The sequence below is a fragment of the Sturnus vulgaris genome, chromosome Z, assembly GCF_052056855.1.
Source record: "Sturnus vulgaris isolate bStuVul1 chromosome Z, bStuVul1.hap1, whole genome shotgun sequence".
Lineage (NCBI taxonomy): Eukaryota > Metazoa > Chordata > Aves > Passeriformes > Sturnidae > Sturnus > Sturnus vulgaris.
This window is the reverse complement of record NC_142283.1, coordinates 5,938,546-6,168,482: the sequence shown is the minus strand read 5'-3', so window position 1 is coordinate 6,168,482 and position 229,937 is coordinate 5,938,546. Positions and strand designations below refer to the sequence as shown.

General features: G+C 41.6%; 3 protein-coding genes across 4 annotated transcripts; all 3 read left to right on the top strand.

The window, feature by feature from the left end:
• Positions 1 to 29,025: 29,025 nt before the first annotated feature.
• Positions 29,026 to 111,638, top strand: MEGF10 (multiple EGF like domains 10). Its single transcript, XM_088155891.1, has 25 exons — positions 29,026 to 29,091; positions 47,691 to 47,822; positions 50,476 to 50,577; positions 51,252 to 51,352; positions 55,653 to 55,745; positions 67,360 to 67,606; positions 68,133 to 68,253; positions 70,094 to 70,230; positions 72,422 to 72,634; positions 77,866 to 78,040; positions 78,850 to 78,970; positions 81,497 to 81,660; positions 84,500 to 84,602; positions 93,750 to 93,896; positions 95,947 to 96,081; positions 96,423 to 96,551; positions 99,077 to 99,205; positions 100,312 to 100,440; positions 102,264 to 102,392; positions 102,904 to 103,140; positions 104,090 to 104,217; positions 104,385 to 104,508; positions 106,373 to 106,417; positions 108,362 to 108,568; positions 109,438 to 111,638. The coding sequence occupies exons 2-25, from the start codon at positions 47,707 to 47,709 to the stop codon at positions 109,599 to 109,601; spliced, it is 3,396 nt and encodes a 1,131-aa protein (XP_088012017.1). The 5' UTR covers positions 29,026 to 29,091; positions 47,691 to 47,706; the 3' UTR covers positions 109,602 to 111,638.
• A 27,163-nt stretch (positions 111,639 to 138,801) lies between these two features.
• Positions 138,802 to 166,952, top strand: LOC106857638 (uncharacterized). 2 transcript variants are annotated; one of them, XM_088155892.1, is made up of 18 exons: positions 138,802 to 138,956; positions 141,597 to 141,694; positions 142,369 to 142,469; positions 150,509 to 150,588; positions 153,321 to 153,459; positions 154,634 to 154,808; positions 156,506 to 156,670; positions 156,809 to 156,871; positions 157,630 to 157,704; positions 159,502 to 159,570; positions 160,162 to 160,224; positions 160,750 to 160,800; positions 164,012 to 164,122; positions 164,240 to 164,302; positions 164,849 to 164,944; positions 165,484 to 165,612; positions 165,749 to 165,811; positions 166,346 to 166,952. In XM_088155892.1, the coding sequence occupies exons 3-18, from the start codon at positions 142,395 to 142,397 to the stop codon at positions 166,840 to 166,842; spliced, it is 1,914 nt and encodes a 637-aa protein (XP_088012018.1). In that variant the 5' UTR covers positions 138,802 to 138,956; positions 141,597 to 141,694; positions 142,369 to 142,394; the 3' UTR covers positions 166,843 to 166,952. The 2 variants fall into 2 exon arrangements, with proteins under 2 accessions (XP_088012018.1, XP_088012019.1); XM_088155893.1 differs by lacking the exon at positions 150,509 to 150,588.
• A 13,289-nt stretch (positions 166,953 to 180,241) lies between these two features.
• LOC148219631 (inositol 1,4,5-trisphosphate receptor-interacting protein-like 1) lies at positions 180,242 to 182,713 on the top strand. Its single transcript, XM_088156438.1, has 4 exons — positions 180,242 to 180,566; positions 180,843 to 180,880; positions 181,148 to 181,181; positions 181,572 to 182,713. Exons 1-4 carry the CDS (start codon positions 180,242 to 180,244, stop codon positions 182,711 to 182,713), a joined length of 1,539 nt encoding a protein of 512 aa, XP_088012564.1.
• The last annotated feature ends 47,224 nt before the right edge of the window (positions 182,714 to 229,937 follow it).

Genomic DNA, 229,937 nt, shown 5'->3' with positions numbered 1-229,937 from the left:
CATTGTAATCCATAATTTTTGGTTTTTTGTTGTCATAAGCAGTGGTGGTTGAATAAACATCTTACACAAATTCACAAAGCCTTCGGGTGATAATCAGTCACAGATAGCCATCTGGTCCTTGTAGATAACCACCAGAGAAGTTCTGGAAGTCTGGTCCTTGAGATAAGCAGTATTGATCAGACAAAGGCAGGAAGGGCTATTGGGAAATCTGATTTTGCAAGCTGGTAGCCGATACAACTTATTTGGGAAACAGAACATAATATAACATAATATAATGTAACATAATACTACATAATATAACATAACAAGGTGATTTTAAGCAATGATTTTATCATATAATTTCCTTTATCTAGTGTCCATGCTTCACTTCAGAGGTTAGTATTCTGGTTTATACAAACCCCAATGCTTTTGTGATTAACACGAATCTTTTATCAATTATCACAGTAATAATAGTAATAGCAACAATCGTAATGTAATAGTAGTAATAGCGATAGTAATTATAATATCATAAGGTTTTGTTTGTGAGTTGCAGGCTCGCCATGGAAATGCAGTGTGTTAGTCTCTGAGCTATTGGTAGCAGTGCATGGAGGTGGGGTTTGGATTAAAGGGGTAGGGGTGAAAATGAAGGGGAATTAAAGACAAGAAAAAGTGGGGTGGAGAGGGAAAGAATGGAAAGGAAAAGGGAAAGAAGGGAAAGGGGGAGTCAGTCCACATGATGAGATGCCCAGGGTCCTGGGGGCTTCAAGGGTCATCCATGGTCTCAACCCCTCTACAAACCAACTTTTAGCCATCACTTCATACCCACTCCTGTGCTGATGCTGCCTTTTATTTGTTGTGTCCTAGAGCAAGGATGTTTGTCCCAGAAAGCCCCTTTTCCAGCCACATCTTGCTTTTCCTCAGTGTGTTGGCAGCAACAACCCTTGGGTTGGCTCCACAGCCATCAGGTTCCCCATGGCCAGCACCAGCACTGCTCCAGTTCTGCCACCCGAGCACAATCCTGGCTGGCAGCTCCTCCACTTCCCACACTCCATGCCCTCTGTTATCTACCAGACAGTGGGCAGCAGCCTCAAAATCTTCTTCTCCATCCTCCTGCAACATGGATTTTGGGCATTCACTCAGGTGGGTATACTATATAATGGAAAAAATCCACATTATTGGAGAGTGTCATTAGAGCACAAATGGTTACAACAACGAAAGCACACAGGGAAAGAGCTGGGCCTGTCTGGAAGTGACTGAGATGGGATGTCATTAGTGCATATAAATATTCTCCAAGGCAGGTACTAAGAGGATGCTCTTGATGCTCCCTTTGATTACTCTGAGGTGTTTCAGTTGTCAAGTGTGTTCATTTTCCTTTCTCCAGAAAAGTTTTAAGTAAAAAATAGCAAGTATTCACTGGCTGGGCAACTAAAACTGCAGGCTCATGTTTACATACAGCGGCTATATTTCTGTCAGGATTTTGGTTTTCCCATAGTAGCTGCCCTAGGCTGAGAGTGGAGACAAATCTTTTGGGTAGAGGCTCAAGTCAGCTTCCTCTCTTCATCTATGCTTTGGGAAGCACAACAGCACATGGGGGAAAGGCTCTCCAGGGGTGTAATCCTACCCTGCTGATGTGACACGTGTAATTAAGCAGCATTTAAATTAACATTAGGGGGAGTCAGCTCAGGATCCTGGTGACTGGTTTTCGGCCACTGTCTTAATCCCTGCTGTTGAAAAGAGATGTAATGCTGGCAGCTGACGCTGGCTGTTCTTTTTTTTTTTTTTTTTTTTTTTTTTTTTTTTTTTTTTTTTTCCCAGCGTAAGAAAATCCAGTGTCAGGCTTAGGTGTTTGGTGGTGGTACAGGAGAGACCTGAAAGCCTCATACAAGGGAATTTCTGAGCTGGCTCTCGCCTGGCTTTTACCTTCTCAGAAAAGGTGGAAGGACATTCAGAGAGAGGGCAGAGACAGGTTTAAATAAAGAGATCGGCATGCTCTTCACATGTCAGGTCTCGGATTAATTTTATCCCTCTCGCTCCCAAAGCAAGTCCAGCCTTCTCTGGGACATGTCTCAAGAATTCCCAGAGGAACGTGGAGGAGAGAGCTCCCAAAACTGGTCCGTTTATTTAAACAAAATTGCTGCTGAAGGCCAGAAGTGATCTGGCTGTGTTCCTTTCCTGGTTTCAGTAGGATTGTCACGTTGCCTAACACAGTTCAATTAACCAAAACCACTGACTGGTCCTGCCAAGTCAGAATTTTCTTGCACTGCCAGATGTGTTTATTATTGTGCACCCAGGTGTGGACTGGTTTCACCCTCACATCAGGTTGTTTATAATACGGTGTAAGTACGTTTAAAAAAAAAGAGTTGAAAATAGATGGAAAAAAGAGAAAAAAGAAAAAAAAATGTTTTCTTATGCTACAAACATCTGCTTTGAAATTAACCAGTTTTGTTTTTGCAGATTTTTGATACTCCACTGTAGCTACCTCAGCACAAAATTAGCTTTGGTTTTAATCCAGTATTTATGAGATGAATCTTCTTAATGTTCATAGTGACAGATGCGGAAAGAATTACTACTTAGAGCATGTCTCACTATCACTGTGCTTACGAATGAGATGGATTGCTGAAAAGTTTGATATTTAAAAATGTGTTCTGAGATCTGAAAGAAGTGCAACTCCATGCTATTTTTCATTATGGAACACGGGACGTCTTTAAATTTCAAGGGCAGGTATGACTCAATGATTAAATTTGCTGCATAGGTACCACGCTATGATGCACAAGTCTTCCTTTTTTTTTTTTTTTTTTTCTCTATAAATATATCTCTTAAATAAAGAGTTGACATAGTTTCACAATCCAAACTAAAAAGAACTCATGCTCTGATGGATTACATTCAACTTGGTTCTCCTCCAGATTTCTGTTTTATTTCTCTTACGTTATTTTGACTTAGAATCACAGAATCACAGACTGGTTTGGGTTTGGAGGGACCCCAAAGCCCATCCAGTGCCACCCCTGCCATGGCAGGGACTCCTTGCACTGTCTCAGGCTGCTCCCAGCCCCAATGTCCAACCTGGCCTTGGACACTGCCAGGGATCCAGGGGCAGCCACACCTGCTCTGGGCACCCTGTGGCTGCCCTGCCCAGCCTCACAGGGGAAGATTTGCTCCTAATAACTGGGTTAAATCCACCCTTTTTCAGCTTAAAGCCATTCCACGCCTCAAATCATGGGGTCATTTTGAGCACCTCACTCCAAGAAGGACATTGAGGGCCTGGAGCGTGTCCAGAGAAGGGAACGGAGCTGGGGAAGGGTCTGGAGCCCCAGGAGGGGCTGAGGGAGCTGGAAAGGGGCTCAGCCTGGAGAAAAGGAGGCTCAGGGGGGCCCTTGGGGCTCTGCACAACTCCCTGACAGGAGGGGACAGCCAGGGGGGATTTGGGATCTGCTCCAGGGAACAGGGATGGGAGGAGAGGGAATGGATTCAGGGGAAACTTTAGGATATTTGGTTTAAAAAACTCTTCACTGAAAGGATTATCAAGCATTGGAACAGGCTGCCTGGGGGAAGGAATCATTTTGTACTGGTGAAAAGTGAAATTCTTAACACTCAAAGTAACTTGAGTACAGAAAAGGTGAAAAATCGAAAAAATAATCACAGCATCACATATTCAGCAGCTTCAATAAGGAGTGGAGGCACACCAGAAAAATGTATTAGAGAATTTGATTCTAATATGAGAGAGCCTGTCTCCTGAAGAGAACTTTTCCAAAGCATGGGAATTGATTCCTTGTGGATTTACTGTTCTTTTCTTAAACAAGAACCTAAAGTTGTTAAAAAACATCTTCATTTGCTGCTAGGCCTTTACCTGGGTTGTTTTTCTGGCCAGAATGGTATCTAGCACAAGGTGATGTTACTATGATTTTTTTTCCACAGATGAGGACTCTGACTTTCTATGTAAAACCTTGCGTTACCAAAAACACAAGCCAGAAATTGCGGTATAAATTGTCCTCACTTAAACATCTCAAGAACTCGGTTTGACAGCAGTAAAAATCGATTTGGTGTGTTGTGTGGATCACTGAATGGGGCCAATCTCAAACCCTATTCACAGCTAAGCTTCTAATAATTAATGTTTTTTTTTCTCAGCCTGCACAGAGACACATGATGGGCTAAAACTCCTGCCTAGGCTGTTGCTGTAATTATGATCCCACAGCAGAAAAGTTGTATGGGGACAATGATACAACTGCTCTGAGATCTCCATAAAATAAACAGGCAAAAAGAATGGCAACTTTATTGCAGCAGCATTTCCAATTAAAGCAATCCTGTTGTAACTTGTGCATAGGTGCTATAAAATATGAACTCTTCATTTTATCCCTAATCAATGCAGCTGTATCATCCCACTCACGCCCTCTGCTCTTTCAGTTTGATTTAATTTCAGAGTATTTAATTCAGTACTTCCCTGGAGATTCAACACTTTCCTGGGGAGATTACACTGGAGTTCCCACCATTTGAAAAAACAGCATGCAGCCATTTTGTTCATTCTACCCAAAAGTCAATTTTTAATCCAGAAGTAACATTTAACAAGACTGTGCAGCTTTCAGTAGGCATAAAGGAGAAAGAATTTATTGTTTTTGAATGACTACTTTATCTCCTGATCAGCCCTCTGTGCAGGTGTGTGGCTTACTGGGTTGAAAATAGCAAAGGAAGGAGGATTCCTTAATATTCACCTTTTTCTCAGCGCTTTCTCTGTCAGTGAATGAACCCTCAAAGACAGGTTTTAAGGTAAAAATTCTTTATTCTAGACATCTCTACAGTTCAATTGAAAATGTAGCTAGTTAAGCACCTTTTTTTTCTTCTTCTAGTTTCCTTTTTTCCTCCTGTTTGTTTAGTTTTCAGTTCTGCAGAACTAAGACATCATTTACCTCCCTCTGGGTTCTCCCTTGCCATCTTTTTTATTCTGTCACTGTGGAAAATCACCACAGTGTGTCTTGTCAGGCTGATAACTAGGCAAACTATTAAACTCATCTCTCACTGGTTTCTTCTCTGGTCTACTTAGATCCAGTCATACAGCATCTCTAAAACATTTTTTTATGTTACTTACTATTTATAAATTAATTTGTTTATTGACTATTTACTTATACATTTAAGATTATTATCTTCAATGCTTCAGCTCATTAGAAATACTTTCTGCTGCTTTCTATTTGTGTTGGAGACAGCTATTTTCAGTATTTCAGAAACTAATAGGACATGAAACAGGTAGTCAGTATTGTTTACTCTATATATTAATCTGATTTTCTGTGGTTTTCTTCTAGTTCCACTGTAGTTTCCTATTCAAGAAAAGAAAAAGGACCCTGCTGTCTGGCAGCCTGTAGCTTCAAGAAAAGTTCTTGTTCATGAAGCATATCTGGAACGTGACTTCATGCTGCCCAGGCATCTAAATACTACAGTAGATATTCAACAAAACTGATTTTTGAGAACACCTGCAGAGGCTTTTTTTGCAGTTACATTTCAACGTTTTGTGTCAGTATTGTGATTCATTTACCTTTTTGTTGCTGTTGTTTTTGGTTTTTTGGTGAAAGACATTGAGACACTTGTTCGGAACAAGGTTAAAAGATAGTTAACTTGGCAAGAATAATTAGTGAACTCTGAGTTAGTAATACCATGCAAAGGATGAGCTAACTTTTATTGGAGCAGTATAAGTAGGAAGTTTTAGAAAAAAATTCAGAACTCATATTTGGCTTCAGTGCGGCTGTGTAGACAGGAATTTGGTGAGTCAGCCTATGTGGAAAAGGAGCTCCATTACGGCTTCCTTTAAAGCAATTATTTTCTTTCCCTGATTTATGTGATTTATTAGTATCGCAGACATGCTGCAAAACTTATTCCTTAGGGTGTAATCTTGGGCAAAAGGTGAACAACTACAGTCCTACTTTTAACAGTCATCCTGTTAACTAATAGAAAACTACTATTTCGAGAAAACTGTTAAGAGTTCATGCTGCTTTACAGATTTTTAATTCAGAGTTGGGTGCTAAGAGAAGTGCATAAGCACTTGGTCAATACAATATTACTGACCAAATCAATGAAATAAATGAGGTAACAAATCTGGATTGATGTTGATGATGATGAAGTGCAGTGTTAGTAATTTTGTTGTAGTAATTTGTTTCTTTTAACTGAAGAACAAAATTAAATTGACATGTCTGAGAAACAGTATTTGGGGTCTCTTTTTAAAAAAATTGTGTGTAATTATCTGTTCAAGGACTTCCAACTTGTCAGAACAGAACAATAACCACAATTAAAAGTTTATATACAGTACGGTCTAATTCTTTTAAAATGTGCCTAGGATTCTTCAGCCAGACAGTATAAATCCATCAAGGAATCACGTTTGCAAGTGTAATGTGCAATTTTAATTAGCAGATCTTCAGTCTAATGAGCTGCCAAATATTCCTTGCATTTGAGTTTTCATATAACCATGTAAAGTTTTAAGTACCTTTAAGCTTACATTTAATCATAACCATGGTGTGCTAGCATGGGTACAGAATCACTTCAGGCTTGCAGACATTTTCTTCAGTCGCAAATTAATATTGTCTGAAAAATTCGTCAATTAAATAATTTAACATGTTTGTCACTGTCTTTGCATCTCTGATTACTTTCAGTGGCTGAAATGATGTGCCCATAGCATCTATACTGGGCTGTTATTGCTACATTCATTATTTTTAGTAGTATGGCTCTAACATTTGCCTAATAGTTTTGGAGGGGTGGGGAATTTTGTAGAGTTTTATGGATTTATCGAAACACTAGAAACACTGTATGTTACTGAACACAAATAAATAAAATATGTCTTAAAGATATTTATGTTTAATTGTGCAGACAGGTGAGACGTTTATAAAGAAGATATTTATATATTTAAAGAAGAATAAGTGCAAAATTAAAATAATTTTATCTGTTTATGCTTCAATTCTTATTCTAGTGTTTGCCACCCCGTAAGTTCTAAATCCCAGATACCACACAGGTGGTTCTGGTATATTTTAGCCGAGCTAATCCCACTCCCTTGTACTCCATGACTTCTTCCTAGCAGCTGTTTTGGAGGTAAATATGGCAGTGTTCGACCCATAATAAAGTTGCTTGAAACGTAATTTTTTTTTAGCCTAATTGCAATGAGGGAGGTGCTGAGGCCTGGTCTCCATTCCTATTTTAGAACCCCAGAAAAAGGTATGGGAGGGAGTTCTCTTAGGCGACAACTAAGATGAGAAGTGTAAACAACAGAAAATAAATCCAAAAATTTTAGGTACTGCAGTGAGCTGAGGCAGCACCATCTTCTATTTGTTATGTTTTTTACAGCAGGTTATGGAAAAGTAATTACATTCTCCTCAGCAAGGTAGCTATTAAAAATCAGGAGAATCTGCTATTCTTGAAAATTATCACTGCAAGGTTTCACAAAATCAGTATAAAGATGAGGAAGCACTTCATGACTTCAGGGTTACTACCAGAAGCAATACTACAATTTCCCTAAAAAGGTACTTGCAGCTTTGGTCATAAAGCAACTGAATAAATAATTTATATTGACCAAGGAAAGCTAATCTCTGCCAAGGCCATTCCAATACAGATTTACTAATTCAATACAAATGTACTCATTCAATCCAGACCAGCTTTTCTTGAAGCAATGCTGCAAAGAGCCATTTACTACTTAACCTCATCTTCGTCCCACGTACAGGAGGACAAAGCTGCCAGAAGGTGTGGAGACCTTAAAAGGCACCCCCAATTAGAGAAATAGGAGAAGCTTCTCAGCAGTTATCTCCTTTTGATAACAAATCCTGTTCTACCAGGTCAAGACACGCCCTGTTCTGTTCCTTGGGAGAGCCCCCTGCCCTCTCTCTGTCTCTCAGCCTTTTGGTCACTCCCAGCCCGGTTCCCTGTTGGTCTCTACACTCTAATCCTACCCTTGTAAAACCCCCGTGCGCTTTACCCAAAGCCCCGGACCACTGCCCTTGCCTTTGTCTCTGAACGCTGGACTGTGCTCTCGCTGAAATAAACATCTCTGTGAAACCCTGGCAAAGGCCATTCCTGTTTCTTCACCTGTTTGACCCTACACCAAGAACCCCGACCGCAACAAAAACGTGTTTGCAGCTCAGGAATGAGGCAGATTTTAAATTAAGAACTCTGTGCATAACACCAGAACAGGTGGAGCATCAAGATCTTGGGGGAATCAACTTCAAAATGTTAGGAGCCTGTCTAAATACAGCACACATTAATTAAACCGCAGACTAAAGCATCTGATCAGAATTTTGTGCGGTGGTAAGAATGGGAAAGGAAGAGTTTGTTCGGAGCTTGTCTGGCTCTGCCTCTGCGTTTTGCTCCCTTCTGTCGTTCTGTTCATGCTGAATTTCGCTCCTCATTTTAATCATTTCACTGATTGCAGAGAAGCAGCCGTACTGCAATTCCTCAAGTGGAGTCATCGGGATGTGAAACCATTCCTCAGCTCTTCCAAGGTGCCACCGCAACTTCTCCTCTTGTCCCAAATTGGTCGGGCAAGCAAAATGCAGGAAATGTTCGTTTTTTGGCAGAATAGCGGCACCCTGTGGCTCGTGATTGACTTTGCTTTGAAATATTTAAAACCCGACTGCCTCTGGCACATGCTGGTTATTATTATGACACGAGTTAGAAGTTATTTTAGTCCATGAAAGATACCAGATTTCTTTTGAGAGACCTTGATGCTCTGATTGTGAGGTAAGAGTTGGGGCAAAAATATGACTCCATCTTCAAAATGCTATTAAAAACGAGATTTTGTGTGTACTTATTTTCATTATTCACAGAATGCCACAAAGCCACCCCTGAGGTATTTACAGGCAATTACATGTCCAACAGTATGGAATAAAATTAGACAAACTGACATGGACCTCAAGTAGTGCCTTGGGTAAGGCTTTGTGAACCCGATCCCCTGATGTTTAGAAACCTAACATGTATTATTTGACACCTGTCAGAAAAAGTGAGGCAGTGACACAAAATAAGCCACTGTTTGCACTCTTATTCCTCTGTTGTTTAATTTATTCTTTGTTAGCCAACCCTAATATCATAACCCTTTGTTCCACAGCCTATGTGATGACATTTCTTTATTAATAAATCTCTGCAGAGGTTAGTGCTCTACTTGGAAAGAAGTGAAAATGTTGATGTGTTTCTCGTGTTTGCTGGCCATTAAATTTTCAGCACTCAGCAGGGCTCAGCAGAAGTCCCAGGTGATGGGTTTTGTTCCAGCAGCACAGATGTGTGCCTTGGCCATGCAATAAAAGCAACAATCAGCATTTCTAGAAGAGTAAATTATAACTAAAACACACAGAGAAGTATAAAGGATTACTACTGCGTTTTGGGTGGAATTTGGATTGTGTAGGTCAAAACAGGGATTTAGGAAGGTCATTCTGCCCAGAATCTCTTCTATATGCAAGTTGTTAAATTTATATTAAGCTTATATATGTTTATTTCATATGCCCCATCGCGATTTTGCACCCGTCTTTCAGGGTTTTGTCTCAGACACTGAAGCAGCAGCTGAACAGCCTCTGCTAGCTGACATTTTTTCCCAGATATGTTTGAAATGAGAATCACAGTTCCAGAGCAGCAATTGCCCCTCCAGTTGGGGCTGGGGTAGAGGCAACACTACTAAGGCAAGAAATCCCAAAGCAACCTGACAACAAATAAAAGAAAACAAGAAGGAAGAGAGCAGAGAGAGTGATTGGTGGGTGTACAATTGCCTGAGTGAGAAGAAGAAGACCCTTTTATTTTGTTCTTCTTTTTTGACAGGTACCCATCAGATAATCCCCTCTATGCAGAAAAATGACAGCAAAACGGTAGAGATACCTGACTTGCTTTAAAATGACTGCACTGGATTTGCAGCAGGCAAGATACAACATTGCAGAGCTCAGTGAGTAATGTGCCCTAATGACAAGTCAATTGGCATATTTAAATACTCACAGCTGCTAAGTTGTTACCAGTATTTACCCACAGGTTTGTATTTTCAATAATCAATGATGCCAATGACGCCTTTCAGGTTTGAGCCTGTTGGATATTCTATCAGAGGCTTAGGAAGCAGCTCCATGGCAGGAAATTTACTGAAGAGATCCTGAAAAATAAATCTTTCTCCTGAATTTTCAAGAGGGGTTGTAAAAGAAAGACATGATTTTTAAATTAACATCAGGCCCCATAAGTTCATTTGCAACCATTTATCCACTTAGATTTTAATGCAGAACAGAAATAATGATTTTGACACATTAGAAGAAAGCATAACTGAAATCTGCTAGTATGACATTTCAGTAACTGTGCTCCATCCTGTCTGTAGATAGTGTTGGATGGATCATTAGCAGTTCAAAACTCTCTATATTTAGGTCCTCTGAACATACAACAAAAGTCTGAAAAGGGTGTAGAAGATTTTTAGGTCAAATCTGCTAGCATTTTATGTAAAAAGTATACAAAGGTGATAATGAAATAACAAAAAATACCCAAATATTCAAAATACATTACATAATATATATGTTTTCTGGCCTTTTTCAAAATTAAAAGTTGTATTTCGTGCTAAAAGGTATTTTACCATTATCAAGCATGTAGTTTCCTGTGTTGTGCAACATATCAGGGGTAACTGGCAGACAGGCTGGCTAGGTTATTGCAAGAATTGCTGGAAACTTAAATGAAGATTCTTACACTGCCTAATATATACAGCTTTTTTCTCAGAAAAAGCAATAATGATAAACTGATTTATATATGTATAGATATATGATAGACATATATTTATATATATATATGTATAGATGTATGTATGTATTGATATTTATATTAATCTCATAGACCTAACAGCTGCTTTGTAACCATCAGATATTTAATGACAAGAAAACCCAATTTTAAATTTACTCTGATTTATATGTTCTCTCTGAAAATTTCCTCATCAGTAAGACTGAAGAAGTGTTGCTTTTTCTTCCTTCAATCTTTTTTCTTTTTTTTTTTTTTTAAACATGTTACTCCATGGAAAAATACTGAGCTATGTAAAGTGCCACAACTTCACCAATTTGGTTGTAAAAATATATACTGCTGTTAGGGGTTATAAGCATTATAATTGGATATTACTAATTGCAATCTGTGGAGACTAGCTCACACTCAAGCCTGGACATTCAGTTTTAGGAAGAAGAAAATAATGAATGGAATAAAAAACATGAATATTTCATCAGCAGCTCAGCTCAGGTAAAGCACAGAAACTTTTTAAGCAAAAGCACTTTTTCGTTTTAGACACTAAAAAACCCACTTTTTTCATCTCCTTTTCTGAAGGAGAATAAAACTCCTTAAACTTTAGTAGCTTGGAAAATTCTTGTCCTAATTTGAAAAATGACTCCACAAGAATTTTACTCAGTAGAAGACTACACTTCAGATATCTCTGCTTCACTGTAACTGTGGTTATTAATATCTGATCATATATAATTAATTTATTAAAAAGCAGTAATATTCTGTTCATAAGCTTTTCCAGAGAACAAAGACTAAAGCTGTAAAATAATCCTTTTGCTGTAAATGTAAAAACACTAAGAAATGTCTTTAAAAATAACTTTTCTTCTTAAATATATTTTTTTAATCGCCTAGACTTCTCCATGAGACAGGAATGTCTGCTTTAGAGTGTATTTTGGAAGCCATACTCCTGCTTCCATCCAGAGCCCTCTGAACTGTGCACCACAAACACAGAGGAGAGCAGTTCCAGCCCAAAATCTGGCTGCTAGTGCAGCACCTGGAGATAAAAATCAACACAGAGGTGTTCACACTGACATTATTTCCTCTGTTAGATTTGTTCATTGCAGCGCTGGGGATAAAGTGGCATTTTCTACATAACAGCCTTGACTCCTTTTACCTGGAGAAACTACCCAAAGAGTCTCCCTTGCCTCTAAATGGTTTCTGTGAATTTTGGCTGTTGTGTGTACTTTAATGCATTATAGCACCTGGAGTGGCTGCAGTCATTCCTGAGACAGCATGGTAAATACACAAGAAAGTACTGTGGAAGTGTTTCCCATTCTGTTTAATTTTATCTTTTCTGGTTGTGGATCTGTAAGGCACATCAGCTTCTGCATCTTTCAGATGCTGAAATGTAAAAATAATTAGTCATTCTGCTTTATTATGTGGGAGGAAGCAAAGGTGATAGTAGCTTCCAGAATGATGTGAGCACAGTACATAATTTAAAAAAAATATATAGGATGAAACAAACAAGCAAACACCTATGGGTAATAAATGAACTTACATATTAACATTGACCTGTTGAGTCCAGACACACACTGGAGTCTCTGTACCTGATCTACTGGCCCCAAGAACACACTGATTTTGTTACCAAGAACACAGAGCTGTAAATATAATTGCCTTACTGATTTCTCTCCCCTTAGGTACCAACGTGAGCAGGAGCAGAGGAGAGCTGTGCTAAGCACAGGCACATCTGGCAATGCCTCAGCCTCAGAGTTCCAGGCAGCATCTCCACATTTTGTTTGCAATCCTATTTCCATGAGCTTCGAAGCTCTGAGATAAAGCAAAGCAATGACAGCCAATAACCAGGGGCACCTAATTGAACTTCAGGCTGCTGAATTACGTTGGAAGGAACGTGGCAGTACTTCCTACATTTGCTTTTCTAGCCTGGCAGGCATTTCTAGTTTTTCAGACTTCCAGCTTTGCCAGAAAATGTAGGTGCTAATACACACCAGTTGTATTACCCTGGAAGAACATCCCCTAAAGTGTTTAAGCTGGATTCGAAATGCAGAAGAAATAATCCCAAACCACAATTATCTTTTGAAAAAATAAATAAGAAAGCACTAAATCCTTGAGGAGGGTTGATTAAATCCTCCACCCTTCTAAACACTAAAGGATGTTATATTTAAACACATGAGGGATCTCTGATGATTCCCAACACAGCTGGCAGGGCAGCATTTGGTGCCACGTAGCTCATGGTGCTCTGGAGTCTGTGATTCAATCGAGTGATGCTCTTCCTCTTGTGCTTGCTTCACACAAGAGGTGTGGGATGGATTTACACTGCAGTTAAGTTTTACGAGGCTCTCAGTATGTTCATTTTTCTGCTTTGAGGATGAATTCGCCTAAGAGGGTATTATTAATTGTTTTGCTTTTAGTTTTCTGTAAAACAGATTGGATTTGAAAAAACAACCCCTTAATCTGAAGAAATTCTTAACTGCCAATTTATGCATCCATTTGCCTCATTTTTTTCTTGTCTAAGTTCCCTTTAATCTTAAATTATTCAACACACCAACCTAAGAGAGTTTGTAACAGTTGTACCTTGGGCTTTTTGCATGAATGCCACTAAATCCGTTTCCTTTGCTTCCATTCGAAAATGTAATCACAATCAAGAGGCTACAATGAACTGCAAAATTTAACTTTATATTCTCATAAGGTACTAAAACCTGCAAAATAAGCCCTGCATCTTCTCGTGAGTCCAAGAAAACCCTTTGTCTTGGACATATTGCACCGTGTCTAAATGTTACTTGGGCAAATCTGATCTAACTTAAAATAAGGTTCCTAATTTGTGTGAATGGGGTTTTTTACTTATTATGGGATCTAAATACAACTTTGGCAACACTACCTTAATATTCTTACTGAAAACTTCATTAGATTAGGCAATTTTTTGAAAGTTATGGAGGTTATTTCTGCCACCTCAAACAAATACACTAACATATACCATTCACACACACAAGGTCTGGTATCTGAACAGGAGAAATTAGTTTTACACAATTGTATGTAATGATTGTTCTGGCTTTAAGCACTTCTCCAGAGTATGTGAGCAAGTACTCAAGGGGTGTTTCTGCAGTGTAGAGGTTATCACATCTGCCTCTCATGCAAACATTCTCTGGTAGGTAATGGAGCAGAAAATAACTCAAGTTACTTCCAAATTTATCAAGCTGGACTCAATGATTTTAAGGGTCTTTTCCAACTTGAATGGTTCTAAGTAGAGAAAGCTGAGGTTCACCCATTACCACCACACAAGTGAAAATTACCCTGTTGGATCTGAGTTTTGCCTTGGTATGGCTGACGTTTAAATATTCTTTCTCCTTTTTGTGTAATGTATCAGCCTGAAAACCCAGAACTATTGCTGCAGAACAGGAAACATTTTCCCAGAAATAAAACTTTATTAGCAAGCTTCAAGAATTTGAAGGTGGCAGGTTGTCAGAACTTAGTGCAATCAGATATTTTGGGCTATGTTTTCCAAAGCACTAGAAGTTCACTTGGAATGACAAATTATTTTTAAGAGGTCATATTGCAAAATGGTCAAAGGTAAAAAAAGGATTTCTTATTCTCTGCAATGGTGCTAATTTGTTCTGTTTATTTCTACACCAGTCTGTTAACTTACATTACACAATCTTAAAAATAAAAGGAAGTATTTTAACTAAGAAGTACCCTTAGAGCATACTTTCAACTGAGATGCAAATAAAAAGATTATAAAAAAAACCAAAAACAAAACCACAAAACAAAAAAACCAAAACCAAACCAAACAAACAAAAAAAACCCAAAACAAAACAAAAACAAAATTAAAATGTTGTGTTTGTGTCAGTTTTTCCCCTGCATGTCAGAGTAGCTATTTCATTGAGAGTGCTACTGATTTGTTTTCCTTATTTGAATTCAGAAACGTATTTCAAATCCATGGGTGCTGCATTGATGGGGGGGGCAAATTCTTTGCAGCAATATTGTGCATGTAGTAATGCATAATACAAGAAATAATGCTGACATATAATAATATATAATATAATCGTATTTATACTCATATATATGTTTAATATTATATATAAAATCTAGGGTTATTATGACTTAAAACCAATAAAAGTTTGGACCTTATAGGCAGTGGTTCCTGCTACTGCGAGCCTAATACCAGCTATTAAATAAAGGCCTTATGATAGCTTGATACTCAACAGTACAAACAAACATGTGGTAAAGCACATCTGATTGATTATGTCAGTGATTGTGTGCTATTCACGGCCCAATGGCTCCAAGGCACACAGCTGGTTGCATAACCTAGAAATGGTTTATGCCCTCCCTGGGAATTATGATTACTGAACACTGGAATGTTACAGACAAAACATGGTGTTGGAGAAGAGTCATCAGGGTGCTGTAGTGGTTTTTCCAATAAAGTGTGTGTCTGTTGGTAAGACTGAAGATGCTGAATATTTAAGTAGCTGTCCCAAGGCCCCAGCAAGTGTTTTTTTCCACCTGAGAGTTCCCGAACACTACTGTAAAGTGAAGATAGATTGTTTCCACATAGAAGTATTTTAACTCGTACACAGCCGAAAAACTTAGTAATTCCAATATTGAATGTCCTTCTTTTTTTACCTATGTTTTCAAATCATAGATAATTCCATTTTATATTTAAAGTTTCATCGTTTTTTAAACTTAAGTATTTGAAAGCCTGTTTTGTACCCAAAGCCACATTACAAAAAATTCTGTTGGCACTTTTCAAATTGTCCTGTTTCTCTCTCATGTCACATAGTTATTACATATCATACCAAGACTGCCACCAGGCATCGTGCCTAGAATTAGGCCCACAGTGCTTTTGCACTAGAATACTAAGAAATGGTTAAAAAATACTGTCTGTCTTGAAATGCGGGATGGATGTGTTTAAAAAACTTCACAATTCAAATGCTATACTTGTATCATCTGTTTCATATGGTTTTCCTTAATCCTTTCTCAGTCTGCTTTTTGTTTATTATTTTTGCTTTTATTCCCTATTATATTTACATTTATTTGGGACCTCACTTCCTCTTCCTTTTTTGCACTTTTGTTCTGCAACCTGATGTCTCCAGTCCCCACAACCTTTATCTTTAAAGCCCAGGGCCAGGCTGTAATCACCTTTTCATTTCAACTAAGCCTTCTAAAGATCATTCTGGTTCCAGTGATCCCCCCTTTTTCCCCTCTTTTCCCCGCAACTGCAGTTTGAAAGCAAACAGCAATCCACTCACCACTGAAAAACACTGCAAAGAAATTATAACTACATGAGGAAAGAAATACCACAAGAACTAGCTTGCTTGTCACAATAAACGTCTCGGTACCTTCACTGACCTGAGTCCATGAAATCACAATTGTCACAAGTGGTGCCTGAACAGGGACCTAAAAAGGCAACTACAGTGGTTGCACCGGTGGCAAAGCTCAACTGAGCTTTATGGGGCCTGAAATGAAGCCTGTGGCACACCAATCAACCTTTGCACAGGATGGAAGGTAAGCTGCCAAGAATGATGGGAGATAATATATCCCAGGAACAAAAGGACATTGCAGAGATGTTGAAAATGATTTTGGAAAAGCTCAACAGGAAAACTGAATCTGCAGCTTGAAAAGACTTGTTATGGGTTGAAGACTGTGATTCGACTTTCACTAATACCAATGACCCTCAGACACAGGATGCTTTAGGGGTTGCTTTGTGGGACTAAGCTATGAGGGGCGACAGAGTGCTGGCAGACCTTCTGTGTCTGTGGCAAACAGTATCTGAGATGCTCAAGGCACACACGACATCCAGAGACCTGAAAAATAACGCTTGTGTGACCTTGACTACCCTCCTGTGCCCCCACTGAGCAAACACAAGGATCTAATCTTAAGGCTGTAAGCTTGGCGAGTCTGTGTGAGAAGAACCAGAGGACGGCCCCTGGTCCCCTGATCCATGTGATCCTGAAGGGGAGCATGATCTTCCCCTCCACCCCATCTGCATGATCAATGGGCAGTGCTAAGAAAACAAGCTGCCACAGAGGGGGATGCCCATTTGTTGCAAGCTTTTCTGGTCATTTACCAGCCCAATCAACTACCTACATAGGATACCTTATGGTATCATGAAAGAGCTGTGTTGCTCTGCCTTAGACAATGGCATTAGTGCCCCTTCTACTATTAACCTTTTGGAAACCATGGTGAACTCGTATGGTCTGGCACCTCAAGAATTAATTTGCATGACGTATGCTGACGGGTCTACAATTCACTGTCTGGACGTCAGAATGGAGCCAGCTTTGCACTATTCAATCAACAGTCAACTTACAGCAATCCCAAGGACATGTCTTGCAACTGACTGGTGTTGAAACATGGGAGAGGGAAAATACGCACCTACTGCCAGACAGGTTTGGCAGTCAAAGAAGCTCGCTCTGTGGGCTTTTTGTAAAGTGACAGATATTTGTCTCACTACAACCTCATTTTTTAATGTAAGACAGGGAGCTGATGAACCTTTTATCAAGTTTCTAGACAAGCTAAAAGCCGCCCCACATAAGCACACAGACCATGTCACTGCACGAGAAATATTACTGAAGCAGTGTCACCGTGAAACCTTACATACTCTCACTCCACGCTTTGCAGGGAGGGACAAGACTGCCTTAGCCAATAGGGTCTTATGTTGGGAATGAATTTATCATAGGGGCCACTGTCAAAAAGCATGTCCCAATCCTCACCTGGACGAGAGATTGTCCTGTGTGGGTGGACCAAGATGTGGTGCTGAGGGAGATCATGGCAGCTACACCACAGAGATGTGGGGACACCAAGTGGCCAGAGGGACTGCATGGGTTTGGGATGGCTGTGGGGTGTTGGCACTGAAGTCCTGCGTTTGAGGGGATTGCAGGGACACAGAGATGTTAAGGAAGATTAAAAGCAGATTGGGAGTTCCCTTGTGGGTTAGAATGGCTGGGGTCACCCAAGATTTCTTGCAGGTTTGAGAAGCTTTTCTCAGGACAGGTGTCACTGGGGACTGTGGGTCCCAGTGCAGCCATGGTGAGCCCAATGGCCCTGAGGTGGAGATCTGGCCACACAAGCCCTTGTTTGGAGATAAAGTGCCAACTGCTGCATCCCCAGGAAGTGGCACCAGCACTTGCCAGAGACTAAAGGGAGCCAAAGGTTTGGTGCAACCATTGTGTGAATGCAGGTCTAAAAAGGAATGGCGTGCTTTTATTGTGAAAAGCTGGAACACCTTTGTATCTTTTGTTGATGTGCCCCCCACTCGTCTTAGGGATCCTCCCTCTGCTTTGAGGTCCTCCACTTCCATTTGCTGTGTCCATAGCTGGATTGTAACTTCTTGCAACTTGTAAGTTGGATAACTGTTCATGAATGGTTAAAAAAATTAATATTTTAGTAGGCTGACAAATAAAGTAAAGCATGTCTCTGCTAAAGGCCTTAATGGTTTTATGATATAGAAGAGACCAATCTTGGAAGCTCATCCAGTAAAAGTATACATGGTTAACTATGTTCTTAATTAACCCTGGTTTATAGACTTAGAAAACAGCATTTTGGCCACCAGGAGTTTGCACTCTTCAGACAACCTCTCTTCCAGGGAAGCTAATTAGTGAGGTCCAGTTCTGGATTTTTAAGTCTAGCACAGTTTAATTCCTGCTTTTGTGGCTTATTAATTTTCTAGATAACTGAAATGATGCAATTCAGTCTGAGGAAAATCCAGATTATGGTGTGATACATGCCAGCTGTCATAGAGTCATCAGGAGGTAGAGAGAGTTTCTTCCAGCACCTAGGAATACTGCCCAGGAGGCACAGAGGGGTTTTCCACATTAATTGAGGTGGAAGAGGTTGGCTTTCAGTCTTACCATGACCCTTGTGTTTTATACCTTGATAAGAGTTTGACCTTTGGCACAAACTACTTGTCTGTCTTTAGTCTGTACAAAACTGCCAGTTACATAGGAACAGCAAAACTCCTCAAATACGGACTTTGGTTAGAAAATCAGAATGCAGTCTGCTCCTTCAGCTGCAGAAGTTTAGCAAAATTACACCACTAGTTAGTAACTGAAAGAACATTTCTCACTGATACAAAATTACTCTGCATTTTCTGCCAGCTGTGGAGTTGAAGCTAGTGAAAAGCCAGTTTTCTGCAAGGATCCATGTTTGTTGTAACCAGAGGACTTGTGAACATTGAGAGCTTAGGTTTTGAACTACGAAATACCTTCTACAATACATAAATCAAGACCTATTTCACCTGCTTGTACGCTTTCTTGAAGATTCTTAAAGTTGATGTCTTAGATAAAAGCTGTAGTTAGGAAAAACTATTTCAGCTCAAAACCAAGGGTTGATGAACTAGTTATATACGAAAATGGAAGTAGAAAACAATCTCTGAATGTTTTCTGTGCATGTCTTGAAACCTTCCAGGGGCGTTGTGTGGTTTTGTCTTTGACTGAATCTTCTGAGAGCTTTCTGGTTGTAGCACTTCTAGTTGTTACATGAAGATGAAAGGAAGAATCTCCTCCAAGTGGTAGCAGGAAGCTTTCATAAAGTACTACATTTGTTGACCATGCTGCGACAATTAAAGAAAGAAATAAAATCTCAGAAACAAAAATTCTTAAGGCTAGTTTTTATTTTATTTTAAAATGTTTAAGTAGACAACCAGAATGAAGTGGTTAACATAATAATAGTTCAGCAGTTGTCACTGGTTGGCTGGGGAATTTGTTTGTTTTTGTTGGTTTGGGGTTTTTTGGCTCTACACAAAGAGAAAAATTAGGGCTTTCTGCTATATATTTTCAAGTTTCCATGAATTGCATTGTGAGTTCAGAAGCTGTGCATAAAATGCTATTTCAGAAAGTTGTCTAATGCTTTATTTGCCAGTACTTAATATTATGTTCTCGGTTTTACTGCTCTAATACACATTTTTCATTTCCATAGCATCCTTAATTTGCTTTTGGTGTCACATTATTTGCGTATGGTATGGTTTAGGTTTTGGTTTGTTTTTCTTTTTTATCCCACCTCCCCTCCAACACATGGGTTAAGAATAGTTAATTGCATACTTAGTTTCTCCTCTGAGTAAGTTTTAATGTGTAGGTGTTTTCATTATGATTTTTTGTTAGTGGATATTTAATAGGAGAGCTGAAAGAAACGTATTTCTTTAATTCTGACTGCTATACAAACCAGTGTAATTTAACTAAAGCCTTAAAAGCCAATGCAGCGACAGGGGCAGTCAGCCACATTCCCAGCACTGTTCTTTTGCTTTGTGGACTTTTTATTAATTCTCAATATAACTTTTATAACTCATTCTTGCTTGGGGTCTGAGTCATTTATAACAGTTATGATAAACAAGAGTAAAAATCCATCAGAAATGGACACTTGAAGATTTGAGAAGGAAATTCCGTAAGCTTGAGAAAAAAAAATTAAAATTAACCAATCAACGCAATTGAGATGGAAGGACTTAGTTTCCTTTATTTTACTTAATTTATTTAAAATAATCCTCTCATCTGGTGATTCAAAATCACAGACAATAGTTGGAAAATGAATGAAGAAGTAGCACAGTACAGACCACTCATGCCTGTCCATAGGAACTGATACCACTTTTAGTGTCATTGCTAATACCTGATGTTGGAGTCTGTAAATCAAGGGTCTCTGAATTCTTCAGAGAGAAATCAGAGTGCAGGGATTGAATTAAAACCTTTGCATAGACTGAAGTATATTAAGCCACATAAAATAGAGGTGTAAGTTTAGGTTTTAGAATAGGCAAGCAAGTAAAAGTAAGTAAGTAAGAATAATTTTAAGTGCTTTAGAAAGTAAAGGTCTTAGATACCACCATTGTAGAAGAGTGAGTTCTAGTGAACGTTGAAAAACATAGTCCTACATACTAGTGTTGAAAATAAATTTCTGTAGAGGCTCCAGGAACATAGTTTTAGACATAATAAAACTATAGTAAGAATATTGCTTACATTTTTCAGATAGAACAAGATAAACCATATCTGTAGTTTATATGTAACCTGGCATGCTAAGAAACTGTAATTCTAACAGGTTAAGAAAAAATGGTTCAAGCCCATGTTTTCAGCTTGTTGGATAATTTGTATATAAGAATCTATGCATTGGAGAGAGATTTGCTTTTGCTTCCGTTCCTGCTCTCTTGCTTTTCTTCTCTCTTCACCACCATCTTCACTGCCCAAAAAAGAGAGGAGCTGCCGCAGCAACATCGGCGCTCCCAGGACCTCGACAGGAGCAGCTTCTACTTCTGATTGGGACTCTACTTCTATTTAGGACTCTATACCAAAAACTTTTAGCATGGACTTTAATGCTTGTGACACTGTGACTTCCGAGACTGATACCCTTTGCAATAAACAACTTTATAGCAACTAATAGCTACTCAGCTCTTTAAAGAGCAACAACCAGACGATTTAAAGGTGCATGTAAGAAAATAATATTTCGCTCCCTTTTAAACCTACCATCACACTATGATTGCACCAAATCTTTGGCTCTCTTGAGTCTCTGTTAGGTACATCCAGTCTCCAACTCCAGCTGCATTTCCATTTCTGCTACGTTTTCATCTAACTATGACTCTGCCCATCCAGGGCCTCAGCAAGGACACATCACCTTCCAGCTGCATGGGACAGATGAGCTCTGGCACCAGTTGGTGTCACTTCCTAGGGATGCAGCAGTTGGCATTTGATCTCCAAATGAGGGCTCTGTGGCTATCCCAGGCCCATTGGGCTCACCAGGAGGCACTGTGTCACACAGTCCCCAGTGACCATCTGTTCTGACAAGAGTTCCCCAGGCCTAAGAAATCTTAGGAACCCACAGCCATTTCACCCCAGCAAGGAACCCACAGCCTACCCCTACAGGATGGCTGGAAGCTGCTGCCCCACCGGCTCATCCTGCAGGCCATGGCAGCTCCCACCTTGCAGCAAACGAAGCAGCACTAGACAGGCCATGGCAGCCCCTCAGTACCACGGGAGCGGCTGCGTGGCCACCCCACGGCTCCAGACCGGGGCACGGATCTGGCACTGCCACAGCACAGCCCCAAACCCTCCTGGTGCCCCAAGGCTTGCCTGTGTCACAGCCTCTGGGCACAATAGCCCCTGGCAGCTGCCCTTTGGCTCACAGGGCTGCCCTTTCTCTCCTGGGATCCAGGAGCACCTCCCAACAGCCTCTCTTACAGTAAAGCTCCCACTCTTGCTGTGTCCAGCCTACCCTTCCTGGCTGCATTCAGCATGGTGTGCTTGCTAGTTCACATCTAAAAGCTGCTCAAGCTCTCCCCCACCACAATCATACTGGACTACAACTACAGAAAAGGCCTGCATCTCCTCAGGTCAATGACCAATGGCTTAGTCTTGGCACAAAGCTGCAGGGAGCACCAGAAGAACTCAGCAGGCAGGAGGTGTGGACACAGAGCTCCTTCCTCATGGCACTGCACACACAAATATCCAGATCCACCTCCTCCCTGACAACACAGCACACGCACTGGGGACACAGAGAGTGTAACAGAGCCAAGTGCCACAGGCATGAACCCCTCTGCAGGGCTGGGCAAGTCTCCATGCAGGATCATCACAGGCCCTGCTCCATCCCTGCTGCGTTTGCTCAAGGGCACAGAGCAACGCAGCCACAGATGCCCCAACAGGTGCCCATAGCCCAATCTAGCCCCAGACAGGAAATACACGGATCCCCCTTGAGGCACATCACAGGTGACACACACAGGAACACCCACAAACCCCAACATCTTCCCCGAACATAGGAGGACCCACAATTTGTCAGCCACCTTGTCTTGGGGTGACTGTATAATGCCAGTATCCCCAAATCGTTTGTTCAGTGGGTGTTGAATATTAAATTCTGCAGCTTTAAGAGTGGTTCCAGGAATGAAGGGGGTTGAAGAAGTGCAGAATTGGTTATCAGAGACTGCCCTGGCTCCCCTGCATTGCTGCTCACAGACTTTGTTGTCTGCAGTGCACAGCGGCAGACAGCTCTCTTTTGCTTTTTCGTTAGTTTTTCTAACCAGTTGAGGCAATGAAGTTTCCTGGACTGTGTTTTTCCTCCTTTTTCTTGGAATTGTTCAAACCTCCTCTGGACTGAAAACTCAGGGGAGCATGGGAGCCCATACCTGTGGCACACTGAGCCTCGCCTGGGCCACAGCATTTTGCAGTGATGGAGGGACTGAGAACAGCCTGAGTGAGCTGGGCTGCAACGCACGGAAGGGACTCTTCTCAAATCTGTCATCTCTTCAGAGCGGCAAGAGGTTTTGCTGTTTAGTATTGATCATTTTTGTGCTGGGAAGTGTCTTGCCTATTAAATAAACAGCCTTTTTCCCCCCCCCACTTCTCTCCTAGGAAGTATTTTTCCCCAAACAAAGTGGGGAAGGGACTGCTTGAATCTGTTTCCTAGAGGGACCTCATTCAGAGGTTTCCTCCCAAATTTGCCCTAAACTATGACACACCTCTAAACTCATCTTTGATATCCAACAGCACCCCACTTCCTGAAAGAACCCCCACGTAGATCCCCAAAACAGAAACAACCCAAAGGCCAGATGCAAACCAACAAAAAGCTGGTCAGAGCTTTGCTCCAAGCTGCTCTCTTGCTGAACCCAAGACAGGCCTGGGGAGCACAAAGTGAAAGGGTCATTCAAATATGGAAGAGCTTCCAGTTACAATCTGGCCATAGACACAGCAAATGGAGGTGGACCTCAAAGCAGACAGAAGACCCCTACAATGAGGGTGAGGCAAGCTAACAACAGATGCAAAGGTGTTCCAGCCTTCCACAATAAATGCACTCCATTCACTTTTAGACCTACATTCACACTACGGTGGTACCAAATCTTTCACTCCCTTCAATCTCTCTTATGTACATTGAGCTGCATTTCCATTTCTGCTATGTCTGCATCTCAACTATGATTCTGCCCATCCAGGGCCTCAGCAAGGATACATTGCCTTCCAGCTCCATGATGAGCTCTGGCACCAGCTGGTGCCACTTCCTGGGGATGCAGCAGTTGGCATTTGATCTAGAAACAGGGGCTTCTGTGGCCAGGTCTCCACCTCAGGGCCATTGGGCTCACCATGGCTGCACTGGGACCCACAGTCCCCAGTGACACCTGTCCTGAGAACAGCTCCCCAGCCCTGCAAGAAATCTTGGGTGACCCCAGCCATTCTAACCCACAAGGGAACTCCCAACCTGCTTTTAATCTTCCTTAACATCTCCGTGTCCCTGTAATCCCCTCAAACACAGGACTTTAGTGCCAACACCCCACAGCCATCCCACACCCATGCAGTCTGTCTGGCCACTTGGTGTCCCCACATCTCTGTGGTGTAGCTGCCATGATCTCCCTCAGCACCACATCAGCTTACTCTGCCTGGGACAAGTTCCTGAGAACTGCTGCAGGCTCAGCTCACTGATGCACCAGGAAGGAGCAGCACCCAGCACCTCACCCCCCACACCAGCTATGGATGGCCCGAGCTCCCCTCAGGAAGCCCCGCACCCTGTGAGCTCCGGCCATGGGCACTGAGCTCCCACTGCCGGGGTTCCCTTTGTGCAGGCCCGCCTGGAGCTCTTGGGCCATCTCCGATTCCCGCCCGCGCCTCCTCAGGCGGCAGCGCCGCTGCTTCTCCTCCTTCCCCCGTGCCGCTCCGGACAGCGCCCACCCACACACCGGAGTTGGGGATAATTAATTAATTAATCAATATTATTACTGTTGATCAGTTGTGTTTGGATTGTGTGTTAGTTGTTGAAGTTATAAATTGTTAATTAGGTGTTATGAATAATTAAAGGTTGTGATTGACAAGATGGGTGATGTAATCTAAAAACGTGGAACCTTCCAGAATACTATGTCATGAGGTGAGGTGAACGACTTGAGCTCGGATTGGACTACGTGTCGACCAGTGGAAGTAGCAAATTTGGAAATGACTGGTCCAGGCTGCACCTCTGAAAGAACCAGTTGGCAACTGAGAAGAGGACCAATGAGAGAAAGAATCAAGAAACGCACCAGCCTGGGAAGACTAACGGATATAAAGACTCCCGGCTGCTCAGCCTCGTGGTCTTTCTGAAGAACTCAGAGTCTGAGGAAACAACCTGTGCACTGGGCACAGTTGTTGATGTAGCTTGTTGTTTTTACTATCTGTCTTACCAAGCGTGGCCTAAGCTTACCTTGGGCTCCTTCCTCCGGTGCTTTTTAAATAAAACCAAGCTGACTTTCTTAGAAAGTCTGAGCTTCGTTTATTTCAATTTTGGAGGGCTCCTCCAGGATAAACCACATCCTGAGGCGATCTTGAGATAGGACGAGATCAGGAAGAAGATGCATCTGGCCGATTTTTCTGGCCCCTGGACTTGGACTACTTCAGGACCACGAGGGGTTGCTGTATCACCCCGAGACCGTTGGAGGCACGGTAACCCAGACAGCGAGGAGCAGGGCTCGTGCTGCACAGGTAGGCGGTATGAGTGGGGCTGGGTACAAGGGGGTGCAAGGACTTCTAGGGACTTTTGTGAGCGGGAGACGAGGAGTACTCCCCTTTTCACCACCCTCACCTGCTTAGGCCACCGTACTCAAAAGAGTGAGGGCGAAGGCTATCTCCACAGGCTGGGCACCTTTTTCTCGAGGAGAGGTCCCTGGGGTAGGGACGCTGGTACCTCATAGCCTGGTGGCCCTGGTAGGAAAGCCACTGGCTGTGAGAGTGTCCTTCCAATTGGCAGGATCAGAAGGAAGGCATTAGGCTGGTGTCACAGATCCTGGGCTGGGCACCTTCATCTCGAGAGAAGGTCCACGGGGTGGTGAGGCTGGTACTTCATGGTCTGGTGACCCTGGCAGGAAGGCCGCCAGATGTGAGAGGGCCTTTTTGATCGACTGGATCAAAAGGGAGGATTTGATTTTGTTGTGAAGTATTTGAGGGTTGACGGCTTGTCATAAAGTGCTGAAGTTTCTGTTTGATGCTTGGTTTATTTTGGGATTGGCTATTTTGGTGACTGTGGTGCTCAGTTTGAAAAACACCATTTTTATTTTGTTTTCTGCTTGAGTTTGTTCATTTATACCTCCGCCATTTTATTTTACTCCTGACAATTTGAGCGGTACCTCCTCCATTTTGTGTTACCTCTACCATTTTGTTTTGATTAGGGCTGCATCGATGAGAATATGGGAAAGGGAAAACCGGACTGGTCCCAGGGGAGAAGAAAAATTACCTGAACACCCACCAGACTGGGATCCTAATGAAGAGAAAGGGAGAAGGGAAAGGAGGGATTATAGGACTCTAATCTCAAGAGGGATATGAGAGGCAGTTCCAAGAGCTAGCAATGCTAAACTAGCATTTGATAACCAGCAGGAGAAAGATGAATCACCCAGTGCATGGCTTGAGAGATTGAAAAGGAATTTTCAATTGTAGTCCAGTGTGAACCCGGAAAGTCTGGAAAGTCAAGTTTCAATAAAAATTAAATTTGTAACAAAAGCCTGGGGGGACATTAGAAGGAAGTTAGAAAAACTGGACGATTGGCAAGAAAAGAGTTTGAATGAGTTATTAAGAGAAGCACATGAACTGTAAAATGTTATGTTTTTAACCTCTGGTATTTCTTATTGCAGATCCAAAAGTCCGAAAAATAGAACATGCTCCCATACCTCTAGCAATTAGACCCTAAAAGACAGAAGAAAAAGGTTGATACAGAAGGGGAGTAAGCTCCTGTAATAGTGGATGGTAAGACTCTTGCAGTGGGGGGCAAGACTTGATCAAGGTACACCTTTTTCCACAGAGAGTCATGGATCCTCTAAAAGAGGAGGGGAGACATGGGTGGGAAGGTGCCCTGTACTGGATCTCTGCTTATACTGGCCCTCCTATTGATGAGCACTCAAAAAGGAGGAGCTGCATCTTGTGATGTGTTACTCTCCCTTGTATGCAGGAGATTCCTGGATAGCTGTCCTCAGAACTCACACCAATCCAAGTCCCAACTGTGTCAACTATTTGCAATTAACAACTTGTATAGAGGATGGCAAAACCTATGGGCTATTTGAAAATATAGGGAATTTTAAACAAAAATTAATGGGGGAATGTCCTATGAAACAAAAATTGATCTGTTTTGAAAAGAAACCTAGAAAACAAGGAGTTAATGGAGAGAACTACGAGCCTGATTTAATTTGGGAAAAAGAAGTAAAGGAGATCATCAAAAAGGAACCTGAAATTCACAGAATTGGGGGGAAAATCTATTTTTGGACCTGTCGGAAAAGATCAGCCATGAGTTTAACGTCACTAACTGTTAGGTACGTGGTGATACCCGAATGGTGGAAATCTGGCCATGGGAAGGGATCCCTTTAATCCCACAGGACATATTGAAATTATTAGAGAAATGAAAACCTGGACCAGATGAATGATCAGAAGAGGAAACCTGCAGCCTGAAGTCCAAAGTAATTGGTAAAAAATGTATCTGGAGAAAAGGCTCAAAACATCATCTATGTAGGTGAGGTACATTGCAAAAGATATTATGTATATGATGATACCCATCAGTGGCGGCTTCCAAAACAATCAAATTTATACTGGTCAAGGAAGCAAAAACATGGCTGTTCATATTTGAGAGGGAAAAAGTATACAAATGTATCACCAGAGAACCCAATCCCTTTTTAGATGATCCCCAGATATCAGAATTTTGGAATGGAAAAAGTGCTAGTAAGGAAAAACAACGACAATTCTGGAGAGCTCCAAAGGGACTCTTTCGGCTTTGTGGAAAGATGGCTTATGTAAATCTCCCAAAGATTGGTCAGGTAGCTGCACCCTCAGCATTATAAAACCATCCTTTTTCATGCTCCCCCAAGTCGAAGGGCAACATCTGGGACTACCCCTACATGATGAGTTAGCCAGAAAGAAGTACAAATAGGAGGATCTCAAAAGTGGGGGGATGAAGAGTGGCCACCAGAAAGAATTATAGCAACCTATGGCCCTGCCACCTGGGCCCAAGATGGGATGGGGATGTGGGGTATAGAACCCCAATATATATGTTCAATAGGATAATCTGGCTACAGGCATTGTTAGATATGGTCTCAAATGAATCCACTTTTGTTGTGGATTTACTTTTGGCTCAAGCCTGCCAAATGAGAACTATAATCTATCAAAACAGATTGGCACTAGATTATTTATTAGCCAAAGAAGGAGGGGTGTGTGGGATATTCAATTCATCTGAATGTTCTGTGGCAATAGACGACCATAGTGACATTATCAAAAATATAACGTCTAATATCAGAAAATTAACCCACGTTCCTATTCAGAGATGGACCCCATTATTAAAAACGAATTGGTGGGATAATCTTTTTAAAGGGGAGCGGTGGAGAAAAGCTTTCATAACTGCCGGTGGTGCACTAATTAGTGTTGTTCTTCTTCCTTGTATAATACCCTGCTTGATCCGAGTAATCACGAGGACCATATTGCGCTCCCTCGAATTGAGCTTTAAAAATTGACTGACTAATAATGAAGTTGGACAGGTAAGACCTATACAAATAGATCAACGACAAGAAAACCCAAACTGAGAAACTGCAAAACACGTTTGTAAGACACGGACCCTGCGGTAGCACCCACAGACCCCGCGGTAGCACCCACAGACCCTGCGGGCCCTCGGCACCCCCACAGCCCGGGCTGGGGCACGCCCGGCACACAGCGAGCCCACAGGGCCTGCCGGGCACAGCAGCCTCCGCACCCCCACAGCTCATGGGCATGGGGGAAAAGCTGTATGGGGTGCCATGGCCGGGCTTTAGTAGCACGGGGGGCTACAGATCTGGCTCCTCTCAGAAGGTGCTGGAACGTTCCTCCCCGTCCCGGCCCGAAGACGGGCCCGCCGCTGGCAAAGACCCAGCCAAGCAGCGACCGTATGAACAGCGACAGCATGTTGGAATGGGGAAAAAATAAACCAAAAAAAGAAGCAACACTTCTTGTGCAATGAGGATCTTAAATACACTAGAACATATTTAAGTGCAGAAGTCGCTGTGATCTTCCTTTCCGTAGCAGTTCTGTAGAGGAGCACATGACGTTTGTTTCTCTTTAAATGTGCTCCTGACGGGGCTGAGGATCAGCCCCTCATGGCCGGATCTAAGCATTTAGTCGTTTGAAAAGACGATTTCACTCCTCGACCACCTGCTGGGTAGGTCCCTATCTTTCACTAGGCTGAATAAAAAAAAATGACCTCTGAGGTCCCTGTGTAGCTCGCACTTCGCCTGCAAGTAGTGGACGGCCGCGATTTCGGGAACTGAGTGAAGGACTGAGGGAAGACACCGTCCACCCGGTACTGGTGCCCCGAGCGAGACTGACGCTGGCAGAGCGGTAAGTGGTTAAAATGTCCGTGGGTCTGGCCGGGGGCGGTCCGGGGCAGGCGGAGGAGGGGCTGATCCCCGCCGGCCCCGCCGCTCACACCGCCCCTCGCTCGAGTGCCGGCGGCGGCGGCTCCCGGCGGCGGCTCCCGGCGGTCGGTCGGACGGGGAGGGTGCCCGAGGGACAGGTAGGCACTGAGCGGTCCCATCCCGTCCCATCCCGTCCCATCCCGTCCCATCCCATCCCATCCCGCAGGTGCCGGGCGCGGCAGCCTCGGGGAAGAAGCGGGGGCGAGACGGCATCGCTCCCGCAGCGGGGCTTGCCCTGGGCAGAAGCATCCTCCGGGGAGCGGATGGGATGCGGGGCTGCCCGCGGTGCCTCCGCCTTTGCAGAGCATTCAGGCGTGTTTGTCCCCGCGTTTGTGTGGGGTGACCGGGATGGTGGGGCGGGATGCGGGAGCGCTCCTGCGGTCCCGAGCTCGGACGAGTCGGTTCAGGTTCTCCTCGGAGCACTTTTTAAATTTTTTTTTTTTCTCTGCTAAGTGTCTGTTTCTAAAGTTTACCCTTCGTTTTCATGGAAGGCTTTTGGTAGTCCTGAGCAGCAACTGGAGCGAGTATATGCACTGGAATAGAGGAATACTTGTGTATAGGTGTAAATTAACATGACCTGCACATGAAAACGCACATCTGTTTAATACCTTGATTTCCTTCCAGCATGTGTCCTTCAGCAGAAGCTGACTAGGGAAATGCTCAGTTGTGTGGTATTCTGCACAGATTTTCTTTTGGCGACAGTAAGAGTAGCGTAAACATTTCCTATTTTGTCTTTCAGCCAAGGAGTAGGTTCAATCTGGAAATGTAGGCACAAATCAATTAGGAAAAATGCGCAGCTGCTTTTCCTCGAATGAGCTGGGAATGGAGAGCTTTTGGTAATCTTATTAATACTTAAATGTTGCTGCCAGTCATGAGAAGTAAAATGTCGTTAAAGCGAACACGAACAGGCATTTCCTAGAATCACATACAGCTCTGAAGTTCTTCCTAAGTACCAACTTCTTACTATAGAGTGAGCTTAAAACCTCACTTCGAACGTGTCATTGGTATAGAAGATGCTTCATAGCTTATTTTATCAAGTTGGTAACTGAGTTTTGGCAGCTTTGTATTAGAAAGTTGATTAACATAATGATCTATATTGGAAAAATACTTTCATCCAGCATCTTGAAGAACAAAGAATAAAAAGGTCAAAATGACAACCCTGGAGAGTAGCATTTGTTTCCCAGCAGATAAGCTGCAGACTTTTGCTGAAACATCTTAGATTCTTTGATTGAGCAGCATGTCTGATGTGAGACTGAAACTGAAAGCTGGCTTCAGTTGCTGTGTCAACATCCCTTAATGGTTTTTGTGCCCAGTAGCACAGTACTTGGAGGAAAGCATATGTAATTAGATGTGTGTGTTCTTCTAGAAGTGGAGGCTGTGGGAGGTGCAGCTATCTGAGCTGAAGACAGAATTTAGGAAAACACCAGGTTGGGTGGCCAAATAACTCTATCGCTTGCTACTTAGTGACCCTGCAAATGAAATAGTATTAGCATGTCTAGTTTGATTTGCCATCTCAAAAATCTAAAAGACCAGCTGAGCAGGTGTGCTCCTGCCTTTTTAATGAACTGGATAAACTGTAATTTAAGGACCAAGTTGCTGCTTGCTTACCTGTGTAACTCATGCACCTGCACAGCATCAGTATATGGAACCTTATGTAATAAATTTTATTTAATTTTTCTTGTGCAGCCAATCATGTGGCCTTGTCATACAGTCAGATGTGTGGTGCTCCCATAGGGGGTGAATCAGTGGCATCATATTAGTATTGACTGCTAATATGCTATGGAGGTGCCATGGCTTTGTCTAGGCTCCTTAGTGTGGGATTTTAAGTCTGGAGTGTTACAAGTCTCTGATAGAAAAGAGCAGCTCGCAGGACTGGCTGTGAAATTTGTGCTCTTGCTCACTGATTATAGTCCGTATCTGGCAAAAAAAGATTTCGAAACTGCAGGCAGCTCAGTGACTTGTGTGAAGTCGGCTGTGTCCACTTAATTTCCCTGGAAATAGGTTTCCCCTTTTTTGGTGTATCAGGTGGTAAAACAGTCCAGAGGTGACACAGTTCTCCAGGGGCAGGGCTGTGCATGCCAGGTTTGAGTCCCCACAGACAGAAACTACTGCCCTTGCATTGGTGGGGGGGAAGGCCTTAGCTCTTTATATATAAATTTCACTATTTAGGTGTTTCTCTAAAACTCGGATAGCTAATGCCATAATTTTAAGTGCGGCTGATGGGGTTGGAGTGGGCACCTGTAGGACCTGTCCAGGGGTTGCAGTGTTACGTGGGCTGTTTTAAGGTGAGCAGAAGGGTATAAACAAGTGAACAATCCTTTGGTGACTTGCATAACCATGTTTTCCACAATCAGCTGTTCGGCTCTATGGGTACACACACCCCTAAGGAAGCAAGTGCAGTTAACAAAAGCAATTAACTCATGTATGCAAAGAACACAGGAACTGTGCATTAACATACTTAAGTTTGATTAACATCTAGCAGAGTTTGGAGTGGGCTTTTGACTGCAGCTGGTAAGGATCCCTTGAATTTACATTCAGATTACTTGGCAGGAGTTTTGCATGGTTTCTCTACATTGCTTTTTCTTGTCTAGGCATTTTCACTTATTACGGGAAGCAAGTGGCTTTTGAGGAAGATAAAAGCCAGATTCTTTGTGTATGCGCCAGAGTTTTAGTCTAAAGACATGTTGGTTTATAAACCCCAAAGTTATGTAGATAGAATGATAAGATGGATGTGATCCCTTTTTTAAAAATTTATTTTAATGGAACACAGTGTAGGGGAATAGTGTTTCTTTAGGTATGGACAGGAATGGTGTGGTGAAATGACAATGAAAATTCTTACATCCTTACTCGTGTTAAGTGGTGTCTTCCTTGATGAATGATGCCAGTGGAATCAGATTTCAGTTTGTAGTTACATTACAGACTCAATGCCAGGAAGTTCATCTTGATTTTTGATATTAACAGATTAGTTTGTCAGTAATTAGTACTGACTTCATATGTTCTAGTCAGCTTAGCATAAACGTAGATATAACTGCAGTATTTTTTCATATGTGAGAAGAATCTGTCTTGATATTCCAATTCTTTTTTTTTACTTATAAAAAGAGTATGTATTATCTAAAGCCATCTGTCAGAAGACTAGGAGTAACATTCTGGGGCGGGATTTGATTTACTAGAATATCTTTATTGATTGTGTCAGCATTCATGCTAATTAACCCATTCAAACTGTCTGGTCTTTAATTGATGTTTTGCCTGTGTAAGGATTTGTGGTTCATGCCTTTGGATGTACACATTAGGTTTATATTAAAATGTGGACAGCCATCTCTTCCAGTTTTATCAGTGTCTGTCTGTCAGAGAAATTAGCCCATAGTCAGCAGTGAGATACTACTTCTGAGCTCTTTTGATGTGAAAGACAATGTAAAGATACAGCAGAAAACATAATTTTAACTTTGATACTCACTTGCTGTGTGACCTCAGGAAAGAAATTTAATCGTTTTTCTGTTGCTGTAAAAGAACACCCTTCTCACCCTACCATATCACTTTTGTTGAACACTCAGAGGTGCAAGTGTGTGCAGAATTATTTTCTCAAAGAAATGTAAAGGCTTCGTATCAGTGTGTCATTTTAGAATTAGGATCACTGGCACAAAGAGCTGCAGCTTGTATGGCTCCAGTGTCCAGCACTGCAGCCACAGGAGATGTGCAACAGCACAAGAACAATAGCAAAAAATGATCTTGCCTTTTATAATCTAAACCCCAAGACAAAAGGCAAGAGGAAATAAGGAGATACAATGAAATAATGAAGACAGCTGTCAAGCTAAAGTCATGCTATTTTTCATCAAAAGTCAATGGAAATTCATACATTTAAAGGGACTAATAATAGCTCGTTTTTAGATGAGAGTTTTCAAATAGGAGGCAGTGAAGAAGTATTTCTTTGTAATATCAATATATTGCCAATGATGGCTGGAACCAAGGCCTTGCCGAACAAAGGGCCAACATCTTGTAAAGTACTGGAAGTGCTGGGCGTGGGAAGAGACCAGGAAAGGCAAGGGGCATTCAGAGAAGTCATGAGCTTAGGGTGATGCAGAAGGTGAATTTGTCAGGCTGTTCAGGAGGAGACCAGCAGGGGTTTGTGGTCTGGGTAGAATTGTCCAGGCAAGAGTCAGGGTGGTCCTGACCCATCGTGGTGGTGTTTCTCTGGGGAAGTGCTCAGCTGGAAGGGTCTGCTCAAAGCAGCACTGGAGGTTGTAGAGAGGGAGGAAGGCTGGCTCAGACTCCTTAATAAAGAAATATTATCCAGAGGAGGGTAATGTGTGTTTAAGGTACGTGGCACATGTATGGGCAGTAGCAGGGTGGAACACCAGATCAGGGCTCAGAAGAAGTTACATTACTTTGATGGACTGCAAAGGAAAGGAAAATGCACCTGACAGAAGATGGTACACGAGCTGGTAGCTTGTTGTTCCATGCACAACCCCATTTCTTTCAGAAGAAGCCACTGCTTCCCAAAGTTTTCTGCACATCACAGGAATTATGTCATGAATGCTTCCCACACAGTGCCTGTTTCCTTCAGGGGTAGGTCCTGTAAGTCCTCTTCAGAGTGAATAGTGTTGTATTTCAAGGGTAGCTGTACAAGAAAAACATTTCCAGTGCAAAATTATTCAAGAGACAGTATGGGCAGGAGGATGTTGTTCTTAACATGGTTTGGTCTCAGCCCTGTCACAATACTTTCCATTAATGAAAACAGAGACATCTGTACAGGGTTTCAATGAGTTCAGCTTGTTCAAAGCAAATTTTGAAGTTTCTCCTATATGGAAGTCTTGTATATATCTATTTCTTAAGAGGGTTTTTTTTGGCAGGGGAAGAGTTGGGTGTTCTTGGCGAATTTAAAGGATTTCCAGAGCAAGTAGTAAAATAACTTTGTCACCTGGCAAGTTACTTGTCTTGCCTTGTTGCAATGTTTTGATTTTATCTCGCAGACATTTTTCTGAAGTACAGGAGAAAAATAATAAAGGTGGAGATAACTTTGACTTGAGATTTTCTTTTTCCCTATCCCTCACTGCTATTTGGAGCACAATTCTCTGTTGTCATAGGGCTTAGGAAAAATGATTTAAAGTGATTTAAATAAATGATGGCTATGTTACATTACTTGTCTCGCTCTTCATGTGGCCCATAGAGAAGCTTCATAATTGGTTGATTTGGATGAGAGCTTTTGAATCCTGATTTTTAAAGTTTCAGCGTTGCTGGGCTGATTAACTAAAGAGCAGCAAAAGAGTTTCGATCGCCAGGCTCTGCCAAAAGGAGCCCCCAAAGTGAGTGTTTTGTGTGAAAGCATGCCTTGCAGTTTGAGCCCAGAGTGACAATGATTGTAACACAATGCTGCTCATGTGACAGTGAGACAAAGAGGCCATTATGCACGGCTGGCTGGCATCAGATCCTCCAAAAGCCAATAGTCAGACCAAGCTTGATCACCCTGAGAAATGTGAACACACTGGAAGCACTTGCATGTTAAAAAAAGAGAAAAAGACATGTGTGTTTGTGTGTGTGTGCATGCCAAGGTCTGGTTAAGTTTTAAGTACAAAATGACATAATTGATTTGTTTATGTTTTTTTGGAAGCTGCTGTCAGGAATCAGCAAATAACATCTAACATAGCGTTGAGAGCAGACATAATGGGAATAAGATGGAGTATGCCAACAGGCCAAGTGCATCTTCCACTTCCTTTGCTTCTTTGCTCCACTGCTTCCTCCTGTGTGCTTTTGAGCATGTGTGGCTGAGTTTTAGTTTCCTCTAAAGTGTTTACAAAATTTTGGACCACGTTGCTCTGCCAATACACACATCTCATGATCACTGGAACCTAAGCACAAATAATGGCAATATGTGTTTGTAGGAAGCATCTGTTTGGTGATTTATAAACCCTCTTCAGAGGGTTCAAGAGCACTTGATACACCAAGAAATGTCCCTGACAGGTTGTAAAGCTGTGGCAGTCTTGGTCCCAATGGCAGCAGGGCTGGAAATCTACTGAGTAAGTAGGATACAGCAGCAGGAGTGGAGAACTCTTCAATTAGAAAGGTATTTGTTTAAAAACAACTGGTTTGCCTTTGCAGCCTTGAGCACATGGGAGGTGGCACCTGATGATGGCCAGAGTCACTGGTGATCACACTCTGCCAAGAGGTTTGGCCTACTCCCTAACTAGTTCTGTATGTCACTTCTCCTTTTTACTGTTTTCCTATAATAAGAACTTCACAATCTGCCCAGCTGCCTGAATCCCTCACTCTGTCACCACCGAAAATCAGAGGCTGCCTCTTTCATATTCTCTTTTTGCTATGAAAACCCCACTTAACTCTCTGGACTCCTTCCCTCCCAACTTCCTCCTGCTAGACAGTGAAAGCACGAAAGCCAAATGATGATTTGGGCCCCTTTTTCCGGAGCTGTGTGTGGGCTCCTCAGGATCTGGGGGAGCTCCCTCGGGATGGAGCACTGGACAGGATATTTACCAGCAGCACCACTGGCTCCCCCGTTCAGCTCGTGCCTCTGCTCGCTCCGTAATGGAGCTTTCCTGCCTCTTTAATCCACGCCACTTGTGGGTGACCTGAGCAAACCCTGTGGGAAGACAGAAGGCCTGTTGTGTGTTTGTAGAGCAGTTGCTCGGAAGCTGATGTACAGCTGTGGCTGGGCTTGTTTGGAAGTGAAGAGTAACTTGATATTTTAATTTTTTTTTTCTCCGTCTTCTTTTTTTTTTCCCCCCTCCCCAGACTGATATTGCAGATAACAACTGTTTATGAAGAGTACCTGCCAGTGAGATTGAAATGTGTATTTTAAATTGAGAGGCAGAGTTCATGAAGATTTTATTAGTCTGTAAAGAATGTAATTTCTGGTTTTGTTTTGTTTTTTTTAATAGATTAATTTTAGCTGGTTTCATTTCTTTTAAAATAAAAGGCATAAATGTACGCCTTTTATTTTAAAAGAGGCTGAGGGTCCAGTTTTCTTACTTGCATTGAGTAAACCAGGAGTGACTCAAGTGAGATCACTGAACTTCCAGAGTAACTGAGGTGAAGTTCATGATGCCAGACCCATTGCTCGTGCATTTTAGGATCTAAGAAGACACACACATCTATGCCATCCAAATATATGCAAGCTGCCTCCATCAAAGCCAGAACAACTGACCTCTTTTAATAGATAATTAAATTTTCTTTTAGACAAAAATTTTCTTCTAGGTGAAAGTGGAATTGCCATGCGATTGATGGACTCTGCTGAGCGTGCATATGGTGCTCTTTGTGCTTTAGGGTTGGTTTGGATTAAAGGCACTACCCATTGCAGATTCTGCAGGTATGCCACTGGCCTCCATCACTTTAAAAGAGAGGATGGTGCTGAACAAAAAAAAATCACTACTTCTAGGGAACTTGTTTAAACTCTGAACCCACAAAAGACTGCATTTTTAATTATTGAATGAGAAGATTGAGTGAGTAGCTGTTGAAAGCATAAAACAAAAACACAGCAAGAGGGAAGTTGCCTTGTTTTAAATATCCCCACTGCTTGTCAGTAGATTTTTCCATCTCCATAACCCATTTCAGAGAGCTGTGAGACGTAATCTCTTCTCTGGAACAATATTGTTCCTCTGCAACTTTAATGCACTTTTTAGATATGCTCCATTCTTTCTTGCTGAACAGTAGTTCATGCCAATTTGCATTATGTATGAATAATGACAGCCAGGATATGCATTCATGGTAAGTGAACCTCAAAGGATGCTGCAGTAGTTTGGGGTTCTGGTCTGCACCACCAATATGTAGGAGAAGATTTTTTTTGTGTGCTTTTGCAGATTGCCGACCTTCCTGTGCATATTTTGACTATGGATCAATTTCAGAAAAGAGATTTTTGTTTGGCTTGCTGACTGAAGTAATGAGATGCAGGGAGGAAATGCCTTTTCTCATCTAGCAATGAGACAAGTTGTGAAGAAAGTTTGAGGTTGTTGCTGCTGCCTCTTGTTCTGCACAAGGGAGTTTTTTGGAATTAAGTAGAAATCCATTGCATCCACTCCAAAAATGTCTAGTGCCACTGAGTAACGTTTGTGTAGCCTGCCTTCTAGATACACACTTTAAACTTTATCTTCTTCTCTTGTGGGAGTCTCTCAATAGACTTTTGAAAATTACCCTGCTTTCTGTTACATGACCCATCTCCAGAGAAATAGCAAAGCTTTAGTACACTGAGGTTTTCTCTTAGGCATATATGTGTGTTTTTCTTCATTGCTGTTTCCAACAAGAACACCCGTGGGAAACATGAGCAAAAAAGCAGACTACAAGAGGGCATTATTGATATCTTCAGAGGTGACCCAAATCTGTAAAAAAAAATTCTCTCAGTCATGACATTGGGTGTGGTGGTTCTCTTGTAAGTGTTCAGGAACCAGAAGTCTGTATTTCATTATTTGCTACACCCAGTTAGTACCATAAGCACAATGCTCATGTCATTGCCATCGTGGCAGAATATAAAACTGGAGGCATGGGTCCTGAGAGTGGGTTGCAAATGGAAATTAACAGACCTAAATTCTGTTCTCAGCTCTCCTGTTGACCTGTTTAGTGAAACAAGATGAAACACTTAAACTGGAGCCGAATGCTTTTGATGTACAGAGTGGTTATTAAGAGTAGCCTCAAGAACAAAAGGCCTTGCAGTGTTAGAAGAAGTGTTGTAGATCTTGTAGGGAGTTATGCCAATTAAAATACTGTATGTGAAATTATTACATAATGTGTATCTAAAATAAATGTGCTTAAATGACTGCTGTCTTTTTCTGTACTCACTAGGTTGAGAGAAAACAGATATTTGCAAAAGAAAAGAGATCTCAAATTAGAGAGCCATGTGGAAACTTCTTGTACCCCCTTGTAGTGTGGAGCAGCCTTGAACTCCTGAGAGCACAACAAAAACCTTCCAAAAGTGACAAAGAGCATCTGCCCTGGCTTGTCTCACCCATTGGGGCAGACTCCTTCCAAAAAACAGTCACTTGCTCTCCTGGAGGGGGAGACTTAGAGTGTCCCAGTCTGCCCTCCAGAGAGAAGCAAGATTTATACATGGATTAGTTCAGTGGACAGCTGACAGGTTGGTCAGGCTTGCCCAGCCTATGGTGGACAGTTTTGCTTCAGCTTCCAGCACAGAAGTATCCTTCTGCCTTTCAGGAGAGGATGCAATTGGTGTTGGTGCAGTTTTTGTTGCTCTTCCACACATACGTTTAGCTTTCTTTGCATTCTCTGGAGCAGCAGAGAGAATTGGTAAGGAAGGTCAAATAATCCCTTGCTCCTTACTGGGTGAAGTGGATGTAACGTAGTTTTCAGCAATACTGCAGCTGGCCTGTCTGTCTTCATGCTTACAATAGCAACATACATTTCTGCGCTCCTGGTAGAAAGCCTGTGTGAAATTGGAAAAAAGAAGTTAGTTGAGGGACAAAGTGTCATTTTGCCATGTCAGGACAGTAGATGCTAAGAGTTTGGGTTCTAGAGCCAAAAGAAAATCAGCTGGGCGTAAAACCAGTTATTGGCCAGCTCAAGATAGCTCAGGCTTTCATCAAGTGTCATGATCCGTGGATTTCAGAGAAAGGCAGTTCCTAAGTTCAGGTTTCATGACAAGTTTCCAAGCAGATCAGAGTGCCCAATCCATTTTTGGTCTTCCTAGGAGCTCCCTCACTGTGATTGTCCAGTCCCTCTGCAAATGCTGTGCTGTTTGTCACTGACCCTCCAGGCAAAATAAGGCAGCAAATGCACCACAGAATATGCTATTTCATGTGGTGCAATTTCCAAATTCTGGATGGCTTACATCTGTCATCTCTTAATGAGAGATGACACATTTACACATTCAGATAACCACTGCCCTTCCTTCTGAAAATAAGGACTGCTTTTAATTTAAGAAAGGAACAAAAAAATAAAATAAAAGAGGCACAATTTGCAATACTTACTTAAATTTTTGATGAATGACCGAATCAAGGGCAACTTTCCTGTAGTTATAACTGAGAGGCAGCAGAAGCTGTAACAGAGATGCTGCTAGTGCCAGTTGGGCTATAAGTCTACTTTACAAAGTTTGCCTGTTTTCTGGCACAGTCTCTGACACATACACTCCAGTCAATCAAAGTAAAGTGCCTAATAACAGATGTGGCAATTAAGCTGAAGAATTCTGTCTCTCTCGTTTAATTCTTATTACAGAGAATAACAGAGTACCTCATTAAACCCACCATCATAGAGATTTTTTTTTTAATTTGGCATACAAATGTCAGCAAAAATTAGATCTCTGAATAGAGTGCCTTGTTACTAAAGGTGCTTTGTCAGACAATAATATGAACAGACCATTTTTGTGTGACAAATATGTGCTTGTGCTACTGCTATCCTTTTGCATACTGCAAAGAGGTACAGGCTTAAAGAAGTCAACATGTGCCGTGAAGGATATTTCGTTGGATTTAGGGCTTTGTGTTCAAGTTGACAAAAACATGGTCTCGATTCTTCTGGGTTCAAATTAGACTGCCCTCAACTGAAATCAGCAGCAGGCATTAGAAAAGGTTTCAGATAATCTGTAACCCAGGTAAATTAGCACATTAAAGTAAGAGAAATTTTCTTGAAAAACACTATTAATTGCAACCTAAAAATGTTGTCCTCTGATTGTTGGAGCTTCTAAGGCATTTGGCATCATTAGTTTCTTCTACTGATGTATTGGGCACTCGTTCTAAAAAGCCCCCTGATTCATCATTAGACAAAATTAATTTAATAGCTTGATGATTTGAGGTGCCCTAAAATTTATGATAAGAGAAAATTGATACTGATATAAATCAGAACAGAAAGTTTTGCTATGAAATTACTCTGTTAATATAAAAGGCAAAAAATACAAAGTTGTTTACTTGGTCATTCTTAGAAAGAATCTTCTTTTTTACTGCCTGCCACAAGTGTTGGTAGCAATTTTATTTCTTGGAGGTTTTATTTATTCACTAAAGCACAGCATCTTGTCCTACAGTTTCAGCTGATACTCTAGGAGTGTATGGAACTAGTTTGTGCCTGTGTACATTCACCTGCATGTTTAAATATCCTCATTTGCAGAAAACTTGCAGATATCCCTGGCCCCTGGCAAAGTTTAATTTCTCTCCAGGAATTTTTATTTTTTCTTTGCTAGCATATAGGGATACTAAATACTAGAATTCCACAACTGCAAACATGGTTTTAAATTTGTATTAATGTTTATGGAGAATGTAGTGTGTTTAAGCCAGTTACTGTGAAAACATTATTTGCATGTTGCTCACTCTATAGACCTCTTGAAATTGTGTTGTTATCTCTGTGAAAGTTCTTCAAGGCAGAAGTTCTTCAACACTTAAATAAAGATAGGATTTATCATTTGTCCCTTTAATTGTGGGTTTGTTAAAAAAAAAAAAAGGAATTAACCAGCCACTTTGAGTTTTGAATTACGTTCTTCCGTTTTCCCCTTTGAGTGCAGTAATACTACATCCATTCCAACCTCTGCAAATAAGCAAAATCAAAGATAGACGTGAGTGAACGAACTGCCAAAGGAAACACTTTTACGTTCCCCATTCTTCTGCTAAAATGTTTTGAATTTTCTTTGTAGGGTGGTGATAGTGTGTGATGCTTTGTGCAGTGAATCACAGATGCTTTGATTGCTGGAGGTGGAAAAACTGATCTGTAATGCATTGAAATGTTTCAGAAGATGTTAAGGGGAAATGGCATCAGAATTAATTAATTTTGGTTTTTAAAGCAGATCATTTGGAAAGTGAAATTTGTAAACTGTGATAAATATTGGTGTAAATCATGAACTCAGGAGCTAGCTGGAAAGACTACTTTATTTTCTACTGGGTGTTACATGCTAAATGGCATTTCACTAGATGATTTACAAGGACAAAAGTCCTGAAGCAGAGTTGCCAGCAAATTTTTTCACGAGTTATAGCATCTTGTTAGCAGCTAGAAGTTACAAACAAATGCAGGAGTTCATGTCTGATTTTCATAATGAAAGGGTCCAGTGAAAGGCTATGACAAGTGCAGGGATCTGCAGACTGAAGAATTTTACTACTGATAACAGAGGCTGTGTCTAGGAAAGGGAAGAATCTAATGTATGGTGAAAAGTTATGTGGAAAAAAACCCCATGCATTTGATAGGGGAGGGACAGAAACAGAGGCTGTCTTTGAGGAGGGCTGAAAAGCAGAAGACTTTTAAAGGAAGGTGGGCACATTTGGAATTGATCCTAAATTGCATAGGAAGCTGAAGTAATTACCTGAGTCTTTTGATTATACTCTTTTATATCCTGGCAATAAACTGAAAGTGACAGAGTGTCTGGAAGGCTGGTAATAGGAAAAGAAGGGGTCACAGAAACTTGGTTCAAAAGAGGGTAAAACCATGAATGATAATTTCCATAGCTGTGGAACCAGGTCATTGATGTATTTAGGCAACCACAGGATTGTCCCAGGGAACTTGTCAGCAACCACAAAGTTTTCACAGTAACATCCGCAAGTCCAGTGTCCTTTTTTTATGATTCCCATTAGGAAAAAAAAAAGTGTCATAAATCTATATGGTATATGGCTGGGGGACTACAATAAAAGTTAGGTACTTTTGGTATCTTTGTAATGTAACTCTATAATAAAGCTTTCATGCATGTTAGTAAGACCTAATTTCAGAAATAATTCTCCTTAAACACATGCATTCAGCCATTTTTACTTAATCTTGGAGTCATCACCTGTACTCTTACAATAGACAGAGGGTTAATAAATAATAAAATAAATAAATAATAGGGTTAATGTGAAGAAATGTTTCAGTAAGGAACACATTATTTGAAATAATAGTTTTAAATATATTAATTAAGAAAAAAGAAAGGGGGAAGAGGGGAAAAAAAGCAGAGGGGGATATTAATCTTGTCTCAAGCCTGTATTGTATAGACTATATTAAATTAAATGTTATTTGCCTTTTCTGCTGAGAACTAATGGTTATCTCCCAACATCCACCTTGGGAAAGATGCCTGGGGCTGAGAGGTGCCATCTGTGTATGGGTCTGACATAGTTTTTTATGTTTCACCTGAAATCTCCTGTGTAAAAGAAATATATCAGGATTTATATTCAAGGTGCTATTTCATCTTCTCAAAGTGAACTTTTCAGAAACTTCAGTTTGGATTCTGCACTGGTTTGGATTCTGCAGTTATAGCTGTCTTTATTTGGTAATTTTTCATCCGAGTGGAAAAAAAATGGGGGCAGCATATTTAACCAAAGGGTTTTTGTTAACAGCTCAACCTGCTAGCTCCCCATGGAAATAATGTTTAAACATACAATACCATGGGCTATAGGTAACCTTAATGGTTCAGCACCTATACTTGCTATCTACCTGAAAAAACCCAAGATACTTGCAAGTGAAAGGGCCTAATTTAGCAGACAATGAGAGCTACAGTGAAGTGACCCCATGTTTATGATGTTTGGCAGCCTTCCTCTGAGGAATAATAAAGGAATAATAATAAATCTCCAAAGTATCTGGCATGCTGGTATTTGTCTTTACCATGCCTCCTTGCCTTGTGCAGACTGTCTTTTCGTGCCCTTTCCATGCTAATTTAAGGGAGGACTGGTAAGTGGATATATGGTCCCTGCCAGCTTCCCAGCTTCAGAAACTCTCACTCAATGGCAGTAAGTGAAGTCAGCAGGCCAAAGAGAATCTTGCTTTTCAAGAGGACAGTTCCTGGAGGAAACTCTCATGTGATCTTTTGCAGTAAGAGCAGGTCTTGTAAAAGATACTGCAGAGTCCTTGAGGACTTTGTTGCAATATTCCTGTGCTTTTGGGTCTTTGCTGCAGCATGATCCATGCTATCCAGCCACCCATTCCATCTGAAACTGTGTGGCATTAGTGGTGCAAATCCACATATTTGCTGGGTGGTAAAGTTCTGTGTTTCCTCCCATGTTTGCAATTACCTTATTTCACTCCATGCTTATAATTACAATCCAAGAGGTTGTTTGATGTTTAGAAAACAATGTGCTGTGTGACAGCTCCCAACCTCTCCAGGTTTCCACCAGAAAATGTTTAAGTGGAAAAAAAATACAAAAATACAATTTAACTCCAAAATTTACTCCAGTTTATAGTTTTAATATATTTTCAAGGGTGCTCTCTGTTATTTAAGGTCAGGTCATGTATTATTTCATTTATATTTAGTAGGAATGATAGAGAGATGCATTCTGTGAAATTCCAGTATTAATTAAAGGACTGTGATGCTATAGCTTTCAAAACTGGTAATTCCATCACTCAGGGGAAAATAAAGCCTGGTCTCCTCCAGACTTGTGCATTACCACTGGATTCTCTGGAACTCCACAATTCAAGACTTCTTCCTCTCTCTTGATTCCAGTTTAAGTGACTAATAAAGTAACAAGTTATTAGGCATGAATCCAGAACACACAGACAAACACTGTGATTACATATACCCAGTTCTCTTAGGAGCCTCTAATTAAAGTGAGACTGGAAAATAAAAATGATCTAATCTAATAACTAAAGAAAAATGGTAATTGATTACTGATTTCTTTTTCTTAGCAACGCAACTTGAAAAAAGTAGCAACATATCTGTCTCCATCCATCTGTTCCAGCACACTCAGCCTCTGATTTGGTCATTCTTCAGACACAGTCTAAATAAGTTGTTTTTCCCCACATCACAAGCTTAGCCCATCTTCAACACCTTTAGACTCTCCAGATGTGTTTCTGTTTCACAGTGAGGTTTGAAAGCAAAGCAGCACAAGTGAGGAGAGTCAGATCTGGTTAAGCTGCATCAAGAAGGGCTCTCATAATCTCTGATCATGGAGGGTGTGAAAGTTTAGGGCACTTCGGTTTAGGGCACTACTGGGTTATCGTTTAGCAAACTCTCATGCTGGCCGTGCAGATCTCACACATTTTCTGTCAGGCAGAGTCTCAGCCCTGCCAGCTTGGTCTGTCCTGAACTGCCCATGACAGTGACAGTCAGTGCTGCCTTTGGAGTGACGTGTTTTGAGGATTTGGGAAAAGATCAGTCGGGGTCCATTTGCTGTGGCTGTGCATCTTCAGCCAGCCTAGGGTCTGTGTGATAATGCTCCTAATACAGGTTGTTTTCTATTTGCTTTATAAGTGAGATTTCATGTGACAGACTAATTTACTGATTTCCAAAGGGAAAATGCCTTCTGCTCTACATCCATTAATTCTCTAATGTAATCAATAAAAGCAATCAGTTGTGGGTTTTGTGTTGTTTTTTTGTTTTGGTTTTTTTTTTTTCCATGAGACATAACACAGGATTAATCATCATTGACAAGATTAGGTCAGATTCAAATTTTGCTCTGCCTGACATCAGTCATGAGAGATGTTTTTATAAGCAAATTGTGTCCCTAGTAGAGGAGGTGAGCCTCAGGAGTGACAAGTGTTATAGAAAAGACTCTGTAGTCTTTTCTATACCAAGCAAACAATTCTTCACTGAAAAATGTTTAGAAAAAGTCTTATCTCACGTGGAGCTGTAATTTCCAGTTGCAGTCACCAAGTCTGTGTGGGGTGCTCTGGAGAGAGTGGAGGCAAGGACACCTGCAAGGTGCTCTGCACAGATGAATGGCTTTGTGGTTTACAGTTCAGTCTGAAATGTCAAGAAAACTGTGATGGACAGATAGAAGATGTTTTTTGAAGTAGCACTTGCTGTACATGCAGGTTGATACCGTGTCAGTGCAATTAAGAATAGCCCATGGGTTTGCAGCTCAGAAAACGTTTTGAGGTCCCTGTGCCCTGTCACTGCAGAAAGGCAGGAATGAATGCTGTAAAACCTTGGAGATGCCAAGGACAGAGTAGGAAAGGTTCTCACTACTCTGGAGTTTGTCTTCTCACTAAATGGTGTGTTCCTGCTGCTTTTTTCCTGTTTCAATGGTAAAAATGCTTTTGCACCAGTGATGGAAAGCTGCATCAGCATTTCCCTTGGTCTTGGGTCCATTATGTCATGTTAGCAACTGTGTTGTACTATTCTCTGTTGCTCAGGCAGTTCTAATCCTGGTTCATTCTCTGGCAGCATTTGATTTTGCTGACCAAAAAATATTTGTTTGCAGCCTTGAGCAACCTTCGCTTGTTTTATGGTGTCCATCATACCTTCCCCTGCTCCCCTAGTTCCACCTGTATTTATTTACCTTTTATTACAACAAATCTGAGGGAGATGTGTGCCCTCAGTTTTGCCTGTGGCTCTGCTCTGGGTGGGTGGAGAGATTAATTTTTTTGTATGTTGCATGTCTTAATTTTCACCTCATAAAGAAGAAGAATTCTTTTGCCTTTTTTCTAGGTATCTGCTCTTTCTCTGGTTTTGATCCTGAACTCTACAGGGGAAAAAAAACCCCTAAACTAAATAAAAACTGTCAACACAGTTGGTAGTGGCAAAGAAAGTGCCTAAAAATCTTAGATATTGGGTGTTAATGGTTAACTATCTGTATTTCTATAGTTCACCTTCAGGATTTTTCATCAGCTTACTAGTGAGAGAAATGAAATTCATGTAGTTTTTCAATTTAAATGTGTATTAGGGGAGTGCCTGTAATTTATGGGAGCCTATTTTGTACACCTGTTACACCATTTTAAAATGAGCTTGTTAGTAATTATAATAAACCTTGGGGTGATCAGGTTTATTTTTTAATATGACTGTTATTGATTGTCTGATTTTTATATAATAGATATATAACGAGATAAATTTCCTTAATTAGTTTCTAGAGATTTAGGGAAGTACTCTACAGTTGTTTCGTGCAGCTACACTGCTTTCCTGTTAAACTTTTTAAATCATAGTCCTGGATTAAAGCTGAGAGAAGCAGAGAAGTCTGACCTGAACAGACACTGGACCTGCCTTAAAGTTCCTACCTGAAAATAGGAATAAAGATACAGCTTTTTCAACAAGAGATTTTGCCTCAAATGCTGTAGAAGAAGCCAACAGGCAATAAGATTTTATTGTTGTGTTGTGGAAGGAAGTCCTGGTGATGAAACACCAAGGATTAGCTTAAATTTGTTGGTTTTTTTTCTGTCTCATGTATATACTCATTTGCACAGGGAAGGCATTCCTCAAAATGAACATTTTTAGTACTTAAACTACAGGTTCTGTGTACATGTAGGTAATGAAAATACCCTTGTGTTATTGGGTGAGATAATTTGAGTAATATATGAAAAGTGACTCTCTGAACAGTTTTTCTTGGTGCAAACCATAGGCAGCTAGAATTAAATGAGTCATCTACATCTTTTATTGCTAATATCAACACTTCAGCAATGCTAATCAGCTGTACTGATTTTCTGTTTTGATTTTCCTCAATAATTAAGCAAAAGATCTGGAATGCAATCAAGTTTTACTCTAGGGGGGTTCATGCAAATTTTTTCTTACTTTATTTTAAATTTTGTTAAATGTATCCTGCAAAAGGAAAGTTGCTGAACCTGAGAATAAAAGGAAAAAAAAATAGGAAATACCATTTACGGTCTGCTTAATCAGAGTGAGTATTTTCAATGAAATCACCACTTCACTGCAGTTATTAGCTGAAAATACAGCTGCTCTTTAAATAACTGCACATTGACTACTTTGCTGCATGCAGAGAAATAGTTATAGACCATGAAATATCTTTCAGCAGCCTGACTTTCCAAGAACAATTGAGCAAAATGAGATCATCACTATATCCTCAAATTCCTTAAATATAATAGTTTCTTCTTGTGAGCATTTTTATGTTGACTTCTGAAGTAATGGTTAAGTAAGACTATTTTGTCTCTTTTTTTCCATGGCCCTGCAATATTTTTTTTCTCATAAAGTGATGATGTAATTAGCTTTATTCTGTTCCATAATATTTAAATTAGGAAATTTCTAATTCTGGGTTAATTTACTTCGTTTAAAATATTTGTATTAAATCAAACATATTTATTAGAAATTATTTTCTCATTATACTACAGATCAGACTCAAGGATCTAATTTTTTTTATCTCTGTAGCCACATATTGTCAGAATTGGTGTGTAAGTGAGGAAATAAGGTCAAATGTTCACTGAAACAGAAATGTAGCCTAAGTCATTACAATTAAATTACATGTTAATAGCATTCATTCCAGCATTTGTGGATTAATGACCAGTTGGATTAAGAGTGTTTTAGCATGCAAATTAAAATAATTTGCTTAGTCAAAGTTAGGATAATCTTCTTAGACTTTCATGTTACTACAACAGCTTTTTTTAATGAACGTTTATTCTGTTTGGACACTCTACAGCCAGCTGAGGAGGGGGAATTAAATGTTGGGGATTCAGGTTTAAAGAGCAGTGACAGTGCAGGGTGACATGTGAGGCTGTGTTGGCCATGGGGAGCATGGGGAGGCACAAACCCTTCCTGAAAATGAGGGACGTGCAGGGCTCCTGGTGCTGTGTCACAGCTGAGCCACTCTGCTCTTGAGGCCTTGAGCAAGTGCCAGCCTTTATTCCAAACCTCAGCTCTGGCTCTCAGAGTGGGCAGAGGCTGGCTGAGCACACCCAGCCTGGGTGGCTGCAGCTGGAGGGGACAGCAGGACCCCTGAGGTGCAGTTTGTCCAGCAGCTGACCTCATGTGAAACTGCTCCATTTGGGTTCTTCTTCCAAAATGGGCAGGGTGTTGCTGCTGCTGGGCAAGCAGTGTGTGTTCCCTGAAGTGCCTCTTTCTTTAGGCTGACTCCAGATGGGTCAACATTATTAGCTACTTTATATTCTGTATGGTATTATTAAAGTATTAATTTTCTTTTTCTCACAGTCATCTCTTTGGAAAGATGATTCTTCATTTCAACTCCGTTTTTGGTTTCCCTGTCATACTCCTGTACCACTGGATGGGTTCAACTGTGTCCTTGAATCTGGAAGATCCCAATGTGTGTAGCCACTGGGAAAGGTAATACTTTCCTTTTGGAAAAACAAGTGACATAAATTCCAGTGTAATAATTTTGCTTTGCTTTATTTGGCACACTTTGGAGCCTTTTAGCTGTGTTTAAAAAGGAGGTAAAGAATTCACTTTACTGCATGGGCAGGTGAGTTAATGGATAAGTAAAGAGATCATTTAACAGTGGGCTGAAATGCATCTTTGCATTGGGGGTTGGATGCAAAAAACCGCTGCAGTGGTACTAGCAATCATACACAACCACCTGGTTACAAGAGGTGAGTAAAAATAGCTCTTTCCAATTTAGGTGAAAAGAAGTTTTACATATGCAAAATATAATTAACCATATTGGAATTTGGCCAAATTTGATTATGCTGATTCTCTCCTATTCAGCACTCACAGGATCTGAATTAAGATTTGTTGTTTAATTATTTTGATGAGGTTCAAAAATTTATAACATGCAAAATGAAATTCGTCATCAATGTAGTCGATCTGTTTGTTCATCCAATTTCATGGGAATTGCAGAATGCCACAATGGGCTGGAGAGGTTGAGCCTCAAACATCTGCTGAACTTCTTTACTTGTGTAAAGGTTATGGTTGTGGAAACAAAACTTCTAGTCTCATTATAACTGTTATGCCTGCAATTCATCAGCTGGTCTGTGAGAAAATCTTAATTTTCACTGTTCACTTGAGGACATCAGGATTTCCTGCGCTTAATGTAAAAGTGTGTTTTATGCTGAATCATGGGGAGTGCTGCTGAGCCACTGTACATTTATTTGTGATTGTTAAGGCTGAACCTTTACAAAGAAAATGGAAACTTGTATTTACTTTTTTATAAAGTCTCTCTATTAACAAAAAACCAAATACAACACTTAAGGACTTTGCTTGGGAATTTGCCTGAGCTTCATGTGAAGCATTTAGCACCTCTGCCTCAGCTGCTGTATACAGTTTATACAACAATGTGTATATGAAGTAGTCACCATATTAAATACCTGTTCATAGTAGTCAGGCATTTATCTACAATATTACTGGATACTGTCCAATATTGTGTGTGCTTTGTTCACAGTTTTTGTAGATACAATTGTTTTGTGGGGAAGCAACAACATAGTGAAAGCAAAATGGGAAAGAAACCTCAAATATAGCTATTGACACTGCATAATATAACTTAAAACAAGCTAATCAAAGTCTGCAGGAGGAAAAATATACCGAAAAATGCATCTAGCAAGCATGCCCACTTTGTTGCTTTTTTCCTTCTTGTCCTGTGTCTCAGGAAAGGGGCAGAGCTCCAAATAAACTTAGTGAAACATTTGTGCTGCTGCCCAAAGCAGGTGATGAAGGGACAGAAGTATGAAAGGGCAAAGCCCCAGACAAAAGCTCTTGTCTGCCACTATCAGTATTGTATGTTTTAAAGGAAAAATAAGCCTCAGTCAGTACTAAAATGATCTTTACAAATGAACTGCAAGAAGGGGTAGAGCGTGCCCTGCCTCAGAGTAAGAGCACAGAGCTTCAGGCAAGCGCCAGCATCCCACTGATATTTTGTTGGGCTGGGACAGCTGGGTGGATTAGGGCTGCTTGCCTTCATGCAGGAAAACAGGGAGTAGGGTGTGTGCATTTAGGGGTGAGTGGCTCTGGATGTGCTTCCCCTGGTAGATGGTGACAGCAGGATGAGGCCACTGTGGCTGTCACCCAGCAGTAGGGGCTCAGGGGTCAGAGGGTGTGAGTGGAAGTGAGGGGGAGCTGGGCAGTCCTGGGAATCAGTCCTGCAGCAGGAGCTTGCCACGCATTCCTCTATTTTCAAGCTCCCTTGTGCAATCCATGGCTGGCTGCCAGCACAAGCAGCCTCTCAAAGAGTTTTCTAGGATGATTCAATATTTTCCCCTTTTGCGACAGGGCTCTGCTCCTCTTGCCCTGCTGGTAGCTTTGGAGGCTCTCAGTGTGGATTTGTTTCTAGGACACTGTACAATTGTGTAATTTGGCAAAAAATAATGGTAGGATTTAGTATAGTATTTCTGGGGATGTGGTGTGGGTGGTTCTCAGTTAAAAATTATCCAGTAAGCAAAAGAAGGTATGTTTTTCAGTATTCGTTACTTTCTGATTGCTGAATGGATTGTTTGGTGGTATGTCTGTAATACAATTTTTCTGTAATTACTTCTCAGGTGTATTTCTGTGTTAACACTCACTTAGTCTAAATGCACTGGATGTCTTGCTATAGGCCCAGATACAGTTTTTACAAGAAATTTCTCAGAAAGTTCTATTTTCCTATTTTGAGTGGTAGCAGAAGAAACCTCATTTTCTGGCTCCTTAACTAGTTGTCCAGTTACCCAGTTGCATTAATAAACGTTTCCACAGGAGAACACATACACGTTACTTCCATTTGCTGCCTATTTGAGATACAGGTGTTCTGGTTTTTAAAAATTTAGACTAACATTTCTTATCTTTAATGTTGAGTCGTGAAATGTCATCAAATATGTTACACAGTAAAAACATGATGAGTCCCTGCATGCTTCTTTTTATTTGCAAGTTTTCTGTCTCACTTTTTTAGACATGAGTATTTTGATATATATTTATTCCATTCTGTAACAGGACTCTATAAAAGACGTAATTAAATGAGACTGTACTAAAAGGACTTGCCTGATGATCTCCCTTTTTTTTCTCTCTCTCTCCCCAGTTACTCAGTCACAGTGCAAGAGTCATATCCACATCCTTTTGATCAGATCTACTACACCAGTTGTACTGACATCCTGAACTGGTTCAAGTGCACACGACACAGGTGATGCATAAATCCTAATATTGTCAATTTGCTGATATTGTTAAGATTCTTGATTCACAATCAAGCATGATATGTAGGATTTTTTAGCTGTAGTCCAGCTTATCTAACTTTGATCAACTGGAAGATGCCTGTCTAAACACTGTCACATACATTTTATTAGCAGGTTGGGGTGAACCATCCCACGGAGTGCTAACAGAAAACAAACATGGGGAAAACTAAATTCTCCAGACCTTAGAAGGTGTGTTTGTTCAGAGATATTCACAGGGACCCCTTGCTGCTTGCAGTGTTGTGTTCTGAGGCAAGTAAGTGTATGCTTGTGGAAAGAAAAGTAAAAAGATTTGTTAAAGAAACTTCCTGTGCAAGCAGAAAGCAAGCAAGAGTTGAATGATTAAAAACTGGTGACATCTGTAAAGAGCATTTTCCTCAGAGGAATATGCCCATAAGTATGAACCATCACAAGTGAAAAAGTCCCCATTCTTTTCCCGCTTTCTGATCACCCATGAACCTAAGGCATGCCAGGAATCCCCTTGGACTCTTGAATTTGGCAGCAGATAAATCAAGACCACTTGAAGCATTTTTTCCTTGTTTCTATGACACCTGAATGGTTTTTAAAATTTATATCCTCTCTTGTGTGTGAACCAAGGTATGTGACAAACACTCCTTCCTCTCTTTAGGATCAGTTACCGTACTGCCTACAGACATGGTGAGAAAACGATGTACAGGCGCAAATCGCAGTGCTGCCCTGGATTCTATGAGAGCAGGGAAATGTGTGTCCGTAAGTTCAGCTTTTCTTTTCTTTCTTGGCTTGGAAATTCCATGCAGCCATCACTGTGCTGGTGTGACTCCCCTCAGATGGTGACTGGTGGAGGCTGAGCTGCAGGAACTCAAGTTACTCATCAGTGATGCATGTGCAGCTCTCACTGAAGCCAGTTGGAGTTCTGTAGATGCAGATGACAGGATCATGGAATTTCAGATGTCTAAATGGCCAGCCTTAATGTGGGTCTGACTAAGGATCACGTGGAAAATGTACAGTGCAAGCATCAGTGCGTTTTCCTACACACTAAATAAACACAAGGTTTAAAACCCTGAGGGAAGTGGAAGACTTTGCTGCTTGGGACAGACCCCAGCAGATCCTCATGCTGAACCTCTCTTGGAGATACAGAGCTCTGTAACAGCTGTTTGGAGGTCTCAGCACCTTCTTTGGACGGCACCCATTTCTGTCTCCTCATCTAACCCAAAATTGGGGAAATTTGTATCTGGGTTGTCTGGCAGCAACCTTGGCTCAGTTCTTTCTCTTGTGTGGCCTTGTACAGGCCTAGGAAGGCCTTAAAATGGCATTTGTTAAGAACGTTTGTTCTTAAGAACATTTGAGAATGTTAAGAATGTTTACGTCCTGGAATCTGAAAAAAAGGCTTTTATTCAAAATATTTTCTGCACGTGCAAAAGCAAGGACAAAGTATTTTTTAAAAAAATTATTTATCTGATATCAGATTGGCAATTATTTTAGCCTTTTTGTTTGTAATATGTGTATATTAGACTTACAAGAACCATTTCCTGACTACATTTGGTTATTATACAGCATGTATGAATAATGACATTTAATTTTTTTATTTGGTAGCATACTTCTTAAGGTGTGTTACAGTTTGACCCATCATGCGATGACAAGTGTGATGGTGACTCTCTTACATGACTACAGCTTTAGACAGCAATAGCATATGTTGTAAATTTACTGTGTTAACACAATGATATTGAGAACCTGAAAAATTCCATTGTCCAAATACCATTGGACATACTACTTTTTCCTGTTACTACGTAAAAATATGCCTGATAATGATACTCAGGACATACCTGTTCTGACTTCTGAAATGATTGTGGAATGCCTCAGACTTTAAATTATGTGAAAATAAAGATCCTTCATTATAGCTGAGTTTGCATTTATTTGACCTTGGAGGAAAGAAAGACCTTCAGTTTCCATGATCTTCAGCTGGAACATTTCAATTACTGCAGTTTTATTTTCCATGCAGTGTGGACTGTTTTGTTTATGTAGTGGAAGGATGTAAGATGCCTCTACAAGGCTAAAATCTTTGTGGTGCTGTTGATATTTTGTTGTTTGTTTGTTCCTTTATTTGACTTCTCAGTTTAGAAAGGTAAATTAGAAAAGTCTGCTGCTAGATGATTTTGGTATGACTCGACACTGCATGAATTGAAATTTCATTGTTTCGTCTCAAAAATAATAGGAGTGTGTATTTTATTAGTTGTACCATTTCATTTTGTCTTCAGGTGGGTTGACAAGAGATTGTATTTTAATTTTAAATCCAACTTATATGGAGTCAGTACTTGGACAGTTTTATAGGAGTGCAGATATCTTGATAATAAGTACTAATTAACTTCCGCTAAAAAAGACTGCTTTGTGCTGTCCTCATGAAACTTCTGTTTATAGAGGATATAAATAATATATCAGTTTCTCACCTCTGTCTTTATTATTGCCAGTACCTCTGTAGAACAGTAGGTCAAGTGGACCTCACATTGTTATTTTTACTCTTAAACATTTTGGTGCATGTAGCAATGTTTAGACCTGATGCACTTTCTGAGACTATCTGAATGCAGTTTATATGCAGATACAAAGGCAGAACAATAATTCTGTGAAGTTCTGTAAAGGAGCTTACTCCTGGCCTTAGCAACTCTACCCCAGGCTGAGTGATTGCCTAAATTTCTTATTTATTCCAAAGAATTTCCTGCCACTTGCCTGCTACTATCTGTGGCAAGCCCTAGGAGATTTGGCATATGGATGCTAGGCTTAGCTACAGACTAGAAACTTTTTCAAAATGTGCCTTTTTGTTTTTTTAAGCATGTTTCTGGAAAGAAAGATTTCAAAAGTTTTAATACATTTTCTAGTGGCTTTCTTGTAGATGGACACACAAGCAAAGGTTGATTGTTCCTGGCAGCTTGAACATTAACCTCACTTAGTTTTTAACATTGCAGTACATTTCTTAAGAACTTTAGTGGAGAGCTATGCCAGTTGAATTTCCTCAAAACATGGAATAGAAAACGAACCATCTATCTTAAAGTATAACTGGATATCACTCACTTTACTATCAATATTGTTTTTTAAAATGTGCTGTCCCTTCCAGATGTAGGATTCAGTTGCCAAGAGTCAATTAGCCCAGAAGGCACCTGGAGAATAATTTCTCCTGGTTAGAGAATAGATTTTTATGTATATCCAGAATGAGGATCCGTGTGCTCAGCGTGGCATGAGGGACAGTGCAAGGAGATAGGTCTGGTTTTTTGCAACTTCTTTATTTTTCTGTTCTGTCCCAGCTGTCTCACAGAGGAGGTGGTGGAGCGTTGCCTTATTGTATTTAAGGCTCAGTGCTCAGAAATTTGGGCTGAGCGTGTTTGCATTGCCTGGGTTATTCATACAAGTGCTCACACTGCATGTTTACAGTAACTTCCTGTTGCCTCACGGTTTGCTGGCAAGGTTTTTCACACATTTGGTTTGTGGAGAGCCTCAGTGCCCAAGGCAGCACTAACTAGGAAAGAATCCTTAAAGATGCAAGTGATTCACGTCAAGTTATAAGACTAATGGAAAATTGTGATGTATTATTTAAACTCAGTCTTTCCATAATACATAAATAGGCAGCAACGCTTTGTGTTAATGCCTTGCTTCATCAAACCCTTAAAAATTTTTATTGTCCCTGTTGATTTTTAATGAAGATCATTTTAATGCATGTCTGAAAATTAGCTTGTTAGAAATAATGGAGAATAAAAACTAAGGACTGTAAAAATAAGCAGTTAATGGCTGGGATCCTGTATAATCAAAATTTTTCTATTTTATATATGATTAATCTTCGTGTGGTTTTCCTTTTTCTTGGATACAGTAAATGTAAAGATGACCAATGTGCTTCATAAATTAGAGGAAAAACCCAGAACATTTGCAAGTATTTTGCCTAATTACTTTAGAACATTATCAATCCATTCAGAACCACAGTGATTCACATGTATCCCCATTAAATTTCGTTTTTACATCCACTTGGTCTTTTTCTCCTTGAAAACTTTGTACTCATTGGTATAGCAATCAGATTTCTGCTTTAATTTCTCTGGAAATGTTGGTACAAAAAAAATCTCATCCTGTGCACATTTTCTAAGTTTTACTGTTGTTCAGAGTAGAAGGAAAATTATTACACTGTATGTATTTTGGAAAGCTAGGGGTATTTTGTGATTAATGTGATGCCAGCAAATTGTTGCTGGTCAGAGGTTCTTCCTCTTGCTTGTATTATATTCTGTCATTGATAATGCTGGTTATCAAAGCCATTTCAGTCTTTTCTTAGATGTTTCAAACAAAAGGTCTGTTTCAAAGTAAGACTTAACTTAGAAATGTGCTTGCAGATCATAAAAAAAAGAAAAAATAATAAATTTCAGGCAGCCTTGTTTAGCACTTAGAATACAGGTTGCAGTGATTCATAACGTTTTATATTATGCTTTACTTTAATCACTGTCACTGTTTGTTTATCCTTCAACTGAACTGTGCAATCATTTGGAAAAGTTGATATTAAAACACTGGTGTGTTGCGAATCATATTTTATCCATGCCGTTGCAAGGGAGCATTTCTCTGGATGCTTGCTGAAGTTCTCCTCTTTTTCTTGGCATGAGGGTTTGCTTCAGAGAGTCACAGAGTGGTTGAGGTTGGAAGGGATCAATGGAACTCATCCCATCCAAGTTTCAGGCAGGGCCAAACAGAGCCTCTTGCCTAGGACCATGGTCAGACAGGTTTCCGACCTGGATCATACTTTGACTCTTTTTTCATTAAATTTGGACGATTTCCTCTGAAGAATATGAGTAATACTGACAACATTCTTAGCTGGAGTCTTCAAACTTAGCAGAAATATAAGAGACTGAAGTGAAATATATTTTTAAGAGATACCACCAAGCATTAATATACTGGTATTTATTTTGCTTTTGGGAGGTGCTTGAGACACAAAAGAGCTGGGTTAGGACTATTGTAAATATTTTAAAGAATATTTTTCCCAGTGGTAGGAGTTCTCTAATTGTTTGTTTTTAATTCCTTTCTCTGACAGCTCACTGTGCTGATAAGTGTGTCCATGGCCGTTGTATTGCTCCCAACACCTGTCAGTGTGAGCCTGGCTGGGGAGGACCCAACTGCTCCAGTGGTGAGTTTTCACCTGCTTCTGCCTGTCTTGTACTGTTTCCACGGTGTTTTTCTCTCTTTTGGACAGATAATCATCAGTTCTGTGCTTGTGCTTCTGCTCTCTGATCAGGGCTTTTTTTCTGAGTTATCAGGTTACTCGGTGTAACCTGATTTTTCTTCATTTACTTGCAAACAGTGTTCCCGTGTAGCAGCACTAATGAGCTTTTTTTTTTGTGCTCAGAAACATTCAGATAGCACAGTATCTGGAGCAAAGACACAAATTTATTTTACATGTAAGAAAATACCACAGTTTTTATTTTACTTGTGTGCAAGTCTGATGGTGCCAGGTCACATTTAAAAGCTATGGGGAAAGCTCTCCTAGCAACTCTGTCCTCCTTTTTCACTGTGCCATTGACTCAACTGTTTTTCCCTTCACTCTTCACTCCCTGAACTCTCAATGTCTTTCCATTGTACTCTGCTCAAATGTATCCCACTTTCTTCTCCTTTCCCTTTGCCGTAAGAGCATGTGCAGGAGATGAGGGGAGCAGAATTGTGCAGAGCACAAATCACTATCTTCCGTTTGGATGAAATGCAGTTTCTCAAAGTAATTTTTCAATTCATTGTAATTCTTTATTTATTCCAGCCTTGTGGCCCCCTTTTTAAGGTCTTTAAAAATGTATTTTTGAGGCTAACATAAAACCACATATTTTGTCACAATCAAGTTCAAGGTGGGTCTCTGCTAATGACTGTACAGTTGAAAAGAATGTATTTTAGCCAACAATAGAAACAACTGTATGTACAAGTTAAATTCCATGGGCCTTATAAATTTCTAACAAATTGCAAAGATAATGCACTGCTACTTTAATTAGTACATTATTCCTATAAAATTAGCAACTCTCATTTATTTTTCTTCAAAAAAAGGGAAATGTTCTTTTCTTGCATTTTCAAACATGTTGCTATCATAACTCAGTTCATCTGGAACTGATCTGTTGTTCCAGCAGCATATTTGTTGGCATGAGGAAGAATTTAACCGTTTTAAAATTAATTACTACATTTGTTGTGTAGTTTTCATGTAGTTTACATGGGATTCATATCCCACCTCCAAAGAAACACCCAAGTTTTGCATAAGGCATAAAACTGAAAGAGCCATTGTTCTTTCACAGCAGTGTTGCTGTAAGACTGGTCTTAATCTAATGTACTGAATTGTCAAAATAAATTGTCAAAACATGCTATCTTTCTTTCTGAAAACCTTATGTATTGAGCTCTTCTGTAACTAATCAAACATGCAGAAGAATTGTGAATCATTACACAGCACAGATTGCAAAAATACTGTTATTTATTGAGATTTTCGAGTCTGAAAGTGTGCTTTAGATGAGACAGGAACTTCTAAATCTGCCTTTGGAAATAACCCTTCCTCTCACGGGGTTTCTGGTGTCCATTTCTCTTACCTGTCTGGTATAATTCACTCTGGGTGTATGTGCATCTTTTCCTGTGCTTCTTCCTCAGCTGGCTGCCTTTTGTGTACCTTTGAACAGTGATCTCTGGAGAGACTGGTGATCCTCTAAAGGCTCCTGTGTGATGTTAGGGCTACCTGGAACTGCCACAATTCCTTTGGGATCACTGGTGTTGCCATAGGAGAAGGGGCTAAGCTGAGGAAGGGGATATTTCTGCATGTGCTACAGGAACATTTGTTCTGGGATTTGTCTTCTTCTATGTAGACAAACCTAAGAAAATTGTTGATTTCACTCAATTATCCTTCTGAGCTTGAGAGTTTGCTGCTATCTGTCCATGATTTCCTGATTTGAAAAGCTACAGGACAGGTCAAATTGAATTAAGAATAGTGGATAGTGTAGGAAATACAGTAAGTGAGAGGGTTTTGGCTTTCTGAGCTTTCTTGTTGCTTGCCCTATGTAAAAGATTTTGATACTCTGCCTTTAGTTGTCTTTTCGCATGATCCCAGTAACAGAAAGGTATAGAGATACAAAATAAAGATCTGTGCTTTTAATTTTTTTTTAATATAGCAAGTTATTAATTCAGTAGGAATATACGCATATTACCCTACTGTAATAACGTCCGTCAAATAAACATTTTCATTACTTAACTGAATGGTGGAACCATATTTGAAAGACAGACCAGTGTTTTTGTAAGGCAAAGGTTCAGGGTTTTTATGGCTGCTGATGACCAGATAAAATGCCCTGACTGAAAAGGAGATATTATTCTCAAAGGGTGTTAGCCAACTTCCAGATGTAGTCATCTGTTCATTTTCATGGACCCACACATATTGGAAGGAGCTGTTCTATCTAGGGACAAAACATTTTGTAAAACTGCAGAACTAACCACTTTCTTCCAAATTGCTGTCTTATCTCTATTGGAATTGTTTATTCTCCTTACAAAGGAATTTTATCTGGAAGTATCTGAGAACAGATTTAGTCCTGTTGCAGCATCTGTCCATCTGCCAACCCCCCAGACTGATTTTTATCTGTTGTTTCTCAGGAGGGAATAAATTTTTTGGGTGACTCCCATTTCCTTTTGCAGCAAATATTACCTCCTTATTGCCATGACTCTTTGCCAGTTCCTGAATTGTTTAGGTCGATGGCTTCTCTCAGTTTAGGGAGAAGAGGCCTAAGGTTTGATCAGAGTGCTGAGCCTGTCTTTTTCAAGTGCTCAGTTCTAACCCAGACCATAACTCTGCTGCCCACCACATTCTCTGCCTTTCTCAAAAAATTACATCCCAACTGAGCAGAAAACAGGATTGTATCTCTTCTTCAGCAAGGAAAACCTGAGTTGTGGCTTAGGAGTTTCGTTAATTAAATAATGTTTCCTTAGGGAGGACTTCCTGCACAAGGTGTAATTTTTCTTCATGTATTTTATCTTCATTTAAAGGAAGTAGAGTGTATTAGGCAATGTTTGCTTGCAGTGAAAGTCAGTGTGAGGTGGATGAAGAAGATGATGATAATGTAGATATATCTGAGAGGAAACTTGGATCAAGAGATCACTCCTTTGCAGAACACTTGCATTCTAGCAGGAGAGATGACAGTCATGCAAAACAATTTATTCTAATAAAGATTTATTGACTGAACACAATACTCAGGACAAGGTAGTGGACAGATGTGTTGAGTGAGTGAAGCAAGTGAATCAGTGCAATCCATAAGCTGTAAGCTCCCCTTTGAAGAAATACTTGTGAATTCCAGGAATATAAGTGGACAGTTCTGGGCTGGGGACAAGTGCAATATTAACAAAAGTGGAGAGTGCTAAATATAGGTTAAACAAATAGATTTTATTGAAGAGCAAACAAACTGACAACTTTTCCCTCGCAAACTAAATTATTGTTTTATCAAATTTTTAACTGGCATGTGTCGGGTTGTTTTTAAGAGTGCTTTTGACTACAGGTTGAGAATAGAATGGTATTCTGTAGGAGTTGCTATATGTACTAATAATTGTCTGCGTAGATGTGGAGATTATCAAACCGTGTTGTACATTTGTAACTTAGGTTTTCTGCCCATTTTCTGGTCACACTCCTGCAACACTACTTTATATTTATTTATAAACTTTATTTATTTGTATTATTTATATTATATTACATGTATGTGCGTATATATACAATCATATTTATATTTATAATAGATAATATATGAACCTGATTGTCAGTTTTGAGTGGGTGTGCAGTTCAGATCCACAGCCAGGACATCCACTTTGTTTTTTTCTCATGCCTAGCAGTCCGCAGATAATTCCTTCAAAATCAATAGGACACTTTCTGGATAAGCTGGAGCAGAGTCAAAAATCAATATTACACTGACTCGTCTGAAATGGTTATAACCTTGTGATCCCTCCCATCTGGCATGGGTGGTAAAGCAAAAAAGGGAATGACATGTCTTTGGCTTATGACTGAAGCATGATTAGGATCGTTTGTGAAAATGGGAGTAGGATTCTTCCATTTTCATTGTGCTGAGGTAATCTTGAGATTTGTTTGAATCACTGGGTTTTAATTTGTAATTTGATTCTGCTGGTGATTAGTCGAGCTTTATTGGAACTATAGTCTTAAATCATGGGAGTAGAAAAAGTGGCGTGAAGACATAATTTGTCTCCAAGGTTTTGTAAAGCATGAGAAGAAGATTGGATTTTTCCTTAATACATTAAGCTGCAGGTTTAAGGCTGGCACCTCAGAGAAACCTTTACCTTTAAACAGACTTATTAAAGTAACTTTTAAACTACAGTAGCTCTGCTACTATCAGATTTCCTTCGCAGCTGTGGGTGTTCTGTAAAGTTCGCAAATTCCGTGAAAATCTTGCTGTTTTCTTCATGGGACTTGGCAGATGCAGACCATGGCAGAGGCTGGATCCCTTGGCATGGTTGTGTGTGAGACACTCACGTGAGCCACAGGCAGTGCCAGTTTCCCAGAGCAGCCTTGATTTCCTTTAACCCTGCAGAGGTGGATGTGCGATTTTTCCACTGCACCCCAAGTGAGGCAGCCCCAGAGGTACCTGCCTGGGACCACTTTGCATATTTTGATGGCACACAGTCCTAAATTGAGCTTTTTTGGGCCAGGGCATTGCTTTCCTTTTTTTCTTTGTCGAGAGCATTTTTGACTAATGCAGCTTGCAAAATACATTTAGGGAGTTAGCTCATCCCTGAGTTTTCCAGGCCATCCAGCAGGCTGCAGAAATAAGTTCTGGTTTTAACCACATCCTTGCATTAGGAAGGCTTGGTTCCCAGAACGGGGGAGCTGGTAAACACACAGGCAAAACTGCAGAGTATCCTGGCAGAGAGCTATTTACTTGTATGGAAAACGTAGAGAAATTGCTTATTCATGATGTGCCCCCAGCCCAGCTCCCGAACAAAAGTGCCAGCAGGTCATCAACAATCTTAAATTTAACCTGTTTGTATTTAATGTGTCTTCCCTGTGTTCACTACCCATAATTCTTCTGTAATTATTACTGCTGTAACTTCCCTGACTTCTCAGTTTTTCCAGCTGAACACTTCATTTTCCCCTTTAACGAGGCTGAATATCTTTGAGTTGAGAAACTAACCCACCAGCAAGTCAGATGAGGTGCAAATAGGAAAAACAGATATTAATGGAAGTTGCCATCACCTTCATTTTTAACAGTCACTACAGTGTCACTGTGGTAGGTGGCATGAAAATTTCCGGGGCTACATATCACCTCTGTTTGTCTAGGGGTTCAGTACATCTATGCATTTGAAATAATAATATTCTTACGTTTAGTATATTTTTGGTGCTATGAGCCATTTTTGGTTTGGAAGTCCTAGGGAAAATAGCAGATTTTGTGGCCATGCTTCAGAATTTTGCTTAATTGCAGAATCAATCTTTAAGCAAAAAGAAACAAAAAGATTGCTTTTTACAAAACAGAGTTATTAAGTGTACTTATGTTGAGATTTACTTAAAGGAAGGCATTCTAATAAATGGTGATGGTTTCATTGCTTTGTGAATGTTTTCTGGACCAGAGAAACTTTTCGTTTCTGCTTTTTACCATTTTGGAAACCCAGTAATTTGTATTGTTTGCTTAAGCTGATTTTTTGACTAAGATCTGTAGGTTTGGGGTTTTTTTCTAGTAACAGTGCGTAACTATTTTTAATGCTGATTTCATTTCAATCTGCCTTATATATTGGTGGGCTGATATATTTTCAGTGGCTCACTTAGTAGATTTTTAAGGATGTGAAGGATACCATTTGTGGCTAATTAAAAAAAAAGTCATTGCAAAGGAGAAAAAAAGAAAGCTAACTTACAGTTCTACAAGGACATCTGTGCAAAATCAGGGTCACACACAGGATGTAGTACAAACAGGTTCTTAAAATTTTTCCTATAATAATAATTATTTTTAACAGGTTTTATCTCAGTAACATGATAAAATGAACACCAACAACCATCTGTGTGTGTTTTCTTTATCAATTATCCATCCTTGTGTTCTGCTGTCCAAAGCACTTTAAAGAGTCTTGGAAATTTGTGACATGTGAAAGGCATGTAGTTCCAGTCTTTCATAAGATCTGAAAAACACATTTTCATTGTTCTTCCACTTCACGGCTCAAAAGGCTTTTATAAAGTAAACAAGAAAAACCCCTGAATTAAGTTTAAGCTTAGCATTTTGAATAAAAATCCTTTCTTATACACAAAACAAAAAGTAACCATGAAAAATACGCCACAGGGTAAAAGGCCTACAGTATAACAAATGCAATCAGATAGAAACAAAAGACTGAAAGAAAATTCCAGATCCAGTAGAAATGGCATTCTGAAAAAAAAATTCCATGCATTTTTGTGTCTGGGATGTAGGTAAAGTAGGTCATTTACTAGAAGACATTGGTATTTTGTAATTATTATGAGTGATTCTGTGCAGGATTTTTTTTTATGTGCATGTGCCATTTTCATGGCATTTTAAGATGACTGGAACAGAGCAAAATAAGAAAAAAAATACATGAAGAATAATCCATGGTTTTATGGAATAATGCTTTGAAGGTTTTCTACAGGATGTTTTTATTCTAGTGTTCAGAGTAGCTGGCTTTGTTTCCTGGCTTTTTTGACTCATCGCTGAAGTTTCTGTTTGCCATGTTCCACATTTACTGTCCAGGCCGATAGACAGCCTGTTGTCACGTTGGGCTTAATGCATCTTGTCCATTTTAAAATACACTTTTGAGTATTTATAGCTTTCAAAATCAGCAGGAATTTACTTTTACATGGCTTAAATTCCAGTTGGAAGAATTATTTTCTGTTTCTATCCTGCAAGAATATCCTAAGGGAAAAAAATGCAATCAGTTTAAATCTGCGGATGTAAATAGCAAGAACACTCTCTAAACTTTCCGGTAGGGGTGATGTGTAGATTACTAATAACATCCATATTTTTATCTTTTTTTTTTTGCTTGGAAAATCAATGGATTTCCCTTAGTTTGACTCTTGGAAGTCACTTGAGGCATGTCCAGGGTTTAGTAATCTTGTTTGTAGAAACAAGACTGTCAGTGGAGTAGTGCTTTGAATAAATCAAAGTTTTCTCAATATTGTCCTTTTTTTACTCACACGGCCTATGGTTGGCTATTGGGAAGGGGAAGGGAAGATGAAGCTATGGGCAGCTTCAGTTTGTTTTACATGCTGAAGCAAGGGAAATCACCTTTCACTTACTAAAGGGTGTAGTTGCTTGAAACTTTCTGAAGAAACTATGTTGGGAGTTTTGAGGGCAGAGAGATAGGAATATGCGTATTTGCCAGTGTTAGGTTATTTTAAATTTATACTTCACAATAGTGCTTTCCAAAGGAGGGAGTATTCACTCCCTGCTGTCTGTGATAGGGAATTTTGTTTGCAGTTTTTCTAAAAGAACATAAAAATACATAAGCCTAATGAAGTGATAAGAATCTCCTCTGTTTTCAGACAGTGGTATGTATTTCCAGGAACACACTGCAGTGTGTCTTGCAGGAAGATGGGTAAGATAGACTAAAATCTCATTTAGTTGTCTTGGTGCTACATATGAGACACCTGCAAGAAACTGACAGCAAGGACTGTAAATCTTAGTTTTGCTGTAGTTCTTCTCCCTCCCCAATGGCACAAAAAGAAGTGATCTTTAAAAATAGCATTGCAATAAACATTGTCTGGCTTGAGTATGAAGTTAAAAAGGAAATTGTGGCATAGTTAAAAAATAGAGTTAGAGTTTCTAAGGAGGTTTCTCTTCTGAACTGTTCTTTGGTTTGATCTGATAGACTTATTTGTTTATTATTACAGATCAACCTTTAGAGAAATGTAGAATTTTAGGTGATCAAGGTGGCTTTATCAGGAATAAACTGGGACTTGTTTGCACTTTTTTCTGTTGCCCTTTAATGAAATAAACCTTTTAAAAAAGTGGGAAAAGCTTTCCAAGCGTATGACCATATTTAGTTAAAAGTGGGTTTTTTTTATAAAGAGCAGTAAAGTAGTTGCCAAATTATACACATGTTCTAGATTGTTAGGAAAAAATAATTTAAAAAAATTAAAATATCAGGGCTCCTGCTACCCCAGTTTGTAAATCACAAAACCATTTGCATAAAACCACATTTAGCCCAACACAATAGCAATGTTCATTGCAGTTATTTTACAAGGAAATTGTATGCTATATAGGAGAACTTTACATCTTCAAAGATGCTACAAAAGGCCTCAAATTGGTAGCAGTTTCCATCGCAGGTTTCAGTTTCTTATCAAAGATGGTTGTTTTTTTTTTTTTTTAACACTGAATCCTTAAGCTTCTCCTTGTTTCTCGAATCACTTGGCCCTCAGTGTCAGTAAGAATTTTTATCATGGTAGACCTGCATAGCCGTAGAGAGTCTTACCATAGTGCTCATGTTAAACAGAATTTATGCAATGCAGTGCTCTTATTCCAAAGGAGAATTCCTAATTTTGTTCAATAAAGCAAAGGAGAGAGCAAAGTTCTCCTTCCTGTGTCTGTGGCATTGTGTTATGTGCACACTGCATACTGTGGTGACAAAAAAAGATATTCCTAGATGAATAATAAAAGGAAAGGATTATAGGAAGATGTGACATTAATACTACAGTGTTAAAAGTGGTGTTTATGTGTACTTTTTTCCCTCTACAGCATAAGGTGAAGGCAGAAAGGACCTTGTGAATTTGACATAAAAGCTACAGGGAGACTAATTCTTCTGTTCCAAACATAAAAAACCTGAGGGTGAATATAACGTGTGAAAAGCAAAGAGGGCTTTGATAAAGAGGCTGTTCAGTGTAAGATAGAAAAACAACAGGCTAGTTCTGTAAGATGAGCACAGAAAATTAATGCTGGTTTACTGGCTGGGTTTTGCACCTCTGAGTTGCTCAGGCTTTGGAGGAGTGATTGGGGCTGAGGTTTGTGCTGAAACGATTCTGAACATTCTCTTGTCTCTGTGTGTTGCTCCCCTTTCGCCTTGTGCTCAGAGGAATGGTATCACAGCTCTGGATCTGTTCAGAAACTTGGTGTATGAGGATTTTGCAGGTGCCTGCTTTTGGTGTGTCCCCTGTGGATGTGTGCCTGTGACCTGGGTGCAGCCAGCACAGCTCTTCTCATTAAACTCCAGCTGACACTGTAACCTGGCATTAGTCATTAACTCCAGGGCTATCCCATTCCACTAAATTAGCAGATGTGTGTGACTTCCAGCCCAGCTTTCTCAGTGTTTGAATCCTAGAAGTAGTCTGATGCAATAACTGGTTAATTTAAGCTCCAAACTCACCACAAGAAACATTTCTACTTTTGCCTTCTTTTCTAGTAGTAACCTGAGCATCAGTTTCTGACAAATCAGTGAATTTTCTACAGAGAATATTACTGATAATCAGTCAGGGGACCTAGAGGTAGAATATGTGATTTATCCATGTTATTCTGTATTATTATTTATTCACCTTAATCCTGCACATTTCTCCGCAGTTCTGCCCGCAACTCACAGGTGAATGGAAGGCTGGTGACAGACCTTGTGTGAAGGGTTTGGCAAAACTGCACTGTGCTGGGGCTACCACAGGAATATAATGAAAGAGTGCAAAGTCAATATTTGTTATTCGCCTGGTCATTGCCAGGAGAATGGTCCTGAGGCTGGGAATCCTATTGCCAGCCATTGGATGTGGCTTTATTTCAATGATTTCTTGCAAACATAATGAGAAGGTCATGCCAGGAAACTAATTAATGGTTATGCACTGGGCAGTGCATCCTTCCCAAGTGAGGCTGGGTGCTGGATACAGTGGCAGATGCTTGGTAGGAGAAGTTTTTGGTCACTGTGGCTCTCTGACTTGTTGCACTGGGTCTTCAGGAAGCTGCAGGAATGATCCTGGCTGCAGCTGGTAAAAGAACACCTCTTACTTACCAGCCAAGAATAAATCTTCTCTTGCCAGTCCCATCTTTGTAGCAAGGGCAGGTTCAGGCTGGCTGCCTCCATCTTTGCCTGAGCTTTGCACTGGAACAGTTGTGGTGTGGCAGTAAGTCTGAATTCTCCTGTTTATCAGACATATCTGGATAGGGCTTTTTGGGTTTGGGGGCTTTTTAAAAATTATTATTATTAATTGTTTGATTTATTAATTAATATTTCCATGAGGAATGTAATCAGTTGAAATTTTGTCTGAAAGGAAGAAGACTTTCATCTGAATGCAGACTAATGTGTTAATTAAAAAGAAAATTTTAAAAAATTAGGGGTTTCTGCTCTATCATGACAGAACACATGACTGTCTCAGGCATCTTGAAAGCCATACATGTATGTTTTATATCCCAAAATAGCTAGTTTCCTGACAGTTTGAACAGGAGGTTTATACATTCTACTCTGTACAGACGTGTTGAATATGTTGAAAGTTATCATGGCAAAAGACAATTTGAAAGATGCAGTGTGCTGTAGGCAGCCTTGCATTACAAAACTGTTGTAGACCCATTTGTCCACAAAAAAACCCAGACATCTTTAAGAGACAGGCCAATAATAAGATGGGCAGTTTTTCTTACAGCCCAGCAGCATTGCTGGGTGTTTATGATACATAACACTACTTTCTCTTGCTCTTCATTTTATTGTGTGTAAGTGCTCATAATATCTCCATTCATGGATGCATGTTCTAGTGACCTATCCTGGAAAAAAATACAAAACAACCTTAAAGGAGTAGATTTTTGAAAAGACCCTAATTCCTTTTTATTTGTGTAGCCTGGGTGAACAGCTCTTACAGCTGAATAATTCCTACCCTGAGGAGCATTCTTGAATTACTTTGCATTAGGCTAGGAAAGTGTGCCTGTTCTCTGCCTGGCTTTTTTGCCCCAGGAGAAGACTGGGAGAACAATGGTTGTCAGTCCAAGTGGAGAGCCTGGGCTTACAGTTGCTGCAATTGAGGCTTGCCCATTGTGCTGCTGTTGTCAACAGAACATGAAAATGAAATCAGATCATTTGACCATATGATTAACACATTCCTGTTGAACTCCAGGTGACCCTGATCTTCTGGCTCTTTACAGAACTCCTGTTTTTCTTAGGATAAAATTTCTTCCGTAACATTTAGTTCTTCTTTTGATGCTGAAATACCCTCTGAATGGTTTGCTTATAGGGCTGTAATGGGATGCATTGGGGCAGAGAAGAAAAGATGGATTTGAATGATTGCAAAGACACATTGGATAAACAAATTTGTAACATCCTGATGAAGTTTAGCCATGTAGTTGTTAATTTCCTATTGCTTGGTGAAGTGCTTCTTGTGTTTTCTTTTGTCCCATCAGTATATTGTAAGATTGCAAAGGAAGTATTTGCAATTATGTGAACAATAATACTTTGATTTGTCCAAGATCATAAGTCTACACTAAGCCAGCTTTGCAACTTCCTTGTGTGATTCAGAGTTGTTGGTGGTTTTTTAAGTTATCAAGACTTCCCTCTGTAAAGGGAAGCTCATGGTTTGATGGTGGAGAGTCATAATGAAGAGTTTTGAGAATTAAGAGATTCAAATTTGCATTTAGTTCTCCGCCTCATGTTTTATAATGTTAGCTTTTCTCCAGAAGAATCAACTGGATGAATCGCATCAGTCTGATCTGCCACGATCCCTAAGGACCAAGGAGGAATAACCATTCCCATTTCGTAACTTTTCTTGTCATTGAACAGCTGACTCGCAGCACCTCCAGTGCTGTAACCATAAAAATTGCTCTAAAAATCACCACACTCTTCTCCTTCTGCCCGTCCAGCGTGCGACAGCGACCACTGGGGACCGCACTGCAGCAGCCGCTGCCAGTGCAAGAACGGGGCCCTGTGCAACCCCATCACCGGGGCCTGCCACTGCTCCGCGGGCTTCAAGGGCTGGCGCTGCGAGGAGCGCTGCGACCCTGGCTCCTACGGCAACGACTGCCACCAGAAGTGCCAGTGCCAGAACAGAGCCACCTGCGACCACGTCACCGGCGAGTGCAGGTGTCCCCCCGGATACACCGGCGCCTTGTAAGCAGCGGCTCTGTCATTTTTCAGGGTGGCGGGAGGGATGCGAGTTTTGGAGATTTAGATGAACTTCCATTCTGAGCAAGCAGGTTTGGGCAAACCTGTGTTGCAGGATGCATTCAGACGTGCGGCCAAGAGGAAAAAATGCCTTGACCCAGATGGGTAGAAATGCACAAAAAAGAGCAGCAGAGGGTTCTTCGTGGCCGTCACAGTCTGGCCACAGGTTTGGGAAATGGCATTGAAACATGGAGTTGTTTGGCCTTGGTCATTCCAGAACTGTGCCAGCAGCTGTAAATGAATGCCAAACTGTGTATAAAGAGGTGTCTTGGGAAGGAGTAATTCCTAGAATGCCAGGTCTATTTCCTTAGATCTGCTGTGTGGATGCAGCACAGCACGCAGTGCACATCTCTCTGTGTCACGCTGCTCTGTGCTCCATGCTTGTGGTTGGAAGAGCTGCTGATGATAGCACTGAAAACAAAGCTGGGGCCTGTGGTAACGGGTGTCTGTGCTGTCCCCACCCTGTGCACAGCTGTGAGGACCTGTGTCCCCCCGGGAAGCACGGCCCACAGTGCGAGGAGAGGTGCCCCTGCCAGAACGGAGGCGTCTGTCACCACATCACCGGGGAGTGCTCCTGCCCGCCGGGATGGATGGTAAAAAACACGCTCTGAACCCCCCCCAAACTTCCATATTTGTACATCTCAACAGGGAAAAAAAAAGGAGTAGCAAATGAGGATAGCAAATGCGGTCTGCTTGTAGCCAGGAGTAATGAGAAACATATTTTAGCATAAGGGACTGAAATAAAATGCTTGCGAAACCATCTGTTACTGAAAATGCTCCAGTTCTACACTGCCTTTTTAACTGTATCAGATTCTGGGAAGCAAAAGACATGAGTTGTGCTCTGACAAGGTAGTATTCTTTAGATCTTGCCTGACTGTCATTGGTTTCTCCGTGTAGGTTGATGTTACAGGGAGATGACACCATTGTGTTTATTAGTCGTTGGGTTTGTGCTCATTTTTGTGTGTCCAGTATGCATGGAAAAAACCCCAAACCTTTGGAAATCTCCTCCCTTACAGTTGGGGAGGAGATGGGATGTCAGATCTTTGACATTATCTTTAGGCTTCCTGCCCTTTTATCAGAGGGTAGGGAAGGAAGACCTGACCTTGGAGCTGCAAATTGCCTTCCCTTGCTCTCAGGCTGCCTGCTCTGAGTTGGCAAAAAGTGCAGTTGGAAGGTGATCAAGGACCAAATAAAAATTCTTTAAATGCATTTGCTGATAATATTCATCATGAGCATTTGATAATACATTTGATAATATTTTCCATTTAAATGTTTATTTTGTGTGAAAATTCACATTTACTGATTGTTTAATTACCTTGTGCTTATCTTACACTGAGAATAATCTGTGGCAGAGGCCAATTTTTCACCAACTAGAGGGTATGCTACAAAATACAATCTCTCGCTGTGAGTTTGACTAGCACACCTGACTACCTGGCCTGAAATATGGCCATTTTTACTTTTTAATGCATTTCGTGCTAGAAGAGTAAAATTATTGGTCATGGAATACAAAGGCTTGAAAAAATTCTTGACTCCCTTTATCTGCCTAAACACAATGATAAAAATGAGATATAGTGCATGAAGCAGTGAGGAAAATTGTATACTAATATTGTGTTCACTAATAAATGACTGTTTAGACCTTTGACTAATTTTCCATTACAAGTAATTATTTAAGTTTTAATTTTAGAACTTTTCTAGAATTTTCAGTTCCATGAAACACTATTTTGTCAGTGTAACCATTTTTTTTGCTTTTCCTGTAAGGGAGGTTTAAGGTAGCCAGGTGCAAATTCTGCAGTGTCTTATATTAGATTAAATACCTGGATGTCTTTTGTCTCATGAAATGCATGTAAATACCTTTTACTTGAAATGGCTTCTTAAAAGTCTTAGGTTCTGATGTTTCCCTCACCACCCAGGTGTGATTAATTCCAAGGATGTAAAAGGCAGTGCAGAAATTCAAAACCCATTGAAAGGAGCAATCATGCTATTTAAGCTTTCAGGATATGCTGCTTTAAGTGAAATTGCAAAGAACTTTTTCATTCATCAGAAAAAAACCCCAACTTACCATAAAGTAGAATAATTGGGGAATTAGAGCAGCTGCTGATTCTTACACCTCTATTCACTGAAGCACTGGGCATTCTAGAATATATTGATATATAGTACTCCTGGTAAATAAATTGTGAAGAGCTTGACATCAGTTAGTCTTATATTGTTTTCACAGATGCTTAGAGAGGGTGTTTTTCATTAGCTTTTACTTCCAACATAGAAATCCTAGAAGATTATTCCTCTAGTGCCCTATGTTTAAAGCTGGAGAAGGGTCTGACATTTCCAAGATCAGCACTGGGAGACTAATACTGGATCTCCTTGATCTTCCCTCGTTTCTTCCTTGTCCATTCAAGCTGCAGTCCCAACTCTAAGATTTCTCTTCTGTACTCACAGGGCATGGTCTGTGGTCAGCCTTGTCCTGAGGGTCGTTATGGGAAGAACTGCACCCAGGAGTGCCAGTGCCACAATGGAGGCACCTGCGACTCGGCGACGGGTCACTGCCACTGCAGCCCGGGCTACACGGGGGAACGGTAAGGGAAAGCCATTGCTGCCAGGCTGCTGAGCCTGGAGGGCTCTGCTGCAGCAGGGCAACTTCAGAAGCTGTGTTTGCTCTGTCACTCAGCTCGATGCCGCATTGCAAGTGGAAGGGCCGTGTCAAAGAACACTTCCTGTGAAGGAACTGCTGGGCTTCACGGTTTTCTGCTGTGTTCTGGCACTTCTTGGAGTGTCTTGCAGAATGGTGCAGCTTGGGCTGTGGTGGAGGGGTGAGAAGGGAGGCTCATGGGTTTGTGCAGATGTCTGGCACTCACAGCAGCAAGGGAGGCTTGTTCAATCCCTCTTCAAAGGCTGCAGGCTGGAGAGTTGTCTCCTAAAAATGCTCCTCTCAAATGAAATGAAACATTTCATTTTCTGATGGCTATAAGTCAGCTTTGGGAGATTGGAAAGATAGTAGAGTGAGACATCACTTTTGAAGGCAGTGGAAAGCAATGAAAGAACATTTCCCTGCATGTATTTTAAGCAGCACGCAACTGATTTGCAGGAGTCAGCAGCAGGCTGATCACTGGGGTCAGTCCAGGGAATCTCTGCCAGCAGCTGTGGATATTGTAACCATATGCACTCCCCACACCAATGTGTACACAGAACATGGGAAGTGCTCTGCCAGACATAATGTGGAAAAAGACCTCAAAAAGAAGAGAAATTATTAGTCCAAAGACATTTGCATGCCAAAGTTATATTTGTGTCTGTGAAGAAAGAGTGCAGAAGGTGGTGTATGCATTTAGACAGACATAGACGAGGGCTCCAGGGAAAATTAGAGGAGTAACCACACACTACACACTGTGTACAGACACTGCTCTGCGCTGGTGTTTCTAAAAGTAATTAAATTCTTCGTATTTAAATCTGACTTTCATCTGAAATGCCTTACAGTTTGTGGCATTTTAATCACTTTTGCAAATCTGAGCCTCCCTCTTTTCCTGCGAAAGAGGCTGTATTTTCAATTCTTTCATTATTAGAGATGGTTCCAAGGGCAGGAAGGAGTCTGTGGCAAGGTTGTAGATCTGGTTATTATTTCATGTCAGAGACCTGTGTAGGCACTGTCTGAGGTAACCCATACACAACTCCTCCAAAGAGACGGTTTTTGCAAGTTAAATTAAAAAAAATTTAAAAAAAAAGTTCAAGGTTAAATTTTGCCTAGTTTGGCTGGGAATCCTGGTTGCCATTTGAAGAAAATTCAGTTTTACTTGTATAACTTCATCAGGAAACATTGATACAGGGTAATTAGCTCTACTGTTACACTATTAGCTCTATTATTATGCTACACCTCAGGAGAAAAGAAGATGTTATTGGTGACTTCAATTAGGACAGAGGTAAAAATACCTTGCAACTTCTGGATATCAGCAACAGATTGAGAAAAATTTTGCAGAAGCATGAAATGAACATTTCTACCCATTTTACTTCAGTCAGAGAGCTCTGCTAATTTTTGTTACATTTTGCAATGCCTTACCAAAACAAAAAAGCCAGATTTGTAGGAAAAACAGAAAAAGAAAAAAAAGGCAATTAAATGAAATAAAACCATTAATATGTGTTATATTATCAAGTAGTATTTTTTTACAATCTGTAATTTGACTGACATTCAGAATTTAACAGAACACAGGAAAGACAAAACTGAAAGCATCAAACTTATAAGACATAGCTAAATGAAATTGCTATCTAGAAAATCATCAGTTAATGAGTAGAAAATTGAGAAGCACTCTACTGAAATTTTATTTTCTAGTAGTCAGGGTGGATATACAGACTGATGTTTAGGTTAAACAGTGTGTTCTATAAAAAATTAAGGAAATTTGTTGGCGGAAGTGTCTGTCTTCTCAAAACTCTGTGAATGAGAGAGGAGGAGTTTGGTGAAGAAGTCTATTTCTTAAGATGTATTTTCCTTCAGCAGCAACAAAATCATCACTTCCCCATGTGGGCTAAACTCAGATTTTTACTGCTTTTCATTTTCATCTGTCAGAAAAATCAGACGAAAAGAAGGGCTTTGATCTCCTGAAGGTTTTTCCAAGTTACAAAGATTTTTGCTCTTTTTTTATTTAAGTGGTATTTTTGATGAGTAGAAGACATTCCTCATAAACCACATTTTCTTGAAACCCCCAGAAGCTGTCATTTATGGGAAATATAACAATTTTGTGTTTGCTTATTGGTTTGTTTTTTTTGTTTTTGACCTCACAGGTGCCAGGATGAGTGCCCGGTGGGGAGCTACGGGCTGCATTGTGCGGAGACCTGCCAGTGTGTGAACGGTGGGAAGTGCTACCACATCAGTGGTGCCTGCCTCTGTGAGCCAGGCTACACCGGCCAGCACTGCGAAACCAGGCTCTGCCCCGAGGGAATTTATGGCCTCAAGTGTGATAAAAAGTGTCCCTGCCACATGCCAAACACCTGGAGGTAGGCTTTGTACCCTCTAAGCTGCTTTGTTTTTCTTAAACAGAACATAGGAATCCAAACATAAACTGAAAAGGTTCAGGTATTTCCTGATTGTTCTAATACTTTCGTGCAAACTGAAGCACCTGAAGACTTGTAAGTATTTGGTATTCCCAGACCACAATGAGAAAGAAAACACCAACCCAAAAGACGCTTTAAATTTTTACTTGCAAGCATATTTCATCATAATATTCAATGCTGTTTAGTCTCTGACCCATGAAATAAATACTAAGACAAAGCATGACCTTATCTATGTTTGCCACCTGAATAAATCATATTGTTCATTGCATAAAGTCAGTGCACGTGGGCTGTCTCTCACAACACTCTGGTTTTACTGTGGGTGAAAAATAACTGAATTGAAATCAATGGATGTGTAAAGTCTTCTGAGTTGGCTTGAGAAGCTTGGATTTTCTCTCCTTCAGTCTATATCTGTTTTTAAGAATTGCTGTGGGCGATTATTTAATACAAAATTTTAAAATCCCTACCTATTGTAAATCTGGATTTTAAAAGTACATTTTTTGTAATTTAAGTGCTTCTTCGAGTGAGCGGTTAAAATCCAGTCCCTGGAAATCAAATGAAAATAGTTTTCCCATTAGCTTAGCTTTTACAAATCTCTCCTTATTCGGGAAGTGATGAGCCCTGTTTTTTTGAGTTTTTCTGGATTTTCGCAGCGTTTGAGCATATCATTATGAAAATATAAACATTAGTTATTTGGAGACAGAGTTTCAGCTGTGAGGGGGGGATGTCAGATGTCAGTTGAGGCAAGCCAGCATATTTATAGAACAATTGTGGACATCTTTCTCTTGTTACAAAACAGTCTGATTAGATACTGTGGTCATTGTGCATTCACTTACACTTAATTGCATTACTGATAACAGTACCTTGTAGAAGGTTTGTGAGCACAATCTATATTTTTGCTGTTGAAAGTAGCTGTGAGGGGAATTTACAGGAACTACTGAGTGTCACATAAAATGCTGCTGTAGATTAATATAAGATGCACTTTTTCTCAAAGACAGAACAAAAACCTTTAGTCAGAATTCAGCAGTGATATTAAATCCATGCATGGAAATAGCTACTCTGTTAATTCTCTGTGAAAAATTATTTTGTGGTTTGTCACAGTTGTCCAACACACCTTTCGGTGACAGTGTGACAACAAACTGAATCATTTTCCCCTTCCAGTCATATACTTTTACAGTTTTGCACTTGTGCTTCTGCTCATCCCATTTTCCTGAAATACCTTGAACAAAATAGAGTTGTTTTGATGTAAAATCAAGCAATTTATTATTTGGGCAGTGTGTTCAGGAATAAATGGCACTATAATGCAGGGTCTTCCAGCTCTCAAATTAGAGTAGCACACCAGATACTATTGTGTTATGAATTATAGTTAGCTACTTCCCTGAAAATCTGTCTGCAGACTGTCGCAGCAGCCTAGTTTGACAGGAATGCATTGCACTGTATACCATTCCTAATATTACAGGGATTACTTCTGATTCATGTTCCACACAGCTGTTCCTTCACTTATACCACTGGAAGAGACAGCTCGTGGTCAAATCAGATCACAAATGTTCATAAGTAAACAACAGCATTTGGCTGGCCTTTTTTTTTATGACATTTACCCCCTGACAAATCCAAAGGCATTTAACAACGCTGAAGGTGCTGGAGCACATTTGCCAGAGCATCATGATGCGAGAAAAACAGGTATTTTCATTGCTTCATGAGTGTATTTTGCATATAAGTTCCTTCCCCTTTGATCAGGACGTGACCAACACCATAAATAGCCGGAATCAGGGTAATGATGTAGAAGACAAAACTCCTGTGGGCACTTGAGGCTTTTGGAGGACCTTTTTAGAAGCCACTTGTGTCTTGTTGTCAGCCTCTTGATGTCAGTGAGCCATGAGGCAACTCTTTAATCATGTCAGGGAATACCCTCAACCCTCTCTTGCCTGCCACAAGCACTGCTTGGCCTGGCTGTAGCCTGAGGATCTTCCTAGCACTCATCCATTTAGAAGCAAAGTAATCCCAGGGCACAAAAAAAGGGGTGGAATTCCTTCTGCAAATAAATTTTGTGTGTCTGTAGGTCTGAGGTTCTGTTTTGGGGGCCCTTGATACCATAAAAGCTTTTTTCATCTGGGTGTGGTCACTGGTTTAGGTATCCTCAAAGAGGACCTGGCTTAGTGCTCTAGGTTATTGGTATTAATCAATACAGAAATGAACTAAAGGTTAATCTAAAAACAATTGCTTAGCTCTGAAAAAAACTGCTCTAAAAAAAGTGTACCTAAGTTCTAGAACACAGCTATATTTTTAGTCATTTTCTTCACATAATTCTCCACATACACATTTGAAAACTACACATTCTTTGTTTTTTGTTACTGTTTTATGATTGACAAAAATGGCATCAAAACGGCTCTGACAATAATTCATTATTTGCATTTTGGGTAGGCTAAGCTGTAGGGATTTTGCTGCTGGTTGATGCCAGCTCCTGGAGATGAAAGGCAAACCCTTCCTTGCTCTTGGTTGTACCAGCAGCCTTTATTAAATGCTTTGTGTCACATAGAAATAGCTATATTGAGAGATTTTAATCTGTTTGAGTGGCCCGGAGGACAGCAACAGGTTGAAAACCTTCTTGTACTAACACCCTTGGTGCAGTTCAGCCTGCAATTAAGATTTATCCATGACATGAGCGCTAGTGTTTGGTTTTTTTTTTCCTTGTCTCATGCCCTTTCTGAGATGCCTGTGTAGGATTGATTGAGGTTTTATTGGTGGAATTCATGTTGTCATGTAATTTAGCTCTGTTTTTAAAGTAAAGATGAGGCCTTTTAATTTTCCATTTTTCTAATGGGTCTGTATGTACAGGTGCAAGAGCTTTTCATGGAAATTTTGTATTTATTCATACTTATGTTTATATTTATTTTTAGAGTGCTACACAATTTGGTTGAATATTTTAAAAGCAAAACACCTAAATTAAGCATGTAAAAATCATTCTTTTAATCTTAAGTCCTTTAAATATATAATATGAACTACCCACAAGTAATTTTTTTTGTCTCTGCACAGAGTAGGGTTGCATTTCCAGTACGTGTGAACAGACAACCAGGAATAAAAGAGGCTATACTGCCAGTATATCTCAGCATCTCTTTATTTTCCTATCTTAATATTTAAACATTATTGCCAATTAAGATAACTACGTGAGAACCCATCAAAAACCTCCAGAAGTGCTTTGGCTTCCTACATCTAATTACAAATCACGGAATACTAATTTCAGCGCCAATCAATATGTGGGCAAGGACGCCTCAGTGACACTCACTGGGGGGCACAGAATATCAATGCCTCTGCCTCATATCCAGTGCTTCCTCATGCGTGTGGGCTCCTCCTCTCCTGGAAGGGGAAAAAAAAAACTAAACCAAAAACCCAACAACAAACCACACTTCCAATCAGGAATTTATAGGATTCCGTGATTTACATCTTAAAGTGCAAGTGCTACTGAATTTATATTATGAATATATTCTGATTCTTACCCAAATGACAATCTGGTTGTGGACTGAAGATTTTTTATTTGTTTTATTTTCTCTGCTCTGTATGCTTCCACTGATAAGAGCTTGGGGTCCTACAGAAATTTAGCACAGGGGACAAACCTGATTATCTTGCTGCATCATGTGTCTTCATAATTTTGCTGTGTTTTATATGAGAATAGTTCAATTTCATCTTGTTTCATGGCAGGTATGCACATAAGTAACAAATAACCAGGGCTGTTGAGTACGAACACCATGAGTTTTGAACCATTTGTGCATGAGAAAGCCTTTCCTCTCACTTTATGTCAACACTGTCAAAGGTATTTTAATATCCTGAAGACCCACGAGTTTTTATGGTGCCATAGCATGTGCATTAAATATGCAGAAGGCAGAATACGTAGTGATGTTCCAACTTTCACAATGCATGCCTTCCCTGATTAGCAGTGGTTGTTTTCAGCAATTTTAAACCCTTATTTGGACAATAGCAGCCCTCAAGACCAAGTGCAGTTGCAACTAATGTTGTGTTCCCATGTAACACTGCAGCTCTTTCGGAGATTGCTGTTGTAATATTACAGCACCTAGAAGTGCAGCCAGGTATTTTTTCAGACTTTCAAATGGGCATAAGAATGCTCAGTTTCCAATACACCCCCCCACACAAAATCAGCAAGGCTTGCAAAACCAGGCTCTTGTCATGGGTCATTTAATTTGTCTGGAGGAAGGATTTTTTTTTTTTTCTCCTTCCATCATTCTTAAAGGAGCTTCACTTCAATCAGTGGGAGGCAAGTATCTCCAAACAGTCTTCCCATTGTAAATATGTTGGATTTGGATACTAAAGCTTTCCTTTGGTGAGAATTAAGCAAATGCTTTGTCTGCCAGAGTGCTACAGAGCACCCCATTGTGTCCCTTCTCCCAGCCTATATGTCTTTGCACAGCTGATGATGTCCATTTGTTACAAGGCAGCAGCTGCCTGCATAGCCCTTCAATGAAACTGCTGTTCCAGGTATAGAGGCAGCTGCTCTGCCACCAGGTATGGCCAGCATAGAGGGGAGATATTCCCCAAAAGGTCACTGCTCTCATCCTATAGCTGGATTCTGCCTCGGGCTGATGATTTTTTACCATTCCCTGAAAGATTCCTGTTGTCCTCCTTCAAGCTAATTCAATGAAAGGAATGTTCTTGCTTTGCTGGTGGGATGGTGTGTTGTTATTTTATGTTGGATGCCATGCTATTTTTCTTGATTGTGTTTCTCAGACAGTACGCTGCTGAGCTTCTGTGGGGTTACAAAAATGATGCTGTTGGAGTGAGAATGTAAAAAACTGTTGGGGGTTTTAATGGTTTCATCCTCTTAATATTTGTGTCTGTGGATATCTGTCTTATGGTAAAAACTGTGTTTCAGCAAGGTTGCTGTTCAAATGGAGACAGAAAAGTGATACCTCTTAACTTCTTTCCAAAATGTCTGTATGTTGTATAATGTTACATTCCCTATCTTAATTGGCTTGTATTTTTATATAAAATACACCAAATTGTGTTCCGGGGAAGTAAAATCATCTCATGCAAGGCCCTTCGTGCAACCCCTCTGCAACAGCTTTTTTTTTTTTTTTTTTTTTTCCTCCTGTGTAAAGAAAATAATATTTATGCCATGTTTAGTCCTGAATTACTGAGTTAACCTTTCATCCCCCCACCCATGGCAGCTGTCACCCCATGTCTGGGGAATGCTCCTGCAAGCCAGGCTGGTCTGGGCTGTACTGCAACGAGACGTGTTCCCCTGGCTTCTACGGGGAGTCGTGTCAGCAGATCTGCAGCTGCCAGAACGGAGCTGACTGTGACAGCGTCACTGGGAAGTGCACCTGTGCCCCTGGATTTAAGGTAAAAGAGGTCTCACTTTCACAGTTTTCAGCCCCAGTTGTGCAGCAAATCCTTCAGGGTGCCACCTCGCCTTTTCTCCACCACATTAAAAGAGAATTGGGGGTGTTTGCGTGGCACTGCTTGTGCTGTAGGACCCTGAAAACTCAACACTTCTGATGGGTTCTCAGTGCTGAAATTTTTAGACGGAGAAGTTATTTGCTTTATAAGATGTTGGTAAGAATGAGAGCGTGCTGTTGAGGTGTAAGTAAAGGGAGGAATGATGGGTTTCAGTCATCAGCTCCTCACACTCCATCCACAGAAACTCCAGCCAAAAGCACTTCTTTTTATACTTCAGGACAGATTATTCTGCAACTTTTACACACATTTGCTGTTACATGTGCTTTGGATGCTAATCTAACATTTTACAGAACGAGTGTTCTTGTAAAAGTAATAACTGAAAACGTCAGCCAAATTAGCACTTAAAAATATTTTACATACCCACATGATTTACCATTAAATTGCTTTCTTACTGTGTTTTGGTTTCATAAAACGCTCTTCATTACTGTCCATGGATCTAACCAGGTGCTAGATGATCTGAGCTCTCACAGCAAATCATAGAAATTAATACCTACTTTAAAAATACTTCAAAAGCATGAAGTGCTTTTGCTCTCCCTTAAATTAATTTAGTGACAGCCTAGGACATGTATGGGCTGTTTTTTTTCTGGCTTTGACAATACAAAAAGGTGTATTGTCAATACAACTGAGTCAGTTGTATTGTCTGAGCCTCCTCAGATGGTTTTTAGACTCTATTATTTTTTTTTATAATTTAGGGTGCATCTTGTGGTACCCCTTGTCTCCCTGGAACATATGGAGTGAACTGCTCCTCCATGTGCAGCTGCAAGAACAGGGCCACTTGTTCACCTGTGGATGGCTCTTGTGCCTGCAAAGCAGGTAAGTGTCTCCTCAGATGAATTTTATTTGTCTGTAACTGTAAAAATGAAATTGGGTATTTGAAGTCGAGAAGAGGAAACTTAATGAGAAGCAGACACTTGACGCTTCTGCTGCTCTGGGAGATAAAAACAAGGAAAACATGTTCTCAGGGAAGAAAACGTTCTCTGCTCTGTCGGGAGGTCCGTGGGGTGTACCCGTTCTCTGATGTCAGCATTCCTAATCAAAATCATACAGAATCCCAGAACGATTTTGTTGGAAGTTACATAACTTTTCTTCTGTTCTTTTAAATTAATAATTTTCATTAACTTTTAATAATTTGTTTTTAATTAATCATAACCAGTATGTTGACTATAAGCAATATGATAGTTTTGAATCACTTCTAGCCACAATTTAGCAAAGTTTATATGAGAATATATTTTTGAAAAGTTTATTATGACAGTAAGCAGCTATTGTGGGAATACAGCTTAGGAAAAGTTATTGAAACTTCAAGTTTTTGTTAACTAACTTTGATATGCTTCAATGAATAAAGCCTGGGAGAGTGAGAGAAAGAGGGAGAGACGCCTTTTTCAAAATTAATACTAGAAGTGCAGAATTTATGGGCTACAAAGACATTTTGCAGAAATCAGAAAATGAGGAAGACAGCAAGATAACGAATACTCCGTATATGTGCGTTGGACACTCCCTATGTGGAGAAAAGATAATAAAAAGAGTAAAAAATACAGACTAATTAGCCTGAGAAGTGAGGAACCAATTACCAATAGAGGATAGAATGCTATGCAATGAAAGAGATTTACGTAATTTAGAACCAATTAATAATAATTTCCATGTTTGTTAAAAATGTGTAAATAGCTGAAGAAGTTTGGTGTCTGCATCTCTGTGGAGGCCAGAATTTTGTCAGCCATGCACACAGACCCTGACCGGGAATAAACTAATGCCTGACTTGCTGACACAGAGAAAATAGTGTTAGAAAGGGTTTATTTATACCAAGGATTTTGGAGGATTTGGTAACTGTTTGGGTTGGAAGAGACCTTAAAGATCATTTTATCCCACCCCCTGCCATGTCAGGGACACCTTCCACCATCCCAGGTACTCCAAGGATCCCTGGCCTTGGGCACTGCCAGAGATCCAGGGGCAGCCACAGCTGCTCTGGGCACCCTGTGCCAGGGCCTGCCCAGCCTCACAGGGAACAATTCCTTCCCCAAATCCCATCTAAATAGAGTTTGCTAGACGAATAGCGGCTACATTTTTCAAGGACTGACACTGTTAAATGAGTTGTGCAGCAAATGTGGAACTTTTACTTTTTCCAGAGACAGTGGGGCTAATTTAACCCTGCTCAGGTAGATATTGCAAAGCAGCTAGGTTGTGAGGAGAAAAATACTCCTTGGGCAATGCAGAATCCCCTCTTCCTGTACCCCATGCAGTTTTAATTGTACTACAGTGGAAAAGGACAACAAAAAGTAAAATTAAACTGAACCTAGGTACTTGTAAACAAAGGAAGATTATAAATCCTGAGAAGACAGTTGAAGGAAAGTGTCTCAATTTCCTAGCCAAATTACTAAAAGTACACTTTTTCCTGAAATGACCCCTAAATTTGAAGTTATCAATGAAGCACGAGGCAGCCTGATTTTTGTGCGTGTGTTTTTTGCATAGCCCATTGATCAGTCTCAGTGCAGAATTATTTTTCCCTCCACTTACTGTAAACAAGGTACAAAATTAGAAACTTGGCCTGTGTCACTGGTGGTGGTAATATGTGACTGACTGCCTCACATTGTTCCTCTTTGGATCCAATGGATGATCACGTTTTAAAAAATCTATTCACATCACAGTCTATCCAGTCTGCAAACCATTGTTATCAGGCATGATCAGTGGTGAATGCTGCATTTTAGAGCTGTTTTCCATGTTTTCCATTACATTTCGTTTTGTATTTGAAGAGAAGTACAGAAATCATCTAAAAGATCTGTGTTTCCTTGGAGAATCCAATTTATGTAATACTTTTATGTTTTCTCTCTTTCTGATGTTTTGTTTTGTTGGTTTTTTTTTAATTCAGGTACCTGTTAAAACCATATTACAGGACTATCTGAGTTGAATGCTGGTGGAACATTATGAAAGCAGCAGCTTGAGCTAGGGAAAATATTCCTAATTATTTTTAGGCTACACCTTAACAATCTCAGTGTAGTTTAGAGCTTCTCAGTAAAATGTCAAGGTGTCCCTGTTTCCATTTCAGATCTTCCATCAGTCTCTTCTGCTTGTTGGCACCCATCTGCAGATGTGTGCTGTGCACAGATGTTACAAGGTGCCCTTGAACACCTTTGTTCCAACCTGGACAAGCCCTCAGCTGAAGCTGTTGATAAATCCTGCAGTCAGTGTTACCCCAGTATTGCTCATGTCAGAGACATACCCCATGGCAGGCAGAGGCAAGAATCATGTGACAGTAATGGTGGAAAAACCTGATTAATTTCTGACTTTCATCCCCCACCCTTTTTTTTTTTTTTCCCCTTTTTTCTCTTTTCTTTTTTTTTCTGGCAGGTTGGCATGGTGTGGATTGCTCCATAAATTGCCCCAGTGGCACGTGGGGACTGGGCTGTAACCTGACCTGCCAATGTCTTAATGGAGGGGCTTGTAATGCTCTGGATGGAACCTGTACCTGTGCCCCGGGATGGAGGGGAGAGAAATGTGAACTCCCTTGCCAGGTAGTTTAATAATCCCACTGAATTTTGAGTTTTTATAGGAGAATATTGGGCAGGGAGGGGCATCTGTCATTCTTTGTCTGCATGGGGATGAGTCTCTGTGGAGCACAGAGGATGGGGGTGCAGGGTCAGGGACAGGCACTAACATTTCATCTAACATTTCTTCATCAAATGCTATCAAACTGCTTCTATTCAGCTACTTTTAAGTAAAAATAATGAGAGAAAAATACCAAAATACACCCCAAATCAAATAATGTCATTGTAATTATGTCTTCTCTTACGTCTGTGTTACAGTATGAATAAGGAATTTTCATTCCTTCTCAGTCAAAAGTGAGAAGCTACTCTTACCATCCAGTTCCATGACAGGTCTTTGCTTTTCCACTGGGGCTTTGACTTCTACTCTCTCCCAGACTTTGGAAAATTGGAAATCATTGTGAGGACAATGGCATGCTCCTTAACAGTTCTGTTCCGCCTTGTAATCTGCAGCTTTGGAGAAATAAAATATGTAAATTCAAATACATAATTTCAGAAGTTTTTAAACTGTAAAATTCCAGGTGGATTTGGAATTTATTGTGTAACTGTTTGGATTCAGTTCTATTTCATACACTAAGAAAAAAGAGAAATATTTTATTAAAAATGTTTTTTCCAGGTTTTCACTGTTTTCAGTGATGGACTTCAATCTTCCGGGAAATTTTTAACAAAACTAAATATTAAAATGAACTGCACTCTGCTCTTCTTTTCCCTTCCCCTGTCAATCGCTAACTTTTGCAGTATATCTGTAGAGCAGGTTGTTGGTTTGATATTATAACTGCAAAGGAATCACTTGAAGTGAACATAGACCCTGTAAATTCCCCTCCCATATCACATTTAAGCTTCTTTCAGTTTGGACAAGCTCTACTGAGCAATGACATGAACTGGAAATCACCTCGTTTTCAAGGAAAATTTGTTCTCCTAAACTGCACCAGGAACAATCAGCAGTGATTTTTGGGCCTTAGCTTTTGGTTTTGAGTTGAAGCACTCCTGTAAAGTGGCAAAGAAAATTGAATATATTCTGGAAAGCTGATGGCAGTACCACCTGTCCAGTGTTGCCAGCAATGCAACTCCATCAGAAGACTGATTTCCCTGTTTCCTCAAGCAGCTTTATCACTTAGTTCCTGATTCTGAAGGGTGATGAGACCTCCCAAGCTGCATTAGTTCTTCCATTAGAAAAAGACATGCATTGTTTCAGAGAAGTGGCATCACTACTCCAAACTCATTAAAATAAAGCTTAAAAGCATTCAGCATCCCAAGCTCATTGTCTTCCTCTCACTCTCTCCATCTGCATCAAACAATTTCCATAAGCATTTACCTATTTCAAATGCAAGTTCTCCTTCAAAATTCCAGAGCAGGGGAATAAACAGAAATTGTTTATTCAAATAATAATAAATATAATAATAATAATAATAAAAAAATCAAATACTTCCAGTTATCTGAAATGTTTTTCATGTCTGAGCAGAGACTTTTTTAAATCAATGTATTTCAATTTGTTTCAGTAACTTCAAAACCTTATTATCACTGCTCAGATTGTTGTTCAAGATTTGAACTACGGTTTGGACTTCAGTCCAAGTACATATCAGGCTAAAAATACTGCTTTTCAACAGCATATTTGAGAATTTCCTTTTATTCCAAGTCTGATTATATGCAAAGGAAATGCTTAATCTTTTCTGTATATAACAATGTATTGTTGAGATGAGCAAAAGCCTCCTTACACTGAAGTAATTTAAGATTTTGTTCTACTTTAGACTTGAAAGACTGGCAGTTGAATAGCTAAATCCTGTGGCACTTGGTTGGAATGTATGTGTGAACATCAAAGAACAGCAGATTAATTTTCATATAGGTTTCAATTCGATTTTTAAGACGACTGACAGCAATTTTTAGCCTTGAATGCAAATGACTGGGGCTTAAACCTGACATGTTTTTTTTTCCTTTTTTGCCTTTGGTGTGGGTAACCCTGAAGTATTACTATAAATTATACTGGCCTTTTTCCATGCTTGGTTTTTTTTTTGAAATTTGGTTCTGACAATTTTATTCAAGATCAATTGACTGTTATATTTTGTCTTGTTGGGAGATTTTTAAGAATGTGCTTTTCTCAATGTCTTTGGTTGATTTTGTGTGAAATTATCCACAAATCTGTGTGCCAGCTTCTATGGAATAAGAAAAGGAAAAGCAAATTCAAATGTTTAGATGTTTTCCATGAAAAAATAAATACTCCAATGTGAAAATTCAACTTGTAACTTTAATTTCTTGTTGGTTCAAAAAATGTTTCATTGGTAAAAATAATAGTTTTGTTTTGTGCACTGTCCCATAGCCAAAGATTATCACTTTTTGATGGAGTATATGTTTTAGTGCAGAGAGAAATGTTTTTAATCAAAAGAGAAGTGTTTCTAATCAAAAGAAAGTGATGGTTTGCATTATTTATGCAGTGAACCTCCCACTGAAGGTATCTTGTAATTTAATGGTTTTCACTAATTTTCTTAAAAATTATGCCTCTGTGTGGTACCCATTTTGACCCATAAGCAGAGATCTCAGGGTTTGATGCAGAAAGGAGAGTTAATTGCTTTAGTCTGTGATTTTTCAAGAGACCATAATTCATTCTTTATCTTCCCCTCTTAAATGAAAGAACGAAAGTGTAGGATGCGATGCTGACATGTTCCAAACGCCACAAGTATTTCACATTGACATCAACCTAGAGATTTGGGAGAGATCTGTGGCTGCTTTTTGGGGCTGGGCTGACCGTGACTTGTCTCTCCTCTGACTCCCAGCTGCCATCATCTCTGGGTTGTTCTGCTTTCTGTTGCCACAGGACGGTACCTACGGCCTGGACTGCGCTGAGCGCTGTGACTGCAGCCACGCGGATGGGTGCCACCCCACCACGGGCTACTGCCGCTGCCTCCCGGGATGGTCAGGTACAGGAGACACCCTTGGCAAGCACAGCCAGAGTTTCCCCACCGGTGGGACTTGGTCTAGTGGGAAAAGGAAGAGTTGGTGAGGTTGGAAGGGGAAAGGCTCCCGTTCTGTAGCTGCTGTGTCCCTCCTGTGACTCACGGTTAGGGAAGCTTTTGTGCAATGTGGGATCTGCAGAAAACTGGGAATGGAAAGGGAAACTTTAAAGCTTGGCCACCTCCACTGCACAATTGTTTACAGAAGTGATGATCAACTGTAAATATTCGAGGTTGTTCTGGCAGCTTTGGGATAAAGCATCATGATGGTCCAGGAACTTGGGAAGCTTCGTTCAGGCAGCCAATTGTCCTAACCTGTCAACCTCCTAACTTATCTCAAACCAAGACAACCATACAGAAACTGTGCTGCCATTTCAATGTCTCAACCCTTTTTAAGTTTCTCTGCATGCGTTTTGTCCTGTATGAAAATTTCTCACAATTTTTTTTTCTTTTTACATCGTGATTTTAAGATCTATCTTAGTCAAATCATTCACTAAAATTTGTGTTTGGCACTGTTGTTGCACCCTGTTGCTGGTGGAGAGCAAGATTTTTTGAAAACATGGTGGAACCCTGTAGAAAGGCAGCTATCATGAAATGTTCCCTTTATCTCTAGGAGGGAGTTTTAGGTCTCACAAGGATTTCTAAGCTTTAAATTTGGAAGCACTCTTTGATCTTCAATAGGATTAATTAACACTGTAAGTTTGCCTCTCTGAGAGTATTCCTGACTTGCTGCTTCACTGTGATACTGCAATGTTGCAAGGGTCAGGTGTCACATCACCTGTTTGTGTGGGCTCCTTCCATTTAATGATGAGGAGTCAGCATGATAAGCAAACCTTAAGTGAGCAAAGTAGGTTTGTCCTCTAAAAATCAGTGATTTGTGTTTTATTTGTGATTTCAGACATACTCCTCTCCTCTGTGAATTAATGTTTAGCCTAACTGACTTGTAGGTTCATGATAGAATTGTTTTCTTTTCTCTATGATGCTTTTAGACAAAGTAGGTGGAAGTGGGCTTATAATTTCCTCAGACAGATAGTCTTACTATTGTTTTCTTCCCAAACCTTTATTTTTGTATGCTCTTTCTTCCTAGCTCTGTGGATGGATTGCCAGCATCTTGTTTGAAGTACATAATACTCAGTGTCTACAATTCAGGTTGATTAACTGTAGCTGATTACAGCCTACCTGCTGTTTTTTCTACTTTCTGTTCAGATGAACATGACTTTTATGATTACTGGGGGTAGGAAGTGGGAATCTCTAGGGGATACAGATACAGAGGCAGGAAGAGCTACTGCTTTGCTCTAGGAGACCAAACCTATCTATTATTTACTCTTCTTTTTTTTCTGTGTATTAGCTCTTTGAGAAGGCCTGTCTCAACAGTGTAAGTGAGAGGAGCTTCAAGAGCCAGCACTTACCTAACTGAGTCAGGACTTTCTTGGTTCAATTCTCTTCCCACAAGCCATAGTGTGACTTAATATTAGCCACTCAGATGCCTCAGGAGTGCAAAAATAGTAGAAGCTACCTGAGAGAAATACGAAAAAATACTATTAGCCTTATGCCAGCCATTGCTATTTTTCCTGACACTACTTGGTATTTATTTTGTTATGATGTTAATGTCTTTAACTTTCATGTAGTTTTCAGGTAATTGTATGTGTGTTTTGGATACATTTCCACAAACTTGCATTTGAATCTGCTCAAAAGGTGATCTCATAAATTACTAAAATATATTAATCAAAGAACACCCACCATGAAAACGTGAACAGTTGCTCATCTTAATGGTGCAGGTGGGTAGAGCTGTTCACAAGTCCTAAAGGCACAACTTGAAGTGTATCCTGTGAGTCTTCTAAAATTGAAACAGACAATCAGAGTCAGAAGATGTGCTAATGAATGGATTCAGGTTAAAACAGGCAGTTTTGAAAGGCCAGATTAAAAATTAAGCAGCATTTTTTATAGCAGGTTATAAAAGTTACCTGGTCAGTGTGATATAACTAACCCAAGGTGTGACAGGCTTCATCACAGCACAAACTTTGACTGTGTTTGGATTCAGGTGTGGGAAAGGATAATACATCAATAATATACATTATATAATACATAATAGGATAAAGACATAGTAATTTTGTGTAGTGAAAGCTTACTTTGCCTTCTTTCTTTGAAAGGAAATAGACTTCCCAAGAAAGAGACTTCAGGCCTAATTATTGATAAAATGGAGCCCCCCCCATCCTGAATGATGTCATCAGAATAGCATGTGTGTGACAGACTAGTTTTGACATGTTGGTGATGTCTAGACACACTTTACAACATCCACTGCATAGCTTGCAGTGTCTGGAAAAATCCTCCTCCCACACTTTGCATGTCAGAGCAATACCCAGCAAGGAATCCAGGCTTTGTGCAGATGCTTATATTTGGAATGATTAAAAAAAAAAAGAGGGAATACTTCAGGGAAGGGCTCTCAAATAGCTGTGCTGTAACAGTGCATTGCAGGAATAGCAGAAGATTGTAGGCTTAAGGAGGGAGGTTGTGCATAGAGCCATGTGGAGGAGCAGGTGGAGGATGTGTAGAAAATACAGGAGCTTCTAAAATGAAAGGAATTATGCTAGAGTGAATTCGTTTTGTGTTTTTTTTTGGGGGGGTTGGGTTTGTGAAGGTAACCATCAGTTTTGTGTGGGTAATGTTACCTGCCTGGTTGAAAAATAAAGAGAGGGAAAAACAGATTTCGGATCAGTTTAATGCTTACCTAACCCAAATTGATTTAGTTGTTTAAAACGATTGGGAAGCTAGTGTTAAAAATAAATACATTTTGAGCAAGCTTAAAAATGTGAACTTGTGAGTATTCTTTGATTTTAAGCATAAATAAATCCATGACGCTAAGGTGAACTTCCCAAAATATTTTGATGCCGTCGAAATAACACAGACTTTCCAAGAAGGTACTTTAAACACAGCATTTTCCTCAGCCCTATGAACAGAACAGCTATCTGCACTTCCCCCGGGGAATTTCATCAGAGGGAATAGTTTATGTAACTTTTCAGAGGCAAATGAAGGAGTGACACAGTTGTCCCGCAAGGCTGGGGAGCAGGAAACGCTGCAAGGGGAGTGCGGGTCAGTGACCTCGGGGTGTGAGAGAGCTCTGAGCTGCTGACATGGGCACAGGGGCTTGTCCTCAGCCTCCAGGCACAGCTGCAGCTTCCCACTGGTTCAACAATAAGCTATAGGGTTTAGTTTTTTTAAGTTTGTTTTTGAATATTTCCAGGATGTTCTCTTTTGCTTCTTGGGTTTTGCTTAGGAGTAAAAATTTAGTTTTTGACTGTTGTGTTAAAAGACTCAAGAAATTGTTAAAATTTGCTTTCATTCGAGCTCTGTTTTTATTTGGAGTTGCTGGTTTTCATTTGGGTTCTGTTTCATCCTAAACAAAAGAGACTTAGGTTTACAGGAGCCCTGTTAGAAATCCTGTGCTCTTTTGTAGTTTGATCTTGTTTTCCTTCTGCAGCACCTTAGTTCTGTTTAGGAAAGGAAGAGTTAAGGGTGATGTTTTTTTCCTGCCAGTCTGACCATTCCATCGAGATCCAGGAGCCACATGACAGGATGGCACAAATGAGAAACATCCGCCCACACAGAGGATGATGTCTGCCTCAAACTCTCTCATCCCTTGACATTTTCACTGTGTCTTATAAATAACTTCTTTTTCATTTGGAGGGAAAATTCTTTTTCATTTCTCAGTAGCCAGAAGTGAAGAGTGAAAAGTATTAAATCAGAAAACAGAAGAAACACACAGAAATTACACTCTCCTCATAGGTAATGATAATTCTCCTATTAAATTATACCAAAACCTAAATGAATTATCTTCCATTAAAAAGGTACATCTAACACTTCTCTGAACAAGCAAACCAGCAAGCACCATGATAGTTTCATCCTTTAATCTTATCTGTTCTACAAGCAGCTGTCAAAATAAATTTCTCCCCAATTTCCTGAAAGATTAGGAAACTCATATTCTTGTAAACCGAGGTTTCGTATTAAAGAATTAATCAATTAAATTAATTAAAGGAATATGATTCATTAATTAAAATGGAAAAAGTTTTTTCTCCCCTCCAGACAGTTTATGAGTAGTTGCAGTGATGTGGGTGTTCTGATCACACATCACTGCTCTGCCTCCACTGGTGCAGCTCCGCTGTACACGGCATTTGCGGGGAGATGTCACGTCAGGGTGGCGCGACATTTGTTATTCTCAAAATCGATTTAAAGGCTATGTGATGCCAGGGGTTATGAAATACCACTAGTCTGCTATCTGTACCAAAACAATGGCAGTGGTTTGTGGAAAAGACAGATGCAGTAATACCAGCCCACATTTCACCAGCAGGCATAGCATTCACCCATAGGCTGCAGCAAGATGAGTGTCGGTGACTTTTTCTGTGCTGGACACCTGCTGGCATTACTCAGCTCACCCATCACCAGATGTGTTGTTTCTGTGTCCTTCCATGTGCCTCTGACAGTATTTCTGAGAGGCACATTTGTTGCTGGAGTATAAAGTGGAGGTCTGCCATCTGACACCCACCCTGCTGGTAGAAACACCCACGTCTGTTGGGAAGCTGCAGCTCTGCCTTGACCTCAGCTTTCTACGAGTGTGCATTTTTCCTCCTCCTACAAAGCAAAAAAAAACAGGTTTGAAAGAGTTCTGTTGTGAGTCTTGCTCACCTTTGGAGCAAAGATGAGCTGCTGCTGTAGCACCAGTGCACCCAAGCCAAGATTCTCTTGTAAAAACATGGTTTTCCCTCCAATTCCACCTGTTCCCCCTGGCCTCCTGAGGGACAAGGCACCCTTTAGAGGAATACTCAGCTGGAAAATGAAGTTATATCTTAGCATTCTGTCATGATAAATGACAAATTTCCTTTTCGGACTTGGGTAGAGGAATTCTCCAATAATACATTTACCTCTACCCTACATCTGGATTTCTCTACGTCTGTTCTCTGTGCGCTGTGGTGGATCTTTTTGTGGAAGAAATACCACCCTTTGAAAAAAAAAGTTTTAAATCAGTGATTAAGTGTATCTGTTTTCTGCCTATGAAGAAGTTAAAAAAGGAGAAGTTTCATTTCCTGGTAGCTTCCTAGAGATTCCTATTCCTAGATAGATGAAAAAAGAGCACCTCTGGAGTGGATAGTATGTAGTGAGAGTATGGCTTTCAGAAGGATACTAGAAATACCTCAAAAGGGATTCTGCCACTAAAATTTGCAGATAAGGATGTTTGCCTTCAAACTCAGGTGTCCTTGTTGACAGTCTTTTCTAGCTAACTCCTACCAAAACCTGCAGCCACAGACTCTCTTGCTGCTGCAATGAAGCAGCTGAAATGTGAACTTTAAAGAAAAACTGTGATCCTCTCATTAGGTCCTCAGTTTGGGACAAATTTTAATTAATTCCTCTGACTACCTTCAGCAGTGGAGCAAGGTTCCTCCCTACCTCAAAGACAGTGAGGGTACTTACAGATAGTACCTGTAACATTTTCCACCTCCCTTTCCTTAGGCTCCCCATCCATTTGACAGAGAAACCAGGAAGGTAATTCTCACCATCAGAAGTTGCAGCTGCCTTGAATAGAAATATTTGTTTTTCTCAAATGTGAAGGGTGAGCTCTTGGACCATCATGGGAAAACATCATTAGCTTTAATGGCACTAAGGTTTTTCCAGCCTTTGAAGGTCTTGTTCCTTCTTTAGTTTGGGCTGCTACATATCCAATTTTGCACTGACATGTGGGAAGTACACCAGTATAGAAATAGGTCTTAATGCTGAGGGGCTATACTGGAAAGTTCCATGTGTGTTAACATAAATTGCACAGCAAATACCTGTTCTTTAGGAAGGAAAAACAATTCTTGTTAAAGTGTGGATAACCTTTTATCAGACTAATGGAAACACAATAAGCTGGAAAACAGCACTTACTCCAATAGTAAATTTGCCTGGGAAGATAGTAAGAAATAATTGGTTATTTCCCCCCACCCCCCCTTCAAGTGCTAAAACAAATTAACTTTGTTGATCTGACTTGGGTGGATCACTGCATCTCAGCTTAAAAATACGGCATAGGGAGTGTGCAAATACTCTGCTAGCATGGGCAGAAGGAGTGGTATCCCTAAAGAATTCTTCATTCATGCAATTACGAATGCTGGGGGAATGCTGATTTGGATGTGAGGCCCCCAGTATAAAGCACTGGGCATTAAATGCATGAGCATTTTTTCAGATCAGCTTAGCTGAAGTTTATCATGACCATTCAGCTATTGCCTAGCAACTTGTGAAGGCCATCAAAGAGCTCTTTGTCCACAGCTCTGGCAAAAACATTTTCTCGCAGATATCCTTATCAGTATCAGAACCAACACGAAAACTTAATAAAAACAATTTTATTGTGTAAGGGGTTAATACTTGCACAAAACTGTGGCAATCATCAACCAGTTGGTAACACTGTTGTAAAAGCTAAGCTGAGTGTAATCTTGCTTTGCAAGTTCTCGTGCTTGCTAAAAAGTGTTTCTTTTTCCTGAATAATTTCTGGCTTTTCTATCAAAGTGTAGCTTTCTTTACTGAAATTTCATTAAAAGTGCCACTCTAGAAGTTAATTTTTAAAATACTTTTATGTCCCTTTAATATTTCTAGCCTGTTCTTTCTAAAAAATACACATTTGGTTTTTATAAATGTAAGATATGAAACTCGTTATTTTTAAGTGCCTTGTGAACTTGCCAAAATAAATAAATAGTGAGTGAGACTGAAAACTGCTTTAATAAGTAGAAATGCAGTAAATAACAAATGATTTTTGCCTTGCTACGCTCAGAGGAGTGAAATTGATTTTCCTAGTGATCAGGAGTGAATATAATAAAATTACAGTGAAACAGAATCATGTTCAGCAGTCTTGCAGTGTGTTATGCTGTCATCACTGTTACTCAGTGACATTCAGTACACACAGTTTATGTGCTAGGTAAAGCGATGATATTCTTCACCTCCATGAAAGTGAGAGAAAAGGCACGTTTTTTCAGTTTCCTTAAGGGATTACTTTCCCTGATGTGTACTGAAGGAGCCTTTTTTCCCCCTTTTTTAATTTTTAGAGGTAGTTGCTGGCTGTTTTAAGCCCCGTGGCTCTGTGCAGCATGGGACCCATTGTCTTCCCCATCCCAGCGTGCCCGCATCACCCTCGGACACTGCTGTCATAAAGCATCCTCTGTGCACAGATCAAGGCAGTATAATTGAGCCTGGTGTTATTGTATGTCACTGGTCTACATAATCTCAGATAATGCACTTTGGTAGCTCTTGGCAACCACTGGCTTGTTAATAGTGACCATTATACACTGGGCACCGCTGACACCCATTGAGGCTGTGAAAAATGTCTTTTTTGCAGCAGGGTGCACCGAGTGCAGCTATGTGTGATATGGCAGATAACCCTCACAGGGACACAGGACTCAGCCCTGAGATGCTTTGCCTGTGTTTTCACAGACTTAGAGACCCAAATTCTCAAGTTTGGGAACACCAGACAAAGCAGCAGCTGGAAGAAGTGGTCTTGTTTCTTGTTTAATTCATAAAAATGAATTAAGTGCAGTGATGTCATACTACTCTTACGCACCAACATCTCTCAAAATCAGACCTCTCTCTTTAATTTGCTTATCTATAACTAAGTTAATGAAAATGTTGAACTAGACTGCTGAGAAACAAGTCAGCACTGCCTCTCAAATGTAGATGGAGACAGGAGAATGATATTGTCTAGGCAGGCAGAAAGTGAAAAGGGAGTGATGTAAGCAGCCTTTTATTTTCTGACAATAGGTTTGTTTTAGTTCAGTACTAATGATCATTGTGCAGTCAGGGTTTTGAGGTGGCCCGTGTACTGTCTGTCAGTATCTGGATTTTTAAAGTCAAGTGTTCTTCTATCCTGCTAGCACAGATTGGTGCAATCTGTTGAAACACATATTTGATTCTTCAGTCTTTTGATTGCCCTGCAGAGAAAAACAGTTCGAGTCTAAAGTTCCACCTTTCCTCTAATTAGAGAGTTGATCTTTTGATATGGGCAGCTTTGCAAGGCACATGCTGGGGGTTTGAGGAATCACCTCTTAGTCTGATCTATCGGCAAACCATGTAATTATTTTTCAGGATTTTTGTAAGCAGCAGGTCTTGGTGTTAAAAGATTTTTTTTTTTTCCCTTGTCACATGTAAAACTGTTTTGCTTTCTTTAGGACTCTGGCAACCATTGAACCTGTTGCATATTTTTCTGGAAATACTTACAAAGCAAGACATGGTTGTGGTTGGATCCAGTCCACTTTTCCCGTAGTGGAGGGTTCATTCAGTAGAGGCATTACAATAAAACTTGATTGTTAATGCATAGTGCTGCAGACACAATACGGTCTGAGTTCCACAGTGGTGCCTGCTGGCATTTAACATGCACAGTGCTTCTTAAAAAGCAGGAAAATTACATTTAATGTTGCTGCATTGTGAAGAAAATGACAAGCAAACAAACAAAAGAACCTAGCAAACAAACTGTGATTGGATGATTGTTATGGGTGGTTTCTGTTATGATCTATGTGTAGAGATTCAGGTTGTGGTCATTTTACTATCAATTTTATACCAAAGCAGGTCAAACAAAGCACTGACTGACCAGCATCCTTAACACTGTGGCAGCTAAGCATTTTGGAATGCTCACACGGTGTGTTTGGAAACCCTTTGTGTGCACTGCATTTTTTCTTTGGGTACGAGGCTGAGCAGTAATCAGCTCACCACTAATTAGAAATCATTCCGTGTCCTGCACCCCATTATTATACACAAATTATGTCAGACACAAAGAATTCTCAGAAGGAAAAGATCCTGCAATACCTTCAGTCATGCATTTCCCAAATGTATAATCTGAAATCAGAAGTTTTCTGCCGTTTTGAAACAGCCATTATGGAGGAAGCAAAAGCCATTTATGTACCTCTCATCAAAACTGGAATATGGGGGAAATTCACTGTTCTGGAGAAGGCAGGAACAGAGATGCAAGTTTATCTTGTTGAACTTTCCTGATGTTAGTGATGTTTTTATAAATAGGTTGTGAGAGCTGTATTTTAAAGTTCAGCCCTCTGAGAAGCAAAGCTGTGCACAAGAGATCTTCACAGATGTTTTGTTTGTTTGTGGTTGCAGGTATTCACTGTGACAGTGTGTGTGCTGAGGGACAGTGGGGTCCAAATTGCTCCTTGCCTTGTTACTGCAAAAATGGAGCATCCTGCTCTCCAGATGATGGGATCTGTGAGTGTGCACCAGGATACAGAGGCACCACTTGCCAGAGAAGTAAGGACAACAAAAATGCTTGAAAAAATCTCTGTTTCTCCCTCAGTTGCTTGGAAAACATATCATACAACATCATAATGCTTAGCTAATTACAGCGTGAAAGACTAGGAAACACTCCTTGATTGGACATTTTGTCAAAATACATGAATATTCAGAAAAAAAAGGGTTACCTAAATGAACAAATGTTTCCATCTAGTAGTGCTCTTTTTGTTATGGTACAGCTTTCCTTTTATTCACTGTCCATCCTGTGGCACTGTTATGAACATGACTTTACAAGAAATTTCGTAGGGGATTCCATTCTAAAGCATTTCCAAATGTAATTGATGAGTGTTAAGTTTGTAATACAGATAAATAAAACATGCTTGAGTTACAGAAATGAAAAGCCTTCCCATTGAGTCTGCTAGAGACCATTAGCTTAGTTAATATTTGGGGTTTTTTGTTTTGTAAGAATAGTTAGTGGGATCAGACCCCACAGTAAGCAGAGGATGTGGAATGTACCCATGGTTCCTTTTGAAAACTTGTCATGGAAAATACAACTTGCACGAAGAGAGATACAGATGAACTAATGAAAATCATGCCAGAATCAGGGAGGTAAATAATAAGTCTGCCCTCCCAAGATTTGTCACAGTTTGTCAGCAGTCCAGCTGTCTTCAGTTTGAATCACTGAAGCTGTGGGGGAAAGGTGTTGAGGGAAGAGAAATGTGAGTTGTCTGGAACTGGAGGGAAGCCCAGTTGACAGAGTAGGTCTCCCAGAAACAGGATCCAGGAGCAGGTGGGTTAAGGACAAGCAAAGATGTGTCTGGCCCTTCCAAAAGAGACTTAAAAGGTCGGAGATGACCTGAAATGGTTTCTGTCAGGGAGAAGGGGAACCAGAGGAAGGTGAAGTTCTATCAAGTCCAGGAATGGCAAAATTTCAAGCTGAAGGCTGTGACATGGCACTGCTAAACCCCACGTCAGTGTGGCATTAGTATTCCTTGAGCATTTCTGACTGTGAGCAGTAATTATTCTCACTATCTAATCTCCAAAGGGCCCTGCAGTCAATCAGTGCATCCAAAGTAACACTGCCATGTAAAAATGTTCCCTTGTGTTTGGGAACTGTGCCTGTAACCTGGGCAAGAGGCTCCCAGTCCTGTGCCCCTCTGAGGCACTGTCTGCAGGCTGGGAAGACAAAGGTCATATGAATAGTTTGGATCCTGGTCAGAAACTGCCTTTTCAGTAAACAGGAAGACCTTTTGGCACTGTTTCACTTGGAGAAGTTAATCTCTGGAGAGATCCTGGCCATAAAATTTATAACAAGTGTGTCATTAAAAGACTAAATCTTGAATGAAATTGAAATATTGAAAAGTTTTCAAGGTAGTTTTGTCAGTGCTAATTGCAGCGATTTAGGTATTCCTCTTGATCTGTTACCTAATATTCTAGTTTATCAGGAAGTAAATGCCAAAAGGGATTAGATGAACAAAGAAGGAGAAGCAGCCTTTCTTTCCTCCCCTTTTTTTCTTTTTGAGAAACTTGTGCTTTTAGCATCACAATTAACTGGATAACTCTGTATTTCTGGTCTCAGGTTCTCTGAAAGTTAGAGTGACTCTGTACCATGTAAAAGAAAGGTTGATTGGAAAACATCTGTTCTTTTTATCCAGTGAAGTTATGGCTATTTGAATTCCAAGTTAGGAAACACACCAGGAATCAAAGTCTAAGATGACCTTATTCATCTAGAGATAAAATAATTCTCTCTGTTACTTTAGATGTTCTTCAAAAGTTGTCCTTGTTCAGCCAAATAAAGTATGTATGCATTCCAAATATTATCCAAGTTCAGGGTGGCTTGACATGTAATGGAATGTCAACAAAGTCGTGATGAGCCAGAACGCACCAAATCCTTGAGGAGAGGGAGCAGATCTTGTTTTGGGAGTGTAAATCAGTGAGCTGCACAAATAACAACAACAGCCACCACTGGGGCTGGAAAGCAGAGCCAGTCCCAAGCCAGGAGCAGGTGCCCAGCAGGGTGGCTGATGGTAGGACAGCAGCAGTGACAGTTTGTCCTCTCTGGTTCCAGTCTGCTCGCCAGGGTTCTACGGACACCGCTGCAGCCAGACCTGCCCCCAGTGTGTGCACAGCAGTGGCCCCTGCCACCACATCACTGGCCTGTGTGACTGCCTGCCTGGATTCACTGGAGCCCTCTGCAATGAAGGTACATTGGCCAGAAAGACTCCATGGGGTGCATGATTTCCGTTCCATCACTTGGGAGCTGTGAAACCAAAGATAGTTACTGTTGTGGAATGTTCAGTTTATAACTGAAATCGGAAACATTAGGCCCTTTCATCCTTCAGTATGAAACTCTCTGTAATGTCATTTGCATTATTTGTGCAGTGAATATGAATTGTGCTCACCATAACTTAAAATACCTCACTTTACCCTTATACTAAGCAATACCTCTCTCGATCCAAATACTGGTTGTGTTCTCCTGAAATGAAGAAAATGAAATCTTGTTCTGATCACTAAGGAATTCTAATTCTGACAATGCCTTTTCAGTATGTCCCAGTGGCAGATTTGGGAAGAACTGTGCTGGAATATGCACCTGCACCAATAATGGGACTTGTAATCCTATTGATAGATCCTGTCAGTGCTACCCTGGATGGATTGGTAGTGACTGCTCTCAGCGTAAGTACCAGGGGGGTTTTTCCCTTTAATTTTAGAAGAGATTATTAGGGTCTAGCTATTAAAAAAACCTTGTTGTTGTTGTTGTTGTTGTTGTTGTTGATGATGATGTTGTTTTTTAGAGAAACACTGTCTTAAGTCAGAAATTAGGGCTTTATGTAAATGATGGAGAGATCCTAAACTTCTCTGGCCAGGCCAAAAACATAGCTGAAATTTTCTCAGACGCAGGTTAGTGCTCTGGCTGCACAACCATCCTTGTTCTCACTAAGCATTTGAACATTTTGTTAAGAAATTTTTCACTATGCCTTTTTTTAAAGAGCTTGTAACTCTGTGATGGATTTTCTTCTTTCTTCCTTTTATAAGTATTTTCACAGATAGACATTTTTAGTGTCATTCTGCATCACTCTATGAGTATTGTCTTGGTGTGCTGAACTCATTGGACTCTTCGTCACTGACTTAAAAAGAAGGGGAGGTCCTAATTTTGCTACTTTTTGTAACGTTACTTTATTAAATAGTCACTCCCCATATGCCTAGATGGGTCTATGCAGTTTACTAATTAGAGGAAAGAATTTTTTTAAGGAAAACTCTCACAAGAAGCATATCCAATCCCATAAGGTGCTAAAATCCACACATACACGTGCCAAAATTTTAATCAACCCACTTGTGTGAATTAAAGAAGCTGCACCATACCCTGAAACATCAGACATAGTGCTGGGGTTTCTAGGGAAGTGCATTTTTTAATAACATGGCTCATTGGTTTATATAATTTACAGTTTGACTAGCCCAGGTTAACAGCTCTGCACAAGTGCAGGGTAACATCTGGTCAGTTTGGGAAAAGAACCCAAAAAACAACTTTCCTGGCTAAATTCTGTGAAGTGATTAGCATGCACAGCCCAGTATGATACCAAAATAAATCTTGGGCCCATTCCTGTGGAAGCCAGTGGCTACAAAGGTCCCTATTTTTATGGTAAAATAAGTAGGTAGTTGGGAGAGTAGCAGAATAGGGGTATTTAGGAGGAGGAGGGACTTACTTGCTGAATCAATATCAAGAAAATGGTGCCAGCAATATGAATGGAAGTGTTTATTGAGGCTGTGCTCACGGACCATAACAGAGGAAGTTTATTTGCTTTGTATAAAGGGCTTTCGTTCACATGGAAAATAATGATTCCATTAATTTCTTTCAGAACCAGCGACCTTTTTTAAACTTCTAACCTTTTGCCTGTATGTGATTTACATTCCTTCTTAGCTGACCACTAATTTCAAACACAAAACAATAATAAAAAATAATTACAAGGCACAACTGAAGTGAAAGTAACAAAAAACCAAACTTAGTGCTTTTTTCAATTCATCGTAATATAATTTTTGATGAACTGAAATTTGGGAAAAAAGGTGATACTTTGGAAAAGTACAGCCCACTTATACATGAGTCATTATGCAAATGTTTAAGGATTCAAGAGTTTTATTGGTCTCAGGCAACTAGATCAGTACAAAACAAAAGGGAGTTACTACCCTTTTAAATTTACACAGGAATAAAACCAAGGCTTCAGTGTCGGACCTGTTTATTCTCTCCTGTGAAATGCTGACACTGTACTTCCATAAAATTATTTTTAAAGTACTAAAGAATTATTTATTTTACTATTTATTTTTAAAATACCAAATACTACTTAAAGTACTGCTTTCTTTACTAAAGGGGGAAAAAAAAATCCCCTCAAGATGAGAATCCTACTCAACAGACAGGGTCTGTTATTATAGTACCCTCTTCACTTAGTGATATTCTACCATGAAGAAAATTATTTTTTGCTGTCTCTGAATAGTAATTAGTATTTTGGAACCACTTCACAATTCTAGTGGAATCACATAGCATCAGATTCTTCCATCATGACATTTCCGAAGCAGCCAGTAAATTCTGTCTCATAATGAGTCGACATGATTGTGAGCAAAATAATCTCCATTCTGAGGATAATGGATAATTACTTGGTATTTAGAAATATTGTATTGATGATTGGACCCATGGAAGCATCTGAGTTAACCAGACTAAGGCACAGACTTGATTATCTTCACCACATTTAGATAAATACATGAAATTCAACAATGGAAGCACAAGAAGCAGATTCGCTATTGGATCTAAAGCTCTAGGCTATATAGGCGTTTCAGCCTTCTTGTTTTCCTTCATTTTTTTAGATTTAAAAGCTGTTTGCAGAGTAAAAAATAAGTGAAGAAAGGAAATCTAATGGCTTTCTCTGTGAGAAATTTGTAATGTCGTATTTACTGAGTATCAAGTATGCATTTTTTACGCATTTAATATTTTTCAGCACTTTTTACCTGGAGTAAAATGATGCCTTATCTGAAATTAATAAATAAATTTGTGGCTGTTAGCTCAGAACAGAGCAGCCTAAAACATGAACTTGGGAGAAAAACAGCGAACACTGAACAAAGCAGTGCTCATGTGTGAATGGAAGCAGCTCTATTCATGTGCATCAAGGAACCTTTGTCATTTGAGGTTAATTAATTGCTCTGGGTTGTTGCAGCTTGCCCACCTTCCCACTGGGGACCAAACTGCATCCACACATGCAACTGCCACAATGGAGCTTTCTGCAGTGCCTATGATGGGGAGTGCAAGTGCACCCCGGGCTGGACTGGCCTTTACTGCACACAGAGTAAGTGAATTTTGTCTTCGTTCTTAGTCTGAACATTAGTGACAGAATTATCCTCCAAAACAGCTTGAACCTGGAATTCAAGTACTGATATAGAAGCTGTTTTTATATAGAACCTTGAAAGATGATTTCACTAGACTGTAACATCATAATTTCTTTTGGAGTTTTCTTCATTTAATAATACATTTATACTGATTTTTTTTCCCCAAGAGCTTTTTGTTAAAGTAAAATAGTTGTACAGTGACAGGGTGTAGGTATGTGGCATTCATCACATGCTGACTAAAAGTTAATATGAAGTTTGAGAAATAAACATTTGTTAGAAATAAATATGGGTAAAGTTGACTTCTTATCTTTTTCGTATTACACTTCCAGTTTGGTTTACCATCAGTTGAAGTTGCCTCATTGACTGTGATCCTGGCCACAACTCCTGTGTTTGACCTCAAGAAAAATAGCACTGCTGACTGTGCTTTGTATTCAGTGTTCAAATGTACATGTTTTTCATGAAATCAGAATTTTGCTGTTTCAAATGAGTAATGTCATAGTGGCAAGAAATAACAGATACATTACAGGACCATATGGATGCAGTTCTGGGAGACATTCACTATGCTGGTTCAGCTGTCAGCTATCAGGGGTTTTTTTTGCTTCCTGCTGGTGAATAATGATCTCTTTACAGTGGTGTGTCTTCTTCATACTGAAATGGTTTCTTTGTGAGTAGCTCAGGTACAATGTGTTGTTGTTTTGGCTTTTTTAATGCTTCAGTATAAACTATGAAGGAAACACATCCAGAGGTTCACTGACTGACGGGCAGACTCCCAAAGTGCTTTCATCCTCCTCCTGCAAATCTCTTTCGGAGACCATTTCTTCAAGGAGCTGTCCCTGCTGTTTTCAGAACCTCTGCTGCCAGCACCATTTCCCAGCCTCATTTTTGCCTGATGTGTGTTTTAAACCACTCCAGACAAGGCAGGTCCTGATCCCTTGTGCTGACAGAACTCTCCATTTCTGGAGCTGCAGGAGCGAGCCCTCAGTAACACACTGAACCAGAGTGTTTGTCTTCCATTCCCAGAGCAGCTGTTTCATCCCTCTCCCCCCTCCCTCTTCTTGTGTTGCAGGGTGTCCTCTGGGGTATTTTGGGAAGGACTGTGCCTCAATCTGCCAGTGTCAGAACGGAGCCGACTGCGACCACATCAGCGGGCAGTGCACATGCCGGACGGGCTTCATGGGGCGGCACTGCGAGCACAGTGAGCACACCCCTCTCCCTGGCTTGGGACACAGCCAGTGTCCTCCCCGGGCGGTTCTGATGGGCACAGAGGTGGCCACAGGCTTCCCCAAACAGTTTAAAACCCAACAGGATTAACTTGTTACAATCATGGTGTCTGTTTCTTTGCACTGAGTCACTTTGGGCATAACGCTAAGGGAGCACCCAATTACTCTGTCATGTAAAAGCAACAGAATGAATCCAAGGAATTGTCATTACCATTCTCTGAAAGCAACAAAGTGTATCCATTAGTATAAACCACAGTGACAGCTAATAGTTGAAAAACTGGAGATAAGAACTAACGCATCAGTGCTGGTGGATGAAATTAATCTTGGCAGTGTGGTTTTACAGCGCAGCTGGTTTGTAAAAGCATCGTAGGTGGTGTTTTGTTTTCTCATGTGTGTGGTTCTCAGGAAGATCAGGGATAACACTACTGACATCACTGAGCATAATGTTGTACAACAATAAAAGAATAACCAGGCTCCTGAGCAGAGGACTGTTTGTCCAACCTTTGCTGACTTTAAGGAGCTGCGCTCCCGAATTTGTGCATTCTGATGACATCTGTGTTTCTCCTCAAAATATCACTAATGTTCAGGAAAATATAACCTTTTAAGATAGTCTCTTGATGTCAAAACATCACCTCGAATAATTTGGGAGATCTAACTCTGTTATGGATTTTGTATCTTGTCCTACAAGTTGATAATAATGATCTAGCAACGTTCAGCGAAATGTTTTGGCATTCATTCAAATTCAGATCTTGAAATGCCAAAATATATTACGACATGATGAGTTTTGCCCACCCATTTACCTCAGTACTTATAATCTTGTTTTACTGAGTGTAATCAAGAGAAGGAGGAGGTAACATAAACATGAAGCTTTTCTCTTGAGTTGAGTTTTGTCAAGACTGCAAGACCATTCTCCGGCACCTATTGTGTTACTTTATTTTTTAAATTATTCCAAATTAGGAATGCATGAAAGATGAGTTCGATTCTTTTGAAAAAAACAGAAAGTAAATATAGTTGTAGAACTCTTGAGAAATTTCAGAAAAAGGGAAGAAATATTACACTTGCCAATACTGTCAGAACTACTATAATGTGACAAGCCACACAGTACCAAGAGGTGGCAGTATAAAATAATTTTTATCAGTGTAGGGTAATTTTCTACCAAGATGCTTACATGAGGTAGGAGACAGTTTGATCAGTAATTAAGTATTGTATTCAAGTAATTCAAATTATTAAGTACAATTTTCCCAGTTACCTTATTCTCCTTAATTTAGAATTTTTCTCCTGTCAGTAGTTTCTCAGTGTATACATTACAGTATCAGAGACTCTATGGGCAGCAGTTTTATTTCTCTGTAAATGTCTGGTGCATTTTAGACTTACTGTTAGGGCTCTTTCCTTCTGCTGTTTTACATCAGCACATCTGTCACACTACAGGACACCATCCGGGTGTCAGGCTCCACTTGTATGATAACAGGATTTTTCAGGCACTGGGATCTTAATCTTCTATGTCTTTATTCACACCTCAGCCATTTCTTCACTGCTTTCTTTTTTACCTTTTTTTCCCCCTCGATTCCTCGCTGAGCTGCCTTAGTGGTATTGCAGGTGAAGGATGAATACGTACCTAAACACAATTTCTCTGTCTCCCTCACACTCCTCTTAGGAGCATTTCCCGGGGAGATCTGGTGCTTATGACACATTGCCACCTGCTGCCCACAGATAGGAACGTGCGGGGTTGGACTCTGGTGCTGCAGATCTCTAACTCCAAAGCCTTTAATGAGTTTCTGCTTGGTTTTATTCTCTGCAGAGTGTCCCCAGGGCACATATGGGTATGGATGCCGCCAGATCTGTGACTGCCTGAACAACTCCACCTGTGACCACATTACGGGGACCTGCTACTGCAGCCCAGGCTGGAAAGGGGCCAGGTGTGATCAAGGTAAAGCCCAAAGATTTAATGATTTCTTTTTAAAATATTTTTAAAAAGATTTAATGTCATCTTTTCACACAGAAACTGGATTCATCTATTAAACACCATCTCTGTGTCATTCACTAAATAAATCTGATAGGTGTATTTAGGTAGCCCATTCTGTTAATTCCTGTAAGTTTTGGAGGCTTTAAATTAGATGCCTCAGTGATAATTAACTGGAGCAAAGTAGCTGGAGTGAAGATTTGAATGAAATTACAGGGCTGTGCTGCTCAAAGGTGCTGATGGAGCATGGGCTTTACCTGTCCTGTACTCCTGCCCAAAGAATGTTCTAACTTTTCAATATTTCTTTCCTGTGAAGATGCTAAGTGTTTTCCCTTAAATTTAGGATTGGTTTCTGGCAGAGTTCTATTCTGGCAATATTAAATACATTTAGATTTAGAAGTGAAATTTTGTTTCCTGCTCCTGACATATTACCCCTCTAGGTTTATGCCACTGATATTCCTTTTTTCTTCTATTCCAGCTGGTGTAATTATAGTGGGAAACCTGAACAGCCTGAGCCGTACCAGCACTGCCCTCCCTGCTGACTCCTACCAGATAGGAGCCATAGCTGGCATCATTATTCTTGTCCTGGTTGTGCTTTTCCTGCTGGTGCTGTTCATCATTTACAGGCAGAAGCAGAAAGGGAAGGAGACACACATGCCCACCGTGACCTACACCCCTGCTATGAGGGTCATCAATGCAGATTACACCATTTCAGGTTTGTGATGTTCAGAACACTTTTTTTTTTTCTCCATCTCTTGGCTTTGTGCTCAGATCTGCCCCTAACAGGGCTTGAATTCACATATTTCTGCTTTTGAATATCGTTAAGGTGGCCCACCCTGGTAAAATGTGTTAATTATAAAGAAAAGTACCACGTATCTCGCTTTCCTGTGCAACATTTTACACCCTCAAGCTTTTATTCTGCCTTAAACATGGACATTTCTATCCTCTGTGCCTGCTTTTGTATATAGTTGGAATGTGGCAAAATCTGGTATCTATGAGGGACTTTAAATTCAATGCCAACAGCCTGAATGGAGAAAGAGTGTAGAAAATCAGGATTTTGTGCTATCAGTTGCAAGATTCTGCAGAGAAACAGACAGCAGAAGGTTTGAAACTAATTAAGAGAAGGAGCAATGGAACTAATAGGAGTTTCTGACCTATTAAACTGCCTGTGAGTAGGGATTCAGTGGGTGAATCTTTAGGCAATTTTGCCTTCTGAATACCACTGTTAAGGAAAGCAGCAGCTGAAGAAGGAGGCAGGAGGATTTGTCAGAGGTAAGAAAAAGTAAATCAGCAAAAAGGTCTTGGTGTTTATGAAGCACCAGAAAATGTTGGTGCAAACTTGATGGTAAAAGTGATTGTAATGATGACTAGAAAGGAAAAACAGAGCAAGGCACCAGAGCAGAGAGAGGAGTTAAGTTAGCAGTTACACTTGAGATTGCTCCTTGCTAAAAGTGAGGACATGGACTTGTAACTTCCTGCCCTATATCTCTAATTCCTTGGAATGAATAAAAGATACTTGGTTTTGTGTTTGTTGGGTTTTTTTTTCTTTTTTGAGAAACTCTCGGTCAGATTCGGAAATCAGTGCAACACTCTCAAAAACATACCCTAAGAAGGAAATTCCGTGTTATTTTCCGTGGTGCATTTTCCTTTCTTTTTCTTTACAGAAACCATCCCTCACACCAACAGTGGAAATGTCAACAGCCACTATTTTTCCAACCCCAGTTACCATACTCTGACTCAGTGCTCCAGCCCACCTCATGTCACCAACATGGAGAGACTGACCTTGGCAAAGGTAAAGCAGAAAAATATGGAAACTTCTTTGACAAGCTTTAGTTTATTTTACATTGTTCCCTGATCTCTCCTCCTATTTGGCTTATTTTTGCTCTTCCTGATTATCACTTGGAAATTCAGCATCTTTGTTTCAATTTCAGTTTTATTACCTCTCTTTCTTTGAAATAGGCAAAAACCAGCCAGCTGTTTGTGAACCTGAAGAATGTGGAGCCTGGAAAACGAAGTGGTGTCATGGACTACACAGGAACACTGCCAGCAGACTGGAAACATGGTGGCTACCTCAATGAGCTTGGTAAAAAAAAAAAAAGAAAAGAAAAGGGAAAAAAATAAAGGAGGAGAATGGAATGTTATTCATTGTATGTGGGTTGCATCCCTTAAAACAGAAAGAAATAAAAAAGTGACCCCTTGTGGGGAATGGTGGAACAGTTTTTGATGCCCAGTGCAGACATGATGTGTAAAATATCTCATTTTTATTGAAAGATTTGCATATTGATTGATTTCATAAAATAATGGGTTTTTTTACAGTGTCTGTTTGGACAAAATTATAAATTCTTATTAAATAAATGAAAGGTTGCATATATTATTTTTCTTTTTTAAATCACTACAAAATCCAATCAGTATTTTAAAAAGTATTTTTTCATTACCTGAGCCACTTCAGGTATAAATAACAGATCTTCCCAGATAAGCCTTTTGTTTGCTAAAAGACAAGAGCATTGTCTTTAAGAAGGGAAATTCCCAAGAAATGGTGAGAGTTGCTGTATCCTGCTTTATGCTGACTTTTCATCCTTTTCCACTCTCGTGCATTCCAAAAAGGTTGGATTGCACTGACCAGTGAAAGCCTTTAAAAGGACTTCCAGTGGCAGTATAATTCAGAAAATTTAATTACCTTCATTTCTGGTACTTACATATATCAGACTCTGAGATTTAGAACAACAGTATGCAGCACTGGGGTTTTTTTTTCCTCCTGCTCTTCCCCAAACTTGGTCAAACCACAATTCAGGCTTAGATCTGTTGTGTTTGGTTTGCATTTTGTTTGGGTTGTTTTTGTTTTTTTCTCAGGAAAGGATTTCATTCATCATGCTCAATATTCAGCTTTACATTTTCTTAGAGCATTTGAACTCACACTAAATGCTCCTCTGAGACACTTGCTGTGGTTACCCAAGGCAGGAAATCTTGCAACAGGGAGGGTGCAGAGGACTGGATGAATGCTGATATTGTGTCTGTTTCTTAGAAAATCAGATAGGATTACTTGGGTGACTCGAGGCTAGAGACCTGAGCATCAAACTTGTGAAAACAACAGGACAGGTGACATGAGATCTAATAAATAAAGATGGGGTAGGAATAAAATTAATTCTGTTTAGACCTCCTTAAATAATAACACTTCTCTCTTGAAAACTATTAAAATGGTTTAGATAGTGCATAGATAAAATCATTTTAGGCTTTTATAATGCTTCTAGCATTGTACCACAATACAGCCTAATTAAAAAATTAGCTCTCCACAATATCAATCAAAGCTATTTGAATAGCTCAGTAACCAGGAAAGTGCCAGGTCTCTGAGGACAGCTGTCATCCACTGCTGTTTACATTTATTGAGAGAAATCTGTGTAACAGGTGATTGCAGAGTTGTAGATTCACGTGCAAGGTGTTCAGGCCACTGGGGCTGGAACAGGCTGACCCTGATTCAGGAGGGATTAAATTTGGAAGCAGAACATTGGGAATTGGAGTGAACTCTGCACACCTTGAGATTTTCAGGTCAAAGTGGGATGCCATTCTGGTAGGTAGGGTTTATCCAGACAAAAAACAAAACAAAACAAACAAACAAACAAACAAACAAACAAAAAGAAAACAAAACAAAACAAAACAAAAAAAAATTATTCAAGGGTGAGTGACTGACATTATGTGAGGTCAAACTTGACCATTTAATGGTCCCTTATGACTCACCTTCCCTGTTCCTGTTGGAAAACGTACAAGCCAAGAGTGCAAGTGCTTCTGTACCCACATCCTGGGCAGGTCCACAGTCCTTATGAGAGAATTATTCAGCTAGGGCAGAAATGAGTCCCAAGGCAATTTTTAAACATTTAGAAGCTGATGTCTAATCACTTTTGTTTTCTTTGATTTTAAATCTACTCCATTTATTTGTATCATTTTCTCCTCAGGTGCTTTTGGACTTGATAGGGGATATGTGGGGAAGTCCCTGAAAGGTAAGGTTTTTTTCTGATATATTTAGATGAAACTACGTAGACATGCCTTTTACTTTTCCAAATTACCCGTGGTTTCTAGGTGAAGAGAATATAAAAATAATTCTGGACTAAATTTTTTCATAGATACTAAATCAACGCATGATTGGTTTGTTTGCTGGTGTGGGTTTTTTATCTTTTTTGAAGGGAGATTGTTGGATTTTACTTCTCTTTTTTAACTGAAAAACAAAACCACAAACAAGCCATTTTAAGTGCCCTGTTTGTCACAGAGATCAGATGTTTTCTGTCATGCTTGAGTCACAGCACAGCTCAGTTATAGACTTCAGAACACATGCTGCCTCTGCTGAAAGGCTTTAAAAGAGAAACAATTCCACTGCAGTTGGCATGGTCTGCATGACCACAAACCTTCACCACATCCACTGCAGGCCCTTGGAAAAGATATCAAAATACAGAGACACAGACAGGAATGAAAACCTTAAAAAATTCAGGGTAGTGGTCAGATACTTTGATCTTCTGAATTATGCAGTTTTCTCACAAGACTTTACATTGTACCATCCTGAAGTGTGTCACTGTTTGTGGTATGCCAAAAATGCCTGGATAGCCAAACAATGGAAAAGGTGCTGCAAAGTCCATATGAATGGTGAGTTAAACACACAGACAGAAGGCAGCTGGTTTGTCCCTTTGTGTATAATAGGGTACAATTAAACTGACAGAGTGGTTTCTTACAAGGTCACAGCAACCTCCTGCAGCTACAGGCTGGGGGAAAAGTGGCTGGAAAGCTGGGACAGGCCCTGGGGGTGCTGTGACAGCAGCTGGACACGAGCCCAGGGGTGCCCAGGTGGCCAAGAAGGCCGATGGCCCTGGGCTGTCCCAGCAGGAGCAGGGCAGGGACCGTCCCTGTGCTGGCCCTGCTGAGGCCAGACCTCGAATCCTGGAGGCAGCTCTGGGCCCCTCAGAACAAGACAGACATTGAGATGGTGTATATCAGGAAGAATTCCTTCCTGAAAGGGTTGTCAGGCATTGGCCCAGGCTGCCCAGGGAAGTGGTGGAGTCACCATCCCCAAGGGGATTTAAAAGATGTGAAGATTTGGCACTTAGGAACATGGTTAAGTGATATATTTGGCAGTGTTACATAAATAGTTGGACTCCATGATCTGAAAGGTCTTTTATAACCCAAACCATTCTACAATTCTATGAGTACAGAAAGCCCAGTTCAAATGAGTCACAAAATCATGAGCACCCATCCACTGACAAGATCCCCAGGTCAGTCTCATGTTGGATATGGAGTCAGGCATGAGCTTACGAAGTCTCATGTCAAAGAACACAATATATCACAAAGCAACACAGAGAACAAAGTAACACAAACACCACAAAATCACTTCCCCACATGAGCAAATACATGTCTGAATCCAGTTACTCATCCTTCAGTTAAATCCTAACATCACAAGTCACCTGATGTTTCCTTTCCAGTTCTCCTGCATGTGCCTTACAGAAACTTAGAAGAAGCTGGTTATGCTTTTAGTGTTCGCAAATACTCAAACTTTGCACCACCCCTAGAAATCATGCTGCCATTTGCCCACATGTTGCTCTTGGAACACAAGTGTCCTGAGTTCAGCACCTGAAGGGGCAGAAAGTGTTCTGAAGTGCTTGTTAAAAGTGATTCTACAACTTATCTCTATATATGCCAGGAACTATTTTAACCAGAATTGAAGATGCTTGGATTTTGCAACACTAATTTGCTTCTGGCAAGATCAAGCCCATTAAGGAGCACAGGAGTTGAGATGCTTTCATTGATTGCTGTAAATAATTTTGAAGTGTTACGACTGGTTTCCATTTAAATATTCACTTCTTAGAACTCATCATGAAAGAAAACCTTTTTTTTTTTTTGGTAGCAGTGCCCATAGCACGCGGCATGCTCAAGACAGTAACATGTTTTTCTTTTTGTAGACCTGGTGAAGAACTCGGAATACAATTTAAGTAGTTGCTCACTGAGCAGCTCTGAGAACCCCTATGCTACTATCAAAGACCCACCAGCTCTGGTGCCAAAGAGTTCAGAATGTGGCTACGTGGAAATGAAATCCCCAGCACGTCGCGACTCCCCCTACGCCGAGATCGCCGGCTCTGCCACAGCCAGCAAGAACGTGTATGAAGTTGGTAGGTACAAAATCTACCTCTGGATGCTGAGGGTTAGGAACTAAGAGCACAGGGATTTTTATTCTTTGATTCAGCTTCACCAAATACGTGAAAATCACTGGAAAAACAAAATTACATGTGTCTGTGCTCTGCTGAAAAGCTGTAAGAACAGCATTATTTACTCTTCTGCTGTAATTCACACAAACAGCCCTGTTCAGGTACTTCTGAATTCCCCTGGTGTGAAAGCCTCCCTTTGAACAACAGCATAAGATAAGCTTGGCATTTGATTGCAATGGAGTTCAGCTCTAGGTGAGGCTGAATGTAGCTGGAGTGATGTATGGCAGGGTTGAAGTTCTGTTTCTTTCTCTTGATCAGAAAAAAATGGCATCTTCACTGACAGACATAGTACTCCACTAATACGGGCCCTACCTAGTTACCATATTTCTGTAGTTACAGAAAACTTAGGGGTTCTGTGGACTGGCAGCTACGCTGATCATCTCTGGGCTGTAATAAATTGTGTCCACTGGCACATGATATATTTTCCTTTCCTGCATGCAAGAAGAGATCACTGAAATCCATCAACATACCTGTTCTGGTTTTAAGGACTGTTACCAAGTCTTGATTAAAACCCTCAAATTCAAATTGTTGGGGTTTTTTTCATTAATTTGCTGAAATTAAAGACACAGAAAGAAGAGATGCTGTCTCGTCTCTGTCAGTAAAGACACTCATGGCAGGGCCCTGCTGCAAGTGCAAAGCAAAAGCACCAACCTGTGTTTCTACACCTACATTTGAGGACTCAGCATGATGAGGAATCTTCCTAGGGCAGCAGAAACTGAAATGAAGTGTCAGTGTTTTCCCTGAAGTTGAGTGTATGCTCTCTCTCCTCACAGAGCCCACGGTGAGCATTGTCCAGGGCGCGTTGGGCAGCGGCGGCGGGCGCTTCGGCCAGGACCCCTACGACCTCCCAAAAAACAGCCACATTCCGTGCCACTACGACCTGCTTCCTGTCCGAGGGAGCCCCACACCCTCCACAAAGGGGGTCAGCAGCAAATAACCCCGCCAGAAGCTGATGCCTACAGCCCTGGGACTCTCAAGGGTCAGAGTGGCACGGTCGTGCTCCTTCCTCTCTAGTTTACCATCTCTCTTGGCTCCTCATCTGCCAGGCAGATAATTGCTGTACCTTAAGCAGAATCTCAGCACGAGGTCTGTATTGCGTCTACAAGTGACAGATGGACAAATGCCACTCTTTGGGGATCCTGATTCTTCTTTTTTTTTTTATTCCACGGCAGTACATTTTCTAGAAAAAAGTATGCAACACATTTAGACTGTAATATACTGGCTTATAAAACAGTAGTTTGCAGATTAGTTTTGATAACCTCACATTTTAGCGACTTCAAGTATAGGCTTCATGTCTGTCATGTTCCAGAGTAGTAATACTCCCAGGACTGTGCAATTTACCAAATACCACTTTGTACAGGTGATCTGATTCACCAGGTACTCACTAGTACAAGGAAAACTGCCTTGCCAAATTCTGCCTTCCATTCTTATCTTTAGTCAAGACATATTCTAAGAAACAAGATGTGATGGGGATAAGGAAGCACAATGTGGCAGCTGTTTGGGAAATCCATCATCAGGTATTGCCATCCATTGCAGGTGGTGCACGTACTTGGCTTGAATAGTTCTGGAGATAAAATAATTGCATACATCAATATTTACATGATGCTTCAAGGTCTCTCAATACCACAGACCCAGCACCAGTCTTCAGCAAGTATTTTGCTACAGTTCAGCTTCATGTGTTGCAGTTCTGACCACTGTTTCTGCCACACACAAACTAATGATCCACAACATATCAGTTATACTTCAAACACTATGTCAATTGAATCAGTTTATTTTTGTCACCATGGACTGATTATGTAAGGAGTGGACAAAGGTGATGACTTCTGTAAATCTTAACTGCAAGGAAGGGTTTACATTTTATAAGAAGGTAGTAATAATGACTGTAATATAGGATAAAGATAGTAAGTGTTCTGACTTTTGTTTTCTTTAAAAAAACTAAGCAAAATCTGTGCATACCTGCTAAAAAGGCACCTTTTCTTTTTTATAGTTGATGTAGGGAAACACATGCTTAAGCTGGTCTTTTGCATTGCTAATAATATGACACATGTACCCCCCACCTTCATGAACTTCTGTCTCCATTTTTACGCTGTGTGTCTGTGTTTTTAGTGAACTAGCTTGGAACTGCAAAAATATTTGTGTGTGTGTGTGTCCATTTCCTTTGCATTTGTGCCAACTGGCCTTTATTTTGTCTGGTTCAAGGGACGTCTGGGCAGAGCAAGAGGATCAAAGTAAGAATTCATAGTGATGTTTATCAGAGGTGATTACACAATACCTAACAGTTCAGATTCATTCATTCATTCAGGGGAAGAAAATCAAGGTGTTTTTTGTTGAGAATGATAACAAGAACACAGAAGAAAAGTAAAAGACAGTTCCTCCTTAAAGTTTAGCTTATTCTGTTGACCATGTGGGTGGAGACCATCTTCCCAAAACAGCCCCTTTTTCCCGAAAGAGGCTTTCAGTCCTTCCAAAAGGTCTGTTATGAACTGCGCCATTTGGTGGAAATTAAATTCACCAGTGTGTCCATCCCGGACTGAATTTTCCCCAAACACATCCCAAACCTAAAAATAACCTGGTTGTTATAGACTAGGCATCCTCTTCCAGTGAAAAGCTCCTTTTAGGAACCTAATAGTGAGTTGCCAGCATTTAACATGACCTGGCAGTGCCTCTGTAGCACCTTGTCCCGAGGGTTGGTGTGTGGCTGATGGATGGGGAAAAGGACACTGGCTGTTTTGCAGTTCCCTGGGCATTTCTGTTATATCCTTGGAATGAAGAATTCCATTATCTGTGGATTTGGAAAATACAGATATTAGCTAGAAGATTTCTGAGGCTGGTTGCCATTTAATCCCTGTCTAAGGTGAAGTACTGATTGGGTTTGTATGCATCTAGATAAAATGTAGAGCTACTTGTATATACTGTTTTGGTTTTTTTGTATTGTGTGAAACAGACTTTAAAATAAAACCTTTCATTCTCTAAAGCCATGCATAGAAAATGCTGCATTTAACAATAGGGAGCTCATATAAACTTCTTGCTTTTTTTGAAGACCACTAGATAAATTATCTTCACCATATAAACAATACTTTTAACATGGCAAAAAGAGCTGAATAAATATTGGGAGGTTTTTAAAATTTCCATATGGATATGTCACATAACCTCGAGTGATATATTCAGTCAAATATTTATGAAAATAGATGAGTTTACTGTAATTTTGCGTGTTCTAAAGATGCACATGACTGAGGTCTGCCTTCCTGCACGGGGGTAAAACTCCTGCTGTGTGCACAGCAGCAACAATGCTGAGCTGGAGCTGCAGTACATGCAGGGCAAGCAAATGGCTTGTGAATTGACTTCAGAGAATGATTCCTGCTGAGGTGCTCAGAACATTGATTTCCTGGAGTGCCCTCTGCTCTCAGCTTCAGAGATGCCCCAGCTCAAGCCTCGTGGCTGCCAGCAGCTCTTCTTGTAGAGCCCACTGTGGTCCTCACACCATTTCAATACTTCTGAAGGTGCATTCTGGAGGAGGCTGAATGGCTCCACTGATGGAACAATTTTAGCAAGCACTCTGAGAGTTGGCTTCACCACAGCCAGGAATGGAAAGGAATGCCTTGCCTCTGTATATTCATTTTACAGTAGTGACAAATTACAGCATTGAAAGTGGAGGTAGCTCACCCCTAGCAAAGTGTCACCATCTTAATAAAAGCCTGCACCGAATTAATAGCTGACTTTGAAGTAGCCAGTATAAACTTTAGGCTTGAAATACTGTAGCCATTTTTAATTTAGGCCACTTAGAAGCATAACAAACCTCATGGCTTTCTACTGTATCCAAGATTTTAATCACAACACGCTTTTATAGGTTAAATCTGTCCTTATCTGATCTACTCAGAGAACTTCCATTAACTGTAATTGGTGATGTACATGCAGGTTCCAGGAAGGAAGATTTCATTGCACTCACACTTTCTGCTGAGACAATCTGCAAGGTCTTATTGAAGTGAAGTTAGGATAAAATCAGAAGGGAGGCATGTGTTACTCTAAATACATTGGATTTTCAAGTACACTAACAACATTTTTTTATCCAGTCTGTGTCCAAATATTAATTCTTACACTGAAGCTCTAAAGTCCAGACTGAAGGACACAGAGCTAGTTTCGACAAAAAATGCTTTATATTAAAGATGGTATATACAGTATCTGAAATTACTGAAAACAAATTAGTGTGTGTTTATCAATTACTGTAGAGAAAACCTTGTCATTTGATACACTCATACTAGTGCTAGAGCACTGAACGTAACTTTTCAGTTTTTTAGCCCACAATACTTCACTTTGATATGATTGAACTGTATTATATTTTTCAAGAAAACCTATCAAGTGTGCCTGGCTTTTTTTTTTCTTAGTTGTAACAAAAAAAGTGTTTTGTTGTGAGAACATATATATATTTTCCAAAGATGACTGATGTTCATCATTCTCACTACCATATATTTCACTTCACCTGCCCGTAGGTTAATACAATAAAGTTTCTAATGAAACATAGGAAGTGTTTTGATTTTTTTTACTTTTTCATTTGCCTATGGGGAATCTGGAAACAGCATGGGAAATGTACAAAATGTCATTTTTGCTCTCATGGTTTAACCCCAGCTGGCAACTGAGTACCATGCAGGTAGTTACTCACTCCTCCAGGGAGAAGAGGAAAGGAAACTCCATGGGCTGAAATAAGAACAGTTAAATAATTGGAAAAAAAGAAATTAATTACTACTAGTAGTTACTACTGTTATGGAATTGGTCTGGTCAACACTTAGGGCCCTCTATTCCCCTCAGAAGGCATTCAGCAACTACCACTACCCTTCTTTTCTCTGTAATGCTACAGCTGGTGATGCCTCAGACAAACAAAGTGTTAACTGGGAAACTCTCCTGGCAGATTATTTCCTTTGGTGTCATCTGCCTGATGCCCTGGATCCAGGGCTTCCTCCCTATACTGAAGTGACCCCTGGGAAGGTGATGGGGCTCGGGGGGGAATTCTGTATTCTATTGTTTATATTTACACCATCCCCTTTTGAATAGGTCTTCTTGTGCATGATGAGAACAGGCATGGGGCTCCTCTGACTCTGCTGGACTTCTCTCACGGATGAAAGGGTGGAACACCACCAGTCTCTTTTCCCTTCACTTTCCCTAATACTCCTTTGTCTTTTCACATCTTCCTTAAGCTGTGCTTACCAGACAGAGCACATTGTTCACCGGCTCGCACTGTTCTCTGGTACTTCACCCAGGCTCAGACATTCCCTGCAGTGAGTTGGTTGGATAACCCTGCCCTTCATGGGTGCTTCTGTTTGCAAAAATAAAAAAAAGCGAATGAAAAGAAAGGAGAGAGGAAAGGAGAGAGTAAAGGAGAATGGCAATGAGAAAGGCATAGCAAAGCAAGGCAGACACCTCCCACCACCAGGAGAGTGGCTGCACCCCTGCGTGCCTGCCCTGCCTGTGCGAAAGGCACACAGCACAGCTCCCAGGGCTGAGGCTCTCAGAGTGGCAGGTGCCCTAAGAGGCTCTGGGGGACATTCCAGCTGTCCCCAGCCCCCTTTTCTTTCCCAGACAGACCCAGACATGTTGAGCCCCCTTTCTCCCACCAGGCCATGTCTCCAACACTGGCCTCATTCCTGGCCCTGTTAGCCACCCACACTAGGCTGAAGGTGAATCTAAATGTTGAGAAGGATGAAGTGCAGTGGATGCAGGAGCACGAGGAATATCTGCATCAGGAGATGACTCGGCTCCTGAAGGAGATGGAGGGGGAACAGTATCACCATGGAAGCACTACTCTCATCAGCACTTTGGGCCAGTGCAGCAGCTCTGCTTCTGGGTCTGCTTGTTATGGGCTCTTGCCTGGTCAGGAGAAGGACGCGTGGCTCTGCCAGCTGCAGGGAGCAGGAGGGGGCCAAGAGAAGGAAGGCTGTCAGCTGCAAGAAGGTGAGCAGTGAGAAATTTGGCTATAAGAAAGTCAACAGCAAGGAGAAGGGGAAGGTTAGTAGCTGGGTGAAGTTTGGCAGCAAGCAGAAGCGTGGCAGCAGTGAGAAAACTGGCAGTGAGGAGAAGGTCGGTGAGCTCAAGGAGGAGCTCAAGGATGCGGACAGGGGTGGCAGCACTTAGGCTGTCCCCATCCCATCACCAATGGGCACATCTAGGATAAGGCTGGAGTGGGCTGTCAGCAACCTGATCTAGTTGAGAATGTCCCTGCTCATCGCTGTGGGCTCACACTGGATGGCCTTTCAAGGTCACTGCCAAGCCCAACTGCTCTGTGATTCTACAGCAGGGCCTGCCCCACGCAAAGGTGCTGAAGGAGTTGGTGGATGTGCTCCTCAGTGTCTGCCGAGTGCTTTCCCATAGGAACTTCATGCCAGAGTTGCACCCAGCCCCTGGGTGCTGCTGTGACACCAGCTCTGAATGCTGCAGCATCCAGGAGAACAGCAGTGCCTACCACCCTCGGGTCATCCTGCGGCCACCCCCTGGCTACTCCTTCCACCTGGACAGCACAGAGCGGCCGCCAGGCAGGCGCATCCGTGTGGCACTGGAGTGCCTGTGCTCCAGGGAGCAGCTGCTGGGGCAGACGTGCTTCCTCCACACCTCTGATGGCCAACTGCCCCAGGATCAGAACTGGTACCTGCTGGACACCCTCTGCACAGGCTCCTGCTTGGATCCAAAGGAAGTCACCCAGTGGGTCCAGATGTTGGTGGCATTGGCTTGGCAGCTTCTGCCGCAGTCGCGGCACTTCCAGCTGACAGCGCTGCCCTCCGGCAAGTCCTGCAGCTGAGCGGCACCTCTGGGCTGCACTGCAGCATTGAGCTGGCTTTGGCCGTGCAGCAGGGCAGCTCAGGTGCCTACACGAGCCTTGAGTAGGCAGCAGCCAGCTCTGCTTGCAGCACTGTGTGGGCCAGTGAGCTGCCACCTCTCAAACTCAGGGCCATGATTCCACTGCTGCTGAGCAAATTGGCATATTTGTGTCTTTATAGATAGGTCTGTTGTGTGTATTTTTTATGTATGTCTTGCTTTATGTCATATGAGGAAGATCTTATTTTGAATTTGGTTTTTCCACCCCTTTTCTTGGTGTTGTTAATAAAAGTTTTTCTTTCATGCCCTTTTAAGTTTTAGGCCTGCCTTGCGCTTTCACTCCTAATTCTATCTCACAACAGAAAATTAGTATATTGAAATTAGCAAATCTAAACTGTACCATTTATTGGTGTGGTGGTTGGGAATGTCCCATGGATGTGGCCTTCCCAGGGTTGGGAGGTTCCACAGCTAGGATGCTTTGTGTACGGGAAGATGGGTGTTCTCTGCCTCTGACCAGAGGTTACATCCGAAACCTCCTTCCCCTTTCATTTCAGGGGGAGGAAATCTGGCTTCTCTGGGCTGTGGTCCTCCCTGCCCCAAACTTAGCCAGGGAAGAATCTCTGCTGCTCTGTTTGGCTCTCTTGTGGAATGCATTCCTCTCCTTCAGCCTTATTTTTTTTCTCCCTAGACCTGAGATGAATTAACAATAGTGTGCTCTTTATCCTTCCTAGATGGCTTAACTTGAACTCCAAAGTTCTTCAAGGAGGCTTCTATGGTTGTAGCTTCTTATGCAGTTTTTTGCTATAATGGGCAAAACTTCGTAACAATGTTTAAGGCATGAACCATTTCAGTCCTTAACAACCTTCCAACCAAGGTATCTGCTCCCTAACCAAGTATTACTATCAATAGTATCTACATATCCATTCATTGGTGAAACATGCCATAACCTTTGGTCTTTAAGAAACTGGACAAGGCCACACTTCGCCTTGGCTTCTCCTTAAGCCCTGGCCAGCCACAGGGAAAAAACCAAGAGAATGAAATCAGATGTCCCACACCAGAAGTTCTGCCACATTGCTCATTCAGCCCTATCAAAGCCGGGCTACTCTCACAGCACAATTAGAAGCCCCGTGGCCAGCAAAGGTGGAGGCACTGCAGAATTTCCCAGTGCCTGGCCGTGGCTCTTCAGAGATTGGCTGGGACAGCTTCCCCCAGCTGATGTGTGGATATGGATGAAGGGCAAAGAATTGGGGTATCAGGTGATGTCTCTTTCTTAATCTCCAGAGGCAAGCTTTCTTGTATCAATGTATTCAAAGTATTCAAGCATCAATGATACGGTGCATTGCTTAGCTTATTTTTTTCTGACTTTTTTTGCACTTTTGCATGGGAGTAAATTACACTATTCCTTCAGCTGCTGTCTGTGTCTGTGTCTGTGACCTTCTCCCCCACCAAAACAAACACACAGCCAGTTTAGCACAAGACTGAAGGGTCTGTCCGTCTTATTTTGAAAGAGGAGAAGTTTGCTGGTCTGCACAAAAAGAAACAACCCTTCTCATACCTCTTCCACTCTGGGGTTCCCTGGAATGTGACCCAGGCAGGGACTGCTGCTCCTGCCTGAAACGTCACCTTCTTCATCTCTGCCAGCCCATCTCTTGAAAAACACTCCTGATCACTACCTCCTGAAACAAAATTACCACGATCCACCTTCCTTTGCTGCAGGCAAGTGAGAACACTATCCACTCCTAGCTCCAGCTCCCTCTGGAAACCAACTGCTTTCAGCAGCCACAACCCTGAAATATCAATCTCCTTCCTCCACCTGCCCAGTGGCAGCTCACACCAAGAGGCCTTTGGTCCAAGGATACCCACAGAGGAGCTTGAGGAGGGAGCAGTTCGAAACACAACTCCTGCAGAGTTTAAACCTCCCTTTATCAAATGAGCACACACCAACCTGTCCCAAAGGGAAAGCCAGCAGGACAGAGAAGCTCCCCTCCCACAGAAGCAAGCTCCGTGCTTCCTTCTGTTCTGTTCTGGACAGCAGAGGCCATGGGCTACTCCTCAGTTTGGGAAGGAACCCTGGGAATTGGCCTGATTTGGGAGCCCAGCAGAAGGAAGTTCCCCAAAAAGAAGGAAAAGATTCTATGGGATCAAAAGATTATGGCAATTGTTAGGCAGAGAAAAAACAAAACAAAACAAAACAAAACAAAACAAAACAAACAAAAAAACCCCCAAAAACACCCAACCCCCCCAAAAAAAACCAAAAACCAAAACACAGAAACAAAAACAGAACAAAACAAAACAAAACAAAAAAAACCAAAACCAAAACCAAACAAAAAAAAAAAAAAGAGACATTTTGAAGCATTTGAAGAGTTCCCAGATGGTAATGCCTCCCCTCTCCCCCAACACAATAACCCTTAAGTCTCCTTGGTGTGTCAGGAAGCTCAGGAAGGAACCTGCAAGGCTTGGATACACATCATTGGTGTCCATCTCCAGAGCACAAGCAGCTTCCCTACAGGATTTCTAGTGACCAAAAGAAAAACCTTCCTCCTCCCACCTCCTGCTACCAACTCTAAGGAGTCTCTTTCCATTGCAAAATCTACTCTGGGAGTCTACACTGACAAGAGTTGGCTGCAGGAGGGGTTTGCCTTGTGAACTGAAAGGAGCAAGATAAATGTGTTATTACAAACAGACCATGTGAATCTGCTTGTAGATAGGGCCAGGAACTTAGAGATAAGGAAGTAACAGAAGAAACTCCTAGTTCTAGAAAATAATACTAACACAGACTGCTGCTCAGCCAAGGCCATGTTAAATTCCTGAACCTAGAGAAAAAGAACAAAGACTGAACAGAATTATGAATAGGCTTTACTTTCTTTTAAAGTACAGTATGGAAATGCATATTAGAGGGGTGTGGTGGTTTGTAAAGGTTTTTTGGAATCTGTATTTGCTGAGACTTGGGTAGCTTTTTTTGTATTTTATAAGGATTAATTAGTACTGGATTTTTAAGATTAATGTATTGTTATATGCACAAGAAAGTTTATGTGTTTTTGTGAAATATACATATAAAGACAAAAAGCTTGGCAAAGGTTGCTTTTTGGCTTCTTAGAAGGCAATTAGTTTGGCTGGGGCTGAGCCTGGCATGGCCTGCAGGCCTGGTTGGGCTTGGGGCTGGGACCGGGCTGGGGAGGGGAGGCTTTTGGGCTGTTAATTTTTTTTTACGTTTTTACAAAAAACAAACCAAACAAACAAACAACCACCCCCCCCCCCAAAAAAAAAAAAAAACAAAAAAAAAAACACCACCAAAAACCTTTGTATTGTAAAATAACTTTTAGCTATGTCTTGGAAGATTTTACACACCTATTTGTTGTTTAGACAAAATATTAATTTTTTTACTACTTAAAATAGGACTTACAAACACTTTACTTTTTTTGATTGAAAAAAAATTAAGATAATAATACGTACAAAAACAACATGAAAATATTGAGGCTAAACAAAAGGAAAAGGTAGGTTTTAGTTGAGGTAAAGAGAAAAATCATGGATTAAATTTATTTTTTATATTATGGAAAAGTATTTTTGTTTTCTTATAACATATAAAAATATTATGAAGTAAATATGACTGTTTTAACTGTAAATATAAGCAAAGGCATAGGGGTTAAATAAATGTTGAAATTACTGTAAATTCTTAAGTTTGAATAGTATTGTATTTTAGACAAGAAAAACTTTTGTTTTTAAAGATGAAGTAAACTTTTGTTTAAACTGTTATAGAGTATATAGTCAGGTCCAAATGAAAGAAGAACTGCTTGTGCTCAGTGATGACAACAGCCAGAGGCAGGAAGGGAGGATGGCACAGCATGGCCCACGTTGTTGTGGCTGCTGGGCTCGCTCGACTTGTCCCAGGGCTCCTCTTGCCCACGTACCCCACTCTGCTGGGACAGCGACTCCAGCTCCTTCCTGAGGCTGTGGGGAGGAGCACAAAGGCACTGCCTTCCAGAAACAAGGGACTTGGGAAATGGAGAGAGACTGTGGGCAAGCCCCAGTGGGAGTGGGTGGGGCTGGAGCAAAACATTCCTTTCAGCTTCTCCTTGAAGTGCGGACACAACCCCACAGGGATGGGAGGGACTCTCACCCAGGGCTGGCCACCAGCACTTAGGTTCTCCAAATCCCAGCACTGCCCAGGAAAAGGCAGTGACAGGAGGAGGCATTAGTATTTACGTTTCTGTATTAGATGATACCAATTTAGTGCTTAATTTAATCATATTTATCAGTGTATTTCACGTTTATTGCCCATGAACTCTTGCACTTTTGTGTTACTATACAAATGGCAGACTTTGGGATGTCTGGGACACATAAGGAAAATGTCTGAGTATGTATTTAACTGATGCAACACCAGGGGTATAAAAGGCAGAGCCGCCGTTTTGTCATGTGCCACTGACTGCGGCTGAGCACCCAGCACTGTCCCTTTTTCCTTAGTCAGTCCCTTTGTTGTGTTGCTGTGGTTTATTAAACCTTTAAAATTTTAAAGTGAGCAGTCGTTTCTCACAAAAGGAATACTCATGTTTTTTCAAACATTTTTCAGCTCAGATAATGATATGCAAAAGCCACAGTTACCTCAGGATAGAAATCCTTGAGAAATGGACACTATTGAAGAGTTGAGAAGGAAACTCCAAAAGCTTGAGAAAAAAAAATTTGGAATTAACCAATCAGCGCAGCTGAGATATAAGGACATTTTCGTGTGTTTCCATGCTTTCTTTTACCCTTGGAATAAATATAATTTGTTTCCTTAAATACAATTTGTTTGCTTGAAATAATCCTCTCATCAGATCAATCAAAATCACAGACACTAGCTGGAAAATAACAAAGAAGTAGCCCTGTACACACCTCTCATGCCTCTCCATAGGAACTGGTATCACTTTTGGTGTCATTGTTAGTACTTGAAGGTGCATGTAAGAAAATGATATTCCATTCCCTTTTAGACCTACATTCACACCATGGTTGCAACAAATCTTTGGCTCTCTTGAGTCTCTGTTAGGTGCATCCAGTCTCCATCTCCAGCTGCATTTCCATTTCTGCTACGTCTGCATCTCAACTATGACTCTGCCCATCCAGGGCCTCAGCAAGGACACATCGCCTTCCAGCTGGAGGTGACAGACAAGCTCTGGCACCAGCTCGTGCCACTTCTTGGGGATGCAGCATTTGGCATTTGATCTTCAAATGGGGGCTCTGTGGCCAGGTCTCCACCTCAGGGCCATTGGGCTCACCATGGCTGCACTGGGACCCACAGTCCCCAGTGACACCTGTCCTGAGAACAGCTCCCCAGCCCTGCAAAAAATCTTGGGTGACCCCAGCCATTCTAACCCACAAGGGAGCCCACAACCTGCTTTTAAACATCCCTGTGTCCCTGCAATCCCCTCAAACGCAGGACTTTAGTGCCAACACCCCACAGCCATCCCACACCCATGCAGTCTGTCTGGCCACTTGGTGTCCCCACATCTCTGTGGTGTAGCTGCCATGATCTCCCTCAGCACCACATCAGCTTACTCTGCCTGGGACAAGTTCCTGAGAACTGCTGCAGGCTCAGCTCACTGATGCATCAGGAAGGAGCAGCACCCAGCACCTCACCCCCCACACCAGCTATGGATGGCCCGAGCTTCCCTCAGGAAGCCCCGCACCCTGTGAGCTCCGGCCATGGGCACTGAGCTCCCACTGCCGGGGTTCCCTTTGTGCAGGCCCGCCTGGAGCTCTTGGGCCATCTCCGATTCCCGCCCGCGCCTCCTCAGGCGGCAGCGCCGCTGCTTCTCCTCCTTCCCCCGTGCCGCTCCGGACAGCGCCCACCCACACACTGGAGACCCACGGACCCCGCGGTAGCACCCACAGACCCTGCGGGCCCTCGGCACCCCCACAGCCCGGGCTGGGGCACGCCCGGCACACAGCGAGCCCACAGGGCCTGCCGGGCACAGCAGCCTCCGCACCCCCACAGCTCATGGGCATGGGGGAAAAGCTCTATGGGGTGCCATGGCCGGGCTTTAGTAGCACGGGGGGCTACAGATCTGGCTCCTCTGAGAAGGTGCTGGAACGTTCCTCCCCGTCCCGGCCCGAAGACGGGCCCGCCGCTGGCAAAGACCCAGCCAAGCAGCGACCGTATGAACAGCGACAGCATGTTGGAATAGGGAAAAAAATAAACCAAAAAAAGAAGCAACACTTCTTGCGGAGTAAGTATCTTAAATACCCTAGAATATATTTAAGTGCAGAAGTCGCTGTGATCTTCCTTTCCGTAGCAGTTCTGTAGAGGAGCACATGACTTTTTTTCTCTTTAAATGTGCTCCTGACGGGGCTGAGGATCAGCCCCTCATGGCGGCACCTAAGCATTTAGTCGTTTGAAAAGACGATTTCACTCCTCGACCACCTGCTGGGTAGGTCCCTATCTTTCACTAGGCTGAATTAAAAAAAAAAGACCTCTGAGGTCCCTGTGTAGCTCGCACTTCGCCTGCAAGTAGTGGACGGCGGCGATTCCGGGACTGAGGGAAGAACTGACAGCAAACATCACACACTCGGTACCGCGCCCCGAACAAAACTGGATCGAGGAGAGTGGTAAGTGGTTAAAATGTCCGTGGGTCTGGCCGGGGGCGGTCCGGGGCAGGCGGAGGAGGGGCTGATCCCCGCCGGCCCCGCCGCTCACACCGCCCCTCGCTCGAGTGCCGGCGGCGGCGGCTCCCGGCGGCGGCTCCCGGCGGCGGCTCCCGGCGGCGGCTCCCGGCGGCGGCTCCCGGCGGCGGCTCCCGGCGGCGGCTCCCGGCGGCGGCTCCCGGCGACCGGCCGGCCGGGGAGGCTGCCCGAGGGACAGTCCGACCGGGTGCCCGAGGGACAGGTAGGCACTGACCGGTCCCGTCCCGTCCGGTCCCGCAGGTGCCGGGCGCGGCAGCCTCGGGGAAGAAGCGGGGGCGAGACGGCATCGCTCCCGCAGCGGGGTTTGCCCTGGGCAGAAGCATCCTCCGGGGAGCGGATGGGATGCGGGGCTGCCCGCGGTGCCTCCGCCTTTGCAGAGCATTCAGGCGTGTTTGTCCCCGCGTTTGTGTGGGGTGACCGGGATGGTGGGGCGGGATGCGGGAGCGCTCCTGCGGTCCCGAGCTCGGACGAGTCGGTTCAGGTTCTATTCGGAGCGCTTGTCTATTTTTAAAGGTTAAACCTTTATTTTCACGGAAGGCTTTTGCCATATTCTCACGGAAGTCGTGAGCAGAAACTGGAGCGAGTGTACACCCTGGAATAGAGAGATGCTTGTGTATAGATGTAAATTAACGTGACCTGCACATGAAAATGTAAATCTGTTTAATACCTTGATTTTATTCCAGCATATGTCCCTCAGCAGAAGCTGACTAGAGAAATTCTCAGTTGTATGGTATCCTGTACAGATTTTCTTTTGGCAACAGTAATAGTAGCATAAACATTTGCTATTTTGTCTTTCAGCCAAGGAGTAGGTTCAGTCTGGAAATGTAGAATCAATTAGGATAAATATGCAGCCGCTTTTCCTCAAATGAGCTGGGAAGGGGGAGTTTTTGGTAATCTTATTAATACATAAATGTTGCTTCCAGTCATTGAGTACTGAAATGCGGTCAAAGTGAACATGCATTTCCTAGAATCACATAAGCTCTGAAGTTTTTCCAAAGTACCAGCTTCTCACTGTAGAGTGAGTTTAAAACGTCACTTGGAACATGTCATCAGTAGAGAAGATGCTTCATAGCTTATTTTATCAAGTTGGTAACTCAGCTTTGGCAGCAGTGTTTTAGAAAGCTGAATAATATCATTATATAGGAAAAAATTGTTTTTATGCAGCATCTTGGAAGAACAAAGAAAAAAACCTCAGAGAAGACAAGTCTAGAGATAGCATTTGTTTCCCAGCAGATAAGCTGCAGACCTTTGCTGAAACATCTTAGATTCTTTGATTGAGCAGCATGTCTGAAACTGAAAGCTGACTTCAGTTGCTGTGTCAACATCCCTTAATGGTTTTTGTGCCCAATAGCACAATATTTGAAGGAAAGCATATGTAATTAGGTATGTGTGTTCTTGAAGTGGACGGAGTGCGTGTGCAGCTGTCTGAGCTGGAGATAAAATTTAGGAAAACACCAGGTTGGGTGGCCAAATAACTGTATTGCTTGCTACTTTGCAGTAGCAGGTGGCCCTGAAAATGAAATAGTATTAGCATGTCTAGTTTGATTTCCTGTCTCAAATCAGAAGGACCAGCTGAGCAGGTGTGCTCCTGCCTTTTTAATAAGCTGGACAAATTGTTATTTAAGGACCAAGTCTCTGCGTGTTTACCAGTGTAACTCATGCACCTGCATAGCATCAATGTATGGCATCTTATGTAATAGAGTTTATTTAATTTTTCTTACACATCCAATCATGTGGCCTTGTCATACAGTCAGATGTGTGGTGCTCCCATAGGGGGTGAATCAGTGGCATCATATTAGTATTGACTGCTGATATGCTATGGAGGTGCCATGGCTTTGTCTAGGTTCCTTAGTGTGGGATTTTAAGTCTGGAGTGTTACAAGTCTTTGACTGAAAAGAGCAGTTCGCAGGACTGGCTGTGAAATTTGTGCTCTTGCTCAATGATCACAGTCCATATCTGGCAAAAATAATTCGAAACTGGGCAGCTCAGTGACCCGTGTCAAGTCAGCTGGCTGTGTCCACTTAATTTCCCTGGAAATAGGGTTCCCCTTTTTTGGTGTATCAGGTGGTAAAACAGTCCAGAGGTGACACAGTTCTCCAGGGGCAGGGCTGTGCACGCCAGGTTTGAGTCCCCACAGACAGAAACTACTGCCCTTGCATTGAGGGGTGGGGGGACGCTTTGCTTGATGGCAGTACACATTTCACAGTTGTAGATAATTTGAGGAATACTGTTCATGGTTAGATCTACTCCTCAGTTTTGTGTCTACTTATAGGTGGCATTTCTGTCGTGATGACCTGAGGCATCATGGGCCCATCGTGCTAGGAACAACTTTTTTTTGTGTTGCTAATTTAAGTTTATTTTTGACACTTTTATTTGTGTAGCTTGATTTACTTCCTTGTTGTTTTGGTGGTTTTTGTTAGTTTTAGTTTTAGGGACATGGGCATTTACATGACAGACTTTTACAGGTAGCTTTTTTACTGAAGTGTTAATGTTTTTTCACTTATTAGCAATTTAGATTGGTTTTCTTTTATGTTGTCAGCTAGGTTTTTGGGTTTTTTTACTTTTCCAGCCAACCCCACAGAGCATTGACTACTATTTATGAATTGGTGTAGAGGTAGAGCTTTGGCCACTTTTTTTTTTTAGCAATGTCTAGGGCCAGCTGAATGGCTTTGAGTTCAGCAAGTTGACTTGATTAATTTTCTTCTTCGGTAGTTTGTGCAACCTGTTGTGTGGGTTTTTATGCAGCTGTTTGTTACTTTTGGTTTATTTCTTGATGCAACAGGAATTGTGAGTGAAAAGAGCATAGTGTGTTCTATTTGTTGGTAGTTGGTTGTATGGTGGGGCTTTTTTAGCACGTGTTACTTGTTTTCGGGTCTTTTTTTTGTTAGTGAGATTAAAGTTTTTCCTTTTGGGCTAATTTGTAATTATTTTTAAAATCCCAGGGCGATTTAATTTTTTAATACAGGCATGCTGTGTGATGAGGACAATTTACTTGTTTTATGTAACATCGGTGGCATGGTGGGTAGAGGGAACTTTTGCTTTAAATATTTACTCTAGGACTGGTAGTTGGGGTGCTAAGAGGAGTTGTGTTTTTGTGCTAATTACTTTTGAGGCAGCTTGAACTTTTTTATAGATGGCTAAGTTTTTTGGGGTTTTTTTGTGGGAGTGAGTTGGCTTTGGACTTTCTGTAACTGACTTTAAAATTTTAGTGGTCAGCCTTGAGTCTCACTATGTACTTTTTGCCAAAGGCTCCAGGACAGACCATGGCTCCTGGAGGTAGAGTACATTTTTTACTTTTGGTGTTGTCTTGACTGGGCCAAGGGCTACCGCATGAGTGATTTCTTGCTTGATTTGGGTGAATCTTGCTTGATTTGTTGATGTTCAGGGCCCCAGTGGAAATTTGTTTTGTTTTTTTTTATGGGTGACCAAGTAAAGAGGGCTTACAGTTTGGCAGTACTCAGTAATGTGTATTCTTCAAAAACTTATGGCACTTAAGAAAGGTTGTGTTTCCTTCTTGCTGGTCGGTGGAGCCATTGTGGTTATCTTGTTGATGACTTCAGTGGGAATTTGATGCCGTCTGTTTTGCTACTTTACTCTTAGGAACTGGATCTCTTGGGCAGGTTTTTTGACTTTGCTTTTCTTGATGGTAAAACCAGCTTTCAGGAGAATCTGGATTTTTTTTTCTTTTTGAAATACTTTTATTGTTGTGTTTTTCTATACAATGATATTATTGTATCTGTAAATGTTCTGGGGTTTTACTTGATTCCAGTGCAGCCTGGATCAGTCCATGACAGATGGTGGGGCTGTGTTTCCACCCCTGGGGCAGTCGGTTCCATGTGTACTGCCTGCCCCTCCAGGTGAAAGCAAACTGAGGCCTGCACTCTGCTGCCAGAGGAATGGAGAAGAATGCATTGGCGATGTCAGTGGTGGTGTACCACTTTGCTGCCTTGGACTCCAGCTCGTACTGCAGTTCCAGCATGTCTGGCACAGTGGTGGAGTCACCTCATTCAATGCACGATAGTCCACAGTCAATCTCTATTCTCCTTCCGATTTACGCACAGGCCAGATGGGGCTGTTGAAGGGTGAGTGGGTTTTGCTGACCACCCCTTGGCTCTCCAGCTCACAGATCATCTTGTGGATGGGGGTCACGGCATCTCGATTCGTCCGGTACTGCCGGCGGTGCACTGTTGAGGTAGCAATTGGTACCTGTTGTTTTATTACTTTTAGTAGTCTTACTACTGGGTTCTTCGACAGTCCAGGTAAGGTGTTTAATCACTTAATGCTTTCTTCCTCTAGAGCAGCTACTTCAAAAGCCCACCTGAGTACTTTGGGATCTCTGAAATACTTATTTCAGAGGAAGTCTGTGCTTAAAATGCATGGGACTTCTGGGCCAGTTATAATAGGGTGTTTCTTTTACTTATTTTCAGTTAGGCTCACTTTAGCTTTTACTAAAATAAAATCCTATGATTCTCCTGTCAGGCCAGCAATAGAAACAGATTTTGTTCTTACATGTCTTGATGGGATTAGTGTGCACTGAGAACTTATGTTGACCAAGGCCTCATATTCTTGTGGTTCAGATGTGCCAGGCCAGTGAATTTACAGAGTTTAAAAAACATGGTTTTCCCCAACCTCTACCTGGCTAGAGGCAGGGTCCCTTTTTCTTTCCCTGGGCATATGTCTTGGAGGTTCTTTCAATGGGATTGGATATTTTATTATCATCATACTTGGCAGTCTGGCTACGGGCTACTGGAGTTGTTTCCTTTTTGGTGGAACTTCTTTGCATCTTGCTGTTCTGTAATTCAAGCACTCGTTTTGCCAGAGTAACAGTAGATTTTTTTGTTTTACTTGTTCATGTTTTTTTCAGAATTATGCAGGAAAGACCACAGTTCAGCTCATGAGAAGGGTCTTTTCTCCCTGTCTGGGGAATGTTTATGTTTGGGGCCAGAACTTTTGATCTGTATAGTGGAGATTTGGATAAGGTCTTTTTTAATTTTCTCCTTTAGTTTCTTGTGGTTCTCCTCTATCTTATTTTTTAATTTTTGTAGACCTCTTTCCACAGCTGCGATTCTGGCATGTGTTGGGCCATGCATGGTATCTGCGTATGCTCGGAGCTTATTTGCTAAATCAAGCATGGTTTTTTACTTGTCATCCCATTTCATTATTGCTAAAGCAGAAGCGTATTCTTGTGGCCCAAGTCGTACAAGTTTTCGCCACATCACGGATGTACATGGTATTAAGTCTGGATTTTCAGTTGTTAGGCCATTTGAAAAAACAATTTTGCCGCTCTCATTTTTTTTCAAGCATTGAATCCCTTGTTCCATGGTCTTTTATTTGGGTTTGCTGCATATAGAGGTCGTCTGCACACAGGTATCTTTGTGCTGCACTTCCCAGGACCCGTGTCCAGAGACTCTGAGGATTAGCCCCCCTCATCATTCCTTGGTCAATAACGGGATCATGTGACACAGATCCCAAATGCCTGGATTCAGTGCCGTCCAGAATTGTAGCCTCGCCTGCAGTATTGTAAAGATGGACTAGCCAACTAATTATAGATTCATCAGGTCATTGGGTGTAATCTTTTCTTAGGCCACAAGGGTCTTTTAGGGATAAGGACTCAATATTGGCCTTTGATCTTGTGTCAGTTGCTCTCACTTCTGACTTTGTATCAGAAGCTTGCCTTGAGGATTTTTTTCCCTGGATCATCATCATCCACTGGCTGATTAGTTTTACTAGTGTGCTTCCTTCCTGCAGCAATTGCCAGTGGCTTAGGTTTATTGTCTGGTTTAGCTGCTGGCTTAGGTTTATCATTTGGTTTTGCTACAACCTCAGTAACTGGGATGTTGGCTGATTTATCTCCCTGCCCCTTGACCTCTATCTGCTGCCCTACAGTACCTAGCAGTGTGCAATAAGCGTATACTAGAGCCCAGCATATTGCAATGAGCATTTTTTCATTAGAATTATCATGGCACTTTTTTTCCAGATATTTCCCCACCTCGTCTGGGTTCTGAATTTGTTCATGTGAGAATTCCCAGGCTGGGGGATCAGAAAATTTCTTCAGGGTTCAGCCCATTCTTTCTTATTCCTCACACTATTCAGAATTTTCCATGCCTGAGTCTACTCCTGGATGAGGGGTCTCATTAGCTCTTCTGGATACCTCAGCTCTCATTCTAGGGAGGCTGCAGACTGTATAGGGGAAGCTTACCAGATGAAATACTAGGAAGGTGGTGTTTTTAACTTTCAGGGGAAACTGAGCATTCTTTAACAGATGACTTAACAGATTCAAAGGAGAAGAAGGAAAGGAAAGGCTGAAAAGCCTCATCTCCTGCTTTTCTAACAAACTGGATGTAATTACTAATGAACCCCCAAAACGTGCTATTGGAACTGGGATGCAGGGTAGGACAAAGAAACCATAAACCATAAGTACTTGGAACAAACTTTAGTAGCTTTATAAACTTTCCATAAATCATTATCACCAAGCCCAGTACAATAGCTATTCTAATTCGTGCTCCTCTAGTGTAAAAACTTCATCTAAGGGACACTACTGGAGCTGTCTCCAGATAAGAAAATAAGCTTAGGGACTAGAAAGGTATTAAAACTTAAAAAAAGCCTAGGGACCAGAGAAACATAAAGGCCTCCACCTCAAGAGACATTATGAATTCAAGCAATATGGTTACTGAATGCTTTACCCTAATACAGAGTAAGTAAAACTAAAAATGTAATCAGAACAGGGGTTTTTTTCCCACTTTCTTGCCACACGTTGGGTGCCAATAAATATTTGGCCTGGTTTAGGGCAAATTTGGGAGGAAACTTCTGAATGGGGTCCTTTTGGGAAACAGATTTAAACAGTTCCTTTCTCAATTGGTTTGGAGAAAAATATTTCCTTGAAAAGAAGTGGGGAAAAAATCTGTTTGTTTAGCAGGCAAAACATTTCTCAGCACAAAAATGAACAATACTAAACAGCAAAAGCTCTCACTGCTCCAAAGAGGTGACAGATTCAGAGAAGTTCTTTCAGTGAGTTGCAGCCCAGCTCACTCAGGCTGTTCTCAGTCCCTCCATCCCTGGGAAATGCCACGGCCCAGGCCAGGCCTGGTGGGCCACAGGTGTGGGCTCCTGGTGCTCTTCTGGGTTTTCATTCTAGAGAAGGTTCGAACAATTTCAAGAAAAAGGAGGAAAAACACAGTCCAGGGAACTTCTTTGTTTTAATTAGTTAGAAAAAAAATTAACTAAAAAGCAAAAGAGAGGTCCCTCCCGCTGTCCACTGCAGACAACAAAGTCTGTGAGCAGCAATGCAGGGGAGCCAGTGCAGTCTCTGGTAACCCATTCTGCACTTCTCCTCCCCCCTTCACTCTTGGAACCGGTCTTAAAGCTGCAGAATTCAATATTCAACACCAACCAAACAGACAATTTAAAAATACAGGCATCATATAGTTACCCCAAGACAAAAGTGTAGGGGAATAGTGTTTCTTTAGGTATGGTGTAGTGAAATGACAGTCAAAGTTCTAACATCCTTATTCCTGTTAAGTGGTGTCTTCCTTGATGAATGATGCCAGTGGAATCAGATTTCAGTATGTAGTTACATTACAGACTCACTGCCAGGAAGTTGATCTTGATTTTTGATATTAACAGATTAGTTTGTCAGTAATTAGTACTGACTTCTTATGCTCCAGTCAGCTTAGCATAAACGTAGATATAACTGCAGTATTTCTTCATCTGTGAGAAGAATCTGTGTCTTGATATTTCAAATGATGGCTTGTTTTTGTTTTTTTTTAACATATGAAAAGAGCATGTATCATCTAAAGCCATCTGTCAGAAGACTAGGAGTAACATTCTGGGGAAGGATTTGGTTTACTGGAATATCTTTATTGAGTGGGTCATCATTCATGCTAATTAACCCATTCAAGCTGTCTGGTCTTTAATTGATATTTTGCCTGTGTAAGGATTTGTGGTTCATGCCTTTGGATGCAAACATTAGGTTTATATTAAAATGTGGACAGCCATCTCTTCCAGTTTTATCAGTGTTTTGTATCTGATTGTCAGAGAAATTAGTCCATAGTCAACAGTGAGATTCTAATTCTGACCTCTTTTTATATGCAAGACAATGAAAAGATATAGCAGAAAACATAATTTTGACTTTGACATTGACTTGCTGTGTGACCTCAGGAAAGAAATGAAATAATTTTTCTGTTGCTGTAAAAGAACACCTTTCTCAGCCCATCGGATCATTTTTGTTAAACACACAGAGGTGCAAGTGTGTGCAAAATTATTTTCTCAAAGAAATGTAAAGGCTTCGTATCAGTGTGTCATTTTAGAATTAGGATCACTGGCACAAAGAGCTGCAGTTTGTATGGCTCCAGTGTCCAGCACTGCAGCCACAGGAGATGTGCAACAGCACAAGAACAATAGCAAAAAATGATCTTGCCTTTTATAATCTAAACCCCAAGACAAAAGGCAAGAGGAAATAAGGAGAGACAATGCAGTAATGAAGACAGATGTCAAGCTAAAGTCATGCTATTTTTCATCAAAAGTCAATGAAAATTCATACATTTAAAGGGACTAATAATAGCTCTTTTTAGATGAGAGTTTTCAAATAGGAGGCAGTGAAGAAGTATTTCTTTGTAATATCAATATATTGCCAATGATGGCTGGAACCAAGGCCTTGCCGAACAAAGGGCCAACATCTTGTAAAGTACTGGAAGTGCTGGGCGTGGGAAGAGACCATGAAAGGCAAGGGGCATTCAGAGAAGTCATGAGCTTAGGGTGATGCAGAAGGTGAATTTGTCAGGCTGTTCAGGAGGAGACCAGCAGGGGTTTGTGGTCTGGGTAGAATTGTCCAGGCAAGAGTCAGGGTGGTCCTGACCCATCGTGGTGGTGTTTCTCTGGGGAAGTGCTCAGCTGGAAGGGTCTGCTCAAAGCAGCACTGGAGGTTGTAGAGAGGAAGGCTGGCTCAGACTCCTTAATAAAGAAATATTATCCAGAGGAGGGTAATGTGTTTTGTCCTGGTTTAGGACAAATTTGGGAGGAAACGTCTGAATTAGGTCCCTGCAGGGAAAAAAAAAGAAAAAAAGATTCCAAGCAGTCCCTTCCCCAGTCGGCTCGGGGGGAAAAAGAGAACGAAAAAAATTGGAGAGAAGTGGAAAAAAAAAAAGAAAACTGTTTATTCAACAAGCAACACACCTCCCAGCACAAAATGAACAGTATCAAACAGCAAAACCCCTCGCCGTTCCCAAGAGATGGCAGATTTAGAAGAGTTATTTCTGTGGCTGCCCGGCTCACTCAGTCTGTTCTCAGTCCCTCCGGTGCTGGGGAATGCCGTGGCCCAGGCCAGGCCCGGTGGGCCACAGGTGTGAGCTCCCGGTGCTATTCAGGGTTTTCAGTCCAGAGCAGGTTCAAACAGTTCCAGGAAAACAGAAAAAGGAAAAAAAAAACAATCCAGGGGGCTTCTCTGCCTCAGCTAGCCAAAGAACTAACTAAGAGCAAAGGAGAGCTCTCTCTCACTGTCCACCACAGACAACAAAGTCCGAGTGCAGGAATGTGGGGGAGCCAGTGCAGTCTCTGATAACAAACTCTGCACTTCTTCTTCCCCCCCTTCACTCCTGGAACCAGTCTTAAAGTTGCAGAATTTAATATTCGACACCAACAGAACAGACGATTTGGGGATATAGGCATCATACAGTCACCCCAAGACATGTGTTTAAGGTACGTGGCACATGTATGGGCAGTAGCAGGGTGGAACACCAGATCAGGGCTCAGAAGAAGTTACATTACTTTGATGGACTGCAAAGGAAAGGAAAATGCACCTGACAGAAGATGGTACACGAGCTGGTAGCTTGTTGTTCCATGCACAACCCCATTTCTTTCAGAAGAAGCCACTGCTTCCCAAAGTTTTCTGCACATCACAGGAATTATGTCATGAATGCTTCCCACACAGTGCCTGTTTCCTTCAGGGGTAGGTCCTGTAAGTCCTCTTCAGAGTGAATAGTGCTGTATTTCAAGGGTAGCTGTACAAGAAAAACATTTCCAGTGCAAAATTATTCAAGAGACAGTATGGGCAGGAGGATGTTGTTCTTAACATGGTTTGGTCTCAGCCCTGTCACAATACTTTCCATTAATGAAAACAGAGACATCTGTACAGAGTTTAAATGAGTTCAGCATGTTTAAAGCAACTTTTGAAGTTCCTCCTATATGTAAGTTTTGTCTATCTGTTTTTCAGAATTTTTTTTGGCAGGGGAAGGGTTGGATGTTCTTGGTGAATTTAAAGGATTTCCAGAGCAAGTAGAAAAATAACATTGTCACCTGGCAAGTTACTTGTGTTTGTCCGGTGTAGATGTTTTGATTTTATCTTGCAGACGTTTTTCTAAAGTACAGGAGAAAAATAGTAAAGGTGGAGATAACTTTGACTTGAGATTTTTTTTTCCCTATCCCCCACTGCTATTTGGAGCACAATTCTCTTTTGTCATAGGGCTTAGGAAAAGTGATTTAAAGTGATTTAAATAAATGATGGCTATGTTACATTACTTGTCCCGCTCTTCATGTGGCCCATAGAGAAGCTTCATAATTGGTTGATTTGGATGAGAGCTGAACTAAAGAGCAGCAAAAGATTTCAATCACAGGGCTCTGCCAAAAGGAGCCCCCAAAGTGAGTGTTTTGTGTGAAATCATGCCTTGCAGTTTGAGCCCAGAGTGACAATGATTGTAACACAATGCTGCTGCTCTGAGACAAAGAGGCCATGTTTTTTTGGAAGCTGCTGTCAGGAATCAGCAAATAACATCTAACATAGCGTTGAGAGCAGACATAATGGGAATAAGATGGAGTATGCCAACAGGCCAAGTGCATCTTCCACTTCCTTTGCTTCTTTGCTCCACTGCTTCCTCCTGTGTGCTTTTGAGCATGTGTGGCTGAGTTTTAGTTTCCTCTAAAGTGTTTACAAAATTTTGGACCACGTTGCTCTGCCAATACACACATCTCATGATCACTGGAACCTAAGCACAAATAATGGCTATATGTGTTTATGGGAAGCATCTCTTTGGCGATATATAAACCCTCTTCAAAGGGTTCAAGAGCACTTGATACACCAAGAAATGTCCCTGACAGGTTGTGAGCTGTGGCTTTTTGTCCCAAAAGCAGCAGGGCTGAAATTACGTACTGGTAATACCTAATTTCAGAAATAATTCTCCTTAAACGCATGCATTCAGCCATTTTTACTTAATCTTAAAGTCTTCACCTGTACTATTAAAATAGACCTGGGATTAATACAAAGAGATGTTTCAGTAAGGAATACATTATTTTTATGATTTTAAATATATTAATTAATATATTAAATATATTAATTTTAAAAAAGAAAGAGAGGAGGGTGGAAAAAAGTGGAGAGGGATATGATTTTTGTCTCAAGCTTATACTGTATGGACTCTATTTAATTATATGTTATTTGCCTTTTCTGCTGAGAACTAACTGTTAACTCCCAACATCCACCCTGGGAAAGATGCCTAGGGCTGAGAGGTGCCATCTGTGTATGGGCCTGACATAGTTTTTTATGTTTCACCTGAAATCTCTTGTGTAAACGAAGCATATCAGGATTTATATTCAAGGTGCTATTTCATCTTCTCAAAGTGAGCTTTTCAGAAACTTTAGTTTGGATTCTGCCCAGCTTTAACTGCTTTTATTTGGCAAATTTTCGTCTGGTTGGGGGGAAAACAAAGGTAGCATATTTAGCCAAAAGATTTTTGTCGACAGTTCATGCTGCTAGCTCCCTGTGGAAATAATCTCTAAGCATACAGTACCTACCTATTCAGCACCTATACTTGCTATCTACCTGAAAAAACCCAAGATACTTGCAAGTGAAAGGGCCTAATTTAGCAGACAATGAGAGCTACAGTTTGGCAGCCTTCCTCTGAGGAATAATAAAGGAATAATAATAAATCTCCAAAGTATCTGGCATGCTGGCATTTGTCTTTACCATGCCTCCTTGCCTTGTGCAGACTGTCTTTTCGTGCCCTTTCCATGCTAATTTAAGGGAGGACTGGTAAGTGGATATATGGTCCCTGCCAGCTTCCCAGCTTCAGAAACTCTCACTCAATGGCAGTAAGTGAAGTCAGCAGGCCAAAGAGAATCTTGCTTTTCAAGAGGACAGTTCCTGGAGGAAACTCTCATGTGATCTTTTGCAGTAAGAGCAGGTCTTGTAAAAGATACTGCAGAGTCCTTGAGGACTTTGTTGCAATATTCCTGTGCTTTTGGGTCTTCGCTGCAGCATGATCCATGCTATCCAGCCACCCATTCCATCTGAAACTGTGTGGCATTAGTGGTGCAAATCCACATATTTGCTGGGTGGTAAAGTTCTGTGTTTCCTCCCATGTTTGCAATTACCTTATTTCACTCCATGCTTGTAATTACAATCCAAGAGGTTGTTTGATGCTTAGAAAACAATGTGCTGTGTGACAGCTCCCAACCTCTCCAGGTTTCCACCAGAAAATGTTTAAGTGGAAAAAAAAAATCAAAAAATACAATTTAACTCCAAAATTTACTCCAGTTTATAGTTTTAATATAGTTTGAAGGGTGCTCTCTGTTATTTAAGATCAGATCATGCATTATTGCATTTATGTTTAGTAGGAATGATAAAGAGTTGCATTCTGTGAAATTATAGCAGTACTTAAAAGGACTGTGATGCTGTAGCTTTCAAAACTGGTAATTCCATCATTTAGGGGAAAATAAAGCCTGGTCTCCTCCAGACTTGTACATTATCACTTGATTCCCTGGAATTCCACATTTCAAGACTTCTTCCTCTCTCTTAAGTGACCAATAAATTTACATATTATTGGGCATGAGTCCAGAACACACAGACAAACACTGTGATTACATATACCCAGTTTTCTTAGGAGCCTCTAATTAAAGTGAGACTGGAAAATAAAAATGATCTAATCTAATAACTAAAGAAAAATGGTAATTGATTACTGATTTCTTTTTCTTAGCAACGCAACTTGAAAAAAGTAGCAACATATCTGTCTCCATCCATCTGTTCCAGCACACTCAGCCTCTGATTTGGTCATTCTTCAGACACAGTCTAAACAAGTTGTTTTTCCCCACATCACAAGCTTAGCCCATCTTCAACACGTTTAGACTCTCCAGATGTGTTTCTGTTTCACAGTGAGGTTTGAAAGCAAAGCAGCACAAGTGAGGAGAGTCAGATCTGGTTAAGCTGCATCAAGAAGGGCTCTCATAATCTCTGTGATCATGGAGGCTGTGAAAGTTTAGGGCACTTCGGTTTAGGGCGCTACTGGGTTATCGTTTAGCAAACTCTCATGCTGGCCGTGCAGATCTCACACATTTTCTGTCAGCCAGAGTCTCAGCCCTGCCAGCTTGGTCTGTCCTGAACTGCCCATGACAGTGACAGTCAGTGCTGCCTTTGGAGTGACGTGTTTTGAGGATTTGGGAAAAGATCAGTCGGGGTCCATTTGCTGTGGCTGTGCATCTTCAGCCAGCCTAGGGTCTGTGTGATAATGCTCCTAATACAGGTTGTTTTCTATTTGCTTTATAAGTGAGATTTCATGTGACAGACTAATTTACTGATTTCCAAAGGGAAAATGCCTTCTGCTCTACATCCATTAATTCTCTAATGTAATCAATAAAAGCAATCAGTTGTGGGTTTTGTGTTGTTTTTTTGTTTTGGTTTTTTTTTTTTCCATGAGACATAACACAGGATTAATCATCATTGACAAGATTAGGTCAGATTCAAATTTTGCTCTGCCTGACATCAGTCATGAGAGATGTTTTTATAAGCAAATTGTGTCCCTAGTAGAGGAGGTGAGCCTCAGGAGTGAAAAGTGTTATAGAAAAGACTCTGTAGGAAGTGAAAAACCAAACAATTCTTCACTGAAAAATGTTTAGAAAAAGTCTTATCTCACGTGGAGCTGTAATTTCCAGTTGCAGTCACCAAGTCTGTGTGGGGTGTTCTGGAGAGAGTGAAGGCAAGGACACCTGCAAGGTGTATTTGATTTTGCTGACCAAAAAATATTTGTTTGCAGCCTTGAGCAACCTTCGCTTGTTTTATGGTGTCCATCAAACCTTCCCCTGCTCCCCTAATTCCACCTGTACTTATTTACCTTTTATTACAACAAATCTGAGGGAGATGTGTGCCCTCAGTTTTGCGTGTGGCTCTGGTCTGGGTGGGTGGAGAGATTAATTTTTATGCATGTTGCATGTCTTAATTTTCACCTCATAAAGAAGAAGAATTTTTTTTCCATTTTTTAGTTATCTGCTCTTTTTCTGATTGTGATCCTGAGCCCTACATTAAAAAAACAAAACAACAACAAAAAAACCCAACAAACCAAATAAAAACTGTCAATACAGTTGGTGATGGCAGGAAAGTGCCTAAAACTCTCAAATATTGGGTATTAATTGCTAACTGCCTGTGTTTGTATAGTTCACATACAGGATTTTTCATCAGTTTACTGGTGAGACAAATGAAATTCCTGTAGTTGCTGAAGTTTAAATGTATTTTAGGGGAGTAATTAGGCCTGTAATTTATGGGAGCCTATTTTGTACAGCTGTTACAACATTTTAAAATGAGCCTGTTAGTAATTATAATAACCCTTGGGGTGATCAGGTTTATTTTTTAATATGACTGTTACTGATTATCTAATTTTTATATAATAAATATATAACAAGTTAAATTTCCTTAATTAGTTTCTAGAGATTTAGGGAAGTACTCTACAGTTGTTTCGTGCAGCTGCACTGCTTTCCTGTTAAACTTTTTAAATCATAGTCCTGGATTAAAGCTGAGAGAAGCAGAGAAGTCTGACCTGAACAGACACTGGACCTGCCTTAAAGTTCCTGCCTGAAAATAGGAATAAAGATACAGCTTTTTCAACAAGAGATTTTGCCTCAAATGCTGTAGAAGAAGCCAACAGGCAATAAGATTTTATTGTTGTGTTGTGGAAGGAAGTCCTGGTGATGAAACACCAAGGATTAGCTTAAATTTGTTGGGTTTTTTTCTGTCTCATGTATATACTCATTTGCACAGGGAAGGCATTCCTCAAAATGTGTGATTTCAATACTTGAACTACACGTTCCATGTAGGTGTAGATAATGAAAATACCCTTGTGTTATTGGGTGAGATAATTTGAGTAATATATGATATGAAAAGTGACTCTGAACAGTTTTTCTTGGTGCACACCATAGGCAGCTAGAATTAAATGAGTCATCTACATCTTTTATTGCTAATATCAACACTTCAGCAATGCTAATCATCTGTATTAATTTTCTGTTTTTATTTTCCTAATAATTAAGTAAAAGATCTGGAATGCAACCAAGTTTTACTCTAGGGGGGTTCATACAAATTTATTTTTTTGATTGTAAATTTTGGTAAATATATACTGCAAAAGGAAAGTTGCTGAAGTTCGGAATAAAAGAAAAAAAAGGAAATACCATTTACAGTCAGCTTAATCAGAGTGAGTATTTTCAATGAAATCACCACTTCACTGCAGTTATTAGCTGAAAATACAGCTGCTCTTTGAATAGTTGCACGTTGACTATTTGCTGCATGCAGAGAAATAGCTATAGACCATGAAATATCTTTCAGCAGCCTGATTTTTCAAGAATAATTTAGCAAAATGGGATCATCTCTGTATCCTCAGATACCTTAAATATAATAGTTTCTTGTTGTGAGATTTTTTATGTTGATTTCTGTAGTAAGGGTGAAGTAAGACTACTTCATCTCTTTTTCTTCCATGGCCCTGTGATGTTTTTACTCATAAAATAAAGTGATTGATGTCATTTGTTTTATTCTCTTCCATAATATTTAAAGTATGATATTGCTATTTCTAGACTAACTTACTTTGTTAAAAATGTTTGTATTAAATCAAACATATTTATTAGAAATTATTTTCTCATTCTGGTACAGATCAGATTCAAGGATCTCATTTTTTTGTTATCTCTGCAGCCATATAATGTTAGAATTGGTGTTTAAGTGAGGAAATAAGGTCAAATGTTCACTGAAATAGAAATATAGCTTAAGTCATTACAAATAGATTACATGTTATTACCATTCATTCAGGCATTTGTGGATTAATGGTCAATTGGATTAGGAGTGTTTCAGCATGAAAATTAAAATAATTTGCTTAGTCAAAGTTAGGATAATCTTCTTAGACTTTCATGTTACTACAACAGCTTTTTTTAATGAACGTTTATTCTGTTTGGACACTCTACAGCCAGCTGAGGAGGGGGAATTAAATGTTGGGGATTCAGGTTTAAAGAGCAGTGACAGTGCAGGGTGACATGTGAGGCTGTGTTGGCCATGGGGAGCATGGGGAGGCACAAACCCTTCCTGAAAATGAGGGACGTGCAGGGCTCCTGGTGCTGTGTCACAGCTGAGCCTCTCCACTCTTGAGGCCTTGAGCAAGTGCCAGCCTTTATTCCAAACCTCAGCTCTGGCTCTCAGAGTGGGCAGAGGCTGGCTGAGCACACCCAGCCTGGGTGGCTGCAGCTGGAGGGGACAGCAGGACCCCTGAGGTGCAGTTTGTCCACCAGCTGACCTCATGTGAAACTGCTCCATTTGGGTTCTTCTTCCAAAATGGGCAGGGTGTTGCTGCTGCTGGGCAAGCAGTGTGTGTTCCCTGAAGTGCCTCTTTCTTTAGGCTGACTCCAGATGGGTCAACATTATTAGCTACTTTATATTCTGTATGGTATTATTAAAGTATTAATTTTCTTCTTCTCACAGTCATCTCTTTGGAAAGATGATTCTTCATTTCAACTCCTTTTCTGGCTTCCCTGTCATACTCCTGTACCACTGGATGGGTTCAACTCTGTCTTTGAATCTGGAAGATCCCAATGTGTGTAGCCACTGGGAAAGGTAATACTTTCCTTTTGGAAAAACAAGTGACATAAATTCCAATGTAATAGTTTTGCTTTGCTTTACTTGGCGTACTTCAAACTATTGAAGGCTTTTAGCTGAGTTTAAAAACAAGGGAAAAAAATCACTTTACTGCATGGGCAGGTGAGTTAATGGATAAGTAAAGAGATCATTTAACAGTGGGCTGAAATGCATCTTTGCATTGGGGGTTGGATGCAAAAAACCGCTGCAGTGCTACTAGCAATCATACACAACCACCTGGTTACAAGAGGTGAGTAAAAATAGCTCTCTCCAATTTAGGTGAAAAGAAGTTTTACATATGCAAAATATAATTAACCATATTGGAATTTGGTCAGATTTGATTCTCTCCTATTCAGCACTCACAGGATCTGAATTAATATTTTCTGCTATATTATTTTGATGAGGTTCAAATATTTGTAACATGCAAAATGAAATTCGTCATCAATGTAGTCGATCTGTTTGTTCATCCAATTTCATGGGAATTGCAGAATGCCACAATGGGCTGGAGAGGTTGAGCCTCAAACATCTGCTGAACTTCTTTACTTGTGTAAAGGTTATGGTTGTGGAAACAAAACTTCTAGTCTCATTATAACTGTTATGCCTGCAATTCATCAGCTGGTCTGTGAGAAAATCTTAATTTTCATTGTTCACTTGAGGACATCAGGATTTCCTGCGTTTAATGTAAAAGTGTATTTTATGCTGAATCATGGGGAGTGCTGCTGAGCCACTGTACATTTATTTGTGATTGTTAAGGCTGAACCTTTACAAAGAAAATGGAAACTTGTATTTACTTTTTTATAAAGTCTCTCTATTAACAAAAAACCAAATACAACACTTAAGGACTTTGCTTGGGAATTTGCCTGAGTTTCATGTGAAGCATTTAGCACCTCTGCCTCAGCTGCTGTATACAGTTTATACAACAATGTGTATATGAAGTAGTCACCATATTAAATACCTGTTCATAGTAGTCAGGCATTTATCTACAATATTACTGGATACTGTCCAATATTGTGTGTGCTTTGTTTTTTGTAGGTAAAAGTGCTTTGGAGGGAAGCTACAACCTTCCAAGAAAGGAAAATGGGAAAGAAACCCCAAATACAATTATTTACACTGCATAATATAACTTAAAACAGCTAATCAAAATCTGCAGGAGGAAAAATATACCGAAAAATGCATCTAGCAAGCATGCCCACTTTGTTGCTTTTTTCCTTCTTGTCCTGTGTCTCAGGAACGGGGCAGAGCTCCAAATAAACTTAGTGAAACATTTGTGCTGCTGCCCAAAGCAGGTGATGAAGGGACAGAAGTATGAAAGGGCAAAGCCCCAGACAAAAGCTCTTGTCTGCCACTATCAGTGTTGTATGCTTTAAAGGAAAAATAAGTTTCAATCAGTACTAAAATGATCTTTACAAATGAACTGCAAGAAGGGGTAGAGCGTGCCCTGCCTCAGAGTAAGAGCACAGAGCTTCAGGCAAGCGCCAGCATCCCACTGATATTTTGTTGGGCTGGGACAGCTGGGTGGATTAGGGCTGCTTGCCTTCATGCAGGAAAACAGGGAGTAGGGTGTGTGCATTTAGGGGTGAGTGGCTCTGGATGTGCTTCCCCTGGTAGATGGTGACAGCAGGATGAGGCCACTGTGGCTGTCACCCAGCAGTGGGGGCTCAGGGGTCAGAGGGTGTGAGTGGAAGTGAGGGGGAGCTGGGCAGTCCTGGGAATCAGTCCTGCAGCAGGAGCTTGCCACGCATTCCTCTACTTTCAAGCTCCCTTGTGCAATCCATGGCTGGCTGCCAGCACAAGCAGCCTCTCAAAGAGTTTTCTAGGATGATTCAATATTTTCCCCTTGTGCGACAGGGCTCTGCTCCTCTTGCCCTACTGACAGCTTTGGAAGCTCTCAGTGTGGATTTGTTTCTAGGACACTGTACAATTGTGTAATTTGGCAAAAAATAATGGTAGGATTTAGTATAGTATTTCTGGGGATGTGGTGTGGGTGGTTCTCAGTTAAAAATTATCCAGTAAGCAAAAGAAAGTATGTTCTTCAGTATTCGTTACTTTCTGATTGCTGAATGGATTGTTTGGTGGTATGTCTGTAATACAATTTTTCTGTAATTACTACTCAGGTGTATTTCTGTGTTAACACTCACTTAGTCTAAATGCACTGGATGTCTTGCTATAGGCCCAGATACAGTTTTTACAAGAAATTTCTCAGAAAGTTCTATTTTCCTATTTTGAGTGGTAGCAGAAGAAACCTCATTTTCTGGATCCTTAACTAGTTGTCCAGTTACCCAGTTGCATTAATAAAAGTTTCCACAGGAGAACACATACACGTTTTGCTGCCTATTTGAGATACAGGTGTTCTGGTTTTTAAAAATTTAGACTAACATTTCTTATCTTTAAATGTTGAGTAGTGAAATGTCATCAAATATGTTACACAGTAAAAACATGATGAGTCTCTGCATGCTTCTTTTTATTTGCAAGTTTTCTGTCTCACTTTTTTAGACATGAGTATTTTGATATATATTTATTCCATTCTGTAACAGGACTCTATAAAAGACGTAATTAAATGAGACTGTACTAAAAGGACTTGCCTGATGATCTCCCTTTTTTCTCTCTCTCTCTCCCCAGTTAGTCATAGTGCAAGAGTCATATCCACATCCTTTTGATCAGATCTACTACACCAGTTGTACTGACATCCTGAACTGGTTCAAGTGCACACGACACAGGTGATGCATAAATCCTAATATTGTCAATTTGCTGATATTGTTAAGATTCTTGATTCACAATCAAGCATGATATGTAGGATTTTTTAGGTGTAATCCAGCTTATCTAACTTTGATCAACTGGAAGATGCCTGTCTAAACACTGTCACGTACATTTTATTAGCAGGTTGGGGTGAACCATCCCACGGAGTGCTAACAGAAAACAAACATGGGGAAAACTAAATTCTCCAGACCTTAGAAGGTGTGTTTGTTCAGAGATATCACAGGGACCCCTTGCTGCTTGCAATGTTGTGTTCTGAGGCAAGTAAGTGTGTGCTTGTGGAAAGAAAAGTAAAAAGATTTGTTAAAGAAACTTCCTGTGCAAGCAGAAAGCAAGCAAGAGTTGAATGATTAAAAACTGGTGACATCTGTAAAGAGCATTTTCCTCAGAGGAATATGCCCATAAGTATGAACCATCACAAGTGAAAAAGTCCCCATTCTTTTCCCGCTTTCTGATCACCCATGAACCTAAGGCATGCCAGGAATCCCCTTGGACTCTTGAATTTGGCAGCAGATAAATCAAGACCACTTGAAGCATTTTTTCCTTGTTTCTATGACACCTGAATGGTTTTTAAAAATTTATGTCCTCTCTTGTGTGTGAACCAAGGTATGTGACAAACACTCCTTCCTCTCTTTAGGATCAGTTACCGTACTGCCTACAGACATGGTGAGAAAACGATGTACAGGCGCAAATCGCAGTGCTGCCCTGGATTCTATGAGAGCAGGGAAATGTGTGTCCGTAAGTTCAGCTTTTCTTTTCTTTCTTGGCTTGGAAATTCCATGCAGCCATCACTGTGCTGGTGTGACTCCCCTCTGATGGTGACTGGTGGAGGCTGAGCTGCAGGAACTCAAGTTACTCATCAGTGATGCATGTGCAGCTCTCACTGAAGCCAGTTGGAGTTCTGTAGATGCAGATGACAGGATCATGGAATTTCAGATGTCTAAATGGCCAGCCTTAATGTGGGTCTGACTAAGGATCACGTGGAAAATGTACAGTGCAAGCATCAGTGCGTTTTCCTACACACTAAATAAACACAAGGTTTAAAACCCTGAGGGAAGTGGAAGACTTTGCTGCTTGGGACAGACCCCAGCAGATCCTCATGCTGAACCTCTCTTGGAGATACAGAGCTCTGTAACAGCTGTTTGGAGGTCTCAGCACCTTCTTTGGATGGCACACAACCCTGTCTCCTCATTTAACCCAAAATTGGGGAAATTTGTGTCTGGGGAGTCTGGCAGCAACCTTGGCTCAGTTCTTTCTCTTGTGTGGCCTTGTACAGACCTAGGAAGTTCTTAAAATGGTATTTGTTAAGAACTTGTTTTACATCCTGGAATTTGAAAAATAGGCTTTGTTTCAAAACATTTTCTGAATGTGCAAAAGCAAGGTCAAAATATTTTTAAAAGAATTTGTACATCTGATATCAGACTGGCAATGATATTAGCCTTTTTGTTTGTAATATGTGTATATTAGACTTACAAGAACCAATTTCTGACTATATTTGGTTATTATACAGCATGTATGAATAACGATATTTAATATTTTTATCAGGTAGAATGCTTTTTGAAGTGTGTTATAGTTGGACTCATCATGTGATGACAAGTGTGATGGTGATTCTCTTAGGTGTCTACAGCTTTTACATAGCTATAGCATATGTAGTAAATTCATTGTGTTAACACAATATTCAGAGCCTGAAAAATTCAAATACAATTGGACATACTACTTTTTCCTGTTATAAAATATGCCTGCCTGATAGTGATACTCAGGACATATCGTTCTGACTTCTGAAGTGATTGTGAATGCCTCAGTCTTTAAGTGAAAAATACAGGTACTTGGAATACCTTGGAAGAAAGAGAGAGACCTACAGCCTTCATGATCTCCAGCTGGAGCATTTCAATCACTGCAGTTTTATTTTCCGTGCATTGTGAATTGTTTTATTTACCTAGTGGAAGGATGTAAGATGCCTAAAATCTTTGTGGTGCTGTTGATATTTTGTTGTTTGTTTGTTCCTTTATTTGACTTCTCAGTTTAGAAAGGTAAATTAGAAAAGTCTGCTGCTAGATGATTTTGGTATGACTCGACACTGCATGAATTGAAATTTCATTGTTTCGTCTCAAAAATAATAGGAGTGTGTATTTTATTAGTTGTACCATTTCATTTTGTCTTCAGGTGGGTTGACAAGAAATTGTATTTTAATTTTAAATCCAACTTATATGGAGTCAGTACTTGGATTGTTTTAAAAGAGTGTAGGTATCTTGTTAGTAAGTACTAATTAACTTTCACTAAAAAAGACTGCTTTGTGCCGTCCTCATGGAACTCCTCTTTACAAAGGATATAAATAATATACAAATTTCTCATCTCTATCTTCACTATTGCCTGAACCCCTGTAGAACAGTAGGTTATCTGGACCTCAGGTTGTTATTTTGGTGCATGTAGCAGTGTTTAGACCTGATGCACTTTCTGAGACTATCTGAATGCAGTTTATATGCAGATACAAAGGCAGAACAATAATTCTGTGAAGTTCTGTAAAGGAGCTTACTCCTGGCCTTAGCAACTCTACCCCAGGCTGAGTGATTGACTAAATTTCTTATTTATTCCAAAGAATTTCCTGCCACTTGCTTGCTACTATCTGTGGCAAGCCCTAGGAAATTTGGCATATGGATGCTAGGCTTAGCTACAGACTAGAAACTTTTTCAAAATGTGCCTTTTTTTTTTTTTTTTAGCGTGTTTCTGGAAAGAAAGATTTCAAAGGTTTTAATACATTTTCTAGTGGCTTTCTTGTAGATGCACACACAAGCAAAGGTTGATTGTTCCTGGCAGCTTGAACATTAACCTCACTTAGTTTTTAACATTGCAGTACATTTCTAAGAACCTTAATGGAGAGCTATGCCTGCTGAATTTCCTCAAAACATGGAATAGAAAATGAACCATCTATCTTGTATAACTGGATATCACTCACTTTACTAGCAAATAGCCATCAAACACAGGAAAAAAGGATCAAACAAGGGGTATGTTCTAGCATACAGTATAGAAGTGAAGGATTTTCTTGAAAAAACAATTTTGTGATGTAGTTTAATAGAAATTGATTTTTTTTCCCATGACAGATGTTTGTTTCAATTAATTTGGAGGAAGTTGGAGTTAAATCTTGCAGTCATTTACTTTATGTGCATAATTACAGCCAAGATGACAAACGTTTTCCCGTTCATGACAGAGCAGGAGGAGCTCACAAACAGCCCTGCCAGATGTGCAGGTTTGTCCATCAGTGACTCTAGCTTGGACATTTAAGGAAGATCCAATGGCACCCATGCTGCATTACTCAGTGTTACAAAGCAATAGTGAAAAGGCCACCAGAAAGCATGTCCATGGAGTTGTTTGTGCAGTATATTTAGAGTATATTTAGAGGCCTGGAGACCAAGTGAGTCATCAGAATGATTTTTACCCATGTTTGCAAGGGATCATTTGTTCAGGAAAGTTTTTTCATTATTTTTCTGCTCAGGTAGAGGGCAGCAGTGCTGATGTCACGCCAATGTCAGCTGAGGAGAGGCAGAAGTTGTCCTCTTGCTGCAGAAGAAGATTGCAGCTGCAGTGTTTCCCTGGGCTCTACTCCAGGTGATCTCAGTCCCTGTGTCACCTGCAAGGCTCAGTCCTGGCAGCTGCAGGCAGATTTGCTCTGAGGGAACTCTGTGGTGGTCCCAGGTCTTGCAGGTGGACTTTGAGCACCCATCCCAGCCCTTTGGAATCAGTAGAGCTGGTCCTTAGGGACCTGATTCAGGCATTGCTAGAGACTGGCTTTTGGTGCACTGAGCTCCTGATGGACATGGATGGAGTTCAGATATCACCCCCAGGCAGGCTCACCCGCAGATGTGCAGGACCAGGTGGAATATTTTGGAGAGCAAAGTGGAGCCTCTTATTCCCCAGAGATGCTCAGAGCATAACTACAAGAGTAAGGAAAGGGATGAAAGCGCATCTGGTTAAACACAAAATAAAATCAGCTGCGTGGGACCCTAGCAAGGAAGGCAAGAAAACAGAAGACTGTACACTAGAAACACTCATGTTTCTTAGAGCTATACTTTTATCCTACAGGATATACAAGTCAGAGAGAGATTTATTGTTTTCTAACAAAACACTTATACGATTTGCTTACATCTTTAAAAGAAATTGCATCTTGAATTTCAGCAGTGGTCCGTTATGTTTAAGATGCCTTTTTGCAGCTGAAAATCTGGCTGATGAGATCAAACCCAAAGGCATCTTCTCCCATACCAGCACCTGTGACAGTGATGACAGTAGGCCAGCAGGTAGGGCATGTTTTTTAGCAAAGAAAATAGCTCTTTTCCCCTCATGCACCAGGGAGATTGAAGTCAGGGTTAAATGTCTCTAAAATCCTCGGCTGCAACACAGGTTTAATCCCCAAAAGCAGCAGAGAATAATGGGGTTATTAAGGAAGCAGCTTAGCTCTCAGCAGCAAGGTTTAAGGCTAAAACCTCTCCATGACTTTCTACGTGGTGTAACAACCCCAAAATCTCCAGCCTCTCTCCCAGTTTTCCTCCTGTCTCTAATTTTGCACTGCCCATGCCTCAGGTGCTGATGAATGGAGAGTAAACTGCTGAATGCTTCAAAACTCAGCTTCCTAGGATCAGTCCTAATTTGTCCAATTTATAACTACCACTTTTCATGAGGATTTCTCTTCCCACCAGCTAACTGGCTCAGAACAAAACAAATAATTTTTATTCCGCAGAATCAGAGTGGCCTGTGGAAGAAGATGATTTTTTTCTGGCATATTTTCTTTCTGAAGGATGTACTCAGTGTGATGGGGCATGTGATTACTGGGCTCTAGAGTAATGGTGAGCTACCACAAACAGATCTGCTGACTTCCAAATCCTCAGTAGCTGGGTCATGTTGTGGAAACAAAATCTCACCTATTTTGTATGCAACAGTGGCTGTGCAGTTGCTCTTTATTTTATTCTTCCTTATTTGCACCTGTGCTTAATAGTGGCATTCCTCACTTCTCTCCGTGCAGAAAACTTCCATAAGCTTCTAGTTCTTCTTACTTATGAATTTGGGCAATCTCCAGAACATTAGCAGGCAATTTAATAAAAAAGGTGTAGAGAACGCAATGAATAGGAGAAGGCAAAAAGGAACTTGATATAGCTGTGTCCTCTCTACTGCCAGCTGTGTGCTTTTGTCTTCCCAAAGAGACTCTCTCCAGGACCAGGTCAACATCCACAAATCCCTGAAACAGAAAATCAGGAGCCTAAATAATGCTCTCCCTGCTGACAAGGAAAACAATCAAGATGAAGCAAGGCTGAGGAAAAGAAGAACCAAAGCCTGGTTTATGTGTTCTGAGGAGCTGTGATTGCAATTTTGGCAGTTAAAAGGCTTAAAGCTTTAGCCCAGTCTTCTTGTTCCTTTTTGGCCTGGACAAGGGGCTTAAAAGGAGATGCTGGATTTTGACTGTGTGTAGGAGAATCCCAACGCAGGCATAAGTTGCCAGTTTGTGAAGAGGAAGAAATTGATTGCTTTGAAGCACTCAGCTGGTTTCCTAGTTAATATTTCCATGCTGCAATAACCAGTTCCATGACTGAACTGCAGAATGTTTTTAACAAACCAAAGTCCTGGCTTTGTGAACACTTTCAAGTAGGTGCAGCCAGAAACTTCTTTTCAGGAATTATGGACAAGCTGAATGTAATAATGGAGACAGTTCCACTGGCCCACAGCACGTGCACCACTGATCTAGAGAAAGACTCCTCCTCTGGAGCATGGATTGCCTGACAGACTGTGCAGTATGAAAAACAAAACATCCTTGCAGAAGCCAATATTTGAATTTACAGGGAGGCTTCATGCTGCACAGATGGAACACCACTCACTGCACCTACAACTTGCAGAATTCAAATGGAATTTCAGTAAGGTGAAAAAAAGAAACTGACAAAGCCCAGAGCCTGTGAGAGCAATTAAACATGGTTCAGCAAAAATTCATCACCCATGAGAGGTTTGACAGTGTAGGAGGATTAAATAATGCATACATTGGAAGCATCAGGCACAATCACTTTTGAATAAACAGGAGCAACAGCTACAGGAGTCAAAACAAAAATCTAGAATTGCACCCCAGTGAAGAAGCAGTTCAAAGCCAAGTCTTATATGAAACTCTAAAAGAAGCCACATAGAGAACATCTGGCCATGGACTAGACCTGACAACTGCTCCTCACAGAAGGAAAAAGAAGACAACAGTGAGAAAGTCTGCATTTTATAACTCAATCTTTATTTCAGATATCCAAACATAAACCTCACTTTTCTGTGATTTGTCCATGGAGTCAGTTGTTGTCTTACTCTCTACTTTATTATTTGTTTTAAAATCACAGCTTTATGCATTAAAATCTCTTGGAAATAATAATGAAAAAATAAAACAACGCACAACATACCCTCCATCCCCCCTTATTTCGTTTGGCATGATATATTTTAAATAACTACATGACACAGAATTAGCAAAACCACGGCTGAAAGCCATTTCCAGAGATAAGTCACAAATGAGAAATGAAATTTTGAGACTTATCCCAGATAGTGTGAAATGTTATGGAGTTTTTATCTCTTGCAATTAAAACCTTCAGTCTTAAGGATATATCCCAAGTACCCTGATGGATGTGTGCTGTAAGACAAAACCTGAAAGCAGCTCAGGGTATCGCGGCGGGTGTCAACAAAGAGTTAAATCATCTGCACGCTAAGTGTGCAGACAGAGAGGATTTAACAGGAACTTTAAAAACAGAGCTACAGAAAGTACAGCGGTGTTCAGAGAAGAAGAAAGTGCTTTTCCAGGGTACTGTAGGGTGGGGTTTTATTCAGTTGTTTTTTGACATAGACGCTCACACACCGGGGGCTCGAAATATCTCGGTTCAAGAGGTTTCACGAGAGCCTTTCCCTAACCCTGACTCCCTCCTCCTCGAGGGAAATGCGCTCCTTTGTTCCAGAGAGCGCCCTGCTGTGAATTCTGTGCACAGACATTCACAACTTTGGAGCTATTTGTTCCTCTCTCCGGCCGAAGTGTGCGCTGCCCTGAGGACTCGAGCATCTCAGTCTGTTCGTGTCAGTCGGTCCTTTCAATGTCCTGCAATTTTATTTTCCCGTCGGGAGCCCTGAAGCCCTAGAACATGTCCGGGAGGCCGGAGAGAGCAGCGGCAGCCCCGGCAGAGCCCCGCGCTGCGTTCGGAGCATTGTGGCATCACCTTGCGCGTCCGTGGCAACCGTGGAGTTCTCGGCTCTAGCTGGGTGTCAGTCCCAGCTGGTCCGAGCACTTTTGTTCCTGCCGTGCCGGGAGCCGCTGCCCTCCGAGCATCCCAGCACGTCATGCTGGAGGAGGAGCAGCATCCCAACAGCTCCAGGCACCGGCGGCAGGCTGTACGGTGAGTGCTGCAGTTTCACTGCGCATTTGGTACTTGCTCCGGGCTTTGCCTGCTTTAAGTTAGCGCGGTTAGATTTGTTGGGATCACGGTTAGATTTACTCTTGAGTGCTCCCCATCACCTTCAAATGTCGTGTGACTTTCAAATGTCTTGTTCCAGCCCCTGCCGTGGGCAGGAGCACGTTCCGCTATGCCAGGTTGCTGCTCCAAGCCCTGTCCAGCCTGATCTTGGACACTTCCAGGGATGAGACAGCCACAGCTGCTCTGGACAACCTGTGCCAGGGTCCACCGCTCTCAATGAGGAGAATTTCTTCCTCATATCTATTCTAAATCACTGGCCTGTTCTGAAGTATTCAGCATATATTCAGAAGTTTGTAAGAAGAAACTGACAGAAGTTTTTAATGACACATCAAACGTAATTCCCCAAGCAAAGGCTTCCTCTGCTGTTTCATTTAATTATGGAACTCCCACAAGCTGCTCCATGGCACTGGATTTTTTTTTCTAAGTGAATTAGCATGCTTTTTGAATTTCTCCCTTTGTGTGCTAGTAAGCTATTGATACCTAATTTAACAGAGGAATATTGCATATTCAAAATCTTTAGCATTCCCAGGTGACACTATTTAGATTCAGTTTTTACTTTTCCTCTCTGTGACTTCAGAGTAATTTAAAGAAGTTTTCAAACTTCAGAATGATGTGGATGTGACAGAAAAACATTTTGATTCTGTTATGAAACTACAATTTTGTTGGTTTTGGTTTTGTTTTTTTCTGTTCATTATGAGACTTTGGTGTAAGTTGCAATAATAAAAAGACTAGTGTTAGAAAAAAACTAATTTCTTACTTCTCAGGGCTACACCTTAATGCAAAAATTCTGTGCAATTTGTGAAAGACTTAGCAGCCTTTAACATAGCAAGTGTTCTATTAGACAGGCAACCTTGTCTATTTGATCTACTTTAAAAATCATAGTACTATCATTTCTCTCCCTTAGAATTGTTTTGAAGAGAAGCAGAGTTTGCAATCTGTTTAGGAGAATGTAGCTCAATGTACACAAATGTAACATTTTTTTATTGGTGTTCTGAAAATTCTGACAGTGGATATTCTGCTATATATGTATTTATTTATCTATAATATTCAGGCTTGGAGGACTAGCTGTACAATTCTGTTTTCTAAAGCTGACATCAAATTGCAGTTGTGGTAATTACTCAAATGACATGGTACTAACACTGTGTAACTGTTCATCAGTGGTTAAAAAAATTAATATTTTAGTGGGTTGACAAATAAAATAAAGCACATCTCTGCTAGAGGCCTTAATGGCCTTTTACGATATAGAACAGATTAATCTTTGATGCTCATCAACTAAAAGTATAGATGGTTAACTATGTTTTTAATTCCCCACAGTTTATAAACTTAAAAACCTGCATTTTGACAATCATGAATTCACCCTCTGCAGCCAATATTTCTTCTGGAGAAGCTAATCGGTGAGGTCCAGTTTTTTAAGTCTAGTAGTTTATTTCCTGCTTTTGTGGCTTATTAATTTTGTAGATAACTGAAATGATGCAATTCAGGCTGAGGAAGAGCCCAGATATGGTGTGATACATGCCAGCTGTCAGAGTCATCAGGAGGCAGAGAGAGTTTCTTCCAGCACCTAGGAATACTGCCCAGGAGGCACAGGGGGGTTTTCCACATTAATTGAGGTGGTAGAGGTTGGCTTTCAGTCTTACCATGACCCCTGTGTTTTATACCTTGATAAGAGTTCGACCTTTGGCACAAACTACTTGTCTGTCTTTACTCTGTATAAAACTGCCAGTTACATAGGAACAGCAAAACTCCTCAAATACGGACTTTGGTTAGAAAATCAGAATGCAGTCTGCTCCTTCAGCTGCAGAGGTTTAGCAAAATTACACCTCTGGGTAGTAAGTGGAAGAACATTTCTCTCTGTTGCAAAATGACTCTGTATTTTCTGCCAGCTGTGGAATTGAAGCTAGTGAAAAGCCAGTTTTCTGCAATGGTCAGTGTTGACTGTAACCATAGGACTTGTGAACACTGGGAATTTAGGTTTTGAACTACAAAATACCTTCTGCAGTGTAGAACTCAAGAGCTATTTCACCTGCTCATGTGCTTTATTCAAGATTCTTAAAGTCCTGCTAAAAATGGTGTCTTAGATAAAAACTGTAGTTGGTAAAAAACATGTTTTAGTTCAAAACCAAGAGTTGATGAACTAGTAATATATGAAAATGGAAGTAGAAAACATTCTCTGAAGTTTGTGAGACTTTAAATTGTGCATGCTTTGAAACTTTCCACACTTTTGTATGGATTTTTCTTTGAATCTTTTGAGAGCTTTCTGGTTGTAGCACTTCTAGTTGTTACATGAAGATAAAAGCAAAAATCTCCAAGTGGTAGTAGGAAGCTTTCATAAAGTACTGCATGTGTTTGCCATGCTGTGATAATTAAAGAAAGTATCACAGAAACAAAAATTCTTAAGGCTAGTTTCTACTTTATTTGAAAATGTTAAAGTAGACAACCAGAATGAAGTGGTTAACATTATAATAGTTCAGGAGTTCTGTCACTGGTTGGATGGGTTGGGGTTTTTTTGTTTGTTTGTTTTTGTTGGCTTGGGTTCTATACTAAGAAAAAAAAATAGGGTTTTCTGATATATATTTTTAAGTTTCCACCAATTGCATTGTGAGTTCAGAAGCTGTTCGTAAAATGCTATTTCAAAAAGGTGTCTGATGCTTTTTTTTTCCAGTACATAGTATAATGTTCTCTGTTTTAATGCTCTAATACACATTTTTCATTTCCATAGCATCCGTAATTCTTGTGGTGTCATATAATTTTAATATTTAAATATTTATAGTCTACAGCTCAAAACCTGAAATTTTATCCATTAATAGTAGTAATGTCTTTAAAGGCAAGATTTCATCTAAGTTACCAATCCCCTCCTTGATGGCATTTGTGTCTTTTTTGCCAGTCAAAAAAAAAAAGTGAGAAAACATATGTCATTAGGTAAATTTTTGGTCATGAAAAATGTTTATTGTGCCTATACACAAATGTAGAAAGATTTATTAATTAAATGTCAGTACAATGTCATTTCTGTAAAAAATACGTAATGTAGACAAAGGTAGGATACCTTAGTATATACATTTCTGTATTATATGATACCAATTTACTGCTTAATTTAATCATATTTCTCTTATCGGTGTATTTCACATTTATTGCCCATAAACTCTTGCAGTTTTGTGTGGAGAAAATAGTCTTTGCAGTCTTTTTTACATGCTTAAAATAATCTGAAAACCAGCATATATCAAATAATGTGAACACTGATTTTCAAGTACTGAAATAACTTAAAGTTGTCCATTTTAAAATTATAATAATTTCACTTAAAGTTATTTAACTAGTTAATAAATATATTTTTAATATACATACTTGTGTGTGTGTGTGTATATATCTGTATGTGTACATATTTATATGTGTGTGTATATATAAATTTGTATATTCTATGCTTAAATTTTTCACTTCATATACAGAATCTTGGTTTTGACTCTTTTATTACTGCTTGGGGTACTTGAGGGCTGATTCTGCAAATTTCCAATTAGATTTTGATATAGCTGAAGTAGTAGTGGAAATTAAGATAAAGCAGGGTAGTTTGGAGGACTAAACCTTTAATTTGTGTTGTGTTTGTGATCAGTTGCATGTCTGTAGTTTGAATGTGTGTATCTCTGAAGACAAAGTAAAAGAGAGATTTTTTTTCCATATCTGTGCCTTTGTTTCGTGACAGAGATGGTTTTGAGATAGTAACTCATGTTCAAAAATGAGACTTACTGTAGAGACAAAAAGCTTGCCAGTTATTTTAACTTACATGATTGGAATGATGTTGTTAAGCCTCCTGGAAGTTAATTGTCAAAAATTATGGAAATTCATTATCAAAAATAAAGACACTGAAAAATAATAATGAACATGTTATGCTTAAATCAACTTTGTTAATCCAAAGTGGATGTCTCTTTTAAGTTCCTGCTGCCATATGTCTCATTTTGTACAAAATAAGCAATTCTATATAATCCTTTCTTCAAAGAGCAGTAGTAGATGAAAACTGCACAAAGTAATTTTACTTATGTGAATGTTTAAAACTCTGGGCCCATGCTTGGGTAATTGAAGTAAAGAAGCATTGAAACTTTAAGGGAATACTCATGTGTTTTGAAAACACACTTTTCAGCTCAGGCAGTGATATACAAGGACCACTGTTACCTCAGGACAGAAATCCATCAGAAATGGACACCATTGAAGATTTGAGAAAGAAACTACAGAAGCTTGAGGAAAAAAACTTGGAATTAACCACTCAACATAATCATGATGTAAGGAGTTTGTTTGTTTGCTTTCTTGCTTGCTTGCTATATTTTACCCTTGAAAGAAATGTAATTTGTTTCCTTAAATGCAGTTTGTTTCCTTGAAATAATCCTCTCATCAAGTGAATCAAAATCACAGTCACTAGTTGGAAAATACGAAGAAGTAGCCCTGTACAGACCTCTCATGCCTGTCCATAGGAACTGATATCACTTTCAGTGTCATTGCTAATAGTTGAAAGTGTGTGTAAGAAACCTGAGCACTACACAACAGGAGTCATGCAGAAGAGTATTTTGCACCCCCAGCTTTGGAATTCTCAATGTAAGGCACGGTTTGTTTGTTTGAATGTTTTAATCCTGGTAATTCCAGGGATCCATTTCAGAGAATCACCCCACCATTGATGGAGCAATGGGAGCACAACAAGAGCAAATCACTGTGTAGGAAGCAGGACTCTCTAAAAAAATGGATATGGAACAACAGGCTTGGTTTATTGGCTGTATTTAATCTAAAACAGAATTGTTACTTACAGCAATAATAATTCAAACTAAAGAAAATTTTAATTAAATACTCTCTCACTGGTATTTCATTTAGATACCAGTTTGCCACAAGAGCATCAGGGAAAACGTTTTAAATGGAGTTAAATTATTTCCCATGAATGGAGCTCCTGTTAATAAGGATGTGGTTGCTTTGTAGATATTCTGAAGAAATTCATGTTTTACCTTCCACCTTCTTGCATTCAAATGGCTTGAATGTGGTAATTTCTGGCAGCAGTGACTAGAATATCTTTCTTATACTAGATAAGAACCTTTTTTGAAGTATTTTCTTTGTTTTGTTTGTTGTGTTTAATAGTATTCTGCTGGACATCATTGGACTGAAGTTTGTGTTTACATGAGTTACTAGGTGTCTGATAATCTAGTATCCCAACATGACTGTTGTTCTACTTGTTAAATACAGTTATCAGAAAATTGCCTGTGGAATATAATTATGACTTTTATTGTCTTCAGGCAGAAGTACCTTTGGAAAAACAGAGGGGTGTGTTTAAGTTACATGAAAGTGATATAAGAACAGGATCAGTTTGCATTTTAAAAAAAGTATCTAAAATGTGAAGTTTCAAGACTGTACTTCAAATTCAGATGTGATAAGATGGCAGCTGTGAGTGCAATTTCTGAAATACTTATTTTCTAGATGTCTCGCTATGAAAAAGAAATAATGAAATTAAGGTTGGAACTCCAGAGAGGAGAGGCACTTCTTCGAGTTCTGGAGAGTGAAATGTCCTTTGCCAGAAAAGATGCTCATGTGCAGATGTATTCTGCCGAGGACGAGCTATGTGATGCAAAAGCCAAGCTGATGGAACTGCAAGGTAAGTTTAAAAAAAAAAAATTATGGACCAGAGGCTACATCAGTCCCAAGTCATTAAAACAAGCAGAGATTGCAAAAGGTTTTATGGCTACTGCATTTTTTTGAACCCTCTTATTTTCCCATGTCATCTGCTTTTGTAAGCTCAAATTAGTTTACAAAACCCTTGCTGTCTCATATGAATTAAATGTAACCTACTAAAGCTATAAATTCCTCTTGTTTCTCTCGCTCCTTATCTTCTGTTACTCCTTCCTTCATTGTGTACAGAATTATAATTAAAGTGACCCTCTCTACATCCTGCTTGTCACTATGTCCAGCACTGCTTCTTCCTTTTTCATTTCAGGGGGGAAGACAAAATCTGGTCCTGCTTATTTGTTTACACTCTTTCCAGAAACTTCTTTTCCCCCCAGAAGTTCTCATCATACTGCTTTTTTCTTTTCTCTTTTCATGTATTTCTAGCTTTTCATTGTTCTTATCTGGCTTCTTCATGTCTTCTTTGGTTTTCTTTTTATACAAACAATGTGTGTTATGACAGTAGTATTTGGAAAGGGACATTTTTTTCCCCTACTAGTTCTGCATTCATAAACTCAAATTTTCTTAATCCTTCTCAAACAGAGAGAGATTTCTCATACTTAAAAGCTGGGGAGATGCATTTTTTATTACCTATATTAGTATCATACTCTTTAAATCTAGTACAGGAGATGTTTTTGTGAACCTTTGATGTTCACTGAAAAGACTGGAGCACTCCTGGAGTTTGTAACCTTACAAGGATGGAAGGAGACTCTGAAACTTGCAAGTGCACTTATACTGCCAGATTTTTTTTAAAGATAATAAGAAATCGGCACTTTCACTCGTTTGGAGAACACACAAGTTATAAAAATCTTACCTGGTTTTAATCAACTGAGTGTCACTTGCCAACATTACTGCATAGCCAAGGAATGCAGCTATCCTGGTGCTAATGCTCTCCTTATCACGTGGCTTTACTTACACAAGTAGTACTGGTAACCAAATAGTCTAAATCACACAGTTTAAAATAATAACAGTATGAAACTTATAAATCACATTATGTAACTTAGGACAAGTGTTCAGAAACACAGTAGTTCAACCTCACACTTGCTATTTGGTAAAGAATGTGCCTTTTCTATGCAACAATTGTTTGGTACTCAGCATGCTAGATATGTGAACTTTGGACTTGTCAGACTATTGTAACATATTTGAATATTACAGAAATTTAATTTAAATGTTGCCTATAACAACATGCCTGACTAATATTTGAAGAGTATGAAGTGTTGATTTCAATTGATGCTGAAATATTTCCAAATGTAAAGGACTCCCTTCTGTGGCTAACAGGGCATGTGTTCCCTAATATCAGTGAAAGGGAGACTATAGAATAAATTTGTTTACTTGATTTAAAAACACAGCCTTGAAATTATGATGAGGGTTAAAAGATGTCAATAAGTATTTGTAGCACTTCAAATAAAATGCTGTTGTTTTCCACCATTTCCGAGGGTAGGATACTTGTTGTAATGTCCTCTGCCTATTAAAGAAGAATATCTGTAATCAGGTGCCCTGTGTTTCAAACAAGCACTTCAGACAAGAGTCATACAGTCATAAGTATTTCACATACATACCTTTGTGAGAGGTATTTAACAGGAGATGTAGATTCTCTCTTGATTAGTTTTTTTATTCTTTTTATTCCAGCACGAGGGAGAGGACCTAGACATCAACGTTTTAGATACGCGTCAGAAAGTCAGCTTGACCAGAGTCAAAGCCAAGATTTCCGGCAAGCGCTACCTGAAAGTGACCTCAGCATCGAGGCAATGTGCAACAGAACCAACTCAGCGTCTGGAGCCGACTTACCCTCTGGTGTGCCACCCTAAAGAACCTCTGTTGGTGTCTGGAGCCAACACAGCCTTCCCTTCCTACCATAACTATTTCAGTTCTGTGCAATTTCATAGTTTTAAACATTTACTTCCTCTGAAGCTTATTTACTTTCTCTGACAGAATCCTTTTGGCTTTCATTTGTACCCGAAGTAACCACGTCACCTCGTGGTCCTGCTCCTGATGGTATGGGTTCCTAGCCAGCATACCACAGAATCACAGGGTTGGAAGAGACCTTCAAGATCATCAAGTCCAACCCATGCCCTAACACCTCAACTAAACCATGTCACAGAGTGCCACACGCAGTCTTTTTTGAAACACATCCATAAAAAACCTTTTCCTAATATCCATTCTATATTTCCCTTGGTGCAACTTAAGACTGTGTCCTCTGGTTCTGTCAGTTGCTGCCTGGAGAAAGAGACCAACCCCACCTGACTGCAGCCACCTTTCAGGGAGCTGTAGACAGTGATGAGGTCACCCCTGAGTCTCCTTTTCTAGAGGCTGAACAACCCCAGCTCCCTCAGCCGTTCCTCACAGGGTTTGTGAGCCAAGCCCCTCCCCAGCCTCGTTGTCTCCTCTGGATGTGCTCAAGTGTCTCAATGTCCTTCCTGAACTGAGGGGACAGAACTGGACACAGCACTCGAGGTGTGGCCTCACCAGTGCCCAGTCCAGGGGAAGAGTGACCTCCCTGCTCCTGCTGGCCACGCTATTCCTGTTACAGGCCAGGATGCCATTAGCCTTCGTGGCCACCAGGCTGGCTCATGTTCAGTCGCCTATCAACCAGTACCCCAATTTCTTTTTTTTTTTCTTTTTTTTTGATGAAGTCTTTTACCTTTCTTTCTGTCATAAATCATTAACATTTTTGTAATAGCCTTTCATTGCAATCATAGCCACTTCAGTTCTGTGGATTTCTTTGCTTTCTGAAATTTACTTTCTCTGAACAGAATCTTTGTGTGTTCACTTCGAACCTGAAGCAGCTGTTTCAGCTCCTCTACCTGCTCCTGCTTCTCCACGTGATGGTAAGTTTTCAAGCAATTCTAGTCACTTGGATGTGGCTTCAGAGCCAGCATCTCCCTTCATGCTGCACAGCTTCTCTAGGCAAATACAACACTACTTAATTAATTTCCTTTTTTTTTCTTTAATTTACTTTCTCCAAAGTAAATTTACTTTCTCTGAACAGAATGTTTTTCGCATCCCTTTGAACCCCAGCCGGTCGGTACCATGTACTAGTTTGAAAACCAACCAGTAGGAGTTTCCAAGGCAGTTATAGTTTAGTGGGAAAATTAGAATAAAGGCAGAAAACACTGGCTTAAACAGACAGAGTCAGGATACTACTTGACACCCTGTTGGTCAGGGTGGTGGCAGCAGTCCAGTTAAATGGTGGCTGCAGTCCTGCTGAAGTGATAGCTGTGGTTCTGTTCAAGAACCAATCCCATAGAAGGGTCTGGTCTTCCTCTGAAGTTCCAGTGGTGGTTATGCAGCTCTTGTCCTCTAAAATTCCAGTTAGTAAAGCTACTCTGGTGCTCCAAAACCTCAGACTGTATCCAAGTAGGAATTCTTGATTCTCCCCCTTGGGCAGAGCATCTCACAACAGGATGATGTAATTTTGTGAGTGATGCAGTGAAGCCATGATGGCCCATAGATAGCCCCCTGGAGGGAGTTATCAGGGATGAGTCCTGGAGAGAATAAAGAACACTGCCCCATTTGTCTTAACAGCTGACACAGATTGTAATAGAATACATACTGTTTGGTTATATTTGACATTATAACCTAAGACAATGAAGTAAATTTACTTTCTCTGAACAGACTCCTTTTGGGGTCACATTAAGCCCCAAGCAGCTGGTACACATCCTGCTTCTGTTCCTCCTGATGTCTGATAAGCCTGCTTTTCAAGGAATTATAGTCACTTGAATGTGGGTTTCTTGTCAACAAATCCCTTCATGCTGGACATATTCTGTATGCAAACACAACAATACATAATTACCAACATTATGAAGCAGTAAAGGTGGTGCATTTGAGACTTTTGGAAGAGAAAGAGCATGGTGAAAGCTAACACAGGGCTTAAAATTACTACTGTAATTTTTTTTTCTATTGATCCTTAATTGCTTGGATATTTTAGGTTGGTTGAGGGGGGTGGTGGTGGGTCGGTGTATGTTTGCTTCCTGGGTTTTTTGCTTGTTTCTCTCTACTATTTAAATGTCTTCCTTCCTTCCTTCCTTCCTTCCTTCCTTCCTTCCTTCCTTCCTTCCTTCCTTCCTTCCTTCCTTCCTTCCTTCCTTCCTTCCTTCCTTCCTTCCTTCCTTCCTTCCTTCCTTCCTTCCTTCCTTCCTTCCTTCCTTCCTTCCTTCCTTCCTTCCTTTCTTTCTTTCTTTCTTTCTTTCTTTCTTTCTTTCTTTCTTTCTTTCTTTCTTTCTTTCTTTCTTTCTTTCTTTCTTTCTTTCTTTCTTTCTTTCTTTCTTTCTTTCTTTCTTTCTTTCTTTCTTTCTTTCTTTCTTTCTTTCTTTCTTTCTTTCTTTCTTTCTTTCTTTCTTTCTTTCTTTCTTTCTTTCTTTCTTTCTTTCTTTCTTTCTTTCTTTCTTTCTTTCTTTCTTTCTTTCTTTCTTTCTTTCTTTCTTTCTTTCTTTCTTTCTTTCTTTCTTTCTTTCTTTCTTTCTTTCTTTCTTTCTTTCCTTTCTTTTTTCTCCAAAGACTTTTTCATTCCTTTCTGTTATAAATCAATAGTATTTTTGTAATGGTCTTTCCTTGCAAACACAGCCATTTCAGTGCTGCACATTTCCTTGTTTTTTTTTTTAATTTAAATTATTTTCTCTACATAGAATCTTTTTGGGGTCGCGTTGGTTACCAACTAGCCAGAACACCACCTGCTCATGCTCGTTTCAGTGATGGTAAGTCCACTCTTCAAGGAATCTTAGTCAATGAGTTGTGGGTTCAGAGCCAGCATCTCCCTTTATGCTGCACAGCTTCTGTAGGCAAATACAACAGTGTTTAATTGTAAGCAATAAACTACTGCCAACAAAAACATTCTGACACTTTTTTCAAAAGAGAAAGGAGATGGTGAATGCTAACACAGGGATTCAAATTACTACTGGATTGTTTTTTCTTGCTATTGATCCAAATTTGGTTGCATATTTTAGGTTTTAATTTGGGTTTGGTTGCTTGGTAGGTTGTATGTTTTTGGTTTTGGACAGTTTTGGTGGGTCAGTGGGTGGATGGCCGTTTGATTTTTGATATTTTTATTACCATTTTTAATTTCCTCCCTCCCTCCTTCCCTCTCTCCCTTCCTCCCTTCCTCTCTTCCTCCTTCCCTCCCTCGCTTTTTTCTTTTCTTTCTTTTGTAAATCATTAAGATTCTTGTAATAGCCTATCAGTGCAAACACAACCCTTTCAGTCCTGTGCAAATATTTGGTTTTTAAAATTTACTTTCTCGGAATTTTACTCTGAATTTTCTCTGAAGTAATTTTACTTTCACTGAATAGAATATTTTCAGCCTCAGTTTGGGCTCAGAGGAGCTGCTGCACCTCATCCTCCTGAAACTGATGGTAAGTCTGCTTTTCAAGCAATTTTAAATCACTTGAATGTAGGTTCTCAGACACCATCTCCATTCATACTGCACAGGTTCTGTAGGCAAAAGCAACATTACGTAATTGTAAATGTGATGTAGCATTAAAAGTAGTGCTAACAGAAATGTTCTGACCCTTTTTTCAGAAGGGGTTGGTGAAAAATAACACAGGGATTTAAATTACTACTGTAATGGGTTTTTTTTACTGGTCCCATTTCCTTGGCTTTTTTGTTTGTTTGTTTTGTTTTAGTTTTGAGTTTGAATGCTTGATTTCTTGTATGTTTTTGGTTTGGGGGAATGGTTGTGGTTGGTGGGTGGATGTTTGAGTTTTGGGGTTTTTTTGTTTTATTACTTCTTTTAATTTCTTTTTTTTTCCTTAACCCAGGGCTTTTTCCTTCCTTTCTGTTATAAACCATTAACATTTTGTAGTAGCCTTTCTTTGCAACCATAACCACTTATGTTCTGTGCATTTCCCTGCTTTTTAAAACTTTCTTTTACTGAACAGATATTTTTCAGCCTCCTGTTTCACCAGCAGCTGCTGCACCTGCTCCTGATGGTAAGTCTGATTTCAAGCAAATATGGTCATTTGGACGTGGATTCAGAAGCAGCATCTCCCTTCATACTGCACAGCTTCTGTAGGCAAATACAACAATACTTAAATGTTAACCTAATGGACTAATAGAACTAATGGTAACAGAAATGCTTTGAGACATTTCTCAGAAGAGAAAGGGGTGGTGAAAGCTAACACAGGGATTAAAATTTTTGTAATTTTTTGTAATTAAGTTTTTGTAGTTTCGTTGTTTCTAGTGGTCCCCATTTGTTTGGATATTTTTATTTTTGGTTGTGTTTGGTTACTAGGTTGGTTGGATTTTTTTGGTTTTGGGGAGTGTTGGTGGCGGGTGGGTGGATGTTTGGATTTGGATTTTTTTCTTTTATTACTGTTTTTAAATTCTTTCTTTTTTGGTTTGTTTTTTCTTTTTTTGTTTGTTTGTTTGTTTTGTTTGTTCTAAAGGCTTTTTCCTTTCTTTTGGTTTTAAGCCATTAGCAATTTTGTAATAGCCATTCCTTGCAACCATAACTATGTCAGTCCATTGGATTTCCTTGCTTTTTGAACTTTATTTTCTCTGGTGTTGTAGAAATTTGTCAGACTAGCTTTTTTTCTTGTTACCCTCTGTCTTGCTTTTTTTCCATGGGAATGGTGTGGGACAGAATTAAGTAACTGTGGACTTCAAATAATTGTAACTTTTCTTAGTAATGTTAGTACTGGATGATTTATTTGCTTTGAAACATGTGAATGTTCTTTCAGTGACAATAAGTCAAGTAAAATATGATATAGTGTAGATTTGACATTGGCTAAATGCCAGTGCACCCATGAAAAAATAATTTACTACTTCTCCTCTGCCATAGTTGAGCAGAAGAGGGGGAAGGAACAATTTAAAAACCAATGAGGTAAGATAAGGATTAGGAGAAAAATATGTCAGGGGCAAAACAGGATCAAAATTGAAAAATTTATAAAATGTATAAAGAAAAATCTATTAACAGAATTTTTAAAGGATAACGAGGACTGAAAACACTTCTCCCCTCCCCCAGCCCTTCTTTCCTTCCTACTGACAACTCAGGGAGACAGAAACAATGAGGTTTTTAGTCAGTTTGTCACTTCTAAAAATCTTTTTTCAGTTCGCTTAGGGAGAGCAGTCTTCGTCTGCGCCATGGGCTCTTTCCCATGAGAGACAGCTCTATGAACTTTTTCAACGTGGTTTTAATTTTTAGGCGTGGCAGTCCCACCCAAATCTGCTGCAATGTGAGCCCCTCACACAGGCAAAGCAGTCTTCCCTCAGCTGCTATTTTATTTTGTGAGCCCTTTAGTTCATGGGGTTTTACTTTAAGCAAGAATCTTTTCCTTCTATTTCTGGAAGCAAGGTTTCTCAGTTCAAGTTTTTCACCAGATCACAGCTTCTCAGCATCCACGCATTCTAGCGTGAGCACCTTTTTCTCACAGGCTGTGGGTGAATTCTGCATTCCCCCATGCACTTCATGAATTAAAGGGAAATAGATTGTTGTATTGTAGTCCTCACCATGGCTTGCAGGAGAATTTCAGCCCCAAGGCCCAGAGCACCTCTTCCTCTCCCTCCCTCTTTTCTACTGACCTTAGTGTCACCATGTTGTTCTCCTCATGGGTCTTCACCTTTTTCTTTTCTCTGACTTGGGAGAGGACTGGTGTCCATAGGTTCTCTTGTTCTCAAGTTCTATCAGTTGAAAAGTTTTTAAAGGGTTCTGCAGCATTAAAAGGTTGATCCCATGTGGGCTCCACACTGGGGAATTGCTCACCATGCCTCACGTGGTTCCCGCCAGCACCATGCTGGCCGCGCCGGCTGCCGGCTCCACTCAGCACCTTTCTTCAAGCTGAATGCAGGAAAGGAAAAACAAAGCAGCTGCCACCACTGTGCCCTTCTGTCTGGCTAAACAAATGAAGTCGCCTGCAAGCCATTCCCAAGATGGCCGCAGCCACATGTGCCAATCTTGGCCTCACAGTCCTGGCCACATGGCCCACCCCGGACTGGGAGGGTTCTGCTGCCTGCCAACCCCTCCAAGGAAGAAAAAGAGACTTCCCAAGGTTTTGTCTTTTGTAAATAATTTATCATAGAAGCATTACCCACTTTTGTAATTGGCTTAGCAGTGTGCCTGTTTCTCAAAGGCAGACAGTGATTGGTTTTGCCAGGCACAAAGGAAGCTTTTAGCTCCTCACAGAAATACCACTTCCATGGCTGGCTTCGTCCCTCCTTACCAAAATTAACCCATGTAAAACCAACACAGATAGGCCACAAAAGAGAATTTTCCTATTGAGATGATCATAGACATGAAAAAATGTACCAGTATTTGCCTGTATCAGTACAGGCAAAACCAGAAAAGCCTATTAACAATGTTTACAAAGATGGAAGTGTCGTTAATGCTGAATACACAAGCTGTGATGTCTCCCAAAAACTACTTTTTGCAATTTTTACCTGATTTTAATCGACTGAGTGTCACTTGCCAACATGACTGCATAGCCAAGGAATGCAGCTATCCTGGTATAAATGCTCTCCTTATCACATGGCTTTGCTACACAAGTAGTGCTGGTAACCAAATAGTATAAATCACACAGTTTAAAATAATAACAATATGAAATTTATAAATCACATTATGTAACTTAGGACAAGGTGTTTAGAAACACAGTAGTTCAACCCCATAGTTTCTATTTGGTATTTTTCTATGCAAAACTGTTTGGTACTCAGTAGTCTAGGTATGTGAACTTTTAAGTTGTCACACTATTGTAAGATACTTGAATATTACAGTAATTTAATTTAAATGTTGCCTGTAACAATATGCCTGACTAATATTTGAAGAGTATGAAGTGTTGATTTCAATTGATGCTGAAATACTTCCAAATGTAAAGGACTCCCTTCTGTGGCTAACAGGACATATGTTCCGTAAAAACAGTGAAAGGGACACTATAGAATACATTTGTTTACTTGATTTAAAAACCCACTGTAGCAATTATAATGATGAGAGGCAAAAGATGTAAGTATTTGTAGCACTCCAAAAAAAGTGCTCTTGTTTTCCAACACTTCCTCAGGAAGGATATTTTTACTATTGTCTTTTTTCAATTGTGTGTGTGTGTCCTTTGTCTGTGTGTTTCAAATAAGCACTTAAGACAAGAAGCAAACACTTTTAAGTACTTTAAATGTAGATTGTCTCTTGATTTGTTTTTTATTTTGTTTTTATTCCAGTACGCTGGGGCGAGCCTAGACAGAGAACCTACACTTTTTCAGCATCTGAGTTACCCTCTGCTGGGACATTGTACATAACGTGCCCTTTGTCTGGAAGCGCCATAAACTCTGGTGTGTCACCCTACAGACCCATACTGTGTCTGGAACCAGCACAGCCTTTCCTTCCAACCATAATAATATCAATTCTGTGCATTTCCTTGCTTTTTAAAGTTTACTTTCTCTGAACAGGACCCTCTCGGCTTTCATTTGTACCCCATGGAGTCAGTACACCACATGGTCCTGCTCCTGATGGTGAGTTTTCTTTTCAAGCAGTTAGAGTCACTTGGATATGGGTTCCTAGGCAGCATCTCCCTTCATGCTGCAAAGCTTCTGTAGGCAAATAACAACAGTAGTTAAGTGCAAAGATAATGGACCAGTAAAGTAAGTACTGTCAGAAATTTCTGAGACTTGTTTCAGAGGAGAAAGGGGGTGGTGAAAGCTAACACAGGGATGAAAATTTTTGTCAGGGCAACTATAAAATTAGCTTGTTTACTGGATTAAAAAACACACCCTAGGAATTAGAATGATGAGGAATAAAAGATGTGTGTACATATTTGTAGCACTCCAAATAAAGTGCTGTTGTTTTCCAACACTTCCTAGGGCAAAATACCTGTGCTAATGTCCTTTGTCCAATAAAGATTAATATCTATAATCAGGTGCTGAGTGTTTCAAATAAGCACTTAAGACAAGCAGCAAACAGTTATCAGTACTTTACATATGTGCCTTTGTGAGAGGTATTTAATAGCAAGTGTAGATTCTGTCTTCATTTGGTTTGTTTTTTTGGTTGTTTAATTCCAGCACACTGGGGAGAGCCTAGATACAGATCCTACATTTTGTCAGGAAGTGACATACCCTCTGGTGAGACATTCTACACAACTTGCAGTTCTCCTGATCGTAAGTTTCCTTTTCAAGCAGTTAGAGTCACTTGGATATGGGTTCCTAGGCAGCATCTCCCTTCATGCTGCAAAGCTTCTGTAGGCAAATAACAACAGTAGTTAAGTGCAAAGATAATGGACCAGTAAAATAAGTACTATCAGAAACGTTCTGAGACTTGTTTCAGAGGAGAAAGGGGGTGGTGAAAGCTAACATACGGATGAAAATTTTTGTCAGGGCGACTATAAAATTAGTTTGTTTACTGGATTAAAAAACACACCCTAGGAATTACAAGGATGAGGAGTAAAAGATGTGTGTAGATATTTGTAGCACTTCAAACAAAGTGCTATTGTTTTCCAACACTTCCTAGGGCAAGATACTTGTTCTAATGTCCTTTGTCCAAGAAACATTAATATCTGTAATCAGGTGCTGAGTGTTTCAAATAAGCACTTAAGCAGCAAATACTTAGAAGTACTTTACATATGTGCCTTTGTGAGAGGTATTTAACAGCAAGTGTAGATTCTGTCTTGATTTGGTTTTTATTCTTTTTTTTATTCCAGCACGCTGGCAGCCTAGATACAGATCCTACACTGTGTCAGGAAGTGACATACCCTCTGGTGGTATGACCCCTCCCTCTGGTGGGTCACTCCAGGGAACCTACTCCATGTATGGAAGCGACGTAACCTCTGGTGTGTCACCCTACAGAACCTATACTGTGTCTGGAACCAACATAGCCTTCCCTACCAACCATAATTATTTCAGTTCTGTGTATTTCCTGGGTTTTCATATTTACATTCTCTGAAGTTAATTTACTTTCTCTGGCAGATTCTCTTCCGAGTTTCTTTGTACCCCGAGGAGTCAGTACTCCTTTTGGTCCTGGTCCTGATGGTAAGTTTGCTTTTCAAGCAGTTTCAGTCACTTAGATGTGGGTTCAGAGCCAGCATCTCCCTTCATGCTGCACAGCTTCTCTAGGCAAATAACAATAATTATTTATAAAGATAATGGAGTAATAAAATTTGTGCTAATAGAAATGTTCTGAGACATTTTTCAGAAAAGAAAGGGAGTGGTGAAAGCTAACACAGGGATGAAAATTTTTGTCAAGGAGACTGCAGAATAAGTTTGTTTTCTTGATTAAAAAAACCTGCCCTTGCAATTATAATGATGAGGATTAAAAGATGTCAGTACGTATTTGTAGCAGTTCAAATAAAGTGTTGTTGTTTTCCAACACTTCCTAGAGCAGGATACTTGTGCTATTGTCCTTTGTCAAATAAAGATTCATATCTATAATCAGGTGCTCTGTGTTTCAAATAAGCACCTAGGACAAGAAGCAAACACTTAGAAGTACTTCACACATGTACCTCTGTGAGAGGTATTTAACAGCAAATGTAGAACTCTCTTAATTAGTTTGTTTTTTAATTCCAGCAAGTGGGAGAGATCAACATTTTAGCTACGGGTCAGATAGTCAGTTTGACCAGAGTTACAGCCGGCATTTCGGGCCACTGCGACCTCCAACTCTCGAGCCCACCGATCTGATGCACTACAGGAGCGACTCTGAGTTATACTCTTTTTGGATACCCTTCAAATTTAGTCTGACTTCAATCCCCCTCCCCAGTGGCAAGAGTGGCAAGACTTACAATTTGCTCCGACCAACAAACACATATGTCAACGTTATGCCAAGTGTAATCCATACTTTGTCAGATCTGGATTTTTCCTCCCGCATTCGGCCATTAAGTACTTTTTCCATGTCCGTTCCGTCCAGTCCCTCCATGTCCGTTCCCAGGAGAGAGACTGGAGCTGTTCCTGGGTCTTCAGTCAACCCGTCCTTCCGTTTCAGACCACGCAGAGCCAGTTCTTGGCCTCCAGTCAGAACTGTCAACCGGGGCATCTCATCCAACATCAGAAGACATCAGGAAATTTAATTATTGGTGTCTTGGCTGTGAAAGTTTTCTTAAGGAATATCCTAGCTTTTCTTCAGAAAAAAAAAGCTCTAGAAATATAAAATGAGCTAATTAAAGTACAGCTTTACCTACCTTTGTGTTGTAGTTCAGTGTATCTTTGTAATTTCATATTTTTATGAAAATGTGCATTCATATCTTCACGTTTCTTTGTTTCTAATTATTCATACACCACAACACTTTTTAAACTCTTATTTATTTATTGTTAATTTTTACGTAATTTATTTTAAAATGCTATGAAACAACATCTTTTAGGTAGTTTTCCTCATTCTTAAAAAACTAATCCACAAGCCATTTTAGTCTCTGTCTCTCAAAGTTGTTTCATGCCTGTGTATTTTAAACCAGGACTAACATGCTTTAATAGGGGTCCATAAAATATACACCAGTGATTCCTCTTGTGGAATGTCACTGCCTTGCCATGAGTCTTTTTTTTTCCCCTCTCATCAGCTCAGCTGCAGACACATTTAAGACAAATGATCAAAATAAAAATGATGTGATGGGCCATTGGGAGCAGCCTTGCTGATCTTTCTGCTTTTTCAGTTGAGCAAGACTCTCATCCAGGCAAACAGATTGCACTTAGTAATAAGTAATCATTTGGCAGGAACTCTGTTGATTTCTAGTAACAGCTGGAGGCCTTCATCACCACAGGATGTTTTGGCTTTCCCATACTTTATTGGATTTTGGCAGCAAATACCATTGCCCTTGCCATCTTATCTAGAAGTACCATGGCTGGGCAAAAACTGTCTAGTGGCCCATATTCCAAAGGCAATTTGGACTGGAGTTTGTGAATGAAGGAGACCCTTATCCAATTCCAAACCACATTAAAAAATCATGAAAGAGAACTTCTCATATTTAACAAACAACTGACAATATGGAAGTGAATGTAGAGCTTATTCACACAGTGAAAAGGAAGGGAATCTTCCAATGGGGTTGTGGTTAATAGAGTTTTTATTCTGGCTCCCACTCATAGCTGGCACTGGAGAAAGCCATGTCCTGGTAGTGTCAGTATCTTCTGTCTGCCATAAATTATTTTGCTGCAACAATCAGAGGCATCAGGCTAGGTAAGAGGCTCAACTGATGCTAGGAACAGGAGCTGCTCCAAGGAGAAAAGAAGAAATGCACTTTTACTTCCCAAACCCATCTCCCCACAGACTCAAGCAGGATTCCTCTGAAATATGCAGAAATAGGGCTGAGAAGACCATCTGAACCTATGTGTTCATGGCCAGGACCATGCTGATGCCATTTAGGTTTTTCTTTTTTTTCTTTTATATGCCCTCTGTATTCTTCACACATGTATTTGTAGCTCTGGGGCCTATTGTATTAGTGACTAGTTTTCCCAGTACTTTCCCAAGGCATTTCCCTAAGCAGAAAGACAAAAAATTACAGAGCTCCAAACCCCAGGGGGTACAAGGCCCCAGTGCTATCTTGGTTCTTCCTGGGGATGAAGGTTGAGAAAAATTCTTTGAGGAACTCTTTCCTGGACAAAGCCAGTGCTGAAAGGGGGGACTCCAGAGAAGGAACTTGACCTGGGGGGGAATTGCATAACCACTTGTCCTCCTAACAGGTGCTTTTTATCAATTATGCTAATTTCCTATAACCTATAATATGTACTCATCCCTGGAGGGAGTGGGCTTTAGTGGACATCTTTACATAACTGCTCATGAAAACTTTCAAATAAAAATCCACTTTCATATTACCTCCTTACTAATAGTATCTCAACTTTGGTTTTCACATTGGGAAAAAGTAAACAGCCATCACAGGTGTGATAGGTTGACTTGGGAAGAAGAAACTCTGAGAGAGGTTTTTTCTAAGAGAATTTCCTTTGTGGGGGTTGGGACACCTGCAACAGCCAATGAGAGAAAGTTCTCTCCGTGCACACACATTTTGAAGGAGGTAATCCAGAACTGAGTCTCTTTGTCTTTCCTGTAGCTGAGCAGGTGACACCAACCCGAGCTTCCCCCTCCCCCATGCGGGGGGGAGGCTCTGGAGGCCACTTGGGCCTCGTTTGCCAATGAGGGGGACCCGATGGCCAGGAGGAGAAAAAGTTGTGTGATGAGACTTTCACAGCTTCCTCCTCCACGGGCCTGTGGCTCTGGCATGGGGGGGAGGCGACTCTTGCTGCTGCCGGCCGGGCCGGGCCTGCCCGGGTGGCCATGGGCAGGGTGGGGCTGCAGCCCAGCCCCAGAAAGGCTGAGTGACACCTCAGCCACCCTCACCCAGCACGGCCTGGGCCTGGCCCAACTCTTGGAGTTGTGTTAAACTTTAACTCTTTACTGCTCAGATAAGATTTGAGAAACCTCTGGCCTTCCTTTGAATATGAAAGGGAATAAGAAGATTTCTGAAGTCAGTGACATAAAAACTAAGTTTTTTAAGATGGAAAGAGAATAAGAATGTGATAAATGTGATTCGTGCTAATTAAATTGTAACTATATTAACAAAATTGTATTTAGATCAATAAAAGACTATTGTTACCGAGTGACAAGGGGGGAGATGGGTGAGACAGGATAAAAGACATCTCCCAGATGTTGGGAGTCGAAGAAGGACGTTAGAAGAAAATCAGATAAGAAGAGTCGAAGGACGAAGGTCTGATAAGCGGCATCTAGAAATACAGCTTCAGCCTTGAAGCTGTCAAAAATGGAATGATCACAAGCATGGGACTTAATTAAAATCATGTTATGGAAAACATCTGCTCAAGTCACACAGGGCGCCTGCGCTACCTGCAGGTCACACCTCGGTCACTGAAGGTGATGATGGGCCTTCATCGGAAATAAGACCCTCAAAAGGATAAGAGACCCCCAACCCATTAGTAGAGCATGCGCCGTGCAGTATAGTTACGTAGATCTTAGGAATAGAAACTAGGAGGAGCTTTCTAGAAACTTCTGTAGCCTACAGTATATAAGTGGGATTGTTAGCCCGAATGCTTTGGTACGAGAGGAAGGGCAGGCCCCTCCCCGTACCCCCGGTCGGTTTTGCTTATGCTTTATACGAACCTCGATTATACTAAAACACTTACTCTCAAATTTTATCCATTCCAAATTATACAATTGTAATACTTTACTTGGATGGTATTTAGTTTCAATAATTTTTGTAATCACCTTTAATACTTCTGATTGTATTCATTTATAATTGTTACTATTAAAAAATTTGTTGTTACTTTTAATAATTGTTGTTTGTTTAATTGGAAAAAGAAAAGAAAACCATTCATAACAAGAAGATGCTGAAATGGTTGAAAATCTTTTTGTAAAATTGTAGGGATGAACTGATGTACTGAATATTCCTATAAACCATGGAAAGAGACATGGGGGGATGGAAATGTTCCATTTAATAAATAATTTGACCAAAGAGCACCTGTGTTGAAAAATTCTGCCCTGAGAAAAGAAGGGGATTTCAGTTTTCTGAAAATGAAGCCTGAGCAGAGAGAAAGGAGACAGAGAGAATCTTTGCTGTCGAACATTTCATTCTTAAAAGTAATACCCCATGAGACAGACATGGCCCACATCTACAGCTTTGGGAAGGCTGTGGATTTGGGAGGAGTGTCACGGTTGCAGGTTCCCGGGCGGATGCAAATCGTGAAAGATAAAACCAGAAGAGAACTGTCTTTTTCCTTCTTGTGGGAAAAATCCCTACAACTTCAACAAGAAGAGGCTTCTCTCTCCAGAAGTGAACTCCAGAAGAGAAAAACTAAATCAGGGACTGACCGAAGTATTTGTTATATATGTTTTATATATGTTTTGTTGTTATGAAAATTGGGAGAGGGAGGGAAGGAGTGATCTGAAAAAATCTTATTCTGATTTTTTTTTTCCTTTCCCTTTGTTTGTGTAGGTAATAAATTTTCTTTTATACTCTCTCAAGTTTTAGGCCTACCTTGCTCTTTTCCTCCTGGTTCTGTCTCACAACAGAAAAAATAAGTTTATTTAAATTGGCAACTCAAAACGAAGACATTAATTGGCTAGGAAATCAAAATTAAACCAAGACAACAGGCAAATGTGGCCCATAATGCCACTAACCCATTTGTCAAGGTGTCTTCAGTTTGCTGGGACTTCCACTCTGCTAGTTTTGTGGGAATGCTGCTGGCTGTCCAAGAGCTTTGTTCTTTTCAGGAAACTCTAGATACTTGCTTAGGTTCCTCTTTCCTGCAGACACAGCCTATTGTAGCTGTGTGAAAAAGATGAGGGGCACAAACCATTCCTCAGGAAACGCCAACAAGTCTAAGAAATGCTGATTCCAGTAGGGCTTTGGCCCTTGTTCTGCCAATTGACAGGGGCATTTTAAAGGACACAGACACCAATGGAAAGAAAGCTTGTATTTTACTAGGAATATTAAGGCAACCAAAAAGTCAAATGATATTACATGCTTGGCTTGACCAACAAGCAAAAACAAGCAAGGTCATCTCATTACTATACGAGAGACAGGATAGTGATTGAGAAAGATCCATCACCAATGGCCTAAACCCTTCACCATCATCCAGAGCCCATCCAGAGCTGCTGTGGAGCCCCATTTTGGAGAGACAAGCTGGAGAATTCTTCCCAGCAACTGGGAAAATCCCACATGGTGCATCCACCTGTAGCTGAGGTCTCCAAATTCACCCTGAAAGTGGGTCCGGCTTTTATGGTTCAAATCATCAAGTCAAAGTGACTCGATCACATTTTTAGCACAGAAACACCTAGCTCTGAGGGCACACTTCCAGACCAGCAGTATAATTTTAGATGCCCAAGAGTAAATTTCATGGTCACATAAGCTATTCAGAGTAATGTGACACAGACGATTCTGTAAAGTTTCTACCATTTCTGCCAGTGTTTATCTCCAAACGGACTACATGCCTGTTAGAAATGCCACCATCAGTAGATTCCCTTCAGAAAGATGCTGAAAAGTATGAAAAAGTAAACAAGATAAGGGAGTTTCTTCTTTCTTCTCTCATGTTTCACTTCCTTAGTTATTATTTTTACTTGAGCTTGAGTTAATCTCAACAAAAATCCACTCTAATCCTCAAATGTATTTTCTCTCTCTATTGGAGAACTTTATGTATTATCAGATGATTCTCTGCAATAAAACCAGATTTTTTTCTGACTCTTTGTTCCCTCAGTTTCATCCTCATTGTCTCTCAAACCCTTCCTTTGTCTTTGCTCTATCTGGTTCTTCTCAAGTGGGAATCGGAGCAGTGATTTTTCTTGCCAAGTTATTGGTGTTGAATGGATAGTGTGTAAATCCTGTGAGGAGCTCAGTAAAAGTTAAAGTCTTTAAAGTTTTGTAAAACTCAAAGTTTTGTAAAACTCATTGTAAGCTGGGTTATGCTTCTTATGAGTCTTTGCTAATCGTTTGGGTATTTAACAATAGCAAGGACTGCTCTATGGCAAAACCTCATCTAAACCAGGTGCATTAAACCCAGTAATTTAAGCAGAAGAAAATGAAAAAAAAATCACCCACAGTAGGCTCACGTGCTGTTTTTTGATTGTACCATTGTCTTTTTATTAATTCATTTCTTCTGGTGCTGCAAAGTGAGGTAATGCTGACCTGAGGTTGGTGTAAAAAGAAGTATTTTTCTGAATTCTTAAAGAGAACATTTTCTGGATTATAAATAGCACAAACCCTACTTCTCAAGTAGGGGAATAGTGATGAATAATACTGTTTACCAGTTCTTGGATGGAGTTAGCTTTACCTGAGATTTCACAATGAAGAGAAAAGCATCTTCAGCCAAATAATAAAGAGACCATCTATATAAGGGGTACAAGAACATAGTTTCATTGTGCTCTGGATAAATGTCACCTTTTTTATTGCAGAGCTAAGTTAAGAATGTTAACTAAGTCTAAAGATGTAATTTTATTTTTAGTCTATTTGATTTTCTGAATTACTTTTCTGAGTCATGTATGCTTACATTTTTCCCTCTTATCAGTAATGACAATTCAATATCCAGTTCATGATTATAGTGCAGTTTTGAACCACACAGTAGACAAACACAGTAATTTTTCTTTTGGAATGTGTATGATAATTTCGAGGTGAGACATCTACATAATGCATTGGACACATATATCTGTATATTTGTGGTTAAAGTAATATGCTTTAAATTTGTGTGCATATAGATAAAGTACACATACTTAATAAAGAGATGATAAAGAGATAATGTAGCTCTCAATAAATTTGAATGGTAGGTGGGGTAGTTTTTGTTTCTTCTTGTAGCTGTTTAGTTTTAAACCTTTTAAAGCAATATGTTTGTCTGACAGGCCACTCATGCTATTTTGTTGATGTCTGGAAGGGACATCTTTTGCTCTCTTCTGACTCCATAGACCAAAACAAAATAAAACCCCAAGATCCCAAACAAGGATAGAGGAGGAGAAGAAAGAAAAACTCTCACATCAGTGATAGAAAATTACATATTGAAGCCACAAGGCCTAGGCAACTTACTCATAAGGTTTATCATGAATTTTTAAGCTTACAGTGACTAGGTTGTTCTAGATTTTCAGTTGTCACAATTTGCAGCATTGGTATTAGATTCACCAAAACTGACCATAACTCTTTATCCGAATATAAAATTCTGAATTTTAAAATGACCTTGGAAAACTAGTGCTGGAAACAGGTTTTAAATTATCCTCCAATTCCATAAAGGCTTTTTTAACCAAATTAACTGAGAGTTTAATGAACACAGTTTTAGAAGCGTGTGTTTGCAGATGGGTCGCAGTCATTTCAGCTCTGGGCTTGGCGACGCCAGGAGAAGTCAGAAACTGCACAGTATTTGTGAATGCAAGATTTTTCATTTAGATAGGTTTGAGCTGAACTATCTGAAAAAGCTCCCATAAGCACAGAGCTCCTTCCTGTCTCTGTGTTTGAGAAGGCTGAAGAGCTCCGTATATTGCCACAAAGGGCCTGGAATAAATTATGTTTTGTAAATTGGCTCCAGGCTTTCTTGTTTCAGACAGTAGCTTCGGAGCAATGTGCTTTATAGGCTCCACTAAATGTGACCAATTGCCAGGAGGTGACACCTCATTTCAGGGACGTGACACCACACATGGGCCAGTCACAACCAACCCCTCTCCATCAGCATGGCAGGGCACCAGCAGTTCAGCTTTCTGTCTTTTGGCAGGTCATCCTGCAGCCCCTTTCAAATTTATGGGCCCTGCTGGGAGGTCCTAGTAGGATGGAGCCAGGCTGCTCAGCCCCTCCTCAGCCTTGTGCCTCCCACCTCTACATGGGGCAAAGCAAAGCTCCTTTATTCCACTGGAAATGCCCCTGTTTCAGCCAGGGTATACATGGCTTTCTTCCCTGGTCGGTCTTGCTGGTGATAATTTTAACACAGTGCAGTGCTATTTCCTAGCTGAAGCCAAGGTGGGAAAGCAGCTTTAGCTTCAGCATTTTTCTTTTCAGACTCTTTTTCCTCATTTATTTTGGATCTGCTCATGGTGAAGAAGTTTTCAAACGTGTTGGTTCTTAGCTGAACTATCAAAGAACTAAACAGACCAGTAATTTTTCCTTCTCTGACCAAATTCTTCTTACTTTTGAGGGGAAGAAAGAATGGGGGAGTCAAGTTTGCTTTTAGGCTTTGTTTTATTTCTGCTCATGGGACTGTTTGCTTCTGATCAGTGGATCTTTCAGCACAGGACACTGATTGACACTGCATTTGTTACAGAAAGATATTTCCTGAAGATTAATGGCAAGTTAGTTGGCCTGAAGTTCATTAACCTGAGCTAGACTGTCGGAAGGGCTCTGTGTGGAAGCTGGAATTGTATTAGAGGATCATCATAAACTCAAAATATATGTGACAGTCTGGCCAGATTGCAATGAATCTAAAGACAGGACAGGGTTGGTGCGAGCTCACGGAGCAGCTGCCTCTAGTGTAAACTAACCACGTTGTGAAAGCAAATGTTTTCTTCACAGACATTATTCAAATAAAAGGGATAAGGGAACAAAAACCCAACTAAAAAAAAAAAGGAAGGTTCCCATTAGCTAAAAAAGCCTAAATGAAAAAAGTGAGGTTGTGAGCTATGGCCAAAGGCCCGACTTTGGTGCTGATTCTCAATCAGTTCAGCAAATGACAGTGCACTGACACAACTGTTTTTTTAGTAAAATTTAGTCTTGATTCTTCACAGTAATTTGCCTCAAGAAAATGAGCCTCAAATCCTTTGGTGAATTCCCTTTTGGCTGAGGCCTAGATCTTCAGGCCATGATTTCCCAACATACTTGCAGTGAGACTGGCTCCCTCTTAACTGCTTCTTTTTGAAGTATGGTTTGTCACTATCATTCTGCTGAAGATGAACAATGCTGGTGTCTCATCTTCATATATTCTCTCTCCTCCCCTCCCCTTCTTTTCCTCTTCTTCTCCCAAAATAAATTTTGTAAAGGCAGTTTAACCCTGGCATAGTCTAATCCACATCAGTCCTTCGTGGTCCACTCTCAAATGGATGTGTTGGCCAAGAAGAATTAAGGGTCTTCTCTTAGCATCTCATACTGTAAGAAAAGGAAGGAAAAGAGGAAATAGGCATTTAATGTTTGTTGTTTCTCCTCATGTCATCTCATGAACATGTACTCACACTTGGCCAAGAATAGTGCACTGAATGTGAGTGTTGAAGAGGGGACTGAGAAGAAAGAAGCTCAGTGTTCTGCAATAGGAGCTACGCTTTGGGCATTGTACAAATTATTTCCCTTCTTCTCTTTCACCATCATGCCTTTCTTGCAAACTTCCTTGTCTTTTACTATTGACAGGAGGTCTGGAGGCTCAGAAAGCCCAAGTTTCACCTGAGATTTCCTCTGTCAGAGAGAACTGTTTCCATCCTTTCAGCCAGGAGGGATGAACTGCCTGCATCAGGAGGTGCTGAATTGGATCTGGGTGCTGCTGAAGCTCACAGAGTTGCCCGACCCAGTGCTGCAGGAGCTCCAGTGCCAGACCCGGGGCCACAAGCTGCTCTGCATCTCATGGGCTTGTAAGGAAGCTCTCCTTTGATGTCTGTGCTGATGTGGGCACGAGGATTGCTCTTTTAATCAGGTAATTTCACTACCTTTCAGAAAAGAATTTTCATGGCAAGTCATGGGCCATTGATCTCTCAACTAACCATAACATTTCCATACTCCTTGGTTTTATAGCATTACTCAAAACTGATATTTGTCATTTCACCAGCCATCTCCCTTTACCTCTAGCATCATGCACTTGCAGGAGGAAGGATCTGATCTTACAAATATTTTCATACTCTGACCTCTGTGATTTATTAACCATCAAGTTTTGCCTTCAGATGTCAAGATGCCATTTCAAATATTTCTACATGCAAAAGTGGAGTTGTTGGGCAAAAGGGATCCTTGATAGCTGGCTACAAAGGACATAGGGTTGCTGTTGCTATTTTCTTTTCAACTACTGTGCTAGCTGAGTGACCTTGAGGAAATAGGTTCACTGCAGCTTTCTGGTTCTGTTTTTGCACAGGGAAAATAAGGACAGTGATAATTGTTTTAATTTGTAAAACACTTCAAGATTTATGGAATATGAATGACACTTACTAAGGAAAAGTGCTGCAAAGCTGGCTTAGTTGCACACTGTGCTAACAAAATCTCTATAGACCCCAGCCTGAAACACTCATTAAAGTTTATAGGACATTTTGGTGAATGAGTTGAGGCAGTTATTCTGTTGGAAATAACATACTTAAATCCATCATCAGCATTGGCCTTTTTTTTCTATTAAAACTAAACACAACTGCTTGTTCTATCAAATATTCTTAGTTTATTTATGACAGTTTGGATGGCTATGTACTCATTGTTAACTCCGCTTGTACCCCCATTGCATTTGAGACATTACAGTTCATTCTAGTCATAGCATAAACATACAATAGCTGTTGTACTGAGATAAAAAGAGTTATAAAACATTAAGATATCCAGTGGACTGATATGAACTAACAAGTTGCATGGTCACTTTTGAATGGCAAATGTTCTTTTTGTGGATACTGCATTAATTTAATTTATGCTTGAACTTGAGTGATGCTAGATACATGTTTGAAAAGTTAATGTGCTTTTCCAGTGTCAAAATGTGTAAATTCAGTATTAAAGAAACAAAACATTTTTACCTGTACTAGAGGAAAAAAATATTTCTGTAGCAAAAAATTTAAATGAGTTGCTCTTTAAAGATAGGTCTGGCTTGCTTATAGAATTATTATTTGTGCTGTAATGCAGGTTTACAGATGCCTTCCTTCCAGATAAAACTTGGCTTGTTTGAAAAGTGGGGAGATACTTCACCATAGTGCAAAAGAAGATACAGAAGAAAAATAAGAGAGCAGAATGAGAACTTTGCAAGTGCCACATGCCTGTAGCCTGCAGTCTTTAGTGACACTGTTCCTTCCAGTCACTGGAACCTCAAAACAAAATATCCCAAGACTGAAACTTTCCTATAAAGGTGAACTTTTCAGTATTTTTTCTGATTCTGCCACTTTTGATGTGATGTTGCCAGCAGTTCATTTGTATTACCTACCAGGAAAGCAAAACACTGTCCCAGAAATACATAATAGAAGCCTTAAGGTTGGATGAATTCTGCCTAGGGATGGTATTAAATTCTGGGATGTTTTTGTCGTGTAGGAGCACAGGTTTCTGAAATATAACTGTCTTTTTAAACTATTATTTCTGTTTGGTCCAAGAGGATGTTAATAGACCATTGTTACGAATGATCTATTTTTCCAATTTATCAAGTAACAAGATTAAATTTAATAGTAAGTTTTTAATAGTAACAAAATGAATACAATCAAAGTATTGGAGATGACAATTAAAGTATTGGAGATTAATACAATCAAAGTGCATATATTTAAGAATATACAAAATTTGGCAGTAAGTAATTTAGTATATTTGAGGTTTGTATAAAGCATAAGCAAAACCGACCGGGGAGGGGCCCCCTCTGACCGGGGGTACGGGGAGTGGCTCCCATTCCTCACGTACCAAAGCATCCAGGCTAACAATCCCACTTATATACTGTAGGCTACAGAAGTTTCTAGAAAGCTCCTCCAGTTTCTATTCCTAAAATCTAGGTCACTATGTTGTACGACGCATGCTCTACTAATGGCTTAGGGGTCTCTCATCCTTTTGAGGGTCTTATTTCCGATGAAGGCCCATCATCATCATCAGTGACCGAGGTGCGACCCGCAGGTAGCGCAGGTGCACTGTGTGACTGAGCAGATGTTTTCCATTACAAGACTTTAATTGAGTCCCATGCTTGGAATTATCCCATTTTGGTCCATTTCAAGGTCAAAACTTTCTATTTCTAGATGCTGCTTGTCAGACCTACGTCCTTCTACTATTCTTGTTTGACTTTCTTCCAACCTCCTTCTTCGACTCCCAACATCTGGAAGATGTCCTTTGCCCCGTCACACCCATCTCCCCCCTCACTCTCTAACAATTGTCTTCTAAATACAATTTTGTTAATATAGTTACAATTTAATTAGCAGGAATCACATTTATCACATCATGAATTATAGGGCAGTGGTATTTGAAACACTCTGAGGTGTATTGGAGACATTTCCATGTGGCTGGTGGGGATTACATGAGACATGGAGGACGTGCACCCCTTCCTAGAGCATCAGAGAAAGTCGAGAGCACCGCCTCAAGCATTCAATTGGACTGGCATTTATTTTTGTAATTTTTTCTGTCACTAGGTTGGTATGTTAAGCTCTTCATGTGTGGTCTTCTATGACAGCATAGAGCTGGACTCTGTTGCATTTTCTGCAATGCAATATGTTGCATTTTCTATCATGTAATCATCATATATCTAATGTCCTAGAGAGCCTCCAGTCACTGACATCAACAGTTTACATAGCAGTTGAATTAAGAATAACCTTGGAGAACTGACCCATATCAACCTCTTCACAGTGTAAACTGTAGCTCACTTTTTTTTTTTCCAAGGTCACAGAAGGAGCTCAATTGGATAAAAGAAGAATTGGGTTCAAAAAATACAAAACTATTCAGCTAAATGTTCACTTTATTTAATCTTGGAAGAGAAGAGGAAACAAAACTGAAAGAATGATACTTGGCAAAGAATTTTTGCTCCCCTGTAAAAAGAAGGATGGGACAAGATCAAAAACAGCTAGAAGAATGTGAGGAAGATGCATGGTAAGTGGCATCAGTTCGGGAAAGGAGTACTTTTACTGATGGTATCTGTTAAGCAAATCCAATTCAGAGCAGTTTCAGAAATGCCAACATTGTCCTCTTTTTGTGCACTAATGGGAGGGCATGACCCACCTGACATCACTGTCTGTCTAGCACTGGACATCTGTGGCCACTATGCAGCTACTCGAGTCACATCCTGTTTCCCTTTCCTCCCTCTCCATTCCTGCAGTTCCATTTCTAGATGAGTTCCCCAAAGAAGGGCTGAGTAGAATCTCTCCTGTATTCACAGTCCTTTGGAGATAAATACACAAAGAGATTGCAGAAAGAGACAGAAGTTCTTTTATCAGAGAGATTGGCTAACTCTGTTGAAAGGAGACAATTTTGAAGATGGTGGCAGTGACAGAGCTACATCATTGCACAAATTTGAAAAAAACAGGCATTCTACTTTCTGAACAAAATCCTGGCTGTACCAGAATTTTGCACAGTGTTGAACCATAGAGCTTGAGAGTTAAGAGGTTCTTAAGACACCAAAATTTTGTAATTAACTTATATGGCCTTTTAAGGATGGTATTAAATCTTCCTGTGCATCATCCAAGCAACCTGGATTTCTTTCAGAAAGATTCCTCACTAAATCTGTAACAAAACATTAGCCTACATGACATCCTGCCCCAAAAGTAATAAGTAATAATAATAAGCAATGTCCTCCTCCAGTATTAAATGAAAGCCTACATCTGTATACTGAGAACATCCATGGGTCACGTCACCCAAAATGATATTTGACAAGACAACTGTGGGAGAGCACTTGTACTGCTTTGTAAAGGGGAGCTCTGGGGTTCCCAGGTTTCCGAGTGGAACTTGGTGTCTGTTGGGACTTTGGGTGCCCAGGGCCATGATGAGTTCCCTGAGCCAGGCTGGGATGGCGGGCAGGGCTGGGCTGTGACAGCACAGGGACTGTGACAGCACAGGGGCCGTGTCACAATGGGGGCTGCTATAAAAGGCCCCAGCGGGTGCCACTGCCCCAGTAGAGCCTGGGCAAGCGGTGAGTGCACACTCAGGGATGAGACAGGGCTGGAGGAGGGCTGGGGCAGCAGGGCTGGCCCTCGGGCCATGTGTTCTGCCCCTGCAGCCAGGGCCCAGCCCATGGCGGGAGCGCCTTGCTCAGGGCACGGTTCTTGCTGGGTCACTGGTGCAGGCCTTGCCACTTGCCAGCTGCCGGGGCCCTCTCCTTTCTGCTGCCACATCCCTGCGGCTCCTGCCCCAGTGCCTGTCTCCATTCTGACCCCCTCTGTGTGTCCTCCTGCAGACCATGGCTTTACTGTCACTGCTCTTCGTGCTCGTGCAAAGCCTGATCCAGCACCCCCAGCCAGCTGGGGATGGGCTGGATGAAGCCACGCACCGGCGAATGCAGGAGCGTCAGGAGATGCTGGACCGTGAGATGGCTCGGCTGCTGCAGGAGCTGGAGCAGGGGCCCCCAGAGCAGCAGGATGAGGGCTGGGGAGCCGTGTTCTTTGGTGCTCTGCAGCAGTGGCCATTCTGGGCTCTTGCTGGAGTCCTGCTCCTCTTGGGCCTGTGGTTTAGCTGCAGGAGAAGGAGTCATGAGGCCAGCAGCAATGGAAAGGACCAGAGCTCCTGCAACACCTTAGCAGACGTGAGAGGAAAAGAACAGGAAGAAGACATTGCTGATTCAAAAGAAGGCGGGGAAACCATTGATGGGACTGAGGAGGCAGACAACAGCAGCAGTGGACATGACAGACAAGGAAGTCCTGTGGCTGCAAATGAAGGAGATGACGATGATGCCATTGAAGGCAACAATGATGTGAAGGTGAAGGCAGACAGTGATGGTAAGAGTGACAATGGCAGTGACTTAAAGAAAGATGAAGGATGGAATGATGACATTGTGCCAGGAGACAATACTGCTGAAGGAAATGAAGATGAACCTGGCAATGTTGTTGAAAATACAGAAGGCTTACATGAATCAAACGAAGGAGAAAACAAGGATGTGCAGATGGAGCAAGACAAGGATGCTGGAAAGGAAGAAGAAGGAGATGGAAATGAAGAAAAATCCTGTGGTGCAAATATGAATTTGAGCAACAATGATGATGTAAATGAAGACGAATATGGCAATGTTGCTGGAAACATGGAAGGCCTAGATGAAGCAAATGCAGGAGGAAGCAAGGATGTACAGGATGAGCAAGACAAGGTAGCTGGAAAGGAAGAAGGAAATGGAAATGAAGAAAAATCCCATGGTGCAAATATGAAGGCAAGCAACAGTGATGATGTAAATGAAGGTGAAGACAAGGTAGATGGAAAGGAAGAATACATAGATGTGAAGGTGCAGGAAAGCAGTGATGCCAGTGAACAAAGAAACACTCATTGCACTGGGCAGGAAGATAGCAGTGATCCTGGGAAAGAAGTAGACCATAGTGATTTTGCTGCAACTGAGGAAGAAAAGAAGGAAGTTATAAAAGAGGATGACAATGATAGAAAGAAAGATGAAGAACAGGGTGGTGTTAAAGTGGAGGGAAACAAGAATGAAGAGAGAAAAGAAAACAAGCAAGGTAACGTGGCTGCCAGTGAAAAAGAAGGCAGTGATGGTGGCAAGGAGGAAAGCAGCACTGGTAGAACTGAAGACAGAGAAGACACCCGAGATATTGGGAATAAGGAAGGCATCCTTTTAGTAGATCACATTCAGTGGCCTGTGGAGGACCTGGAGAGAGGTTGCTCAGTGACAGCTGAGCTGATGGAGAGCTTGACGCGTGTCTTTGTGGACAGCGTGAGCAATACTTTCTACCCGGTGCCTGAGGAAGCCATTGGGGTGGGCAGTGCCTTTGAGGGTTGGAGTCCCCGGGAGTGGGATGGGGTGTACCGCGTGCTGGTGCCACTGAATCCCCCGCCAGGGCACGCCTTCCACCTAGAGCTGAGCAGCGCAGGGCAGGTGGCAGCAAGGGCCTTCAGTGTTCGTGTGGAGCTGGTGTGCACATGCAAGGGGGAGCAGCTGGGTGAGAAGCTGTTGTGCTTCCTGCACCACTCGCAGGAGCTGCAGCAGAAGCAGAAGCGCAGCCTCCTGGAGACGCTCTGCACCGGCTCCTACCTGGACGTGGAGAAAACCTCCCGCTGGTTCTACCAGTTGGTGAGATCCTCGTGGCTGCATGTGCCTCAGTCCTACTCATGGCACTTGGTGTTTCAGCCCTGCAGCCGGTCCTGCCGATTCCAGCTGAGCAGAGGCAAGAAGAGCCTGATGGTGGAGATGCTCTTTGGGGTGCGCCAAGGAGACTCTGACATCTTTGTGAGCAGCCAGCCCGCCGAGGCCAACTTCACTGCAAGCACAGCGTGGCCTGAGACCTACGCTGTGGCTGAGGTGAAATTCTTCCGGCACATCGCCAGGCAGGTGCCATGTGAGAACTTGCACCTGAAATGCCTGCAGGTCTTCACCTGCATCCTGAGAGGCACAGGCTTTTCCAGCTCTACCTGGAAGACTGTGGTCATGCACATGCTGACCACCGTACCGCTGTCCCGCTGGAGCAGGAGGGAATTTGTGCGGCGGCTCTGGGACATCATGGCATACCTGCGCCGCTGCCTGCAGTCCAAACGCCTGGAGCACTTTGTGCTGGGCAACCAGAGGCTTCCTGCAATGATCAGTTTGCCACCGGCAATGCAAAGGATTGAGCCGCTCAACCTCTTTGAGCACCTGGCCCGAGATCCGGTCGCCCACAGAAAGGCCATGCAAGCTTATGGTCAGCTGCGGTTTCGCCTCTGGATACTGCTCTCCAGCCACTGAGAGGAGTTCCAGCACAGAGCTGTGCTGGGGGGGGCTCACACCCGATGGCAGCCACGTGAACGCTGCATGTTGTTGCATTTGTCACTGGCAATCCTGAAGCTGCTTTCCTGCACCTGTGGAAGGAAGATGCTGCACCACATGGATTCCTTGTGCACACGCATCTCTGCCTTGCCCTTCACCTTCCAGTTACAACAGTGCTGTTGCCTGAGTCTGTGAGGCAGAAACTGGCTCCACCTGCACATCCTCACAGAAGAGAGTGAAGTGTTGGGAAGCATGAATCAGGGAAACCTTATAAATAATGAAGCTGTTGGAGATTGCTTTTTTACACCTCAAAGACAGAAACCTAGCCTGTTAGGGACTACATGTAGTTTTTCTGTGAGCTGTGGCTTTAATGGTTTTGTAAGGATGTAGTTCATAGTATATGAAAGTAGAACAGATAGATTTAACTCACTCTTCCATAGAAGAATAGGTAGCCCCAGTTTTCATTATAAGACTTGTTTATTGGCATTTCTTCCAGAGGCCCTTTAGTGTTGTCAGTGTGTCACTATTCTGAAGGCACCCTTAGTTTAGGGAATTGAACTACCCTACTGTAGTTGCTTGCACGCTTTTCAGTAATATTTGATTATCTGTGTTTGAAAAATTAATAAAAGGTGAAAATTTTCTCAAATTGCCTGAAATGTGTCATTCTTTGTATTTAACCCTCTGCATCTTAGAGGATGTCTTTCCTATACCCCTGCCTGAAATAATGACTTCTTGTCAGCAGAGGTGCTGCATATATTAAGAATACTGTGTCTCAAGCATGCCCCTAGAAATGCTTGAAGCTTCATGTGAAAATGCCCTAAAGTGCCTGAAATTTTGCAGCAGAGTACTCCTGAATTTTTTAGGAATATTTGGAAAAGTTTTCTTTACATAGTCACTTTTATAGGCTCCTGGGGAACAATTCAGTCCTAAAAGATGAACAGACACGTCCCTAACTGCAAATCATGTGCTTTAATACACAGTCCTTTTTTGGCTCCTCATAACTAAGGTTTTGACACAAAATTGTGACAACTGAAAGTCATGCTTTCTCTATTCCTGGTTATCTGTCTCCTTCTGGAGAGGCCCTGCTGTTCTAGGAATATTACCTTTTCCACCAGGCCTAATAATATTGTATAGCACTGAGAGCCACTTTGCATGCACAGCTTTGTCCATGGTGAGATGCAGCTAAACAAAATAGAATTTACTTCTTGAAGGACACATTAGACACTGGTAGTAGTTTGGAAGTATTTATTCTCTTTGCCTTTGGACCAATACATCTGAGGTCAACTGGTCAATTTTAAAATCCAATACCTTAGGAATTGCATAAATTGCTGCAGTCATGCTATCAATGCTATTCTTTATCTCAGAAGTTTGGTTGAGAATTTCTACAATGCCCACACAAAATGTGTCGTCCAAGAAAGCAGCTGCTGGATGGACTTGACTGGGCTGCTGGTCAATCCTCTGCTTCTCGCTGTCCTGGTTTAGGGCAAATTTGGGAGGAAACCTCTGAATGGGGTCCCTCTAGGAAACAGACTCCAGCAGCCCCTCCCCCAACTGCTTTGGGAAAAGATTTCCTTGGAGAGAAGTGAAAAAAAGCTTTCTATTTAACAGGCAAAACACTCCCCAGCACAAAAATGAACAATACAAAACAACAGAACCTCTCACTGCTCTGACGAGATGACAAATTCAGAAGAGTCCCTTCCGTGGGTTGCAGCTCGGCTCACTCAGGCTGTTCTCAGTCCCTCCATCCCTGGGAAATGCCACGGCCCAGGCCAGGCCTGGTGTGACACAGGTGCCAGCTCCCACTGCTCCTCGGGGTTTTCAGTCCAGAGAAGGTTCAAAAAATTCCAAGAAAAAGAAAAAACCATAGTCCATGGAACTACTGTCCCTCAGCTAGTCAAAAGCTAAATAAAAGCAAAGGAGAACTCTCTCCTGCTGTCCACTGCAGACAGCACAGTCTGTATGAAGGAATGTGGGGAAGCAAGTGCAGTCTCTGATAACAAACTCTGCACCTCTTCTCTCTGCCTTTAGTCTTGGAACCAGTCTTAAAGCTGCAGAACTCAATATCCAACCCAAACAGAACAAACAATTTGGGATACAAGCATCATAAAGTCAGCCCAGGACACTTGCTCATCACTGGGCTCATCAAGTCTGAATCCAGAGGCCCAAAGTTTGGAGGAGTTTCTGCACTCTTGTCAGAAGGAAAGCCAGTTCCATTCTATAGGGGTTACTGGCACCAAGGCTCCAATAACCTGCACACAAAGCCGAGTGCCCCTCATTAACACGGCAAGATTAGGGTGGAAAGAGCTCTGCAATTGTGAATTGTTCTTTGGCTCTTTTCACAGGCATTTTGGAAGCTCTGCACACATCAATTCAAAGCCATCTTTTCGAAGAAATGCTGAGGAATTATGATAGGAAGAAGAGCTGGCATAAGGAAAAGTCAGCTGAAACAGGAAGGAACACTGAGGATCTTGGGAATCTCTCTCTGCTTTCATTCTGGGGTTGCCATAGGATCCTTTCATGTTCTTGTTGGCTTACATTGCCACAGCATACACACAGCTCAGAATGTCATCAGGTGGAGATTGTAATTTCATAGCTGAAATTGGACAAGATTGATGCAAAACACTCCCAGTTACATGGGACAGACTTAGCCCATGGAGGTCTTACTCCAGCAGCAAGCTGAGAGAACAAGTCAGAAAACCTAAAAAGACAAATGAGTAAAATTAGCCATGAAACCAGGATGTGGCCACAAGGTCTTGCCCTTGCACTCCTGAGGATCAGAATTCAAGTGGTTACTAAAGAAAAATGATCCCATATGAAATGCTCTGAGGAAGATTTTCCCAAGTTACAATCCTTTCCAGAGACAATCATGTGATAGGAAATGATAATTTAAGTCTGTGTGTTTCATCTTGGGGTAAAGTGCTCCCATCTTTGCACAGTTTTCTGGTGCGAGCGTCCCTGATGACTTTAGATGCTCAGGTACATCCTCATCAACCTGGGGACTGTGTTTATGTCAGAAAGCAGAGCAACAAGGCATTAAAACAAAAGTGGAAATGACGATTTCAAGTACTCCCAAGCACACCTGCAGTAATAAAAGGGGATGGGATCAGTGCATTGATATACATTTCCCCAAGGGAAGCCAGCCCCAACAAATGAGAAACTAGATGGGAATATAGACTCAACTGAGAATCTGATGCATGAAAATATGACTTCTTCATGCTGTATAGAATTAGTTAGAAGAATTGACATGAAAGGAAAGAAAAGTCATGAAGGGGTAACCATGAAAAATCCTCAGTCTCAGCCCACTCCTAACAGCAACACTCTTGCACTCTCTGCCAAGCTGCAGCAGTCACCAGGCCAAGGGCAGGCAGCCCAGCAGAATTCACCCCATGGTCCCCACAGCAGAGTTCCTTGTGCTGCTGCACTGCAGAGCTGTAGGAGCATCCCCTGTGCCAGGCTACAAAGGAGCCAAGTCTCAGGGTTTAAGAGGTGACATTTTCTTCGCCTTCACTTGAAGGAGAACAGAAGGGCAGCAACAGCTCAGGTGTTCAATCACAAAACACTCCAGGATGTCTCAGGTATAGGGGCTTGAAAATGTTTGCATGGAGACAATTGAGGAAGTTCTAAAATACTCTCCAAAGAAGAAAGGGGCATTCACAGCCCCACTTAAGTCTATCCAAATATTGTCCTCCCTCAGCCATTTTTCTATCCTTCCCCAGAAGAAGGTTATGGCATTGCTGGCCACACCTCTACCCTGTCAGCTGAATATATTAACAACAGGAGACTTAGGAAAAGGACTGGACTGCAACGTCCCCATAGGTCTGTGCAGGAATCAACATCTGTGTCTCTCTAGAAGGTTGTGACAGAGTATTTTTGAAAGAACTACAAAACAAGGCTTCCATATGGACACATTCATACAATTTCTCTTGAAAACCTGCTGAAGTATCTTCTCTACAACACTTGTAAATATGTTTTACAAAACACTTGCCAAGATCTGGATTTTCCTTGGCTCACTGACAAGGTGAAACCAAGGTCTACCAGCAGTCCTGGGAGATGCTTAAGATGATTTCTTGGAGCAGACCCTGTGCATTCCTCTGTAACCCTGTAACCTCTGTAACAAGTGGATTTGGGGATGGGGTTGTCAAAACTTCTACGCCTTTGACAGCATAAGGCAGAGGATTGTTAATTTAAACAAGAAAGTTCGAAAAACACCCCTATACTTATCATGAAGACTTTCAATTTGCCACAATACGTTCTTAAATTGTGTTCAGCTTCATAGTAGAGGTACTGGGCTTCCACCATCTACAGATCAAGTTTATTTCTATGGACAAACCTAAGGCTTGAAGAAAAGAATTGACCAGAAGAAAACGCCACTCCAAATGCTATATAAACAACGAGAGATAGAGTTATTAATAGTAAAATATCTTTATTGTTAAAGTTCAAAACTCACTTCTTTCAACTTCTAAAACTCATGAAGGTCTTTGAACTAATCCTATATTTTTAAGAAATAATCAACTCCTCAGTGCTATGTGCAAACAAAACTTAACTGTTCAATACTAACTTAAGTAATCCTAAAAGCCTAATCTCCTATTTGAAATAAAAATCCAGAGTTCACTGATTTATAAGGCTGAAGCAGATGTGTGGTGCCAGGACTCCACGTATTGCTTGTCAAATTCAGATATTTGCCTCTGAATATGGGACAGCTTTTTGTGGAGGTACTGGCACCTGCTCTTCATTTCAGAGTAGCTGGGACTACCCTGTGAAGAACAAAACAAAAGAAAATTCGGGCATGCAAACATTTCTGCAGAGTTTAGAATCTGATCTCCTTTGCTTTAAAAAAGTCTTGAGGCAGACTTAGCAGTAATCATGGCCCTGCAGGTCTGGTGTCACACATACCTGTTGTAATTGCTGATAATCTGCTAGGATTCGATGAAGCAGCATCTTCAAAAAAAAAACCCATGAAGAATGCTTCACTATCACTAGAAAATGCAAACCTAGGTAAAACACTAAAAATACCCCTGTTTGACTCTAGAGATTTTCTTCTCTGTGAGCCAACAAAGGAAGGTTTGCAAAAAAACAAATTCCCAACTCCCAGCATCACCCAAGATCTGCAGTTAAACCTCTCATAGGGAACAGAAGGAGCACATGCTCTAAGACTCTGCTTGGGACACATCTCACCTTACTCTTTCTTCACAGACAGCTCAAACAAGGGCTTTTGGGCAGGGTCTTGCAAAAATCAGACCCAGCCCAAGCAGTGTCTGAGCATATATGCCAATTTTGCAGTTTCCCTTTGTCTCACTGAGCAGCTCCAGGGAATTCAAAACACTGCTGGGATGAAGCACAGTTTTCACAGTTTTATCCTTCTTTACCTGATAGGCTTCAGAGCCTGGAATCAGAGACTTCCATTGCTCAAGAAACTGCCTGAAATTCTTGTTGATCTTGTCAATCTTCAAATGTAAATTCCTGTATTCCTCATACTCTGCATTGAAGTCATCCTTGTAGTGCTGGCGTTGCTCCAAGGAGACTATGGCTATGTATTTGCTAATGGAAAGAATTCGATCATTTTTCTATGAATGAACTCTAAGAGAACATTCCGATGTGTTCCCATTCGATAAAGCTCACGAGTAGTTTTACACCAAGCACGTGGTCAATGTCAAACACAGACCCTCAAGCTTCAAGTCAGTTGCTCTGAGTCTGACTATTTAGACATGCAAGTTCATGTGTCTTAAGAGAATGTAGTCAGGTTACTCCAGAAGTCTGCCACTTTTCTATGACACTTAATTACTAATACTTTACATTGTAGAGGTTTTCTTCATTAGAAAGTGAAGCACGTTTAGAAAATATTGGCGCTCATTTCAAATATCAAAGGACTGACAGAGACCACAGCCTCAGGAAGAGAAGAAACATGGCTAAATTCTATTCTCCATCTAGATAGAAAAAACTTTAAAATTTACATTTACTTTTGAAAATCCATTTACAATACATATTTGGCAGGGACTGCATTTATGGAGTTGGTTACACAAAGTTGGACTTTTGAGCTACATTGATGTCTTCCTGTCTAACAGCAATACACAGCTAATGATAATATTTGATTCTTCTAGTGAGCAGCAGTTACAAAACGAAGCTTTGAACTGAGGCATTTGTAATACAGCCACAAAAAATCTCTGTACAAATCTGAAATTACAACTACAATAACCCAAACCACATCAGATCCTAAGGAGAGCAAAATTCATCAATGCCTAAAGCCAAAACTCATGAATGCCTAAAGACACTGACGAGAGAAAAATTTTCTTCATTCCCTTCTCCCTCAAATCAACACGAATGAAGTGTATAAAGCTCATGATACAAATCCAAGATGAAGTGTCAATGAGAATAATAGACACCACTTCCCAACACTGACACACCAATGCTTCTGCTCCTCCAGGCCTGAACACCTGGTTCTTTTGAATGACAAAAACTCCCTCCACATGGCAATGAATCCTTCAAAGGATGCTGAGATTAATTGTTACAAGCAGTAAATTTTCAACACGTTGAAATTCAGTACCAAGACAGACAACAGCTTGTGCCAGGGATGCATCCCAGGCCAGATGTACCTGACTGGTGTGCTGGTGTGCTCTGAAAAGAAAACTACAGATGCCTTTCAACATTCTGGGAGGTGCCAGAGAAGAAATAGCCTGGACTAGTGGCTTGTGCCCAGTGGCATTTCCTAGCAAGAGCCCCAGCACAGGCCTCACTCAGCTGCTGCCCTGCAGGGCCAGACTTGCCCTCAGCCTTGCCACGGAGCATCCCTGGCTGTATCCAATGTGAGCCAGGGCCCTGCCGCGCCTGCTCCAAAGGCCACAGCTGCCCCAGAGCCCAAGGGCTGCAGGAGGCCTGACTGCCCTTGCCAACATCACTGCTCTGACAGGAGCTGGCACCAATTCCCAGCCTTTGATACCACACACACACACACACACACACACACACACACACACTTCTCTGTCCCCTCCAGCCCTGCAAAGACGAGGGGGGGATGCAACAGCAGTGCTGCAGCTGCCCCTGTGCAACTGCACTGCAGGAAGGGAGGGCCCGTCTGGGCCCAACCCACCTCGGGGCTCATCTCAGCTCTTATTGGCCTTGGAGCTCCTGCAAAACTTCTCAGAGTCATCCTTTCAGAACTGGAAAGAGTTTCTCATGGCACCCCACTGTGAATGGCAAGGCTTAATTGCTATTCTACTCACCTCAAGTAGTCTGCTTGGTTGGTTGTTGCAGAGCATGTGGAGACAATGGAAGTATCTTTTCTTTCTCCTGCAGAAAAGCAGAGTTTTGACACCTTACATCAAGAAATCTTTCAAAAGCCGAAAAATACTCACTGGATGGCCTTGAAAATGACCTTCAGAGCTTTGTTCTCACAGTAAATTACTTGGAAAAAGCTACAAAAATTAATAATGGGGTACACACAACATTCTCTACAGTAGCTTGTTCTGGGCCTTAGAAAGAAGGCATGGCCACTTTATTCTACAGGTTCTGCACTGCCACATTACAAAGCCCAGTTCAGCTTTTCTTTTTTGAAGGCATGAGGTGGCATCTGCACAGCCATTCAAGTCTTGCAGCAACAGATGCAGCTTCACAAAACACAAAAGCTTGAGACAGACAGAGGGCGAGAGAGAGACACTGACATTGAGATTCTAACAAGAACTGGAGAAAAAAGCTGGAGTTCTTCTCATGACATGTTTTTATCACCACTTCCTTGCCCATTCCAAAGGCCCAAAGTTTAGATGAAACAAAGTTTGCATGCAAAGTTTAGATGCAACAAAGTTTCTGCATTCTTGTCAGCGGGAAAGTCACATGTGTATTCAATACAACTTGTAAGAAGAGTTTTGCTGCAAACATTTCACTCCCTAAAATGCATTTGCTCTGATGGTTCAGTCCACACAAAAGCTTCAGCCTAAGCTCCAACTTAAAACACAGTCCAGATTTTTCCTTCACCAGCTGCTCAGAATTCTGTAACTGGCTCCTGAAGAATGATGCTCACATATTTATAGATTCAAGCAGGAATCCTTCCAAAGTAATCCCAAGGTTTGCTGGTGCTGTGTGTATGTCCAGAAGAAATGTGGAAAGGCCATCTGAAAGCACCTGTGTCTACAAGCACACCACCACTTGCAAGAGGCATCTGCACACTCTAAACACGCCTCCAGGCTAAACCCAGCTAGTAATTTGCAACTTCAACCTCCAAAAGAGGCAACACACAAAGAAAGCAACTGAAATCTGCCCTGCTGGCTATGTCCCTGTGATCAGAAATCTTGGTGCCTTTCTGTTTAGCTTTTCAATATTGTTTTCAGAGGGAGCTACTTGTAAAGCTTTTGAAGAAAGAAATTCTGCAGCTAAGATGCAGAGGAGCTCATGGCACAGTTCAAACTAGAACTCCAGGAAACCCCAGCCGAGGTTTTGTAGCTTTTGGAGTTTCCAGGAAAAGGCTGAGTTCAATGAACAATGATGAAATTCTTGAGATTTGATCTACATATTTCAGGAAACTAGTCTGCAACGAAGATGTGTTGGGTTTCTATCTTCAACGTGCAGATTTGAAAACCTGCTGATGGAAAAAGTGTTGCCTCACTCAACTGTCAGTTTACTGGAAATTAAAGAGAAAGAAAACATCCATTCTCTTACTCCTTTCTGTCTCCCTAGTTTGCATTTACTGTTAATAACATCTGTACAATTGAAAAGAATCTCACTTGCAGCTTAATTCAGGCAGAAGCTTCTCTTAATAATTAAATCTTTACATCATAGTTTTCCAGAGAGGAGTTAGGAAAAGCAGCATATTCATACCTTCATCGAAATCCAAAGGATGTGACTGCTTCAGCCTTCCCAATTCATTTTTCTTCCCGTTTGAATCGGGGATCTCCTTCTGCACCATGGCAGGCTCTGGGACAGTAGAACTCTGGAACTTTTCTTTCTGGTGCACCTCGGGGGTGCAGGGGGAAATGGAGCTGACCCTTGGAGACATGTTCAAAGTCCAAAGGGATGTGGAAGGGAGCACCCAGGAAGAAGAGAGGCCTCCAGCTGCTGGCTGGACAGGGCTGGTGAATTGCTGGTGACCAATTCGCCTCTTCTTGCTCATCACAGGACTGGTAAAGTCAGAAGCCAGAGGCCGTTTCTGCAACAACAACAAAATCATTCATTCATTAATCTATGATCAGGATCAGGATTTGCTCCTATTCTAAAAACCCAGCATTTCTAAAGTGACAATGCTTGAAAACACATCTTTCTCAACTAAAAAGATCATTCAAACAAGGATGTAGTGCAGGTAAATACATGCTTTATCTGATTCCTATTTTCTCATTTTAAGATTTGAATCTGTAGCTAAAAGGCTTTGAGAGAAAGACACTCCCTTCAGCATCTCTATCAAAGGCTTCCCCAAAATGAGAAGGTCCAGTTGGTTTTTTCTAGCTCCCAGTTCCTGCTTGTACACACCAGGGAAAGTCTCAGCTCTTGCTGTCACACACCTACATGATTCACTAAAGAGGCACTTGGCTGGTTGAGGATTTTACCCAGTAAAGACACAATCAGTGCTTCACTGACACAACCCAGGAGTACAGGGTGTGATGGTTGGTTGTGAATTCACCTCAGGATGAACAAAGACATCAGTGACATGTCAGCAAAGTCTTGTGCTTTTAGGCACAGTTGCCTTCACTCCAGCAGCCACTCCACTCTTCAGACTCAAAAGCTGCTGGCTAACAAGTTCTTACATTTGTACAACAGAGTTTCACAAGTGGTGACTTATGAGCCCTTCCTTTTTCCTCGGTGCCCTTCAATCATTGCTCAGCTCCTCCCAAGGACCTTCTCAAAGGTGCTGGCTCACAAGCCACAGCACACAGCCACAAGCTCTCCACGCCCACAGCAAACTTCAGGACTGAGGATGGAGTAGAACAGGACAGCCATGCTGTTCCCAGGCAGAGCAAAGCAGGAGACAAATCAAGGCAGAGAAGGGAGTGAGGGAATATCACAATTCTGTAGATCCTGTGCTGGGCCTGCCACATGGACAGTGTGGATCTGGAGTAAACAATGAGAATGAAAGCAGGAGAGAGGGAAAAGAGAGAGAGAGGGCCCCATCTGCCCCACCCTGGTGCAGCCTCTTATGTCCAGGAGTCTTTTGACACAGTTTTGTCATGCATGCAGAGCCAGCCCTTTGAGCCCTTCTGCAGGGAATGAGTTGAGAGTGGGGACTGAGCTCAAGTGTCCAGGCAGAGCAGAAAGTTGGCTCAGGACAGTGCTGCTCCAGCCCTGCAGGAGCCTCTCTTCTGATCACAACCTTCCTGTCAAAGCAGTCACAGTGCCTGAGGCAGAGCCTGCTTTGGCCTGGTCCTGCACATTCACATCACAGCTTTTACACCATCAGCAGAGGGCTAAACCTTAATACACAATAGAGAATGTTCAAAATGCACCAAATACCTGAGCAGGTCTTGCTGGAGCATCTCTCTCAGAAGGCCCTGGAGATGTCATCTGGCTGGTGCTGATGGAGTTCTGAGATGGAGCTGATTTTCTGTGAGGATGGTCAAACATTTCAGTTTACAAGGCCTAAATATCAACTGTCATAGCTCTTTCCTGACAGACAATACAGAACTTTAGTGTCAAGTCTCAAGGAAACTGCATGAAGCTGAGTTCAGAGAGCTATAGACTGGATATCAGAAAAATGTTTTTGCTCCAGAGGGTGCTGGAGCACAGGTACAGCTCTCCTGGGCAGTGGGCAATGCAGCAGGGCTTCAAGAAGCGTTTGGACAATGCTCTTGGGCACAGGGTGTGATTCTTGTGGTGTCCTGTGCAGGGCCAGGAGTTGGACTCCATTACTCAGCATATTCTAACAATCTAGGCTTCATTTCCCAGGGTGTTTTTCCTGAAAAGTCTCTTTTCTTTCCTCTAAAGACTGAGCTTACCTAGCAAGTATTAACTTCAAATTCTCCCTATCGATTTCACTGTAGCCAGGCCAATCAGTCTGAAGGGTTGGAAAGAGATGTTCCTTCAGACTGAAGGAATTATCCTTTAGATTCAGGTTGGCTACCTACAGGCAGACATTGAAGAAAATAGAACTTCATTTTGGTTGCTATATGCAAACTACAGAAATCCAGTTGTTGCTAAAGAGCTCTTTGTGAGCACCCAACTCAAACTAAACAATGTCCTTTGGTACAGAGATCAATTATTCCTCTATCACATGAGGTATAAGACATATCAAAGTTTCACCAATTGGAAACAACTGAGTATCTCTATTCATATCTCCCAAGTGTTTCTTTGAAAACAACATTTAGAACTACAATGTGTAAGGAGAGGTGGTCAGGGCCAGCGTCCCTCCCTCTTCATGTGGCAGAGCCAGGGTTCATTCCAGCAAAGTCCTGTCCTGAGAAGGCAGTGCACATGGCTTGCTCTATTCCTTTGACAATAAATGAGGTTTGTATCTTCCTCCAGTCAAATACAAAATCTACTCAAAAAGCTAAAAGGAGGCAGGAAAACCTCAAAACCAGTAATATTTAAAGTGCTGGTTTACAATTTCATCACCTGACACCTGCTCAGAGTTCCATAGAAGAGCCCACAGGAAAAGTCTCCATCAATCTGATCCTTACAACACATTAAATAACTCATCAACACACCATCACCATCTCTCAAAATTTGGCCTTTTTCTTTCTTTGAAAACATGGTAAACACTATTGTTTATCTGATGGTCTTTGCTGATGTCTGTCTCCCCCCAGCTTAAACAAAACATGGCAGAAGTAACAAAGTAACCCAGAATTAGGAATTCATGCCTTAAAAGCAGAACTAAGGTTGTGTTGGAAGGGAAGCAAGTCTGTGAATCCATTTGATAAAAAAATCTGAGCATCCAAAACTGTATCCATTTGAATTATCTTCCCTGGACATTGTTCATAGCTAAAGAGGAAATATTCTGAAGTGATATATTAATGTTTGCATCATTCAGCAACAGCCATGAGAAACAGGGAATATTTAAAAAGGAAAGTTTCTAATTTAAACAGTGGAGGAACAAGTAAGAATGAAGGATAAAAGAACAACGCGGTGGAAAAAAATTGCTGGAACAAACAGAACAATCTGACCTGCTGGAGGATCTTTCCAAGGGTACCCTTGTCCTTTTGCCTGACTCCATCTCTCTGCAAGCGGGCAAGTAACTCTGGCTTCTTGTACGTCCTCAGAGCAAGTAAATGAATCACCCTGTCCCTGTAGGGTCGGCCATAAACAGCAGTGCAAGGATTCCCTTCACTGTCTGCAGGCTTCATGGGCGTTCTTTTCTTCTTCTCAGGTGCAGGATGTGAAGAGTTTGGTTGGGCCTTTTTGATGTCTGCTTGTTTTCCCAAAGGAAAGGAAAACAGAAGACGAAATATCATAGGGGAGGTTGGGAGAAGGCAAGCAAGCTGATTGAGAATGATGATGGAATTCTTGGGGAGAGAGCTGAACTTGCAACGCAGCATATTCTCTGATTCTATGGCAAAGCCCAATCCCCAGCTGGTACTGCATGGAGCATGTTGCAAGGGCACCCTGTACCCTGACAGCAACCAGACCTGTCTCACCTGGGATTCTCAGTGCCAGCTCAAAGCCAAAATGGTCCCAAGTTCCAGCATTAGTAGTCTCACTATGGCCAGTCTTCCATCACAGATACTGAATGTTAAATATTTCCTTAGGATCTATGTAAACTATCACCAAGAATAACACAAATCATCATTCACATGTGAAACAGATAATCCCCATTTAGAAATTTGTGAGTTTAGTTGTATCTCTCCAAAAAGCCTCGTTGCTGCTGCCTCAACATGCTCTGCACTAAGCTAAGGCAGAGCAAGAGCTGCACTTTCAGGGGCAGGGATGTCCCTGCAGGCAGGTGACTGCAGCCACAGCCAGGTGAGAGCCCGTTTTTCTCAGGGCAGCTGGCTGTGCCTAGTTCAGCTCACTGCTGCAGGCAGCAGCACTGAGTGCCTGTAAGGGGAATCTCCACCTCATGTGTGCCTGGAGCCAGGCTCCTTGGGGAAACAGTACTCAGAACAAGTTAATAACAAATGGCATCACCTAAGAACATTGTGCTTTGTGGACAATCATGGAATCCATGGGGAAGATCATTACTTTCCTTTCAGTTTCTTTGAAAAGAGCCCAAACTGTAATTGTGTCAACAATTACTTATGAATGACCATGAAAAAAATTAAATCAAGCAAATTTTCCATATTGACCTTATGAAATTCTGTGTAGGACTTCCTCACAGTCATTATCGGTCACTTTCCAATTAAGTTTAAAGGATAAGCACAATGCCTAGGTTCTCCAAATCCAGTTGCAAAACCAACGCTTTAGCTACCAAGGCAGCAAACTTTGGTGCAGTGGGTGCTCCGAACTAGGACCTCAATGCTCAAACTTCCAACCTGCCAAGCAGTATGGGAACAAGGAAGGACAGGCAGGCTTCCTCAGAGGAAAACAGGCCAATGGCTGAGTGCTGTGACAAGAGATTGCAAGGCTGACCTGAGGGCAAACCACCTACAGCTGAGATCTCTGAATACAACCCCTGTCCCAGGAATGTGATGCAAAAATGAATTACCAAGTTGAAAATCTTACAGACATTGAGCAAAATATGAAAAGCAACCATACCTCCAAGTGGGTTATGCAATTTGGCAACCTGCACACCTCCAACGTGTGACGCCTCACTGGTATTTGGCTAAAAGAAAAAAAGAAATGTTCTGTAAAACCTTCAGCCAACACTCCATTCCTGCTGATTCACCAGGCCCTTAATTTTAAACCAGACCTCAATTTGAAAAGTTTTGCTATCCCATCACTAAAAACAGCTACTCTGACACAATTGTCCCTCTGACAGCAGCCAGATACAAAACTGCCCTGAGACAGTGACCGTCACTTAGCCTCCAATGCAGCCAAGTGTTCAAGGAGCAAGTCATCCTTTCCCAGTTGCTGGAATTTATAGGCATGAGCTGCCCTTGAAATCAAGTGCCTGAGTACAATTGAAGTGGCCAGAGCTCAGCTGACAAACAAGGAGAGAGTGGTTCCCAAACGGATCACAAATTCGGGTCAGCATCGAACCCTGGGATTTATTTGGTACTAAGGAAACACATGCTGGAGTGAGCTCCAATAATTTCAACAGCAAATGATGAATTTTGACTTTAACAGGCACCAAAACCCTTTCTCTTTTCCTCATCTCTACATGCAATTATTTACATAGGTGTGAAATGGAAACAGTTTATCCCAGGTTACTCAGATGTAACAAAATATCCATTGGAGCTCAAAAAATTACTACAATGTCTATCAGCATAAGCATGTTTTTTAACTAAAACAACCTACTGCCATCTAACTGCTTCATTTTGAAGGCAAAATTGTCTGACATTGAAGCTAAAAGCCATTCATCTGAAATTTGCCTGAACTTTTCTTGAAAGAGGAGACTCACTTGCAAAGATTTGCAAAAGCAGTTTTCCACAGCCTTTTAGAAATCCCACAATATTTTGCTTGTGAGACTGTTCATCCTTCACCCATGTCATTGTCATTTGTACAAAGTGTTGCCTCAACACAATTCCACTAATATTTCTCTTTCAATCATCAGTCCTGGTCGAGCTTAGGACAGGGACTGTACATGAAGGGGAACAGGGAGTCACCTGAACTTCACATCCTTTTATGTCAGCTTAATGAATGAGTTTGCTCTCAGAGCATCCATGCATTTGATAGACGAATGGGGAGAAATCACATAAAGAGCCAAACCCATCAGCTTGGATTACTTATGCAGCTTTTCATTCCTTGATTAGCCTACGTTTTCTCCTCATAATGAATTTAATTAACTTTGTCATTCATTGTTTAATTAATTGTAAGCAGTATATTAACCATGAACAGTGTATTCATCTTGAGCATCGTAATTTTCCAGATTAGAAAGTAGGTAGCTAGGTGTCTTTTGACAATGCACTGTCAGAGTTGGATTGTTAGATCACCAAAACTTTTTGTTTTGCTCAACTAATCCTGATAACCTTCAATGAACAAAGCCTGAGGGTGTAAAAGGCTGGACACCTGGAATCTAGACTTGGTAGCCCTGCAAGAACATGTTGGAATGACCAGAAGACTAAGAAGAAACTAATAAACTGTCCATTTCAGCCTCAGAGCTCAAAACAATTTCTCTGGGAAAAAGATAATAAACAGACTGAAAAATGTGGACAAATTAGCATGAGAAGGGAGACATCAATATCCAATACAAGAGAGAATACGAATGAATTAATGTAGGGAATGATGTCATTTTAAAAACAATGCACAGGAATTTCTATGTTTATTAAACATGTATCAGTAAGTGGAAAAGCTTTGAAATAGGCATGTATGTGGCTGGAGTTGTCCACTATGCAACTGAGCCAAGAATAAAGTAATGCCTACTCTCAAGACTAATAATCTACTGTTCCAGGGTTTCATTTAGCCTTACATTTTTGATAACCCTGATATAAACATGGAACAATGAGAAATCCATGTATTTTGACCAAGAGCCATTTCCAGAGCATGAATTGACTGAATGGCACAGACTGGGGAACCTCTGCCTTCCCCTGGCAGCTCCTCAGTGTCATCCCTGGGAGTCGCTTCCCCCGGGGCGGCTGCCTCAAAGGGGCCCCTGGAGCACCAGTGGGGCCCCAGCCCTGCCCAACTGGTCCCGCAGGGTCAGCAGCACCTGACACCAACACCATGGCCAAGCCCCCAGCCAGTGTCAACCCACAGAGCCCGACACCCGCCCCTCACCTCTTGGTCCTGGCGCCTCTGGGTCACCCTGACGGGCATCGCAGCGGCCTTGGGGGCCCTGCGGGATGCAGTGCGGTTTGGGGCCCTGCGGAACACAGTGCATCGTGCCCAGCCCCGCAGCTCCGCCATCCCGCTCTGCCTCGGGTGTTCCTGCTCCACACAGACACTGATCCTGGAGCAAAACCTGGAAAACGTACACTAGTTGTTAGGAAAATATCTTCCTTGTGGTTTGGCCTTTCTGGCTTTCAAGGCTCTTTAACACATACAGAGATTTTTCCATGAAACAAGCAGTAGCCAACAATCTCTAAGTGATGGGCAGGCCTTGCAAAGGCAGGTTACTTGATGGCTGAATTACTTTATTAGTGTGTAGGGCTTGGTAGGTTTCAGTAACCTCAGACCTAGGCAAGGTTAGCAAGGCTTGGGAAGATGAAGGCACCTGGGATGATGGACACAAAGAATGCAGAATTGATGGGCACGTGGACATTTGGCAGAACCCTAAAGGCAAGGCACAAACTAATAAAGCCAACGCAGCCGCTGTGCTGAACCAGCTCTGGCTGGGTAAAAAGTCATTCCAGCAGAGGCAGGCCATGGCCACCTACTCATGTAAGAAGAAGAGAAAGACTAAGAGTGCAAGCTAATTAAGATGAAAAGCGAGATCACTACCCAATAGCAGACAGAATACTAATTATGAAGAGAACAGGGTAACTGGCAGTCAATGAACACAAATAACTTTGCTGGCTAAAATGTATAAAGACTAAAACGTTCTGGCACTTGTGGTGCTGGCTTTGTGAATTTATCACTGAGCCTCCCCTTTTCAGCACAGAACTGTAAATATTTACCTCCACTTAATGTGTGGATCAGCCTCTGGAGCAATGAGTGCAAGATCCAACCACTGTGGAGCAGCACTCGCTAAACGCTCTGACACCTCCGCTCTCACTGCAGCCACGGTAGCAAGCAATCCATGGAGATCCTTGATGCACCAACTTCATGTCAGCTGGTGACATGGGCTATGTCACCCCCTCTGTTGTGGATAAGCTTTCCCCCGGGTGAAGGACCCCAGAGCAGGGCTGGTCTGCACATCAGAGAATGGGCGGTCACTGAGCCTCTCACCAGAGGCTTTCCAACACACACCCAAAGCTTCTCTCTGCCCACCCGTTGGTGAGAGGCTCTGTGCCAGCCTGGCAGCTGACAGCCTTGTGGCTCTTGTCTCCTCCCCAACGGTGGTAAGCTTGTGCTTTGTGAATGTCCCCAGTTCTTGAGTTTTATCTTCAACAGGGAAGAGTTCAGGGCCTCACTCCAAAGGCCTATGCAGGATATGGTGGCATTCTGTGCAACTGTTGTAATTCAGTTCTAAACGTCCTTCAAGAAAATGCTGAAGTCAAAAATTGTAATATTTCAGTCTCTGACACATGGTGTGAAAGAAAGGAATCTTCCAGATGAGTGGAGATTTCAGAAAATGTATTTATTTACAATCCTACTCTATAATCCTTCCCTACAATCCTACTCTACAATCTTATTCTGCAATTCTACTCTACAATCCTACTCTACAGTCCTACTCTACAGTCTTAAACTGGTTGTGGAGAAGATGGTCCAGATGTGATTATGACAGTTGTATCTCCACGTTCCTCTTCTTCACAATCAGTAACACGATCAGAGGTAGCAGGCAGGAAGTAGGCTCAGCTGATGCTACAAATGGATGCTGTCCACCAGAAAATAGAAAAACAAAAAAACCAACAAGAAACAATGATTCATGACTTTTCAAGCTCAGTACTTCACAAGCTCAATCCAGATTGCTCTAGTTCACAGAAAGAGGACCAATATGCACCTGAACCTTCATGTGCAGGATCTTGCCATCACAGGCAAACCTGGCCCAGAATCCCACTCATCTCTTTATTCTGGTGTCTTCATCTTACTGGGGTTTTTGCTCTGCCAGGGCTCTGGAAATGGTGCTTTCTGTCCTTGGGGTTTCTTCCTTTCAGGAAACTCCAAAGACTCACATGGGTGCCTCTCTTTGAAAGACAGGCATCACGCTAATTTCCACAGGGAGACACAGCAGTGTCTACCTTTCCATGCCCTGCCCCTCCTGTGCTGGATGGCACCTTCCTTCCTTCCTTGCCAGCAGGGACAGCCGAGTGGCACTGGGTCCTGCAGTTCCCTCTCTGCCACACAAGCTGGCAGTAACCCTGGGGCAGGTCCTGTCTGCTTGACCATGCCAGGCAGCAGATGGGGCTGGGACAAGTCCCTCTCAGCTGTCCCTGTTTGTGTGGCAGAAACCTCTGAGAGTGGGGTGGGGGCACAAACCAGGGCCCCTCAGAGGCTCACAGTGAGCCTGCCACAGCCCCTCCTTCCCACAGCCAAATCTCTGAGTGCTCAGCCAGGACTGGCTTCCTTGGGTTCTTCCATCACCATTTCACATCTCTGGACACCGCATTGCTCTACTTCAATTCCTTTGCCATTAGATAAAACTGACCACACCACCAAATTACAAAACAGGGCGACAGAAACAGTCAGAGGACAAAGCACTTCTCCTCTGGGGATAGACTGAGAGGCCTGGAGTTATTCAGCCTGAAGAAGAATAGGCCCCAGGGAGACTTTATTGATACTTGCCAAAACTTCAGTGGGGCTTCTGAGGGAGTGTGGGACACCTTTTTAAATATGCCCAGTAATAACAGGATGTGGGCTAACATTTTTAAACAAAAAGGAGATGGAATAATAATAGGTCTGAGAAAGAACTTGTTTACTGGGAGCATAGTGCAACACTGGCACAAGTTGCCTTGAGAGCTGGTAGTTGCCCATGCCTGGAACCATCCCAGATCAGGTGGGACAGGGCTCTGAGCAACCTGATCTCCTTCAAGATGTCCCTGCTCATTGCAGGCTACTTGGACCAGATGACCTTTGCACCTCCCTGCCAGCCCAGCCCAGTCTAGGATTCCTCACCATTTTCATTTGAAAAAGCACAAGATTGGAGGTGAGGAGGTGGGGCCTGATCTGATGCCTTGGCCTCCAGTGGAGGAGGAGCCCATCCCACGGACACTCTTTCACCTGCAGCCCCTTTGCATTTTACCTGCAGGAGCTCCTTGGCAGACCAGCGCTGAGCCTCGTCTGTCTGCAGGCAGCAGCTCAGGAAGTCCCGCAGCAAAGGCGAGAAGAGGTTGGGCTGCCGCAGCTTTGGTCTCCCTCCTGTGGCTATCAGGAGTTGAGGCTGGAGAAAAAGGAAACACGAGGCTCAGCCTGTTCCTTTCACATCTGTCACTGCTCTCCCAGATGCCATTGTTTAACCTGCACTCTGCACTGGCAGTTTCTGCCCTGGCAGAGAGGCTGAGATGACTTTGCTGTACCAACAAAACACCCAAACCCCAAAGCAGCCACAGCTTTTCCAACATGCAGGGGATCTCACCTTGGCAGCTGATCTCATTACTGACCTAGTTAGTGGGAACTACATCATCAAAAGAATATTGGCGTCTCTGAGGATTCACACCAGTTTAATAGGGTTTCTGGAAGAGGGAATTTGCTATATTAACTAAGTACAACTTCCAAGGGTAATTACATGAAAGGCATCTCTGCAGTGCTTGTTGATCCCTTAAGCACAGCTGCCATAAAACAAAACTCATCAAGCATTTTGTCTTATTCTTGGCTAAAAAAATGAAAAAAAGCAAGAAGAACAGCTTGGGGATTGCTTTGTTGACTGTTGTTTTTTCTTTTTCTTTTTTTCCCTTTTTCTCTTTCTTTTTCTTTATTTTCTTCTTAGTAATTTTTCTTTTCATTTTTTTCCTTCTTTTTCATTTCTTCCTTTTTCTTTTTTTTTTTTAAGCTTTCTATAAAATTGAAACTAGGAAGATTCAACCTCCAATTTGAAGGATATTTATCACATATCTAACCATTTCTCCGAAAAATTCCTTTCCTTTAGAAATACAACCCCAACAGTGTTCAAAAAGCAAATGAGAAATGTCAGGATAGGCTGGAGGTAAAAATGGCACATGGCTGAACTGGTTACCTGCCACTTCCCTTCTGATGCCACCAAAAGTACAGCAGATGCTGATGTGCTGCATGGACATTTTTAGAAAGGAACTTGATGGAAGTGGTGCCAGCAGATGGCAATGGGATTTTGTCCAGTGGCACAGAGAACAGGGGACAGGTGAGAAAGACAGTGGGATCAGTAAGTATTTGCACCTTACCCACACAGGAGTTGGGCTCTGGCAAGGAACTTCTCGTTCCACCATTTCAATTCCCACAATTCCAAAAGACCAAATATCCACTTTGGGGCCATATGGTTGACCTGTCATGATTTCAGGTGCCATTCACCCAGAAGCGCCGGCCACTGAGTTCTGTCTACTCTGCTCAGGGGTGAGCTGAGCAAAGAGGCCAAAATCAGCTGTGGAGAAAACAACACACCATGAAAGCCAGCTCTACATAGGAAACCAAGCCAAAGAATCCCCCACTCTCACTCTAAGAATGAGCTGTTGATGAATCTCCTGGAGAACTGGCCATGCTCAGTTTCCTTAGGGCTTTAGACAAGGAGTAGGGAATTGGCCACTTCCAAAAAACCCCAGGTTTTTAAATGCTGCTCAGAACAGTGGCCTTTGTTCTCCTGAAGGTTTATATTGTATCTCCCTCCCTCTGGAAGGGACACACACAGACCAATGCCACTCTTGACTGCTTGTGCTTCCCTATCATACCTCTGTGCATGTTGCAGCTGTGTCTTCAGCTCAAAGCAGCACTCCCACCAGCAGCATTTTTGGGGAGCTGGCATTCACTCAAAGCAGCCCCACACCCCACATCCCTAGAACACTGCCCCTGACCAAGAATATACTGACCCAGCTTGACAGAGCCATCGGTTCTGAGAAGGATGTTGCAGCTCTTCACATTTTGATGGATCACACGGTTTATGTGAAGAAAATCCAGTCCTTGCAGGCACTGGGAAGGAAAACAGAAACAGGAGGGCAAAAATTAGTGATGTGAGTTCAAAAGAAAGCAAACAACTCTAAATGGTTCCCTTTCTAGGGGAATGGGGAGTAATGGCAGAACACAGTGCCAGTGAGAGGAAGAGCTTGCCGCTCCAACATCAGCAGAGCAGGACCTTTCTAAGCAAAGGCATGTCAGCATTTGAAAGAGCAGCAGCAACTGCTGTTGTAGACTGTCCCCTGCAAACCAGCCAGAATGACTGCTGCTGCAGTGGATGTACTCTCCATGCAGGGGACAAACGATTTTGCCAAGAATGAAAACGTCCCTCCCCTTGGTGTGAAGTGGATTACTTTGGGTGGCAAGCTGCAAGACAAAGGTTTATTATTGGCATCAGCACAGATTTGGAAGCATCACATCAGTCACCTTTCAGTAGGAAACAGCATTTTGGGCGCACTACTATCCTTTTTGAGACCTGTGAGACATAAGTCTCTCTTTTTTCTTTGCTATTAATTTCAAATCCTGCCACCAGCACCTTTGTTTTTACAGACAAGGAATGCAGTGCAGACAGGCTCAAGGTAAACATTTAGAGAGGCAGGGTGGAGAACAGCAAATACAAATACAAGAGACAGAGTGAGAATACAAGAGCAGGAGAGAAGAGTACAGGAATAGAGGACAGTGAGTTCTGGGGCACTGGCACACAGTTCACTTGAGATGCTTTTACTTCCCCAGAGCATACCAGCAACACAGAAACAAAGATAAGCAGATGAAATCTCTCCAGTTCTGAGCCCCAGTTTCCAAACAATCCTGCCCAAGCCCTTGGAAGCACAGGTGGGATCCCTGACCTCCTGACTAACAGCTGCCATTTCATCTTCAGACAGGTACATCTTGCTGATGGCATCTCTCAGAGTGCCTCCATCCATGTACTCCATCACCAGCCAGAATTGCTTATCCACAAGGTAGCTGAAAGGAGAAAACAAGGCTGTGGATATGAACGTGCATGACTGTGTTGCTGTTTGGAAAAGACAAGCGTCATTGTTGTTCCCGGGTCTCTTTGTGATGAGGACACAATGAAAGGAATAGACATTCCCTCTAGGCTGTGCAGTGTTTCCAATCTGTGCAGACTCAAGGAGAATGACACATCTGTGAAAAAGAGATGTGTTAGATGGCCAACAAGTGAAAAGTGCAGTTTAGTAACAGATAAAAAACCTGTCACACTGTGTGTTTCTGGAAAAAAAGCACCTAGTGCCCCTGGCATGCACAGCAATGGAAAAGAGGGGACACAATCCAAGGGAAATCCTTCATAGTTTATATGCGTGTAAGAACACATTTGAACTAAAGGAAGCCCCATAACAACATGAAGGCAGTGAACCTACAGGCTATTGATTTAGTAAGATATGTTTGATCCAGGTTATTGAATGTTTTTCAAACTACATATGCCAGGGAAGACTCACGCAGACCCTGATGCAATCTCTTCTCATCCATTGATGATGAGCAAAATAATAATAATGTACTAATAATTAATAGCTCAATTTTCTGCCAGGGACCAAAGTGGGTTTTTACCTTGCATGTTTGCAGTATGTAAACAAACAGTCATGGGACAAAAGCACAACAACTCACCTGTCTAAATAGTTGACTGGGTTGGGATTCCTATTCTTCTCCATGAGCATGAGTTCATTGATGGTTATTTTTTTACTTGTCAGTCCTAGAAGATTTATTTTCTTTATGGCCATCTAAAATGACATGGAAAATCAGTAACTTGAGAAGTTGGTGGCATAAGACCAGAAAGCACATGGAGTGAGTGATTTTGCAATGACACAGCTGAGCTGAGCCAAAATGCCTTGAGATTAGACATTGGATTAATTAGGAACTGACATTCCAACAGCCCATTTCTCTGCTCCCTTGGGGGCCAGTTACAGGACACATGGCCATTGATGTTTTGTCTTGTCTACTTGATAACAAAGATGTCTTTACTGTCACCCACAAAGCTCTGCCCACACTCTCTGCTGCTCTGTCTGGGATTCAGAAGTCATCTGTGCCTTGGTACTCTCTGGATACATCCTGGGCTCTAAGCAGGGCTTGGGGCTTTTAGGGACTCCTTGCACATCTCTCCCTATGTGCAGTTCCCAAGTGCAGCACTGCAGGTGGCAAAGGAACTACCAGTAACATTCTATGTATTCACTTACAGCCAGAAATGAGAATACAGCTCTGAAGCTGTAGCCCCAAAGAGCAGGGCGAGGCTTAGGTGTTGTTACAAGAAGCAGGAGTGCTGGCGCCTTTGTCTGGGACCCGCCCCCCTCCGCCCCTGGCAGCTGATGGAACGACTGACAGGCTGGGTGTCTTGGGCTGTTTTAGTTCGTGCTAGAGTAAAGAGTACCAACTAAATGAAGTTTTCTTTTTTTATTCTAGAAGTGTAAAAATGTTCTAAGCTTTTCAGAATTCTAAAACTACTTGAAAATTCTAAACTACTAGGGGAAAAGGGAAGAAATATTTGGGGATTTGTTTCAGTGAAATTTTTTCCTAAATCTAGCCAATTTAAAAATAAACATAGCAGCTGCTGATCTCAGGAGCAGGAGCTGCCTGCCCAGCCCTGGCTGTGCCCAGACAAGGAGCTCTGCCAGTGCTGGTGACACCACCCAGACACCAGAGTTGAAGCCCAAAGGTTTTTCTGGACTCAGGCTCTGCCTTGGCCAGAGGACCCCAACTCTTGTCCTGGCTGGAGAGGAAGGACAGTCCCTTTGGGGACAGAGGGTCCTTTTCTGCATCATGGTGGCAGCATATGCACAGGAATTACCTGGTAATGCATTTAGGGGAGGGAAAACGGACACGTGCATGGAGATGCAAGATGACAGATCCATTTCGTCCAGACTGAAGTCGTTTGCTGCTCTCGTGAAGCTGCAGGGGCACTCCTGTGGAGAGAGGAGTGTCTGAGGCCCCAGCTGCTGGTGGTGGACAGGGACCCTCCTGCACAGCTGGGCCCAGAGCTGGCAAGGCTCCCCAGCACGGCTGGAGCTGCTGGCACACCTTGGCCCAGCTGGACAGCTGCCCCTCAAGGCCCCGGCCAGCAGGGGATGGCTCTGGGCAGGGTCCCTGGCCACGAGCAGGCCCCAGAGCTCATCTGCCTTTCAAAGGCAATCTAGACCCTGCTCTTTCTCCTCCCCACCTTGCTTTGCCTCTGCCCACTGCTCCTGGGGCTACTCTTGGGCAGGGTTCATAATCAGGGATTCTTCTGTCAGGAAAGGGACATTCAGAAATTGCCTCCAGCACGCACTATGCTCTTCACACTGTGACCAGCCAGGACTTCCAGTCAATCCATCTCTTGATCTAGACGGGAGCACAGACCAGAACCCATCAGAACCGTTTTCATGCTGTGCTGCATTCCCCATCTGCTTGAGGCAACTGCATGGAAGTCCTCAGTGTGAGAAGCCACCGCCTCAGTTGTAACCCCAGGTGCCTGCTGTGGCCCAGGAACAGCCGTGGCTGTAAATGTGTCTTTGGCTGCAGCACAGGGCCAGGGCATAGCGAGGCCCTTGTTGTGCCTCCGGCACTGCTCGGCAGCGCCATCAGAGCCCGGGGCCGCGGCTCTTCCCTGCCGGGGCCCTGACCCGGCCCGGCCCGGCCGCGGGACCCGGCCCGACCAGGGCGCGGCTGCTCCAGAGGCCCCGCCCGGCCCCAAGGGATGGGCTCTGCCCGCCCGCTGGGCCCGCAGGCCGGGCCCAAGGCTTTGCAGGAGGCTTCCAGCAAACTTTGCACAACCTCGAGCAAGAGTGTCCTTTTGCTGTGCTGAGAAGCCTGAAAAAACACGTCTAGTTTAACCCTGCTGCACACCTCATGAAGGATCCCTGCCCACCTTAGCAGAGAGCCCAAAATATCCCTGTGTGCCTCACAAAAGAATCCAGTCCCTGGCCACCTCAGGAAGGACTCCGCTCCTCTGCAGGCTGTGATAACTGAGAAAAGATTAGTGTTAATCACAAAAGCATTGGGGTTTGTATAAACCAGAATACTAACCTCTGAAGTGAAGCATGGACACTAGATAAAGGAAATTATATGATAAAATAATTCGGTTTAAAATCACCTAGTTACATTATGTTGTATTATGTTACATTATGTTATGTTATATTATGTTCTGTTTCCCAAATAAGTTTTATCAGCTACCAGCTTGCACAATCAGACTTCCCAATAGCCCTTCCTGCCTGTGTCTGATCAATACTGCTTATCTCAAGGACCAGACTTCCAGAACTTCTCAGGTGGTTATCTACAAGGACCAGATGGCTATCTGTGACTGATTATCACCCGAAGGCTTTGCGAATTTGTGTAAGGATGTTTATTCAACCACCACTGCTTATGACAACAAAAAAACATTGATTACAATGAGAAGCCACAGTATAAGAAGAGGCTGCAAACCAAGGTTCGGTGGAGCGTGGAGTGGGTGGTGACCCCTCACGTTCCCCAGCGCGCTGCTCGCTCTTTCTATATCAAATAAAGCAATCTAAATTTTGCTGAATATCGAGACATTTGCCTCTCATTTATAACAAGGCCTTGATGGCAACCACTAAACCACCACATAAATCATGAGGAACTCAGCCACATGCACCACTGACAAAGAACCCAAACCCTGCATGTGTTACTGGAAAACACCCCTCCCTCCCTGTGAGCCTCATGATGGACCCCATTCATCTGCCAGCCATACAAGGGTCCCCCATCACCTGTGTGCCATAGAATAGCCAGGCGTGCCATTAACTCTTGCCAGCAGCATGTTCCCAGACAGAAAACCTTTCCAATGCCCTTCTGGGAATCAGGAGCACGTATTGAGGTGCCACCTTCATCTGTGGGAGCAATGGGGAGTGTAAGCCCTTTCTGTGCTCTACTGCTGTGCTGGCAGCTTGTGGATATGGCCAGGACGTTCCCTGTTTCCCTCAGAGCTGGGGCCTGGGACACCTCGGCACCCCTTGGCACAGGCTGTGCCACCCAACAAAGCCCAGAAGGACGGGAGGAGAGCCCGGGGGTGGCAGGAAGCTGAGAGAACGCCCTGCTCTCGAACTGAGGGATTTCTTTTAGAAGCAAAGACAGTGACTTCAAGAGATTCCCACTGTGCTCAAAGTTTGCCTCTGAAGACAAAGAGATGACCTTGTCAGAAATCCATGAAAATAGCTGGGAAAAGGTTTTACGTTATTTCGTTATGAATAGGTACAAGTCTCGCATGGGAAAAGAGCCTCTGCAGTACGCACTGAATATTGCAGCTTTTCTAAAAGATGCTATTTGAAACCCAGCCAGCCTTTGAGTAGGCATTTGCTGTGAAAATCCTAGCTCATCTGTTGGACCCTGAGTGCTGATTTTTCCCTGGTTGAGGAAATGAGTGACTGAAATTGTAACCAATTACCTGTGTGTGCCTGGGAAACCTCAGTCACCCTATTTCAGGCATGATCCCAAAGAAGAAAGAGTTTAAGTCTTGTTACAAGAATCAGGAGTGCTGGTGCCTTTGTCTGGGACCTGGCATCCCCCTTCCCCCCAGGCCGCTGATGTAACAACTCTAACAGGCTGGGTGTCTTGGGGTGTCTTAGTTCTTGCTAAAGAGTACCAATTAAATGCAATTTTATTTTTTATTCTAGAAGTGTAAAAATGTTCTAAGCTTTTCAGAATTCTAAAACAACTTGAAAAATCCTAAACTACTAGGGAAAGGGGAAGAAATATTTGAGGATTTCATTCTATGAAAATTTTTCCTAAATCTAGCCAAATGAAAAATAAATAATACCTTCTGATCTCAGGAACCTTGTGCCTGGCTGCTTCCTGCCCAGCCGTGGCTGTGCCCAGACAAGGAGCTCTGCCTTGAAATGACAATCTCCACCTGCTGATCTTCTGAACTGTGTGTATACAGTCACAATGTAAGCTAACGAAGACTATAAAGGATCCTGTGATTTTTAAACTTGCCACAAAATGGAAAGCAGAGAGCTATTCCCAAGATTCTCCATGTTCCTTCCTGTTTCAGCTGATTTTTCAGTAATGTCAGCTGTTTTTATTATCATAATTCTTCAAGATTTCTTTGAAAAGATGGCTTTGAGTTGATGTGTGCAGAGCTTCCCAAATGCCTTTGAAAAAGAGCCAAAGAACAATTCACAATTGCAGAGCTCTTTCCAACACCATCTTGTCATTTGAATGAGGATCACTCAGCTTTGTGTGCAGGTTATTGGAGCCTTGGTGCCAGTAACCCCTATAGAATGGAATTGGCTTTCCTTCTGACCAGAGTGCAGAAACTCCTCCAAACTTTGGGCCTCTGGATTCAGACTTGATGAGCCCAGTGATGAGCAAGTGTCCTGGGCTGACTTTATGATGCTTGTATCCCCAACTGTTTGGGTTGGATATTGAGTTCTGCAGCTTTAAGACTTGGTTCCAAGACTGGAGGGGGAGAGAAGAGGTGCAGAGTTTGTTATCAGAGACTGCACTCACTCCCTCGCATTCCTACACCCAGACTGTGCTGTCTGCAGAGGAGAGCAGGAGAGGGGCGTCCTTTGCTCTTAGTTAGGTTTGGACTAGCTGAGGGAGGGTAATTCCCTGGACTGTGGTTTTTCTTTTCCTTTTTCTTGGAATCTTTTGAACCTGCTCTGGAATGAAAACCCCGAGGAGCAGTGGGAGCTGGCACCTGTGTCACACCAGGCCTGGCCTGGGCCGTGGCATTTCCCAGGGATGGAAGGACTGAGAACAGCCTGAGTGAGCCGAGCTGCAACCCACGGAAGGGACTCTTCTGAATTTGTCATCTCGTCAGAGCGGTGAGAGGTTCTGTTGTTTTGTATTGTTCATTTTTGTGCTGGGGAGTGTTTTGCCTGTTAAATAGAAAGCTTTTTTCACTTCTCTCCAAGGAAATATTTTCCCAAAGTAGTTGTGGGAAGGGCTGCTGGAGTCTGTTTCCTAGAGGGACCCCATTCAGAGGTTTCCTCCAAATTTGCCCTAAACCAGGACAGTGAGAAGCAGAGGATTGACCAGCAGCCCAGTCAAGTCCATCCAGCAGCTGCTTCCTTGGAAGACACATTTTGGAGTTCTAGAATCCCAGCACCTGCCATGCTGCAGAAATAGACCCAAAAGTCCAAGAGGAAGTAAAAAGGACTGGAGAGGCTGAAGCAGTAGTTGGATGTTGATGAAGGTATTATTGTGCTGTGCTTCCTAAGTCCTGTGTGGATAACCATGGTGTAATGATTTGATTATTAAGAGAAGCCTGTGCCTGAATTAAGGTGCAAGCAAGCCCATATTCTAGAGTCAATAGTACAGACGTTATTTAGCAGTAAATGTGAACTTGGGAGATAGAAAGAAATAGGAGGAGATGGGCGGGGTGAGGGGAAGAGCTGAGATGAACCCCGAGGTGGGTTGGGCCCAGAGGGGCCCTCCCTTCCTGCAGTGCAGTTGCACAGGGGCAGCTGCAGCACTGCTGCTGCATCCCCCCCTCGTCTTTGCAGGGCTGGAGGGGACAGAGAAGTGTGTGTGTGTGTGTGTGTGTGTGTGTGTGTGTGTGTGTGTGGTATCAAAGGCTGGGAATTGGTGCCAGCTCCTGTCAGAGCAGTGATGTTGGCAAGGGCAGTCAGGCCTCCTGCAGCCCTTGGGCTCTGGGGCAGCTGTGGCCTTTGGAGCAGGCGCGGCAGGGCCCTGGCTCACATTGGATACAGCCAGGGATGCTCCGTGGCAAGGCTGAGGGCAAGTCTGGCCCTGCAGGGCAGCAGCTGAGTGAGGCCTGTGCTGGGGCTCTTGCTAGGAAATGCCACTGGGCACAAGCCACTAGTCCAGGCTATTTCTTCTCTGGCACCTCCCAGAATGTTGAAAGACATCTGTAGTTTTCTTTTCAGAGCACACCAGCACACCAGTCAGGTACGTCTGGCCTGGGATGCATCCCTGGCACAAGCTGTTGTCTGTCTTGGTGCTGAATTTCAACTTGTTAAAGATTTACTGCTTGCAGTAATTAATCTCATGATGCTTTGAATGATTTATTCCCATGTGGAGGGAGTTTTTGTCATCCAAAAGAACCAAGTGTTCAGGCCTGGAGGAGCAGAAACATTGGTGTGGTAGTGTTGGGAAGTGGTGTCTATTACTCTCATTGCCACTTCATCTTAGATTTGTATCAGGAGCTTGGTAAACCTCACTCGTATCTATTTGAGGGAGAAGGGAATTGAGAAATTTTTTCTCTCATCAGTGGCTTTGAGCATGAATGAGTTTTCCCCTCTTTAGGAGCTGCTCTACTTTAGGTTTTTGCAGTTGTAGTTTCAGACTTGTATAGAGTTTGTTTGTGTGGCTGTATTACAAATGTCACCCTGTTTGAGGTGTCTATGAACAAACAGTAAGCTGAGATGTGTCCCAAGCAGAGTCTTAGAGCATGTGCTCCTTCTATTCCCTATGAGAGGCTTAATTGCAGATCTTGGGTGATGCTGGGAGTTGGGGATTTGTTTTTGTAAACCTCCCAGAAGACTGGTGGCTCACAGAGAAGAAAATGTCTAGAGTCAAACTGAGGGTATTTTTAGTGTTTTACCTAGGTTTGTAATTTATGGTGGAAGTGAAACATTCCTCATCTATTTTTTTCTTGAAGATGCTACTTCATTAAATCCTAGCACATTATCAGCAGTTACAACAGGTATGTGTGACACCAGACCTGCAGGGCCATGGTTAATGCTGAGTCTGGCTCCAGGCTTTTTTAAAGCAAAGGACATCAGATTCTAAACTCTAAATGTTTGCATGCCCGAATTTTCTTTTGCTTTCCTCTTGGCAGGGTAATCCCAGCTACTCTGAAATGAAGAGCAGGGGCCAGTAGCTCAACAAAAAGCTTTTCCATATTCAGAGCCAAATATCTGAATTCGAGAAGCAGAAAGTAGAGTCGTGGCACCAGACTTATGCTTCAGCCTGATACAATCTCTGAACTTTGGATTTTTATTTCAAATTTGAGATTAGGTTTTTCCGTATGCAAGTTACTATTGAACAGTAGGTTATGCTAGAACTGAGCAGTAGATTATTTGTTAAAAATATAGGATTAGATTAAAGAAGATTAGTAAATTTTAGAAACTTAAAGAAGTTAGTATTGAACTTTAAAAATAAAGAAATTTCACTGTTGATAACTCCTTCTGTCACTGGGGCTTATATCATATTTGGAGGGTCTTTCTTCTGGTCAAGTCTTTTCTTCAAGCCTTAGATTTGTCCACTGAAATAAACTTTATCAGTATAGGGTGGAAGCCCAGTACCTCTACTATGAAGCTGTGCACGTTTTAAGAAAATATTGTGGGAAATTGAAATACTTTATGGTAAGAATTGGGGTGTTTTTCGAAATTGATTTTTAGTTTAAACTCTTTGCCTTATGCTATCCAAGGACTAGAAGTTTGGAAAACGTCTTCACAAATCCCCTTGTTTTGGAGGGTAACAGAATAATGTATGTGGGCTGCTCCAAGATGTCAGCTGAAGCACCTCCCAGGACTGCTTGTAGATCTTGGTTTCACTTTCTCAGTGAGCCAAGGAATATCTACATATTTGCAAGAGTTTCCTAAAACTTAGGAAGAAGTGTTGGAGGCAAGGTACTTCAGCTGATTTGAAAGAGAAATTGTTTGAATGTGTCCATAAGGAAACTCTGGAAGTTTTGTAGTTTTCTCAAAAATAATCTGTGCCAATCAGTCTTTGCAGAGTGACATAGATGTTGATCCCTACACATACCTGTGGGGTCTATGAAGTCTGATGTCCAGTGCTTTTTCTAAGTTTCCTTCCATTTATTTATTCAGCTGACAGGGTAGAGGTGTGGCCAGCAAGGCCATAACTGCCTTTTGGAGAAGGATATGAAAGTGACTGAGGGAGGACAATATTTGGGAACATTCAAAGGGGCTGTGAATGCGCCTTTCATCCTTGGAGAGTATCTTAGAACTTCCTCAATTGTCTCCACGTCAAAAATGTTGAAGAAATCTTGAAGTGTTTTGTGATCGAACAACTGTAACATGATCTAAGCCTACTTCCATCCTGGTGCCACTCATAATTTCAGTGAAGAAGAGTCAGGAAGAGAGAGGACTGTGATAATCATATCAGGATCATTTAATACAAAACCACCTTAGAGTAGGATTGTTGAAAAGGATAGTAGAGTAGGAATATAGAGTAGGATTGAAAAGAAATGAAGTTTCTGAAACCTCAACTCATTTGGAAGACACCCCTTCTTCTGACACTGTGAGAAAGTTCAACATTTCCTTCTGAATTGTCAGTTGTTTCTTCATGCGGCAAAGTGACATTTCTGGCTTCTTTGGTGTGCTTCAAAGGTGGGGAGGCTCTTCTTTATTCATCCTCTCCATACCACACTGCCTTTGGAATATGGCCTAATGGCCAGGTTTTGCCCAGCCCTGGTGCTTCTTTTTGAGACAGAAAGGGAACTGGCATTTGCAGGCAAAACCAAAGGAGTGGTGCAGCCAAATCTCCCTGTGCAGGTGCAGGTTGTTATAAATGAGAGACAAAAGTCTCGATATTCAGCAAAATTTTAGATTGCTTTATTTGATATAGAAAGAGCAAGCAGCGCGCTGGGGAACGCGAGGGGTCACCACCCACTCCACGCTCCACCAAACTTTAGTTTGCAGCCTCTTCTTATACTGTGGGTTCTCGATGTTCACAAATTCACAAAGCCTTTGGGTGATAATCAGTCACAGATAGCCATCGGGTCCTTGTAGATAACCACCAGAGAAGTTCTGGGAGTCTGGTTTTTGGGATAGGCAGTATTGATTAGACAAAGGCAGGAAGGGCTTTTTGGGAAGTCCGATTTTGCAAGCTGGTAGCCAATACAACTTATTTGAAAAACATAATATAACATAACGTAATGTAACGTAATACAACATAATATAACATAACAAGGTGATTTTAAACAGAATTATTTAATCATATAATTTATGTAGTGTCCATGCTTCACTTCAGAGGTTAGTATTCTGGTTTATACAAACCCCAATGCTTTTGTGATTAACACGAATCTTTTATCAATTGTCACAAGGTCTTCAGTCGTGAGTGGGCAGAGGCAGGCTGGAAGGAGGCCCTTGGAGCTGCAAGAGGCAGCAGCCCGGCCCTGGGTGCCTCCTCCTGGCACCGGGCGAATCCTCTGCTCTCAGAGCCAAGCTGGCAGCTGGCTGGGCCCCAGGGGAAGCGCAGCCGTGCTGGGCACAGCACAGACTGGTGGCATTGGCCCCCTGCAGTGTGGCCAGCAGGAGAGAAAGGCAAAGAGCAGCCCAGGGCTGGTGCCCTGGCTGAGCATTGCCCCTCTTGGGCCGGCTGCCCTGTAACTCCTGGGCAAGGTCAGCAGTGTGTGCAGCACTCTGGGCACAGGGGCAGGGAGCCGGGCTGCTCCGCAGGCTCCAGCACAGGGCAGCGTCCTTCAGGCACGGCACTTGTGCCAGGGGAACCGAGGCCAGCGGGAGGCAGGGACAGCTTGTCAGGTCACAGCTGCAGGAGACAGTGCCTCACACAGCCCTGCGAGGAAGCGCCTGCAATCCTGGACTTGTGCACGGAGCCACAGCAAAGGTGTGAAATGCAGAGTGCTTTGCAGAAATATTCAGGGGCACCAGGCCAGCCTGCTTTGTGCTCTCTGCAGCACAGCAAGGACTGTGCAATGCAGCTCTGAGCTGCTGGGACAGACAAGTTAGAAATGAACCAACTCTTAGATACAATTAAATGGGACAAACTCATCAAAGCAAAAGAGAACTGTTTCTTAGTATGGATTCAGCTGAGCTGAGTGTGTGTGTCCCTCCCCCAAAAGCCGAACACACACACACACACTCCTACAAAATGCTGCTTTTTATTGCCGCTCCCGGCTGGGGGCGGTCACTGTCCCCTTTCCCATTGGCTGCATACCAGGGAACTTACATTCTCTCCTGACCACCTACTTTTCTGTCTGTCCCCTGCCCTCTTATCCTACTTTCTTTTTGGTTTGGTGTTCAACCCCGCCTCACTCTCAGCTCACAGCAACACCCAAGAAATTAACTAGAACAAATCCAAACCAGAAATAACAACACCTAGAACCGACGGCTCTCATTCTTTTTTCTAACAACCTTTCAGCTGCAGCAAAATATTACCTCATATCTCACAGAGGGAATTGGGGATGAGTCTGAGGCTTGTGCTTGAGTAGTGAAGTGATTTGGAATGGAGCAGAAGGGTTGCAGAAGGGTTGAATTTGTATTTTCATTATTAATTTCTGAAGGAAGTAAGCAAAATGGTTTTAGTCTGTAGAAGCATTTTCAAGGTGCCTTGACAAAATGCTCGTGTGCAATTCCCAGAGAAGGAAGGTGTTTTGAAGATGTTTAATGATGAATTCCTTTAACAGACAGTGTTGAGCCCTCTATTCCTTCAGTGCAGTGACTAATGTGTGCAAGTGGCTATCTTAGCCTTGAGAATAAAGAGCGTGGTCCTCCTAAGAAGGTAGTTGGAATGCATTCAAGGGGAAGAAAGTGGCTTGAGGAGGCTCTTGGCCATCAGAGGAGAATTTGAAGAATGGGATGTTCCCCAAATGACCACCAGAGACCCTCAAGAAACCCCTACTCTCCTGTCAGTAACTTCTGAGAAGTGATTTAAATATGCCAAGTAATTTGAGGGAATGTTTAGCCTGTGAGTTTCAGCAAAGCGTTACTTAGTTCCATGTTTGCAAACTAGTAGGTGAGATTTCTGAGGGAGCACATGTTAGAAAAGTGATCCCCCACGCACCCAGCACTGAAATAAAGTCATGCCTCCTCACCCTGAGCTGGCACTGGGGATGGGGCCCTGCTGGGTAACTTCCATTGTAGTCACTTCTACTGAAAGGTGAAAATTAAACCTTTCCCAGCCGTTCCCTCTCGTTTCCCTTTTTTAGGGGCCAAAGCTCTGTGCCACAGGTGGCCTGGGTGTGTGCAGAGCAATGCAGTCCCCACAAAGCCCTGTGTGATAAATGTGATTCGTGCTAATTAAGTTGTAACTATATTAACAAAATTGTATTTAGATCAATAGAAGACAATTGTTACAGAGTGAGAAGGGGGAGATGGGTGAGACAGGATAAAAGACATCTCCCAGATGTTGGGAGTCGAAGAAGAAGGTTGGAAGAAAGTCAGATAAGAATAGTCGAAGGACGAAGGTCTGATAAGCGGCATCTAGAAATACAGCTTCAACCTTGAAGCTGTCAAAAATGGAATGATCACAAGCATGGGACTTAATTAAAGTCATGTTATGGAAAACATCTGCTCAGTCACACAGGGCGCCTGCGCTACCTGCAGGTCACACCTCGGTCACTGATGATGATGATGGGCCTTCACCGGAAATAAGACCCTTAAAAGGATAAGAGACCCCCTAACCCATTAGTAGAGCATGCGCCGTGCAGTATAGTTACGTAGATCTTAGGAATAGAAACTAGGAGGAGCTTTCTAGAAACTTCTGTAGCCTACAGTATATAAGTGGGATTGTTAGCCTGGATGCTTTGATACGTGAGGAATGGCGAACCACTCCCCGTATCCCCGGTTGGAGGGGGGCCCCTCCCCGGTCGGTTTTGCTTATGCTTTATACGAACCTCAATTATACTAAATTACTTACTGCCAAATTTTGTATATTCTTAAATATATGCACTTTGATTGTTTCATCTCCAATACTTTAATTGTCATCTCCAATACTTTGATTGTATTCATTTTGTTACTATTAAAAACTTACTATTAAATTTAATCTTGTTGCTTGATAAATTGAGAAAAATAGAACATCATTCATAACAATTTGGTGCCGAAACCCGGGAGCTCCAGTCCAGGTGAAGAGTGGCTAGTTTTGGGAAGGAGCTCCCCACCAATTGTTAAGGTGGTCCCAAGGCTAGACCAGGCTCTCTTGGAAAAGGAGTTCCAAATTAAAATAAAGCATAAGCAAAAGAAGCTAGCTACAAGGAGGCGCGCCAGAAGAAGAAGGCTCTCGTGAGAACGCCGGCAGAAAGGGAAAGGTGCCCGTAAAACGTCTTGTGCACAAGAACCCTGTGCGAAAATGGGCTGTGTGAGTACCATGGGGTTGGGTAAAGGGGGTGGCTGTGTGCTTGTATGTGAGTGAGGAATGTCTGAAAGGGGAGAGCGAGTGAATACCCCGGGAGGGACTGGGAGGGAAAGTCCCAGCCCGAGAACTCACGAGAAAAGTCTTTGAGAAGGGAGCTGATGCTTGAAAGAAGTGATTTAAGAAGGGAGTAAATGAACCAGGTTCAACTATCTGTTGGGAGGATAATAGATGGAAGTTTCAGTATGTGATTAAGAAAGGATTGTGGAGAATGGCCAGAAAGAGAGGTTGGGGAGAGAATAAAAGGAAAAGAAGGAATTAGGTAGGAAACAAGTGTTTGGCAAAAGAAGTGAGATTGGTATATTAAGCGAAGGAGTTGAACTGCAGAACGAATGAGAGAGAGCAAGGGAAATGTTGCCGCCAGAGATGGGTCAAAGGAAAAGTAAAATCTCTGACCCAGGGGTTGTGAAGTGTGAGAAAAATTCACAAGAACCCAGTGTGCCTGGGAACCAAGAGGGGGTTCCCAGAAGGGGAGCGAGATTCCTCAGGACAGCCCCCTGAGGATAGTGTTACAATACTAAAGTATAAGGGAATCCCAAAGAGAAAAAGTAAGCAGAAAATTATACAGTACTGTATGTTTGAGTGGAGAAAAGAAAAGATTTGTGCAAATAATTTGTACTGGCCAGAGTTTAAATCATTTGAAGATTAGATTTGTCAGGTTTTAAATCTATATATGAGTTCAAAACAACGTTTTAATTAGGAAAAAAAGTGAATATGCTGCTTTGTGGCTTCCAAAAAGTGTGTAGGGGGTAAATTTATAGTTCAAAGGCAAGAAAAAGAAGGTTATTCGTTATACCCTTTGCAAACTAAAGGACGGGCAGCAAGAAGGGACTGGCTAAAGCCATGGGACTCGTTAAATCACCTCCCACCCCCATACAGACAGCCTGTCCAGCCTGTCCAGCCCTTGGTCCCCGATGCACCCCCTATTCAAGACGAGCCAGTAGCACACAGAACTAGAGGCAGAAGGGAACAAGAGGAAGAAAGTGACAAAGAGAGTGAGGAAGCAGGAAGGGAAGATAGATTATACCCTCTTAGAGAGGTTCCAATGGCAAATCTGGCCCCAGGACAGGGACCTATTGGTTACGTGAGTGTTCCCCTGAATACTAGGAACTTTAAGAAATTTAAGAAAGAAATGAGCAGGATGCCAGAAGATCATATTGAGGTAGCAAAGAATTAGGACTGAATATTTACACCTGAGCGGAATTGCAGTCTATTTTAGAAATCTTGTTTACAGTGCAAGAGAGAAATGATTAGATAGTCAGGAATACAGGCTTAGAATAGAGATCATTAGAAGCCAAACCAAAGAGATCAGAAATGGCCTATGGCAGATTCAAATTGTAATAATCAGGAGGTAGAACATAGGCAAAATATGAGAGATTTCAGGTAAATGATAATCCAAGGTATTCAGGAAGCAATGCCCAGAGGACAAAATATAGGGAAATCTCTGAGTCAGCACCAAGGGAAAAATGAATGCCTGGCAGAATGGTTAAAGAGACTAAAAAAAAAAAAAAGGATTTGCAGTTATACTCAAGCATAGACCCCGATACACCAGCAGGGCAGGTCCTTTTGAAAACACAATTTGTAGCTAAGCCTTAGAGGGGGAACATCAGGAAAAAGTTAGAAAAATTGGAAGATTAGCAGGATAGGAGCTTCAGAAGTTGTTAAAGGAAGCACAAGAAGCCTATGTTCGGAGAGATGAGGAAAAGAAAATTAAAGCCAGGATTCTAATAACAGCAATCCAAGAAATACAAACAGCCACAAACACAAAGAATTTATCAGGAAAAAAATATTAATTCAAAAAAACTAAGGGGGGGTCAGGAGCTCATTTATTTAATATGAACCAAAATACCAGAAGACCCCTTGATAAAGCTGAAAGTAGATTCTCAAAATGAAGAAATCATATTTTTAGTAGACACAAGGACTTTGTTTTAGTTTAAAGTAAATTTAGAAAAAAACTTTTGAATAGAATTTTTCTGGGAAACAAATTTAAGCAATCTTTTTTTAATTAGTTAGAAAAAAAAATATTTCCTCAGAGAGAAGTGGGAAAAATAACTATTTATTTAACAGGCAAAACACTTTTCAGTATAAAAATGAACAATATTAAACAACAAAACTTCTTATTGTTTCAAAAAGATGACAGATTCAAAAGAAGGTTTTTTTGTAAGTTGCAGCTTAACTTACTTAGTCTGGTATCAGTTCCTTCAGTGCTGGGAAATGCCTTGGCCCAGGCCAGGCTAGGTGGGCTACGGTGTGAGCTTCCAGTGCTTTCTTGGGTTTTCAGTCCAGAGCAAAATTAAATAATTCAAGAAAAAAAAAGAAGAAAAACACACTCCAGGGAATTTTTTACTTTAATTGGTTAAGAAAAAAAAAAACAAAAAAAACCCAAAAACCTAACCAAAAAGCAAAAGAGAGTTCTCTCCCGCCGTCCACTGCAGACAACTAGGTCTGTGAGCAGGAATGCGGGGGAGTCAGTGTAGTTTCTGATAACTAATTCTGCACTTTTTCTCTCCTCTTTCACTCCTGGAATCAGTCTTAAAGCTGCAGAATTCAATATTCAACACCAACTGAACAGACTATTTCAAGCATCATAAAATAAAAAGAAACAATTTAGCTGATAATAAAGCAGTGGGGGAGCCCTAGGAAAAAACGGCAGTGTGAGTGTGGCTTTTCGGGAAGCAAAAGCACAGGGTGGGGCAACATGCTTTTCCTTGGCAGAAGTGGAGGCTGTGAAAAAGCTGGGGGTAACCCTGAAAAAAGGATGAATTTTTCTGCCCAATAGTAAAAGAGCGGTGCCAGGACTTTTGGCCCAACAGATCCCAGACAGCTCACATGGGGGGATTCACTGGGGCACGAGAGCACTTTGTGACCATTTTTGTAAAATTTTATTAAAAAAAAAAAAACAAAAAACAAATTACTCAAAAAAAATTGTAATAAATCAAATTAAACTAAGGAGAGTACTGGGTGCCAAAAGCTACAGTCCATATAGAGTTAGCATAGAACCACTGTACTTTGGGACCAAGGGAGAATGTGATTTTTGTATGTGCAGTGAAAAAAAATATTATTTTACTGCTGTTTGAAATACCAGTTTAAAGTTGTTTTAAAAGGTGCATTATCAAAGTCTGGACATCCTGAATTAACTGCCTGCTGCAACCTCATTGAACCTGAAGGCAGAACAGCGCTGATGGGAAAGAATCAGACACCTCGTTGATCAATGAAAACAGCCCAGGAGGATTGAAAAATTTCTCCAAAAGCCTCCAACAGTCAACATTAACTGATTTATTTGAAGAACTACCACTCAAGAGAAAGAGACTGGTAACACCTATTATTGAGGAGGCCCAAAAACAATTAGAACATTGGCAATGTCGTACTCATGGCTTAGAATGCCGCCCATGGATTTGTATTCTTTGCACTTGCTGTTTTTAATTCATGGTGGAGAGTAACTAGGGCAAAAGAAAAAGAGAGACAATTGCTTTGTTTCAGTTGTTCAGGGCGTATGCATAATCAGCTAACAACAGAAAGATTTTAGTGACTTCTATGGGAAACCATTAAGACATGAAAACGGGACCTTTTATGCCGCAATTCAACTAATAGAGAATCAGGACCAACTACTCCTTGCCATATTAACTTTTGTGCAGGCTAAAGAACAAGCAATCCAAAATATTATAAATCAGAGTATCATAACTGGCAATTGCTGTGGAGAAGAAGTCTATGTGCCACGTAGTAAATACGTCTCACCAGCAAATTGGCATCGCGAGTATATCTATTGGTGGAAAAGAAGGTTTAGAAAACCAAAAAGAAGAACTATTTAATTGAAATAGTGTAATTTTGTTGTGGTTGGCATATCTCCGGAGCTTTACTAAATTGGGGAAAAAAAAAAAAAATTATTAGCTAATCAATCTAGGGAAAGAGATAAGGCAGTGCTGCAGAACTATAAATATTTTGTGCCATCTTTGGAACAGAAAAAGTTAAAATAGATCGTGCGAACCTTATGAGGCCAAGGGTACCAAAGAAAAAGAAATCCCAGGATGAAAACTTTGCTACCGAGAAGATGGACATCTCGGCTCTTGGCTGCAACCCAAGGGGCCTTGAGACAGGTAGAAAGTTAAAATTCCTGAGGATTCTTTTCATGGTGCTTACAATAATACCCCTAGCAGCTGGCCAGAACCGTAAGACTGCATGGAATGGAAAAGAACAGGCCATGCAGGAACAAATTACAAGACGACAAACCACTCAAGAAGCAGAAATAAAGACACGAACCCTTCCTGATCCCTGTGACAAATGCAATCAATCCATGTGGGTCAAGAATAAGATGGAATCAGTATTTGTGGCACACCCATATATTAGTGCAGCTTGTTATGATCATAACAGCTTCTTAGAAATTTGTGTAAAAAGTTCAAAATTGTATTGGGTAAGAAAAAATTTGGGATTCAGGGGACGAGCTCCTTACCCTAATGATAATCAACTCGGTCCTAGATACGAACATTTTTTGTGTTTTGAAAAGGATGAAAAAGGAAAAGGGTCAAAGAAAAAACTAATTGGAAAACAAAAAGAAACAATGAAGGATAGGGAAATAATCAAAAAGAAAGAGTTAGAAGAACTGGATGAGCTGTATAAACAATTAAAACAGCACTATAGTGACTGGGATTTGCCAACTTCAAACAAAAATTTGTTTGTAGATCTGATGCAAGAAATTGCCACCGAATTAGGGTTATCTAAATGTTTTGTTTGTGGAGGACTTAGGATGGCTGAAAGATGGCCATGGAGAGGTGAGGGTTTGGCTCCAGAACAATTTTTAAAATGGAATCATACACAAATTTCTAAGACCCTAAGACGGCCTGAAGGCTGGGTCCTGAGTCATCAAGTCATTGGAACAGTTTGTATAACTCGGGAAGGGAGAAAATACACTGAAGTGGTAGGATATACTCCTTGCCTATCTACTTTAGTAGTAAATTCAGACAATAACACAAAGACCTGGCGACCCAAGAGTCCTACTGGATATTGGGGAATAGCAAAAGAAATGAATTGCAAGTGGAATAATCAAACTAATTTGTGCTGGCATAACAGTTCTGGAGCTAACCCCTACCAATCCATAAAAGACTTGAAATCTTATTGGGAACAACCAGAAAATACAAAAGAAAGATGGAAAGCCCCTGATGGAATATATTGGATTTGTGGGCAACGAGCATACAGTGAACTACCCCGAAAATGGGAGGGAACTTGTACCTTAGGATTATACGACCCTCCTTCTTTGTCAGACCAAGGTCTAAGGGCGATGTACTAGGAACACCACTTTATGAAACCTTAGAAAGAAAAAAAAAAAGAGAATTAAATCTCGACTTTCCAATGGCGGGAGGAAACCAAAAATGGAAAGATGAAGAATGGCCTGCAGAAAGAATTATAGCATACTATGAACCTGCTACTTGGGCTCAGGATGGGTCTTGGGGATATAGAACTCCAATTTACCTATTAAACCGGTTGATAAGGCTCCAGGCCGTAGTAGAAGTCGTCTCAAACCACACAGCAGACGCTTTAAAGTTGTTGGCCAAACAGCATTCACAAATGCGAGCATTTGTATATCAAAACAGAATTGCCCTAGACTACCTGTTGGCAGAAGAAGGAGGAGTTTGTGGGAGGTTTAATGAATCTGAGTGCTGTGTGGAAATGGATGACCACGGGGAAGCCATCACCAAACTTGCTGGCAAAAAAGTGGCACATGTACCAGTTCAAAAATGGAATTATATCCTGAAAGCTGACTGGTGGAATAATCTTTTTGGGGGTGTGTGGTGGAAAAAATTAGGATTCATGCTGTTGTGTTCTGTTTTAGGTCTATTGTTTCTGCCTTGCATGATACCATGTCTAATCAGACTAATACACTCAGTAATTCAAGGAATGCAACTTACAGCCATACCTATAGATCCAGAATTAACAACAAAAGGAAAAATAAACTCCTTGATGGTACTGAAAGCACAATCCACTTGCACTCGAAGAAGAAAAATCGAGAAAATAGTAACTGAATGCAAAGAGAATACCCTGGCATGAGAAATGTTAACCAAATTTGAGAAAAAGTGTGAAGAGCTAGATGCCACATGAAAAATGTTAAAAAAATTAAAAGCTAGTATAACGAAACATAGACAATACGAAGTAGCAACTTTTTAGAGCACGAATCAATATAATCAAAAAGAGAAATGGGGGAATTGTGATAAATGTGATTCGTGCTAATTAAGTTGTAACTATATTAACAAAATTGTATTTAGATCAATAGAAGACAATTGTTACAGAGTGAGAAGGGGGAGATTGGTGAGACAGGATAAAAGACATCTCCCAGATGTTGGGAGTCGAAGAAGGAGGTTGGAAGAAAGTCAGATAAGAATAGTCGAAGGACGAAGGTCTGATAAGCGGCATCTAGAAATACAGCTTCAACCTTGAAGCTGTCAAAAATGGAATGATCACAAGCATGGGACTTAATTAAAGTCATGTTATGGAAAACATCTGCTCAGTCACACAGTGCGCCTGCGCTACCTGCAGGTCACACCTCGGTCACTGATGATGATGATGGGCCTTCACCGGAAATAAGACCCTTAAAAGGATAAGAGACCCCCTAAGCCATTAGTAGAGCATGCGCCGTGCAGTATAGTTACGTAGATCTTAGGAATAGAAACTAGGAGGAGCTTTCTAGAAACTTCTGTAGCCTACAGTATATAAGTGGGATTGTTAGCCTGGATGCTTTGATACGTGAGGAATGGGAGCCACTCCCCGTATCCCCGGTCGGAGGGGGGCCCCTCCCCGGTCGGTTTTGCTTATGCTTTATACGAACCTCAATTATATTAAATTACTTACTGCCAAATTTTGTATATTCTTAAATATATGCACTTTGATTGTTTCATCTCCAATACTTTAATTGTTATCTCCAATACTTTGATTGTATTCATTTTGTTACTATTAAAAACTTACTATTAAATTTAATCTTGTTGCTTGATAAATTGAGAAAAATAGAACATCATTCATAACACCTGGGTTTTCCCCCAAGTCGTCATAACGTGTTCCCAGGTGTGCCCAGCTCTGGCAGGTGAAAGAGCCCGCAGCGCAGTGGGCGCCGTGCCCTGCCCAGCCGGGGCTCTCTGGCACAGAGCAGCAGCAGCGCCAGCACCTTTCAACCCGCTCCCGCCTTGGCTTCACCGGGGAGACACAAGCCTCTGGAATTCAGCACCGCCAGCCACATTCCCAGCTTGGAGCAGCTCCTGCAGGCAGGCAAATCCTGCCTGTTCGACTGCTACCAAATAGGAATAAAGGCAGAGGCAGAGACACAGATAGAGAGAAGCCCTGGGCTTGTCCAAATAGGCGAATGTATGGGGGAATGTGTTAGGAATTATTACAGCTGTTATGCCAATACTGACTGCTCTCCTGCCCTTTTCTCTCTTCACATTTCCTTTCCTTTTCCCTCCCACGTTTTCACCTGTTCCCACTCACAATTCTCACAGTTTTCCGGTCATGTTTCCCTCCCAAATTTTACTTATTTCCTCCACCCTTTTTAGGTCACTCTCCTCACACTTTTTGTCTCACACTTCCACACCATCCCACTCGTTTCCTGTTGTTTTTCTCCCCTCATGTTTCTCACAATTTTTCTCTCACATACCCTGCCCTTTTGTGCCTTCATGTTTCTCTCCTTTTCTCATGTTTCTCAAAATTTTCTCCTCACATTTCTCACTTTCCCCCTCATGTTTCCCACCCTTTTCCTCTCACATTTCTCATATTTTCCCCTTCACATTTATCATGCTTTCCTCTCATGTTCCTTACAGTTTCTCTCTCACATTTTGTGCCCTTTTTTCACCCAGGTTTTCTGCCTTTTTCTGTTCTCAGTTTCTCACTCTTTCCCCCTCGGGATTCTCACAATGTTTCCCTCACATTTTCTGCCTGTTTCTCTCCCTTTGCCAGTAAAGTTTCTCATTCTCACATTTCTCTCAATTTCCCCCCTATGTTTCTCACCCTTTTCCACTCACGTTTCCTACTCTTTTTTCTCTCACACTTCTCTCCTACTTCCACTCACATTTCTCACACTTGTCACTTCACATTTTCTGCCTTTTCCCCCCCCTCACATTTCTTCACTCATTGGTTCCTGTCAGTGACTGTTTCTCTTCAGTAGTGCATGGACTTCTTTTATTCCTGAAATCCCCTACTCAAAATAATGGGTGCCAGAGCAGTGGTCCAAGAAGCCGCTGCCTGTGCATCTGCTGAACAGAAAGTCTGTGCTCAACCTGAAGAATCCATTAAGAACAACCTAAACCACAGTGGACTTCCTGCTGCAGTTTTGGTTTGTATTTCAATTCTACATAGTCTTCATAGAGTTCTAAATTAATCGGTACCCTGAGGGATACACATTCCAGGTGAGCACCCTCTGCACAGTCTGCTTCAAGTAGATCCCATCTCCGTCTTCATCACCTCACAGTCACTGTGACTCCAGCATGGAGAAAACAGGCTGTGACGCCTCTTTATGCCAAATGAAGCCCATCTGCACAGGAAATGCTTTTGACCCTCTCTTGGGGGAAAAAATAAAAAATTAAAAACATTTAAACTCTTGAGTTTCTTCCTATTTTCACCTATTTGAATTGCCTTGACCTCAAAATACTGCCATCTGACATTACAATCTTGCTGATGTATGTTTGTGTGCACAAACCAAAGGTGCCACACTGTGTCTGTCCCCCGGGTGTCTGTTAATGTCCATTTAAGCAGAGGACTGAAAGGGGGAGCTCTGCCAGCCCCGCGCTGCTGTGGGGCCGGGGCTGGGCCGGCAGGGGCTGGAGAGCACGCCGGGAGGCACAGCCTCAGCCCCGGCCACCATCTTGTGTGTGGCTGCCTCAGCCCCGGTCGCCATCTTGTGTGTGGCTGTGTCAGCTCTGGCCGCCATCTTGTGTGTGGCTGCCTCAGCTCTTGCCGCCATCTTGTGTGTGGCTGCCTCAGCGCTGGCCGCCATCTTGTGTGTGGCTGCCTCAGCTCTGGCCGCCATCTTGTGTGGCTGCCTCGGCCCTGACCACAATCTTGTGCCGTCAGCGAGTCCAACTCTGAAGGGAATGTGTTGCTCTTTTGCCAGCAGGTAGGGTCAGCACCAAGACATCACCACCAACTTATCAAATAAGTGTCATTTACTGAAGTGCAAAGCAGCAAAGAAATACAAAAGGATAAGGTAAGTAGTGCACTGGATTATTGCTACTAAAGATTACCTGTAGGGACTAAGAAAGATACATCACCACTTACCCTAATACTTGACCATTGTCCTGACACACACGTCACCTGGGGAGCCTCTGTCACAGCAAAGGATTGGAGAGTTGTGGCTTGACCTGCTAAGACTTTCACCCTTGTTCCTGACTAGCTCAGATGTTAGGATGAAGCCTCAGGGATCTGCCACATGGACGTGAATAAAAGATAACAAAAGAGGCTCTTTCCCCCTGGGGAGAATCTGAGGTTTATTTCCTGTCGTCCTCCAGGACGAAAAAAGAGCGAGGTCAGAGGGCATAGGTCTTTTCTAGGATCTGTGAGGGGCCGGGAAGAAATTGGATCTCGGCCAACTAGGCATGGCCAGAGGGGAGAGGGACCAGGCCACAGGACATTGCAGGGGTCATGGAATCTACCATTTCCAATATATCTAGTGAGTTACAACAGTCACTCCCAGTAACTGGGAATTCCTATGCAGTTTGCCCACCCACAGGTGAGGCCGCCAACTTTGCTGTGAGAGGGCCCAGATTTTATACTGTTGAATAAACAAGGCGCCATAACTTCTAGTGTGGGAACATCTGGTTTCATCCTCCTCTTGGCCAGGGCTCAGGGAGGAACCAAGGGGGTTTACTTTGACCATATAACTTTCAACAAAACCAGATAGGGATATCTGATTCTGTGGCTCTTTTTGTGGCTTCTAGATGTGGAAAGGTAAACTGTTTCACTAACAGGTGGATTCATATATATACTAGTAATGATTGTGCCTATTTTTTTAATGAGTGAATATAAATATAATGCTTGGTTGGAAGGTTCATCTGGAGGTCAGCTTTGGCTTAGGGCTTGGTGTTCAGGCTTTAGTACTTCACTGGAATTGTCCTTTTACAGGCAGTGATCCCGTTCCCTCAGCTGCAATGGAATCCTCAGCTGGTGCCACAGGGATCGCTCAAGCTTTGGTTGTGCTGAGCTCCTTTTGAGTGGAGTCATCAGTCTCTTGGATGAGCAGATTCTCTTTCATGGCGTCCAGAATTTTTCCCTGAGATCCACCAAGGTAAGAGGAAAGCTCTCTGCAGCTCTGACATGGAAATTGTCCTGCTGGGTGGCCTTTGCTGTGAGTCTGAAACACAGCAGCTCTCTGGCCATATGCTGGCAGAGCTGGCTGCTGCCTACTCAAGGCTCAGGTAGGCACCTGAGCTGCCTTGCTGCACTGCAAAAACCATCTCCGTGCTCAGTGGCACCTCCTGACCCTCATCTCAGTGGGGTCCCGCTGGCAGTGCCAGAGCAGTGGCTCGTCGGGATCAATGCTGCCCGTGCTCTCCACCTGCCCTGGCCCTGGCAGTCCTGGCCCCACAGCCATGCCCACACAGGGAATGGGAACTTGAGCTGCACTGCTGCTGAAGACACCTTGATGAATGGACTAGTGGGATTATGGGCCATATTGGCCTGTGATAGCAAGGTCGTGAAGGCAGAGGTGCCGATGGTCCTGTCAGTCCTATTTCTGCATATTTCTGGAAACCAAGGAATCTCTCTTGAACTTGTGAGGCACTGAGTTTGCAAAGTAGTGGTTCCTCTGCTGTTGTTGTCTTCCCTTTGGGCAGCATCCCTATTTGAAGCCAGCTGAGCCTCTCTCCAGACTGGCATCTCTGCTCATTGCAGTGAATCAATGGAGGGAGTTCAGGAGGTAGTGATGACCATTTCAGGATGGCTCTCTCCAGTTCAAGCCGTGAGTGGGACTCAGAATAAAAACTATCAAAACTCAACTCCATTGGAAGGTTACCTTCCTTGTCATCCTGTGAATAAGCTCTACATTAACTTTCTCATTTATGGTGGTTTTGGTATGGTTGGGAATTGGAGAAGGGTCTCTTTCTGATGCCAAAATTATTTTTGTTTTTTTATTTCCTTCATATATATTCATAGATGCATAGACTATTGTTGTATGGTTACGTAGGTCCTAGGTAACTTCAGTACTTTTCCTCCCTTGATAGGCAGAAAGAAAAAACACATTCCAAAGTCTCCTAGCCTATCTTAGGTCCTCTGGGAACCAAGGTTAAAACACATTCTCAAGATACTTTCTCATGAACTAGGTATAGCCTGTACAGCCAGTACAGCTAGGAGAGAGAAAGAGGAGCTCCAGAAGAGGTGGAATGAAAAGGGGGAAATTTCCTCATTATTGTGCTTCTAATTGGGAATTCTTGTCAATTATGCTAATTTTCCAAACTTATAAAACCACATTCACCCTATGTGGGGTGGTCATTTTTCCATATCTGCCGCTGGAGGCCTCCAGTTAGAGACCAGCATTGATATTACCTCCTATATTAATATTGTCTTGAAAGTGTGTTGTTTGGTTTCTCAGTCATTAGAGCATCTCTTCCTCCACACTGCAGTGCCTTTGGAATACGTTCCATTGCCCAATTTTTGCACAACCGTGGTACTTCTACATGAGGCAGAAAGTGCAATTGCATTTCCAAATGTCAAAAGCCCATGAGGAGTGGGGCAGCCAGAGCATCCTGTGCAGATACAGGTCTGCAGCTGTGACTCAAGAGCGTTTTGGTTCCTGCCCAGTGCAGCAGGTGCATCTCCTCTACAACTGCTGCTCCTTGCCTGGTGCCCATGGATAGTAGGTACAGGGTTCTGCAAGGGGAATAGAACAGGGTGGGGATGTCTGCTGGCAATAGACTGCAGTGGAAAATGTTGGAAAAATGTTTGACTGTAACAACTTGTGCATTCCTTAAGCTTTAACAGACAGTGCTTAATCCTGTATTCCCCTCATTGCAGTGATTAAAGTGTGCAAGTGGCTGTCTTTGCCTTGAGAATAGAGCGGTCCTGTTAAGAAGGTAGCTGGAATGCATTCAAAGTGGTTTTAGGGGGCTCTTGACCACCAAAGGAGAATTTGAGGAATGGGATGTTCCCCAAAAGACTGTGTCAGGGGCCAGAGTCATGTCTGAGGCCCTGCTATATTTGATCCATGTTTGAGCAGGTCAACAAGACAATGAAAAAACTGTATTGTTTAAGAGGTGGGAACTTGACCCTTGAAAGAGAAACAATGTATTGGTGAATCAGTGAGCAGTTCACCTTTGAAAAAGGAGCAATGCATGATGGAGCCATTGTTGTCATGGAGTCAGTATCATGAACCATCGAGGCCTCATCCCATGTGATGGTTGTGTGTGAGCTGCTGCTGTAACTGGGAAAATTCCAGTCCTGAGCAAGAGATAAAAGGCCTGGTTCAGGGGTGGAGGGGTGAGGAGGATGAGATACACATCAGTTTGATCCAGAATATGTCCTGAAAGTACACTGCCTACCTGGCAGATCCTGCCAGTCTGACTGCTTCCAAACTGGAATAAAGGCAGAGATGTAT

What these genes read in the sequence shown, in the direction of transcription:
- MEGF10 (XM_088155891.1), top strand. Translation starts at nt 47,707, where the DNA reads ATGATTCTTCATTTCAACTCCGTTTTTGGTTTCCCTGTCATACTCCTG. An exon ending in GTGTGTAGCCACTGGGAAAG is followed by an intron (nt 47,823 to 50,475) that starts GTAATACTTTCC and finishes CTCTCTCCCCAG; the next exon opens with TTACTCAGTCACAGTGCAAG. An exon ending in TGGCTACCTCAATGAGCTTG is followed by an intron (nt 104,509 to 106,372) that starts GTAAAAAAAAAA and finishes TTTTCTCCTCAG; the next exon opens with GTGCTTTTGGACTTGATAGG.
- LOC106857638 (XM_088155892.1), top strand. Translation starts at nt 142,395, where the DNA reads ATGGTGAGAAAACGATGTACAGGCGCAAATCGCAGTGCTGCCCTGGAT. An exon ending in GAGCAGGGAAATGTGTGTCC is followed by an intron (nt 142,470 to 150,508) that starts GTAAGTTCAGCT and finishes AATTCCCCACAG; the next exon opens with TTTATAAACTTAAAAACCTG. An exon ending in TTTTGGTCCTGGTCCTGATG is followed by an intron (nt 165,812 to 166,345) that starts GTAAGTTTGCTT and finishes TTTTAATTCCAG; the next exon opens with CAAGTGGGAGAGATCAACAT.
- LOC148219631 (XM_088156438.1), top strand. Translation starts at nt 180,242, where the DNA reads ATGGCTTTACTGTCACTGCTCTTCGTGCTCGTGCAAAGCCTGATCCAG. An exon ending in ATGAAGATGAACCTGGCAAT is followed by an intron (nt 180,881 to 181,147) that starts GTTGTTGAAAAT and finishes GTAGCTGGAAAG; the next exon opens with GAAGAAGGAAATGGAAATGA. An exon ending in AAATGAAGAAAAATCCCATG is followed by an intron (nt 181,182 to 181,571) that starts GTGCAAATATGA and finishes CTGAAGACAGAG; the next exon opens with AAGACACCCGAGATATTGGG.